General features: G+C 39.7%; 17 protein-coding genes, 1 non-coding gene and 1 gene segment (V, D, J or C); 8 read left to right on the top strand and 11 right to left on the bottom strand.

Annotated features, from left to right (window-relative positions):
* Positions 1–7,729: 7,729 nt before the first annotated feature.
* On the top strand, positions 7,730–10,248 carry LOC113151759 (transcriptional repressor scratch 1-like). The gene is made up of 2 exons (XM_026344680.1): positions 7,730–7,886; positions 9,449–10,248. Exons 1-2 carry the CDS (start codon positions 7,730–7,732, stop codon positions 10,246–10,248), a joined length of 957 nt encoding a protein of 318 aa, XP_026200465.1.
* An 18,191-nt stretch (positions 10,249–28,439) lies between these two features.
* On the top strand, positions 28,440–31,077 carry LOC113151766 (transcription factor 15-like). The gene is made up of 2 exons (XM_026344689.1): positions 28,440–29,069; positions 29,907–31,077. Exons 1-2 carry the CDS (start codon positions 28,584–28,586, stop codon positions 29,970–29,972), a joined length of 552 nt encoding a protein of 183 aa, XP_026200474.1. The 5' UTR covers positions 28,440–28,583; the 3' UTR covers positions 29,973–31,077.
* A 10,014-nt stretch (positions 31,078–41,091) lies between these two features.
* On the top strand, positions 41,092–52,416 carry csnk2a4 (casein kinase 2, alpha 4 polypeptide). The gene is made up of 13 exons (XM_026344677.2): positions 41,092–41,223; positions 42,959–43,267; positions 43,368–43,479; positions 43,577–43,678; positions 46,792–46,842; positions 47,112–47,171; positions 47,647–47,730; positions 47,862–47,972; positions 49,524–49,625; positions 49,792–49,892; positions 50,134–50,282; positions 50,377–50,466; positions 50,984–52,416. The coding sequence occupies exons 2-13, from the start codon at positions 43,167–43,169 to the stop codon at positions 51,100–51,102; spliced, it is 1,182 nt and encodes a 393-aa protein (XP_026200462.1). The 5' UTR covers positions 41,092–41,223; positions 42,959–43,166; the 3' UTR covers positions 51,103–52,416.
* Positions 46,895–47,031, top strand: LOC113151796. The gene has a single exon (XR_003297815.1). It is a non-coding gene; the product is annotated as a small nucleolar RNA SNORA57 (small nucleolar RNA).
* A 1,329-nt stretch (positions 52,417–53,745) lies between the features above and the next one.
* LOC113151762 (gastrula zinc finger protein XlCGF48.2-like) lies at positions 53,746–57,700 on the bottom strand. The gene is made up of 2 exons (XM_026344684.1): positions 57,376–57,700; positions 53,746–56,432 (listed from the first exon to the last, which is right to left on the bottom strand). The coding sequence occupies exons 1-2, from the start codon at positions 57,545–57,547 to the stop codon at positions 55,783–55,785; spliced, it is 822 nt and encodes a 273-aa protein (XP_026200469.1). The 5' UTR covers positions 57,548–57,700; the 3' UTR covers positions 53,746–55,782.
* A 715-nt stretch (positions 57,701–58,415) lies between these two features.
* slc2a10 (solute carrier family 2 member 10) lies at positions 58,416–63,874 on the bottom strand. The gene is made up of 6 exons (XM_026344671.1): positions 63,650–63,874; positions 62,186–62,257; positions 60,034–61,302; positions 59,720–59,842; positions 59,161–59,308; positions 58,416–59,031 (listed from the first exon to the last, which is right to left on the bottom strand). The coding sequence occupies exons 2-6, from the start codon at positions 62,187–62,189 to the stop codon at positions 58,935–58,937; spliced, it is 1,641 nt and encodes a 546-aa protein (XP_026200456.1). The 5' UTR covers positions 62,190–62,257; positions 63,650–63,874; the 3' UTR covers positions 58,416–58,934.
* A 2,392-nt stretch (positions 63,875–66,266) lies between these two features.
* On the top strand, positions 66,267–69,963 carry tp53rk (TP53 regulating kinase). Its single transcript, XM_026344687.2, has 2 exons — positions 66,267–66,720; positions 69,022–69,963. Exons 1-2 carry the CDS (start codon positions 66,516–66,518, stop codon positions 69,507–69,509), a joined length of 693 nt encoding a protein of 230 aa, XP_026200472.1. The 5' UTR covers positions 66,267–66,515; the 3' UTR covers positions 69,510–69,963.
* Positions 69,964–71,618: 1,655 nt separating this feature from the next.
* Positions 71,619–75,956, top strand: LOC113151763 (natural cytotoxicity triggering receptor 3 ligand 1-like). The gene is made up of 4 exons (XM_026344686.1): positions 71,619–71,960; positions 73,085–73,417; positions 73,536–73,641; positions 75,875–75,956. Exons 1-4 carry the CDS (start codon positions 71,666–71,668, stop codon positions 75,882–75,884), a joined length of 744 nt encoding a protein of 247 aa, XP_026200471.1. The 5' UTR covers positions 71,619–71,665; the 3' UTR covers positions 75,885–75,956.
* Positions 75,942–78,385, top strand: LOC113151779. The segment is given in 4 exon segments: positions 75,942–75,961; positions 76,050–76,210; positions 77,132–77,449; positions 77,811–78,385. Coding segments are annotated over 4 exon segments (849 nt in total).
* An 803-nt stretch (positions 78,386–79,188) lies between these two features.
* On the bottom strand, positions 79,189–98,847 carry si:ch73-267c23.10 (serine incorporator 3). Its single transcript, XM_026344672.1, has 10 exons — positions 98,713–98,847; positions 95,892–96,053; positions 94,306–94,499; positions 92,992–93,071; positions 92,751–92,888; positions 92,303–92,472; positions 82,516–82,606; positions 82,151–82,352; positions 81,627–81,854; positions 79,189–80,367 (listed from the first exon to the last, which is right to left on the bottom strand). Exons 1-10 carry the CDS (start codon positions 98,749–98,751, stop codon positions 80,232–80,234), a joined length of 1,440 nt encoding a protein of 479 aa, XP_026200457.1. The 5' UTR covers positions 98,752–98,847; the 3' UTR covers positions 79,189–80,231.
* A 13,556-nt stretch (positions 98,848–112,403) lies between these two features.
* Positions 112,404–115,534, top strand: LOC113151761 (fibronectin type III domain-containing protein 11). Of its 3 annotated transcripts, none has more exons than XM_026344683.1 (3): positions 112,404–112,487; positions 113,752–113,897; positions 114,688–115,534. In XM_026344683.1, exons 2-3 carry the CDS (start codon positions 113,757–113,759, stop codon positions 115,447–115,449), a joined length of 903 nt encoding a protein of 300 aa, XP_026200468.1. In that variant the 5' UTR covers positions 112,404–112,487; positions 113,752–113,756; the 3' UTR covers positions 115,450–115,534. The 3 variants fall into 3 exon arrangements, with proteins under 3 accessions (XP_026200468.1, XP_026200466.1, XP_026200467.1); XM_026344681.1 differs by having other exon boundaries at positions 112,469–112,487; positions 113,720–113,897; XM_026344682.1 differs by lacking the exon at positions 112,404–112,487 and adding an exon at positions 112,678–112,767.
* A 4,202-nt stretch (positions 115,535–119,736) lies between these two features.
* LOC113151758 (P2Y purinoceptor 1-like) lies at positions 119,737–122,162 on the bottom strand. Its single transcript, XM_026344679.1, has one exon. It carries the CDS (start codon positions 122,022–122,024, stop codon positions 120,999–121,001), a length of 1,026 nt encoding a protein of 341 aa, XP_026200464.1. The 5' UTR covers positions 122,025–122,162; the 3' UTR covers positions 119,737–120,998.
* Positions 122,163–123,926: 1,764 nt separating this feature from the next.
* LOC113151757 (WNT1-inducible-signaling pathway protein 2-like) lies at positions 123,927–128,184 on the bottom strand. Its single transcript, XM_026344678.1, has 5 exons — positions 128,097–128,184; positions 126,409–126,625; positions 125,484–125,732; positions 124,881–125,110; positions 123,927–124,326 (listed from the first exon to the last, which is right to left on the bottom strand). The coding sequence occupies exons 1-5, from the start codon at positions 128,151–128,153 to the stop codon at positions 124,039–124,041; spliced, it is 1,041 nt and encodes a 346-aa protein (XP_026200463.1). The 5' UTR covers positions 128,154–128,184; the 3' UTR covers positions 123,927–124,038.
* Positions 128,185–131,225: 3,041 nt separating this feature from the next.
* On the bottom strand, positions 131,226–144,769 carry stk35l (serine/threonine kinase 35, like). Its single transcript, XM_026344675.1, has 3 exons — positions 144,113–144,769; positions 142,427–143,167; positions 131,226–134,508 (listed from the first exon to the last, which is right to left on the bottom strand). Exons 1-2 carry the CDS (start codon positions 144,603–144,605, stop codon positions 142,449–142,451), a joined length of 1,212 nt encoding a protein of 403 aa, XP_026200460.1. The 5' UTR covers positions 144,606–144,769; the 3' UTR covers positions 131,226–134,508; positions 142,427–142,448.
* Positions 144,770–148,499: 3,730 nt separating this feature from the next.
* Positions 148,500–168,826, bottom strand: LOC113151749 (helicase with zinc finger domain 2). The gene is made up of 20 exons (XM_026344669.2): positions 168,625–168,826; positions 166,240–167,845; positions 165,822–166,005; positions 165,228–165,335; positions 163,403–163,917; positions 162,662–163,300; positions 161,661–162,459; positions 161,490–161,565; positions 157,914–161,322; positions 157,704–157,789; positions 157,390–157,515; positions 157,156–157,311; positions 156,897–157,041; positions 156,682–156,813; positions 155,980–156,172; positions 152,645–152,791; positions 150,183–150,392; positions 149,920–150,076; positions 149,326–149,493; positions 148,500–149,227 (listed from the first exon to the last, which is right to left on the bottom strand). The coding sequence occupies exons 2-20, from the start codon at positions 167,589–167,591 to the stop codon at positions 149,115–149,117; spliced, it is 8,715 nt and encodes a 2,904-aa protein (XP_026200454.1). The 5' UTR covers positions 167,592–167,845; positions 168,625–168,826; the 3' UTR covers positions 148,500–149,114.
* Positions 168,827–170,135: 1,309 nt separating this feature from the next.
* Positions 170,136–182,607, bottom strand: stmn3 (stathmin-like 3). Its single transcript, XM_026344690.1, has 5 exons — positions 182,487–182,607; positions 173,686–173,781; positions 173,403–173,581; positions 172,040–172,231; positions 170,136–170,694 (listed from the first exon to the last, which is right to left on the bottom strand). The coding sequence occupies exons 1-5, from the start codon at positions 182,503–182,505 to the stop codon at positions 170,635–170,637; spliced, it is 546 nt and encodes a 181-aa protein (XP_026200475.1). The 5' UTR covers positions 182,506–182,607; the 3' UTR covers positions 170,136–170,634.
* Positions 182,608–188,391: 5,784 nt separating this feature from the next.
* Positions 188,392–192,953, bottom strand: arfrp1 (ADP-ribosylation factor related protein 1). Its single transcript, XM_026344688.1, has 7 exons — positions 192,635–192,953; positions 192,325–192,412; positions 191,830–191,912; positions 191,016–191,097; positions 190,732–190,802; positions 190,060–190,160; positions 188,392–189,358 (listed from the first exon to the last, which is right to left on the bottom strand). Exons 1-7 carry the CDS (start codon positions 192,725–192,727, stop codon positions 189,271–189,273), a joined length of 606 nt encoding a protein of 201 aa, XP_026200473.1. The 5' UTR covers positions 192,728–192,953; the 3' UTR covers positions 188,392–189,270.
* A 7,279-nt stretch (positions 192,954–200,232) lies between these two features.
* On the bottom strand, positions 200,233–203,702 carry LOC113151753 (acidic mammalian chitinase-like). The gene is made up of 11 exons (XM_026344674.1): positions 203,678–203,702; positions 203,544–203,570; positions 203,262–203,466; positions 202,970–203,026; positions 202,444–202,609; positions 202,237–202,361; positions 202,021–202,144; positions 201,751–201,933; positions 201,076–201,192; positions 200,850–200,982; positions 200,233–200,480 (listed from the first exon to the last, which is right to left on the bottom strand). The coding sequence occupies exons 1-11, from the start codon at positions 203,700–203,702 to the stop codon at positions 200,233–200,235; spliced, it is 1,410 nt and encodes a 469-aa protein (XP_026200459.1).
* A 4,545-nt stretch (positions 203,703–208,247) lies between these two features.
* Positions 208,248–212,677, bottom strand: LOC113151755 (acidic mammalian chitinase-like). Its single transcript, XM_026344676.1, has 12 exons — positions 212,653–212,677; positions 212,512–212,538; positions 211,852–212,056; positions 211,692–211,748; positions 210,729–210,894; positions 210,513–210,637; positions 210,284–210,407; positions 209,138–209,320; positions 208,929–209,045; positions 208,698–208,830; positions 208,522–208,570; positions 208,248–208,443 (listed from the first exon to the last, which is right to left on the bottom strand). The coding sequence occupies exons 1-12, from the start codon at positions 212,675–212,677 to the stop codon at positions 208,248–208,250; spliced, it is 1,407 nt and encodes a 468-aa protein (XP_026200461.1).
* Between the last annotated feature and the right edge of the window lie 3,915 nt (positions 212,678–216,592).

Raw genomic sequence — 216,592 nt, forward strand, 5'->3', positions numbered from 1 at the left:
ATTTCTGTCCTAGTGTGACTCAGCCTCTCTCAGCGCGACTGGTTGTACTGTGACGGAATGCACCCCCACCCCCTTTAATCCAAACCATTAAAGCTCTACACCCACCCCCTTCCTCACACATCCACAGGCAGCATGAAACCCCAGCAGATGGCCAGGAGACAAAGGGTGTGTGAGGGTGACAGACCCCCACCACTTCCAACAACCCTACACTGTTCCTAGAGAACCCCCCACGTCCAGTATGAAGCTGGCAGTCTGTTGCTGTCGTGTTACATCTAAACCTTCTTCCTCAACCCTCCTCAACATCTAAACGCGTGCAGACTTTGGTGCCACGTGCCTCTCAATTAAGATCAAGTGTCAGAGCAGTTACTTCATCCCTTGTTCATGCAGATGTGGCGATTTAGCTTCAATTCTTTGCTCCTTGCAAGACGAGCTCCATAATGAGGAGACATTAGTGTAAATGATTCCTGGTGTCCTTTATCAGGCGAAAGCGCCCATCTGGGGCCCTACGGCAGGTAATTCTCCTTTTGACAGCGCAATTGAACCGGCCCACGCTGAAGGGCTATTTGGCGAAGAGCCATTTAACGTAAGTGCTCTCAAGGCCGGCAAATGACACTTGTAGAGACAATGTCACCCCCCTACTCACACCATTAGTTGATTGTGTATTGAGCAGAAATGCAGGAGGAGTGAGGGCCCCAGGTCTGAAATATGCACTGTAGAGGTCTCTGTCAATACCAGGTGCCAAGGACATGAGGACAGTGTGAGGTGATAAACTAGTTTTCATTAACATGTGCTGCATGATCCTTTTTTTTACAGGATGCAGAACCTACAATTTCTACAGTAATCTCAACATGCTACAACAGTGTCCTTGTACAGACTAAGCTCCTGTAAATGGGCACAGGATAAAAGAAACATATCAAAATATGGAGGTGTATTAATGTATACTTTACTTTATTGAGCCCCAATATTGTTTCAGTTTGGTAGTTGTTTGGGTTTTTAAAATTGTTTCTGAGATTTCTGAGCTGTGAGAGAGGAATCATGGAAATAGACCCACTTGATGATGTGTTGCTTGCAGGCCTGTACTCTCTCCTCATCGCTCTGCCACCAGCCGTAGCTACAGGCACACCCTGCCTCTGTAAGTGACACCTGAGGAGCCATCACCACAGCTTCAATTTATGCCTGTGAAAGCACTTCATTACCTCTTAACGATTTATATGTTATCTGTTACACTGAACAATGTTATTGGTGGCTTGGAAAGTAGTAGGCATGAAGCAGCTGGACCTGAACCTGATATTATCTGGAGCTTGGGAAGTATAACTACAGTTCTAGCATTGCTGCTGCTGATGCACTGATCCGTCTGTCAGTCTCAAGCTCCATTCTTCCCCACTTCTGAACAAAACCCCAAGATACTTACACCCTTCCACTTAAAGCAGGATCTCTCCTTCAGCCTGAAGAGGGCAAGACACCTTTTTTCAGTCAAGAACCATGTTCTTGCACTTGGAGATGCTGATTCTCATCCCAACCTCTTAGCACTCGTCTGGAAACTGCCCCAGTACAGGCTGAGAAGTTTGGCTTGATGAAACCAACAGGACAGCATCATCTGCAAAAAGTAGAGATGAAATCCTGTGGTCCTCAAACTAGACTCCCGCCTGGCTGCACCTAGTAATTCTGTCCTTGAAAATAATGAATAGAACAAATCTAACATGCATTGTGAACAGGTCTGACTTAGTGCTGTGACTTAGTGCTGTGCACAAATGAGATAAAGATGAAGATGATGTGTGTACCCTCTTGACTATGACCCTTACTAGCTTTCGTCACTACTGTTTCTATTCTAGTGAAGTGATTTGTGAACTAAGCAGCCGTTCAGAGTGGTCTCTCTCACTGATGAGAACTGCCACTGATTCAACATGCTGAAACATCTGAAAAGCACCAGATGAGGGTCTAACGAGTGCCAACGATGACAGAAACACCACAAACTTGGCAACACCGATGGGCAGACATTGACTGACATCTGCCTATCTGCTTGGTGTCTTGTGGCCCAAAAACACACTATGACACTGATCTATGGAGAGAAGAAGTAGTTTAACAATTGGAGAAATTTGTCTATTTAATGTCTTTGGTAGATTGAGATAAGAACATAAGTATTAATTTCCTGTAAATATTGAACTTGACTTGGTTAGCTTAGCTTAGCATAAAGAAAACTGGGGAAACAGCCAGGTAGAAACTCTCCAAATGTCAGTAGTGAACCCACACATTTGTGATTTCTCTTAATGTATGTATCAAACAAATGTAATAAAACATGTTGATTATTGAGGGCAGAGAAGCTGAAAGAGGCCTTATGACAAGTAGAAGTAGCACTAGAAAACAACCCATTTATACCAGCAGATGGCAGTAGTCTGTGTTTGTCATTAAAAACGTAGAAGAAGAGCTCAAACTGTAGGTACACCATGAACAAAGCCATACTTTGCAGCGTTTGCTTAATACTTTCACACCACTCTCACTCACCACAGTTTATAGCTACTTCTAATCCAGAATATGTCTGAAAAGAAGTTGTAATTGGCACTGCAGTCCTTCAGAGTGGTCCGCCACCAATTCAACATGTTAAATCAACTGAAAAGCCACTGGCAGGTCACTGACTAGTGCCAACGGTGCGAGACGTGACAAAAACTAGCCCAACAGTTGCTCACCGACAGCCTGACAATGACTGACAGCTGACTGTGCCTCATCTATTACTTTACTATTACTACTATTACTTTAAAAATCAGTTACTTATGTACTGACAGTTTGTTTTAATTCACCTGTTATTTTGCAGAGTAAACATACAGTATGTTTGTGTGTGTGTGTGTGTGTGTGTGTGTGTGTGTGTGTGTGTGTGTGTGTGTGTGTGTGTGTGTGTGTGTGTGTAGCAGGTTCATTTCAGTCTCTGTGTCCACCACATTTTCCCTGCAATACCCTGCTATTTCCATCTCGGATAACATCTGTAGCTCATGCCCGGCTGCTCCCCTGAGACTCTGACATCCACCAGAGGAGAGGCCAGTGACACATGTGATTGATGACCCCCACAATGGGAAGGAGAGAGATAGACAGATTCCTTTTATCAGGATTGAGGTTTGACTAGATTAAAATGCAGTTGTACAACGCCTCCTCCCCCTTTCTTTTGGCATCCCTGTTGTCCACCTCAGCATCCCCGCTCCAACTCCTGTCAGTCAAATCACCTGACGGATGTGAGTTCTTTCCGTATGTCCTCTGCTAACCTCTCGTTGCAACTTCCCTCTTGAAGTGACTGGGTGCGGCCGTGGGTGATTTTAAGCAGTTGCTTTCAAATGTTTTGTTTTTTGCCTGTGTACTAAAGTGCGCAAGAAAAATGTTAGTGGAGTGTTCCATCCACAATTTGCACACAAAATGGGGTGGGGGGGACATAAATCACAAGTCACTCTCCACAGCTCTCCAAAATAAAAGCTTGAAAAAACATGCGAAGTGAAGAGGGGAAATTCTCCTTATTCTCACTCACTAAGTGCTGATTAAAAGAGAAGAGACAATCACTCTCATTCACTGATGTGCAGCTGCCTCATTGTCAGGTGGCAGAGTGGGAGATTTCTGTGGAGGTGCTGAAAAGACGCCTCAGTGAAAAGGACCTGCATTTGTTTTTCAGATGGCTCTCTAATGACTGGATGTGATTAACACAAATTATCTCACTTATCACAGCTCCACAGGCTTACATAGACAGTCTCTGGGTGCTCTTTCTGCAGAGCTACTTAACATGCATATAATCAGACTCAGCAGTCAGCACCAAGAACCACAATGACCAGACTGTCTTCTAGCAGAAACAATCAGTTTCTGCCTGCCAGCTGGTTTTTGGGACTTTATATCAGATGTTATAAAATGTAGTGTGGATAAAGTGTGGACTCTGTGTCAAAAGCAGCTTTTTTCTTTTCCATGTCAGTTGAATATTTGTTTCATACGCGCCCTCTGTGATATTTTTCTTCATTACTCATTGGTGATGTCACTACTTGAGAGAGGTTTCTGTCCAGGCCTAGGGCTGAAACATACAGTGGCAAGAAAAAGTATGTAAACCTTGTGGAATTTCATGGTTTTCTGCATTCATTTGTCATATAACTTTATCTGATCTTATTCTTAGGCAAGGCTATAAACAAACATGATATGCCTAAAATAATAACACAAACAGTTCTGATGTCTTTAGTGAGAACAACCATAAAAACCTCAAAGTGCTAGTGGAAGTAAGAGCAAGAGCACAAACAGTCATCAATGAGGTAAAGAAACCTGGGAGACAGCTAAAAATATAAAGGTGTCATTGCACCTGGCTAACATTTGTGTGTGAGTCTACAGTAGATAAAACATTGAACAAGCAGGGTGTCAATGACAGGACACCACGAAGGAAGTTGCTGCTTACTAAAATGAACATTGCTGCATGCCTGAAGTTTGCCAAAGAACACATTGACACTGCATAGTGATGCTAGCAAAATGTTTTGTCGACTGATGAAACTAAGATGAAACTATTTGGAAAAAACACAGCACTACATCTGGTATAGAAAGGTCACTGCATATCATCATGAAAACATCATACCAGTCGTAAAGTATGGTGGAGGAAACATCATGATGTGGGCCTGCTTTGCTGCATCAGGGCCTGGACAGCTTGCAGTGATTGAGGGGAAGATGAATTCCCAAGTATATCAAAAATGTCTTCACTATAACGTAAGAATGTCTGTACGTCAGCTGAAACTCTGTAGAAGTTGGGTGATACTACAGGACAATGACCCAAAACACCAACAGAATGGCTTCAGAAAAACAAAATACACCTTTTGGAGTGGCCAAGTCAAAGAATATGACAGAGCTAAAGCAGTTCTGCAGAACGAATGGGCTGAAATTCCTCCTGAACAATGTGCAGGTCTGATCCACAGCTACAGGAAGTGCCTGGTTGAGGAAATTGCTGCCAAAGGGGGGTCAACCAGTTTTTAATTCCAAGGGTTTACAGAATTCTTTCACTAGCACTATGAGGATTTTATGGTTGTTCTCAATAAAGACATGAAAGATCTAATTTTTTTGTGTTGGTGGCTATACTTAAAAAATATGTTTTGCTGGAAATATTCTTCAAAACTCATTTTATTATAGGCAGGTACTTCTAAACATGTCTAAAGAAGGTGCATCTTCTAAGTACGTTCCCATAATGATTTCAGTTTATTTATTGTAATTAAATACCTGATACCTGAAGGGCTACAGCGTGTGGCTGTGAAACCCATTCTCATCCCAAAGTGTGAAATAATTACTCTTCCCTTTTGGTGTCTCAATACCAATACCATGTACCTCTTAGCATTGGTATTGAGATGTAATTATAAGATGCTCAGGGATATTGATTGTGAGACTTTGTGTGTTATAACAAGTCCGTTCCAGAAGGTACTTTTTTATTTTTATTTTTTAACTTACCTAGCTGACCTAGCTGTCTTTGTGCATAAAGTCAATCAAACTGGGATGTTTCCAGTCTGTAATGAGTGAGTTTGACGAGAGGTCTGACAGGCAGCTGCTGACTCCAAGTGGAAAGTGTAATTATGTGAGAATGTGTTGAGCAGACAGTAGAAGAGCACAGAGGAGCAGGGATTGAGAGGACTGGGAAAAGCCAAGTGGATTTTTTTCAAGTCTCATGCTAATGCAAGCATAAGTTACATATTGTGGCTTTATGATTTGATTATTTTGGAAGACTGACGCCTTCTTATTGTATGTTTAACTCAATAGTGACTACAACAGTGAGAAAACCCACAATATTTCCCTAACCCTAACTAAAGAGCTTTTGCTGCCTAGAACATTATTTTTAGAGACAGAGTTGGTAAAGTCTTTACTACTGAAGATCTTCTAAGGTCTGATCACAACACACATATCACATCTTTGGTTTCCTAGTTACTATAGCATTATACAGTACTCAAAAGTGGAACAATTCAGAAAGCATCAATATGGCCAAATATAGGTCCAACCAACATAAATGGTCAAACAGTCATGGAGATTTAAAATAAAACTGCACGTTATCCAGATTTACTTTCTTTCTGCATCACAGTTTACAGACTGACTTCAATTTGGCTCACATTTACAAAAAGGTTATTTATATTCCTAATTTTCCTGTGAATTTGATGTTTTTCCGTTTAGTTGTGCATCCCATGTTCTTGGCCCTTGTTGCGTTATAACAACTAAAACCACCTTACAAACCAAATCAGAATAAAATGTAGTTTTACTTTGAAACAATGCGGAACATTAACATTACATTTAGTGCGTACTTGTGTTAGACAAAAGCCAGGCAGATTTGTCTTCTGTAAGCATGTCACTGTATTTATACACCCCCTACTCTGTGAGATTATATATTTTTTCCATTCAGGTTCTACCTATGAGCGCCATCTGTGAGTGCTTTGTCTAGACTGTATGAAAGCTACTGCTGCTGACCAGAATCTGACCCCATGACACAACAGGCACTCAGAGGTCAGCCTGTCATAGCCAGTGGACAGGAAGTCACCGTGGGGGTTGTTTTTATCCCGATGAGGGTTATTTGGTTACATGGACGGCTGGACTCTTCAGAGACATGTATGTAAAACTACCATGCAGAAGATAGAAGTGAAAACTAGAAATAATATGAAACGTGTATGACTAGAGCATATATTTACATGTTAGGGTATCTATCATTAAAGAATAGGAATTCTGTAATACGAGTTTTTTAAACCCCAACAAACAATAAATATGATTAACTGTTGGGAGGTGAGGAGTTACTGGTACCAAAATAACTCCATCATGTTGTAGACAGTAAAGTCTAATTTTACCAGTAATGTTCTACGGTAACCCCTATGCTAATTGTTAATAATATTAGAAATATCTGTCATTTTAATGTAATGAATGCAGTAGCATATGACATAAATGCGTTAGATGTACATACAGTTTGAAAATCATTCTCATAGAATTAATTAGTTAGTCACTTTAACAATTTATTAATAAGTTGGGTATGTGAATAATTATAATGATGTATCAGAACTGGTGGTAGGGTTAGGAGGAATGCTGTGTGTGTTTGGGACAGCATAAATTGTGTTAGCTACTTCATTGAAAGACAATGGAGGACAACATGTTGTGTGTAGTGTCACCCACGTGCTTCTGCACCACTATTGTCTGATCCGTTTCACTGCGAGAGGGGAGATGGAGGGGTGAAAGCAGGAGGAGGATGATGTGGGGGAAGAGGTGGTTGACTGCTGAATGTGTGTGTGTGTGTCTGCGTGCGTGCGCGTAGAGAGAAGCACAGACGGCTCATGGTAATTTGATGTGTGTCCCGGGGGATGTTTGATGGATTAATGCTAAGCAGCTCCCTCTTCCAAAGCACCACCTGATCTCTGGGGCTCGTGTCCCACTTATAAAAGGCTGCAGTAGTGCTGAGCTCAGCTAGTCCAGCCATCTCTCCCTCTTTCTCTGTCTCTCTCTCTTTCTCTCTGTGCTGTCTCTCCCACATCACTTTCTTGTCTTTCATCCATCGTCTCTGTCCTCTTTCTGCTGCTTTCACTACGTTTTCTCCTTCCTTCTGGCTTTAAACTGTTCCCACGACTCATTTTTAAAGCTATTTCTTTTCAATGATCTGTTGATTGGCCTGTTCCAGAAGGCCGCCCCGGAGGCTTCTTGTCTTTTCGTTTTCATCCGTTCACATTTTTTCTATGAGGCTCTAGCATCTCGTTTTTCATCAGGGGGGAAAACAAAAATGCCACGTTCCTTTTTGGTGAAGCATCTGAAGGTTCACGATTTCTCGTCGTTCAGCCACTACCACCAACAGCAGCAGCACTGGGATGACTCCAGCACTGTGACAAATGCCATCACTGAGTCAGCCACCAAGTTGGCGGTGCGTTTGAGTGAAAACGGTAAGTTGACACCTCTTTGAGTTGCCTTTTCTACTTTGCTGTGTGTAGTTGTGCTGCGGGAGACACTGACGTCCATATCTTGTTGTTTCTTATAGAATAGATATATAATAATAGATAGAATAAAAAAATTAAAACAGCACATAGGGATTCACTCAATGGAGTGTATGTTGCTGTCTATCTTATTTTATGGCCTTTGGAAATTCCCCAACCCCCCCACAAACTGCACTTGCCCCCTTATCTGTACCTCTCAGGACTTTTGTTTTCAAACTCAGAGGATGCTAAATAGTATTTAGGTCATGCTGCCTCAATAAGCTTAATCCTCAAACCAGGTCACACAGCAGTGTTTGGCTTTAATGCCACTGTGTGCATGAATGATGACATATAAGTTGGCCTTAGGCACCAAATCTGATGCAAGCCTTTGTCAGATCGAACAAGGAAGAAGGAAAAAAACTCAGGAGAAAGCAGATAGCCACATGGGACTGTGTTGTCCTTAGATGGTGCAGTTGCCCTTGAGTCTTTCCTCTTATTATCTACCCTACCGCACACTCAACCCCTCGCCCATCTCTCCATCTGATACTGCAGCAACACAATCCATATGTGGAGCAGCAAGTGGTGATGGAACAGGGTTTTTAGAGGATGGGTATTGACTGGAAAACAGAAAGTGCTGCAGGTAATTCAATGAAGTGCAACATGAGTAGTACACAGACAGACAGTGAACATCTCATCCACGGAACTGAGCTACAGAGGCTGAATGCGAGACCAACCCTGCAGTACAAACTATATGCGGAGTGTGAGTCTAAGTGTGTGATTCTGTGTGTGTGTGTGTGTGTGTGTGTGTGTGTGTGTGTGTGTGTGTGTGTGTGTGTGTGTGTGTGTTTTGCTTTAAGAAACATCACATCACAGATCTTGTGTTTGTATTGAATAATTTGTCCCCCAGATTTAAGATGCCAGCTGTCTGCTTCCCTTTGTGTTCATGTGTGTGTGTGTGGGAGGGGGCAAGATCAGACATCCCTCACCAACACACACACACACACACCCCTCCACCCTCTTCCACCCTCCCTCTTTGCCAAATTGCAGCCACCCACCTGTCACTCAATCTCCCTATTACCATACTCATGAACACAGATGAATGATCTGATTAAAATGATTTCATGACCCCCCACCACACACACACACACACACACACACACACACACACACACACAGATTTCAATGCATCCTGCTGCCACTTTGAGGTGGGAACAGGTGGATCGAACCACTGCTCTGTGACTGTTCTTCTTTACATTCAGCCTTGGTAGTCTGTCAGTGTTATGATAGCACTTGTTAGAGCCAGTGGACGTATTGATTGAGGCAGAACTGTGTACCAAAGACTCATTAATATTTCATTGTCAAAGCTTGCAGAACCTGGCACTTAACAAACAGCTTCCTGTATAGATTTCATATTGATTAGGGCTGAGGTACGAGGGCGCTTTTCATCAGAGGTTATTTAAATCATGACTGTGATGATAAAGACTTGTTCCAGTTGTAAAAACATTTTTCATCTCTTTATTATTTTTTCCCAGGCTACATCCATGATTACATCATCCCCTCAGTATTGCAAAAGACAAAGGAGCCAGGTCATGAGCACACCAATGTCCTGTACTCCCCAGGTGGCAGCAGTGGCGAAGAGTTCTCCGACCATGATATTGAGCTTCCAGACAGCCCTGTGTCCAGCGCCACAGTCGAATCAGACAGCAGCGGCCCTGAGTTAGAGGCCTGTGCCATCAATGCCTTCATCATCTCAGACGGACGCTCCCACCAGAGACCCAAACAAAGATTCCCACGCTTGGGATGCAACCAATCAGACACCAGCAAGGACATTGGTTTAGCAGACCGCACCACCACCAAAGTTAAAACCAAAGGGCGCCACACGTGCTGTGAGTGCGGCAAGTCTTATGCTACGTCGTCCAATCTGAGCAGGCACAAGCAGACCCACCGCAGCCTCGACAGCCAACAGGCCAGGAAGTGTTCCACCTGCCACAAGGTGTACGTGTCTATGCCAGCACTAGCCATGCACATGATGACCCACGACCTGAAGCATGAGTGCGAGGTGTGCGGCAAGGCCTTCAGTCGGCCCTGGCTCCTGCAGGGCCACATGAGGTCCCACACCGGAGAGAAACCATTTGCCTGTGCTCACTGTGGCAAAGCCTTTGCTGACCGCTCCAACCTGCGTGCCCACATGCAGACACACTCAGCCTTCAAGCACTACTCCTGCAAACGCTGCAACAAAAGCTTCGCACTCAAGTCCTACCTGAATAAGCACTATGAGTCGGCCTGCTTTAAAGGACACCGAGCAGAAGACGACTGCAGCTCTGATGACTGACTCCAGATATTGTTTTTATGTCTATTTATAAACTTTTTAATCAGAATAAGAAAAGAAACAAACCTCTTACTTTTCTGGCTCGTCACACGCATGCATCATAATCCTGCTTTTTGTATAATAATAATAATAATAATAATAATGTCACTTTACATTATTCAGGAATGATGTGAAAAATTCATAAAAATCTCAGTGTTGATCACAAATATAAAATATTTTTTATTGTTTTTTTATAAGCTGAATAATTTACACGTCAATATTGCTTTATATGCCAACTAGCTCTTAATTTACCTCAAACAGTGCTTATTTCTTAAATTATGTATTTATTAATTTATTTAATTATTTATTTACTACTTTTGAAGATTGTTAATTTATCATTGGTTGATGATTTTTTGTTAATTTAACATGAAACCTTTTGAAGCCATGAACTTGGTTGGTTGGGAACAAAAACTAAAATCTATTCTGACACGCAATCTTTCTCTGTCAGATCAATTTGGTGATGACAATAAAAAATTATGGCAACTGTCCCTTTACTTGTGATCAAATATGTGCAAAGATGGCTCTACTATACTCTCTACTGTGCTTGTTGTTAAGTTAGATAAATGGAAGAGTTTTATGTACAGATAGGAATCTGAAGCGGCCTGGTGGTGTAGTGGTTAGTACTGTTGCCTCTCTGTGTGGCGTTTGCATGTTCCCTGTATTTGCATGGGCTCTCTCCAGGTACTCTAGCTTTGTCCCACTGTCCAAAGACATGCATGTTAGGTTATTTAGTGACCCTAAATTGTCCATAGGTGTGAATACGTATGTTTTGTCTGTCCCTGTATGTCAGTCCTGCAATAGACTGGTGACCTGTCTAGGGTGTAGTCTGCCTCTCACTCAATGACAGCTGGGATAGGCTCCAGTACTCTCGCGATCCTCAAGAGGACAAGCGGTTAGGAAAATGGATGCAATTGGCTGCCACTGTAAAAAGAAATAAAGCATAAAACTTTTATTATACCAAAAATAGGTATCCCACCTATTTTGCAGTCCCTAAGATTTAAATTGTGGCCTATATGTGGGGTCCTGACTCCCAGCATGAGGATCCCAGGGTTAGAACATCTTGGGTTCACTGTGGCTTCATAATGTGGGACACAGCATGTACAGAACATGTCATCTCCATTACTGCAGTGCTTTTCCTGACCAGCAGAGGGGACCTTCACATAAATTCACTGCACGGCCACCAGCTGTCCTCCAAAGTACTGGAATGGTGAGAACATACACTCATATCAAAGATTAATGTGTCAGTCTAAACATTCAGGAATGTCAAACCAGGCAGGGCATTCATAGGATTCCTTATGAACAGTTCCTGGCCCTTCACAGCACAACACTGCCGTATTACCACAGGAAGTACTCTGGGTCAGGTGTCATGAGAACTGTGCTGCTGGTCCAGACCAGACATGGCTGAACCCTGGGTGGCCCCCGGCCAATGACCCCTCATGGGAAATGGAAGTACATGTTTGTGTCTCAATAGACCACAGATTGGAGATGGCTAAAACAAAACAGCCCCATCATTCACTATTCAGCATAGTATCCATACATGTATCTGTTGAAACAAGATGGGCAGAAAGGTCAACTTTTGTACATAAAGTTGTTGTAGTTGTTGTAGTTGTGCTAAGTGTGCTTTATTATCAGGGATAATAGCGCATCAGGGAGCTGGTGGATTAGGGTGATCTGTTGAGTTATTTAACATCTTCCCACTCAGGAGTCACAGGTTTTGAAGTGGTGCCTATTTCGGTGTTACACAAAATTAAATAAAAAAATAAATAGGAAGTGCTGACAGAGTTTTACAGTTAGCAACAATATCTAGATCATACTACTTACTACCACTTACATTGTGAAAAAACAGTTATTTTTGAGTGAAGCTAATTTAAAATAATCAAATACAGTAGCAATAAATAAAACAATTACATCACTTGACCTGTGGGAGGCAGTAATGCAAGAGTTGTGCCTTATCTAGAGAACTAGAAGAGTTTTAAGAAAAAGCATGGTGGAGATGCCACCACTGGAAAATTGCTGCCCATTTAATAAATATTCATTTTATACAAACAATCAAGACATAAATGCAAAACTTAAAAACAAAACTAAAACATGAGTAAATAAATAAACCTACACCCCTACTGCCCATCACTTTTAACTAAAGTGAGGCGCTCGCAATGATGAACGGCCATTCCAACCTCTACCTGTGGGGGCGGTAATGTGCCAAATGGAGTGCAGTAAGCCGAAAAGTCAGAGGAAGAAGCAGAAGAAGAAACAGTGACAATTTAAATAAAAAGTGACATTGACAATTTAAATTAAAGTTTAAGTAGTTAATTAAACTGATGCATTTAGTAAACTTCAATGTTTAACTTACTCACTCACTTCACACTGTTTAACTTTAAATTTTAACTTCGGCTTCTCAGTTGCCAGAACCTTCGCGCTTCCTGCCACAAACACAGCACAAAAGCTAGCAGCTTGCTAGCCTGTGGAACAGGCGGGTGGAGGGAGGCCAGGAGGCGGGACCAGGTGCAGCAGACCAGGAGTGCCTCCGGCAGACGGCCAGGAGGCGGCAACCAGGACCGGAGAGACGACTAACCAGAAGGCACAGCCTTGGGCTGACGGCCGGGAGGCGCCAGACTGGAGGACAGGAGAGCCCCGGGCGGACGGCCGGGAGGCGCCAGGAGATCCGTAGACAGGAGGGCGTCGGGCGGACGTCCCGGAGGAGGCGCCAGGAGATCCGTAGACAGGAGGGCGTCGGGCGGACGTCCCGGAGGAGGCGCCAGGAGATCCGTAGACAGGAGGGCGTCGGGCGGACGTCCCGGAGGAGGCGCCAGGAGATCCGTAGACAGGAGGGCGTCGGGCGGACGTCCCGGAGGAGGCGCCAGGAGATCCGTAGACAGGAGGGCGTCGGGCGGACGTCCCGGAGGAGGCGCCAGGAGATCCGTAGACAGGAGAGCCTCGAGCGGACGGCTGCAGAGCAGATGCCTGGAGTGCTGGCTGAGGAGTGCCCGGCGGAAGCTCCGACCTCTGCGTCGACCCGCCCGGAGACAGTACTGAAGCTGTTGCGGAGGCTGAGGCTAGAATTGGAGCTGAAGCAGGAGCTGAGGCTGAGGCTGGAATTGGAGCTGAGGCTGAAGCAGGAGCTGAGGCTGAGGCTGGAATTGGAGCTGAAGCAGGAGCTGAGGCTGAGGCTGGAATTGGAGCTGAAGCAGGAGCTGAGGCTGAGGCTGAAGCAGGAGCTGAGGCTGAGGCTGAAGCAGGAGCTGAGGCTGAGGCTGAAGCAGGAGCTGAGGCTGAGGCTGAAGCAGGAGCTGAGGCTGAGGCTGAGGCAGGAGCTGAGGCAGCTGCGGTGACAGGAGCTGAGGCAGCTGCGGTGACAGGAGCTGAGGCAGCTGCGGTGACAGGAGCTGAGGCAGCTGCGGTGACAGGAGCTGAGGCAGCTGCGGCGACAGGAGCTGAGGCAGCTGCGGCGACAGGAGCTGAGGCAGCTGCGGCGACAGGAGCTGAGGCTGAGGCAGCTGCGGAGACTGGAGCTGAGGCTGAGGCAGCTGCGGAGACTGGAGCTGAGGCTGAGGCAGCTGCGGAGACTGGAGCTGAGGCTGAGGCAGCTGCGGAGACTGGAGCTGAGGCTGAGGCAGCTGCGGAGACGGGAACAGGAGCAGGAACCGGAGCTGTGGCGACTGGAACTGGAGCAGGAACCGGAGCTGTGGCGACTGGAGGGGAGACCGGAACAGGGGCCGAAGCTGTGGTGACTGGAGCGGAGACTGGAACAGGGGCCGAAGCTGTGGTGACTGGAGCGGAGACTGGAACAGGGGCCGAAGCTGTGGTGACTGGAGCGGAGACTGGAACAGGGGCCGAAGCTGTGGTGACTGGAGCGGAGACTGGAACAGGGGCCGAAGCTGTGGTGACTGGAGCGGAGACTGGAACAGGGGCCGAAGCTGTAGTGACTGGAGCGGAGACTGGAACAGGAGCCGAAGCTGTGGTGGTTGTGATGACTGGAGCGGCCTTGACTGACTGGAGCAGGAACAGGGGAGGATTCAGAGCTGGGGACCGGGGAAGCTCTGGGTCTCCGATGTGAGCGTTGGCGTTTAGCAGGACCGTTAGTCTCTGGAACGCCAAACCACAAGGCGGGTTCCCCAGTATGGAGACTGCTCGGTTTCACTAGAGACCCGGAAGTCCAGTTCTGGGGCTGACTGGGCTTTTAGCTGAGAAAAAATGTCTCGAGCCTCTTCTGGACTCAGGGCAACGGGTGTCACTGAAGACTGTGAGGTGTGAGTGGAGGATAACTGGCTGAGTAGGGAGGTCAGGACTGGGAGGTGGAGAAGCTAATGGGGTAGCAGGCTGGCTATCAGTGGTGGAGGCCAAGGAGTCTGGATCGGGCCTGTTGGGGTGGAGGGATGAAAGAACACGGGATTTCTGGGTCTTGAGGGTGGACAGGATAAGGTTCTTGAGGTGTCTGAATTCTGAGAAGTCCATGAGAAAGTCCTTTTCAGTGAGGTTTTTATGGCTACCTTGGTGATGGTTGTGACAAGCTCTGGACTTCCTGCCGAGTCCAGGCATTTAAACAGATAATCCGCTGCACCACGCAGGTCCAAGTACTCTGCCCGCAGCGTCTTGAAACAAAGCCCATAGTGCATGAAACAGGGATGGGGGGGGAGGTTTGGTCGGCCATTAAAGGGACCCTGAGGATCCATGGCTGCAGTATGGTCAGATCGTTCTGTCACGGTTAAGGAGCAGGACGAGGCAGGAATGAACTGAAACAGGATTTATTAGGTAATGCTACAAAAACCAGGGAAACTAAGGGGGGTGTCAACCGCCACTACAAAACAGGCGGGAAACACGAAGACAAAGTGACAACGTAAAACTACCAAAATGGCTGAAAACAAAGTAACAAATCAGGAATCAAAGTACAAAACAAAAACCACTGCTCAGAGGCAGGAAAACACTTACGGGAAAAAACAGGTAACAGGGTCCAAGAGTTCAGAGGGGAACAAAGTCCAGAGATTCCAGGAGGGAAGCAGACAGGGCTGAGGAGGATGAGCAGGAGCAGGCAGGAGCAGGCAGGGTTAAGCAGGCATGGGAGACACAGGCTGGAGACAGGTGGGGGAACGACGGCTAGGGACAGCTGGGAACAGGCTGGGACATGAAGGCGATCTCCTCAGAGTTTTGTAGGGAGAAGGGAACACAGGTGAGTCCAATGTTCAGCTGATTGCTGTGAGCAGAGGGAGAGAAGGGGCTGGTGGGCGGAGTCCAGAGGGAGAGTGAGGGAGGAAAACCAAGGCCGGTCGGGGCCAGGCTGATACCATGACAGAGAGAGAGAGAGAGAGAGAGAGAGAGAGAGAGATGGGACAGGTAAAAAAAGGACTGGCTGCAATTTGGTTGTAGAATTAGTATCTATTACTTAGCCAACCACTAAGTAAAGTTGGTTTGAATGTTGAATCCTCTGTTCCTGAACGTTACAGAAATGATTGCATGCATCATCATGGCAGAAAGAACTGTGTGCTGCTGCTCAGTAGTTTGTGACTATAGAGTTATTGGAGACAGATGGTAACAGGAAAGTGAGTACTAGACATTTATCACGTAGACACTGCTTTAAACGTATTATTGTTGGAGGGGGTGCTCTAATTTACATGAATATGTACTCAGAATTACTCAATGAAATCTGTCCTGTAAGTTCTACTTTGAGCTGCAGAAAATGTGTGCTGTCCAGCCTTGGACAGAGGACACTGAGGCTTTGGACAACAACAGGTGGCTACCACAAAAGGGTAAGCTAAGCCATTAAGTTTGCATAAAACCTAATCTTGTCCAGAACTAGTGTTTGTTCTGTCCAGGAGGTGAGGACCTTAGCTTTTCCTTCTAAAAAACCTTTACAAATTATATAATCAAGGCTATATTGCATACTTGTATATGAATTGCTCACTGTGTACTGCAGTGTGTTTTGCTATCCGCTTTTTTTAAGTAATACTCCATAGAGCCAGAAATGGTAAATTCAACTAAGCAGTAGATACAATGAAGACTGAAAGGGTGTCTGGGTTAAAAGTATGAGTGATATTTTTTATTTTACCTGCATGTCTTTAACAGTATAAACAAAACAGTCTGTTTGGATTTAGAGATTTCAGAAAACTGCGTGGCAGCGTGATTGTTTTTGTTTTTTCACTGCTTTGCTCTGTCGCAGGAGACAGAAATATAACAGATCTAGTATCTGTAGATGAAAAAGCCTGCAATGCTGAGCAGCAGGTGAAGAAAAAGTAACAGTGTTGAAGTTTAAGAGAAGAAATATAGGGGGATATGGGGGTGGTGCTCGAATGAGACAGAGAGCAAGAGAGCAGGAGACAGAGAGGGAAGAGCAGGCTTTTTATACACACACATATTAAGAAAAAAATAAAAATAAAGGCCTTCTAAGATTGCAAAATACACATAGCATAATTATAACACATAGCCTACATAGTTTAGTACTATAGAACATTTGTGTAAGAAAAGAACATGTTAATATATTAGAACATATGTATAGGAGAAGCATGTGTTAAAATATATGTCTATAGAACATGTTTGTAGATAAAACATGTTAAAGCACAAGAATACATGCTAATATAAGCATATTGAAGCAACTTAGAACATGTGATAAAAGAACTAGGATAAAAGAGCCTGGATTACCTCGAACATGAGGATAAGGTCACAGCGTTTGGTAGAGAAGCAACTTGAACAGCGGCATCAATGGGTGTGCAACTGAGGAAGAAGAAGAAGAGAAGAAAGAGAACGTAATGTGCCCCATTGTGGTGATGACAGAAAACCTACCAAGGAGTTTTATAGATATGGTTGGACTGGCCAACCGTATGCCAGACATGACTGAAGGGGCAAATAAATGAATTACAGCTTTAGAAGAAAGCACCAGTGGAATGTAACTAGTCCTGGGAGACATTAAAGCCTTACTGATGCATCTGGTGGGAAAACAAAAAACTAAAGAAAGACTTGGAGCAGAGAGCCTACAAGGGGCAGTGGACATTGATGCGATAAATAGCTTGCCCTTTGGAGGGTATCGAACAGCAACTCAGCTGCAACTAGGAGAACTGACAAAACAAAGAAGGGAGAAAGGGGAAAACTAAAATCCAAGCTGCAGTGGTACCAGCAGAGAAAATGCAACAGATCCCATCACCAGTAAACCCACATTTAGCTAGTGCAGGAGCAACAGTTCCAGTATCTGCATCTGGACTCAAGAACAGAACTAGCTCCCATTAAAAGCGAGTGGAGCATATTAACAAACAAAAAGACCTGTGCAGCAAGTGTCATGGACATATAACCATCCTAAAAATGGGCAATGGGGACCCGGAAGACACAGAATGGGAATCAGAAATGTCACTGATCGAACAAGATGTCCAAGGAATACATGCTGTGTTAGAAGGATCCGAGACTGCTGGAACACCATATGTTCATATGTTGGACATGTATAGCGCCGTATAGCGCTTTTCTACCTATCTGGTACTTAAAGCGCTTTTTTTTTTAGAAGAAGCTGAATACAATTTACAAGAATACTGGTTGAAACTACAACCCAGTTCCAGTTTGGAAAACAATTGGACAGAATGGAGTCCGTGGATCAAGGCACAAAAACAAAATATATATAATAAAACGTAAAACTTTTAAATAACAGACAATAGATGGTATGTGGCCCACAATACAAGGACTTCTAGAGGCAGGATTACTGGTAGAGACCACCAGTCCCTGCAACATTCCAATTTTCTAAATCAAAAAAGAAGAATTCAAAGGGCATGGTGATCACCATACTTAGCAACAACAGTAGATCACACACTAAATGATTGCATAATATCTACCAAACACAGCAATAGGAAAGCCTTCTCAACACCCGTTGCATACATCCCATCACCAGATGAGCCATTTAGACACTTAGTAATAGATTACATAGAAATGATCAGTCCAGTACAAAGAAAGAGATACATACTTACAGTAGTTGATAGATTTACAAGATGAATAGAGGCAGTGCCAGATAAAGCTCAGTAGTGAAGTTTCTGTGTAAAGAGGTATTCACTAGATTTGGGGTGTGCAATAATTTGTCCTCAGATAATGGGCAGGATTTTTCTAACAAAGTTATGACTGCTGTGACTAAAATGTTGAGGGTTAGACAAAGATTTGGCTCTGTATATCACCCCCAATCATAGGGCATGGTAGAAAGAGCTAATGGAACACCTAAAGAGGTCTTCTGCTTGAGCAGCTTGAAAGAGAACTGGCTTATTATGTGAAAACACTAACTTCCACACACAAGTCTATATTTCAACAGGACAAAGGAGCAACAGAGTAATGGACAGGTGGGATTGCTAAACATCTACAGTTGATACACCTGGGGATTGGGCGTACATAAAGGTGTTTAAATGAAAGTGGCAGGAGCCGATACGTAAGGGGCCTTTTAAGGCGGTATGCCTACTGCACTCAAAGTTAAAGGTAAGACAGTATGGTTTTATCCAAAACCATTGCTGTAGAGCACCAGAAACAAGAAATAGTTCCTCAAGGTCAACTTGGGGAAGACCAAGCTGCCCTGCAGGGAGAAACAGGATCTGAGTAAAAGGCAGGTCACCCTGCCCCAGGCATTAGGAAATCACAGCGAGTGGCAGCCAGAAGAGCAGAGAAACCATAAATCAGACAGTCCAGAAGGAATGTCAGATGACAAACAACAAGACCTGACAGAGACACGAGTGAAAGACAGTCAGAGGATCCAGAGGGGTCAAGGGGTCTCTAGAGGGCGACCGATGAAAGGATTAACAGAGATTATAATAAAAGCAACACCACTGATCATTTTCATTGTAGGGTGCATGTTTACAGCATCAGAAATCAACCCAGAACAGACTAGACTAAAAACATACAACAAACCCAAATTCAGGCTGAGCTAGAAGCCTATAGCTAGGCTGTGCTCTAGCTACAGGTGTAACAGTGGGATTAAGAAAAGAAATACCTCTAGGAGAAACACCACTGTTGGCCTAAATAAACACCAGAAACACCATTTCAGCCAGAACCACAAAGGATTATGCAGCATTTCATACCAATAACCAAAAGATGAAATAGAAAAAAAAATAGGACAAATTAAACTTGCCTAAGGGACCATTGTATTAATTTAGAATCAGACAGATTCGTAACCAAACAAATGGTCTGCACTTATATAGTGCTCATCTACCTAACTAGTACTTAAAGCACTTTACACTGCACCTCATTCACCCATTCACACACCAATGGTAGAGCTGCCATGTAGCTGATCTGACTCACCAGGGGCAACTCGGGGTTCAGCATCTTGCCCAAGGACACTTTGGCATGGTGACATGGCAGCTGAGAATTGAACCACTGATCCTATGCTTGGCAGACAACTGCTCTACCTATTGAGCCACAATAAGTAGCCACCCCTACGAGATATTATGGGAAAGGCCTTAGCAGGGAACTTGATGAACACAATGGGATGGGAGAATAACATGTTTGGAAATTGGATGAAATATTGTGCTAAACAAGTCACAAATCAAACCTGTGTGTTATGAGGTACAAAACATTTCCCAGATAAGGCCCTTGCCATTCTCTCCAGAGGGTTGTACCAGGAAGAAAACAAAAACAAAACAAAACAAAACAACAACAACAAAAAAAAAAAAACACACATAGTGATGGCAGCCCATGATGATATATAACCATTCCAATGTGTTTTACACTTTTTGGGATGTGGGGGGTACAAATTTGTAAATGAACACCAAAAAAGGTTGCCAAAATATTCAAACAGGAATAGAAAACCCAGGGAAAGCACCCCACCCAAATGTAATATAGAATGTAATAGTACGTCTGCCCCCGTACAAGTCAGAAGAGGTAATTATAGAACCAGATAGTCCTATCAGATGCTTCTAGGTTACAATGCTGCTCAAATAGGCTAGTTATATGTGCAACACCAAACAATATGCAAAGATCAAAAGATCAAATGCCAAGAAGTAGTAAGAACAGGGAGTGTCACGTTTGTAGAACAATAGTTTGAGACATACTTTCAGCTCAAAATTATGGTAATGGGTCATGACCACTTGCAGATGTATTTTGGTACTGTGGGGGAGAAGCCAAGGTTAGAGCCACACTGCAACCAGGAGGGGAAGGTATTTGCACCCCAGTAATGTTAAAAGGGGCATTGACTGTAATCAAAGAGCACTATTCAGGTGAGGGTGAGGATAGTGTAGACCAAGTGAGAGACTCATTATGAAATGTGACTCGACATAAAAGACATGCAAAACAATAAAAGGTACAACTTAGGACACTTTCTTAGATGACACTAAGGTTACCAAAGGGTGGAATCAAGAACCAAGTGGGATACCAAAAGAATTTAAAGCCATATCTGATTTGTGGGTGATTTCAGGACAAATAATAGGCACCATATCAGTTTTTGGGACAATAGCTAATACTCAGTATATAGCTAGAAATAGTAGATGGATAAATAACCTGTGGTACAACTGACAAAAGTGTTTTAATTATGCCATATTGTCAATGAATGGGACACACACCCTGTTGCATGCCACCTCTTGTGTGACCCTACAGAACAGATTTATTTTAGACACCATGATGGACCTCAGAGCATGAGAGTGTTTGACATCAAAAAGAAAGTCTGTCGCATGTTTATTCCCATGCACACTGAAGAAAAAGGTAGAGTCCTAGATTTGATGAGGGGTCTGAAAAATTCTGAATACATTGTTATTGTATAAAGAAATGCAGAAGATAGGGTCAACCACACTCTAAAAATAAAAACTTAATTATAGATATTAAAAGAAAAAGTAAAAAAATCCGACAAGAAAAAGTACAGCAGGGAACTTACACCACTTAAATAAATAAATAAATAAAAATAAATTCAAAAGTGGTATAATGATAAACCAATCACAAACAAGACTCAGAAACAAAGGTGACTCAGTAGAGCCATGAGGATACCCCTTAAAATCGCCACCTTATGAGATTAGAGTTAAAAAGTAGACATACTAACTAACCAAAGGGCTAACTCTAGACAGGGATCTTTTACAACTAGGATAGTGTATGAATATGACCTAATAGATGATAAATGCTGCATGTCATTGGAGAGGAGAGGAGGAGACAAAGTAGTTATTACAATAAAAGTAGGATAATAGTTTTAACAATTTTTAGCAAACTGAAGCAACTTGGACACCGATGGCCCACATGGGAGGATTCCCCAGGGAACCTGATCCAGGAACTGGAATGTCATCAGGCTCAACTATGTGGACAACTTGTTGGCCCATGGAGCAGTCAGCTTCAGTCTAGCGACATCTGGTGCCAGAGCAAGAGTACAACTTTCACCAACACACCTGCATGCAGAGTTATCAAGAACTTAAGCCAAACAGGTCAACCTCTAAAAACCCTAACCATCCAGTCCTTAGGGCACTATTTAAAGCTAGAACACCAGACTCAGATAACCACTTTGATCAGGAAAGAGAGGCAGACGACAATGTTCCTGTGTTCCTCTGTTGCTGATAGAGGTATCCCACAATGGCAAAAGAGATGGCATACAGTGAATGACCATGCAGAGGATGAAGTGGCAGGGGAACAATGGCAGGAATACTTGCAACATTGCAATGTGACTTTGTCTGAGCTACTGACCATGTCTAACAAGCAACGTTGGCTGCTATGAAAAGCCTATTGAAATGGACTAATTCGATGAAAAATGACAGAGCAGAGCATCATAAAGAAAACCGGAAATTAAAAGCTCAAGTTGAAACCTATCAGAAGCTGGGAGGTGTAAAGGGGTTGAACCTGAGATACCTCAATGAGTTAGCTTGAGACTAAAACCTAAATTGGGATTTATATGGAAGAAATTGGTACATTGATAAATTCAAGGGTAATTTCATAAAAGGTATTCATTTTAACTATTACTATGATGTTTTCTCTTGTAAATAAATCAATATAGGGTTTGATGGATTTTCTCGTCTTAAAAATTAGGTTCTCCCTTGAGCTAACAGATAGAGTACTTAGACGAGAGGTCTTACATGTTCTCCGGAACGTGAGGTTTGGCCTCTGCGCTGTATGGTCTGTGACTCTCCCAATATCTGAATATTAGTGACAACCTAGCAGTCACACTTGTTTTTCCTGAGATGGTGGGAGACTGTCAGAACATATATAAAGTTAGAGAAAATTACCCATGATGCATAACTATGTATGAAACTAATCTTATGTCTGATTCATATAGCTAAATTAGTATGACTAGTTTAAATGGTTAACATTATAGTACTATCTCATATCTAACCTAAGAGCACTGTTTGATGAAGAATAGAAACTGAGACATGTCCTTTAGATTGTAATATAATACTCAGCTTGCTAAATCAAGATACCTTACACCAAAAACAGCTTTAAGCAATATTTTTCTAGAATAGTAACTGTTATTGATTGTTAGTGATTGTAATGGGAAAGATAGCGCCTGGCATCTTGACCATTTGTTGTTAGTATGCCTGACTCTGGCATGGGGTGTTGTACATGCCCCGGGGGGGATTGTTGTAAACCTATTATTGTTGGAAGGTGTGCTCTAATTCACATGGATATGTACAGAAAATGTGTGCTGTGCAGGTGAAGAAGAGACTGGTGTGTGTCATCAGTAGAGAGAACAGGGGATTTCCCAGTCGATGTGTGTATCTGTCACTGCATGATATATAGTGTTGTTCTGAGAGTGTCCAACAGATGGCACTTATATGAATGTGGCCACAAATCGAAGAAAATCAAACTTAAAGGCGGCGAAATAATTGGGTACAGCTTCATGAAAGGGCCTGTAGGTGGCAGATAAGAGGGGCATTTTTTTGGACTTAGATGAAGGAATAACACCGCTTAACTCAAGTAGTGTATTTAAAGAGTGACCAAAGTCAATCATCCGGTTTATTTACCTTTTATTGTCAATAAACCTAAACCTCACTTTTGAACACACTTTGCTGCCTCCTGTTGAAATTTTGCAACATTTTTGACACTATTAAGAGAGAATTTGACTGAATTGGCCCAAGAAATAGACTGAAACTGTGCCACCTCAACACAAACCTGACTCTAAATGAAAATGAATGTTGTTTGGTGTCAACAGTTGAACACATTCTGTTGGCCTGAAGATGCCAGAGAAAAGAAATCTATTGATCTAACTTAAAAATCTAAAATTCATTGCTATTTAACACCATGTAATGAAAACCATCAGTAAATTAATGGATTGGTTGAATAAACAATTCATGAGTTCAGCTTGCATGCTGAGACTTGATTATTTTATTATTATAATATCTTTGTTGTTCTGTTTAGTTTTGTTCTCCATTGAAAATCGTAGGGTTTTGAACTGTAGGTCAAAGAAGACAAGCAATGGCCTCTGAAAGAATTATTCAGTACTATTGATATTCAGATCAATTAATAATGTGACAAAGTTTATGTTTAAAGAAACAGATCAATTGTACTCATTTAAAAGGTGTTTCTTACTTGACCTTACTTGACTTCGTGCCCTACACCCACACTGAGAGAAGGATATAGCAGCTATGCTGTACTGTACACGTGTGCAAACAAAAGGAGCAGCTCAGCACTGTGGAGTAACACAAAGGATGTAACTGCTGAGTCCAGAGCAGGCAGAATAACCTCAAAGCCAAAACGGATGAGTCTTTTTATAGCCATCTTTATCAGACCTCAAGTTGTGTTTGTTACATCATGTTAGACAAGGTTGTATGGCCAACTTGTAGATTTCTGTGGTGTGATAAACTCCACTGACCCGTGGAGGTCTTGCGTCAGTAGTCCCAGGTGACCCTGGAGGAAGCTCACAGACGTGAGCCAGAGCTCAGTTTGGTAGACATTAAAGGCTCCGGTGGGCTTCTCCAAAAGAATGATCGCGTGTGAGTTGACTCCCTGTGTCGTAGGGATTGACTTGATGTTCTACCCCTTTTGAGGGCTCTCTGGGATCCTGTGGAAGATGGTGACACACCCATTCATCAAAGCCAGGATCAAGAAAATACTGCTTCTTTTAAAGCAGCCTCAGTGTGTTCATTCATGCTCTGGCTTTACCTTCAACAGCTGAAAGTGTAACATAAAAAATGAATCTATTAGATTTTCACATGGGAGCTGGGACCAATGTTGGCTGATGATGTAATATCATATGAAAGGGAAACTTGGCTTCTTCAAATGAAGAATTTGTCATGTTGACTTTTATATTGTCTACAAAATAAGAGGTGAGACAAGTGACAGATGTGGCCATTTGTTGAACTTACTGACACACTGCCCCAGCTGTCTCGGTTGCTCAAACTGTCCGGAGCTGTGAAAGACGATCAGTGTGTTCAGGAGGGAAAAGAGAGGAAAAATGTGGAGGATGGTGGTGGGATGGGAAGAAGATGGGATGGGTCTTATCTTCAGGTCACAGTAAGGGTGAAATGAAAGATAATACTGTTGCTACTGTACTAAAGGCTTACTTAGCTCTGCTCTGTGTGAGAAGTGGACTATGCTAATGGTCTAATTTGTTTCCTTCATGTTGCTTGCCTGCGTTTGCAGTGATATCTCTCTTTTGTGCATCCCTTGATTTTGTATTAAATCTATTTGAACTCAGCCTCTTTTGTCCTGGTCTGAGTCCGTCATTTGAACAAACGCTTGACAGTTGGTAGTTTTATCAAATTTAGCTTCTATTTTACCTTAGAAATGTGTCTTATTTCAGTGAAAAAACAAATCACAGATCTTCATTATGAAGATGCACCTGGCTCTAGCTCCTTTGTGCTGTGCACCAGAGTCAGTACAAAGCCAACCGGTTAAAATGCTCTGAGTAAGTTACTCATTTAAGTAAGTTTAACAACAGAGAAATAGATAAATAACACACTTGGATGCTACATAAATAATACACCTTGTTGCTTGATAATGAGTAAATGAAACACATCAGCTATTTCACTGGTTCAGAACACTTCAGGGTTTTGCTGTGTTGTACAATATAAATGGGAACTGAACTCATTTTCCACTTATCCTATTAGAAATTTTAGGTTGACTAGAAATAAAATTTCATTGATATATTTTTATGAAATTAATTGAAATTCATTTGATTAAAAGAAAGTTAATTTGACCAAATTCTAGTAGGATGTTTTCCAGTGAAGAGGAAATGAGTGAAAAGACAAATGAAAAGAGATCAGCTATCACATTTCATGGACACAAGTTGATTTGATAAAGCTATACTGCTGTTCACCAATGAGTCACATCATACTAGAATGATTCACATCATTCACAGCTCATGAGAACTTTTCCACTTGCTCCCAGAGGACCTTGTGTTTGTCTTTAGTCAAAATAAAATATAAATCCAAATATATATAATAATATACATATAAAAGTCAATAAAAGACAGTTGGTTGTGATGGTGAAACAAAGTAGAAACGAAGATGAGGACTCCACAGTTACTGTCTGTGTGACAGGTGATATTAGTTAAGATTACAGCTGACTCTTAACACCATAACATGAGAAATGTAACTCCTGGAGCTTTTCCTGATAATATACAGTAATTATTCATACAGTAAACCAATGCTTAAACCATGTCTCACTCTGCCTCTCCTGCCACTTGTGTCAGTCCAATAAAATACACACAGACACAGTGCAGCTGTTTCTGATGAGTCAAGTTATTTGATCACAGTCTTTCCCAGCAGCTTCCCTCATAGGAGACCACATCAGTAAATCTGACCCCTCATATGGAAATTTGTCATTTAGATGTTTGCTAATTGCTACAAAACATAAAAAGGGTCCCAAGTCTCTCTACACCACACTGTTCTATTGGATTCACCATTCATGTCTAACACACACAAACGTACATACAACAAGAGGGAGAAAACCCCTCACGTGACCCACAATCACTAAAACTGTAAACACTGAGCTGTCTCAGCTGGGGAGGGAACTATTTCCAAATTATGTTTGTCTTCACTTGTAGTCTGACTAAGAACTGCAGCAAAACTACAAACATTAATAATGGTCCATATCATAAAGAAGACCAAACCATATGTGTTTTCTTTCATAATATTCATATTAATTATACTTGATAGGAATTACTGTCACTGATTCAGTGACATAGAAACCATATTTGATACTTTGTAAACAAATGACAACAAATCACCCCTTGATGGACGTGATCACCCACATAGAGTAATATCAATGTTTAGATTTTTTAAATGCTGTTTCCTTTGGAAGAGTAAGTTATTTTACTGGAAAGATTATTAAGATGGTCCACTCTGTTATTTGTTGTCAGCTATAGTCTATAATCTTGGCATCCACTTCAAATCTGTGTTGTCCAGCTTCATACCATAGTAAGAAGTTGTCATTGAGGACCATTTTCACATCTTCCCTGACACACATTCCACACACTTCATTAGTGCTTTAATCACCTCAACAGGCTTTTAATGGCATTCCTTCAAGATGATGCATGGGGCAGAGCGGTTGGGGGAAGTATTGACGCTTCTAAACTGTGAAGCTAGCATGGTGCTAGAGGAGAGAAAGTGCAGGGGGTCGTGTTGCTGCCTGGTAAAACACTATGGTGCCCTGCTAAGAGTGTAACCAGGTTCCATGCAGGTCACCGTTGTTGGTGCAGCTGAGCTGGGGGCCAGGGGGCGCTGGTGGCCCCCAGTTTGATGTGTCAGAGGGTTGTTTGTAAAAACAGGCCTTTGATGACACTCTCTCCCTTTTGCAGCAGTCTGTCCCCCCCTTCCTCCCTCCAACAGCCCCAGCCAATCTGGAAGCCATTTGCTTAGTTTCCACAGGGAAAGTTCAAGCTTGATCACCTCTAGCATCTGCTGAGTGTTTATTTACCCACAGCACTTAACCCATTAGACAAACTGAAACAGGGCAACTGTGGAGCCACTGATCACCACTGCAAGGGGTTCTGTCATTCTATGGGCTGGATATACACATTGCATACACATGCTAGCTGCACATCTTATTGTGGTGTTGATGTTTGTCACTTGTTCAACTGATAAAATGATATAAACAAAAATGACTGTGTTGTCATGCAAAGCCCCCTCTGTACTCTCCACAACATGAAGCTGTGTAATTGCTAATTGCCCTGGAAATTCCAAGCTGCTAATGAGGTGTCTGCAGGTACAAGACCACATGTGAGTGTGACATCTTGAGCTGTATGTTTTCAGAAACCTCAAAAAAAAAAAAAAAAAAAAAAAAGCATGGACATTTTGCAAACGGTTGGAAAACATTCTTCTACAGCGCAGACGCTTCATTTGGTGTTTTGGTGATGGTGGTGAAGAGGGAGAGCGATTTAACACATCACACTAGAGTCTCATAAAGCAGAGTACAGGCCAGAGCAGTGGGAGCGGGAGAGTGTGCAATCCTCTGTTACATTCCCATTACACACACTGTCATCCATTTAAAAGACGTAAACAAAACTTCAGTAGCATGCAAAGCTAGTTAGGCTAGTAATAGTTAGTTATTTCTACCAAAGAGGCAAAATGTTCCACCAGCCTTCTGAAGCTGCTTCGTGTGCAGCCAGATGAACAAAACACTTAATGGCTCTGAAGATGACAGACTCACAAAGCAACACACAACCCAGGATCCAACTCTCTGCAGAGTTTTAAGCTTAAGAAGCTTTAGAAACTGACTTCAGCATGACCGGAAATTACAGCCACTACATTTACCATCACATTAGGAAGGGTCGGGTTTCCCACTAATTAGCCACAACCTAGCAACCTTGATGGATAAACAAATGTAGAAACTGATTTTATAGATTGTCGACAGGTGACAACCCCCACCAGCACCACTGCACCACAGCTGTAGGACTTGAACAGCTGTTTTGCAGACGGCCCAGGTGAAGCTGACCATACTGCTGCTGAGATCTTTCAAGTTAAATACAACGATTTGTCTGAATTGTTAGAAGTGATTCTGGGTGGATTTGATATCTTGAACCCTACTGGGTGGAACAGGTCTCCATGCTATCAGTGCAAAGTGAATGTCATGTTCCTGAAGTGCCAGTTTTAGGAAACGCATCTGCCTCTGTCTGCTCTCCACTAATGGCTCAGTTCATGTCTTCTCACACCAAACTGATGTCTATTATCTGAACGACCAAAACATTTGGGAGGTGGGAGCTCCTACATGTGCTCCACCCCTCCCTTTACAGTTGCTGCTGAGGAGCTCCTGTAGCTGCTATAAGAGCCCTCCCTGTCCCAAATGATGACCATCACCCTGGCCCACCCTATGGGAAAGTGTCACAACAAGCTGTGGACTGCTGGATCCCTTTGAAGTGGCAGCGACTTTTACGCACAGCTCCTCTGCGCATGCAGCTGTTTTCGACTTGAACATAAGGGATTCGTCCTCCCCAGCGACACATTTGGCTTCTTATGATGGCTTATACTGTGCTGAGGCCGGTGTCAACTCATCCCTTCTCTTACCCCGCTGACCTGACCTTAATGTCGGACGACGAGGAGGGAAACCGCAGCGAGAGCGACGGCAGCACCGACCAGGGCTACGGCTGCTGCGGGACTCCTGGGGAGAGTTACCGGCGGGAGACCGGCGTCGTCGTCGTGCGGCAGCGGAACGCGGCGAACGCCAGGGAGAGACACCGGACACAGAATGTGAACACGGCCTTTACGGCGCTGAGGACACTTATCCCCACGGAACCAGTGGATAGAAAACTCTCCAAAATCGAGACGCTGCGCCTGGCGTCTAGTTATATCTCACACCTGGCCAACATGCTGGTCGTCGGGGACGGGAGGGAGGACGGCCAGCCGTGCCTGGGAGCTGTCTACAAAGAGGTGAAGTGCAGTGGAGAGGGGAAACAGCCCCGAACTATCTGCACCTTCTGTCTCAGTAACCAACGGAAAGGGGTAAAATATTATAATATATCTATATATATCTATATAATCCAAACTTCAATTTAAAAATGTCTTTTCATTTCAAAAGATGAACTTCAAATATAGATTATCAGACCATTTCTCAAACTACTACTGTCAGCTACTACTACTACTACTACTACTACTTACAGGAGTATGCCCAAATATTTCTGACAATATGAGCCTTGATGGATTACAGTGTGTTCCTTTAGGATCAGACAGAGGAGTGCACAAGTTCTAAACAGAGTCTGCATGGAGGATGAAGAGCAGGCCAGTGCATACACAAAGCTGTTTTTTCTCTGAATACCAAATAACTGATTGTTTACAAGTAGTGTGATTCTTCTTAACAGTGTGGCATCATACACACTTTTGATGTCAGCATCATTTTCAATATTTTACCTCATTTATGGATGACATCGAATATGTCTGTTCCAAAATAGTCTCCTTTAAATTCTGTAGTCATTTGTTTGAAATTTACATCTCTGCTCGAGTTGACATTTGCAACTGTTGATATTTAACTGGAATGTGTCTGGTCCCATTTAGATGGAGGTAATGTAACTGTGTGGGGCAGGATGAGCTGCATGCATCCCAGGAAAATGGACATAGTCCATTTGGCCTTCAAATCTCTGTTGGGATTTAGTAGTTTATTTATAGGTGTCACATTGTTCTGTCCTTTAAAGGAAAACAGGGTTTTATTCTACTCTGCTACTCTCTTATACTCATTACACTATTAATGTGCTCCTAGGAAACATCTGAACTTAGAACCTGTGTTTAGATCTAAGGACAGGGCAGTTCTGTGACTTGTCAGTAATTTCCCTTTTTTTTTCCAAGGTGAAGGACAGACGAGACTGTGTGAAGATGCACGGGAACAGTGCAAGACAAATAAGTCGACGATGAAGGCTATAAGGGATAAGAAGAACAAAAACACGTGTGTCACCAGCAGATGGAGAAACTTTTTCCTGTGTCCTAATTTTACCGAAGACTATGGTTAAGACAGTTAAAGTAAAGCTGCTATATGTTGGAGGATGTTCTTTTTGTTCTAATAACAAATCTGCCAAGCATGTTATGGAGGTGGGTAAAATGCAATGCTCTTTCAGGAGAATAATATTCTGTTATCAAACTTGCATCATTTGTCTTTACACCAGAAGTGAATAAGGTCACATGGCCTTTTCCATTTGTGTACTTAACTAATGATGTGCACAATAGTGTTGTTGTTTAAAATCATACAACACTATTGATATGTCGGTGAAGATTCTCAGTCGTCCAGGTGAAGTTACCTGGAAATTGAGTCATGGCAGCTGGACAAGAAGGAAGTCCAGTTGCCATGACTCTACTCAACCAAACACTATTGATAATACTAATTATCCATCGTGGATCATATATATCATATATAATCACATTAAGTGACAAGAAAAAGTAGGTGAATCTTTTCAGTTTCCTGTTTGTTGTGACCTGATCTTCATCAAAGTCACAAATATCAACAAACACTATTTTAAGCTAATAAAACTGTTGTTACCTGTAACAACGTTATTGAACACACCCAATAAACAGTCAGGGTGCTGGTGGAAAAAGTAATGAAACTCTAGGATTCTATTCTGATGACTGGAGTGAGGCCTAGACAAAACCTGGAGTCCATGAAACGAGAATAGAGGTGTGGTTTAGAGCTTGATTTATAGATCATTATAAGATAGATTGATAGATTTATTATTAATACCGGAAGGAAAATTCAGGATGATAATGAACTGACAACACATGATAATTACACAAATCAATGTTTTTAATTCACAGTGCATCCCTTTATTTCTGTATAACACAAACTCCCAGAAAAGCTAAGTTGGTTTTTCAAGATGAAAGTAGTCTGGGAAAAGTGTGGCTCACAAACAGACTTGCAAAGCAGAGCTGTTTCAGGAATAATATGTGAGAGGATGGACCACGCCATCCTTCAAGCTGTTGCTGTGCGATAATACGCAACTGGGCACTGTTTTGTTTGCTTTGTCATGAAATGTTGTAATCTACTTTCGAATTAAATTTATTTTTACATAGACTAGGTTCTCTTGTAATTAATCTACAGTGAAATGATAATGTGTGTTTGAAACGGTTTTTACATGGCCTGTTATCTATGGTTTGAGCCATTTTTATTAATATTGCACAGTTCCTCTGGCACAGCAATGAGGCAGGTCAACAGTCTGCAAAAAATATTGTTACATAATTGCACTAGTTTTTAAATGAACTCTGACAGATGGTTGCTTTGCTTGTGCAGCTTTTGGCATACAACATTTCAGCTTCCACAGCAATACACAGTGAACATGAATGTGCTTCAAGCATTTAAAAATATCAATCTTTTGTCCAAAACATGGACAAACAAAACTCCATTCATAAGAAAGCCCCTGCATTATCACATACCACAAATGTGTTTTTGCCATTTGTGCGAACTGACCCTTTAACACAGCATGTGTACTTTGCACATCCGCGAACCTGCCAAAAAAGTACCCTCCACATCAGATTTCTGTTTTTCTGGTCTCCTTGTTAAAGGTTAAAAAGCACATGTAGAGTTCAGTTAAATTTAGGACGACCAGGCGTAAAGAACAAACTGCTCCATTATTGGCATCTTCTGCCTGTAAGCGCTCAGAAGAGGAAACCTTTATGGGGAATTCCAAGGAAGGTTTATCTTCTCTGTCCGTGTAATGCCAAGGAATCTTGGGAGAGGAAGCAATCAATCTTTACCTCGGTGGGCTCTTTCTGAAATCATTGTATCCCAGCAGTGTCTGACCACAGAAAGCCCTGTCAGGGTGGTAGGTGCTCAGTGCCAGTTAGGAAAGCATGAATCAGAGGCAGGTCTGGGAAAAGGTAAAGGAAAAACAGGAAAGACAAACATTTGTGTTGCTGGATCTATTGTAGGGACTTATGATTACTCATGGGGAACATCAGGGAGTGTAGCACATTACTGGACTCAAGCCAACAAGATCAACCACCGAGAGGAAGGAGCAGAGTCTTAAGTTTGGTGTCAGAGCTGAAGGGCCAGTTCTTTAAAATGTAATTGTGTGTATAAATCTGTGCGTTGTCATGGTTGGAACACGCCTCATTTGCGATTTATGAGCCTGATTTTCATGAATGCAACTTGAGAAACTAGAGCAGCCAATTTTATGTTATGTGAATAATACACAATTCAAGGTTTTGTACATTAGGATCAGTGTCAAGGAAAAACAAAAATCTGAGGGCTGATCTTTGGCATGGCTCTGCTCTGGCAGTTCATTTCCATGTGGTGTTAATCAGTCACAGCTAATATCACCTAGCACCCTGTATCCAGACAAACGCAGCTGCTGCTGAATTAGTGTTATAGATCACACCAGGCGAGCAGCAGTGTGGGCTGTGTGAGAATCAGTAAGAAGAAGTGCAGATTTACAGTCACAGCCAATAAAAACTTGATCAGAAGGCTTAAGGAAGTGCTTCAAGAACAAATGACCTGACACTAAATTATCTAGCCAGAATCACATCATGTGATGAAAACAAAAACACATGACATGTTCGCTGTGGTAGATTCATTCATGAAGTTTGAAGGCTGTGTAAATTCTGATTTTCATAGAGACATAAATTAAAATGTAAAGCTAGTATGTTCCTATAAAGGCACTGGTAAAGGAATCACTTGACATTTTCAAAGGGAATACTGTGACTTAGCGTGTATTTTTTCTCTAAAGTAACTAAAGCCACCTACCAGCACTTCAAAAGCTGACTCGTGACAGAAGTGGCAGAAGTACCCAAACTCAAAAAAACAAACAAACAAACAAACAACAAAAAAAAAAACTACTTCTACCTAAAATAAAAACACTCCACTACAAGTACAACTTTTGAGTTATTCTTAGACAATTGAATGACTTGAAATGTACTTTAACTACAGAAGTACAGGTACTCAATTGATTTGACTATGCATCAGCCCAAGTTACTGTTAAAAAAGATTTTCAAACACTGTTGATGATGTGATCGAATTAACTTTATTAACCTTAATCTATAATATGTATAATACCAACATAATACAAAAAAGTCACACGGCAGCAGAGTCAGATCTAGTCCAGATGTGTTCCAATTGTGTCTCATAAATAACATTTCTGCAGAAATGTAACATGTTCATGTCATGTTCATGAGCTTAATTCATATACAGACTTGGGGAGAGAATAACTTCAAAAACCTAATTTCTGAGATTTACTATAAAAAATCATCAGCGTTCATTTCAGATCTGTGTCCCAAACTGACCCTTTAGCTACCGTAGTGCCAATAAAGTGGCATGTCAAAAGTCTGTATCTGCAACATAACTAAAATGGTTGTATAGTGCAGTAATTCTCTTTGAACTGTAATGGAGTAAGAGACAAAGTTGTACTTTGGTACAGTACAGTTTTGCCACCTGCAACCACTGACTAATAAAACCATACTGTATAACAATATATTTCAATTCTAACAGGTTGTAGATCTGCTGCTGCCAGCTGTAGCTGTATGAAATGATTCATGTTTCATCATCTCACATAATGCCCACAACAAATCTAATTATTACAAGACAATCTTTAATTTATGGCAAACAAGAATCCACATAACAGGTATACAGCAACTGGATCAGTGAGGATGTAGAAGGATGGAAGGTGGATCTAGTATTACTGAACCTGTAGCTGATGTCTTCATATATTGCTGTAGAAGCTGTGTTTTATTTCATTGAAGAGCATTGTGTGTGTGACATGTCTTGTTGCTGCAACACTTGATACCTCTGTATTCCTGTTGTAATAATTCCTTACAAAAGGTACTTTTGGGTAGGTTTTATAATTACTAAATAATGCAGTACAAATCACAGGTCACAACACAGCTGTGTCAAATTTGAATACTTTAGGTCACTTCTCAAGTGATGTTTGGTGGTACTCTGAAAGAAAGTTATTGCTCTTGCAAGTCCTCTGGGGCAGCGCAAATAACTGCATACTTGCATAAAGCATCCCAAGCCTGTCGTTTCTCTCCACCTGTCAGCACTAAAGCCTAATTAGAAGCTGCTGTGTGAGCTTATCCTTCAGATCAGAGGGTCCGGTGCAGCCCTGTTCAATGGCTCCCAGAGGCTCTCGCAGGCAGGAAGATGTCATAGAAGAACAGGAAGGAAAAGGCCTGAGTGCTGGACCCTGCCGGGGCCCTCCCTGAGGGACCCCGGCCCTGGGTTAGTGCCAGTTTTGACATCAATCGGGGGCCCAGATGGCCTAACACACTAAGCTAAGCTTATTTTAATTTCTGGGTGGGAAAGCATGGCTGAGCAAAACTCAGAATTGATCAGAACAATTTTACAATGAATTCTCCGAATGTGTTTGTTCCACAGGCTTAAATGTAGGAATGCAGCTTTTTTTATGTAATGTAGTGGTTTGAGATTAAAGCTGGATGGTGTGAACTTCTCTCTGTATGTAAGGAAACCTGTCAACGTCAACAACAGCCCTTCCTAATTTTCAGTCCCATCTGGTTAGCATTAGTGGAGAACATCATAATGCAAATAGGAAAGACTAAGACCGTGATACATGCCCTTATGGTGCTGCAGCTCAACTTTAGCAGATAAGACACCTTCTGCCCTTACTTCTGCCTCTTTTTCCAGCAGGATAGATAATCACTAAGGGACAACCAGAGTCACAGTCCTGCATAGGTAGCCTCTTATTCTTTTTGTTATTGCTGTTCTAGTGTCGTCCATTGATGGATGGAGTGGGAGAACACTCCACAGAGCAACCCAAATCCACTGCAGCAGTCAAACAAGCACTAACTGCTGTAAGGTGAGACGCTGTAGTGTGTCAGTGTGTCTCTGCATTGTGTGAAGTCATTTTCGCATATTGTACAGATTTTAGCCAGATAGCTCCCACATAGGTCAATCATGACTACAGGGAAGGATATCAGCTGTCTTACATGCACTTAAAGGTATCAACAACACCTGGTTAATTACCTAATTGATCTGGAATGAGGTGAATGCAGTGGACAGAAATGTTGGCTGTGAGTTCTAGTTTTCCTTCATGACTGAAGTCTAAAGATCCTATATTAAATGTAAACAGGTTGTGTCTACATGAACAACAGAATGCAATGGTTTGCAAATCTCATAAACTAATATTTTATTCACAAAGGAACATAGAAAACCAAACAAATCAAACTGAGTCTCGTAAACTGAGAAACTTGGAGCATTTTGAAATTGATGGCTGCAACGCATCTCAAGATAGCTGGGGCAGAGGCAACAAAAGTTCAGGTAAGTGGCAACTAATTAGGTTAATTGACAGGTCAGAGTATCTTACAAAGTCAGAATCCCTCTGAAGTAAAGATGGACAGGGGTCCACCAATCTGTGAAAAGCTGTCAAACTATTTTAGAATAATGATCCTTAATTTTAAATTGCAAATGCTTTAAATATATCATCATCTACAGTATATGACATCATCAAAAACAAAACAGGCATGACGCTATGATCTTCTATATCTTAGGAATGCTTCCAAAGACAGTTAAGTTAAAGTTCTATCATGTGAGAAGAGGAAGCCACATATGAACATGATCTAGAAAAGGAGAGCAACCTTCCACCTTGTTATCAGTTCAAAAGCCTGCATCTCTCATGGCATAAGGGGCATTAGTGCATATTGATTGAGCAGCTTGCACATCTGGAAAGTCACCATCAATCCTGAAAGTTAGATCCAGGTTTTAGGGCCACATACAGTATCCAGACAACACCTTTTTCAGGAAAGGCCACCCCTGTGACACTGGTCTAGCTCATCCACTGCTTAGGACAGTCTGAAAAATAATTAGCATTTTCAATTACTCAGTTGGGTGGAAACTCCCTTTATGTCTATCAGATATTGCATATCAGTCCAAAAGAGCAGATGAGTGTATATTTAGGCGTGTATTTTGTATGGGCAATAGTGTTGACATGCTCTGCACTCGGCAGACACAGACTATTGTCTCCCACCCAACATGCAGTGGAAGGAAGCGGCGTATTGACCTGAGACGTATGTACAGACCGCATCAGTCCACAGGGGCAGGGCTGTGATTGCTCCCTGCTTGATTCCTGCTCCTTTGACCTACTTCAGTATTGGAGGTGAAAGGTGACTAATCTGCGGCCTGATTTCTCCCCCTGTCAAAATAACACAACAATATGTCTGCTCAGAGTGCTCTGAAGGAGGAAAGAGGCAGACTTCCGCAGCTGCATAATTTCCATCACGGTTTAAAAGACATCATGTCGTCCTTATTCTTTCTTTGCATCACGAAAGAACAAAAAGAGATCTATTTTATGCTCCTATATTTTTAAACTATTATAAGCACTAGAGTTGATTCTCCAGACGAGCAAACACATCAGCTGCCTATCAATTATAGAATTAAAGTTCACTGTGCACTTCCCTTTAACCCTCAGGTTTGCTGCATTGTAATCACAAGTAGGCTGTGTCTGGCATAGGTTTTTATGTAATAACTGCTCCTTGATCTGGAAAAAAACTCGCACACAACATGAAACATTAAGCTGTGACACCTCTTCCCTAGGCTGTGGATCTGCATTGTCACTAGACAATAAACTAATGTCTTCTGCTTAGAGCCTCCTGTAACATTTTTCAGTTCAATTTAATTTTATTTGTCTAGTGCCAAATCATAACAGCAGTCATCTCAAGGCACTTTACAGTGTTAACTTTAAGATCTTACAAAATATAACTCTATACAGAATTATATAGATAACCCAACAACCCCACTTTAGCAAGACTAGGCAACAGTGGAGAGGAAAATGAAGAAACCTCCAGCAGAACCAGGCTAAGATTGGGCGGCCATCTGCCTCGACCGTTTGGGGTGAGTGGAAAGAGGTAAGATGGTGATGGACAAGACAAAGAATACACGCCTGAAAACTTTGAACCACTTTCAACACCCAGAGCAATTGTTGAGAGGATATCCTCAATCAAGGCCCAAAGAGCACAATGAATAGTCTTGCTGACAGAAAACAGCTGCCCCAACAACCTCTTCAACCTGACTACTGTGTGCTGGGGAAGAATGAGCATGCTGGCACAGATTCCAAGCACAACACCTACAGTGACATCTGAACTTTGTTTCTTGTTGGACAATGCCAACATGACTCTGCTACCACTTTAAACATCACTCATCTGATAATGGCTTAGTGGTTTGCAGGCAAACATGTGAGCCTATGGTGCAGGCTGTACGAGATTCATACACATGACTAGAATAAACTTCTAGGGTACACGCGTGCATTTACAGCCAGCACCACACCACCACTTTCATGTATGTATGCGGTTCATTTTTTATTTTCCATCGAGTGAAGTTGTTTGTGCTGGTGTGCTTTTTCTGCCTTTTCCTCTCTGCAACAGAGGAGAATGTGTGACCTTGCAAAGCCATTTCCCCCTTCGGATTTTTGTAGTTCTTTAAATCTGAACTGACAATTAAAAAAGCATGGACTGTAAAGCCTGCTGCCGGCTGCTAACTTAAGTCTTGTCTCTGATAACCCTGATCACCTCCTACAAATGATCCCTTTATGTTACAGTGTTATAAGTTTATTATAGTACAGTGTTATGAATAATTATACTGCACATTTACATTAGTCAGGAGCTGAGTTCCTTACAGATAAGCAGACACAAGTAGTGTGTGCATGAATTTAGAATGTTGGAGCACCCCCTTTTGGACACAGTAAGGATTTCCAGGTGTTACTTCCTCTGACTGATGCAAGCTTCCCTTTTGCCAATTACTGTCCCATCAAAGCGTATAATCTATTGTTCTTTTGTCTTTCCTTTTTCCACTCACCCCAGCCAGTCGAAGCAGATGGCTGCCCTCCCTGAGGTTCTGATGGAAATTTCATTTGTTAAAGGGAGTTTTTCCTCTTTACTGTTGGATAGTTAGTATTTAAGTAGGATTGTTGAGTTTTCTATATAATTCTTTATATAAATACACACACACACACACACACACACACACACACACACACAGAGTGGTGTGAAAAAGTGTTGTCCCCTTCCCGATTTCTTAGTTTTATTCATGTTTGTCACACTTTAATGTTTCAGATCACCAAACAAATTTAAATATTAGTCAAAGATAAGTAAACAACATGCAATTTTTAAATGAAGGTTTTTATTATTAAGGGAAAACAAACTACATGGCCCTGTATAAAAAAAGTGTTTGCCCCCTAAACCTAAAAACTGCTTAGGCCACCCTTAGCAGTAACTGCAATCAAGCATTTGCTGTAGTAATGCATCTGCTGCAGCATTGTGGAGGAATTTGGGTCCACTCATCTTTGCAGAATTGTTGTAATTCAGCCACATTGGCAGGTTTTTGAGCATGCACCGCCTTTTTAAGGTCATGCCACAGCATCTCAATAGGATTCATGTCAGAAATTTGACTAGGCCACTCTAAAGTCTTCATTTTGATTTTTTTCAGCCATTCATAGGTGGACTTTGTGTGTTTTGGATCATTGTCCTGCTGCAGAGCCTAAGTTCGCTTCAGCTTGAAGTCACAAACAGATGGCCGGACATTCTCCTTCAGAATTTTTTTGCTGGACGGCAGAATTCATAGTTCCATTTATCACAGAAAATCTTCCAGGTCCTAAAGCAGCAAAACAAACCCAGACCGTTTTGCTTACTGTTGGCATGATGTAATTTTTCTGAAATGCTGTGTTACTTTTATGCCAGACGTAATGGAACACACACCTTCCAAAAAGTTCAACTTTTGTCTCGTCAGTCCACAAAGTATTTTCCCAAAAGTCTTGGGGATCATCAAGATGTTTTCTGGCAAAACTGAGACGAGCCTTTATGTTCTTTTTGCTTAGCATTGGTTTTCATCTTGGAACTCTGCCGTGCAGACTATTTTTGCCCAGTTTTTTTCTTATGATGGAGTAATAAACACTGACCTTAAGTGAGGCAAGTGAGGCCTACAGTTCTTTGGATGTTGTTGTGGGGTCTTTTAAGACGTCTTGCATGAGTCGTCGCTGTGCTCTTGGGGTAATTTTGGTCGGTGGTCCAGCCACTCCTTCGGAAGGTTCTCCACTGTTCCATGTTTTTGCCATTTGTGGATAATGGCTCTCACTGTGGTTCGCTGGAGTACCAAAGCTTTAGAAATGGCTTTATAACCTTTTCTAGACTGATAGAGCTCAATTACTTTCTTTTTTGTTTGGCTCTGCATTTATGTGGCTCGCAACATGATGTCTAGCTTTTGAGGATCTTTTGGCCTACTTCACGTTGTCAGGCAGGTTCTATTTAAGAGATTTCTTGATTGCCAACAGGTGAGGCAGTAATCAGGCCTGAGTGTGGCTAGAGAAATTGAACTCAGGTGTAATAAACCACAGTTTTAACAGGGGGGGAAACACTTTTTCACACAGGGCAATGTAGTTTTGGATTTTGTTTTCCCTTAATAATAAAAACATTCATTTTAAAAACTGCATGTTGTGTTTACTTGTGTTATCTTTGACTAATATTTAAATTAGTTTGATGATCTGAAACATTAAAATGTGACAAATGTGCAAAAAACTAAGAATACAGGAAAGATTACTTTTTGACATCGCTGTATATTTTGTTTTCTTTGTTTCTGTAAAACCTTAAATGTTGTAGCTACATTGTAAAGTGCCTTTAGATAGCTTTTGTTGTAAATTGATACTATATAAATAAAATGAACTGAATTGACCCTGAATACAAATTTGGCAGCTATAGTTAAGGACATATAACAATAGTCTGCCAATCCTGGGATTGGTGGAACAATTCCCAGCTCCTCCTAAATGTTGAATTATTCTTGGGAAAGACACCGAACCCCATGTTGCCCCCATTGAGTCAGATCAGCCGCATGGCAGCTCTGCCATAGGTGTGTGTGTGTGGTTGTGTCTGTGAATGGGTAAATGAGAAGCAGCATAAAAGAGCTTTGAGTATCAATAAGATGGAAACGTGCTATGTAAGTGCACTCCAAATACCATCTCCCCTTACTGAATGAAATTTTAATAAAAGACACTGTGATAATACAGCATGCCAGACCATGTGTGACATGGTTCCTGTAGTAATAAAAACCTAAATTAGTGAAAAATATCAGGAAGTCTGGTTCAAGATGAGGTTGGGCTAACAACTGCGGGTGATGGTGTCAAGGGCAGCACATCATGTATGAAGGATATTTCTGTATTACTGAAACAGAAGGAAAACATTTGAAAGGAGTCAGACATAGTTTGTATTTTCAGAAGAAATTGCAGGTTTTCCTTTTGACCTCCTAACCCCTCCAGCACTAGCTTCAACATTCGGTAGTTGTTGCCACGTGGATTGTGACATACAGAGTGTATTCAATAAATATTGATGATGAACATAATAGGACATTACCATTTGCCTTGTGTGTTGGCTCCATAGTTAAGCAATCTGCATCTGAAATCAAACCGTGGTTAATAGGTTGAATCAGATCTCTGCACTGGCTTCCTGTAGCTGCCCACCTCTGGTTCAAAGCACTGACCCTAGCCTACAAGGTAGTCAACTCAACAGTACTCACTCCCAACTTTCAAAAACCTGCTGAAAACAGAACTCTTACAAACCTTTCTCTGCACTTAAATATTAATAATTTGGCATCTGCCAAATGACTAAATGTAAATGAAGCCAATAAATCACAACCATCTTGTTTCTGATGTCTGTTAGCACTTCTGCAGACAAATGATTTTATCTTTGAGCCTAAGAACATTTCATTTAAATAACAGTTTGCGGCCTTAAGACAATACAAATACAAATACAAATCTTCACAAAACAACCAAACATGAGGGTCAAATAATTCATATGATTGTGTGAAGCACTACTTAATATGTTCTTATACCTAAAATGTCAACTCACACCCAAGCAGTTTATATTTACTAGTTCCTATTTAGATATATACTTAACTACCAAATTCTAATTCTAACATTAATACAGCTGGAGCCAATAATAACAAACATAATAATAAGGGGTTTTTTCAATTCTTTTCCTCGAGACTTGAAGTGGTTTGTCCCTCTGCGGCTCCCGTTGCAGTCTTGGGTTGGAGGTGTTGGTGGTCAGCATGGGTCAGCCATATTGTCTCTGATACAGCAGAAATCACACACTGTCGGAGACGCACCACCGACGGAGGGAGGCGAGAATCATCGGCTTCACGAAACCCGGCTTACTGGGAAGCATTTCGGTCGTCGAATTGCTTCAGGGGGTACATATCCAATTCTATGTTTTTACTGTTGTTGACAATGTCAAGTCTCTTTCTCTGTAGAAACTAACGAGCGCAAACGTTAGCCAACTGTCCTACGGTTAGCAGGCTAGCAAGTTGGGCCGCCTGGAGCCGATAGGTTACCAACATCTTCTGGTTACAACTCAAGCCCCTCCAGTGTGGTTATCAGTGTTACCTCAATACCGTTAAGCAATAACTTAAGTGTCGAAAAATGTGGATGGTACAGTTTATGAGACAAACAAAATGGCAAGCGCCCTAACATTATAACGCTAGCTGCAGCTTCTGTTTTAATGTCGACGGAACGGTAACTTTATGGGTGTCGCATAATTTCCAGTTTACTCAACCATATATCATGCCGATAACTTTGAACTCTTTATATATGTTATATATTTGGGCCTTTTGATGCATGAGAATAGAGTTAATTTTTTTATTGAATGTAGTGCTGATTGATAGCTAAATGAATGCCGAATAGAGTAGATCAACCTACCGGTCGATCCGGAAGGTCTTCGTTCATGTTGTAGGACAGTAAATTGAAAGTATAACATTAAGTATTCAGATGTTAATGCCAAAGTACTGTTAGGAATAAAACTGGTCCTGGCGTTTCTCACTGGGAGGCGAGCTTTGGGGCCTGTGGCCATAGCAGGCGATATTCTCCCTCTTAGGCCACTGCGTCCTAAGTCGAAGGGTTTTTTTGCTAACGCAACTCAGTGCTGTAAAACGTTGTTAGCCAAATACTAATATGATTGTATGTTGTTTTTAATTCAGCGTGGGAAAGAAATACAATTTGTCTTTGTAAAGTTTTTCATTTAATCTATTTAATATCTATATGGTTTAAACAGAGTGGGCAAAAGACTTCTTTGGCCGGTGATTTCGTTAGACATGCGCCAGTGTGTCCTTTAACTACCTTTAACTAATGTTAGCCCCGTTAGGATTTAAGGTAACGTCGTGTCCCCCAAACGCTTGGTAAGCGGTTTCACGGAGATGGACAAACGGTACCAACTTCAGCTACCCTACAGTGGCCGGCCTTTACAAACACTGATGCTAGATGCATGTGTTCCTGAGTCGGTCCCTAACCCTAACCTTCACCCAGCCGGTGTCATCACGTTACGCACACAGGTCTAGAAATGTTCCTTATTCAAAAAGGAGCATCTGGCTAATGCAGTTGCTCCACAAGCCCTGTAACTTTTTTTTTGTTAGAATTGTATCTATTAGGTCCAGTATCATTTGAAAAGTCTAGAAGAGCCAAAGGGTTAGCTTCATTCACAAATCTGGGAAATAAACAACAATCAGCCAGCACCTGTGCTGGTGTGGCCCTAAAATGCTGAAGGCGTGTGGACCCACCTTATAATTTTCCATGCCTTGAATCTAGAAGCTTGACATTTTCAAGCATGAGTAGGCAAACATTAGTTGATGTGTTTGTCTACTTGCTGTAACCTGTATTTATAATCAGCAACAGACTATGCTGTGTAAGCCTTCCTGTATTGTTTTACATTCCCTTTATAAAACGGTCTTAAAACACAGTGGTAAAGAGTTTGGTAGCTTTTCATCAGCTAAGCTAGCTAGTGCGTCTGTGTTGACCATGTTAGTTAAACTAATGAAGGGATTTGTAGCCAGCTTCCATGTCATATTGCAGTAAATTGATGAATGTGCTTCAACAACGGATGCAGAAGTATAAATACAATTTTTCTAATTGATTATGTTTTCAATTTCCTTTCAGCTTTCCCACCGTCCCCCTGGTGGACGCTCCTATATCTTCTGCAACCCCCCCCCCCCCCAACCCCTTGTCCTTTTGAGATAAACCCCCTCATCCCCCTCCCCCCCCACCTCCCCTTCTCTTCCTTCCTCCCTCCCTCCCATCCTCCCTGCATTTCAACTGACCGCTGCTGCAGTAACATCTCCCCGCCATCTCTGCCAAGCTGTCGGACATGTCAGGACCCGTGCCGAGCCGGGCCCGAGTGTACACTGAGGTCAACACTCACCGGCCCAGGGACTACTGGGACTATGAGTCCCATGTGGTTGAATGGGGGTAAATGTTGATCCTGATACAGATCTTGCAAGCATACTGCTTGACAACTCAACAACATAGCTAATGTTTCATTTATCTTTATTTTTTGTCTCATCCACAGAAACCAGGATGACTTTCAGCTGGTGCGGAAACTAGGACGTGGCAAGTACAGTGAAGTGTTTGAGGCAATCAACATCACCAATAATGAGAAGGTGGTGGTGAAAATACTCAAGGTAAATATAAATAAGATAGAGGTCTAGTATAAGTCGGTGACCGATCAAACGATCAGCATCTAACTTATTCCCATCTGATGGTTCCTTTTCTCTTTAGCCAGTGAAGAAAAAGAAGATCAAGCGTGAGATTAAGATTTTAGAGAACCTCCGTGGAGGTCCTAACATCATCTCCCTCATTGATATTGTGAAAGACCCTGTGGTAAGTGTACTGATTGGTTAAACATTGAACACTCAGCAAAACACAACATAAACATATTTAAACTACTACACATTGTGTTTCCCAATGAAATTATTCAGATTTATCAAAACAAATGGTATATTGGGGTTCTGAAATATCATTGCTGTACCAATAGTGTGGTGAGCCCACTGCCTGTGCAAGTTTACTGATTTCACTTGGGCTGGGGAACTGTGTCTCTGTAAGTACTCAGCCAGCTATGGCTTAGATAGATAGCTAGATGTGTCTAAGCAGTTAGACAAACTTGTCTTCCTGCGTTGTGTTAGAGCCTTATCCCTAAAACTCCAGTTTACTTACACCTGTCTAAAGTTCCACTGTGTTTTGGGACTATAAGATTAGGTAAATTAGACTAAGGATGAATGAAGAAACAACAGCAGTGTTTGAAACGGTAGTTTCACATGTAAGGAATAAACATGTATTTTCTGTTTGGTAAATGGATTGGGGGGAAAGAGACAGAAAACACCTGTCTCAACATGAGAAGCAGCTTCTCACTTGCAGCCAGTTAAAATGTCAGACAGCAGCTATATAACTGTTGCAAGTTAAATTTTATTTTTGTGACTTGAATTAATGCAAGGCCAAGTGGAAACTTGCCGTTATTAGATTTGTGTGTTCTGTGGAAGCTGGTGGTGAAACAGACATGAACACACTGCTGGGTGTAACTCAAAAGACTGAGTATGAAGTAGGACAGCAGAGCAGCATTATGTGGCACTGCTGAACATTTGGGGTGAAAAATCCTGTCTAATAAATCTACCAGTTACAATAATTAGTATCTCCTAGTTGAACTTAGGTAATGTTCTTATACATTTTTTATATATTAGAAGATTAGCTTTTATTCTGGACCTTTAACACATAAAGCAAGTTGCTGGTAAATAATTGTGCAGATTGATGCACATTTACTCATTTAAAATTTGATTTGGTAGTGTCAGCCAGTATGTGGGTTGTTGACTGTCCATGTGCTGGCTTTGTCTCCCTGCTTACTCACATTTACAGGAAATTAATCAGACTTGATGGATCTTACCCACAGTGTGGCTTACTGGTTGGTTCATGTGGAATATATAAGTGCTAGAGCTGGATATGTAGTCAGGTTCATAATTTAAAATAAAGTATTTATTTTAGATAAAATTCAGATTAATTCAGGAGGATTCAGTTTGTTTCTTTACAGTCATTCATGCTGAGTTTCCTCTCCTGAGATGCTTTGCCAGGACTACGGCTGCCTTCAACAGTAAATGAAAAGCATGCTCTATTGGGTTGAGATCAAGTCACTGACTTGGTCTGTGAGGATTATCTTGTTTGTTTGCCTTGAGAAACCCTTGGATAGCTATTGCTGTATGATCTTGGGTCATTATGTGCAATAAGTAGTGACATCCTGTTTTGTAGCATTTGGCAGAATGTGAACAGAGTGTGTAGCCCTATACACTTCAGAATTAATCCTAAAAGTTTTACGAGTTCTCAGTTTTATCAGATGTTTTGTGTGTTGGGTTAGGAGCTGTTCGTTTACTTCTTCATACTTTTCTTTTCACATCATTCTGATAGGTTTATCTTGGTTTTATAAATCCAAATAAACTTATTCCAGAAGTGGAATAAGATGAGATAATCCGGCCTATCTGTTTTTCAGTGTTACCAATTTTTTGCTACTTACTGTGAAGTATGTGTATTTACTTTCACAAAGCTCGGAGAGGGCAATTTAGAGTCAAATGTCAACCTAACCTGCATGTCTTTTGACATATGAGAAATCTATAGCAGAAAAGCTGCATAGGCACAAGGACATGAACTCCACACATACCCCAGGAAAACAGTGTCTAGATTGGCACCAACTCTCTTCTTGTCCAGAACCAAGATCAACTAAAGCTTTGTTGTAAAAACAAAATGTATAATTTAGGGCTGGGCAATAATAAGATAAAGATATCTATCACAATTAATCAAAAATCACAAAGTTGACACTAATACTAGCTTTAAAACATGGTTGATATACACTGCCCATCCAAAAAAAAAACATCACACACTTATATATTGTTTGACCGTCATTATCTTTGATTATGGCATAAATTTACCGTTGCATTGTTTCGATAAACAATCCCATCCAGAGTTGCATCACGTGTGGAAAATTATGTCATGCTCTTTGACAGTTTATGCCTGATGAATCCTTATCCATTGTCATCTTGGAATATGCCCATGCCATCAGGGAGTAATAAATCCATTAATGGAATAACCTGTATATTCAGTTAGTCAGCTGACCTCATTCTTTGGGCACATAATGTTGCTGAACCTGGACCTGAACAAGTGCAGCAAGATCATAGCACTGTCCCCACAGGCTTGTACGGTAGGCACGAGACATGATGGGTGCATCACTTCACCTACCTCTCTTCTTACCCTGATCACTCTGGAACAGGGTAAATCTGGACTCATCAGACCACATGACCTTCTTCCACTGGACAGTTCTTAACCCAGTTTTAGTAGTTTCATCATCCTTAGATGTTTTCTTTGCTTGATCCTTCTGAAACAGATTAAAAGCTTTTTCATGACCGCAGGATGTGTCTTCAGACATAGTTGTTTTAGGTATTAGCTACTCATTGCATCAGTTAGAATTAAGTGACTTGCCAGCTGAAAAATAATCATCCATGCAGTAATTATCCAATGAGAGGCTCTTACCTAATTGCTTAGTTAAATCCAGGTGATGACTTATTTTTTGGACATGCAGTACAACAGAAAATGTTCTAGCTGTGTTTTGATATACAACATGAAACGTTAAAGAAAACTTGAGTGACATTGTTTCAGAAGGAGCTCACTCAGTGCTAGCGCCTAGTTTGTGCTGTTTGAAAACGGTCATCCAAAGCGACTTACAAGTGAATTACAAGGCAAAGGCAGGATATGCGTAAGGAGGTCTTTCCAAAGGACCCCTACGGAAGTTAGGCCACAGCTGGGATTTGAACCCTGGTCTCCAAAAATGTATTGCTTTGAGGAAACAATATTTACTACTAAACCACTTTGCCGTCTGCCGGTTCAGTCAAATAAATTTTAACTGTATGGTATATATTGACTAAGACTGCGCCATGTTCAATGTAACTTGTCTTTTTCAGTCCCGAACACCCGCTTTGGTCTTTGAACATGTCAACAACACCGACTTTAAGGTAGGAACTAAACGTACTCTTTATCCTATAAACCTGTTGTTGTATAAAGGAAACTCCTTTCTTGGCATACATGTTGTCTTCCTATACATATGTGTGTATGTGATGGAGGGAAATAAAAGTCCAGTGCTATGTCTTCGGTGCCAGAAAGTCAACCATTTTCTGATTCTATCCTCAAACACTGGCACAATCTTACCACTGAAAATTTATGAGATGTATGGCTTCTCATTGAGGGACCATAAAAATGCTAATGTCTTTGTTTTGGTTTAAAGCAACTGTACCAGACCCTGACAGATTACGACATCCGGTTCTACATGTATGAGATCCTCAAGGTGAGCTTTCTACTGTCCATGTGCCTCTGAGCTCATTATGTGTAATATCTAAACATCCTCAGCCTGGTAAAGCATTATGTCCCCAAACAGCCAAATAACTTAGCGTTGCGGAGTAGGAAATGACTCCTACGTGGCCAAGTATTCTCTGCTTGATGGCAGTTTGGTTCCACATTGTTGAGTAGGAGTAAGAACAATTTATCGACATTGTTAACTTTGGAGATCACAGCTGTCTGTTATCACAACACTGGCTGGACTGGATGTGAACTATGTAATTCCTTTAAAATATGTAAAAGTAGCTCTCTTTTTTTGTATCGGGTGTCTTGCCTGTCAACATACTTCACTTTGTAGTTGTGCCTTATTGACACTGAGTGTGTTGTCTAGCAAGCATCATCCAATAGTAACTGGTTAATGTTTTGCTGGGAGGAAAAAACATTTTGGCAAATAGAAAACAAGGTCATTTTGCTGTTTCGTGTAGGCCCTGGACTACTGCCACAGCATGGGAATCATGCATAGAGACGTGAAGCCACATAACGTGATGATTGATCATGAACACCGCAAGGTGAGTGATAAACATAGTCACTGTCTGTGCATCAAAACAAAATGTATCTTAATCACTTTTATTAATAGAATGTTTTGAGTTTTGCAGTTTTTTTTTAATACTATAAACTGTCTGACTGCTTTACTTTGTAGTTGCGCCTTATTGACTGGGGTCTAGCTGAGTTTTATCACCCAGGACAGGAGTACAACGTCAGAGTCGCCTCCCGCTACTTTAAAGGACCAGAGCTTCTTGTGGACTATCAGGTTAGAGTGTGGTTCTGGCTGCATTTTTCCATCATAATTAAACTCAAGCCCAACACTGTGTTGGCTAAACATGGCATAATAGTTCAAAAATATTTAGTGCTGTTAAGCCTGAAGTTTGACCTACCCAAACATGATCACTAAACTTCTGTCTCAACCCAGTGTGGACCTTAGGAACTGGTGGGTCCATTGGGCTCAGCATGCTAACCGGCTAATCCGACAACGGCATATCATATGAAAGCTGAGTGTTTTATATGTAAGGAGAATGATTTTAAAATCTATTCTGGATTTTTACAGGGAGCCAACGGAGAGAAGCTAATGTAGAGAAATATGATCTCTCTTGCCAATTCAAATCAATTCAAGCATTTTGGATTAACTGGAGGCTTTTAATAGTGAAATGTAATAGTCACTTCTATAAGTAAAAAATGCATAGACTAGTTTTTCAGCATCACTTTGAGACTAGATGCTCTAATTTAGCTAATTTTAGCAAATCAGGTGGAAGAAGGGGGTGCAAAATGGTCACTTTATAGTGGGTCTGGTTGGGCACATTTCCAGACTTGCCGCTTACAGTGACAGGCACATTTTTAGGTTAGGACCTGTCTTTTTTTAAAGCCCCAAATGTGGCATTATATTGGCTCTTTGAACCAGCCTGGTGCTGTTCCTTTTCCCCCAATGACATGTTCCTGTATGTATAATAAAATGTTGTGATCTATAGTTATAATTATAACAACCTTAAGCCTGTGGTATGTAGCCTTTTAGTAAAGAGAGATTGATCTCATCCAATATTGACATGTTGATGGTTTAGATGAATTACTGAAAATAATTCAGAATGATCTACGGGGAAGAAGCAGTTCAAGTAAAAGTGTGGTCTTACAAATGAATATAGAGCTGTTGTACATGTGAGTCTGTTCACTTCAGTTGCAGGGAGGATCTATCAATTTTCTCTCTAATAGTTATTTTATTTTTTAAAGAAATGCATTATGCCAACAATTTCTTTGATGTTCTTTAAAAGTTCTTACGTTTCTAAAATGGTAAAGCAACATTGAGCATACAGTGTGTAAAATGTACTGGGTCAATGTGATTTCAGTTAAAGTGTTAGTTTAACTGGCAGCTGGTTTAGAACCAGATTCAGGAAGTCATTTACCCTCACTGGTCTACTCCAATGATCACATGTAAGTGAAACTTACACTTTGTTAAAACCCTGTATTTGAAGTACAGTTGTGCCACTGTACAGTTCATGACTCGGCTTTCTGTACCGATTTTAGGTTTCATAATGAGGTTGTCAGTTATTTATAATGGTATGGCAGTTGTGATAAAACTGGCTGTTGGGGACCCACTGCATTAATGACTTGTGGCTATGTGATGCAGCTTGTGCTGCAATGGCAGGTTCAGACAAAGTCACATGCCTGTTCGATTGTGGGACGGGAACTGCATCCTTTATATATTTAGTCTTTATGTATTTAGGTTTTGTGTCTTGATTTGTGGATTTTATTTCCTTCTGTGCTTCTTTTAAAACATTGTGTGTGTGTGTGTGTGTGTCTCTCTCTCTCTAAGATGTATGATTACAGCCTGGATATGTGGAGCCTTGGCTGTATGCTGGCTAGCATGATCTTCAGGAAGGAGCCCTTCTTCCATGGTCATGACAACTATGACCAGGTAAAAGCAAAAAGGGGCATGGTGAGGGAGTGCGGGCCAGTATTTCTGGCCACAGATCATGCTAGAGTGGTTTTCTGGAACTCTGTCATTGTAGGTCTTTGTCTGAAGACTGTCAAACATCTCGTACACTGATGGTTTGTTGTTTTTCTTTTTTGTCCTGTTGTAGTTGGTGAGAATAGCCAAGGTCCTGGGAACTGAAGATCTCTATGACTACATTGACAAGTACAACATTGAGTTGGAACCACGCTTCAATGACATTCTGGGACGGTGAGAGAGTTACTGCAGTCACATCATGATTATGGTGTCATGGCTTTGCAGGCTGTTGTTCTGTTACTACTCTGAACACTTATGTTGGAGAAAAAGCACCATATACCATCAACAGTGTCCTAAGACGGGTCTAAATGATTTCTGGAGTTGATCTGTGCTCCATGTTCAGCTTCATGGATGTTATCATATGGCTGTCTGTAGAAAAGGCCAGAATTTAGTGTGTTTGTTTTATTGCCTACAGACATTCTCGTAAGCGGTGGGAGCGTTTTGTCCACAGTGAGAACCAGCACCTGGTGAGCCCTGAGGCTCTGGACTTCCTAGACAAGCTGCTGCGCTATGACCACCAGGTCCGGCTTACTGCTCGTGAGGCCATGGATCACCCTTACTTCTGTAAGCTCTTGTAAACAGCTAATGTATTTTGGTCAAAAGTATGATATGTAAGTAATGGCACCAAGTAATTATTTTTACATTTGCGATCCCACAGTTCCTATTGTGAAAGATCAGTCTCGTGTGGCCGGATCAGCCAACCTGCCCAGTGGGAACACAGCTGTTAGCACAGCCACCATGATCACTGGTGAGAGCACACACATGCACAATGAAGTCAATACACTCTCTCACTCACACACTGCATTGAAGTTACTTTCTCTACCAACTTGCTGAAATGTTTGATAATTTGATTTTAAAATTCACAATAAAATCCACAGATATAGTACCATCAGCTGAAGATGGTACTATAGTATTGGTACCATCTTCAGCTATGTGAAAGAAAACACAAACTTGTACAAGTGATCTGTGGAATAGAACAACAAATGTTAGCACTCTGTAGCGCTTAAATCAGTGAAATGTTTGTATTAGTAATGTTTTACCATGAAAGAGAGCCTTATATGGAGGCGAGACCTTTTTTAAACCATTGCTTTTGACTTAAATCTGCTACTGCACTCTGGGAAAAATTCAGAACTACCAAACGTAGGTCACATGTAATGTAATGTGACCTAGTTGTTCAGCTTATGTGCACGTGTTGTTGGTGTGCTGTGTGAGCCTTCACTTTGTTGAATTGCTTTTCTGATGTTCTTCTGGCTCTTACCCCTCAGGTATTTCTGCCTTACCAGCCTCCACTGCCCTGGGCCCTCTCACTGGCTCGCCGGTCCTGTCAGCTGCCACCAACGCCCTCAGCACCCCGGTGCCCACTGTTGCTGGTGCCCCGCAGTGACATCCCAAACACCCCACACACACTCCCCATTCCCCTCACATCCTCCCCCACCACCACCCAGCCCAGGGGTGGAAACCAAACAGGTGCCAGCCCTCACCACATCCAACCTAAGTCAGTGTTACTGCGCCTCACCATCCCCCTGGCTGGAGGATGCCGTCGTCTAAGAAAAAAGAAAAGGTTTTCCCTCTCCCTTTCCTCCTCGGATGAATGTGTTACATCTGAAAAGAATTGTCTGTGTAATTGAAATATACAGGTATTCCTTTCGTTTTCCCACAAGCTGTAGTGAGTACGAAGGGGTTTCTTTGGAAGTGACAAGTCTGAGAGTGTCATCTACAGCTGATTTGGGTTCTCCCCATGCTGTGTGTGTTTTAGTTTGGATAGTTAAGGCACTGGTCTGTAAGTACATCAACAGAAGGCAAAAGAAAGCTATTGGCCATCAGGACCAAAAAGGAGCTTATCCTGAATAGTTTACTACTACAGCATTGTCAAAAACCTGGGTGAGTACACTTACTTTGTCTCCCGGGACGAGTGTAAACACCTTCCAAATCCCAGGATTTCTGTGTTTGGTGCTGTTCTGTGCTCCAGATGCAAGTGAACACAATGGCACTTTTCTCTGCTCTGAGTAGTTTCGTCTTGCCTTTCTTACCAAACCAGACCACCTGTCTTCTTACGATAATGTGACTCCCCCACGTCATCTGCCTGTTTTGCATCATGACGCTGTGGACTGCTGGGTAAGGTTTCCTCACCGTTAAGCGGTTTGACTCTAGTGTTCCGATCTCAGAAGCCAGGTATGGTTTTTTTCAGGTTCTCAAAGGTATAGTTTCTCAAATGTGCTGCTTTCCAGTTCCTTGAATTACTTCAAGTGGCTGTTTCTTGAACTTCAAGACATAACCAAAGTTGACTCAGTCGGTTAGAGGAAGAGACTGACCAAAACCTAGTTTTGCTTAGAGGAGGTTACTCATGGAGATGCTGTGATGCAGGTTGGAGGACCCAGCATCTAGTGAATTAGACGAGAACACAATCCAGTAATCTAATGTGCAGGCGACTGAAGCACTGTTAGTGTTGGAGGGAAGTTGTGTTGTAGAAACATGGGGAAGCTTTGTGATGAGTAATCCAGTTTAATGGCTTTTACCAACATGTTAAGGGGAAATATTGAAGTTTAAATGTTGAATAGCACTTACAGAGTAGTGTACCTCCCCTGTGTTTTTAGTGCCTGAGTTGGAAGGTGTAGGTTTTAGACCCTGCTGTACAGAACTTTTTTTTTTTCTTCTTTTTTCTCTCATTTCAAAACCTTAAAATGCAATTAAAGCAGAACGTGTATACATCGCCCTGAGAGCAGAGCAGTTTGACATCCCTACATTACTGTATATATTTTTATGTCCTTATGTAGAAGACTAGTATTTGAAAATATTTGTGTAAATAAACACGTGTTTTATTTATCAAGTACATCTGACTGATTTATGGCTCATGTTTCATGTCTCTTACATATACACAAAATCCCTTTGCATGAAAGTTATCACATGCTGCACTATTATTGTTTATGGTAATAAAGTGATGTTCTGAGGCGATGTCTTCATAATGTACCTTCCTAAAGCGAAGGTGGGAGTTGTCTCAGGAGATTAGGAAAAAAAAAAAAAAGACAAACATGTTAAAGGTAAAGGCTGTAAGACCATCTCCCAGCAGTTTGATGTTCCTGTGACTACAGTTGCACATATTACTCAGTTTAAGGTCCCATGGTTCCTAAGAGGAAGATTGATGACAAATTGAAGACACAGAGAATACAAATGGTAACTAAAGAACCCAGAATAACTGATACATCACTACAATAACTGTCAAGGTACATACCATCAGTCACTGTTTAAGCCAAACACATATTGACAAAGCACAAAGGTTATGGGAGAATGTCCTTTGGAAAGATGAGACAAAACTGGAACTTTTTGGGAAGTCACATCAGCTCTATGTTCAGAGATGCAAAAATGAAGCATACAAAGAAAACAACACTCTGTTATGTTCAGGGGCTGCTTTGCTCCATCTAGCACAGGGTGTCTTAAATCTGTGCACGGTACAATGAAATCTCAAGACTTTTAAGTATTCTGGAGCAAAATGTGCTGCCCAGTGTGAGAAAACTTGGTCTTTGTCACAGGTCATAGTCCAACAGGATAATGACTGATAATGGCTGAGAACAAATCATTGGACTATTCTGAAGTGGCATCTACAAGTCCAGATCTAAATCACATTGAACATCTGTGGAAAGAGCTGAAACATGCAATCTGGAGAAGGTATCCTTCAAAACTGAGACAGCTGGATCAGTTTGCTCGTGAGAAGTGGACCAAAATACCTGACACCTTGACAGGTGCAGAAGTCTCACTGAGAATCACAGAAATCTCCTGCTTGAAGTGATTGGCTCAAAAGGTTGTGCAACAAAATATTAAGTTAAGGCTACCATCATTTTTGTACAGACCAGTTTATTAAGAGTTAGTTTTTTTTTATTATTCTGTTGAACCACAACTCAAAGGCTATGTCTGATTTTCATGAGTTAATTTTCAGTAGGTTTTTATTTATTATTACTTGTGAAGTTATTTCAGTGACCTTTGTGGGTTTTTCTTTCTTTAATGAAAAGGTACCAACAATTTTGTCCACGGCTCTGCTACAGAGTTTCAGTGTCTGGAACAACATGTAGCATCTAGAGTATTGTGAACAAATGTCTAACATTAGAGCTGCAGTCAAACTTTACAATTCCTCTCCCTACAGGTATTGTACCTACAGTACTACAAATCGAGTGTTAATATTGTAGTCAATCTGTTTTCCCAGCTATTGGATGTTCCTTATTACCATCCCATCTAAACTGCTGACCAGTCATTAAACACATAATAACCAGGGAGAAAAGAAGAAAGCTCCAGCATAGGATACATGTGTGAACTCTTACTTGTCTCACTTAATACACATTTAGGTGAATGGAACTGGCAACATCTAAAATGTTGCATATATTACTAAAGTCAAGTTTAGATGCCAAAAATCTTTAGGAATAGACATATTCACCTTCTCGTTATTTTATCTGTCTACACCAGGTGTTCAGGGAGTGTAGGTCACCCATATTTTTTCCGAGCCCAATACACAATCACCAAAGTGAAAGCATGAACATTGATCAGTTTTCCGGTTTGTGAATAATCATTTTTAATTATTTGCAAAATCTACATTAAAAAACTCTACATTTCCGGGACTGTACAATTGATGTTTGATCTGTTAGAACTGTGAGAAGCTCTGGGTGCATTTACATTCTGACACTGTCATTTGATTAACTGAAACTGTGCTGCTGCTACTTTAGTGATGCGTTTCATTTTCTCGCTGCACATACTTTGTATTAAATCAAAATCAAAAAGACCCTTTAATGTTAATCTGATGATGTATCTGTCTCAGGTCTACATAAGGATTCTGTTCACTTGCAAGTAAAAACTCATGATTTTATTATATGGGTCATCCCTAGTAACATCTCCAGATCGCTTTCAGTTTGCCACAACTCAGAAGTGATGGAGAGGTTAAAGTAAAAGCAGCACTATAAAGTGAAACATGTACATGTGTACAATGCATACATTGTAGCTTTAGTGTGTCTAAAGTCACCTGTAAGAATTCACAGACACACTGAGATAACTTCATAAGCCACAATCAAAATAGTATAAAATCTATTTGCCCCTTGCTGTGCGACTGACACACAGAACTGAAGAACCCTCACACATGCATCTGACCAACCTTTAATTTTGCACATTTGCATGTGAAACTATTGTGCAAAGAGGAAGCCATATGTGAATTCTGTGTCTCCCAACTTGCCTGGTCATTCACAGTGTAGGACCAGCAACATGTACTTATTGGGTATTAGGATTACATGCCTAAACTGATGCAAACGTATCTCTCTCTCTCTCTCTCTCACTCACTCACTCACTCACTAATTCCAATCATGGATCACTGTTGGACTTCAATCATGTTCTTCATCCATCTTAAGGACAGACCTCATCACATGTACTTTTGCAACTAAGAAATTTGTGGGTATTTGAGGAAGTCATCTTTTCACTTTGTCATTAGGGGTCATTGGGACAAAACAGTAATACGATCGATTTAAAATGAAATGTACAAATTGAAAGAAAGTGCAAGAGGACGTGAATATGTACATAGCCATTGCAACAACTGAGCTTCTGGTGGAGCCCCACGATCCCCTCACCTGCTAATTTTGAAATCATCCAGAACTGGGTTACTTAAACATGTTAATTACTTTTCTGTCTTATTTTGCTATTCTCAATAGCTAGTAAAGACAAATAATGGGAACAAAATTCACACAAAAACCATTTAAACCTACATCAGGCTCTGCTGATCCGATCAAAACTACTAAAAACATTCAGACAAAGCCGATTACTGATAGTTGTACATTTCTTATGCTTATTGCTGATGTGTCTTATGTACAGTTTCTGCACAAATCTAAAATGTTCAGGCCTTCAGTAAAAAGGTATTAGCATGTGTGTTTATTACATTACTGCTTTAATGTTTAAAGTCCACTAATATTGGAGCTGGATATTGTAACCACTTTACGGGCAGTCATTATATAGTGAGCTGCTCAGTAGGATATGAGCAGGAGGAAAACTGTTTAAAGTTTGTGTAGTGTTACTGCTGAGTGATCCTGGAGCTGCTTCACTAACTGTTACAGACACCCTCACAGGTTTCAATCTGTGATTTCTGGGTAAATTTTCTGCCACTAAATGCTTTCTCCGCTTTGTGGCACATCATGTGATGTTTAAGACGTGTGTGGTGGCTAAAACATTCACCACAATCAGAGCACCTGAAGGGTTTCTCTCCTGTGTGGTCTCTAGCATGTGATTTCCTCCTACTGTTCTGCTGCAGTGACGTGCAGTAAGGTTTCTTCTTCTTGTGACCTCTCTCATGTTTCGCTAGTTCTGATTTACTGCAGAAACACCTTTCACAAAATAAGCAGGTGAAAGGTTCACACATTTTCCCACCACTGAATCTACTGAAATCGTGTTTCTCTTTAAACTCTGGTTCTGATCCTCCATAGTCCTTTGCATCAGCGGCTGGGTTTTCTGGAGGGTCAGCATCTGTGTTCTCCTCAGATTGGCTCTGATGAAGCTGTGGAAGCTGAATCTTCTCTTCATCATCTTCACTCTTCACAGTGACAGAAATTAATGGGAACTCTGTGAGCATGTGGAGCTGCTCTCCATCCTGTTCCTCTTTAATGTGGGGGGGTTGTGGGAATTGCTGCTGCAGACTGGATTGAATCTCCTGATGCCCTGAAGGCATCCCTGCTCTGTCAGTCAGAGAGTGGACATCTGCAGAGAGCAATGAAGAACAAATAAGCAAGCATGAGTATCGATGCTAAAACCAGGCTGATTATTGTTTCAGGATGTTATCACGTTAGGCATGTCCAACCATTCATTTAGTATGTTTTATAAGCACATCTCTTGGTAGAGTTACCTATGTGCATTTATTTAAGCCTATACTCTCTTTTGAGGTAGTATATTTTTATCCTTTCTAATTTGATATTATATTATTATTAACCAGTTTTGCAATAAAATCACCAAGGGAACTTCTTGCATGTTAAAACCTTCTTGGCAATATGCATAATTCAGATTCAGACTCTAAATCACACCACGTCCTAAAATATAAACAGAGTAACAAGAGGATTATGAATATAATAATTCAGAATAATATTTCCTATGTGCAATATTTCTTGTTTTCTATTTTGGGAAACTGGAAATGGAAAAAAGTGAGGCACAGAATATCAGACACATACTGTAGGCAATATGTTATCATATGAATAATATGTTATCATTAAAATTAAAGAAATTTCATTTAATGTTACACATTTACATAAAATACACCCTGTACAGCAGGTTCTGTCAAAATTTATACCAAAATCATTTATATGTCTAAAAAACTGACCAATATGTTAAACTGAATGGTAATCACAAGAATATACATAATGAAATGATCAACTCACAGCAAAACTGCAAAAAAAGCATCAGCAGAAGTATCAGAGTGTGTTTTCTTTTCTTTTCTATATTGTCCCTATTTCTAGTAAATACAAGGAGCTCCCTGCTGTCTTTATATTCACATATTACTTGATTTATCTTCTTTGTTGTCCAATTGTAACGTGAATGTTTCAATAAAGTTCTGTTAAAAAGAAGCTAACTGTTAGCTAGTACTCAGACTCAGTATAAATAAGCAGCAACTATACAGTGATTAAAACTACAGCAGTAAAATGGAACCAACCTTCTCTTCGCAGCCTGATTTCAGGTAACAACATAATGTCCAGCACCTCACGATACCGGTCCAACTCCTGCTCATACTTAGTTACTGTTTTCTCGAAATACTCGAAGATCTCTTCGACAGCCGCTGCTAGCCGCTGCTCGATGAACTCTTTCAGACTATCAAGAGCGCTCATTTCTTCAGACAGCAGCGTCAAAGCAGAGTGCAGACAATAAATTATAGTCACCTCTCAGTCGGTCTGCAGAAATAGAAAAATGTCACCTAGATTTTGTGCCTTGCGCTGCAGCTTTAGCACCTTTCCCATCAACGGTGTCAGCAGTAACACTTCCGCCCGCTATTCTTCAAAATAAAAGCACACGACGGCCACAAACGTTAACCCTACTGTGCATCAGTTCATGTAGAGTAAGCACAAAAGATGTACGGTGCATGTCATCGCATCCCGTTTACCTGTGGTATCAAAAGAGTATGTTTTTTATTTCCTCCACAACTAAAGACAAACATGCAAACAAAATGAAATGAAAAAAAATGGTCCTACATGTATGTGTATTTCTGTATGTTGGTTCTTGTAAACTTGTTTATAATCCTAAACATGATAAGGTAGTGATGGATGTGTTGTGTTTTTGTACAGTGACAACTGTTCCTAAATTAACCCGAGAGCAGTGGTACAGTAAGTTATTGCTTGGCCTACTAGTCATATTATTACGGTACACCTCTCTGGGAGAGTCTCTCCACGTGCCTGTAATGATGCTCACTGAGCCGGTCATGATAGAAAAGTGAGGCACATCTACATGTTAAAAAGTTTGCTTTGTTGTAACCCACTTCATCTTATAAATAAAGAATTTGCCAGGAGTAATGCAAACATTTAAAATGAAGGAAGCATTTTGAATAACAAAAAAAAGGAAACAAATAATTTGTTAATTTTAAAAAGTGTAAAATTGTATAAATACATTTAATAATAAATATATAATAAGTATATTTATTTTATATTTGACATTATATAGAAAATATAATAAAGTTTTACAAATTCTTTCAGAGACCTCTTACACTGCTTGTGAGGTAATCAGTTTAATCATTTTAATGATGACACACAAAAAAGTAATTTATCTTAATTAAATATATAATTCCAATTGTCAAAATAAAGGAGAGTCAAAGGTGACAAAACAAGCTACTGAAAGTTCAATACAGTTTGAATCAGAAAAGACAGAGATTAATATGACAACAGAAAAGTCTTTAAGAAGCTGACGCCATCAGCTAAAGGTGTACTGATATCAGCTAATCACAGATGACATGAAACCATTGCTACTTTACATAATTAAAATGAAACAAACCAGCAAAGCAGTGCTGCAAAATAAAGGACATATTGGCCCAAAGTCAGAAAATAATCTATGTTTAAAAAAATCCAGTCAGGAGGTCAGTTTGATAGCAGCTATGATCAAAACACGTGTTACGCTAGGATACCATGCACAGTCAAATCAGGATGGATCACTTTGTTCTCTTTTAGAAATGTCTTCAGTTTGTGTAGTGTGCCAGAACACTCGGTGCTGCCTGTCAGTATGATAACATCACCCTGAGGTGCTAACATGACAGTGCACTCTCTGGTACTGTGGGGAAGTGTTTCTCAGGGTAAGGCAGCCACAGCAATTCTCGCTGTGGGAAATCCTGCAAAACAAGACCAAGGACAGGCATGCATCAGTGTCTCAGCAGGTCCCCACACACAGTTAGAGCAGACGAAAGCTTTCAGCAGTTTGACTTAAGAAATAATACATCAGCTCCATCAGACAAACTTACTGTGGGTCCCACTTGTTTAAACGGAGCTCTTTGTCTATCTCCTGCAGGCTCTTCCCTTTGGTCTCTGGTAGCACGAAGTAGAAGAAAATTCCAGCTACCACAGCAGTCATCCCGTACAAAACAAACACCCCTGACAGACCGATCACATCTGTGCAATAGAAACACATTTCTTTTTCAGCTGGCCATCAGATAAGAAGAATTTAGGCCTGTTTGTAGTTTTCACATCATTTGTAATTTATTTGTCATTGCATGTAAAAATGGTTATGGGAGGTTGAAGGTGAACTAAAATCTCCGCAGGGAGCTGTCCTCCAGCTGATTGTTGAGAATCACTGATCTGATACCAAATCTACACACTGTAATTACACACGGGCACTCAGAATGTGCAGAACTGCTGCACAACAAGAGTCAGGGCAGTGACAAGGTAAAAACTGAGTTTTACATGGGTCTGTACAAACTGTACTTGACTGACATATTTCTCACTCTCCTGAAGCTTAACCTTTTTTCACACCACACATTCTGACTTGTGACACTGTGTAATGTAGTACGTATTGAAACTCACCGATAACATTCAAGAAAGTGAATGTGACCAAGAGGTTGGCCGCCCAGTTGAAGCAGTTGGTGAATGCAAATGCTTGTCCTCTAACTGCTGCTGGAAATATCTCACTCAGGAGAAGCCAGGTCACTGGTTGAAGACAAAAGAAGAGCTTCAGAAAAAAAGTGAGGCTGAATAGCGGATAATGTTATTTTAAAAACAGCAAAGCTTTGTGCACTAGCAACTAAAATATATATTGAATGATGGTACAGGTGTATTAGAAAAGAAATGTTGCCTAAAAAACTGTTGAATTTATTTTAATTTTGAGTGCATGTACGAACTTGGTCCGAATCCAACAGAGTATGCACTGACAACCGCTGTCATACACAGGAAAATGATCCAGTTCGCAACTGTGCCATTGACTCTTGGAGAAGAATCTGTTTCCAGTGGATTTTGTTCAACTTGATCAAACTGTACATTCTCACTGTCTTTCTGAAAAAGTCTGTAGTGCTCTGTAGTGGTCATGTCAAAAAGTGACTGATTAGCAGCAGTTAAATGAGGCAGATCTGTTATGTTAACAATGAAGTCCTCAGAATTACAAGGCCTGTTCCTATTCATTGGCAAATGTCCACTGAGGGCTCCAATAGTAATGAGACTCACGGCCATAACAGAGCATCCACTGATAAGCAGAGGTCTCCTGCCCACCCTGTCTGAAAACACCATGGAGGTCAGAGTAGCAAACACTTTCACCATCCCCAAACCCACAGATGCAAGCACTGCTGAGGCATTGCTCTGAAACCCCACTGAGTGGAAGATGGTGGAGGCGTAGAAGAGAACGTTTGGTTGGCCTGTGAACTGCTGAAAGAGCACCAATCCAAGGCCAATGACAGTCCGAGTCCTCATGTTGTCTTTACGCTGGAACAGGTAAATGCTGTCATACTGAAACTTCTGGTTTTCTTTGCTGGAGCTGACTTTTGAGTCATCCGATTCTTGGGTTTCTATAGGGCTCACGAGGTCCCTCTGAGTCTGACAGCAATCACGGTTTAAAGATTCCTCAGTGCTGGATGGAAGAAACCAGATGGACACCAGCTGAAACAAAGCTGGTACCACAGCTAATCCAAACATCCACCTCCACCCTCTCCTGAAGTCAGACAGCATGTAGTTGATGGCATAAGCTGCCAGGATGCCCACAGTGATCCCAGCCTCATACAGTGTTACCAAGAAGCCCCTGTGATCAGGGGTAACCATCTCAGACACAAAGATGCAGCAGGACATGGAGGATATACACATAGCAAAGCCCACTGTGGTCCTGCCAACCACCAGTGCAGGGTAGGAGCTTATCAGCAGGACCAGGCTGCCGGTCAGCATCAGTACATTGCTGAGGAGAATAGACTTCCTGCGGCCATGGCGGTCGATCAAGCAGCCGCCTACAATGGAAGCCAGTAGAGCTCCGATTAACAAAGAGCTGACCAGAGCCTCCTGCTGGACACATGACAGCCTGAACTCTTCCTTCAGCTGCAGCAATGCACCTGAGATGATCCCCAGCTCATAGCCAAAGACCAGGCCACCCAGAGTGGACACCACACTGGCCAAATGGAGAACAGAGCACCCTGGGGAGTAAGAAAACATTCACTTGGTTTGTATTTTAACATAAGAAAACACTTTATACAAACAAAATAGTGTAACCTCCATAGTTCTATGGACACTCATACCAAAACACGTGGCAGTGCTCTGGAGCTGGTGAAATGTCCCCACTAATATTTTTATCAAACTACTCTTATTTGACCTCATTACTGTGTAGAGATTGATTCCATATCGTACTCTTGCTGTTTGGGGCATTTTAGTGATGATATTTGTTAATGATGCTTTGACCTAAATAAAAATATACATACTGAACTAAAAACAAGTTTTCAGTTTGTCATTAATGGCTATTTAGTGTCGATTGACAAGCAAAATAATTGCAGTTTTGCCCATTTAAAACACAATCTACAACATAAACAGAGCACAAAGTAAAGGGCTCTAGATACTTTTTAAAGTCACTGTACATAAACACCATCTGTGCAAATTACTGATCATGTCTGAGTTAGGTTGATGCACATTTGTCACTCCAAATCCTCTGACTGCAGCTGGTCACCACATGAACCTGTGAGGCTTTGATCTGTAACATCTATCACCAGAAATTAAAATGAGGCAGAATGAAACTTAAATGATCGCTTCAGAACATCAATTTACACTAACGTTCATGTGTGGATACAAAAAGATACTCTGCACGTACAGAACAATACAGACATGAAAGCTGACAGAGTTTTTAACTCTACTAATGCTGTTTCATAGGCTTCAGCACAAAGATCAGCTATCAGCATCTTCAGTATTGATGTACTCTGCACTGACTTCATGCATTTCATACACCTGTTGTGACCTGGCAGTATAAATAAAGACTGTTCACAGTAAAGGTCCTAAAAAAAGAAAAATATTCCTTTACAAACAACTTACCCATTGCTTATGTCAGCTCACGTGCACATTTCAGGCTGTGCAGCTCTGGATTTGTTTCTTAGACGACATCCTCTGTGAAACACAAGCAAAAAATCATCATCATAATGAAAATCATAATACAGAGAGCCTCCAGCTCCGGTGGTGCTCTCCTGGACACTCACAGTGTCCTGCTCATAGAAAAAGACAAGGGAGCCCACAAGAACCAGCCCCGTCACCATGACAACCCCATTGTTGATTGCCATGATTTCATTAGGGAGTCCACTTGAGATGTGCTCGACACAGTGCAGGGCTGTAGAGAAATGAGTTAGCTTCTATTTGAAATGAAATGAAATAGAGTGAAGCACCAATATGAGAATGATTTTCTTTGTAGGTTTCCCATTGTTAGTGATGAATCATTTACTGTGATTTGAACTGTGGCATTTTCTGTTTAGCTGTAATTTTGACAAGGTTTATGATGAATTAGGTGGACTATACTGTGTCAGAAAAGGGCAGAATATCTGACTGTTAAACATCCATAAATCAAGATGAATTTCTGAAATCTCTCAAGAACCTTTGATGGTTTCAGCTTGAATTCGTAACCTCTACAGGATCATACATACTTCTCTAAACTGTCATTTTCAACTTTGCCTCAAGTGGCATCAAAATGATGAACAGTGCTTTATGTGTGTTTAGTCTTTTCCAGTTAGGAAGAACAGACGCAGGTTTGAGTTTCACCAGACTAGAGCCAACATCTCCCAGCCAGTGTCATCAAAACCAGATTAGATTACTTGAACATATATCAATATATCATGCAAAGGCAAAAGGTACCAACCCAAGTGCCACAAATCAGAAAATGCAAACAAGAGCTTCACCGGTTCTATCATCAGGTCCGTTTTTAAAGGAAGCAACAGAGGACTTGTAATGTTAAAAACAGCCCCGAGGCTCCAACGTGTCAGGGTGTCACCTACTAAACCCACAGCACCATGACTGCTTTCCTGACCTGAATAAGGTTTGTTTAGCTATGAGGAAGTTTTTACCAAGTTCTGTGTATATATGCAAATTGTGCCACAGCTGTCATATGTGGACAATGAGCCCGGAGACAGTGTGATCATAGTATATTCATGAGAGCTCTTTATCTGCACATTCACTGCAACAGCTAGATGGAGAGAAGACGTGAAGCTTCTTCTCAACTGAAACGATAAAGTGACGTTAAACAGAAGTAGCGACACTTTCCATCTCACTACATGTCACCACAGAGCCTGGACCAAAGGAGGTCTTTACCTGATCCACAACAGCGATCAGGTCTCGGTCACTACCTGGATACACTCAGACACGAACCGTGTGCGGACAGGAACCGGAGCCTGAGCCTGAGCCGGATCCGGATCCGGAGCTGGAATAGACACAGACGGACGCAGCCGCAGGAGGAGTTCGCTCCATCACGGATCTTTAAAACACTGAACCACACTTCCAGAGAAAAGCACTCACCGTAAGCAGCAGAGGGGTCCTGGGAAGGTGCTCCGGGAAAAGCGCCAGCGAATCCAGGAAGTTGGAGCGACGTGGCAGCAGCGTCGAGTTCGCAAGAGAAGAAAGTTTCTCAGAGGTCGACAACAGCCCAACTTTGATGTGGAGTCCCAGAGAGGCTCAACACGCCGCCCACCGACAGAGGCGGATCCTTGGGGTGGCCTGCTGCCCGCCCGGGGCGCGCACTCATGGATGGGTGGCACATGTGAAAAAGGTTGGTACACTGAATATGGAACACAAGAAACTGTATATATATACATATATATATATATATATATATATATATATATATATATATATATATATATATATATATATATATATATATATATATATATATATATATGTATGTATGTATGTATGTATATATATATATATATGTATGTATGTATGTATGTATGTATGTATGTATGTATGTATGTAAATGTGTGTGTAAAATTCTTGTCCATGATCATAATCAGTTATATAAAGTGTAAATTGTAGGAATTGACAGATACCTGTATTTATGTGCTGTTAAACATGTAAATACTATGTTTTAAACTCAAATAGTCATAAAATAAACCTGGGGAAAGGTTGCAACTGCTACAAAATACTAACAATACTACATATCTAGATGGCTCAGCACCAGAGCAGAGTTTCTCTACTTTCTACTGATACCTCTAAGATCTTGGTATCTAAACATCTGAAAATTTTGATCTGCTTTTTTTAAACAATTCTCTATTGAAGTTTCTCAAGCAAAATATGTATTCAAACATATGAATGTACATTTCATACATCAGAATAAAATAGAATAGAATAGAATAGAATACCTTTTTATTGTCACTGTGCACATATACAATATACGTTATATATATGTACAATGAGATTAAAAGCATCTCACTGTTGGTGCAAGCATGCTTAAACATAACATAAATAACAATAATAACAATAACAGCAGGGGGATTTTTATTTTTATTTTTTTTAACATTCAGTAGTTAGGATGATTCAGTAGGTAGTCAGTGCATATGTGAATTTATGGCAGTGATGGCTTTTGGGAAAAAGCTGTTCTTGAGTCTCTTGAGGCTGGGAGCCAGGTTGTGCTTCCTGAGGACTCTCAGGAAGTGGAGTCTCTGCTGGGCCTTCATGATGACCGCTGTGATGTTCTCTGTCCATGAGATGTCATCAGAGATGAGGACCCTGAGAAACCGGAAGGTGTGGACCCTCTCCACGGTCTCACCACTAATATATAGAGGGGCTAGCTCGGTGCTGTGCCTCCTGAAGTCGACAATGATCTCTTTGGTTTTCTTGGTGTTCAGAGCTAGGTTATTCTCTGAGCACCAAGTTTCCAGCTTCAGGACCTCCTCTCTGTATGCTGCTTCATCTGTGATAATCATTTAGTGATAAATATCTGTATAGTCTGTATCTGCCTTTTTTTTTTTTTTTTTAGCAAAATGCTAAGTAGGACAATACTTTCATGATTTACACCATATTTAATCAAAAACAACAAGCAGAGACCCACAGTATAATGCAGGGATTTCCATATCTGTGGTTTAAATATACCATATACTTCTGCCATGTTTATCTATTGTTTCCACAAGTAATGTAAGACCAAAGACAATAAATCCCCAATCTCTATATCACTCGACAAAACAAAATGTTACATTGTGCCAAAGCTCAAAGCACACTTTAGGTTGCGCCAAACAGGATAAATATTTATTGAACACACTAAAACTAAATGTTTTTTGAGCATAAACGTGAATAAAAACACACAGGAATATTATCACAGAATAAATAAACTTCAACTTTATCAAACTTAAAATACTTTGCTCTCCATCAAAACATCTCATCAAAATTATACTAGTATAATAAACTAGTATAGCATACAACTATGAACATGCTGCAAAAATAAAAACAAAACAAAACAAAAAACAAAAAAAACTAAAAAAAACTAAATAAAAAAATAACAAATGAAAACATTCAGTTTTCTTTGCTCTTGTGACAATTTAAAAAAAATAAACTTATATTTGCTCTCTATAAAAATATCCCCTGTCAAAATCATACAAATTATTCAAAATATGAGCATGGTCCAAAAAACCCTGGAAATGTAAATAAAATTTGTGCTTTTCAATAAAACAATTTAAATAACAATTCAAAACATTCAGTTTTCTTTTTTATCAGAGCTTTTCCTGGCAACAAGTTGGTTTAGGTTTGGTGTAAAGATCTGTGTTGTGGAGATTATCCTCATGTTTTATAATAAATAATAATAATAATAGATCGATATAAAATTATCTCGAGGGCCGGATATAATTGTGTTTGACATCTATGCTGTAGGGTCATACTACTGCTTCTATTCTTAAAGCACTGTATACTGCCAACCGCATTTCATTATATAGCACCATGATTCAAACATATGTCAGGCATCATAAAAGACATCAGCATACCTGTTTATGAATCATTACTATCCAAGCAGATATTTTTAAAAGTTCCTTATACCAGCTGTAAACTGAGAAGATTAGTTTTAGTAACATATTGCTACTGGAATAAACTTAACTCAAAAAGACCTACCCGCCTCTGCACGCTCAGCAGCCTCACTCCCAACTTTCAAAACCTTGAACCTCATGAAGCGGAAACAGATCTCCCTAGAGCATTTTACTTTTAAGTTTCTCCTTGGCTTAGATATTTAGTTTGCCTTGTACATTGTAAGTCGCTTTGAAAAAAAAGCGTCTGCCAAATACTGACTGAACCTGAATGTGTGTGCTCGTGTTGGCCGCTAGGTGGCAGCATACAGGACGCTAACAGAGGAAGCAGACAGCAGAGGAAAGCGGAAGTAAACACGGCCCAGGAGAGCAGCATGGCGGTGCCAGAGTTCCTCAGTAAAGCAGAGTTACTAAAACAAGGAGCAGAAGCTCGAGTGTACCGAGCGCAGTTTCTAGGAAAACCGACGATAGTCAAAGAAAGGTTCCCGAAACGGTACAGACACCCGGTGCTGGACGAAAAACTGACCCACCGCAGGACGGTGCAGGAGGTCCGCTCCATACTGCGCTGCCGGAGAGCAGGTAAGGGTAGCGGCAGAGCTGCGGCGGTGTGAGCCAAGCACCCGGTGCAGGAGCGGAATGAGACCAGTGTGGGAAATACAATAGTAGCTACATCGACGAAGTAGCGACGTTAATTTAGTTCCTCAGCTGGTCTCAGACTGTCATGCTGCACCCCCTGTAGTCTGATTGATGTCTGCTGGTGTCATAGAAATATCTGACGCTGAAGGGAGGTGTGGTGATGCTTAAACATGTCTTTCTGTATTAAAATAACAATGCATTTATGGTTATAAAACCAAATACTGAAGTTTACAAAATGCATTTTTTACCACTTGCTTCACGTTTGGATCAGGTTTGATTTGTTTACTTCAGCGCAACTGATCCAACTAAATATATTTTTTAAATGAAAGAAAGGAAGAAACATCTATATGTTAAAATCAGTTAATAATTAAAATATAATGTCACAATAGTGAAAAATGCAGACCACAACTGGTCTCTTCAGATCACCTTTTATGTCATAATGGCTAATAATAACAGAATGAAACACTAGCTGCAGCTAGTGTGTATGTCAAATGTATTTTTTTTTTTAATAAATTAAAAAGTGAACACCACATAGTTGGTAGTCAATTTATAATATATATATACTGTATATATACTGTATATATAAATAATAATAATAACGCCAAATCACAACAGATGTAATCTCAAGGCACTTTACAGTGTTGACGGATTAAGACCTTACAAGATATTACTGTATACAGACTTATATAGAATACCTAACAGACCCACTTGAGGAACACTAGGCAACAGTGAAGAGGAAAAACTCTTTTAATTTACTTTAATGGAAAATAACCTCCAGCAGAACCAGGCTCAGGGTGGACGGCCATTCTAATTGACCGATTGGGGTGAGTGGAAAGAGGAGAGAGAAAAGAACAGCAGGCAACAATCAGGTTGGTAGTACCAGTAATTGCACTTTGGAATATACAGCCCCAAGGCCGAGGATACCTGAGGAAAAGTACGGAGAAGAGGAAACACAACTAGAGGAGAGAGAAGACACAAAGTTAGTGACATGCAGCTGTGACATTGGAACGGATAGAGGAGTGCATCAGTAGAGGTCCCCCAGTAGACTAATCTATAGCAGCATAACTAAATAAGTATAAGCTTTATAAAAAAGGAAAGTTTTAAGTCTAGTCTTAAATGTAGAGAGGGTGTCTGCCTCCAAAACCTGAACTGGGAGCTGGTTCCACAGGAGAGGGGCTTGGTAGCTAAAGGCTCTGCCTCCCATTCTACATTTGGAAACTCTAGGAGGTCTTTGAGATAAGATGGAGCCTGATTATTAAGTGCTTTATAAGTGAGGAGAAGAATTTTTAATTTAATTCTGGATTTTACAGGGAGCCAATGAAGAGAAGGTAAAGTAGGAGAAATATGATCCAATTCCAGTCAGAGCTCTGGCTGCAGCATTTTGAATTAATTTAAGACTTTTTAAGGAGTTATTGGGACATCAACTAGCTTGAACATCTGTGTGAATTGACATTTTGTCACTTTATTCTTCATTTGATTAAAGCTGTTCTAACCACTTGAATCACTGAAGAGAGATTTGGCCAACCCGGCAAGATGACTGGGTCATGACTGTTAATGACAAATCTTAAAATCTGAAAGCTATTTGTAATTAGTTTAAGTGCTCTGCAGTTGGCACTGGAAACCCATGGTAAACACAGGATAGATGTAATGAGATGTAATAAAAACGTGTGATTATTTACAGTATCACAATATATTACACTACTATTATAATAGTGAAACTGTATGACCAGATGTCAGTCAAAACACAGCCCTGTGTTATGTTATGCTATCTTTTTAAATCCTGTTGTGGCAACATTTTGGTAACAGCTATGAAAATAAAATGTAACTATGGTTAAAACCTTTCCAAATCAGATTACACTACACACTACAGTATACAAACCAATTCATCTTCACCTGAAAATGAGTCTGGTTATTGTTTTAGTACAATTTGAGTCTTGTATCTCATAAGGCCACTAGATGGTAGCGCACACTAATACTGCCTCATTGACATCTTGCCTGAAAAATGGTTCTAACATTTAAGTAAGAGTAAGTACAGGCAGTAAGTTAGTAAATGAGTCTGGTGATCTTCTTCTCCTCTATTCTATTCTAGAAATCCTGAGAAGATTTGTAATCACAAATAATTACAATATACAGAGTAGTCCAGTCCACAGGTTAATAAGATTAATCATTTACTTTTTAAAACTTTAGAGGCCAAAATCATAGCCTTATCAGCTGTTAAATCAGAACACCTTCTCTTCTCTGCAGGCATATCTGCCCCTGTCATCTACTTTGTGGACTACAACTCCCACTGTATTTTCTTGGAGGAAATCGTGGGCTCCTCTACTGTGCGTGACCACATTGCATCCACCCAGTGGTCCGAGTCCTGTAAGGAGCAGAAGCTAGAGCAACTGGCTGAGCACGTGGGCCAGATATTGGCCAAAATGCATGACGAGGATGTCATCCACGGAGACCTGACCACCTCCAACATGCTGCTGAGACGTGGCCCGAAGGATGTAGCGTCTGACATTGTCCTCATTGACTTTGGGTTGAGTTACATCTCTGCTCTGCCGGAGGACAAGGGGGTGGACTTGTACGTGTTGGAGAAGGCTTTCCTCAGTACCCACCCCAACACAGAGGAGCTGTTCGAGAAGCTGCTGAAGAGCTACGCAGCGTCGTCCAGGAAGTCGTCAGCAGTCATTAAAAAACTTGACGAGGTTCGGTTGAGAGGGAGGAAGAGGTCCATGGTGGGATGATGATCCCTGCTGTGCAGAGTGACAAGCCTCTATGAGAGCATCCTAGTGTGTAAAAACGAGGGTTGTGTGTGAAGTCATGACAAAATGAAATGATGTGTAATAAAATGAAGGTGTTTTCATCTTTTGTGGGTTGATCTAATAAAAACAATCAACACTGTAATGCAGTGTGTGTTAAACAAAATTGGACATACGAAGTGAGACTACTCCGTTATCACTAGCACACTCATCAGCTGCCTCGTGACCAGTTTGACTATCACATTAACCGACCACGTAATGTAAAATGTTGAAGTGACATATGACCGTTTTCTCAAACCATCAGACAATTTCAGCATCACCTACAGTACTTCAGACTAACCGGCGGTGAAACAAAGCTTATATGCAGCTTTCATGTCTTTTCTACTTCGTCAGCACTTTAGTTCCCTACACCTTGATGTAATTGCTTACTGGCATATGTTCCCTCACACTATATTAATGTGCTCTCACCTCAATGATGTCACTGCAAAGGTAAATTAAACTAACTACTACAGGAAGTTACTACTCCCAGTTTAGACATTTTGTACTTAAGTTTTCACTTGCCTTTGCACAAAATTAGTTTTTTTTCCAGACTCCAGAGTGGTATTTACACAACAAATCGGGGAAATTTGGAAAAAGAATAAACAGGAGTTAAACTTAAATCAAATAGTCATAGGAACAAGTGAGGTGTGGGAAGGTGACCATAGAATAGGCAGGGATGGTTACAACTGCAATAAATTTGTAGTGTGACAAAACACACTTTGATGTAGCTGGTTAGTCCATTTTGCTGAAATTTTATTTCTCTACGCGGCTGGACTCTGAGCACAGGGCCCGCAAGAGGATTTCACCATGATTAAGTCTGTTTCTGATTGTTTGGTCAGAGACATTCATACCATTGTCCTGCTGGAGGTCATTTTGTGGGACTCATCCTGTTCCTCCTGGAACAAAGTAGCAGATACCAGTCATGCTGATGATCTTCTACTCCTGGTCAAAACCTCTGCTCTCCTAGAATAACTGTGTGTCTCCTCGATTCTCATCCATGCATCAAACCTTCTGGCAATTACACGCATTGAAATAGTTACACTGACCTTAGCTAAATGCAGAACTAGTGAAAAAACTGTCATAAAACATGAGGAGGGAAGAAATGTTAGTGGCTTTTCACCTGTAAGAACTATTTTGGGGATCATCTCATTGTTACTCCTCTTGTTCACCTGTTGTTATTTTGATTAACACCAAAGCTGCTGAAACTGATTAACAACCCCCTCTGCTACTTAACTCACCAGATCAACATCCCACTAGTTTTACTTGATATTACTCACTAGTATAACTTGATCCTATACTGATTAAACGTGTTCCTTTCATTTTCTGAGCAGTGTATTTCTGCCAGTCCTGGGCTGATATTTCTCCACACTCCACCCCTCTTAAGAAATCTCTTATGGATTAATGAAAGCAAAAAAAGCAGTAGTGGCTTTCACACATGGACTTTTTCCTTTTTAGTTACATGTGACTCAGTGTATGTGAAGGGCTGTGATAGTGAGTCGGAGCTGTGGATTTCCATCTGTGGCTGTGGAACTAAACTGGCCCCAGAAAAATTAGTATGATGAATGAGCTTCACAGTGTCCACCAGTTGTAATTAATATAGACGATTCATGTTGGAGACACTGTTATCTGTCCTCTTATAGCTAATGTGTTTCTGCAGGCTGACATGCAATGAGGCTGCAGCCGCTGGTCAAAGTCCATAGGGAATTACAACAGCAACCAAACCTGATTAGGTGTCAGGTGGTTAACAGCCAGGTGAATGTTTGCTGGCCGCAGCCAAGCCCTACTCTACACAATCAGCACGTGTTCATCGGTGAAGGCAGTCTGAACTGTGTGCACACAATTGTGTGTCAAAGTTTGCTTTCAGAATCCGTTCACTGTGTGCTGACAACGTGACGTCTGAATCCCAATGGAGCGCTGACAGAAGATGATATCTATGCTAAAGATTATAGTTATTGTTTTGAACTGTAGAGGTAAGTGCAGCTAACTCAGCAAACTCTGTCTTTTAACGAATCATTGTCTTGTTTTATGCAAACTTTTCTTCTCTCTCATGCACTCCAGTTTCCTCAGCCGACACCACATGGGACCACAGTGTGTTAGTGGGCATGGACATGACTCTCAGGTGCCTGTTTGACAGTCAGTCCAAAGTGTTGGAGTGGAGTGCTCTTACTGTCGAGTGGAACGTGGTGGATAAACATGCAAAGAAGAGCATTGTTTACACTTTTGAGGATGGAAAAGCTCACAAAAACAAAGACAGCTTAGTGGTGGATGAACTGGGGTTGCTTCAAAGCAATGCATCTCTGCAGCTACGTAATGTGACTTTGGCAGATGAAGGGATGTACACCTGTAGGATCATCACGCCTGTGGTTTACACAGAGACTACTTCAGTGGAAGTGCTGGGTATTCCTCTTTTTGTTTCTACTTGAGTCTGATCATAGCTCCTCTGAGAGCTCCTTTTGGTGAGGCATTGCTCACTAGACATATCCTTCTTGGGTGGAGCAAACTTAAAATATTTTAGTTCCAGATATGTGAATACCTGACTCCAATTAGCTTTTAGGGACGTCATCATTCCAGAGGGTTCACATACTTTTTCTTGACACTGTACATTTAATTACTAAATATGTGGTGGTTACAAACGTTTAATTTTATTTGTTTAGCACTAAATCACAACAGATACCATATCAAGGCACTGTACAGTGGTTTAACACCTTACAAAATATAAGTGTACACAGGATTATATAGAAACCTAACAACCCCACTTAAGCGAGGATTACGCAATAGTGTAGACCAAGAGGATGAAGCACAACAAGGGGAGAGAAAAACACAAAGTTAATGACATGCAATGGCAGCATTTGAAAGAAGAGAGCAGAGAGGAGAGGAGCTCAGTTTATCAGTAGAGGTCCCCCAGCAGACTAACCTTTAGCAGCAGAACTAAGAGCTGGTTCAGAGTCACCTGATCCATCTCTAACTATAAGCTTTATAAAAAAGGAAAGTTTTAAGTCTAGTCTTAAATGTAGAGAGGGTGTCTGCCTCCAAAACCTGAACTGGGAGCTGGTTCCACAGGAGAAGAGCTTGATAGCTAAAGGCTCTGCCTCCCATTCTACATTTAGAAGTAAACCTGCAGTCTGAGAACAGAGGGTTCTGCTGGGAAAATATGGAACTACATAACTACATAATTTATAGTTATTATAATTATCCAGAGACAAAAAAAAAAAACAGAATCAGAAGTCCAAGGAACTGTGGATGCAGTTGGGGGTGCAGGATCTGCTCAAGTGGCATGGCTAAGTGGCATTGTATCAGCTCTATGAAAACTGCCATGATCAAAACTTCTAAACTTCTAAATGTTTATATTTGTAGACACAAACCAATCATTGATGTCACCACAGGTCTTTTGACATTGACATCTGATGGCATGATTGATCAACCTGTGGTCAGGACAGCAACAAGCAGCACAGCAGCAGTTTTTAAACTGTGTCATGTACTGTAACACCCAGAAAGACTCTGTGTTTGTCCTGTTCCTCCAGCTCAGCCTTTGGTGTCACTCCCAGAAAAGGCAACAGTGACAGAAGGGGAAGAGAGGACCCTGCAGTGTGACATCACAGGCTTCTACCCAGAGAAACTGGCTGTGACGTGGCTCATCCAAAATGGTTCTAACATGGTCCTTGCAGGTGTAAGTCGATTCTCCCGCGTCTGCACTGAAATGGCCGTCCACAATCACAATGGCACCTTCTCCACCCGCAGTGGCATCACACTGCACTCTTCTGCAGTGAAAGATGGAAAGATTCAAATCATGTGCCAGGTGGAGCATCGGAGCTACAAGCAGCCGTACAACAGATCTGTTACACTGACTGTTCAGGGTGGGATTTCACTTTTTCTTATTTTCCAACCTCTGAATTCAAATCAGTGTCCATACAATTCCTATATTTACTCTATACTGTTTGTTATATAGCTCTTACAAATTCCTTTTACCTACAGCTCCATCACAGTTCCTGTACAGCGCTGTCACACTGGTGGCTGTTACCAGCACCGTCAGTTTGCTGACGGTGACCTCTGTTATTGGAAGTGCTCTGCTCCTCTACAGGTATTTCTGCAAAGGTACATTCCAAAATGTACGTTTTTGTATTTGGAGAGTTTCAATAAAAAAAATCTGTCATTTGTTTAAGGGGGTTAGTAAACAACAAAGAAATTGTTTGGTTCTCATTTGTGAAGCACTTTCTGAGCATTTTAACCAAAAATAGTTTGGTTCGAAACCACTGTATGAAAGACATACAAATAGGAACTGTAACAACACCGGCGGCATTGGTGGGAGCATACTAAACTTGTGAAATCCAAAGACATAATGGAGCCCTCTCCAGTCTAGAAGTTGTCAGTAATGTTCCTAAAAGCTTTTTGCCAGCTGCCAATAAACTACAAGGGAAGACAAAGCATGATAGAGAAGAAGTGTGCTGCTTTGTCATCTGAAGTAACTAGATGTTTAGTTTCAATAAGGACATATGCTGAATTTCAGAAGAGGCATAAAGACCCCTCAGTACAATTATAACACGCGAACTGCCCCTTGGTTCCACAGTCAGTCAGTCATGTGTTAGTTTGCTTTAGGGTGCTTGGTTCTGTGGTATCTGGGTGGAACTAGTTAAAGGGCAAGGACTGAACTGGTTGAAAAGCCTTATGAGATTGTGAAGCTACAGTGAAGCTGCACTTGTCTTCGATAGGTTATGTGTTAAGTGAAAAAATGAACAGTGTGATATGACACCTACCTGTACACTGATCAGCCACAAAATAATAACCGTGATTGACTTTGAACACGGCTGCTGCATATGGATCAGAGCGCCCACGCTGACCCCTGTCTGCCAAAGCAACCACAAGGTTCTTTCAGTGTTGTGGTTTAGTTTACTCTTGTCTTTATTGAGAACAACCATAAAAACTTCATAGTGCTAGTGGAAAATTTGCGTAAACACTTAATAATGACCTCCAAAGGTTCGATTGGAGTCAGGAATTAGCATACCTGGAAGAAAATGATTTTGAGGGTGCGGACTGGAACTGACTGACAAAAAACATTCAAACTTTTTGAGTTTGCTCTGCACAAGAAGAATACCTTCAGAGTCTTCAGAGTATGTCTAATCAAGAATTGTTAATTTAAATAAAGCTGGAAAGGGTTACAAAGTGATGTCAAAGACTTTAGAAATTCCCCAGTCTACAGTTAGGCAAATAATCTACAAATGGAGACACTTTGAGACTGTGGATACTCTACCAAGAAGTGGGTGGCCACAGTAGATAAAACATTGAACAAGCAGGGGGTCTACAGCAGGACACCACGAAGGGAGCTGCTACTAAAATGAACATTACTGCATGCCTGAAGCTTGAAGAGCCTATTGACACTCCACAGCAGTATTGGCAAAATGTTTTGTGGACTGTTGAATATGTTTGTACTGTTTGGTCAACTAGTAATTAATTGCAAAGGTTCACATAGTTTTTCCACTAGCACTATATTTTATGGTTGTTCTCAATAAATATTTAAATATCAGAATGTTTTTATGTTTTTATTTAGGCACATTATATTTGTTAATACTCTTGACTTGGATGAAGATCAGAACACATTTTTGTGTCACATTAATGCAGAACATTCCAAAGGGTTCACATACTTTTTCTTTCCCCTGTAGTAATCGTAGCTGTGCGTGACGGTAGATGTATTTTAGGAGGAGTGTGATGTATATTTACATGTAGCCACGTCTCCTACAGTCTCTTCCCTGATCACCTTGGTGATGTTGCAAAGATGAACACTGTAATGGAAAAATTTGATACTAAAAGTTGACTCTGGTGAGAGCTGAGACAAAACCACAATGTCAGATTTGTTTTCTGTACTTTATTTCCTTGCAAAGAAAGGCCAACAGTCAGAGTGGTCTGCAAAGTGAAGCACAAGATAGCGAGTGTGTAACAAACATTTATTATACTCCTGCATACGTGGGAGGTTGTGACCCTGAAAGAGAACAGGAACAAAGAGGACTGTCTGGGAACAATGAGATATGGCTATAGAGAGACTGCATTCTTTGACATGGCAGTAGAGTAATGTTAGCTCTATGTTGTTACATGTTTTAAAGGATTAAATGGGTCCAGCAGTTGAGTAACTGGCATCATTAGTGGAATAGTCAGAAAGTGACTCCAAAAAGTGTTTGAAAACTCACAGTTAGGTGGTTCTGATGTGTCTCACATACCTACAGTGTCCCTGATACATTTCCAACTGGGCAACCTTGTTGACCCACCTTCTCTCTCATTACTTTGCTGTGAAACTATCACTTACCTCCCATTTCCTTCCACAGCGCCACCTAGTGTTTCCCAAATCAGCCAAACCAGCATCATTTTCGCTGAGGTGCCAACTGACCTCAAATGTACCATCCAAGGAGCCCGCGAGCGAGAGATCACAGTTAAATGGTTTAAACTAACGAGCAGTGCAGAGTTCGCTGCACAGTCAGAATCAGTTTCTCTCTTGGTCAGTGAGGATCTGAGCGAAGAGGCGTCTCTCCAGTCAGATGGGAAACACCACACATCTGTCCTGACTGTGTGTCTGACTGTGACTGAAGACCTGGCTAAATACCAGTGTGTGGTGATATGCAGAGGTCAGAGCATCAGCAGAGAGACCACGGTCAGGGTGAAAGGTGAGAAACAGTAACATATTGTGTTCATGTCACGTTTGGTGAACATCTCGACCAGAATCAGTTGACTAACTTCATTAGTAACCCCCGGCTTTAAGCCATTTACGTTTTTATACAAAGTCAAACTAAACCCGACAGGCTGAATTCAAATACAACCTTAATTGGATACAGCAGACAAATCAAGTAAGTAGTCTTCAATCAAACTTAGCAGATTTCTTTTCCCTTCACATTTCTGTTGGAGCCATTTTGAACCAAATTCAGTACAAAGACAACATCACCAAGCCAGTTCCAGTGCTGGTTCAGAACCAGTGCTAAAATTCACATTTTAAAAGCCAGAAAGCTGGACCAGAAAAACTGGTTCAAAAGTGGCACCAAGTCTTTGCTGGTTTAGAACCAAGAATTATCGTGACCACCAACTACAATGTTGTGGTAAAGCTAAAAATCTGGGTTACATTCATTAGATTAGAAACATAATGTAGTTGATGCTAATAAGCTAGTTTTGTACTAAAAATAGAAAGTTTTCAACATCAGTCAATATTTTAGATTCTTGAACATTGGAAGAATTAAGAAGCTGGTTGTCAAGTTGTGACAATTGAAAGAAAATATTAATCTTAGGATGAACCTAGATATTTATGTGGCATTCATGAAAATATTTAAGTTGATTCTACAAAATTCCTGTGGAAGTATACAGTTTAGAAAACACTGCTACTTTTTTAATAATAAAAAAAAAACGTTTCCTGTTGTAGAAAATTCATAAAACTGTTGACTGATATTAAAAGAGTTTTAAATAGGTTGAAGGAGTACTCAAGAAACAACTCAGTAAGACCAATTACTTGAAGTTGAAGATATTTGGAGTCTTATGCAAGACAATTGTAGTGGAGTGAAAAGTATGATATCTCCGCCCTCTCCTCTCACCACCATCAGTGGAGCCGTCTTTCCTCCAGATCTCCAGCATCCCTCAGATCCCCAAGGTGGAGAGGTTGTTGGTTCTCTGCTGTCGTGTGGAAAACTTCTATCCCCAAAACATCTACCTGGAGTGGTCCAGGAATGATGGGGAGCAGGTCCACACTGTCACACACTTTGGACCATTCTCTGGCCCAAACCACCTCTACAGTGTGTGGAGTAAGATCCAGCTGGTCATGGCCAGAGAGGACGAGAAGGCCGTCTACACCTGCCGCATTTATCACTCCAGCTTTCCTGATCTAGGCTACAAAGACGTCCTGTACCACATCAACACTCAAGGTAGTAACACCAAAGTTATCAGAGACAACACACATTAATTAACATCAATTTGATGTCAGTGTTTCAACTGTTTAATTTTCATCTGCAGTAGCAGCGCAGGTAAAAGTTAAACAAGAGAAACACAAAGCAGGCAAAATAAGTGCTTGTAGGAAATCATAAGTCTGCTACAAGGCATGCATCCACACACACACAAAGAGAACACTTTTATTCTGCGTGTGCACATGCTCCTAAAAGAATAGATGATTTGTTGGTTGTGAGCTTTTGTACAAACAACTACAAATCTCAGAATGTATTCCTGTGGGAATGTTGTATTTAGTAACAGGTATCAGCACGTGCACTGATCCCATGTCTGTTGAAACAGGAACTCCTCCTAATGTCATGTTCATCGATTGGGAACCACTGAGGGTGAATGAAGAGTGTACACTGCACCTGTGCATCAAAGACTTCTGTCCTGAGGACGTGTCAGTGACTTGGACTAAAGATGGAGAAATTGTTCATGCCGGTGTCTTCAACACTCCCCCCAGCCTGAACATCAATGGCCTCTATTCCATGTTCAGTTTTCTCAAATTCACTCCCAACACAGATGACCAGGGCTCCAAGTTCAGGTGCAGAGTGGTTCACAGTGCTCAGAAGGAGCCTGAGGAGCGATCCTTCACACTACCACACCTCCACCTAACAAATGGTGATGGGAACCATCATCCTCAAACATAAATGCATAAATCCCACTCTCCGATATAACCCATGAGTGTGCTAGTGGCACGATCTTCATGTTATATAGTAACAATAGTTATGACGTCTAATAGCCTCTCACTGTTCTGCTTCCCAAGACGCGCTACAGAACCTCAGGTGTGACAGCTAATAGGAAGAAAGATGCGAGCTCTGTCACTTTTGTTAGTGGATGCATATAATACATGAATAAATCACTTCACAAATTCACTGCACATATAGTTTGAAAATAGAATTTTGTCGGTCACATTGAGAACTTGTTAAGAGAAAACTGTGAAACAGCTAATCATATTGTCACACTCTACACTCATGCTATCTTGGCTGAACACTCCTGACAGAACTCCTTTCATTTGGAATAAACTGACACATTAGATATAGTTTATACATATATAGTAATACTTTTTTTTTTTAAGCACAAGTAACTATAGTATTTTGCCTGACCTTACAGTGCAGTTGTGTTGCATTTTTAGCTGACTTACAGTTTCCTTTTCTTGAAAATGAAGTAAATAAATAAATAAAACATTATCAGGTGCAAGTACTTTTCCACTTCACATCTGTTGGCTTCACAGAAACACAGATCACCAGCGGTGGAATGTGTTTTACCCTAGTACAGAATAAGTACTGTACTTTATGTGTTTTATTTTATAAAGTGCTGCGTTACAATTTCATTCAATGTTTATTCCATAGCAGCTGAGAAAAAAAACGTCACTATTAACACAATGTACAATGTCAATCTGAACCTAGAGAGTTTTCCTTTTAGAGAAGAATAAAAACCGATTTGAAGACTGGAACATCAAGCTTTAGTTTCAAGGCAACTTGCTTTTAGGAAAAAATTAGATATAATAATTTTTATGCATGCATTAATTAAATCATGACAAAACATAACTATAAACCTTCCTGTACTCGTTTGCTGTGTAACACACATACAAAAGCATCAAAACCAAATATAATTTCTTAATTTTCAGAACAGACAATGACAATGATGATTTTTGTGATTGAAAAGTTGCGTTCAGTTTATTGTTCCTTTCATCTGTATCACGTGATAACGATTGATTTTAATTCCCAACCGTGATTACTTGACTGTTTCACTCTTGAAACACAGTATTATGGTAAATATAATGGACAAACACATTTATTTGTTTTTGTAAAAAGCACATATACAGTAAACTAACTATAAATCAATCTGAACAGTGAAAGACAAACTGCTGCAGCATTCATCCCCTCCTGCAACTTACAGTCGGTCACTTTGGCCGTGATCAGTGGTGGTGTTTCATATAAATCCTGTTTGTTTAACCAATAACTAACCATTAAATTAAGACTAACAAGAAACAATTCCCTATTTATAGGTAATCATCAAATCTATTCCACATAGGCGTCATTCATACATGTACATTGATGCACAGAATAAAAAAATAAAACATATTGATCCATAAATATTTGGCAGGAACTTAAAAGTTGACTTTGAGTCATATTTTAAAAAACATGTCAGCAGGTTTACTACACTGATCTACTTAATACTAATCTGATATTAATATTTCACTATATATACATATACATACAAATATCACAAACAGTAAGGCATTGGAAGAGCTTGCAGCAGACTATATCATCTCATTACTGCATGCAGTTCACAAACCAAACCTCGATGCTATAATTAGGATGGTTGTAAGGCTGAGAATATGCATTGAAAAAAAATTAAGACAGTATTTGAATGAATCTGAAAAGGACTTGTTGAGTTACAGCAGAAATGAACAAATAAAAAACTTAGTGCTTTTCTTCATGGCGTGTTAAGTGCTTCAATACAAAGTATTTGATTGTTGTAGATGTCTAATTAATGAGTAGCTGCTACTAACTTGTATAAAATCACAGTAGATACCCAAAGCAGCTCGTATGGCCCCTCTGGACCAGACCCAATGCTTCCACATAAAAATAATTCCACATAATAAGTGACAAGTATCAAATGTTACTATGTTTGATATTATCATGCAGACAATATAATGGGAACTTATGTTAAAAAGAGGAAAAGGTTTGTATTGGATAAAGTGGTAAAGTCTGATCAGCTGAAGTCTCGGTTGGTGAAGATCATGGGGGCCACCAGGGTCCAGATGTACAGGGCCAAACACACCCAGCTGGAGGAGATCTTCACCCACACCGCTGGCCACTTGCTGGTTATGGTGTAGTCTGTATCAGGGCTGCCAGGAAACACAACAGAAGATCTTTTTAATCATCATCATTTATCTTGTCATGAGTAAAGGTGAAAAAACATCTGTAATGTACAACAAAGTACGGTGGCACAAAATGTGATGAGCCTTATACAGAGCTATAGCTTTGGAACCAGGTTATTTACTATGAATCTTTACCTGGCCATTCCTTTTTACTTCAGCCTTGTTAAGAGAGTAAGTAGTCCACTAAGAAAGAATGTATTTTAAACACTATTGAAAAGTCTAGACCAGATTTGTTTAACAAACTTTCAAAGTTGGAAATTATGATTAAGACATTCATAATTAAGACATTTATACTCCAGAACAAAATTATACAGTGCTTGAGTAAATTTAAGTGCAAAAATAAAAGAACATATGAGTCACTGCAAATTGTGACAAATGTCTAAAACAGACAATTTAAAATAACTTTTAACTTGCAACTGGGTGAAAACATTTTTACATTTTCTCTTAGCTTTCATCCAACAGCGAAGAATCTGTTGGGTAGAATCTTTGATGACTTAAGTTCCTCTTTAGATTTCTCAAACATTTCTGGGTAATTATGCTTATCTGATTCAGATTCAATGTTTCTAATAGAAGAGGAGGGACACAAACTAGGGCTAGTGCACCCTGTTTTTTAATTCACACTGGGCACGTCTGAGACAAAGACAAAATAAAAATAAATAAAATAAATGTCATACATGATTTGCAAACGACCTGTAAACAGTAGATCCCTATGCAGTAAGTTACATTACCTAATCCAGATGGGCTTCTTCCTGTGTTCTTGTTGGACTAGCAGGGATAATGATTGTACATAGTTTACATTTACATTTAGTCATTTGGCAAATGGTTTTATCCAAAGCGACTTACAAGTAAGATACAAGGAAAATAAAATATTTAAGGCAAGGAGAAAAGTAAAGTGCCATAGGAACAAATATTTCAGTTTCACACTGTTCAAGTGCAAGATTTTTTTTAAAGATTTTTAAGATTTAAATGCAGAGAAAGTTGCATAAGAGCTCTGTTTTAAGCAGACTTTTAAATAGTAGGGGTGAGGCTGAGTAGTCAGTCCCCACGTCCTGCTGCCACAAATACTCACTACTAAATGTAGGTTATTCTACTGTTGAAACGAGTCTACAACAAATGCACCTTATCCCCCTCCAGTTTAAATAAGGTTGTGTCTGTGTGTCACATGCAAGGCAGGGAGGATAAAGATGGAAATGTAGGTTGTGTGCTCAGAGGGTAGGTATAGTCACCTGTACCAGTTGGTGAGGGTCATCATGATGTAGAGTGAGGCCAGAAAGAACATGCAGTGGAAACAGGAGTAGCTATAATGTACCATGTCCCGCTCGTTGTCCATCACTCGCCTGGGTCCCGTCAACTCCTCTGATAGGTCGGGGCTGCTACTGCCCTCTTCCATGATGACCTTGTCGTTGGAGGCCATGGTCAGCTTGCTTACCTGGCTGGTGCTGGATGAACGAATACTGTGGGCACAATAGGGAGAAATAAAGAACATTACAGTGTTTTTACAATGGCCCTAAAGCTCAATCCATGACAATTTACAGTATAAAAAAAACATACACTTTTCAACTGGGTAGCAACTGAATCTGCTGTAGAACAGATCATGGACATTAAGGTGAGACTGATTTCCATGCCAAGTCTGCCCACAGTAAAATGACAACATATTTCAGGTGTATATTTCTAAACCTTATGTAGAGACGTCTCAAAAAGTACTGACCACAGGGTTGTTTCATATGTTACCCAGGGACAATAATCCTACCTTGAGTAGAGGATACACAGGACAAATATGACAAGCCCTACAATGCTCTGGGCATCCCACCACTCCAGGTACGGGGATGTGAGGACAGGTTCACCTGTGCCTAGTATCTCCACAGCTGTTTGGTTCTCCATCTCCAGAGGAACATATGTAGGGGCGGTGATCTGCTGGAAGATACTCAGCAAGCTGGGATTACATTCTTTGTCTAAGTGGAGAAAACAAAAATCACAAACAAACAAACAAGCAAACAAACAAACAACCAAAAACCCAAAACAGTTATTTGCTGTTTATTAGACACTGTTTTTTTGTGTTATCATTATAATAATATAAATATAGAAATGTTATAAGCAACCTGCAAACAGTCTTACCAGGCTCATTTGTCATGGCAGACCAGGTCAAAAACATGGTGTACAGAGTGATGATGGAGGACTGGAGAAGACCTGAACGTGGCTGAGAGTTCTAGGGACACACAGATAAAATAAGTTTTTAAATGTTCTCAAAAGGAAGTATTGAAATATTTTGGAAGTAAACTGCAATCACTCATAAAGACCACGAGATAATGCTGAAAACCTTGATAAGGTTTATTCCTTAATTTTTGGAAACAATTAAGTTGAGTAAATCCACTAAAATGTCAAACAAACAAATGGCTTGTGATAACAAATGTGTTCATATACACTGCTCAAAAAATTAAAGTAACACTTTGAAAACACATCAAAGATATTTATACTGATTTTCAATTCAATTCAATTTGGTTTTATTTGTATAGAGCCAATTCACAACAGAAGTTATCTCAAGGCACTTTACAGTGTAAGGTTTAAGACCTTACAGAGTATAATTATACAAAAATTATATAGAAAACCCAACAATCCCATTTGAGCAAGCTTTAGGCAATAGTGGAGAGGTAAAACTCACTTTAGAGCAGGGGTCACTAACAGGCGGACTGCGGCCCGGATCTGGACCCAGAAGGTGTCCCATACGGACCCGGAGCTACAGACCAAACCAAACATTTTGATTCCAAATCTAGCGGGAAACCTTAAACTTAACCGATGCAGCTATTGCTATCTTTACGGTAGTTATTTAGTTGACGGGAGAACACATTGGCCAATTGAATGCGAGTTAAGCCATCCCACGTGGGTTCACTTAGCCAGTCGATTCTGTGGATCACAGGCGGTAAATTTAGAGACTCAACAGTAGATAAGAGAAAGTTCGAGGTTGGAAAGGAATTAATAAAGAAGGATGGTGATAACAGAGAGACAGAGAGGAGAGAGAGACAGATGACAGAGAGGAGAAAGTGACGGTGAGACTGAAATAGGAAGAGAAAAGTGGACAGTGAAAATAGAGTTTTTAATCCAGAATGAACAGACTCCTTTCTGTTCATATTACCTACTGGGAGCACTAAACCAGTGTCTGATATGTTCAGAAGCTGTGGCTCTTATTAAAAGTACCAATGTCAAACAGCATTATGAGACAAAACACAAAGGTTTTGAACACATATACCCACTAAAATCTGAAGTGCGATCACAGAAAGTTGCTAGTCTCAGAGCCCAGTATAACCAGTCCACCAGGATCTGGAGCCACATGCTCAATTTGATGTTACATAAAAATACATTTGTCAAAAGGTTTTTGAATTGTACTGAATTAATTTGATTTGACAGTCTTTATTATATTGTATATATATATATATATATAAATAATTGTACTGATTACATGCAATGGTCAGTGGAAGACCATTGGGTTGAAAATATATCCCAGTAAATAGTTAGACATTATAATCTTCTGGACCTTTGCTTCCGACACCAGGGTAAACTGTTCAGCTCAGTGATCCCACGATGGTGGAATGAGCTGCCAAACTCTGCACGCTCAGCCACCTCACTTGCAATCTTTAAAAAACTGCTGAAAACAGAACTCTTCTGCATCTTCCTTTGCACTTAAAAACAAAACAAAACAAAACTTTTCTACTCTTTTGTTCTCACATCTCTTGAAACAGAAACACTTTTTTGATACCACTTTGCTTTGATGTTGTTTCTCCTTGACTTAGATTTTGTTTGCTTGCCTTGTTCCTCACTTGTAAGTCGCTTTGGATAAAAGCGTCTGCTAAATGACTAAATGTAAGTGTAAATTCTGGATTTTACAGGGAGTCAATGGAGAGAAGCTAACGTAGGAGAAATATGATCTCTCTTGCTAATTCCAGTCAGAACTCTGGCTGCAGCATTTTGGATTAACTGGAGGCTCTTTAATGAGTTATTGGGAGATCCTATTAATAAGGAATTACAATAGTCCAGTCTGGAAGTAACAAATGCATGGACTAGTTTTTCAGCATCACTTTGGCACAGGATGCTCCTAATTTTACAAATATTCCTCAGGTTGAAAAAGGCAGTTCTAGAGATTTCTTTTATGATTTCTTACAGTATTACTTGAGGCCAATACTAAGTCATCAAGGGTGAGAATGTGATTAGACATAGTGTCTCTAAGATTTTTAGGCCAAAACAAAATAACTTCTGTCTTGTCTGGATTTAGGAGAAGGAAATTGGAGGACATCCAGGTCTTTATGTCTTTTAAACATGCTTGAAGTTTGACTAATTGATTATTTTCTTCTGATTTCATAGATAAGTATAGCTGGGTATCATCTGCATAACAATGGAAATTTATAGAGTGTTTCCTAATAATATTGCCTAAGGGGGACATATATAAAGTGAAAAGAATCGGTCCAAGCACAGATCCCTCTGGAAATCTGTAGCTACCTTTGCTGTGTATGGAAGACTCATCATTAACATGTACACACTGAAATCTATCTGATAGATTAGATTTAAACCACTCTAGTGATGTTCCTTTGATTCCAATGACATGTTCCAGTCTGTGTAATAAAATGTTGTGATCTATAGTGTTGAATGCAGCACTAAGATCTAACAAGACGAGAATAGAGAGTAGTCCAGTCTGATGCTAATAGAAGATCATTAGTGACCTTTACCAGTGCTGTTTCTGTACTATGATGTACTCTAACTTCTGACTGGAAATCTTCATACATGTTACTGCTGCGCAGGTGGTGATATAATTGCTTGGAAACTACCTTTTCAGGGTATATGGACTGGGTGATGTGTTAGGATGCCATATCGCTTAATGTAAATTAAAATGATCAACCTACAGAGGACTGAATTCAAAGTCACTCTGAAAATCAAAGTGGAAAAATAATTCAGCAGGTTAGTCTATTTTACTAAAATTTAATTCCAGCAACTCAAAATGGTACTCAGTACTTTGTCAAGCATGCATACAGTGGGTACGGAAAGTATTCAGACCCCCTTAAAATTTTCACTCTGTTATATTTCAGCCATTTGCTAAAATAAAAAAAGTTCATTTATTTCCTCATTAATGTACACACAGTACCCCGTATTGACAGAACAACACAGAATGTTTGAAACTTTTGCAGATTTATTAAAAAAGAAAAACTGAAATAGCACATGGTCTTAAGTATTCAGACCTTTTTGCTCAGTATTTAGTAGAAGCACCCTTTTGATCTAAAACAGTCTTTTTGGGAAAGATGCAACAAGTTTTTCACACCTGGATTTGGGGATCCTCTGCCATTCCTCCTTGCAGATCCTCTCCAGTTCTGTCAGGTTGGATGGTAAACACTGATGGACAGCCATTTTCAGGTCTCTCCAGAGATGCTCAATTGGGTTTAAGTCAGGGCTCTGGCTGGGCCATTCAAGAACAATCACGGAGTTTTTGTGAAGCCACTCCTTTGTTATTTTAGCTGTGTGCTTAGGGTCATTGTCTTGTTGGAAGGTGAACCTTCAGCCCAGTCTGAGGTCCTGAGCATCTCTGGAGCTCAGCCACAGTGATCTTTGGGTTCTTCTTTACCTCTCTCACCAAGGCTCTTTTCCCCCCGATAGCTCAGTTTGGCCAGACGGCCAGCTCTAGGAAGGGTTCTGGTCGTCCCAAACGTCTTCCATTTAAGGATTATGGAGGCTACTGTGCTCTTAGGAACCTTAAGTGCAGCAGAACTTTTTTTGTAACCTTGCCCAGATCTGTGCCTTGCCACAATGCAGTCTCTAAGCTCTTCAGGCAGTTCCTTTGACCTCATGATTCTAATCAAACACAGCTGGACTCAAATGAAGGTTAGAACCATCTCGAGGATGATCAGAAGAAATAAACAGCACCTGAGTTAAATATATGAGTGTTACTGTTACAGTTCCTCCCTCTGCCCCTGTCTGCAGCTTTGGTTTTGTTTTGTTCTGGTCTCACCCTCCTGTCTCACACCATATATGGACTTCCTCTTCCCCCCACTCTCCAGTCTGGACTAATTATTGACTCATTTCACCTGTGCATCCCTTTGTTTTAAAAGCACCCCTCAGTTCTCTGCTCATTGCTGGTTTGTCACCCTGATTTCATTCATGCTCCACAATTCTGGTCAGTTTGTTCGTTCGTTTGTCCATCAGGAACCTCTGTTTTGTTTGTTAGTTTGAATTGTTTGGCCTGCCTTTTGCAGTGTATTTTTTGTTGTTACTTTGTCCTGTTAGTTTTGGTACGTTTGTTTCCGTCTATCCTGCCTCCTGCAGTGATTTTGGTTTGTTACTTTGTCCTTCTGCTTTGTCTGTTAGTTTGGTCCACATTAGTGTGTAGTTTCAGTTGTTACTTTGTACGTTGGGTTATGGTTTTGTTTGTATGTTGTTACAGCGTTTTTGGGTCTCTTTAATTTGATACTTTGTTGGTTTGTGTAGTTTCCTGTGTCCCCTGCCCTTTTTGTTAATAAATATATCTTTTTTGTTCTTACTCGTTCGTCCCGTCAGTCAGTTCGTAACAGAACAAACCAGCCACTATTGCAACCATGGAACCACCACGTTCCACCACTGGTTGCTTCTCCCTTCCGTCTTGCCCCAGTTTTGTGCGCTATGGGGGCCTGGCGGATATTCTGGAGGAGGAGTATTTGGACCTGTATTGCAGTGCAGAGCATGTGGTCGGTTGGCTACACTCGGGTGTGGACCCCGAGTGTTTCGAGGCGCTGTACAGGGCAGCAATCGGAACCTTTGTGAAGAAGGGATACATGATGACGTATCCAGAGTTCCAGTGTCTTAAAGACACTGTGATGTCTGCTCTGAATTCCTTCAAGCAGGGGTTTCGTTTGACTGCCCTGCCTAGCCAGCACTGTTTGCTCTCCTCCTCCTCCAGTACTCCCCGGTCCCCAGCGCTTGTTTGTCCGGCAGCTAATGCTGCTTTTGTTAGTTCTGCAGCCGAAGCTGCTTTTGTTGGTTCTGCAGCCGAAGCTGCTTTTGTTGGTTCTGCAGCCGAAGCTGCTTTTGTTAGTCCCGCAGCTACTGCTTTTGTTAGTCCCGCAGCCCCTGCTGCTTTTGTTAGTCCCGCAGCCCCTGCTGCTTTTGTTAGTCCCGCAGCCCCTGCTGCTTTTGTTAGTCCCGCAGCCCCTGCTGCTTTTGTTAGTCCCGCAGCCCATGCTGCTTTAGTTGGTTCTGCAGCTACTGCTGCTCTTGTTGGTCCCGCAGCCCCCGATGCTGCTTTAGTTGATTCTGCAGCTACTGCTGCTCTTGTTAGTCCCGCAGCTCCCGCTGCTCTTGTTAGTCCAGCAGCCGATGCCGCTTTTGTTAGTCCAGCAGCCGATGCCGCTTTTGTTAGTCCAGCAGCCGATGCCGCTTTGGTTAGTCCAGCAGCCGATGCCGCTTTGGTTAGTCCAGCAGCCGATGCCGCTTTGGTTAGTCCAGCAGCCGATGCCGCTTTGGTTAGTCCAGCAGCCGATGCCGCTTTTGTTAGTCCAGCAGCCGATGCCGCTTTTGTTGGTCCTGCAGCCCAGGCTGCTTTGGTCTCGGCTCCTGTTCCTGTCACGGATCCGGCTCCTGTTCCTGTCACGGATCCGGCTCCTGTTCCTGTCACGGATCCGGCTCCTGTTCCTGTCACGGATCCGGCTCCTGTTCCTGTCACGGATCCGGCTCCTGTTGCTGTCACGGATCCGGCTCCTGTTCCTGTCACGGATCCGGCTCCTGTTCCTGTCACGGATCCGGTTCCTGTTCCTGTCACGGATCCGGCTCCTGTTCCTGTCACGGATCCGGCTCCTGTTCCTGTCACGGATCCGGCTCCTGTTCCTGTCACGGATCTGGCTCCTGTTCCTGTCACGGATCTGGCTTCTGTTCCTGGTCCTTCAGCTGTCGCCGCAGTTGCAGCCACCTTGATTGCTGCAGTCACTGCTGCTCTGGTGTCAGCTGCTGCTCCGGTCCCTGCAGCCGCCAGGTTCCCAGGCGGGTCGACGCAGAGGTCGCCGTCGCCGCCGTCTCTTCAGTCTTCAGACGGGTCGACGCAGAGGCCGTCGCCGCCGTCTCTTAACTTTGAACTTTGTTTGTCACCCCAGGAGATGTGGTGGGATGACAATGAGGACACCACCACCCTGCTCCTGTCTCCTTGGGGGGCCCCTGAGAACTGTGCTCCTGTCCTGGCCCCTCAGCTCCAGCTGGCTCAAAGTTCGTCGCCGCCGGGCAGTCCGCCCGGGGCTCCCCAGCCTTGTTCGTCGCCGCCGGGCAGTCCACCCGGGAGTCCTCAGCCGTCTTGCTGTTCCCCGGCTCACTGCTCGCCATCCGGCAGTCCGCCTAGGGGTCTCCTGCCTCGTGGGTCGTGTGCTGGCCCCCGGCCTGGGGGTCCTCGGCCTGCTTTCCGGCTGGCTTTCCGGTCCCCGGTTCTCCAGCCGGCTCAAGGGTCTTCTGGTTCGTCGCCTCCCGGCCGTCCGCCCGAGGCTCTGTCTTCTGGTTCGTCGCCTCCCGGCCGTCCGCCCGAGGCTCTGTCTTCTGGTTCGTCGCCTCCCGGCCGTCCGCCCGAGGCTCTGTCTTCTGGTTCGTCGCCTCCCGGCCGTCCGCCCGAGGCTCTGTCTTCTGGTTCGTCGCCTCCCGGCCGTCCGCCCGAGGCTCTGTCTTCTGGTTCGTCGCCTCCCGGCCGTCCGCCCGAGGCTCTGTCTTCTGGTTCGTCGCCTCTCCAGTCCTGTTCGCCGCCTCCTGGCCGTCCGCCGGAGGCACTCCTGGTCCGTCTGCCGCCTCCTGGCCGTCCGCCGGAGGCACTCCTGGTCCGTCTGCCGCCTCCTGGCCGTCCGCCGGAGGCACTACTGGTCCGTTTGCCGCCTCCTGGCCGTCCGCCGGAGGCACTCCTGGTCTGCAGCGCCCGGTCCCTCCACCGGGCCTCCCTCCGCCCGCCCGGTCTGGTGTTTCGGGCCCTCCTCCGGGCCTCCCTCCCCCCGCCCGTCCTGGTTTGCTTGGGGCCGTCTGGGATCCGCCCCTTGCCGGGGGGGTTCTGTTACAGTTCCTCCCTCTGCCCCTGTCTGCAGCTTTGGTTTTGTTTTGTTCTGGTCTCACCCTCCTGTCTCACACCATATATGGACTTCCTCTTCCCCCCACTCTCCAGTCTGGACTAATTATTGACTCATTTCACCTGTGCATCCCTTTGTTTTAAAAGCACCCCTCAGTTCTCTGCTCATTGCTGGTTTGTCACCCTGATTTCATTCATGCTCCACAATTCTGGTCAGTTTGTTCGTTCGTTTGTCCATCAGGAACCTCTGTTTTGTTTGTTAGTTTGAATTGTTTGGCCTGCCTTTTGCAGTGTATTTTTTGTTGTTACTTTGTCCTGTTAGTTTTGGTACGTTTGTTTCCGTCTATCCTGCCTCCTGCAGTGATTTTGGTTTGTTACTTTGTCCTTCTGCTTTGTCTGTTAGTTTGGTCCACATTAGTGTGTAGTTTCAGTTGTTACTTTGTATGTTGGGTTATGGTTTTGTTTGTATGTTGTTACAGCGTTTTTGGGTCTCTTTAATTTGATACTTTGTTGGTTTGTGTAGTTTCCTGTGTCCCCTGCCCTTTTTGTTAATAAATATATCTTTTTTGTTCTTACTCGTTCGTCCCGTCAGTCAGTTCGTAACAGTTACAGCAAAGGGTCTGAATACTTATGACCATTACTATTTCAGTTTTTCTTTTTTAATAAATCTGCAAACATTAAAAAAATTCTGTGTTTTTCTGTCAATATGGGGTACTGTGTGTACATTAATGAGGAAAAAAATGAACTTTTTTCATTTTAGCAAATGGCTGCAATATAACAAAGAGTGAAAAATTTTAGGGGGTCTGAATACTTTCCGTACCCACTGTATATACACGTGGGGGCCATACAATGTCGGCGCACGCTCCTAATGAGATGACAGATGATGCCCAAGGGTATCTCCTCCCAGATCTGGTCCAAGGCATCACTGAGACACTGGACAGTCTGAGGTGCAACCTGGCAGCACTGGATGGACTGACACTTAATGTCGCAGAGGTGTTCTATTGGATTTAGGTCAGGCGAGCGTAGCGGGCAGTCAATTATATCAATTCCATCATCCTCCAGGAACTGCCACCATACTCTCACCACATGAGGCCTGGCTTTGTCTTCACCAGGAACAACCCAAGACCCAATGCATTAGCGTAGGGTCTGACAGGGGTTCCAAAGATTTAAACCATGATACCTAATAGCAGTCAGGGTGTTGTTGTCTAGCCTGTAAAGGTCTGGTAAAGGTCCAGTGATACGGCTTCTCAGACCATCACTGACCCACCACAAAACCAGTCATCCTAAACAATGTAACAGGCAGCATAACGTTATTCACAGCTTCTCCAGACCTCTCATGTCTGCCACGTGTTCAGGGTGAACCTACATCTTGTTCCTCCTTGCACAAAGGAGCAGATACCGGTCCTCTTGATGGGCTAAGGACCTTGTACGACCCTGTCCAGCTCTCCTACAGTAAAAGCCTGTCTCCTGGAATCTTCTCTGTGCTCTTATCTTGAGATTGTACTGGGAGACACAGCAAACCAACCCTAGCCAAATGCAAAACTGAAAAAACTGTCAGAAAAGATAAGGAGAGAAAATTTGGCCTCCACCTGTAAAACCATTTCTGTTTTGGGGATCGTCTCATTATTCTTTCTTTTTTTCTTTCTTTCTCTAGTTCACCTGTTGTCAATTTCATTAACACCAAAGCAGCTGAAACTGATTACCAACCCCCTTTGCTACTTAACTGACCAGATCAATTCCCATTCCTTTAACTCTTTGGAGCAGTGTATATCAACAAAATGAGTTTGGTGAAATTCAGGAATTTATATGCAAGAAGACGTGTAGAAGTGTAAGTTATTAACAGTATATATTTCATCCTAGTCATCATCCTCCTACTTTGTAAAAGTTTATGCTTATCCAGCAACTCAAGCCAGGATAATCTGGGATGTCAATGATTTCATTAGGTAAAAAGAGCCACTGTCTTGCTGCATAAACCACTTTCTGTTAAATTTCAGTTCAGATGTATACCTTAACATTTTCCAGTAGAATTGACTTGAATTGAATTGACTCAGAATTCACAACTCCACCAATGCTGGCAACCTGTCCTGGTCCAGAGGCAGCAAAGCAGGCTCATGGTACTGCTACCACAATGATTCACAGAAGGGATAAGGTTGTTGTAATAGAATTGGGTAAAAGTACAACTTTTCCCCTACTCTGTTATGATCTCCCTCTCTGTCTGTAATTAGAAGTCAGCTTGGCTGATTAATTAATTCTTGCCTAGTGTCTGTCTAGCATACCTTTGATTTGCAGTTTTGGAGATACCCCTGTATTGCCAAACTCAAGAGATGGGCTGCAATGTTCTTCACTATTTTTGCTGTTCAGTGTTCTCTTAATGGGCTCATGAATATGATGTTAAGTACAAACTGCAAATCAGGCCTTTAGTTTCATAGAGGTTAGCCTGGGGTTCCTTGCAAACTCCCAGACTATTACATGAACCCTGTTCTTGAAATCATTGCTGTCCACCCCTGCAGAGGGTAAGAATGGTGTTAAATGTTCTCAATTTGTACTGATTATTTGTAAGGCATCAACAGCTCTTCTTTTAAGGTCCTCAGAAATGTCCATTGTTTGAGCCATTGATCAATTTGATCAATGAATATTTTTCTGTTGTACTTAATTAGATTAGTTTTAAGGACAAGGCATGAAAATATGATCACGTTTCAGGACACATTTATGTAGAAATTATAAAGGGTTAAAAAAAAAACGTTTGAGCATTACTGTCTATTCTACAAATGTATATTCTTTACAATACTGTGTCCATTCCCGTAGCTCAAAAAAATCCTTTTGCATCGTCACATTAAAGGAATGCTTATGCCTTACTGAATGTACCTGTACTTTGGGCAGCACAGAGACAACAGAGGCCACGATGCAGAACAACATGTTGAAGCTGATGAAGAACTTGTTGATGAAGCATCCGTCAGGCTTGGTGTAGAAGATGAAGAAAAGCACAACAGCAGTAAATGACAGGATGTAGTTAAGGATCGTCACCCCCAGCAAAGCTATAAACAGAAGGCAGTAACGTTAACTATCTGACACAGAAATGCTCTAAAAGATTAAAAAATATGTACTGTAAAGAAGAAACATATAGAATCTTTAGGTGTCAACCTCTTATTCACATTTTTCACTTATATCAGATGTCAGCTGTTTGTCTTAATGCGTTGTGCATTATGGTACAGCTGGGGATCTGTACCAGCAACTTGTTCAAAAACATGAGCAATTTAAAGTGTGAACATAACATAACTCAGCAGCTTACTGAGCTCCAGCTTGAGACACTGACCTGCATACCAGCCCCTGGAGTTGCCATTCTCCATCTTGTCCACCCATGACTCGTTCCAGGTGTGGGCAAAGTCCACTAGCAGCACAAGCTGTATCAGAATGAAAATGAAAGCTCCACCGGAGCCCACCACAAACCATGCTGTAACAACACACGCACACAGATCAGTCTATCATATTTTATCAAAATATATATTGGATTACATTATTGGAGATACCAAAACTTATAGATACAAAGTTCTTACAGTAAGTAAAGAGTCCATCTGGAATGTAAAAGGAAGCAACTGTAATTGCCACCAAAGCTGCAAACTTAAAGAACCAAAATCTGAAAATATAAAGAGCAAGAAAAACAAAACAAAACAAATAAACAACAAATCTGTTTCAATCAGGCAATACAATTTTTTTACCTTGTAAAAGATGTATAAAATTAAACAATGGCCATAGTATTTCTTCTTTTCTTGCTGTAGTTTTCCTTTGCTGACCCTTTCTGTATATGTTGCTCAATTCACCAGAGGTTCATTTATTTTAAAGTCATTCCAAGTTGTTGTATTGTCTGTGCCCTTTGTGCAATATCTGTGATTATTTCTACTCATTTTATCATATGCAAAATGGGTTTTCTCTTGTAGAAAAGCAAGCCAACAAATGGAGATATATATATATATATATATATATATATATATATATATATATTTTAATCAACTGCTTTTATTACATGTACAGTAGCACATTAAATGTAATAATGTACAAATGCAAACCTTCTGTTCTCTGCATGCTATCCACTCTGTGCGAAGAAGCTGGGCTCCACCCATAACTGCATTTTGTGATCCACCGATCTCACTCACTGCTCTTTTCAAGTAATAATAAAATGCATCCAAGTGACTCCCTTGCTTTGTGCACCCAAATAATTTTGCACATTAATATACAGTAATCACATGTATGCATAGGGCGCACTAAGTATAGTGTGCAGATGTGTCTGCAGACACTTTTATTAAGCGTCCGGCATGCGTGTAGACATCAGACAATGATTGCCCCACATTTTTCCCCAAAATACAGCTCAGAGCAGTATTATATTATATATATATATCTCGTGTTTAAAATTGTTTGTTTTTTTTCAGTTCAGGTTTTGTCATTGATGATCAGAGCAAGTGGGAAACTTCAGGTAATTAGTATGTTCTAAGCTAACAAGTCAACTCTTAGTTGGAACATTTTTTTTAACATCATAAATTTGAGAGATGACTGTGGGACAAAAAGGCTGAACCTGCAATAAAGAACATCAGGCCATCAAATGTGCAGGACAAAGGCCGTCTCCTGAACAACATGTTGTAAAACTGAACACCTCTCACCTACTGTTAGGGTGCAATGAGACAGAGATGGAGAGTACACAGAAGGCCAAAGTTCTTTTTGTTTCCTTAAGGAGTAATTGTGTGAGCTGAGGACAGATACAACCCATACCCTGTATGTCTCTGTAAGTTCCACATTAACAAAGTTTTCAAATGTGTTCATTTACATGAAAGTAAAATGAAATGATTGTATGTTGCTGGTGTTGCTGCAGTCCTTACCCATTGTGCACAGCCGCACGGGGGTCTCTGCTGTTCTTGATATTGATCATAAGAATGGAAAATCCCAGGAACCACATACTCATGCCAAAGCAGACACGGTAAACTGCCTTGTAGCCCACAAACATGTCACATTTGGCATCAGCCTGTAGACCGGGGATAGAAGAGCCTGCCCCATCTTCACAGAAGCCTGGGATCTACAGGATATTACAGGGATGCACATTTATTGTTAAAAAGCATCTATAAACAAGAAATAAGGACATGATGCTGAGCGTAGGTGGGTATGACAATTCCTGAAAAACATTCCAATAAATCTTTAACTAGTCTAATCTGTATTGTTCACTTTAAAGTGAGTGCATTACTTTTTTTTTATAAAATGTGATCTGATCTTCATATAAGTCAAGAGCATTAATAAATTTAATGTGCCTAAAGAAATATGATCTTTCATGACCAACCATAAAATCCTCAAAGTGCTAGTGGAAAAAGTACCAAAGTGGAATTAATTACTGTTTAATCCCCCAATGTTAATCTTTTAGACACTATATATTTGTTAATAATTTTGACTTATCAGATCTGACGAAACTGAAAACTATAAAACTCCCAAACTTCCCACTGAGGTCTGATATGCATTCACACTGTTCCTTTACTTTTAATGAACAGTGCATTTACTCGTTCAGATTTAACAGCTGATGTTCATTTATTAAAATGATCTATCGGTGTGAAGGTTTAAACATATAGTGCAACTTGTAAGTTTGTAAACCCCTTCTAAAGAAATATGAGCTAAAACATGATCAGAGATCTCCTGATACTAGATTAAGGGAACTCTGCAACTTTGCCATGCACACCATTGTTGTCCAATGTTTGATGTCATCTACTGCAAGTAAGACTTCTAGTTTCCTAGACATTACTCTGGGGTTCTTCCTGGGGTTCCTGGACTACTCCTAGTTTTCATACCTCACTCTCATTGTCATCTTTGTTGTCAACCACTTCTGGGGAGGGCAACAGTGTTGTTGAATGTTCTTCATTTGTACACAATCTGCCTGACAGTCGACTGGTAAAGTCCAAACTTTTTATAATTATTATTAGAAACTATGCTTGTAAGGTTTTCAGAAATCTCCTTTGTTCAAATCATGACACACTTCAACAACCCTGTGTTGTCGAGATCAAGCTTTGATGGTGACAACCAGTCTCTACATGGCTGCAAATATTTAGGACTTTTTCCACAATAACTAAATGAATTAATGAAATTCTTTGTCTTATTACTTTATCTAGTTTTAAGACTTGTAAAAAATCACATTTATTCAGAAATAAAAAAACAGTATTTCAGTACAAAAATGCCAAAGATCCAGTTGTTTGAAATCATTTAGAATCAGTTTTGCTGACATAGTAAATGTCTTGTGTCATGTGAATTTCTTTTTAAGATATTATGATAAGAAATGTTTATATTGTATGTCATGTATCTCATGTTGGCTGGAAAAGTGAGAACAGGAAACTACTTTAATATGTGTGTAATTGCTCATACAAAGTCTTTCATTGCACATAGGATTGCCCATTCTGTGTTTGTTACTGTGAGTAGAAAACATGCATACCCTTTTGAGCTGCTCATCCACACCCGGCGATAGCATGATGCAAGCGACGATGGTCCACAGCAGTAAGATGAAGGCGTAGATGATCCTGGTCACAGTGGAATTCCTGCTGTTTGGACAACAGCTGCACATCAGACATGTTGCACCGCTGCACAGGCACGGCACCTAAAGAGAAAAAAAAACACATTTCATCTAAAGGGAAAAGACATGTAAGGGGTACTGTATAAAACAACAACATCATATACTTTGGCACCAGATCTCAAATTAGCTGTGTCATTAGGTTGTGTCCTTTATTTGCTTTATAATAAACCAGTGTTATCAGCCAGTGATGAGCAGCGAGTGATATCTGAGCATTAAAGACCTTTTCATTCACACAAGGCTGGTGCTGGCTTTTCTCTCTGACTTTTCTCTATGGGAGAAAAGACATTATTAAGTCAACATCTGAATGTCATGTGCAAAGGCAAATGACAACCACTGACTTTGGTCTGAGTCAGCTGTTGGGAGAGGCTGAAATTAAAGCTATGTATTGCTCCCAATAAAAGTACAAAATCCCTAAAATGAACCCCATCTCGCATTAAAAATCTTCAATCTAGAGTCTGGTGCAGGATCTGAGAAATACGATAAATATAGATACAGTCAGTTTTTAATATGTAGGGGCATTTGGACAGCTTTATTGCCTGATTATACATTACAGTGGACATAATGTTATGCCTTATTAAAAGCTGTGTGAAATTAATACAGCATAAACTATTTTTAGGTGTTTTAAACCACTCCCCACAGTACTGGCAGAGGTTTTAGAAGCTTAAAAGAGTCACAGCAGGCTTGTCGGTAATATGCTAAGGTACCATGGCAATGCACCACAAAACTATCTTTATAGTCAACCACATGCATTTACAGGGAACCAGTAAGAATGGGGGGGGGAGTTTCTAGTGAGCACACACAAAACACCACCCCTCATCAGTTTATTCAAAAATTAAGAGAGCTTAATGAGATGATGACGATGATGAATTAAATCAGACAGAAGGCAACGCATTTATTGGGGACTATTTTCACAGAAACTTAATTTATATAGAACCATATTATAACAACACGGTCGTTGTAAGTACTTTACATAAGACTTACAGTAACTAGGCATTAATACAAGACACAGCTGCTTGCACCAGAAGATATCTGAAACTATAGTGACATAAACATAAACTGACACTGCTGACTGTGATTTTGGAACAGATCCCTAAACTACAGACAAATCTGAATTGTAAAACTAAAGGTACAGTGTAAATCTGAGGGTATGACCCTTTAGTAAAAAGTACATTCACTTTCATTCCAACTAAAAACAGCCACAGGTTATTGACCTACTTCGGCAGCTTGTGTGCTCATTTACAATTAGGCACTATCTACTGTCCTGTGCTTTAGTGTGTGTGTCTCTCTCTCACTTGCACAACTGAGTGGAGTCAAGAGATAAGGAGGCCCAGAAGATTGTCAACAAGTTAATTCCACTGCCAGTCAGACAAGGTCAGCTTAGTACAACAAGAGACTAGCGAGTGGTAATGTGTGCCACATAAGAGCACACCACCATATTTAGTCTGAGCCACAATAAACCCAGGAAATGGGCTTAATAGGACAGAGTTGTCTTCATTTAATTGGTCCATTGCAGTAGCTTTGACAGTCCTTTACTTAGGATAACAGACCGAGGGAAAAAAAAAAAAAAAACGTCAATTATTATGTGTTCAATGACAATTCTCAAATTATCTTGAACTTTTATTGATCAATTAAAATTCAAAATATTTGGTTTTGCTCACAGGTTTTGAAAGGTGAGAATTTGTTTATTTTCCATTTCAAAATTACCTTAAATTCAATATGTCTTATCTCTATTCTATTATTGGATAATTTGGGGTGCATTTTTAATACTGTGTATGAAAAGTCTTTAGGGAACAACAGAAAAAATAACTGAGCATAATATTCCTGTTCAACACCTTAAGTCCAACACCCTTTATCCTTTTACGAGATGTTCTAAGCATTTATTTCAAATGGATCCTCACCCTTCTCAGTTACCCACTCCTCTGTTCCTGTTTTAGATAACAAAAACACATGCTGTTATAATGAATGTTATTTCTGAATGTGGACCCGTGCACCAAGCAGATTTAATCCAGTTAATCAGGTGTAAGCAGATGACTAAGTGTTACCGTGATTAACCCTTTGTTTGGATTGTGCTGTGGGATTCAGGTTTTGTTGACTGTCCCTGCAGATTTGACATGTTTACCATGTGGCAGGTGAGCTGCAGCCAGGTAACACCGAGTCCTGATAGTCACAAAGTTTGTCTTTAGGGAACTAGAAAAGCAGGAATAATGTACCTGTAGAGATATGACAAGTCAATTAAACTGTAGATTTGAGTCTATACCCTTAGGCATCTGCAATAAAAAAGCATTAGGAAGCATTAGAAAAAGTAACCTGCAGTTACCGATACATAATTTTAAACAGCTGCCGAAGTAACCACTATTAGTTAGTACGAGTTAAAACGTTATTTTCTACATCTATCCAAAAGCGTTAACATGGAAAAGCTCGATTAAAGCACCAGCTGTTCGTTGTTCTTGCTGACTGAATGACAAGACAAGAGAACGATTCTTTAACGGGAATTGAATCGTACCAAACGCTTCGTGAAGACTGTGCTCTGTCAATGAGGAGACGAGTAGGAATTAAAATAGCAGATATTTGAGTGGAGTTTGGCGCAACGGGACTGGGCTGTAACGTTACTATCTGTTGCTCACTGCTCTTCGTGACATAAAAATGAAAAACTGAGTTTCGACTCACAAATAGTAAAACTTACCCAGCTTCCGAGGGAAAATGCCCCCAGAGCAGCTCCCATGGCTGTCCCGTCTCAGTCCAGAGAGGACGCTCTGTAAATCGTGCTCCTCTGTCCTGTGTCTCCTCTGTCCTGTGTCTCCTGTGTCCTGTGTCTCCTGTGTCCTGTGTCTCCTGTGTCCTGTGTCTCCTGTGTCCTGTGTCTCCTCTGTCCTGTGTCTCCTGTGTCCTGTGTCTCCTCTGTCCTGTGTCTCCTGTGTCCTGTGTCTCCTGTGTCCTGTGTCTCCTGTGTCCTGTGTCTCCTGTGTCCTGTGTCTCCTGTGTCCTGTGTCTCCTGTGTCCTGTGTCTCCTCTGTCCTGTGTCTCCTGTGTCCTGTGTCTCCTCTGTCCTGTGTCTCCTCTGTCCTGTGTCTCCTGTGTCCTGTGTCTCCTGTGTCCTGTGTCTCCTCTGTCCTGTGTCTCCTGTGTCCTGTGTCTCCTGTGTCCTGTGTCTCCTGTGTCCTGTGTCTCCTGTGTCCTGTGTCTCCTGTGTCCTGTGTCTCCTGTGTCCCTCCAGGTTGGACTTCAGACACAGACCTGGTTAAAACAGTGTTTGACACTGTGCTGCAGCTGCACAGGGCGGAACAGAGAGTTACCACAGAACTGGAGCTCTAATGTGACAACTAGCTGAAGCCGCAGTGGTACTAGATGTGTTAGTGCCGCCTGTGGCAGGTAGATAGAACAAGATAGATATAATTAATATAGATATAACAAGATAGATATAACAATATAGATATAACAAGGTAGATATAATAATATAGATATAACAAGATAGATATAACAAGATAGATATAATAATATAGATATAACAAGATAGATATAACAAGATAGATATAATAATATAGATATAACAAGGTAGATATAACAAGATAGATAGAACAAGTTAGATATAATAATATAGATATAACAAGGTAGATATAATAATATAGATATAACAAGACAGAAATAACAATATAGATATAACAAGATAGATATAACAAGGTAGATATAACAAGATAGATATAATAATATAGATATAACAAGACAGATATAATAATATAGATATAACAAGACAGAAATAACAATATAGATATAACAAGATAGATATAACAAGATAGATATAATAATATAGATATAACAAGACAGATATAACAAGACAGATATAATAATATAGATATAACAAGATAGATATAACAAGGTAGATATAATAATATAGATAGAACAAGGTAGATATAACAAGATAGATAGAACAAGATAGATATAATAATATAGATATAACAAGGTAGATATAATAATATAGATATAACAAGACAGAAATAACAATATAGATATAACAAGATAGATATAACAAGATAGATATAATAATATAGATATAACAAGACAGATATAACAAGACAGATATAATAATATAGATATAACAAGATAGATATAACAAGGTAGATATAATAATATAGATATAACAAGACAGAAATAACAATATAGATATAACAAGATAGATATAACAAGATAGATATAATAATATAGATATAACAAGACAGATATAACAAGACAGATATAATAATATAGATATAACAAGTTAGATATAATAATATAGATATAACAAGGTAGATATAACAAGGTAGATATAATAATATAGATATAACAAGACAGATATAACAAGATAGATATAACAAGTTAGATATAATAATACAGATATAACAAGGTAGATATAATAATATAGATATAACAAGACAGAAATAACAAGATAGATAGAACAAGATAGATATAACAAGACAGATATAACAATATAGATATAACAATATAGATATAACAAGATAGATATAACAAGGTAGATATAACAAGATAGATATAACAAGATAGATATAATAATATAGTTATAACAAGACAGATATAACAAGATAGATATAACAAGTTAGATATAATAATACAGATATAACAAGGTAGATATAATAATATAGATATAACAAGACAGAAATAACAAGATAGATAGAACAAGATAGATATAACAAGACAGATATAACAATATAGATATAACAATATAGATATAACAAGATAGATATAACAATATAGATATAACAATATAGATATAACAAGATAGATATAACAAGATAGATATAACAAGATAGATATAACAAGGTAGATATAATAATATAGATATAACAAGACAGAAATAACAAGATAGATATAATAATATAGATATAACAAGACAGATATAACAATATAGATATAACAATATAGATATAACAAGATAGATATAACAAGGTAGATATAACAAGATAGATATAACAAGGTAGATATAATAATATAGATATAACAAGGTAGATATAACAAGATGGATATAACAATATAGATATAATAATATAGATATAACAAGGTAGATATAACAAGATAGATATAACAAGATAGATATAATAATATAGATATAACAAGTTAGATATAATAATATAGATATAACAAGGTAGATATAATAATATAGATATAACAAGATAGATATAATAATATAGATATAACAAGGTAGATATAATAATATAGATATAACAAGATAGATATAATAATATAGATATAACAAGATAGATATAATAATATAGATATAACAAGATAGATATAATAATATAGATATAACAAGATAGATATAATAATATAGATATAAAGATAGATATAATAATAGAGATATAACAAGACAGATATAATAATATAGATATAACAAGACAGATATAATAATATAGATATAACAAGGTAGATATAACAAGATAGATATAACAAGATAGATATAATAATATAGATATAACAAGACAGATATAACAAGATAGATATAACAAGATAGATATAACAAGGTAGATATAACAAGACAGATATAACAAGACAGATATAACAAGATAGATATAACAAGATAGATATAACAATATAGATATAACAAGATAGATATAACAATATAGATATAACAAGATAGATATAACAAGACAGATATAATAATATAGATATAACAAGATAGATATAACAAGATAGATATAACAAGATAGATATAACAATATAGATATAACAAGATAGATATAACAAGATAGATATAACAAGATAGATATAACAAGATAGATATAACAAGATAGATATAATAATATAGATATAACAAGATAGATATAACAAGATAGATATAACAAGATAGATATAACAAGATAGATATAACAAGATAGATATAATAATATAGATATAACAAGGTAGATATAATAATATAGATATAACAAGATAGATATAACAAGATAGATATAACAAGGTAGATATAACAATATAGATATAACAAGATAGATATAACAAGATAGATATAACAATATAGATATAACAAGATAGATATAATAATAAAGTATAACAAGGTAGATATAATAATATAGATATAACAAGACAGAAATAACAAGATAGATATAATAATATAGATATAACAAGACAGATATAACAATATAGATATAACAATATAGATATAACAAGATAGATATAACAAGATAGATATAACAAGATAGATATAACAATATAGATATAACAAGATAGATATAACAATATAGATATAACAAGATAGATATAACAAGATAGATATAACAATATAGATATAACAAGATAGATATAACAATATAGATATAACAAGATAGATATAACAATATAGATATAACAAGGTAGATATAACAAGATAGATATAACAATATAGATATAACAAGGTAGATATAACAATATAGATATAACAAGGTAGATATAACAAGATAGATATAATAATATAGATATAACAAGGTAGATATAATAATATAGATATAACAAGGTAGATATAATAATATAGATATAACAAGATAGATATAATAATATAGATATAACAAGGTAGATATAATAATATAGATATAACAAGGTAGATATAATAATATCGATATAACAAGATAGATATAACAAGATAGATATAACAAGATAGATATAACAAGATAGATATAACAAGATAGATATAACAATATAGATATAACAAGATAGATATAACAAGATAGATATAACAAGATAGATATAACAATATAGATATAACAAGACAGATATAACAAGATAGATATAACAAGATAGATATAACAAGATAGATATAACAAGATAGATATAACAAGATAGATATAACAATATAGATATAAAAAGGTAGATATAATAATATAGATATAACAATATAGATATAACAAGATAGATATAACAAGATAGATATAACAATATAGATATAACAAGATAGATATAACAATATAGATATAACAAGATAGATATAATAATAAAGTATAACAAGGTAGATATAATAATATAGATATAACAAGATAGATATAACAAGATAGATATAACAAGATAGATATAACAAGACAGATATAACAATATAGATATAACAAGATAGATATAACAAGATAGATATAACAAGATAGATATAACAAGATAGATATAACAAGATAGATATAACAAGATAGATATAACAAGATAGATATAACAAGATAGATATAACAATATAGATATAACAAGATAGATATAACAATATAGATATAACAAGATAGATATAACAATATAGATATAACAAGATAGATATAACAAGATAGATATAACAATATAGATATAACAAGGTAGATATAACAAGATAAATATAACAAGATAGATATAACAATATAGATATAACAAGATAGATATAACAAGATAGATATAACAAGATAGATATAACAAGATAGATATAACAAGATAGATATAATAATATAGATATAACAAGGTAGATATAACAAGATAGATATAACAATATAGATATAACAAGGTAGATATAACAAGATAGATATAACAACATAGATATAACAATATAGATATAACAAGATAGATATAACAATATAGATATAACAAGATAGATATAACAAGATAGATATAACAAGATAGATATAACAAGATAGATATAACAAGATAGATATAACAAGATAGATATAACAATATAGATATAACAAGATAGATATAACAAGATAGATATAACAATATAGATATAACAAGATAGATATAACAAGATAGATATAGATATATAAGTCCATCACCAGCTCCTTTGTTTTATTGATGTTGAGTTGCAGATGGTTGAGTCCACACCAGTCAACAAAACTGTGCACCACTCCACAATACTTTGTGACATCTCCACCCTTAATACATCCTACAACTGCAGAGTCATCAGAGAACTTCTGAAGATGACAGGACTCTGAGTTGTACCTGAAGTCTGAGGTGTACAGGGTGAAGAGGAATGGAGACAGAACTGTCCCCTGTGGAGCACCTGTGCTACAGACCACAGTGTCAGACACACAGTTCTGCAGGCGGACGTACTGTGGCCGGTTGGTGAGGTAGTCCATGATCCAGGAAATCATGGGAGTGTTGACCTGCATGTTTTTTAATTTCTCTCCTAGCAGTGCAGGCCGGATGGTGTTGAATGCACTGGAGAAATCAAAAAACATGATCCTCACTAAGCCCCCAGGCTTGTCCCGGTGAGTGTAGGTGCGATGGAGCAGATGTATGATTTCATCATCAACTCCAAGTTGAGGTTGATAGGCAAACTGGAGGGGATCAAGTGAGGGTTTGACCAGATGTCGGAGGGACTCCAGGATTAGCCTCTCAAAAGCCTTCATAATATGTGAGGTCAGAGGCACTGGTCTGAAGTCATTGAGGACTCTGGGACGTGGCGTCTTATTCACTGGAACCAGGCACGACTTTTTCCACCCAAGAGAAACTCTCTCCAGTTGCAGGCTGAGGTTGAAGATGTGTTGGAGAACAACACATAGCTGAGGAGCACAGGCTTTCAGCACCCTTGGGCTGACTCCATCAGGACCCGCTGCTTTTGTGGGGTGAAGCCTGTGCAGCTCTCTTCTCACCTGCTCAGCTGAGATTGTGGTGGTGGCTGAGTCGTGTGGGGGAGGGACTGAGGAGCAGTTGGTGAACTGAAGTGGGCTCTGTGGATCAGCCTGGAATCGACTGAAGAAATTATTCAATTTGTTGGCTCGGTCCACAGTCCCCACATTCTCCTGGCTACTGGACTTGTAGCCAGTGATGGACCTCATGCCCCTCCAAACCTCCCTGGTGTTGTTCTGTTGAAGGCTATATTCTAGTTTTCTCCTGTACATCTCCTTCCCTTCCCTGTTCTTGATAGAAAGCAGTCTCTGGACCCTCCTTGCTGCCTCCCTGTCTCCTGATCTGAATGCCTTCTTTTTGTCATTCAGGATGGCTTTGATGTCCTGAGTGATCCAGGGCTTATTGTTTAGGAAGCAGCAAATGGTTTTTGTGAGTACCTGGGTGTCCACACAGTCAACTTTTGTCTCTTTAGATGCAGAAGAAGCTTTCGACAGGGTTAACTGGAAATTTCTATTAGCCACACTACACAAATTTGGATTTGAAAAGGGATGGGTTGTCAACTCTCCTGCTCACTTTTTGCAATCTTCATTGAACCATTAGCTGCAGCAATTATACAGAACGAATTCAATTCAATTCAATTCAATTCAATTCAATTTTATTTGTATAGTGCCAATTCACAACAGAAGTTATCTCAAGGCACTTTACACTGTAAGGTTTTGTAAGGACTAGTCTCCACTCCTCCGACTAGTCTCCACTCCTCCGACTAGTCTCCACTCCTCCGACTAGTCTCCACTCCTCCAACTCACAAAGCTGGCAACAACCTGGACCTTGTTCTGATCCGACATTGCACTATGGATGACATCTCTGTCACTCCTCTGCATTTGTCAGATCACTTCTTCATTCAGCTCACAGTCTTCATCTCTAGACCATCTCATTCTTCCACTGCATTGCAAACATTCCGCCGCAACCTCAGATCTCTCAACCCGGAGCAGTTTTCTTACACCGTCAAAGTTAAACAGCTGTTCCTTTGACAAGGTTCCATCTAGCTGCAAAACATCAACATCTGATGCCTCCATGATTTTCTTGTGTTTCAAATACATGGGCCAGACGTTCCACCTTATTCACCTACGACACCGACGCAGCCATGGACAGGCTCTTTCGTTCTGCCTGGATAGTGTGTGCCCAACATCTACTAGACCTGCTCGTCCTTCAGCTTCCAACTCGTTGCTCACTGACCAGATCCGTGAACAGCGAAACGGTGCTCAGGAGTGCTGAGAGGAAGTGGCGCAAATCCAAGTCTCAACCTGCTCTAACTGAGTATCAGGATTTGCTTCAATCTTTCTCTTACAGTGTCACCAGGGCGAAGACTGAATACTACCAGGACAAGCTCAGCAACACCACAGACACCAGAAAGCTGTTCTCAACTTTCAAGTCTCTACTCTATCCACCCCCACCTCCACCACCCACATGTCTCACAGCTGACGACTTTGCCTCCTTTTTTACCAACAAGGTGGCAGCCATCAGCTCCCGGTTCACTCCTCCTGACAATGACATTCTGCTTACTAAACCTGACGATGCATCTCACTTCACTTTTTCAACACTGTCAGAGGACAATGTATCCACTCTCCTCCTCTCAAATCGCCCGACCACCTGCTCTCTGGATCCGATCCCCTCTACTCTTCTTCAAGCTATCGCACCAACAATAATACCAGCCATTACACAGATCATCAACACCTCTTTTGAAACAGGCACCTTTCCCACCTCATTCAAGCAGGCCCAGATTACTCCACTGTTGAAGAAGCCTTCTCTGGATCCCTCCCTTGTGGAGAACTACAGACCGGTCTCTCTTCTTTCATTCGTGGCCAAGACTCTGGAACGTGCAGCCTTCAATCAACTCTCTGACTTTCTTTCCCGGAACAACCTCCTTGATGTCAATCAGTCTGGCTTCAAGAGTGGTCACTCTACAGAAACGGCACTTCTGACTGTTGTGGAATCCCGTTGGGTGGCAAAAGCTGCAGGTAACTCTTCTGTACTTATTCTATTAGATCCATCTGCAGCCTTTGACACTGTGAACCATCAGATTCTCATGACTGCACTCTCAGACCTGGGCATCTCTGGATCAGCTCTAGCCTGGCTTCAGTCATACTTGTCCGAACGAACCTTTAAGGTATCCTGGCAGGGGCGTGTCTCTGACTCTCATAACCTCTCCACCGGTGTACCGCAGGGCTCAGTCCTTGGTCCTCTTCTTTTTTCAATTTATGCTTCTTCTCTAGGCTCTATCATCCATTCTCATGGCTTTTCTTATCACTGCTATGCAGATGACACACAGCTCTTCCTGTCTTTTCCGCCAGATGACTCAACTGTCTCATGTCGCATCTCTGCCTGTCTCTCTGACATCTCTGCCTGGATGAGAAAAAGACACCTTCAACTCAACATACCCGAAACTGAACTTCTAGTCTTCCCTGCCAGACCTTCAACTCAACACAACATCAGCATTAACATTGGATCTGCGGTGATTGTCTCTACTAAGTCAGCCAGAAACCTTGGGGTCATCATTGATGACCAGCTGACCTTCACAGAACACATTGCCACAGTCTCTAGGTCATGTAGATATGCCCTCCACAATATCAGAAAGATCAGACCCTATCTGACGGAGTACACAACCCAACTCATTGTACAGGCGTTGATCTTATCTCGCCTGGATTACTGCAATGCACTACTGATGGGTTTACCGGCATCCACGACCAAACCCCTCCAGATGATCCAAAATGCGGCAGCATGCCTCATTTTTAATCAACCAAAAAAGGTCTCATGTCACACCAATCTTAGGGGTGGCTGTGGCTCAATAGGTAGAGCAGTTGACTGCCAATCGCAGGATTGGTGGTTTGATTCCCGGCTGCCATGTCACATGCCAAAGTGTCCTTGGGCAAGATACTGAACCCCGGTGAGTCAGGTCAGCTGCATAGCAGCTCTGCCATTGGTGTGTGAATGTGCTTGTGTGTGTGAATGGGTTCGCTTTGAGTAGAAAAGCGCTATATAAGTGCAGACCATTTACCATTTATCTTTGCACTGGCTTCCTGTGGCTGCAAGGATCAAGTTCAAAGTTCTGTCTCTTGCCTACAGAGTGTTCAACTCCACAGCTCCATCTTATCTCAATTCAATCATTCAGGTCTACATCCCCTTCCGTCCACTGTGCTCAACCAGGGAACGTCGTCTGGTGGTACCAGCACCACACAGTCAACACCAAGGAAAACTGTTCAGCTCAGTGATCCCACGATGGTGGAATGAGCTGCCTATCTCTGCACACTCAGCCACCTTACTAGCAATCTTTAAAAAACTGCTGAAAACAGAACTCTTCCGCATCTTCCTTTGCACTGTTGTTTTTTCTTGACTTAGATTTTGTTTGCTTGCCTTGTTCCTCACTTGTAAGTCGCTTTGGATAAAAGCGTCTGCTAAATGACTAAATGTAAATGTAAGGTTTAAGACCTTACAGAGTGTAATTATTTAAAAAATGATATAGAAAATCCAACAATCCCATTTGAGCAAGCCCTGGGCAACAGTGGACAAGAAACACTCCCTTTAGAGGAAGAAACCTCCAGCAGAAACCTGGCCATCTACCCCGACCTGTTGGGGTGAGTGGAGTGTGGTCTTACAAATGAATCTAGAGCTGTTGTACATATGAGACCATCCATGCCATATGCAGGAAGGATCTGAACTTTTTTTTTCTAGTTATGATTTTATTTGGAAAAAAATTAATAAAATCATTGCTGCTAAGAGTTAAAGGGATACTAGGCTTGACAGAGTTATGCCTCTTTATCAGTCTGGCTACAGTGCTGAAAAGAAACCGGGGGTTGTTCTTATTTGCCTCTATTAATGTGGAGTAATATGTGGTTCTAGCTTTACAGAGGGCTTTTTTATATATTATTAAACATATCTTCCAGGCTAGGCAATATTCATCTATTTATCAGCTTGCGTGATGTCTGCTTTAAGCTAGCTTCCTTTGATTCACTAGCTTCTTTTTCAGAGGAGCAACAGTATCAAGTGTTATTCAGAGAGAGGCTGCAGTATTATCAAAAAGATAGTCTACTTCTACTTCTACTACTTCTACTACTAGTCTGGTGGGGTAAGGTTAGAATGACTGCCCTCTTCTGTGTTGGTACATGGCTCTGAAATAAAAGATGAAATCCGTTTCTTAAATTTGTCAACAGCATTGTCAGATAAACATCTGTAGTGAGTCTTATTATTAGGTGAAGTAAAGTTTGGTACTGAAAAAAAAAATGGTTGAGAGTTTGGGGGAAAAACTATGAAATGAAATGAAATTTCAACACTGTTAGTCAAAACAAAATCAAGAGTGTGATTAAAACAGTGAGTGGGTTTATTTACATTTTGGGTAAAACCAATGGAGTCTAATAGTGAATTAAATGCAGTGTTGAGTCAGTTATCATCAACATCTACATGGAAGTTAAAGTCACCCACTATAACGACTTTATCTGCCCTATGAACTAAATCAGATAGAAAGTCTGAGAATTCAGTGAAAAAGTCAGAGTAAGGGACAGGAGGACGGTACACAATAACAAACAGGACTGGTTTTGGATTTTTCAAGTTAGGATCAGAGAGGCTACGAGTGAGGCTCTCAAATGAATTAAAACTATGTTTAGGTCTGGAGTTGATTAATAAGCTTAAGTGGAAGATTGCTGCTACTCCTCCACCCCGACCTGTGCTTCTAGGAACATGATAATTAACATTACTTGGGGGGGTCGACTCATTCAGAGAGACATATTCATCCTGCTACAGCCAGGTTTCAGTAAGACAAAATAAGTCTATTTGATGGTCACTAACAGGGATTTAGACGAGCGAGATCTGATATTTAACAGTCCAGATTTGATTGTTTTCATTTTATTTTGTTCTGTGAGAGGAGTCACCTTCATTTTCATTAGGTTTTATGAATCACTCCTCTTCTGTTGGTTTTTGATATAAATAATTTATGTAGTCGGGGAGCAGACACTGTGTCTGAGAGAGGTGTGTCGCTGCGTCCTGGGCTCCACTCTAGGTTGTCTACTAAACTCTACCATATTTCTGGATAGTAGAGATGCACCATCTAAGGTGGGATGGACGATGTCTCTGCTAATCAGCTCAGGTTTTCCAATTGTCTATGTAGCCCACATTGTTTGCAGGACAGCCAGCGGCAACAACAACAACAAGTAACAAAAACACTGGAGACAAAGAGGAGGAAGCACAACTACAGGAGAGAGAAAAGACAAAGTTAAGGACATGCAATGTTAGGATTTCAATGGACATACGAAAGGATAGTAGGGGATGGTGTGATGCTTTTTTCTTTGACAGAGCAAAGTAGCAAACACAGTTACATTTACTGTAATGTTATCGTTTATATTAATGATTGAACACAGGACCTGAGCTGCAGTCTGATCTGAATGAAAAAGTATGTTAAGCAAAAATAACTACAAATTTTCTGACTGGTTAGAATGATATGCCTTGCTCAAAAACAATTAGAAGCAAATATCTCTACTGGAAGTCACTACTGTCAAGCTGTTCTGCGAGTATGACTTCGCAGGCGGCATCAAGAACACCTTTTTACACTGGAGCATATCTCTGCTAAAAAAATATTTGTAAAAAGGTCCTTACTTTAGCTTTAGAAAAATCAAGTTGAGGTTACATTAGATCTACCTACTACCTACCTAGTATCTAAAGAAACTTAAAGTTGGTCTGGTGCAATTTCCTTCCTTATATAACGTTTCACTTTCAAAAGGTACTGACATTCTGTCTAATGCTTGGTTCTAGGAAACATACTAAATACTTGGATATTTTTATAAAGCCTGAAATACACCATGTCAGGCACATCAGAGCAACCAATATTTGTACTGCAAAGGGAAAGACTTTGGAGGGGTTAGCTACATGCTGAATACTCCCCAGTCTTCATTTGTGAATGTTAAACTATGTAGAAGTATTAGTCTGGTACCTGTAGCAATGCTCCTTTATGTCAAACTAAGGTGAGTTCACAGGTCTATCTGGGAGTGTTCTATGATTGCGCTGTTTTTAGCATTAAGGGCAGAGTTGGAATGTGGATTGAATATAATATATAGTTTGGGGCTTAATTAGGACATTGGTTACCAAATGACACTGTCTCTGAAGAGATGTGTTTACCCTTAGACTGCAAGGCTCAACAATCATGGCCATGTCCCCCCTCACATCTGAACCTTTGTATAGCCCCTGAGGGCAAATATTGAACAATAATGACCTGCAGTGTCAAAGCAGGTAAAAGTCACATCTCCAGGCCTCATTCATGTGACTGGAATTGAATTCATATCTCCTGTTCTGGATTTAATCTTTACAGCTTTTCGCTAAATTTTAATCATGAGCAAAGACATCACAACACAGTGGGTAGATAAAGTGAAAGCAGACAAGTCACTAGGTGGAGACAAATAACCATCAGTGTTTCTGTCAATGTGGGCAAACATTTCACAGCATTTTAAAAAACATACCAATTTTTATTTAATATCAAAGTGTCAGGATGTGCATATGCTAGATAAACTAGATTGGTTTTATTTTTGTGTAATTGAGAGAATCCGCAAAAACTCATAGTAAGTAAAAGATTGTTGTGTTTTCCTAGATAATTTATAGTTGTATTGTTATATTCTGTAAGATCTTACATCAAACCTTACATCATAAAATGCCTTAAGATGATTTGTCTGTTCTATGTAAATAAACTGAGCTGAGTTGATCTTAGATTGAACTGAGAATTGTGCCAGATGCCCAAATTCAGTCAGTGATGATGAATAACAAACAAATAGAGGCCACAGGTGGATGAAGAGTAATAGGCTCATACAACCCATCAACAGTCACATATATTACCACTAAAATATGACTACAGAGCAGCTGTGGCCAAAGAGCTGTGCCAGTAGGGAATTAAACTAACTTTGTTCTACACCAGCTGTACAGACTGCTGCTGGCCAGTTTTATTCTTTTATCACTCAACTTGAAGTTAAAGTGTAAAGAAAACACTCATTTGTTAATTCCTGTAAATGAGTAACCTGTGTGATCTATTTTCCTTCTGTGCTAATGTGACAATTTGAACTGCATAACTAAAATAAACAAAATGTTTCACAATATCAATTATTACAAATTCTTCAGAATTGTAAAGTATGTTGCCAAATTTAAAAGCAAAGCAGAGTGACTAGAGGAGCCCTCCCAGATAAATCACTCAGGTAACTATGAGCGCATCACTTGAAAAGTGAAAAAAATCTAAACAGTTTCTAGAGGTGAGTCAACATCCACAGCTTAACCTCACACCACAAGTCACATACACTGTAGCTTACAGTTTCAAGGCCTACAACCGCTATGACTTCATGTAAACACCCTGACCTCGTTTAAAACCTACAAGCCAATGCTCCGCTGAAATGGCCTCAGGTCATTTGCAGAACTCTAATCTGATGCTGGCTGATAGGCCTGTAATTTCCTGCATGAGAGGCATCTGTTATAGAATTTCATTAACTAATGTGTTCTGGTGCTTGTTTTGTTAATATGAAATGAGATATCAAGCCAAGATTAGTTACTGTCGTGATTTTTGTCAGAACTCACCTTTTGGCTTCTCTCATTTCCTATGTATGACATTTAAAATACCAACTCATGCAGACATAATCAAAACAAAACGATCCCAACATTTATTAAAGATAACTCCTGTATATATTTTGCTATGCGTCATCAAATATCACCCTGACTGTAATTATGAAGTTGTGCTAACTCATAATGCTACTATGAGTTTTCATAGTTGACTTCTCTTAAATGGACATGCATTTCATGTTTCCATAGCAACTGAGGTGCACATTACTAAAGTCTTCAAGGGTGCAGTGTGGGCTGCTAAGTTAGTAAGTCATAGATGAACAGCAGGAGCAGCCTGAACTCTAAAACACTGTAAGTTGAAGGAGGATTTACAGTAGTTTGTACTTTTTACCATAATAGTGACGCAGATTGAAGGTGGTGCTGCACTGCTACACATTTGTAAGCATGGATTAGTGGTTAACTATCTATAAAACAGAGAGAACCTCAAGGTGGTGCATGATGCTGTGGTCATTCTGTAACCATCACAAATCAAAACAAAAGGAATACATTTAACCATAAACAAGTTGCCATAAAACTAGCTAGCTAAAGAACAAGTAACCTAGTTATGTTTAAGTAAAACATGGACAAATAGGTAAGGTTAATTATTGTTGTATAAATGAAATACTAAGTAACCAGCTGCAGTTTGTTAATTTAATTATGCTAACAATAGGTGTTGAGAAGCTAGTTATCTGAAATGTTATCAGGCTAACCATCAGTACTTTACTGTAGGTCAGACTTTACTAGTGTAGATAGTGTAGATAGCCAGTCCAATAATTGTTCCTATACCTGCAACAGATATGTATGTATTATTATAGACTTAGTGTGCATTGCTTTTTAAAATTATATTGATAGTATTACACTGTTTTTGGTTAACATAATATTTTTTTCACAACAAAACAGTTGAATCAGTAGGGAAAAGCTAATTCTTAGAAGCTGGAACTGCTATGATTGTTTATTTTGACTTTCATAAAATAGGTTAACTTAGTAGTATTATTATTAATTTACATGGATGTTTTTGAGCAGGAGGCAACAAAAATAATGAGTTAAAATAACTTTATGAAAATAATTTGAAAATAACTTAATGTCACTAATTACCAAGTAAAGTTGGTTCAACTGAAGTTTTCAAGAGGTCAAGAGTGATCATGATGGAGGAACTAGGGTAATTAAGCTAATCTAACTTTAAAGGACAGCAATGTACTTTAAAACAACTAAACAAACAAACCTTAATTTATTCAAGTAGAGCAAATGATTTTTTTTCAAGTGAGGGATAATGGGTACTTAGGGTTAATGAAATATTTTAGAACTCTTAACTTTGATGATTTTAATACCAGTCTTGTTAGTGACTGTAGAGTAATTTTCACAAACTAGCTAGCTTATGTGTACTAGTTGAGATATGTTGACTGTAGATACTGCAAAACCAATAAAGTTGTTAAAAATATGGACTAAAAATATGGATATTCGTCTTAATTAGTCTTACTAGTGACTATGGCAAAAATCATATGCATTACACATAAGCCAGTTATTTGCGCTCCTTGTTTCTGCAGCATACTTATTGAGGTATGAATGCATGTTACAGTTACAATGGATGAAGTCAAGCTGACCTGTACGAACTCAGATGAACGTGAAGCCCAGGAGATCAAGAATCATGGAGACACCCTCCCAGACCTCTACAACCAAGTTCTACAAGCGCTCTCCTCTAGCCTTAGTGACAACTCCATCGTGGTGAGTGTATCAATGCTATCATAAAACCATTGCAAAGTAGTTTATATTTCTGTAGGCGTCATTTTACAACTCTTGACGTTATAGATGCAGTGCTAGTTATCATTGTCAGTTTAGGTGCTGATTATTTTCACTTTTTATTGAACTTTTTTCTGTCTAGAACAACAAACCAAAAACTGTGGCTAGACATATAGCGATATGACAGTAGACAGGATGTGCTTATAAAATACGTGTAACATTTTACATTTACTTTTAGTAATTTGGTTGACACTTTTATCCTAAGCAACTTACAAGTGAGGTACAAAGTACAAGGTACTGATTCCTACTGATATTAAAATGGTACAGTAGAAGAAAACAAGAGTCTGGGAAACAAGGCCCTAACTGGCCATATTATAAGCAAGGAGAACTAAAGTATGAATACATAGAGATAAAAAAATAAAGGTATGCATTATTTATGGTGTGCTATTACAGTTGCTTAACAGAGGGTAGAGTGTCTTTATGATGACATGCAGGCTCATGTTTGGTTTCACCAGGCCATAGAACCCTTTTCAAGTTGACTTTAGGGTCTTCAGAGTTTCTGATCTACCTTTTTTTAAAATAATTACTTATGGATCTCTGTTAATTCTTTTTTTTACCAATGTAAAAAAACAAAACAAACTGACAATGATCAATGTTCTTAAAATGTACAATTGGGAAAATATTACCATTAGTATAATTTGTGTTGCTTACGTAAGGTGCTATGAGGGGGCTTGACAACTGTTGATTCACAAATTTATGCAATATTTTTTTCAAGATGATGCAGGAAGAGTTGCAGCTTATGCAGAGGAGTACATACTACTTGGAAATCCAGCGTGATGATTTGCTACCAGCTTCAGACCAGCACGTCTTACGTTTGTCAGACAGCACAGTGTGGTCTCTCATTGACCAGCAGAGGCTGCAGCATGCCATGAATCTGGCTAAAACCCAAGTGAGGCTTATCCTCACTGTTCTGGGACTGATTTACAAAGAGATAACCAGGGGCTGTCAAGAGCTGGAGGCCTTCATCATTAATTACAACCGGGGACTGGTGGACTGCAACACAGTAGCTTCCGTGCAGCAGAAGCTCCACCAAACCCACAACTACTTGAATAACTTTAACACAAGAATGACTTGCAACCTTGGTCCACTGGAACTACCGAACCAGCTCATTCCTAACACAGGCCATTTTCCCATACCACAGCTTAGAGTATCACTGGCCATCAAGATGCCTGTGGTATTTGACAGGTTTGAATCATGCGCAGGTTCCAATTCTGTGTATCTGAGTTGGGATGTTGCAGGTAAGCAGTCTAAGGAGCCAAATGAACAGTTTGAGATCCAAGTCAGGAACCTTCATCCAACCACCGATGACCAAGACCAGTTTTCTAAAGCCACATGCCAGTCATACAACATACAGATCAGCAACCTGATCTCTGACAGGTACTATCAGTTCTCTGTCCAAAGAGTAGATACTGTTAACTTGGTCTATAGATTGTGGACTGACACTATCATCTTGAAGACCTTAAATTTTTCCAAGTAAATTACCCTTTATGAACACAAACAGAGAACAGAATTTACAGCGTGCGTATTTTTACAGAGAAATCTGGCAGGAACTGAAAAACTGTTGCATAATAAAAATGTATTTATTTAAATGTAAAATGACATGACTTTTGTTGAACAATGGAAAATAAAAGCACGTCACACATGTTATGTGGACTATAAGGAAAACATGAAAAAAAAAAAAACTACTTTTTTAGCAGTAACTGAAATTCACTGGATGCTGGGAAAGGAAGCTAAGTTACAACTGAACTTTTTCCTATTGAACTACCACAAATTTAATCATATCTGAGAACTGGGAACTGTCTAATTTATTATACGTAATATGTCAATATGAGGAATCCTATAATCTAATGTAATCTGCCATCTGCTGCCAAAATTAAACATGACCAGTGAGTGAAGTGAGTAAAGTCATCTTACACATCAAGTATAGGCTTGAACATTTGTAAATTGTTCAACATCAGCCAGTTCCTTTTGTGTCCCACGTCTTCCTTAGATTCCATAATGAATTACTACGCACTGCTCTTGATGTGATCTTTGTTTGTAGTCCATGCCTGAGAAGCGCAACAGTGTTGTTGAATGTTCTCATTTGTACACGGTCTGCCTGAGTGTCGTGTTGGAGTCCAAATTCTTTAGAAACTTTATTGCTTTTTGAGCCTGCAGAGCATCAACAGCTCTTCTACTTACTGTAGGTCTTCAGAAATCTCCAAACTATAACACACTTCTACAAAGCTGTTAAAGACTGATCCCATTCAAGGATTCATCATAAGATAAGATTTAATCATAATTATATAGAGTAAATTCTAAAAGCATCACAAACTTTCAAGCTTCACTGACTATTTTCCAGTTACTGATAAGTTCATTAGTGATCTTTCCTGATATAATATCTTAATATCCATTTTTCCATAAGCTCCAAGTTGTATCTTTTGCCTTAATTTTTACCCAGTGCAGCACATTAGCCATTAGCTCCTAAATGAAGTCCCTGAAAGGAAAAGGTGGTATAATAATAATAATAATAATAATAATAATAATAATAATAATAATAATAATAATAATAATAATAATAATAATAATAATAATAATAATATTAAATACCTAGCTGATTTGCATTAATTGCTAGTGACTGTGCAGGTTTTTTTCCCTTAAGAGATCACATCATGCCACTACTGCACTTTAGTATATGACCTTGTACGTGAATACATCACAATTTCTCTAAGTGAAATACAGCTAGCATATAGAACTATTGTTGATAAAATTAAAGGTTTATTAGACAGTCATCAGCACGGTCGTTTCTGTAGTCTTTTCTAACATGGAACTGCATCATTGCTGGTCACTCACAGTAAGGGAAACCCCACACCTACTGTCACCTACTATCAAAGCTACTAAATCAGTCAGTGGCAGTGATGATTCACTTGTCGGTATGGATGAATGTACTTCACACCCCCACACTTATTCTTTGATCTGTTGGGCTGATATATACATATGACACACCTAATACCACTAGATGTAATTTTTTAAATATTATACTTTGTTACATTAATTTTGTACTGTATTAAATTACAATATCGAATTTTAGTTGGTAAACAACAAAGCTTAGCAATAACAGCTAACTGTAACCAAACACCTGATCTATAGTGGGGCAGACAGTGTGGTTAGCCTGCTGCTCCTCTCTATTTTTATCTGCTCTGTGCTTTAATATAGACCAACTGATGATGGCTTTCTATTTGTTTTGTTAGACCATTAAACAGGGATAAATAAGGGATTGGATCTTAGCTTATAGGTGGTTCATGTTATTTGGGTAACTTGTTAAAGTGTGCGAGTCCCTTTCCACTCAAAATAGTTTTGCTTTTCATTTTGCAGATGTTTAAACTTCACAGTGCTGTGATGTATGTGATGAGTTGTTTTCACATTTGTCTGCTGAAAATCCAGAGGTCTCAGTTCTCATGCCAAATCAGTGGCCAGCTTTTCAGTAAAGCACTGTCAGAGACATCTTGTGTCCAGCAGTTTTGACTTTTAAATGATAAGATGAGATAAGATGCTGCAAAGTGAGTTGTCTGTTGCTCCTACATTGAACACTATTTATTTAGAAATTCTAGATTAAAATGAATGATGATAATAAAGACTCTCAGGTTAATTACAACCTCTACATGTTGCTGCTTTTAGTGTTGTATTGTCTCTGTCTATACTGCCCAAAACTTTCAGCTGACGTCTTGATAACCTGACCCACCAGCCCCCTCCCTGGCCACCCAATGTCATATTTTATAGATTCACAACTGCTTTATGAAAGAGAGTGTTATATAACTTACCTGTAAGTCCAAAAGCTTGTGTGACTGGTTACAGGTTATTGGTGTACAAACTGAAAATAGGAATGACAATTTATAGTTTAATTAATCAGAAAATGCTAACTTTACATTTAAAAGAATCAGTTGTGTGCATTTAGTTAGAAGAGAGTGTCAGTGTTTTGTTTGTTTTTTGTTTTTTTTTGCTATTGTAATAATGCCAGATGCAACGAGGCAAAAGTAAGTCACTAAAGAAAGTAACTAAAGCTGTAGTGGAGTAATAACATTAACACATCTTTCTGAAATGTAGTGAAGTATAAAATATGAAGTAGCATCATAGGAAAGTACTCAGCTAAAGTAAAAGTACCTCGAAGTACTAAGTAAACGAAACGAACTAAAATATAATACTTGTAGGGAGGGATCAAGATGGGGGTAAGGAGGGCCACTAACCCAGCCCTAACGGAAATTGTAAGTCAAAATGACGCAAAAGCAAAAAGAATTATTGACTACATTTGTTTCAGAAGACAGTAACATGGAGTTATGACAAATAATATGCAACCTCAACTGGATGTACCTGATTAATTACATTTTAAAAAATTAAGTCATTCATCGCCCTGCTAAAACATCATGCCACTCAATAGAAATTTGTCCCTGAGCACTTAAGTGAATTTACTTACTTACATTACACAGCTGCAAAAGTCAGCAACAGAAAGGTGCAGCAGTATGTGCTGGATGAGGTTAAAAGTGTGATACCTCTGATTGTCAGACCTCTGGCTGTGTAGCTGCTCCAGGCGTTGCCTTTAAATGCATATGCACATTCATCAAGCGTCTTTGTGTTTTCCTTACCAGACTGTGTTTACATGATCAGAGAATGAGTAGGAGGGAAAATATCCAAGATGTTAATATTTATCTGAAGAGACACACACATAGATACCACAAAAGCACAGAGGACACTCTCTCTACTGTCAGGCCTTTTGGCTTCGACACTGTTGAGCAAGTTTGGAATGTTCAGTGTTATAACAGTTCATGTTAATGTATGACACAATGTGTAACCACAGAAAAGTGATTTTGCAACTATAAAGGAAGAAAGACGCTCCACATAGCTAAGATTTTGCCTAAGTTCCTGTATTTTTGACAAATAGTAATCATAATTACGTCACGCCTTGTAGTTTGGTATTGTTTACACAATAGTTTCCTGGCATTGTGCATATGTGAGCACAATCTAGAAGAATCAAAAAGAGGTTCATGAATCATTAGATTTTTGGCTTCCGTCCAACCACTTTATGCTTTTGTATACATGTCAATGTTGTAGAGAAATGTTGGGTAGAGAAAGTATATACTCATTGTATTATAAGTTCCTGTTTATAGCACAATTCCGGTCAGATTTCTGAGCAAGATTTGAGCCAGAGCCACGGTCATTATTCCTAACAAGCCTATTAATTCTCATGCTGCCTGCTAGGGCAGGCCAGGTCATGGATCTAATAAGTCATTTAGTCAAATCCAGCACCACTTCATTGGGTTTGATTTCCTGCCTTATTGTGTTGTTTCATTAGAAGTACAGGAGTACAGGATGCTTTGCTTTGTTAGTGCTGCACTTCCAATTAATTCCAATCAACAGATTACATCTTTTTTTTTTTTTCACAGTATGTGGAAACAAACGTCAGATATGAATCATAATTTTCACTCACAGTGGCTGTCGAAACAGCAGTTCAACAGTGTTGCTGAGCTGCACTTAAGTAAGACAGGAGGTACGACTACTCAGCTGAGCCTGTTTCCTGACACTGGATAAAGAAATTGCAAAATGTATTCACATTTTTAGAAATTACTATAATACAGTCAGCCATGGGCAGTGTTGTATTGTTGAATGAAGCAGGTACGGTAAGGTAAAATCCTTACCTGCTCCTACTCATTCTTAAGTAATGGGAGACAATAAGCCAGTAACAAGTGAGGATTTCAGAGGAAAGGTGAATCAAACTCAGACAGATGGATTATTTATTGTTGCTGTTTTGGTTGCATAAAACTGTGCAAAACTTATATATTTTTCATACTGTATATATATAATATATCAAAATTACTTTATAGATTCTGTAGAGTGTCTGTGTTCACAACATCTCCCCAACTTCACTTTAGTTTTTTATTTGTTGCTGAACTCAATCACATACAGTATATTACTGACACATTGTTACTGGAACATTGCAGACAAACATAGGATTGCTCATGAAGGCAGGCACAGATAGGAGATGCAGCTTCCCTCAGTATTTTGTGAAAATAGCACAGACCAGACAAATACCTTTGGAATGACACCATTCAAATTTCCGACCTACAAACCTGCATCTGTATCTTCAGTCAGCATGTAACTGTGCTGTAAAAAACACGAATCACATTTTGAAAGCAAAATACAGAACAGTTGTAGATGACCGATGTAATCTTAAGTAACATTTATTATCTAATTTGTCATAGGATATCCTGGATGCTGGGTTAGCTTTTTACTATCATACACACTCACTCTGTTTCAGACCACAGGGGAAAGCCCTGAAGTTGTTCCCTACAATATGAAAAGCTCAGCTGGTTTCACAGACAGATTGACTGATAGACAGGAAACAAAACATGTAAAATAACGAGTAACAATGGTCTGATAGTGTGTCACTTTATAGCTTTCTTTATGATTCCTTCAATACTTTGAACTGTACTGTAATTTCAATAAAAGTATACGCTGACACACTCTTGTTACCAGTCTCTCCAAATACACTTGCAGCATAAACACTAAGACAATTAGGTGTTTTGATTCAAAACCCTTTAGGGTTTGAATCTTGGTCAGATTGTCTACGGAAGACACACACCATTACGAAGCACACTGAACACTTCACATGTGCAAAGTTCATATAGTTCAATCATAAACAACCAAAGTGTGAACTCGTCATTTCCTGCACAGTTCAGTAGAAAAGGGCTTTCACAGGTCACCAGCTCTGAAGCACACAGGTGAAAAACGTGAGCAGGACCCTGGTACAACACTGAGTACATATACATGTATGATAAATAAGTGATACACACATATATAATGCAGTAAATCATTGTGATAGATGATCAGTAGATACTTTGGCTTCTCTCTCCGACTCTGACTCATGACACAGCTTGATAACAGCTTCATATCTTTCCAGCCATTAGTCATTACTAAACTTCAGTGGCTCTTCTGGTGGTGCTCGATACGCACCGACTGTGTCTCGGTTCAACTGATCCCTCATCACGTCTCCGTTCAGCGGCCCGGGCTGCCATGAGTGTCTGACGACGAGTCCGGTCCCTCTTCTATGGGTTTTCGGTAAATCACGGCGCCTTTCAGATTGACCAAAGACAGCTGGGCCCTCTTACTGAAGTTATGCAGCTTCATGAGGAAATCGTCATTTCCAACTATATAAATGAGCGGGTTTATGGCGCTGTTGAGACACGCCAGACATCTGCCGACCTGATGCAAAATGTAGACGTTACGGAAACTGTTGTAGCAGATCCCGTCTAGTTTCAGAATCCTGGTCCTCAGGTTGACGTTTCGGAACACGTGGTAGGGGATGAAACAGACGGAGAACAGGATGACCAGGATCACCACCAGCTTCAGGCACCGCTGCTTCAGCAGCGCGTTCACGTTGGCTTTTATGGCAAGAACCACCACGATGTGTCCATAACAGACCAGGATGATAATGAGCGGTAAGACGAAGCCCGTGACGGCCCAGCTGATGCTGTAAGGCAGGTAGCTTCTGATCAGATCGTTGGAGGTGGTGTCGAAACACGAGTTGGGAGAATTCGCGTCATTCTTGTCAAAAAACATATCAGGCAGAATCTGAACGATGACCAGAAGCCAGACGAGAGCGCTTATGGTCAGAGAGTGTCGGCTGGTGATTTTTCCCATCACTCTCATGGGGTGCACGATGCCCAGGTACCTGTAGACGCTGATGCAGGTGAGGAAACCGATGCTGCCGTAGAGGTTGAGGTTGAAGCAGAACCGGGTCACTTTGCAGAAAACCTGGCCGAACGTCCACTGGCTGTTCCGCGCGTAATAGTGCACGAGAAAGGGCAGGGTGAACAGGTACAGCAGGTCCGCCACCCCGAGGTTCAGCATAAAGATGTTGATGTTTCCGATGTTATTCCAGCTGTGGCACACGCTTCGCAGCCCCCAGATGTTGGACAGAGTCCCGACAACGAACACGGTGATGAACACAGGCGGCAGAAAGCTGTGCGTAAAGTTCAGGTTGACGTTCTCACAGGCAACCTGGCTCAGATTTCCAGACATGTCTGAGGTTCTCACCGGGTTAAACGCCTGTGGCAGAAGTCAAAGCTCAAACATCATCTAGCAGCGGCTTGTGAATGTGAAACCAAACCAAGAGCCACCGCCCCTTCCCAGCTGCAACACAGAGAGAAATGCAGACATCCTGTGACACACACACTACACAGATGAAGATCCATCACAGACTTTACAGAGAGTAAATCACAGGAGGTGTTCCTGTGAAGTCAGTTACATCGTTTTAACCCGCAGGCGCAGCTGGAACCGCTGTGCAACTAACAACAGCAGCAACAACAACAACAACAACAATAATAATAATAATAGGTTAACAAGTATAATCATAGTCAAAGATACAGCCAAATTTGGCTTGGATGTATTATTCATGTGTCTAAATAATAAAATGCCTTCCCTGGAATTAGGTGCCACACGTTGAAAACACACGCCCTCTTGTCAAACACTGATTATGTAATTATGTAACAACAAGATGAATTGTGTACTCATGTTTATTCAGAGGCCTGTCTACTGGGAGACCGTCCCATATGTGAAAATCAACAATTTCACTTTTCCTCATCATTGTATTAAACCTGTTTATGAATTAAAACATTTCTGTTGTTACTGACTGAAGTTTGTATTTAAATCATATCAGGCATTCAAACATCTGTCAGCAACTACATACCCAGATTTAACGCTTTAAAGCTTAGTATGTCAAAGGAGAGTTTCATCCTTGGACTGGGGGCTTTGCTTGAATGCTGTTGAACCATCCGTACATTAGTAATGGGGCACAGCAGTGGCGAATATAGCAAACTTTTCATGGGGTGGCATAAGGATTTGGCAGGGTGTCCTGAGAGGGGGTGGAGGGGTTGGTTAGTGAATGACTCCATGTGACTAAATGCAGCTGACTATATTTTCCAGTTAAACAAATAAAAATAAAAAATAACCGTGTTGATCCAACCTAGGTGAACAGCCTCTTTTTGAAAGGAGACCTGGTCAAGATGGCAGCTTAAAGTTTCACACAGTACAATCCAACATAAAACACACACACACACATAATGTACACACTAAAAGCAGCCAACATTGAGTAAAATGTGAAACTATGTTACACAAGCTTTTACCATTTGGTGGGTCCATCCCTGGAGCACAGTAGTGAGGCTGCAGTTTCACCTACCCAACCTTATTTAACTTTTTCTAACACAGGCATTACTTTTTGCAACTTTCGTAAATACATTTCAAATATATTTACATGCTTCTTAATAGAAAATCAAAATTTTATACTTACTTTAATGCACAAGAGCCACTTATATCAATTGTAGAATACATTTAAAGTTTTATCAAATTAATGGATAGTGGGTTTCACTGTAACTCCTGCAAAAATATAAGAAAACTGGAACGAAAAAGGGAGGACATCTGGAAATGAGCTGTTTGAAGGTAACGCAGTGTTAGCAGTTATAGCAGGCATTTCTGAGAAACGTTCATTCTGAAGTCACTCAAATGCCCAAGGCATACCGTACTGCATGTTCCAGCAGAGACATTACAAACAATATTCCAACTGTTATGCAAGATCCAACATGATAAAATGTGAAATGGGTTCTTGACATGCTGTTGTTAATTTCTATACTCTGTTACTAAACAGTATTGTTGAAGAGGGCTCACAAACAAATGTGACGACAACCTGAAGCATGCACAGGAAGTCACCTGCGCCTGTGTTTAGTGGCACAGGAATACACAGGATTCAAATCACAACATGTAAAGTTGTAGGAAGATGAAGCACTATGGATACAAATTACTGCATAAACCTTTTATTATGCAGCTTATACTTTGAAATGTCAGTGCGCATCTGGTTACACATTCTCCGATCACACAGATGTAGCTGTATGTCAAGTTTCACATCCTCATTACAGAATTCCCATCATTTTGAAACACTTGCTCAACTTTCCGGACCAACACATTATTATATGTGCACATTTGATAATTTTGATTCTCATGCAGACAGGGCCAGCCTGCCCCCCTTGTAGCCTTATACACCTCAGAGCCAGATCAGGGCACTCCGGCCAGCTGTGGCCTGAGACTGGCGACAGTTGGAGGTGCTGCAGGAGCAGGACTCAATCATCATCACCTGCTGCTGGGTGAGCCTGCCTTGGGTGCAGCGGAAAATCATCGGCACAGTCCTGGTGTGAGAGGGACTGCAGCACCGTCCCTGTGCACAGGTCAAGCCACAGAACCTGGGCCGGTAGGCTCTGGTGCTCCAGCAGCCCTGGTGTTCAAGCTGAATGGAGACAGGTGAACTGTAGCTGCTCTCACAAACGTCCAGCCTCTGAAATACAGAGAAACAGGTAGAATTAAAGGAATTATGCATTAACTCTTGTTGTCTGTTAAGTGTGATCCCTTCCCCATCACTAACCCAGAGGTGAGGAGAGTCCTTTAAAGATCTTATGCAGATAAATAATAATCCATTATGCTAACACCACTGCATGTCCTGAACAGAAGCACTCATTTGAAATCTGGTTCAATTCAGTTTCATGTCTGTTAATGTTGATAATCCATTAGTGTTTTCCACCACAGAGCACTAATTATGTAAAGGAAATCCAAGTACCTGGTACCAAAGGCAAGTTGAGTTGAGGTGGTACAAACCTGTGAAACATCTGTAGATGTTAGATGCTGATTTCATAATAACCTCATCAGTTCTGTATTGTAATCATTGCTCCTATCAGTGTGACTTATTGGTTTCACACAAGACGTTTTCTGCCTATTTCCTTTGCAATGTCTTTATTTCCACTGTGTTTGTGTTCATAAAGGACCATTTCAAGATAAATCTATGTGAAAGGTATCCATACTGCTGAGAGAAATTTTACTCTGAACTGCACTGACCAGCTGCAGCCTTCTGAGACCTGGCAGCGTTTGGCACGGCCTGACCTGGCACAGTCTGGTCTCAGTCTGCAGGCGACAAGCCCAGTTCTTGTTGGTGGTGCGGGTGGAGACACCTGGGCCACAGCTGCGGGTACAGGGGCTCCAGTCTGAGGTCCATATGATACAGTTGAAGATGGGGCCAAACGACGGGCCAGACAGCCCACCTCTGTAGTCCTGACATTCGTGCTCTGCTGGAAATAAAGAACATAAAGAAAGAGAGGAAAATATTTTCTGTGTGCATGTAGCTGAAGGTTGTTGGAAGTGGAAGCGGACAGACAATCCAGCACATATGCAGTGTGAAATGTTAACTCCTGCTTGGGTGAGGTCAGTTTGCTAAGAATAGTCGTCACAGATGTTCCTCACAGAACTCTGGTCTAAAATCTGTTTAATTAATAACAATCCCAAAGAAACTCGAACTATTCTGGTGGTTTACTGAGGCTCCATGTATCCTAACACCAGCTGACCTGAATCTGGCTGCAGGAAATCATGACAATCACTGAAAATCATCTAAATACTTCTTCTAACCATCTTCATTTTGTCCTTTCAGGTTATCATCCTCATTACCTCCTGATGGATTTGAAGAAACACTGTTGTCCAGGCCCTCACACACCCACTCTTTACAGCACTTTCCTGGTAGTCGTACCAGCTGAGGGTTGGGGCACTTATCAGTGGGCCTCTGCAGGTCATCAGTGCACAGAGATACACAGGTCACCCCTCCTCCAAGGCAGTGGCACAGTTGAGCACAGGAAGGCTGAAACACCTGTCCCTCCGTCAGCCTCCTGCCATTTATCTCACAGCCCAGCTCGTTCTGACCTAATAAAGGGAGATGTTATATGAGTGAAAGTGAATGGCTCACTACATCACTGCTGGGGCAAGTACAGGGTGTGATGTGAAATATGCAGACCTGACTAATGATAACAAGAAGACTATCACATATTTTTAGCTGGAAGTTGAATCAAGCAGCTTCTTCAGACTAAAGAAGCTACTTGAATGAGTAGTGAAACATTTTAAGAAGGAAGTCCAGTTGCCATGACGTAACTTCCAGATAACTTCACCTGAACAACTGAGAATCTTCACCGACACACATTCTTAGGAATGTGGAATCATCTGCAGCAGCAGTTGCTCCCAAATACTGTTTACTGCTAATTATCCACAGTTTATGCAAGGGACTACCATGCGGACACTTTGGGCAAATTTGTTCTGATTTGGCACAAATGACGGGGTGTCAAAACAAAATATACCTTCAGTGTGTGAAAGTGTTGTATGACAGCAGTTGTGAAAGGTAGTTAGAGATTTATGTTTCAGAAACATGAACCCTAGACTCTGTCACTTAAATGTAATACTTATGATAGACCAGGGCTAGGAACCGGTGCTATAGGAGCAAGTGGAATAACAGTTGCAGCAACTAATGATAGTATTAAAAGCAGCACTGCAGGCATGTGCGGCTCTAACCCAACACTGTTTCAGTTTGAGTGTTTCCTGTTCGCACCAACACACTGTCCAGGGCCTCCAGGAAAGCTGGCGCTGTAGTCACACTGCAGGCCTCTGTGCCTGTCACAGGGCAGCCGCTCGGTGCAGGCCTCGCCCTCCTGCCTGGCGCATAGCTGGCAGCACCCACAGCCATCTAACATTAGAGGAACTCCGACAGGGCAGTGCGGCAAGGTAGGCGGGCACTGACATGGCTCAATGCACAGGTAGCTCCACACCTACAGTGAGAAAATAACAAAATAACAGCTGCTGTTTTCACTGTTATTCAGTGACTGTCTCCTCTGGTTACCTCACACATCACTGTCAAAGCCAGCATATGGGAGAACTGTGTGTGGGATTTGGTTGAACAGACATTTTAAATGAAAGTTACTGCGCAGGTCAAACAAAGTCAGACTATTATTATTTTTTCTATGTTCAAGTCACATTTCAATGAACATACAGTTCAGCTACTAGAGATGTTTTTGTGCATTTGTTTTTCACCTTGCTCAAACACACAGGAATAAGTCCGGGTCTATGTAAACCACAAATACCACATGTTACCACATGCTGCCATCACCTAGATGTGAGTATAACTGCACATTTTCCGATTTACATCTGTGTGCATCTGTTGACTTTCTGCTGCAGGACTGTGAGTCATCTTCATTCCCATTCCAGTTCAACACCCAGGCTTATACAAAAAGAGCTTCAACAACCACACATACGACATCACCACATTGAAGGCAACAGTGTGGCTTTCACTTCCAGTGATAATGGAGTTGTTCCCTTTGTAACTTCAGTGCTGCCTCCTACTCCTAGGTGATTCTAGTTCATTAGTATGTGTCAGAGCTACACTCCACAATGTTGGGGCAGCACCATGCAAAGAGCGTGTAAAATCCCTGTGGAACTTTGGGCTGATGATATCATCATACTGACATATCCAAATGCAGATTTCTAGTAAGTCAAATTTCCCCTGATGAACCAGTTCAGTGTTCTGATAGCCATCACCATCATCTAATTAGATTATAGAGGATGAATTTCTCTTCCCCTAACAACTAGCTACAGCTGCCAAATCAGCCTTTACCTATCATCCATGCCAAAAAAAATGTGTTGTTTGTATTAGGAGTTAACTGCTTTCACATTTTCACTGTTACTCAGTACTGTAGCCTGCAGCAAGATTAATTTCTTTTAAAATGTCCACTGTTTTCCTTTGTTCTTTGTTCTTGTTCTCTTCCACTTCACCTACATTTAATTATCAGTGTAAGTATCAGTACCTGATTCATCAGTACCTGAATTACACAGCACAACTGTACTTCTCTGACTGTAAGTCTTGTTCTGTCCAAAAAAAGTCTGTCATTCTGCTTTTTCCACAGTGTGTCTCATGACTCAATTACACGTCTCCCAGCAAACCTCACATGATGGTTCCCAGATCTGCACACTCCCAAAATATCTTCTATGTCTAGCATAGTTTTTTTTTAACTAGTTGTATGAATAGTTTCTTCGCCCTCATTCACACACAAAAATAATTCACAAAGCCTGAACCTCAGCTGGAAAAATCCGGAGTGTGTGTCCTTCAGACTGATTTTTACCAGTGTTCATTGTGAAGGTCAACATGTTGATCCAAAAAGACATGCGACCCCATGAGTCCTGTCCTTATGTTGCATAATACACAGAATGATATAAAATATAATGAAACAAGCCATCAACTCCTACCTGAGTGATGATGCACAACAGCAAAGACCAAACCAGCAGGCCGTCTCTTCTGTCCATCCTCTGTCGTCGGTGCTCCTTCTTCTTTGTCTCCTCTGCTGAAGATGCATTTATTAAAGCCGTCTACCTCCATTCACTAATGTAGTCCAGGTTCTGAGGTCATTGGTGGCGGACTGCAAAGTAAATAGTTACATTAGCTGAACCAAAACTCCCAGGTCTATCTCTACATTCCTGCAGCGAACCTTTTCCACTGCCACAGCTGAAGGCCAACATGTGTTGGTGCTGGCTGATGTAAAAGATTTCATCAGCCAGCACCAACACATTGTCTCCTTCAGTCAATATTGGCCACAAAGAGACACAAAATGCCCACAGACAGATGAAAAACCAGATGATAGATGAACAAAGTCAGTCTGGGGATTTTACAGTCTAAAGGTGCGGGGGGGCTTTTATCTGCCTGCGCTCAGAGACCCTTTTTCTTAAATCGGCCTTACTAATTTGGTTTAAAAGATCACTACTTTACTGACTCTTAAGGTTACATGATGCAGTACCTGCTTACTGGTTCTGTCACATTCATGGATGTGGTAAATGTAGAAGGTTTACCCGGAGGAGCAAACTCACATTTGGCCACATTTCTGAACTGTAATAACTGTCCCAACCTAAACTAGAGAACCTGATACTGACGCAATGTAAAACATTGTTTATAGGACACAGTAAATGCTGAAATAAAGTGTTCTCACAGAGATAAGCCACTTCTCCTGTCAACACAGAAAATGAAATGGGAACCCACATCAGTGATGACATCACTCTAGTTCTTTTCTGACTGGTCAAACTGACAGTGTTACAACACGACCCAGTCTCCCTTAACTTACACAGTTAGATCTTAGTTTGTGGGTATTCTGAGAGTAGCATAAATGTAAGTTTGGATAAAAGTGTCTGCCAAATGAATACATGAATTTGGGACTGTAAAATAGTAAGTAAGTAATTTTGTAACGTATTACTTCTAATGAACAGTTACTATGATAATATATTACTTATTAACAGTTTAAAAAAATGTTAATCCATGTCAACTTAATAATATCATAATATTCAGTATTGATATGGTGTTGTTTTCAGAAGTGAAACAGAAAATACTGTCTGCTAATAATCCCAGAATACAATGTTCACAATTAGACATGTAGAAAGGATCACCAGTGACTACTGAGCTCAACCTTCTGCTGCTCCCAAGTGGCTAAAATATATAAATGCTGCTTTAAAGGTATTTAACAGCTCAGAACAGAGCTGAGTCATAATGTCACATCACAAACCCAATATCCCAGAGTGAAGATCTACATGAAGAGGGAAGTGATCTGCTTTTAACTCTACATGTGTATAAACTGTAAGACATTGTTATACAGCCAGCAGGACATAAAATAGTTACAGCCTACATCAATAATATGCTGCATTATAACAAAATATGACATATTATTATTTTAGTAACTCTAATATGTTCTTGTTCAGAATAGAGGTGTTGTAGTGCAGATGTTGCACCACCTGGTGGCAGTGATGATCATGTCTTGGCCTTTTCTTCTCTGCACTGTCACTCTTACAGTAAAATGACCTTCCCAGGTGTTTTGCTGTTGCCCTAAAGGAAATAAACGATCCCTATTAATATTGGCACATAACTTTGGGTTGTCAACAAGGAAGTTCTGCTACATTTAAATGTCAAACTTGAGTAAGAGGAAGTCCATCCCTGTCTCTTACAGGAGTCAGGTTGTCGGCAGACGGCTGGATGAACCTCTGCTCTGTGTTCTGTGTTTTCGCTTTCTGTCAGATACACAAAATGGAGATCAGACATTAAATCTTCAAGCTGTTACACTTCCATGAAGTTTATATTTATTATATGTAGATTAGTTTACAGGCTACAATGGGTCAGACCCTGTCTACAAGGTTAGAAGATGCAGGCTCAGTATTCTTAGTAAGTTATGGCTCCGTGTGGCACAGATGTAAAGAGCCCCAACACGCTAATAAAGACGAGCAGAGTGACCGAGCAAGAGAAGGAACAAGCTTAAATACTGTAGTCTGGCTTTTATTTGCCGGCGTATTAGCACAATTTGCTGTTTTGCTGTAGCTGCTTGAGTTAGTGAAGTTTTAGTTTTTGATCATAAAGGCAAGTGAACCCACGTCAACAGAGGTTTAGCTGCTAACCAAACATTGTAAGGTTGGGAAAGTTCGCCTACTTCACTTCCAACACACAACGCACCAGTTTTTCTGGCATTCGTTGTGTATTGTGTAGCTTGACACAAAAGTTTCACTTTACCCTAAGTTAATCCAGGTTTTGTAAGGTTTTTTAACTTGGCTAGTTGTTGTTGCATTTCTCAGAATTAGTGCCCAGGGTCAAATTATGAGAGGCAGTGAAAGAACAAATGGCACTCAGCAGCTGTAGGGGAGCCAAACAGCAAAAAGACATCTCGCATATTCAGGTTTAATGACAAAGGGATCATGCTTTTGCAAACTGACTGCCTCAAAGTGTTTGACTTGTCACATTCCAACTGTGCACCTTTTCAGGACGAAGGAAGTGTGAGGATGGTGAGAAACAAACGCGCTATTGTTGGTGGTTAATTAGACAGATCACAGCATGTCAGCCCCAGAACATGTCCAGCATAAAACAGAGCACCGTCAGAGCAGAGAACATAAAGCAGGAGTGACTGCAGATATTGATCCATAAGGGTCTCAGTGCTTCATCAGGTGTATCTGATTATAGACATTTTAAGTCTGTAAATGCAATCTGCATTATTTTGGTGGCACATTCCGCCAGTCCATACAGTAAAAAAGACAGATGTCCGTTTCTTATTTTTGGTGCATTTTGTGGCTCCTTGAAGTGACACAGAATTCAGACGTCAGTGATCATATAAAATTGTGTCTGACAAGAAGACAACTCTGTGATTTACATTTTACACGGGACAAAGCCTCAAGACATCTAACACATGTTAGAGCATGTGTGAGAATCTGATGAGGACCAAATTGTGATGCCTAGTAGACTGGAAAAAACAGACAGTGGAGTGTTCCTGATGTGCAGGTGTCAGGGCCTACCAGAAGTGCTGGTTATGATCAACAGGTACCCCAATATAAAGGAAGTCACACACGTTACAGGCATTTCCAACCTTTATTGAAACAGAGCTATGATATGTACAAAGTCAGCAATAAAAAACATGTTTTTATTCAAGCAAATGATTTTAGTTAACAAAGCTGGGGAACTCTGTGGAAATAAAGGATCAAGTACAGTTCCTGTCACAATGAGAAGCAGAGGACAAACAAATCTATCCAGAGAGGCAGAGTTGCATAGAACAGTGTATAAGTATGTGAAACAAGTGACCTATTAGTCATTAGAGTTTAGTCAAACGTGTTCCTGCACCAACACACTGAAGGAAAAGCATCAAGAAACAGCTACATGTACATGGAGGTTATGTTCAGTACCTGTACATTAAAGTTAAATTAAAGCAATTCCTTAGAAACCTTTCCTCCTAGAAGAACAAAAACAAAACAAACAAACAACAAAACAAAGACTGCTAGCTCTCCATTTGCTCATGTCCAGTTCAAAGTTTAGCACAATCAAGTTCATACATTAGTGAAACAAAGGTGAGAAACTGAGGTATATTTTTCAAACGCACAAGTACAAAAATGAATGGTACGTGATGGCCTGTGTGGAGCTAAGGTGTGTAAACATCAGTAGAAACCTATTTGTCACAATGCATCAGTAAAACAGAAAGAACCAGTCACAGCAACTGACAGAAGTCAGTTGCCATTACAAAGCTCTATGATGCATTTACAATCCCATACTTTTTGAACACATTATGTAAAAGGAAAACTGCACACACCCAACAAATACTATTGAGACGTAAAAAAAACAAAACAAAAAAACTACAGCTTTGAAATCTGCAGATTTTGTCTCTAACTCAGGAACGTGTTTGTCGGAACACTGAAATGACGGCTCAGTGGAGGAAAAGGTCAAATGTGCAGAAACATGAGGTAGTACAATAAAAAGACATTTCAGGGTCCCACTTTAGTTAAACACATTATGGACACAAAATCTTTCATTCAGATCCGATTTCACTGGCGAGTTACAGTATTTGCCTGAAGTACAAACATCCCAAAATGGTTTGAAAGTTTGGATTTTACACATTCCACTTTTGATCACAGGAACAATGCCATTCCACAGAGGCCTGTATCCAATTGTAAAAGGCGGTTTCACAGATTTTGGCTTGGTTACTGTAGTTCTACTGTTAGGAGAACATTTATATAGTTTTAGACCTACCTCTGCCTTCTCTATAATAAAATATCTCCCTACCTAGATTAAAATAAGACTCCAAATGATCTGGATCATCTGGAGGAGGCTTTGATTAGGACTGATTGCTCCTCCTACAGAGGCTGTAGTCTTGGTCAACCTGCTCCTCCAGATGATGAACAGAAAAAACATTTACATGCACTTCCCAAACTAGAACCACAGGAAACAAGATATAAATTGGTCAACTTGCCCTTTGAGAACGATTACTTCAACATAGAACAGTTTAGAAACTATAATGCACTATAAATATTCTGAAATTCATGTGCACCTTTACTCCTTTAACACAAATGGCACCTCTTCAAATATCTTCAGGTTTGTTTCAAACATGATTCGACTCAGCAAATAAATTCTTGAAACAAATGATAAAATGGCTCATGTCTTATTCCAAATTCATGTGACAACTTTAGAAAAACATATTTTGGGGGGCAGGTTACAACCTTAGATCATAACAATACTTTAAATACAATAAAAGATCAAGGCTTTATGATGTAAATAATGTAATTGGAGCCATGTCGGAGAAATGTATAGCAGCTAATCTTGAACCAAATTTTACCATAACAACAATTACCTTTCCATAACAATTTCAAGGCACCACGGGCACAAAGAATTCCAGTGAAAATTAAAGGTGCAAAATGACCATTAAGTCTTATTTACACAACAGATACCAAACAATCTCTTCATGATTTCTAGTTCAAGGCAAAAAAGTGAGCTGAAACAAAAGCTCTCTGTTTTCTGTTTTCTTTCAACACATTTTAGCTTCGCATTACCAACAGAGATGTTTTCACATTTGCTTCAGAATGTCGAAACTGTTTATGACCAAAATAAGCTGAAATGTGGCCCGGCCTTTTGTTTACATTCTACCAACAGAAAATTACATCCAACAGGTTTGTGTGGACCTCTTACAATACCCTGCATCTTCTTCGAGACCTGGTCTGCTCGCATATGTCAGCACTAAGAGCAGGGGACTGTATACAGCACAGGTGTGTTAATGCTGAAAAGTACCAGAACTAAATAAGTTTGATGTGGCTATGTGGAGATGAAGGATGGTGCTGTGTGGTCACTTGTAATGGATGTGGACTGAGGGTGACTTTATCCTGGTAGACTGTGCAGGAGAGCAGCGCTGCCTGCAGGCTGGACTCACAAACACAATACAACAGTAAAATTAGGAAAACAAAACTATTAATATTGAATTCTCCAGTGGTTGCTTTGAAGTTTTAACATGACTACCTTTAAAAGCTCTGCGTGCAATAGGACATTGCCAACAATGATGTTTCTCAATGAGCAGAACTTTATGACAAAATGTAGTTTACAGGATTTATGCATAAAGTATTTTATTCACTGGATCTATATAATTTGTGCAAAATTGATTATGTTACAACATACATAGGTATTAATATGGAAAGATAAAATGGCATATCAACCACTTCTGACATCCATCCATGGTGCCTGTGTAGCATACCTCCATGTAGATCAGCTGAAATCTGGAGATATTTAACCCCAATAACAGAAAAAATGGCAGTGACACCAACATCACTAACTGTCATTTCATAAAGCCGTTAAATCTCAGTGGGGCAGCATGTGGCACGCTGATGTTTACAGGAGCACTGTTGTAATGACAGGAAAACAACAGGAAGTAGCACCAAGACTGGTACTGTCAGCACAGTAAGACGTCAGACCAGACTCTCATGTTTTAAACAAAACAGAAGAAACCGCATCGAATAAAGCGACAGGGTTCCTTCATCTGAGTTTACAGTGTTTGTGTTAAATATTATCAAAGTGCCAGACACATGGAAACAAAGACTAGTAAATGAACTAGCCTTTAGCACAGTGCCACTATCTCATGATTCCAGAGGGGAAACTTTCCAGATCTTTTTTCTTTGAAGGAGGTGTCGCTACATCAGTTGACTCAAGCACCCCACTAAGAAGAATGGGTAAGGTTCTTGCCTTGCTCACTGAAAAGAAAACAAAAATGCCTTTTTAGCATCTCAAGGACAGGAGTGAGGCGTTCCTTTGCTTCTCCTTTATTATCTTCACAGTTTTCAGATTCACATGGGCTGACCCCTCAGTGTAGCAGCTCCAGGTAGCAATATCTGTCTGTAGAGACACAGAATAAAAAAAATCATTAGAATGGAATAGACAGCAATAGTTGGCACAGAACAAATGGATGGGACATGGTTGTTTTAAGTCGAGATGAAACTCATTTTTTATCAGTCATACTGTTTATCTTGAGGTGAGCTACAGTGAGGACGCAACCTGCCCTGCACAAGGTCAATAGATGACAATCTGCCTGCTGCTGATAGAGCTGCAAGCAAGTTTCTCAGAGTTTCATCAAACTCTAGTGTCAAACAGAGGAGACTGTGCAACACTGGTAACCTTACCACCCATCTAACTGGTAACAAGTGGGAAGAAAGAGAAGGTCAAGTCAGTAAAAAGAAAACATTTAAAACAAGTTAAATATTAAGAAGTGGTAATGTGACTCTACAATTCCTAAAAGGTCAATATGTTTAGGTGTTATATGCATGACCTAATTTAAGTCACTGTTGTTTACATCATATGAATCAAGCTGTTGCAGGACATTATGATGCTTATAGGGGAACAGCACAGTGTAATCATTATTAATGTAATCTGTTAAGATTCTTAATTAGATCATTTAAAGACACTGTTGATTAAATTGAAGTTGATAAGCTAGTGAGTTGTATCTAATATTGCAATATAAATTGTTTAGGGTGGAGTAACTACGCGAGGAGGCATTTCAGGTAAATTTAAACAATAAAAGTCTAAGTCCATAATTAAGTCAAGTATAAGAACAATCCTTTGCAAATAACGATGAAGCAGCAGCAGAGTTAGCAGAAACTTTGAAAATTCTACAGGAAATCAAATATGAGAAACAAGAGCCGTAACCGGCCCGCCAAGGGGTTCAGTCTGGCCCGCGGGATAAATCTGAAAGTGAAAAAAAGGCAATGAGACATGAAGTAGGATTTCTGAAAAATAAACTATTCCTAAATTGTTCGCTAGGGGCGCTAGGGTGGTTTAGAAGAAGAAAAAGACGAAACAATTCTGAGATAGACACAGCTAATGTTCAGTGATTACTACCATACATCTACTTACTACATCTCGCCCGTACTATAGTATTGTTCTTAAAATTTATCAGAGTGAGAGTTGTGTATTTTAGTTGATCTTTGTTAAGATAATTAGTTGCAGAGTGAGCGCTCCTTCGACTCTCTGTTCAATAGTACAGCTTTGACGTATTTTCTCCGTCGGTACATTAAGCTAGTTTAGTTTCCACAATATAACGAACTGGTTCATGTATATGCTGAGTGTGATTTATACGTTTGTGCCTTGGAAAGCATTTGTCTTTGTAAGTATTAACATGTTTATTGTCATTAGAAGTATGTTAGTTGTTACCTGTTACATGTGATAAATTACGTGTTATTGTAATTAGCTTCCTTCAAGTCAAGCTAGCGTGTGCGAGTGTAACATACCAATGTGTAACGATGTGTATTATTGTTAATTTAGTTTCTTTCCGTTTCTTTCAGTTACTAAAGAAAAGAATACATAAAATGTAGTTGAGATCAATGTACTCCTCAGTTCACAACTCCAGTAAAGACCAGAAACAGCTCCATTGATTCATTCAATTCTCTGGCTGCTGGTCTATTCCCATGTTCTACTGCAGGGGTGTCAAACTCAATTGCACAGGGGGCCAAAATCCAAAACACACTTTAGGTCGCGGGCCGAACAGGATAAACATTTATTGAACACACTAAAACTTTTAAAACTTTACTTTTTTTAACATAAACCTTAAATAACTTATAATATTTTGCTCTCTATAAAAATATATCCTGTCTAAATTATACAAGTTAGAAATAAAGTAAACATTAAAAGAACAAACATTCAAATTTCTTTAATCTTATGTCATTTTATATAAAAAATAAACTTACATTTTAAATATCCCAAAAGATTTTGCTCTCCATAAAAATATATCCTGTCAAAATTATACAAATTCAAAATGTGAACATGCTGCATAACAAAACCTGGGAATATAAATAAAATTTGTGCTTTTCAGCAATAACAAATCAAATCATTCAGTTGTCTTTGCTCTTATGTCATTTTATCAGAGCTGCATCTTTTTTTGTCAACAGGTTTGTTTATATTTGTTGTGAGGTTCTGTGTTGTGGAGATTCTCAGGATGGACTGCAGGTTCTCACCAGTGAGACGACTCCTGTGTGCTGTTTTGTTAGTCTTCATCACTGAGAAGAGCTTCTCACTAAGATTTGTGCTACCAAACATAAACAAGGTTCGAGCCACATGAGGACAGAGCTGGAGCATTTCTGCGGGAATGGAGTGAATAAACTGTGCGGGTCCTGCAGTGTCCTACTTTACCTTCAGTCATTACACTGCAGCTCAATCAGCTCCATCTGAATCTGCACAGGTGAAGTTTCCACATTGACGGTAAATGGGTTGCGAAGCAACTCCAAATTATTGTCTTGTTCGTCAAAGTCGCCAAAGCGCCGTGAGAACTCAGTTTATATCAGCAAAGTGTGTATTTCTGAACACCGCTGTAATGATATGGTTCAACATTACTTGGCATCGTGAGGACTAGCTTCATAATAACTTGCAGCATCATAAACTAAACTTGATTAACGCGGAATGTGTTCGGCAAGGCAGCTGAAGCGCTGCATTATGGGATCTGTAGTTTATTGTGTTGCCAGCGCTTCATATCGCCGGGCCATTAATAACAATAATATAGAAATGATCTCGCGGGCCGGATGTGGCCCGCGGGCCGTGAGTTTGACACATATGTTCTACTGCCTGACTGACTCAATATTGATCCATATATATAAGCCGCACTGTCGGCTTTTGAGAAAGTTGAAGGCTTTTAGGTCGCCTTATAGTGCGGAAAATACGGTATGTATTTTTTTTTGTGTGTTTCATGTATAAATCTTATATTTACAGGCCAGGTGATTACTTTCTATCTTATACATTTATGGTTTTAATAATTTAAAATGGCCACCACTTAAGTTTGTAAGATGTGGGGGGGTCAATTTAAGTTTTGAGAATTATTACACATGTAGAGTAAAAATTAGGGTTAGGGTTAGGGTTAGGGCTTCAATTTAATGTTGAAGTGCAATAGGCTACCATATTTTTCAAATCTAAATACCTGTGACTTTTGTGTTTTGTGCCTTTTGTACAATCACTGTGATCAGTTGTAATGCACACATGTAAATGATAAACTGAAGAAAACCGCATGTTTTTCTTGGGAAATGTGACTTTCTTCATAACGTGTTTTGTAATAGGATTGTTTATTAAATAAAAAAAAATATCCTAATGTAATTGTACTTCTTTCCACTAAAACAAAGGGGAAAACATTAATTTATTGTTATTTATAGCTATGATGACCTTTACCTCGATTTTAATGGTCCGGCCCACTTGGCATCAAATTATACTGTGTGCCACATACAGTATAATTTGATGTCAAGTGGGCTCATTTTAGCCTGAACTAAAATAAGTTTGACACCCCTGATTTAGAGACTGTTAAGATAATGAGTGCAGCAAAGGCACGACTACAAGTTTATGAAAATGACATTTCATTTTTCTCAAATCTGTGTTAACATTCATAGTGAAATCATCTCCCTACTGTCACGCAAACGTACAGTAGTCCACAACACTTCAACTTCTTCCTGTATTTACCTTTTCTGTTCCCGTGGCAGACACATCAGACCAATAAGCAGAGAGGACGTTCTTGCATAGTTTGAAGTGAAGTGTTTTGGTTCACTTGGATTTTTCTGTGAGTGAAACGAAACCGAACCAAGGAGAAACTGCTCCAAGTTTACAAACTCATCAACTGATTCGGACCAAAGCAAACAAATTAAGGTGGGAATTATTTAGGACATCATCCTAAATAACCCTCTAAGCATGCTTACACCTCTGTGATCCGGTGTGCATGTTGATATCCTCACTGTGTCGTTAGTAAACTCTTAGTGGTGCTGAGACACGAGCAGCAGAAACTGGTTCTCAATGACACGTGAACACAGACGGCCTCCACCCTCCTTCTAGCACAAGCATCTGGCATTAAACAAGCAATCTCATATCACCATGTTGAGCTTTGGGGAAAGATCTGTGGACATTTTTACACATCTTATTATTCTGTTTATTTACAAACAAATCCACCCTGGCTGTTCTTTCAGGCTCAAACAGTGTCTGTTTTTAGATCTGTGTTTGCTAGCACGACATCTGTCAGTAGCCCTGGAGGACTGGAGTTTTCCTTGAGGAGACAACAAAGCCCCGTGGAGAATTTTGCAGCCAGCTGCTTTACACAACCTGAAAAACATGTGGCACAAAGACAGCTAAAAGGAAACACGTTGCTAACATTCTATTAGGCTGATAAGCCTTTAAACACAGAGATGTGCTGAGTCAGTGCAGCAATGCCAGGCTGCTGCAGCAAATTGCCACAGAGCCTTTTACAGCAGCGCCCACTGCAAAGCTGCTGCAAGCACGCATACAAATACTATGTGAAGTCTGAGTCACAGGCTTGCAGTCAATCATACACAAGGTACTGCTGACTCCAGGTCCAAAAACACTTACAAACAGTACCCCTGACATTAACCCAGCCCTATTTCTCTGTCTGCATGTTGGACATTAAACCACCATGTAAACGATTATCATGAAAACGAGGAGCTGGAGCCTCCGCTGAGCCCTGCAGCACAAACAGTCCTTTGTTAAATGCAACCTGCTGCACCATGTGAGAGGACTGGGGTGTTTTGACATGTGCAGCTGGCTGGTCTGCCTGTCACAGACACACAGTTTGTGGCCAGCTATGCTGTCATAGGTTTTCCCACATGTACTGTTACATAAGTAATGTTGTCTCTGCAGCCTGCAGAGACAACATGTCTAAATGGCTGGCCCTGACTTGCCACTTTCATGTAAGCAAGCACTTTGTTTCTGATACTTAGCATGTAATAAGCCCTGAACTAATGACACAATATTAGTCTAAACCCAGTATGACCACACTTACTTGTATAATACTTGAATATTATATATCAATCAATACCCACTCTGATCTAATACTTGTGACACAGTGCAATAACAGACACACCTTAATTAAGGTCTTGGTTCAAAAATGTTAAAAGGAACAGTCCAGGATTTTTGAAGCTGGTCTTACAAATTTCACTAGAATGCAATTAAACTGCAAGTAATCAGGGCTGTGATGCACAGCCCTCATTTCATGCAAAGATCTGTTGGGGCTCATATTCAACTCCAACAGTCCCGTGTGTGTGTGTGTGTGTGTGTGTGTGTGTGTGTGTGTGTGTGTGTGTGTGTGTGTGTTAGAGGTGTTTAGGGACTGTACAGAGTACAGCTCACCTGTGGATTGGAACAGTTCAGAACCCAGTATGTAATTACTTTAGGTCTGAATGACTTTTTAAAATTTTTTTTTTTTTTATTGTTGCACACCTGCTTGTAATGTGAGGGTCATTTCATACTACACATGTATTCATGAAAGTAAATTCTGTCACCACCAAATCCCAGTCCAGTTAAGGGTTGGACAGACTACGCACTGAAGGTACATAATGTTTAAATAAAAACTCCAACGCTGCTTGTCTACTATGAACTCTCTTCGATTTCTTTACAATGTTTACAATACGGGTTACGTCCTGACTTTTTGGTTTGACCTCATGTAGACAAAAAAAAAAAACAAAAACTGATGAAATCCATAGAATACTGAAGGAAAACAAGCTGTCAGACAAACTTCTCACGTCAGCCAAACCAAATAGCCAACAGTGATGTTTTAGACTTTACTCTTTGCAATGTAAAATGAGCAAGAAAAGCTAAAAGATTCAGTTAAGAAACGCTGCTGTAAATGCTGTTTTGAATGAGTGGCATCAGTAAGGTCTGCAGCTATAACAAAATCTCGATACCTGCACATTTAAACTTATTCAGGTAAGCAACACAAAAGACTAATATGGAGTTCAGTGGAGAATGTGCAGGGAGCTGAGTGGGAGATGAAAGAAAGGATAAATGGGTAGGTCGGTGGTGGCTCAGCAGACTGGCAGAAAGCAGAGTCAGAAGGGGAAGATCAGCTGGGATGTCTGCAGCTCCCACCCCCCACCCTGCTCTCATCATATACAACTCCTCACCACCCCCCTTGTCACATGACGTAAGAACAAAGACAAAAAGGTGCGATACAATGTCTTTCTCATTCAAAAGAAAGTGACTGTGGAATTCTAGTAGCTCATTCAAGGCACAAACATGCAAACCATCATACTAATCATGTACAAATCAGGAGGAGCCAGCTCATGCTCACTGAGTCTCAGTGTACACTGATGGATCTGTGGCCCTGGAGCAAGAGGGTGGTTGGAGCTTTGGTTGCATAAGAGGTGTCCTGGTTAGCTTCAACACAACACAACACACACGGATTTATCCAGGCAAGATGACAGACAGCATATAAACTCACTGCAGTTACCAAATGTGCCATGGGCAAAACATTAACAGTGACCCCACCCACACATTCATCCCAGCAAATTTCATGGAACTAGAACATGTCGCAACAGCTCACAGTGCAAATGTCACTCACTGCAAGGGACTCAACAGCTATGAGAGGACAGGACAGGACAGACATGAGATTCTCATTCAGTCATCACAGTACTTACAGTAACAAGCAATTTTAAAATCCAACCTGAACACAAGCGATATGAAATATATACAGACAATTCTACTAAAGACATCTCATTCTTGAATATGGCTTCCTTCTTGATGTCAAAACATCATAAGAAGGTCATCTGATCATCATTGCCTTATTGTTTACACAAAAATGGTATAAAGGTAATGAAGGAAATCTGCATGTCAAGGTGGAAGTGAGTTTCTGTATAGGTACTAATAGGTATTCCTGTCATGGCATCTACTTTTGTTGGACAATATTGGGCCCCAAAATAACAACAAACGACAATAGCATTGATATTTAGAGACCAATTTATGCCAATAAAGAGGGAGCTTGCAAAACACAACTGACCTACATCCTATAGGGACCTTTGTCTGAACACCTCCACCCCACATGCTGAAATACTGCCTTACACTAAACCTTCTCTTGCTTTTTTTACATCCATATTGTAGTCTGCACACAAGGTCTTGCTGTTTATGTGCTTAAACACAATGTTAGGAGAAGGGATTCGAAACTAAGAGAAAAATAAGTTTTTCCAAATTTCATAGTGGCCCCAGTGGACATGAAAGTCATACAACCGTTAACACAAACATATGTGAATGTCTCTGAAGTTAACTCATTTGTTCAGGTGCAGAAAGACGTGCAGAAGTGCAATTCTACCTTAAGCTTTACCACTTTGGTCCCTAGACTTTCAACACAGCATAAATGTCTGTAGGGCTGCAAAATTTGTAAATTAATCTCATTATTCTTGTGATGGCTTTTATAACGGCCAAAGGCTGTGGCTTTAATAAATATGTACGTGTATTAATTGCATGAGGTCAGTGGCTAAAAGTTGTCAGTGAATGTTTTCTCTTAACTTTCTGTCTCTTAAATTCTTTATTTTCGGAAATTTCTGAAAGCAGAAGCATTGATGTGACAGCAGCTTACAATTAACAGTACCCTAAGTAATCATGCAAGCACACTGCATCAGACCAGCGATCAGCCTAAGTCAAGGGGATTACAGTAGGCTGGATAATGTGTGCCAACCCACTCAGCCTAACCCCAGACAAATTACTAGCCTGGAAAGTTTAACCACAGCTAGGCTGTCACTGGACATAGAATACTTTCACACCTACAGGCTTTATTTCATTTGAATCAAACTCAAGATATCCATAAAGAGGTGGTCTCGCTCTGTTTTCTGAATCTAGTGAACATTGGTGTGTAACAGCACCTTTAGGGGCATGGTTGGTAATATTTCATGTGGTGATTATAACAAAGTTACTAAGTTCTCATCGGTGGAAATGAATCACAATCCAGTGAGTAAATCATTTGGGGCAAAAAAAGTCAAGAGATGATTACATAAAGATAAAGATTGAATACCTGTAAACAATCACGCAGAATATCACGCAGCACACATAACCTGGTCCATTCTGGTCTGCAGCTCAAAAGCATCAGGTCGGTCCTGAGGGTTGACAGCAAGCATGTCCCGAAGCAGCTTCCTCACCCCGTCAGACATGCACGACCTGCGTTTCTGTGGGATGTTCAGTACCATCTTTGGATTCTCTAGCAGCGCCTCACCTACCGGCACAATGTCCGATCCTTGTCTAACATATGTTCCCAGCAGTTCCCGCTTAGACTCTGCATCAATGAAAGTAATTCTCTCCAACATGGCCCATATGATGATACCTAGGGCAAATATATCCGCCTTGGCTGTGTAGTGGCCCTCCCACACTTCGGGAGCCATATAGAAGTCTGAGCCACACGCTGATGACAACCAAAATTTGTTGACATTAACGTTTTTGTTCTGGTCGTCGCCTTCTTTGCTCTCGCCAGTATTACTTAAACCAGCACAGACTTTACTCAAGCCAAAGTCGGCCACTTTGAGGACCGGCGTCCCTGACTTCTCTGAAATGAGAATGTTGTCAGGTTTGAGATCTCTGTGGACAATGTTATTTTCATGCAGGAAAGCGACAGCGCTGGTCAGCTGGAGCATAAAGCTGTTGTTGGTTCGAGGGTCAGGCCGTCGAGACAGGATGAACTGGTTGAGGTCACCACCTTCGCAGAACTCCATGACAAACCAGAGATAGCAAGGCTCCTCTGGAGAACTGAGCACTCTCTCACCTGCAACAGACACATCAGTCATTTACACAGAGATGTAATACTACACAATTCTCCAAGTAGTTACATGTGAAACCCAGTGAATATTCACTCTAACTACCTGACCGACAAGTGGCAAGAAATCATTTGTAATTTGAGGTGACAAAACAACTGTACTTTACAGTATTGCAACAAGGTAATTACAGAACACTAAACCAGCACAACACACAATGACAGATTATACAAAACGTTGCAGAGGTCCTGGATTTGGCTGAGCTGCAGACACTGAGAGGAATGTTGAAAATACCTCTGTGAATGCAGCCAACACAGCAGACTCCATTTTAGTGAGTGAGCCTCCAGAGCTCCTTCACAAAATATGCCCATCCCCCCCAGTGAGTCCGTGTCATGGCGACAACAACAATTCTACTTTAAAGGAAATTACAAAGACAGAGCTAGCCCAACTAAACCAAACCTTAAACACGTACAATGATCTTCTGGGCCGCTAACACCTGGCTACATGTTATAACAACAAATGCCACAACAAACCAAAAGCAAACCCCCCCTTCTCTTGGTTTAACGTTAGCTAAATTCAATGACCAACTAATGCGATAAAAGTTAGCCAACTGGTAAAAACCAAACCCTTAGCTGATAGGACCCAATGAATAAATAAATAAATAAAAGAACCTAGCATTACCACACAGAAAAAATCAAAGTCTAAATCGTGGGACTGCCTCCTTCCTCCTCCAGGAAGTGAGAACTACATTACTAAAGTTTGCAATTTAATCTTTCACTGTTTTGTTTTGGATGCACATCGAACACTGTTAATGGACCAAACCATTTTCTGAAGCATAAAATGTTGCTTTTTAATTCGGCATTAACCCCCCCAAAAACAAAACAGTAATTATTTCACTTTGCGTGACTCAGCTCAAACAGATAACGTTGGATAGCTAGTTAATGTCAGGCACTCGCCTTTTAGTGAAGTTTCCACAAGTCGCAGGTACTGTTTGGACCGTTTGTTCCCATGACTCATTTTCTGGGCCATCCCGTTCCTCTGCAGCACACATTCCTCCAGGTGAACAACGTTTTGATGCCGTTTCTCCAGACTTGCCAGCGCCCAGAACTCCTGCAGGGCGAGCTCCACGTTTTCCGGAGCGTCGCAGCGCAGTTTCTTTACGGCAACTTTTGCGCCGGACCTTCGGGCCACCGCTTCGTACACCACACCGTATGTACCTCTTCCTACCTCCCGCAGCAAACTGTAGCGGGGCGCCATGACCCTCCGCTCCAGGTTGTCCTGCTTGAAGAGGCCGCTGTCCTCCTCCATGTCATGGTCTTCTTCCGTGTTCCCCACGCTCAGACAGCGCAGCACACTGGACTCCTCAGCTCGTGCTCCGGGTTGTTGTCTGCAGCAGGCTCGCGCGCTCCTCGTGCGCCTCCGCCAGTTGTCACCACCAACCGTGTTCATGTGGAGTCTGTTACGATTCAAGTGTTAAATAGAAACATGTCCTCATGTTGTCCTCATGTTGTCCTCATGTTGTCCTCAGCGGCGGCCCCCATGTGATTCTCCGCTCCCATTTATTTGAATGAAAACAAGAATGAAACTTTGATCAGCGTGGGTTTAAGAGGGGAGGAGGGTAACGGAGGAAAAGATCGGTAAAGATCGCCATAATACGTAAGATTGTTTCCGGCTAAGCCCTTCAAAGTAAAACCGACGATGCGTTCCTTGCTAACATTAGCCTAAATCTATATTGTTTTATAATTCCGTACATGGGATCTATTTTAAAGAAGCTCTTTATTGTCCATAATGTGTTGTAGCATGCTGCCAGCAGTATATAAAATTATAATAAATATTATAAATAAAAAAGGTTATTGTAAAATACCAAAACATATTTTATTTGAAGCATACAATATCATATATCCTTCTAAGAATACTTGTGAAGTCATTCATTTTATATAACATATAAAATGTATATATGTGTTTGAATATAACACTACTTGCATACTCATTGTGTGTGGGAGACAGAGAAGTGGGCCACTGATTGTAGGGTTGGTAGAATGTAGGCTCCTCCTGTCATGTGTTGCAGTGTCCTGTGGTTCAGGCCAGCTGCATGGCATGACTGTGACTTTATGCTGGTACAGTGGGCCCTGTGTCCCCCCTGATGTAATACTAGATGTTCAGTACATCCTAATTCCTTTCAAATGTAGTGGTGTGTGTATTTTCTAAATAGTTCAATATAGTTTAATCAGTCCACAAAACATTTAGCAATACTGCTGTGGAGTGTCAATGTGCTCTTTGGCAAACTTCAGGCGTGCAGCAATGTTCTTTTTAGTAAGCAGTAGCTTTCTTCGAAGTATCCAGCCATAGACACCCTGCTAGTTCAGTGTTTTACCCACTTCTTTTGTAGAGTAGCCACAGTTGCAAAGTGTCTCCATTTGTAATTGTTTTCCTAACTGTAGACTGGTGAAGTTCTAAAGTCTTTGACATCACTTTATAACCCTTTTCAGCTTTTTGTGAATCAACAGTTCTTGATTGTTGATGCTCTGAAAGCTACCTTGGCGAGGCATGGCTCACATGAACGTATTCTTCTTGTGTGAAAAGTTAGAGTAGTTTTTGTCAGTTGAAGTAGTTCTAGTCCACACCTCCAAACAAAATGTTTTAACTTATGCTAAAACACATCCGCTTCACATACCTACTGTGAGTACAATTCGTTTTTTCTTAATAAAAACTGAAAGATTAGATTTTTTTTGTAATACTACTTTAGGCACATTGTATTTGTTCATACTCGACTTAGATGAAGATCAGAACACATTTTATGACAAATTAATACAGAAAACCATGAAGTTCCAAAGGATTAACAAACTTTTTCTTGCCACTGTATACCCATGTTCTAAACACAAACTAAACAGAAAAGGGAGAATACACTCAGTAAAAATAAGGCCAATTCCTTTATTTTTGCTGTAGAGTGAAAACATTTGGGTTATGAGACAAGAGATCAACATTTCAGATTTTATTTCTAGGTGTTTATTTATAGATCCGATAAACAACTGAGAAGATAGCACTTTCTGCTTAAACCCACCCGTTTTGTCATGTAAGGAAAAAGTATTGGAAAATGTAAACTTAATATAGATTCAAGTGAATAAAATGTAATTTTTAGTTGCAAATCCTTTGCTTGCAATCAACTGCATCAAGCCTGTGACTCAGTGACAACACCAGATTTTTTCATTCTTCTTTTGTAATACTTTTCCTAGCATTAGTGTCTCTTTCAGTTGTTGTTTGTTTTGTGTTACTCCATTTCAGTCTCCTCTTTAGCAGTTCAAATACATGCTCTTCAGGGTGTAAGTCTGGAGACTAACTTGGTCAGTCTAACACGTTCCACATTTGGCAGTTTGGTTGTATCTTTCTTTAAATTGGCAAACATTTCCAATAGTTCGGTGAAGATTCTCAATCTTCTAGGTGAAGATATCTGGAAGTTGACTCATGGCAACTGGACTTCCTTCTTGTTAGGTGAAAATGTTTCGCTACTCATCTAATTAGCCTCTTTTGTCTGACTGAAGAAACTAAAAAAAAAAAAAATACTATACAGCAACGTAGCTTGAATGTTAAATGTCCTCTATCATGGAAAGCATATGGTGTCACTCACAAATAAATCTGTATTTCTCTATTGACGAACATTGGTTCCATTATACAAATACTATACAGGTCCATTTACATTTAACATTTATGACTTCATCTGTGTGCTCTGTCCCTGGTGAGACAATGTCTCGGGCGTAACGTAAAGTATCTAGCTTTTGGTTTCTTGCACAGCTGCAATAATAATGCATGCTCTTCTGAAGAAAGATGAAGAGAAAAGATGTGAGTATGGGGTGCAGTATCTTCTGGGTTTTTTTCTAGGTACTCCGGCTTCTTCCCACTGTCCAAAGATTAGGTTAAACATAGGTTAATTGCTGACTCTAAATTGTCCATAGGTGTAAATGTGCGAATGTCTATCTGTCTCTATGTCAGCCCTGTGACAGATTGGTGACTTGTCCAGGGTTTACCCTGCCTCTCACCCAGCGACAGCTGGGATAGGCTCCAGCACTCCTGCTTAAGAGGACAAGCGGTTAGTATATTGGATGCATGGAGGGGAGAGTAGAGGGAGGTGGTAGATGGGACGTCCCTAATGCCTCCCATTGAAGTGTGGTGTGTATCCTGAGTATACATAAGAGATCATGTCGATAAAAAAATATATTTCACCTTCCTTAAAAAGATTTGTTTAATGTAAGGTTTATTTATGTAGCACCTTTCAGGCACATATGCAACTCATACTGTTTTACAATAGCATTGCAACATATTATCTTACATATTATTGTCGTCTATGACCACAATGGCAGACATTTCTGTCTTCAAGAAGGCAGCCTTGACATCTTGTGCCACACAATTTCCACTCTAATTAGTGACTCTAACAACAAAGACTTGACTGTGTACCTTCATTTAAAGGACAAAGGACACTCATTTGAAGACATTGGTGTATACATTTTGCACAGAGAAGACAAGTGTTTGAGAGAGGCGTGGGGGAAGCTTTGCATGTGCAAATAAACCCCCCCTCACTCAACAGAGGTGGAGGCCTTAGACATAACCTGTCTTCAATTTATCATGCATCCCCAGGAAAATCAAGCCCAGTTCACACATCCACCAGGTTGACCACGCCTAACAACCCACTTAAGGAGATTAGAGGGGTTGGCAGAGGTGTGACTATTACATCTACTCATACTATTAATTAATTAACCTAATAAGCCTCAGGCCAGGGGTGGAGTGAAACCAAAGCATAAAATGGAGCATAAATCTGCTATCTTCAGACTGAAGAAGCTACTTGGATGAGTAATGAAACAATTCGACTAAACAAGAAGGAAGTCCAGTTGCAAAGAATAATTTTCCAGATAACTTTACCTGGATGACTGTGAATCTTCACAGACATAAACTCACACAGATGATGGGGTGGGACAACCATTCAGATGTAACCTTAATAACAGTCAAAGTGTAAATGCTTAACAACCCCATAGGTGCCACGTTCCTCTTTGTACTCCTTGCCAGAACTACATCATCTCTACAGAGAACAGTGCTCTGTATTATATCTTATAATTCAGTGTAGGGTTGTGAACCCATACAGGGCAAGCTTATATCCAGACAGCTCACCAGAGATACAATAACCTATAAAAAATAAATTATAGTGTACCGCTATTACTGCAACTAAAATGGCATTGATGTCTGTTAGCTGTTAGGAACAAGTGTTTACCTGAGAACAATAAAGCAACTGGCTTTAATACCACATTTGCCAAAAATCTTAATTTAAGGACCAAGACAAAATTACAATAAAATGAATTTAATAATAATTTAATTTTAATGTTTGTTTTCTACATTTATACTCATGTTTACCAAAAATCACTTAAAGTTGAAAATCTTAAAAATGTAAATTTGATACAATACAAAAAGTGTTCCCCAGTTAAAGCTACAACAACATTAAAATGTATTACAAGATATCAAAAACATATTATGAAAGGTCAAAATATCAATATCAATAATCAGTCAAGAGAAAATGCTGTACTGGAGTTAATGTCATACACACTGATAATTCTCTACTTTTTCTCTTAACCCTTCAGTGAGTTAATACAAACAAAAGCCTACAAAGTATATATCTTAAATACACAATTTTAAATGGTAATAATAATATTAATAAAAAATAATAATGAAAATCCATCCATAATAAAAAAACTTTGCTATTTGCTATTTACTGTAAAAATGGTTGTACTGTAAATATGTATTGTAAAATTTGTAATTCGGAGCATATCAAAAAAAGCAAAACAACAGTAAAATCTGCTATAAAATACACAAAAAAGTGGTTGAATTCATATAAATTACAGGAAGTCATGCTGTTGTGTCTGTGTAGTGGCTCCGATTGGAGAAATCAGGTGTACAACAAAGCTACGCTAAGGTCAGCTATGTGGCACAAACCACTGAAATCATGTTTGCTTCTGTCACTGCATTTTGTTGCTTGTAGTAGTTCAGGAGCTTTCTCCATGATGGACTGCGACTGAGCAACTCTTGGTCTCCTTTAGGAGAGGAGAAACATTTGAGTTATGTATTTTAGCTACAAACATTAGGACCCTTACCTTAAGTTGAACAACAAAGATGAGTTTTGGTATCTCACCAATGATGCACAGTCCCTCCTTGGCCCTGGTGATGCCCACATTTATCTGGTTTGGATCACCTACAAAGCCCACATGTTTGGACAACCACCCCTTGTCTGGGTCACTCTCAATCTCTTCCTTTGGCAGAGAGCACACTGTAGATATGATGACGTAACGCCATTCGCTTCCTAGAAGATACAAATGCTGTATGTCACATGTTGAGACATCAATTTTACACCCACGAAACCCAATGTACTGCCTCAGTATCATCTGAGATGCACATTCAGAAAAAATTGTCCATGTGAAGTGATCAATTACACAAGTTACTTAAATATCTCCTGTTTGTACGACTCACACAATTACATTTCAAAGTGAAAAATAATTTTTAATTTCAGTACATTAATTTGTATTTACCATTTTATAGATTATGAATATACTTTCACAATGTGACATGTGGCCATTAAACACAATGTTGCCAGACAGAAAGTACAGTAGCTAGACCCACCTCCTTTCAGAACAATTAGAATATGTAGTTTTACTTGTTACGTTTCTGCTGCAGTGTGGCTACTTTAATTTCAGCAAAAGATTTGAGTAGCAGAGAGATGCACTGTTACCTTGACTTTTAGTGATTGTGGTAACAGTGATTTCATCCATTTTCTTCATCTTCAGCTCGTCTTTGATTTCTGACACTTGGGCATTGTAAGGTGACAGAATCACAATACTGTCCTGTTGTACTTTGGCAGTCTTCACAAGCTTTTCAGCAATGTCAATCTGCAAAAGGACCAAACCCAAATGAAAAAATTGAAAGCAAACGTGAATAATGTCACAGAATACAAATTAATGACTAAAAGAACTTCAAGGGTGTGCAATATATTACCACTTTATCTCTCTCTTCATGGTTTGCTTTAGAATTCTCACTGCCCTTGGCTGTGCTGACGACCAGCCTGACGGTCTTTCCTTTGATATCCCCAAAGACGACTGGCATTATCTTTTTTCCAACACGCAGGAGGCTGCTCGGCTGCTCCACCCCAGTCTTCAGCCTACCCTCATAATATTCAATGGATGGGAACTCGCATATGTCCTTATGCTATGACATCAGCCATAGATGTGGATAAAAATGAATACATGAAAAGACTTGGTAGTACAGTTTTGCTAGAATACCTGCTTTCGCAAAAAATAATACAGAAATAACATAACATTAAGCCTGAAAGTATCTGGAGAGTTTTTATGACTTTGCGATCCACCACAATGGATTTGACTATTTTAATAGGTCTTACAAAAATATACAGTGCCTATAAAAAGTAGTACCGCCTTGGATGTTTTATTCTTTTATTTACATTATAAATCAATCATGGTCAATAAACTATAAACTATAAACTACAGGTCAGGAGAAGATTTGTTTTCCAGCAAGACAATGACCCAAAACATACAATGAAAGCTACACAAAAATAGTTTAGTGACAACAAGTTCAATGTTCTGGACCGGTCAAGTCAAAGCCCAGGCCACAATCTGATAGAGAAATTGGTGGAAATATGGTGGTCGGGATAAAATTCCAATGTCCAGATGTGGAAGCTTAACTGAGACCTATCCACACAGACCCATACTGTGATTCCAGCCAAAGGTGCATATACTCAATACTGACCTGAAGGGGGTGAATATTAATGCAAACACTGATTTCACCTTATGTATTTTTATTTAATTGACATTACTTTGTAGAAACCTGTTTTCACTTTGACATTAATGAGGTATTTTTCTCTCAAAGTCTCCAACATTTATTGACCATGATTGATTTATAATGTCAATAAAAGGATAAAACATCCAAGGGGGTGAATAACTTATATTGCCACTGTAGCATTTACCATTTAGTAATTACAGCCATGACTCTATTTTCCCAATTTTAATTTTATTTTAAATTAATTTATCCTTTTTCTCTGTTCACTCAGTCTGGTACTTTCCATTCCATTTTCTAGCTGCTGACTTGTACATATAGATTAATTTTGTCATAGATGATCTCTTATTTTTTTAAACAGATTTTTATCCACTGTAATCACATTTCATTACTCTATGTAATGTAATCAATTACAATAAAAATCACATAACCATAACTGTGTTTCTTCTGATTAACCTTACTGTAACATGTCTTAAACAACATTTCCTAATCAGCTTTCTATCTATCCTCCATCTCCGCCTACTGCTTGTTTCATGGTGCTGATCTTGATCTTCTCCTTTTTCTTCCTCCTTTGATGGTGATGGCTCATGTACCTTCTTTCATAGTGTTCTTCTTTTATCTATAGATGCTTTGCCACATTCAGTTGCTGCTTGTTTGTGGGGCTTTCCGACTTCAGTTTTGTCTATAGTTAACTGAAAAGTTGCTCTGTTGGGTTGAGATCAGATGATTGACTAGGCCTTAAGGACGGGGAAGAATATAACATTTTTTGCTTTCAAAAAGTGTGATTTGCTTTCACAGTATGTTTAGGGTCATTAGCCATCTGAACTGGGAAGTGGTATCCTATCAGTATTGTAGCATTTGGCTGAATGTATGCAGAGAGTATTGCCATATGCACTTTATCTTGCTACTTCTGTCAATAAACAGCAGTGACCTGGTTCCACTGGCCCATGTCATAACACTGCCACATGATGAGGTTGCTTTGGATCATGACCTGTTCCCTCCGTAGACAATACTTTTGTCTTCCCATCATTCTTGTACAATTTAATATTGGTTTGTGGTTTAAACAGTGGTTTGCACACTGTTGTAAACACACATGGATGTATTTACATCCATGAAAGTAACACCTACCTTTTCCAGAGTTATATTAACTGATATTGATGTTGTGAAGGGTTTTTTCTTCATCTCTGCAACTCTGCAATCATCATGTGGTCTTCCAGTCAATCCAATGTTACTAAGTTTACCAGCACTTTTATTCTTTTTGAAAATGTACCAAGCTGTTCATTTAGCAACACCTTTGCTATGTCTCTTATAGGTTAATCTTGTTTTGAGTAAGATCTCCTAGGACTTCATATTGGTAGCTCTAGTCAAACAGCTGCCAAATGCCAACTCAATATCTTATATGACTTCAGACATTTTCTCTGCTTCATTTGTGTTAAAGTAACAGGTAAATGGACTGCATTATTTTGTAAAACCTCTTAAAATAAAAGCTGAAAATCTACATCTCAATCACATCACATTTGTTTGATTTCATATTCATTGTAGTGGTAGATATAGGTAAAATCATAAAAACTCTACCATGATCCTGATATTGCTGGGCCTAACTCTAAACAAATGTTAAACACTGACCACTAGAAATGTACATCCAATTGGTGTATGTTTAGTTTTCTCACCATTCTGTATTGCGTGTCCAGCATCACTGATCTTTTTTCATGGATTGTAAAGTAGCGCTCAAACAGTGACTTGGCCATCCCCAGCCTCCTCACATGCTCATTCTTCACAATGGGACGTAACTGTTTGTGGTCGCCAATCAAAACAACCTGAAAGTGATATTGTAAAATATTACAATTAATATCTCTTATAATTAGAGTGACTAATCCCATCCCAACTAGACTCCTCAAGGATGTCTTACCTTTGATCAGCACGTCCATATTAGATCAGATCAATCTGTCTTTACAAATAGGCTACGTACCACAGGCTTTTAAGGTTTCTGTAGTCAAGCCCCTACGCAAAAAGCCTATCTGTGACTAGGGGGCAAGCGAATATAGCCCATTCCAATCGGCCTTTATCTCTAAAATCCTTAAAAAGATAGTTATAAGCATTACTACCACCTACGTAGCATAACTTGTATAAGATTTCCAGTCAGGATTTAGAGTACATCATAGTACGAAACAGCACTGTGAAAGGTCACTATGAAGTCTTCTATTGCACAACAATGGTCTACTCTCTATACTCGTCTTGTTAGATCTTAGTGCTGCATTCGACACTATAGATCACAACATTTTATTACACAGACTGGAACATGTCATTGGAATCAAAGGAACAGCACTAGAGTGGTTTAAATCGTATCTATCGGATAGATTTCAGTTTGTACACGTTAATGATGAGTCTTCCATGCACAGCAAAGTCAGCTATGGAGTTCCACAGGGATCTGTGCTTGGACCGATTCTTTTCACGTTATATATGTCCCCTTTAGGCAATATTATTAGGAAACACTCTATAAATTTCCATTGTTATGCAGATGATACCCAGCTATATTTATCTATGAAACCAGGAGAAACTAATCAATTAGTCAAACTTCAGGAATGCTTAAAAGACATAAAGGCCTGGATGACCTCCAATTTCCTTCTCCTAAATCCGGACAAGACAGAGGTTATACTGTTTGGGCCTAAAAATCTCAGAGACACTATGTCTAAACACATTCTCACCATTGATGACTTAGTTCTGGCCTCAAGTAATACTGTAAGAAACCTCGGAGTTATCTTTGATCAGGATATCTCCTTCACTTCATACATAAAAGAAATCTCTAGAACTGCCTTTTTTCACCTAAGAAACATTGCTAAAATTAGGAGCATCCTGTCCCAAAGTGATGCTGAAAAACTAGTCCATGCATTTGTTACTTCCAGGCTGGACTATTGTAATTCATTATTAATAGGATGTCCCAATAACTCATTAAAGAGCCTCCAGTTAATCCAAAATGCTGCAGCCAGAGTTCTGACTGGAATTAGCAAGAGAGATCATATTTCTCCAACGTTAGCTTCTCTCCATTGGCTCCCTGTTAAATCCAGAATTGAATTTAAAATTCTTCTCCTAACTTATAAATCCCTTAATAATCAGGCTCCATCTTATCTTAAAGACCTCATAGTTCCTTATCTTCCAAGCAGAACTCTCCGTTCTCAGACTGCAGGTTTACTTGTGGTTCCTAGAGTTTCCAAATGTAGAATGGGAGGCAGAGCCTTTAGCTACCAAGCCCCTCTCCTGTGGAACCAGCTCCCAGTTCAGGTTCGGGAGGCAGACACCGTCTCTACATTTAAGACTAGACTTAAAACTTTCCTTTTTTATAAAGCTTATAGTTAGAGATGGATCAGGTGACTCTGAACCATCTCTTAGTTATGCTGATATAGGTTATTCTGCTGGGGGACCTCTACTGATAAACTGAGCTCCTCTCCTCTCTCCTTTCTCCTGTATCAATGCAAATGCCACCATTGCATGTCATTAACTTTGTGTCTTCTCTCTCTTTTAGTTGTGTTTCCTCCTCTCTGTCTCCCTCTCTCTGTACTTTTCTGCAGGTATCCTCGGCCTGGAGCTGTACATCTCCAGAATCCAGTTCATCTGCCCAATGTTCTTGATGCTTGTTGTTGTCTTTATTGCCTGCTGTTCTTTTCTCTCTTCTCTTTACACTCACCCCAACCGGTCGAGGCAGATGGCCGCCCACTATGAGCCTGGTTCTGCTGGAGGTTTCTTCCTCTAAAGGGAGTTTTTCCTCTCCACTGTTGCCTAAAGCTTGCTCAAATGGGATTGTTGGGTTTTCTCTATACTTTTTTGTATAAATATTTTCTGTAAGGTCTTAAACCTTACACTGTAAAGTGCCTTGAGATAACTTCTGTTGTAAATTGGCGCTATACAAATAAAATTGAATTGAATTGAATTGAATTGAACTAACACCATTTGGTAATTACTATGAAATTCAATTCTACAAACTCTAGGAATTTAAAGACAGCAATGAAAAAATATAGCTGTTTAGCTGACATCCAGCACTTCGAGAACAGCTGTGTCCAAAAATGAAAAGCTTGAATCTGCAGGGGGCATGCAAATGCTCAAAAATCTTTGTTTGATCTAATTAAACTTTTCCTTGTGTGAGTTTTTATCTATTTTATAAACTAACTCATATTATATTATATTTTTCTCCACCAACTGCACCTTATTCTATTCTATTCTATTTTATTCTATTTTTATAAGAATTACTTTATTTTGTATTGTATACTTGTACATACTTAGATTTAGACTTATAGTACCACCACTCCTAGGCTGCAACAATTTCGTTGTATTCTGTACAGTGACAATGAAGGCTTCTGATTCTGATTCTGAAAAAAACTTAGACAAAGCTACCTAATACTCCCTGTTGTCCTGTTCTTGCTAATAGGTTCTCAATGACTAGGCTGTCACTTTCACCCACTGCACTGCACAACATACTCTTCTGTGTCACTATAAATAATCCTACATGAATCATCATCAGATCTGGAGAAGCATGTGATACGGCTGTAGACATGGTCCACACAGATCTGAAACTTTCATGTACTGAACAGCAGGCATGTAATACCCTCTTCTTGTGTTTCTGAAAGGTGTCATCTGGTTGATATCAACCTCATGCTGCTTTTGTACCCTTGTTATCTTTTGCTCCTCATTGGTACATGTGTGAGTCTTCGAATGAGGAATCTCAGATAAATCTCAAAGAATATTTTCTTTTTTCAGTTGCATGGGATTGTCTATTATGAGATCCTTGGCATGATCCCAGTTTTTATTATTAATCGTTTTAATAATGTCTTTCCATATTTTTAGAGACTACAGTTTGGAATGCAAATGCTAAAAAACTCAATGTTTTGGTTATGTTATACAGATTTTCTTATATAGTGGAGAATATTGTTGGGGCTATTAGAGGCCAAATTAGGAGATCTTATTGTGGAGAAGGTGGGACAGTAATGTTTGTGTCATTACGTGAAAAGCACACCTTTTCTGGCTTGTTGCAGACCAAAGGAATCAGGGCCTGGGGTTCAGTGGCCATCGCACATTCATCAATGAGGATCTGCCGTGCACTAACTGTCATAGTCAAACTCGGGGTGGAAGACTGTGTGCACGTGCACAGTATGATGTCATGCCGTTCAAGCTCGTACTTCCGAGCTTTTCCAAGAAGGCTTTTGTATCTAGGAGGAAAAAAAAAATTTGTTGTTAATGACAGTCAAATTTGAACTACTGCATTAAGATGACTTTCTACTGTTTTTCTTTTAAATTTTATATGAAATTTGACATGCATTTGTTATGCAAACCAACATGAAAAAATGCTTACAAATGACAACAAATTGCACATTTCACACTTGTATTTTATCTAGCATTGCAAAAATATCTTAAGTGTTTCCAAGTTTTGGTTTCACCAGTGAGAAAGAAGGGATAGGTTAGACACTACTTGTGCACACACTGTAACTAGCTCTTCCTGAACATCCTATCATAACCTCATTTCTTTCTCTTTCAATGGAAACAATGACCAAATGAACAAAGAAAACTCATATACTGGAAATCTTGTCTGCAAAACTGCAAAAAGTACAATTATGGAGCTATAGTGACTCTTCCATTTGTCCATAACTTCACATCCTCTATGAACATTTCCTGGCATTTTCATTCATTTGTAAAAATAGTGAAGTCCCTCTGAACTTACTGTTCCTCCTCTTGAGAAGTCAGCTCTTCTCCTTTGTTCTCATGTGCAAGCTTAATGCGTTGGTCAAAATCTCTTATTTCCCTTGAATAAGGATTTTTGTCCATTCTCATGCGATGGTGCAAAGTAATACTCCTAAAACCATGTAAAAAATGCCAGTGTTCATAAATAATAAAAAATAAGAACTATTTGTCATCAAATACTTATTACTACTGTACTTGAGTTCTGGTTTGGAACGATCTGGAAGACGTGTCCTCCGGGAAAATGGAAGGGTACAGCCTGGAAAAGGGTAATCAAGCATCTCCACTTGTTGGCTGTAGACTCTCAGGGGATTTAGCATGTCCTCAAACCTCAACAGGTACTCTGTGTGATAAAAGTAAAAAAAAACAAAAAAAAAACACAACACATAGCATAAAATGAGTTATAGTAACAAAAAGAAATGCATATAAAGTTCAGTAGAGACATAAAGTAACTTGCCTGCAACAACATCAACAGATTTGTTGGATGGACCGCAGTAAAGAATAACTTGTTTCTTGTTCTCATCATTTGGGTCATCAAACTTCCTTTGGTTCTTTGAGTTGAGTTCAAGGAAGCAGTACACTATGTACACACCAACTACTGTCTTCCCAGTTCCTAGGAAATGGATGAGATAATGGTCTAAGCCTGTGCAGAAAATATGAAGCATCAGGGTCTACAAGATCTTTCTCTTACCAGGTGGTCCCTGAATAAGTGTGAAGGCATTATTTAGAGCTTTAGCCACAGCAAGATGCTGACTCTGGTTGAGGTCTGGCAGTATATTTGGTAGCTGTTTTCTTATGATGTTTGGCCTTGCTTTTACTGCAAAGAGAAAATGTAAGTCATTATTATTCTCACAAGCAAAGGAAAAACAATTTAATTAAATTTTAAGACAAAATAAACAGTAATGTAGAATGCATGTTTTGTGTTTCAATTTTAAATCTGAATGTCATTAACCTGTGATCAAAATATTCTGTACCTTTCAGTTTACTGTTGACTATTGGACCTACCCTCTTTTGGAATTCGTTTTCCAAGTGCTATAGCCTTGACAAGATCACATGCAGATGTAATTCTGACCACAGCATTTTCTTTCCGGCTGAATTAGATAGAAAATGTTAGTTATGTCAGTCAACTTTACTTTCAATGTAATTTCAAGAAAATGTGACATGAAAAGTATCTATAAGCAGCATAGGATCAAACTGAAACACATTTGAACTTACATGTCAGGCAGAAGCTTTGGGATTATTTCAACAGTGAAACGGGTGTTTTTCTGAAAAACACACTCAGGTATGTTCTTCATCGGCAGATGATTGATACAGAATTCCACTTTACTGTTTTGAGAGTTTTTCTCTTTTATCACACTCCGTGTGATACCATGAGCTACCCATGTGAACTCTCTTGGGTCCACCAGTGCAGAATGTTCCAGAGTTGAAGCCAACTTTAGACCTCTTTTTCGGATGCACAGTAGACATTTTGAAAAGTTACTTTCCATGGCCCATTCTTTAATCCATGCCTGAGGTAAGACAAAGCTTCCTGATACTCTGTCTTCCTGTTCTTGAATGAAGTTTACCATTAGGTTCTCAATGACTATGCTATCGCTTTCACCCACTGCACTAGCAGCAGATTCCATCTCGCACAATGGTTTCCAGATCCGGACATACTCTTCTGTGTCACTATAAAAAATCCTTGATGGATCATCTGCAGATCTGGAGAAGCATGTGATAGGGCTGTGGACATGGTCCACACAGATCTCAAACTTTGTTGTAATGTGCACTAACTGAACAGCCGGCATGTAATACCCTCTTTTTATCTCTGATGTCATTTGTATCTGAAGGGTATCACCTGGTTGCAGTCGGAGGTTTATATCAACCTCATGCTCCTTTTGTACCTTTGTTATCTTTTGCTCCTCATTGGTACATGTGTGAGTCTTGAAATGAGGAATCTCAGATGAATCCGGAAGAATATTTTGTTTCTCCAGTTGCATGGGATTAGAGTCCATTATGAGAGCCTTTGCATGATCCCAGTTTTCTTTATGAACTGCTGTAATTATGTCTTTCCATATTTTTAGTGGAAGCTCAACACAGGGACCACAGTCTGGCAGCATCTTCAAGTCTTTGTGAATTTGCATGGTGTCAGCTGAGTAGACCCACCTTTTCCATCGAAGAATAATGCAGTGATTTGTTTCATCATTATATGGTTGGTCATCTAACTGTAGATCTTTGTACATAATTGATAAACTCTCTGCAAATATGTTTTTGTTAAAAGGAAACGACACTGTAAAACTCTCTGTGTCTGGATCTGCACTAACTACAAAGGCTAGCTTTGAAACACTTTGTTTTTCCATGCTCACTGCATAAGACAACTGCTCAGCCTTTTGTTCATACTCCTTGGCATCCTTGAGGTTGTTCTCAAAAACATTGCACAAAGTTGTAATCTCTGTCTGATTGTACTGGACGTGCCTGTTACATATGACAGAGTGCAGAAGTCTCTGCAAGATGAGGTCCATGTAGCGCCGTATTGGTGAGGTTGCTTGTGTGTAAGACTTGACATTCAGAGAATAATGCCCTACCTTTGCTTTGGGGGAGGAATTTGAACAAATAACGTAAGCTTTACTACAGCACCTTCTGAACTGATCGATGACTGGCTGGAGCAGAGGGTGGATGTCGTCTGCAGCGACCAGGTCCACCACTGCATCTTTATCATTTTTTTTAGTAGCAGACTGGATATCATCCCACACTTTTGTGAGTATTCGGAAGTTTCCACAGTTTTGAACTTGTTCATCAAGGTCAACTTTGCACTGCACATGAAAAGACAGTGGAGAAAATTCTTTCCATTTTTCCTTGAATACTTCTACCTTTTCAGGATCTGGTTTGTCCTGACAGCGTAGGGGTGTGCAGTTCCAAGTTTTTTCTGAATCAATCAAAGTCTCCGATGCAAGATGGTTGAATAACACGCTCAGCTCTTCAATCATTAGATGGGCTTTTCGCTTTCCAGGCAGTCTGTCAGCATCAGTTTGAGAATAAGCCCAATCTACAAGTCTAATCTTCCTTTGCGTTTTTGCAAAACAATAAACCACTGCGACACAGTCTTCTATGGTCTTAAATTGAGGTCTGTTTCCATATCTTTCACATATCATGTCCTCTGCCTCTTCATATGACAGTTGCTTGTTAGATCTGATCAGTGAAAGCTGGAATGTAGGCTTTTCAGTGATCTTATGTGTTTGCTTGTCTACTTTGAACTTTAATGAAATCACCCTGCGATCTTGTCCTTCCAGAAGACTAAAGCACCCAGTGCTCAAGTCTTTATGGAACATATGACGAGGGTTTTCCCTACTGCAGTAAAATGTAGCCCCTTGTTGTTTTGCTTGTTCATCTAATTTAACTCCTGGACTCACAAAGCTGGCCACATCTGCAATATGGACTCCCAGTTCATATTGGTTTCCAGTTTCACTGACACTGATGGCATCATCCAAATCCTTTGCTCCTACTGGATCAACCGTGAAAGTGATTACCTTACGCATGTCTTGTCTGTGTTTCCCATCTTCATCTACCACTGAGAAACCCACATCTGGAATACATGTATTGGGTGCAACTTTAAATTCTTCATTTAAGATCCTCAGACCATCATTCAATGATGTTCCGACTGGGATAATATCTATGACCTTCCCCAATGGAAGAAAACAGTCTTTTCTCCATCCAATCACTTGCACCTTAAATACATAGTTCTGTCTGAGCTTTTCATCAAGACGTTCATATGCTGCGATTGTCCAGACTCCATAACTTTGCTCCCATATTGGAAGGAAGTTACGTTTTTTCTTGCTGATCAGTATGCGTATCTTGGGCGCTGTTTTTGTAATAGGTGTCACTGTTCGTTTCACGAAGGTGTCCTCTGTATGTTGTGGTTTGCTGTGATCCTCATCCTCAAGCAGGCAAGCAAGTACACGGGCAGATTCAGCTTTCTTGGTGATGCTGACTACCTTTGCTTTTTGCAGGACCACTTCGTCTCCAGTGAAGGCTTGACCCAGGTTTCTCTGTCCATTAATGCCTATGCGTATGGTTGGGTTATTAAATGGTATGACATAACCCCTGTTATATGACTCCCTGAACAACTTTCCTTGATTGTACATCTCTGGTTCTTTTTTACATAACTCTGCAAGCTCTGGGTCAACTTCAGTGATACCATTTGTAGGTCTTGGCTCATGGTGATCGAAGTCTTCAAATTCCAAACTGTCTCCATGAAAACTATGTTCTGTTTTTAGCTGTTCATACTCATCTTTCAACTCTTGAAGAATTGCATCTCTGAGCGTGCTTCTCTCATCCACATGTTCAGACATTTGAAACCTTGCAGTTTCCATAACATCTTTTTCAAAGAAATCTTTGGTGAAATGTTTGGGAGCTACACTGTTGTTGCTGATGCAGTGGTTTATGTAGCTCTTCCAGATTCCTGAGCACTTTCCAAAGCAACTTAGAGCAGCAGCATCTCCAACTACAACCACCTGAGATTGAGCTCTGGTCATTGCAGTGTTTAAGACGCGGGCATCATTGAACAGCTCCAGGCCAGACCGGTGAGATGTTTTCAGGCTGTCACGTGTTTGTACAGTTGTTATTATGACTGCTCTGAACTGTTTTCCTGTTGATAAATGAGGACAACCTTTATTATGTAAAATGACAATAATATTTAGCTATAATAAATGTATGTAATTGTAATGTAATGTTAGCTAAGTGTGTAGCTTGCCATTTTTATATTTAAAATAACGGGATGTTTATGCAAGTGTTCTAAAAGTGACATTCATTTACCTTGCACATTTGCAAGACTCTCAACATGGACTTTGCCCAGGCCTGTTCCTGAAAGCGCACTCCTAATTATCCAAATCTATGAACCATGAAAAAAGTTTCAGTTTATTCAAAAAATATAATTATGTATTAAGAAATCTTTGCTGCGTGGTTGATGTAATTAGTTTTCCTTACCTGAGATCCCTCTGATAAGACACAGATGGAGCTTTGGTCCTTGTGCCCCCAGCTTGATGGCCAGAGATTGATAATTTCTTTTACTGCCTTAGTTACTTCGTCAGCCTCTTGTTTGTTATACCACGACATAGACAGAAAGTCCAAGACACACTCTCCTCTAACATGATGAAACCTAAGGGCATGATCATTTGCTGGAGCTGCAATATTTCCACTTGCTTTGATAACATCATTCTTACCGACGTAGAAATAGGTGGACACAAACTCCACGATTTCTTTGGTTGAACGATAGTTTTCACTGAAAATGATTCTACTGTTCTGGGCAGCATAACACTTTTGTTCTTGATAGTAGTGGAAAAGGCGATTAAGGAGTGTGTGATTTGAACGATGGTGATCATCTACTGAGAAAAGCTTTGGCCCCATTTGCATGTGATCTCCAGCTAAAACAACTCTGGTATTTGGCCCAGCAAGACCAAGGGCAATCAAGGCTTCACATTCTAGCATCTGAGAGGCTTCATCAATTAGAATGTGGGTGAAGTATCCCTCTGGGAGCTGCAGGTCATGAAAATATCTAGCCATTGTTGTTGTAGTTATAACTATTTTGTGGCCGTCTAGAGTGGCTTTTGTAGGTAATAGAAAATGTTTTCTATCTTCTGAAAGCAAGCAATACTTCAACGTAATCTGATCTGTGGCCAACAAAGCAGTCCCATGTTTGTTTGCTTTTATGCGAATTGGCATAATTTCATTGTTTTGTTTGTCGATGAATGGGTGGAAATGATCTCTGACATACAGATCCGCAGAACTGAAAGAAAACAAAAATAACAAGGACATATTTACATATTGGTGTGGTTGTACTTGGTGTACTTTTAAATAACAGTGCAGCATATAGCTAAGAGCTTAGTCCATCCTAAGCATTGGAAAACGGAGTTTATGTCTATATTAATCTTTAAAAACATCAGTTTCTCAAAGTTTCCGTATGTATGTATATATGTTGTATTTATTACCTGTTGGTGTGGGTGCAAATAAGCACTTTGTTGTCAGGCTGCTTTGAAAGTTCTCTGGCTGCTGTAGCAAGAGTGAATGTTTTCCCAGTTCCAAACGGTCCATAAATGAGGAGTGGTGCCACAAAATTTTTTATGGAGGAAGTCCCTGTGATAAAGTCAATTGCTGACTGCTGCTTTGCATTCAGGTTCTTATACTGGATGTTACTCACAGGAACTCCACAGTTTTTAAGATCTGGCAGCAATCTCTTTGTATCAGGAAGCAGGTCTACAGCCTTGTGCATGGTGCAGAAGTTGTGGCGGTTCTGCTGGAACTGGACCTCCATTTGATATGACTGATTGTTTTTCAGTGCAAGATCAGAGCAACATTGTTTGGATAGTTGCAAATACATTTTGTTATCACTTGTTTTGTCTTGAAGGATGGTGGCTTCATAGACTTTAGAGCTTTGACCACTTGCAGATAAAGGAGCTATCAGACCAGACTGGATGCTTCGTTTTAGTACCAGTCCTTCAGGGGTGTCTGGTGTGAGATTACAAGGTATTGAGACAGAGCAGAATAGTTCTCCACGAGGAGCCTTCATCATGCCAAACTGTATGCTATTCAGTGTATCCAGTGTTTTGATTTTTCCACAAACATTTAGTCTAAAGTCAAAAAGAGTAAAAAAAAAGCTTAGGCTTGCCTTTGCAAAAGTATGCATATTCCAAAGATCAGAAAACAAAAATGATACAGGTAAGCATATTTACCTTGAAATAACCAGGTCCTCAGCACGCTCCTCATTGTACAGGAAGTGGTGCATTCTGTCTTTGTAGTTTTCAGAATTTAGTGGTGTTTGACTGTTGTGGGAGGTTTTATATAAAAAGCTTATCTGTGGAGGCTTGTACTCCCTTAACAGCTCTTCTTGTTGTTCTGTCCTGTACGTACATGGTATGATAACCCTGTTCCCTCGATGCCAACGCTCAGCACTGTGAGAGGTGGCTGCGTAGCTCACAGTTGGTTGTTCAATGTCATCCATTGCAAGCTGGCCTACCCTTACCCTTAGTTTTCTTAAGAGCACTGGTCTCATGTCAAAATCTAGCACTAACCACTGTTCATACAGGCCTGGGTTGATGGGTGTAAAAGACACAGTGATGTCATAGGTTACGTCATCCCTTTGAAGGTTTTCCCCTGAAGAGTAGATGCAAGGTTCTGAAGTGCTATCATCAAGGGTGAATGAAGCTCCTGGTTCTTGCTTTAGCAGCGCCACATGCATAAGCCGCATCTGTACATAACACACCATAATGAAAAGCTAACATTATGGGAAATGAATTAAAACTTGAAGATGATGGTGTGTCAACACTACACTGACATTTATAGGGGTATGATATCATTATATAATAGGAGATATGATAGTAGTAGTTAGGCTCACAATGCTGCGAACAATGCTTTTTGTTATTGGGCTTAAATCCAGCCAAACCAAGTGTTTTCTCATTCTACCTGTTACCTAGCTGACATCTGCTGCATGTTGTGCATGTATTATTTGTTTTGCCTTCCATCCTTTCTCAGGTCATTTGGAACATATGTCCTCTGGCTGTCTCCCACACTGTCCCAGGCCTCTAAACCTGCTTATGGACTACTGTACTATAGAAACCTTTTTTTTTTTTTTTTTTACAGAAAATCAGCTCTTTCTAAGTGTTTGCATTGAAACCAATTTTGTGCTGTCTGCCTGCCTTCAAACAGTCCACATACATGTGAACATGCACATGTTTAACCCATGCAAACTACAATACATGACGGCAATCTTTGGCAGAAAGGGAAAATAAAAGTACTCTGTTATTTGTTGTACAGTCCCCTCCTAAGGTATTGGAACACGAAGGCCAATTAGTGTTTAGTGTTAGTGCTGTATACTGAAGACTTTGCTTAGGACACCAGCAGCTTCATTATTTATCAAGACGTGCAACTTTCACATGGGCTATGCCCATGTCTATAATGTAATTAATAGATATATGAGTAAAAATAATCTGATACAAAAGATGCCATGTTCTATATAGTTTGATGATGGCAACCAAATTATGAAATATGTATGGAACTATGTAATAAACAAAATGTGCTAAACAACCCACAATATATTTTTTGAACTTCTTCAAATTGTTGGAAAACAACTTAACGGAACACCAAGCCTGTGCAATGCTGACATGAAAGAAAAGGTTTACTTTGAAGAAATGAAAATGTGAAACATATTTTGGGTTATTTAATAATTTTTTTGTTAATTACATAATTCTATATTTTTTCTGACATAACTCAAGTGTCTTTAGTATTAATGTTCAAGATAACACAATGTTGAAAATAGTCAAAATAAAGAAACACCACTGAAAGAGAAGGTGCTGTCTTCATTACACACACAAACAACTAAGGCAAGTAGCGACAGCAACCAACTATTCTCTTGCCAGGCTGTACAGAAGCTTCTCCTATTTAAAGATAAATAAATGAGGCCCCAGGGTAATAAAACAAACACTTCAAATGACAGACCTCTGGCCAGTAAGTTATGCATCAACATCTCCATCTTATTCTAAAATAAAATAAAAATCTTACCTCTGTTTCAACATGGAAGTTCCATTTCAGTTTTGCATTGATCTGTTCACATTTCAGAGTTAAATCTTCATCACATGAGATGGTGACATCATCAACATGTTCAGATATCTGTTCAGCATTGGAGACAGTGAATTAAGATACTGTGATGTAGAATGGTGAATAAGCTAAGAATAAACTGATTCAATTACAAATATTTAAATATACAGGTGAACTCACAATCTGTCTTTCTTACAAATTAGAAGTGAATTATTTGTTATCTAGTTTTAATATGCCTGTACCTGAGAAAATGTAGCCCTAGAATCTAATTCTTTTTCTAAATGCAATAAAGTACTAACAAACAACAAAAACAACAAAACACTTTAGAGTGCTATTATCAAATTTCAAATTTGAAACGCAAATTAAATAATACCCAGAGGTTAGTGTCCCTGGTTAATATACTCATATTGTGCTCTTAGTGCGTATATTTGACTGCACCACAGTTTATTCTTTAAGGGAATTGTAATGTTTGCTGTGACCTGGAGAAAGGATTTGTATGAAATAATGGAGCTATTCACAGAATAAGAAACTGATAACACTAATGATTAGGTTACTCACAATGTGCACTTCATTACTACTCCTTTTGTATTCCTCCAGGAGCCTTTCATTGTAAGACATGAGACCCTGGGTTTCAATATTGTGTTTGATCTCCTGCTCTTCTGAAGCTTGCATCATCCAGTCCTGCAGTTCTTCCACAGAATGAGCTTTTGGGCAGTTGATGCCATACTCGCATGTTTGTGGTCTAGGGTGAAATGTCAATTTTATGTCAATCAAACTGATACTTTAGACTAGTAAAATAAAAAAGAAAAAGACATCAAATTTCATTCTCACAAGATTTACACTTTCTTTGGCCTATTTCTGGAGCTATTCTTGGAGATCTATAAAGTTAGCAAACAAAATCCTAACTTAATGCAGTTCAACATCTAATTTTCTCTCACCTCATCATAAAAGCATAAGGAAGCAGTGTTGTTTTTACCTCTCGCACAGCCAAAACTCAGCTCTGCGGTTGTGTGGAGGCTGTCGACCCCTCCACTTAGTGGTGGTGTCCTCAGACAGTAAGTGGGCATGCTCTAAAGAGGAGCAGTGCTTGTAGAAGCTCTCTGGTGAGGACAGGGCCAGGTAGCAAACTTTGCAGTACATGGTGACCTGCCTGTGCTCTGTGTGCCCCTGCTGACTCAGCTGAAGGAGATGAGGCCGGACGGAGAGACCGCTGTGCTCGGCTTTCCACACTGCCATCTCCACCTCACTCTGGGCGGACTGGCAGTGGCCTGGCCCATGCCAGCAGGGTTTCCCTTGCCTGACATGACTGCAGTACTTGAACTGACAGTTTTGTAAAAGAGGGCGTACCTGACTGTAGATGTGCTTTCTGCTATTCTCTGATAGGTAATGAACTAAGACTGGGTTCCAAGTGTGTGCTGCATCTGCTGAACAAGTGTCATTCCACTTTTTGGTTGTTAATTTTTGTGGGCGCTCATGAAAGCAGTCTTTACATAACTCGATGAATTCACCTGAAAACTGTTGGAGTATGTTTTCAGCTGCTCTTTCTGGTGTTAACACAAGAGCCTCAGACTGAGATACAAGTCTGATCAACTCATCTGTATCTATTTTACTGTCTCTAATATAGTTCCATACAGCAGCCTCCTCAATGCTTTTGGCGTAAGTGCACCCCTGCCCGTGCTTTGTACATCCAGAGCCCTCAACGAAGAAGTCACATACTTGGTAAAGGACATTTCGACCAAAGTTTCCAAAGCTGGGCCGCTCAGAAATTGGCCTCCATTCATCAGATACTTTGGCTTTGGCTAAAAGTAGATTTCCTCTGCACTTGTGACTAACGGACTGAACAGTGTATGTTATTTCCTTGTCCTTTGTGGAGCACAGATCACATACAGCCTTCAAATCTAGTGCTGCCAAGAGGCCATCTAAAGGTTTAGTATTGCTAGACTGATCAGGTCCTCTCTCAGACTGAGCTATAAGATTACAGAGAAACACGTGGTCTAATTTGTGATGCTTTACAAAGTTCCACACTGCAGCTTCCTCATCACTTCTGGCAAAGGTGCATCGGTTCTTGTGATATGTGCAACCAAAGTTCTCCACAAAGTGGTAACACACCATATAGTGACTTGGCTTTGGAAATGTAGGCCGCCTAGAAACAGGTCTCCATATACTGCCACCTTTGGCTCTGCATAGCAGGAGATTGTGGGCGCACACGTGTTGGACTGACCTTAATTTATAGGTAATTTCTTTCTCCTTGACAGAGCATTGGTTGCATGCAAGCTTGAGGTCATGTGTTGACATGAGTTGAGCAAGTCTGGACTCACTATCTGACATTGTGATATGTTCATAATGCTAAAGTCAGCAAATGAATGAAGAATGTGTAATAGTAGGCCCTGCAGAATGACTTCAGACCTTTAGCAGTTCAGCTGCTGTTTTCTGGCTGAAGTTGATCAATAGACACAACTTTAGTCACAGGTCTGATGAATTAAAGCACAGAGGAATGTCCAACAACATTAGGTTGAATTAACTTCTAATTATCTACGATAAAAACTGAATACAGAGAAAAGTCCAGTTGTGCTTAAATTGATCTGAAAAGGAAAAAAGGAGAGAAAATAGCACAATGAGAAAATGTGCTTAATATATCCAAATCAGAAAAACAATCACAATAGTTTTTAACAAGTATGTTTTGCATAATCTGTTTTATATGCATAATAGTTTGAGGAGTTTGATATTTCAGATGAGACTGTGTGTTAGTTTACAGATACTGGCACACAGTGCACACGTCTGTACACTCCAGATATTATGAAGGGTTCAACTTATCTCAGTACAGCCTGGACTGGCATTAGATCTCAGGGTGAAGATTAGTGTTAAATTAAATTATATTATATTAAATTCTAAATTAAATGATTCCCACTGCATGTTGTCATTCTAATGTAAAGTTGTTGCTATTGAACTATAGTCAAACATGGCAGCTGACTTGACTCCCCAAAATGAAAGTCCTGTTTGTTTTTTCTTTTTGAAGCCGATCAGCACCATGAGCAGCAGAGCCCGCATGAGACCTCCAGGAGGTGGCGCAGTTGCGCATTTTAAATGCAAAACCAGCTGCGACCGCAAAATGCATCTGTTTAGCGTCGCCTGATTAAACACAGTCAGGCGCCCGTGTTCAGTGGTTCAGTGTCATCCCGTTGATCTCAGCTAATATTGATTACTACTACTATTAAGCTACAAACAACAACTACTACCACTAACAACAACAACGGCAATAATAATGATAATAATAATAATAATAATAATTATAATAATAACAATGATAATAATAATAATGATGATAATAATAATAATAATAATAATAATAGTAGTTCATTACCGTCAGATGGGCTGCTCTCCATAAAGGCTGCATTAGGATAAACTGAAGTTGCTAATAACCAGTCGGATGTGATCGTGCAGGATCGTGCAGACTCTCTGTGAAGTTTCCGGGTGGAAAACACAACCTCACCCTGAACTGTCACCGCCTTTATGAGACCTGCTGTTTTTAAGTTTCGTTTCCCACATTTTGCGTCAGTATCCGATTAAAATGACAAGCATGCGCTGTTTATACCGCCCCCCCCCCCCCCCCCCACACACACACACACACACCTCACACACCTCACACACAAACACACATGCACTTATTAAAATAAATACAATCAGCTTCCTCATTTTAACAGCAGCTTCCTTGTGCACCGTCGTTTCTGAAGCATCCTCCATGAAAAGCTTCCGGGTTCCTCCAGTCACCGTTGATCTTTTACTGTCTCTGCTATGAACCTGTAAAAACCTGTGGCTCTAAATGTTGGCTTCTTCGTTCTGGTTGAAATGGCTGAATGTTACTCTGCAAACATCCTGTAACTGCACATAAACATCCTGAAGATGTTTCCTCACACTGAGTGGCAGATGGTCTACTTAAAAAGCAGGGTTGACAGGGGTCAAAGTAAACTGTCACCCTGCACATCTTCCACTGTCCTCTCTCTCATCAAGTGACATTTGTGCAAGAATAAAGTTCACACAGAAAGGCAACAGGGACGTTAGGTGCCATTAGGCTGTGTAATCAAGCCAATCAGTCGACACTTACCTGGTTATTAGAGTTTGATGGCAGACTGTGGACTCACAGGTGGTTTCACTTCAGGAAAAACGAAACCTCATCTGTCCGTTTTTCTCCTTCCTCCTTTAGTTTGACTGTTGACTAACTTCTTTTGATTTGTAAATATACACCCAGAGTATTTCAGAGTTCATTCCTACCAATCGATGCTTGTATGCACAGAGTGGGTTTTTCTTTAACCTTGCTTGAACCTAAACATGTTTCCTAAACCTGTGCTTTTGTTTAGATTTTAACAGTAGTTAGTTAGTAGTTAGTTAGTAGTTAGTTAGTAGTTTACTCTGTTTACTGTTAGCTGCCATTTTTTTCTTTTTGCATGTTTGTAGTTTTTGTACTACTATGTGTTTTTATTAAATTTTAGAACTCTCTGCTTTAATCTCAAACCCATAGAATTGTATTATTTTTATTAATTTATATTATTTTATTTAATTCAGTAATATGGTATTCTTGGATTGGACAAGCATGTGAATAATGCTAATACACAAGAGTGTTAGCTTTAACAAACTTTGACTATAATGACGAGTTTGTATAACAATATATATAAATAATTATCATTGTCTCTGGTGTTGTCCATCAGACTAAATGCTACTCCAAAAGCTTTACATCACAAACACACCATGTCCACTGTGAAGCATGGTGGTGGTAGCATCACACTCATCTTCACCACCGTGAAGGAAAACATGACACAGTCTTGTGGCTGGATTTGAAAAGGGCTATTTACACATAATGCTGATAGCAACCGTCACACTGAACACTGTACATTTCAGCAATATTGTTGAAAATTGTTGCTTTAGTCGGCCTACTTGATGCTGTTCCATGTCTGGACTGAAAGATCTTAAAAACAGAATCACAACTTTAGACCATGGGAGCTAGAGTAAAAAGAAACTGACGTGATCTAACATTTGATTGTTTTTCAGGTACACCTTGTCATTAAAACAGTTTTTTTGTATTTGGAGAGTATTTGTGCGAAGCAAACTATTATTCACATAGAAAAGACCAACATAGACCCTGTTTGGCTTTATTTCAGTTGTATTTGAGTCTTACCAGAAAATGAATCTGCACTTTCAAGTGTGTGTGGTTTACTAAAAAACAAAACAACAAGAGTAGTATTAATAGTGCTGAATAACTACTTGTTTAAGTCCTGAAGATGAACTGTAAGGTGATACGGGTGAACTGAACAATAGGAAAACTTCAACAGCCAGGATTTCAGGAGTACAATCCACTGCCAGTGCGTAGAGAACATGTTCAGCCTGACAGGTCCCCCTGCTCGCCCTTGTTCCTGCGTACCTCAGCGGCATGAACTTCCTGCAAAATAAAGCAATAAACATATCACATCCCAATAAAACAAAATGAAACTGAATGTCTAAAGCAATCAGATGAGGTGGGGATTCTGTAGAATATGAAACTTAAAGATTTTTCTGAAATGTTGTGTTTTAGGAGCTTTAATACTCGGTGCACTCGGTTTTTAGCAATGTCATTTGCTTCCATCTCAACATAAAATCTGATCCTGTCTGCATTCAGACATATATTTGTCCTGCTTTATGTTTCTGGATATCAGCTAGTCCTTATTTCTGTTGTGGTAGTCAAATTAGCAAGAGAACAGCCATCAAGAGCACATGCACCATAGACTTTATGCAAAATACATTATTATGGAAATGAAGCTACTTGCGTCCAAAGTCTAAGTTGTATTAACACTTCTCTTACAACAAAGACTTATGATAGCTGTGATTATTGAGAGGATTTATTTTGTTGGGTTTCAGCAAGTTCAGACACTGAGGGGTCTGAACACTGCAGACGTTTTTACACAGCAGAATGAGGTCAACAAAGTAAAGGCAAGTAAAGGTTTTTCCAAGCCTGTCTCCTCTTTTTATACATATGAACGGCTGTCACAATCATGTTTTTGCAGGTAATGCAAAATACCCAAAATACTTTTCCTGACCAAACCCAACCTCACACAGGATTCTGGACTCAAACTCAGGCCTGCTGTTGGTCAGTCTTTCACTTTCACCCCCATCCACACCAGTAATTTTTAGTAACTCACTTCCTGTTAATAAATGTAGAGTTTCATTTATTCACGAATACTTAGCATCACAGCATTACTATTATATGATTTTAGCAAAATCAGCCCTGACTGTTCACCACTTATCTGCTGTAGCACCTACAGATTTACCTATAAACGCAAAATGCTTTAATAGCAAAATCAGTTATTATTGATATTTTTTTTACTTGCCTGGACATGCTATATTTTCCCATGATTTGTTGTGCTCTCAGCTGTTTCACAGGACACATTCCCAGAGCAGAAAGCGCTGCACATTTTTTTATGGTTTTGTGTGATAATAACAACCTCCGTACACATATTTATTACTGCTTCAACTGACCAGCAGTGTGTGTATTATTAGATATATGCTGTTTGTTGAACATTGATAAAAGGGGGAGTGTTGTACTATTTTCATGGGTGTCACAGTCTTAACAGTATTTTTTACTTTTTTTTTAGCTGCAACAAAAGTGTTTTGAATTTGACCATTGAATGAAGTTTTTTGAAGTTTATGTTGGTTTGGGGTGAGTATGTGACTGAATAAAAATTAAGCTGTATTGATAAAATGTCATTAATATATCAAGAGGTCATCACTGGGGAATGGGGATTACTCGCCTTCTCTCGCAGTCGCTGTTTGAGGGCATTGAGATGAGCGTTCCGGTTCTCTTTGTTGACCTCCATCTTTTGGATGAGGTGCTCCTCTGTCTTCCTGCTGAAACTGTTGTTCTCTTCACACGCCTTGTGGAGAACCTCCTGCACACGCTCGCGCTTCTTAGCCAGCTGCTTCAACATGAAGGCCTCTTGGGACTACAGCAGGAGTTGAGGGCGATTTGGGGTGGGTCACATGTCAGGGAAAAAAAAGGGTGGAATAAATCTAAGAACAGAGATTATAGCAGTGGCACTTGTTGATGGATTCATGACAACTGAAAGTTTGGTAAGTAGAACCTAAAGAATAATTGGAATTTCCTGACAGCTTTAAATCAAAAGATTTACAGAACAGTGGCACAAAGTAACCACAACATCTGCTGGGGGTTGATTTTATGACATGTCCATTTCAAAAGTTACTTTATGGCTCATGCTGTTTTGAAATAAAAACCACATGCTGAAGTTTCAGCACACTCCCTCACATAATTTCCCAAATACTGTATTGTGTATTCTAATGAGTCTAATGAGTCACTTCATTACTCTTTGGATTAGAACAGCCAACAGGTTTGAGCTGTTGTGCTCCACCCTCTTCATTTTTCCTCAATCCTTCCTTGTTCTGCTCTTGTGATCTCAGGTCTACGAGCCCTTTACAGCAGAGAGGCTTCAGATCAGAGACTAATCTTGTGGTGAGCTTCAGAGTGTCTGAACCTCTATGTCACTGTATAATTGCCTGGCAACTACTGTAAGACTCAGCAAACCTGTTAACTTGCATTAATGTCTGCCAGAACTGCATTCAAATCAGGCTTCACCACATGTTCTTTGAACTTTACAACCTATTAACTATTTAATGTCTATTAGGATGCCTCCAATTTTGTCAATAATGTAACCTTACAGTTACAATGTCTCCAAAACATGTGAAGTAATTGGAGAACAAGTTGAGAAGTTTTGGTATGTAGAATGAAAATGTTTTGGCTGTGACAGATATTTCCAAGGCTACACTACTGCGTGTTAGGTTCTATAGGGTTACTGGACTGACTGTTAAAGTCAGACCAGCAAACCAACAGTTAGAGCTACAACTGACTCACATGAATAGTTCTCAAGTTGGCAGGTTAGTTAATCAGCCACAACATTAAAATCACCAGGTTGTTTTAATGCACTCTGACCAGTCTGTGGTGGCTTGGCTCCAGTCCCAGCAAGCTGTGGTGCACTGCGTGTTCTCTTGTTTGTGATCAACTGAACTGCCACATCTGGGACAATTTCTAAGCTTATAAAAGAAAAGTAATGAGACGTGGTAATAGTGAGACTATACTGTGGTAACACAGAATCTACTCACCTTCCTCCTCTCCTCAGCAGCCTCCAGCCTTTTTTGGAGCTCCTCCAGGGACGATTCCCTCTTAGGAGGGGAAGGTAATGACTGAGGCTGGACTCTGTCCCCAGACAGAGCAATATCCTTGAGGATGACTTCAAACGATTGTCCTGATGCTCGCTTGTTTAGGTTCTTCACCTTCAGGTCTGACAGACAGATTCAAAATAGTGTCTTTTTTTCTTTCTTCTAAATTTCACAAAGTGAAAGCAGCAAAAGTGCACCAGTCAGACAGACATATGTACACACTGACCTTCATACTGATAGAGGCTGCTGGAATGTGGCTGTGTGTAGAAGCAGGAGCAGAGCAGAGACAGCATAGACATCTCCTTGACCTTGTCTTTGTAGGCTGTTACAGAGAAAAAAAGATAAATGTCAAAATGTTCTATAACACTGAAAGCTAATAGAAATTGTTGAAACAGGTATTAAATACAACCAACAAATAAAGTTTCTTGTATATAGAAGGACCAAATGAGTTACGTTTACACACATTTTTATTATATCAAGGTCCTGGAGATATGATAATAGGAACTTCCTTTACTGACATGCAATCAGATCACATCAATCAGTTCTAGCATACAAAATTAGCAGACAAGTCAGATGAAAAAAAGTATACAACCAAAGAGGTGTTTAATTATCCAAGTCAATTCAATTCTGTATGAGGGCACATTGCAGTGCAATATTTGAATATTAAAAGTGTGTTTTTTCTGTTACACCTTCAAACCACTATGATACTCTTAACACTATGCTGTTCCTAAAGGCATGTGATGTTACTGGTTGGTCAACAAGGGGTTTTCAGATTGGTTCAGATGGGGCTATCTTTCCCTCATCATCTCATGCTCAATGAACAGACTGTAGCTCAAGCTTGTGATACATGATGAATCAGAATTTTATGTGTGAGCCATGTTTGGGCCTTACAGATGAGCTTCTTTTTTTTGCCCCCATCGACCTTTTATGCTAAACGAATCAAGTATAGGATAGCAGCTCTGCCATCGGTATGTGAGTGTGAGTGTGTGTGAATGGGTGAATGAGACACAGTGTAAACTGCTTTGAGCACCAGTTAGGTAGAAAAGAGCTATATATAAGTACAGACCATTTACATTATATAGAAAACAAAAACCCCACTTGAGCAACACTAGGTGACAGTGGAGAGGAAAAACTTTAACGGAAGAAACCTCCAGCAGAATCAGGCTCATACTGGGCAGCCATCTGCCTCGACTGGTTGTTTCTGTACACTATGCAAACTACTTGGTTATGACGTTCCATGTACACCCTGCCGCCTAGCATCTTCCACCTTGCTTTTTGCTAGATTGTCTCAGGGGCATCTGTGAACAGCCTGCGTAGGCCTCTATTGATCTTGTAATCTGAGCTTGTTCCTGTGCTGCCATGATTTGTGCCTCTGTGCTGTAATTCTGAACATATAGTCAGATAACACCTGCATAGTTCTATTATATAAACCAATTATACAATGAAGGAGAGACAGGGACAGCGAGAGAGAGCTTTATGATATTAAGAATTTGAAGAATGGATGAACTTCTCAATAAAATTGTGCTTTTGTCTTGTCAATTAAAGTTTGGTAAAATAATTGGAGATACATTCTTATAATTAGGTTTTTCAGTAGGCATTTGATATTTTTTTGTTGCTTTGTTGTGTTTGTTTTTTTGGACTGGATTACCAGGAAGCTATTTCAAAGTCCAGCTTTACTTATCTTTAGTAACCATTGTAAACAAACCCATTAGCGACTATACTCGAGGAACCTGGGATTTGGGAAAGATAGAAAGAAAGACAAATTTTAGCCTGCTCTATCATATGCAATAGAGTGGATGCACTTTGTGGAGGGAACAGTGATGTTAATCTCTGATTAGTTTTGTAAGGTTTTTATGATTTATTGTGCAGACAGTGTTTTTGAATTGAAGCATTCTGAATCCACAGATGAAATTTAATAGACCTGGAGATACATGTCCTTGAACTGACAGTTACAAAAAAATAAACTGCAATTTAGTGCAACCCAACCACCTCCCAGTAAGACATCCTAAATAATGAGGTTTCTTTTAGCATGACCTCAGGTGTTGTAGTGGAACCAGAGAGACTAGTTTGCCTTGTCAGCATGTCTTTTTTTACTTCAGTTTCCTTGTGTACTACACAACAGGGAAATCACATGTCACATGTCAATGTCAAAAATCAAGAGTACAAATAATATGATAGAAAAATACTCTGCCCTGACTGTTCCTGTAGAGAATGAGCCGATCACATTGTCACTTTTCTTTGCTGATTAATATTAATCAGCACTAATTGGCACAAAATTTAATCCAAAGAATTATGAGCTCTTGAGGATGAATCCCTCTCACTGTTGTGATGCTCTGACATATATTTTCACTATTGTATTTGTGTCAAACATCTTAATAGATTGAATGACATGTGTAACTTTTTGTGGTTAAAACCAAAAACCTTCAAATTAACATCATATACACTACATCAGACTACTTTGCTTCACTTCACACTCAAACTAGTTTCTTTTAATGCAAACATATTTACTGCCCTGCTAGCCTAATAATAAACACTACCCAGTAGATGCTTCACGTTTGCATGTCCATATTTAATTTTTTCAGCATGTAGCATTACCAGCAGTTGCATATCAGCCACAACATTAAATGCACCTGGTGGTTTTTAATGTTGTGATGGACTGTTCTGCAGCGAATCAGTCCCATGTGCAGCAAGCAGTCATTATGTGCATGGTGTGTTCTGACACCTGTTGATCATGACCAGCAGTAAATTCTTTCTTATGCAGAGCCCTGTGAGGACACCATCTTCACACCCTAACCCTAACCTGTTAGCATGGCTGTAGACTCATTTATAACATGGCCTCCCTCACACCTACTCTGTTTTTTTATGGTAAGTCATTTGGACTTCATCCTCCGCCACATGACTGGAGTATAATGTAATGATGTCACATGTCAAATTACTGGCCAGGTAAAGACTCTGAAGCTGCATTTTATAGATCAATGTACAATCAAGTAAGCAAGAAAAAAGACACCAAGAAGCAAGAAAGTCCTAAGACCTTCCAAATATCTTTATGTCACAACAGCTGCAAACAGTAATATGTGTTATCCACTGATAAAACTCTGCAGACCCCTCAGGTGCAGGAGGCCAGAGTTATGCTCGCAGAGCTGCTGCACCTATTTCTTTATGATCTTTATACCAGTCACATTTTCTCAATGTATGCAGTGGAATTACTCAAGTAGTCAAATAGAAAATTAAGTAGTCAAAATAAAAAACAAGTAATTTAACTGAAGGCTTTCTTTGCATGACTGAAACTACGGCACACCACAGTGCATTTCAGGAAAAGTCAGATTCTGAATTATTAACTACTAAGTATATCAGAATCGCTACCAGGGCCCAGAGACTGCTAGGACATTTGTGTGGCACTCACTGTGCGAAGTGTGTTTGTGTACAATAAATTAAACTAAACTTAAAGTGGTATATGACCTCACCAAACAGGCTAATTAAAACAATTATGTTTTGCATGTACTCATAGCTCATTTAATGCTCATATCCAAATGTTCTTTGCAATATGTTGCCAGATTTCACAGACTGACATGTCCCACAACACAAATCAATGTTGCATATGGACAGAGATAGAGGCCCTAGGTCAGTGTTTTGCCGTTAGTTTGTGGTTATTTTATCAAGTCAAATAATTTTATTCCAAAATCTGATTGATATATGTTACAGTGTGCTATGACTTATCTTATTATCTATTACCTTGAAGGATAAAATTTACGTAGCCTGAAGTGCCAGTTAAGACAACAATGTAAAACATTGCTTGTTGCATTTATCTGGCTCTTATTCCTGTCTGTTCTAGGGCCATAAATAAATCAATCTAATCATCATTTGACAGGATAAAAACATCTCCAGAGGTAGACTATGGTGACGGCATCACGTTCAACCTGTTTACTGCCAATAACCAAACAGCAAAAAACCTTTCAAGTCTGTGAAAATTCATCCAGGTCACGGTTACCCCAAAGCTGCTATTCAATGCCAACTAGACTACTTTTAGGTTTTTTAGATGTTTCACCTTCGATCCAGATCTCTTCATCAGTTGTGACTGGCTGGAAAAGCTGTCAGACCTCTTGAGGCCTTCTGGATGGAAGGTGAAACATCTTTAAGTCCAGTTGATACTGAACAACAATTTTGGGCCATCTTTGGAAAGATCTCTACAGTATATTATGGTAGTTACCAAGCATCTGATGTGTGTTCACGTTCACATCCCAAGAGAATGTCGACATGCAAGTTTCTAGGGTTAAATGTGACCTAAGAAACAAACAGCATGCTGACAGAATACAGTGCAACATTACAGCCCAAAATATAATATGAAATAATAAATTATTCTACAAAATTCTCAAATTCTGATTGGTGCACGTTAAAGTGTGGCATCATCATTTTCTAACTGAGCCCCACCCACCTGAAATATGTCAGAAGAGAAGTTCAGGTATTTAATTCATCTGTAATAAATCATCAGTAAACTTTGAAGCATGAGTTCAGATATTGATTTTCCACTGACTTTGTACAGATGTGTCTTTTTAACTTCACTATTTAACATCTTTAAGTGACTCTGTAATTAATTTGTCCTTTGCTCTACCACAGCTGCAAAACAAGACAGTCCCACAAGAAGCCCTCCTTCTGAAACAGTAGCTTGCATGTCTGTGTTTCAATAAGCCTGAAATGAAAACCAGTCATGGTCTCAGTGGGTGTTGCCCTGTACTTAAGAATAACACTGTGGGTTGGTATTACTCAATGACAAAGGTCAAACCCTGAATGTAGTGAAGAAGATTCCAGGGGTAGTCAAAAAAATAAAGAGACCCATTCTATATACTAGACCAGTGCTATTTAGCTAACCTATTCAAGTTATGTTGACATAAAATGTTGATGAACATTTCAATTTGTACAGAGATGAGTCTATATAGTCCATTATATCTAGTACATATATGTATCTATTCAGACTCCTGGTTTATTTGCTTCACATTGGACACACGCCCTCTGCTGTTCACAAAGGCAGCTGGCAGTTCATTTCCAGACAGTATGAAGTTGAACATATTGCGTGTGACAGCAGCACAGAAAGTATCCTTAGAACGCCTGGTTCTGACTGTTTCTCAGTTATGTAATCAAGTACTGGGTGATGAATAAGAGATGGGCTGACTAACTTAGATGGATGTTTTTCTACTGAGATATTCTTGAGTCTTCTAGTTGGATGACAAATTTAGAGAGACTTCTCTAAAGAGTTGCTGTGAAGGTTCTTCCTCCTAAAAACAGGATGTTAGTTTCATGTTCCAGGTCTTGAGGAAGAGTAAGATTTCTGCTGCCACCACAAGCTCATTTATAATTGAGATGCACTTTTACTGCCAATAAAAAGAAGATCAGCAAACAGAGGCAAAGCCTTAAACCGAGCAATAAGTCCTATACTATACATACTGTGAGTGTTATACACATGGGGCTCAGGTGGATATTATGTTTATTATTTAGCAATTTTGCATTGCATCTAATTGTTGTTGATGGTTGTTGCAAAGTTCATATTAAAACTGTTGCATCATTATTACATGGAAGAATATTCACCCAAATTATGGACATATCCTACAATGTATGTGTTCACACAAGTAATTATGTCAACTAGTCTAACAGGTGGAACAAAAACACAAAAAGCGTGTCAACCCTTTTATCAAGCACAAACTAACATACTGTACTGTATATTGTATTTCCCAAACTGTTATATACTGTATGACCCAGCATGTAAACCACATTGCTAGTTTCTTTTTCCTCTTTACATGATCATGTTTATTAAATAATTATAGTTCCTGGTCATTATTCAGATACGGGTTTACACATGGAACAGATGTCATAAAACTGTTTCACCAATGAAAATGTACAAAATGATAAACTAACTATAAGCATGGAAATAGTAAAAGGGACAGACAAACATTATCTCTCAACTCATGAGAAAATAAATGCTGATACAGAAGAACAGGAAAATTAGCTAATGTCCTTTACTTAATTATGCCAGTATAACAAAAAATCGCCATAGAAACTATGTCCTAGACGAAATGAAGTCCTCCAGAAGCTGATCACTCCCCTCTGAACAGAGCCATTAAGCAGTGATAGAACTTCATTACTTGAGGGGCCAGTAGAACTGCTGACCCTGAGTGACTAATTAAAAAAAAAACAATCATCAAACGCATTGTTACAGTGATTGGCCAAGGACATGCTGGAAAGCCGCCGGCATTCATTTGGTGCTGGTCAGAACCTGTATACATACGATCACGTTTCTACACGTGATTTAGAATTTTCTTGAACCTTTACAACAATGTCAGCAGTAGCAAGAAAAACAACAGAGGAGCCAAGGGAAAGAAGCTCAAGACACTTAGGGCAGAGGGCAAAAAGGCGACTTTAGAAACATGGTCTACACATTGTAGCTGTGTGGAGGCAGAAAAGACAGCTTTGTGACCGCTTTACTTATTTATTTTTTTTGATACATATGTTGAGGGAGCTGACTCATAGCACTGTAAAAGAGACACACAGACATGCTTATTTTTACAGTGCAAACTTAATGAATTAAAGAAAAACAGTACAACATTTTTTTAAATGTGTGCAGGGCACTCTGCACACTCTGCACACACTCTGACATTGTCACAAAGCAGCTTTACACAAGCAAAAAAACTATGGATGTTTACATGAACAGTGAATGTGTATGAATCATAATACACAGTTTACATGTCAGAATACCACAACTAATCTACCTGGGGGAATCAGGTTTCTCTAATCCCTTACCCCAAGTGAAGTAACCAGATTTCCTGTGCACATAACACTTATGAGATCAGCTTACTCGAGAAAACTGGCACGTATGTAAACTGGTTACATGAGTGTATATTAATGCACTGTATGTGAGAGGATGTAACTCTCCACACCAACAGTGGCAGTACTCTGTTTTTGTCATTTTATATAGGAAAGAGCAAGAATGAGGACTGCAAATAAAAAACAGAAAACAAAACAGTGTTTGTTAGCATTTTCATGCCACTCTCATTCTCCACTGACACCTTTACTTTCTTTATTTCAGATGATCATGTGGTTCCTTAGATGAATAGGTAAAAATTGTCTTCTGTGTCGGTTCTCTTAACACATCATTTGCTTGCTTTTGTCATTTGTTTTTTTGTTTGTTTTTTTACCTCAACTGATTGCTGAGCTGAACAGTCTTATAGTAGCCTCAACATGCTGAACAGACTGAAAAGTTGCCAACGTGGGCCCAACTAATACCAACATTGGGGCACACTGCAAAAACTAGAGCCAAACATCGTCTTGGTGTCCTAGCCCTTTAAGGGTATGTTCACATTTTTTCCTGTCATCTGAACACTGAAACAAGTTTTGCTTGTTGGAATCATTCAACTTCTGTTAATACCACAAATACCCCCAAAAGTTGCTTCTTATGTGGGTGATAGAGGCCAAAATGTACCCGAAATGTACTAAAATCTATCCATTGAACTTTGACAGATATATTTCAGGTCTGATTCAGCATCCAAAAAGCTTTGACTCAGCTTTGTCATTTGAAAAACAATGATTACCCATCTATTGACTCATCCCTTTCTAATGGGAAGTCTTCACACTCATCAGTGACAGTTCTAAATTAGGGCAATATAACCGTTAGCCAAGCACCACTGGCGATTTACCAGCATGGTCACTGCTGTTCACAGAGTCCTCAAAATAGCTGAGTTGTGCACCACGTGATTTTAATAAGTCTGCATTTAAATGTAATTCCAGACCAGGATAAATGTGTTCAATATTCAGGTTTTAATGAAAAAAATCTACCACAGAAAGACTTTAGAGACACTAAATTCCCAGTCAGAGCCCAGACCTCAACCTGACAGAGATGCTGTGTGCAATTCTAACCTGCAGCTACAGGAAGAGCTTACTTCAGGTTATTGCTGCCAAAGATGGTTCAACCAGTTATTAAAACACTGTTTCACTTACTGTTTCTAACATCACTCTGTATGTTTGATGGTGTTCAGTAAAGACTTTAAGATGTTAAAGATTATGACTGTTTGTGACTTATCAGCCTACAATAATGTTGATTTTAGAGAATGGCGAAGGTCAGATCACATTTCACGACCGATTTATGCAGAAATGTATGGGTTCTTTTGTGCATCATACATTAGATAAAGTAATGTAATGTGTGACATGTGTCATGTTTTCATTTGTGCATGGACAGAATGTGTAAACAGTTTGCATGGAATATAGCACCTGTCCTTATCTATCAAAAGTACAACTTACACATACAGTTAATTAGCACTAAGTGAGGAGACTGTAGGTGCTTGATGTTGTGACAGACAGAGGCATCACTCTGTATTTCAGTTGTACAGTTATTTCTTTAATGCTAAAATGGAGATTTTCAATATTCACACAGTAAAATTCCTAGAATCCCGTCAGAAAAATGTGGGTATTCTTACTGTTCTTATGTTTTTTCTGACACTTTAGACATTATAGATTTTAGATATAGGATTTGTTGGATTGACTAGCTTGTATTGCTTACAATATATTGTATTTAGTGCAGCTCTATGTGAGTGTGATGGTTGTTTTCAGTGGATGTCTTGTCATGGTTTTGTATTTATGTAATTTGTTCTCAGATTTTCTGCATAAAGAAATGGTTAACTGACCGTAAAGGCTTTTGACAGGTGTGCATCACAGTTTGCAGTGTAGAGGTTGCATAGCCGCAGGCTGGTCAGTGTCCATGCTGACCTTTGTCCTCCACAACATGAATACCTCTAGGTGGATGTTGTGACTGATTGGCGTATTTGGGATATATTTGTATATAAATGTGCACATTAGAGCTTTACCATGAAAAAATAAAAACTGTTGCCATGACAATTACACGTACAAACAAACCCCCTTCACCACCCTCAGCATTTTAGCATATTCTTTTTAAAATAAAATGCCCAACCCCCTTCCCTACCACACACACACACACACACACAATGTAAGCATAATAGCACGCCAGTGAAGAATGTGTTGTCTTACCTGATATTGTGCTGGTCATTGTTGCTGGCAGAGGAGGAGCAGAGAGCTGACAGTGCTGCTGGATGGTGGAGAGAAGAGAATGTGAAGGAGTCTGAGAGAGAGAGAGAGAGGCTGATGTAGATGGAGGAGGATGGGAGAGAGACAGAGAGAGAAAGAGAGAGAGGAGGGCGGGGCATGTGCCTGTGTCCTGAATGGTGCACTGCACAAGTCTGTGTGAACAATGGGAAGCCACTGGGAATTGATGAGTGAAATGAATATTTTGAATTATATATGACAAGCTGTTTATTACTGCTGGTTTGTGGAGGCACTGATAAACCACAAGTCAAACACAGTCACAGTAATTTAAAGCTGCACTAACTGACATGTCTTTATGAATTCCCCTCACCTCTACAGTGCTTTACTATCAGCAGTGCTTATTTTACTGCGAAAAAATGATCTAGAAGTTGCAGAGCTGAATGAGTCTCACTGCTGTTAGGTTTCTAACTTTATTCTGGGCTCTATTGAAATTGTTTTGGATGATTTAAGAAAATGCTTATATTTCATAGACCAGAAACTAATCTGATAATGTTTCTGTGTAGGACTGTCAGTTTTGGGATAGTTTTGTTTGTATGTGATTTTTTTTCTGCAGATGCTTACATTTTGAAACACCTCAACCAACACGGACAAAACCGAGTCAGTCCAACTACAACTGTTTTAGAGAGGTGCTGATTCATCTGCATGATTCTGGATACTGTACCGTTTTACCACTGCATGGTACTGGCTTGATTCGATTCGCCTTTTTTGGTTTTTCACTTGACAAAACTTGAGCATAGTACCTGATACGTCCTCTGATACGACCCTACAGAGCTTGAACAGACAGTCCAACTTCCCAGGATGGCACATTGCCAGAAGGTTTGTCGTGTCTCCCAGCACAGTCTCAAGAGCATGGAGAAGATTCAAGGAGACACACAGTTACTCTAGGAGAGCTGGACAGGGCCATAACAAATCATTAACCCATCAACAGAACCAGTATCTGCTCCTTTGTTCAAGAAGAAGCAGGATGAGCACTGCCAGAACCCTACAAATGACCTCCAGCAGGTTACTGCAGCAAATGTCTCTGACCAAACAATGAGAAACAGACTTCATGAGGTTGGCCTGAGGGCCCAGCATCTTCTAGTGGGCCCTGTGCTCACTGCACGGCACTGTTGGCATTTGAAATAGAACAACTGAGTTCTCAGCTCTGCCACTGGGCCCCTGTGCTTTTCACAGATGAGAGCAAGTTCACCCTGAAGCTGTGGAAAACATTATGCTGCCTTTTACATCATTCAAAATGACTAGTTTGGTGGTGGGTCAGTGATGGTCTGGGGGGGGATATTCATGGAAAGACATATAGACCTCTACAGGCTAGATAGTACCCTGAGAGCGATTAGATATCAGAAATCTTTGGATCCAATAACCCTACAATGGTGCAGTGGGTCTTGTGTTTCTCCTGGTGACAATAATGCCTGGTCTCAAGTGGCGGGAATATGCAGGGTATGAAGGAACTGGTATCACTTACTGACCCCTATGCTCGCCTGACCTAAATCACCTCTGGGACATTATGCTTTGGTCAATCCAACACTGTCGTGTTGCACCTCAGACAACATCCAGATCTGTGAGATACCCCAGGACACCTTTTGTCGTCTCATTAGGAGGATGCCCAGACGTTGTCTGGCATGCATATATGCACGTGAGGGAAATACAAAGTACTAAGGAACATTTTAAGTTGCTGAAATTATATTTTTGGAAAATAGACTAACCTGAGTGTCTTTGAATTCAGCCCTCTGTAGGTTGATCATATTTCGATCAAACAATGTGGCATCATTACCCAGTCCATATCAGTATAAACATCCAGTGTGATTTTTTCCCCCCTATTGAGATCTGATGTCTTTTCAAAGTGTACATTATTCACTATTCATTTTTCAGTCTTGGTCCATAGTAGGTATGTATGTCCTTTCCAGTGCTGTCCAAATCTTCTCTAGGGAGAAATATTATATATTACTTAGTTAAATGAAACCATCCTGGAATGCATGGTAAAGAAATAGAGTATAGTTCTGTACTGTAACTTTTGTCATTTGTTCCTACTGACAATATGAATCTTTCAGAACTGCTCACAAATATAAATTATGGTAATTATGGTAATCAAGATGTAAAATGAAATAAAAGAAAACCATTTTCAATGGCAGAATAATTAGTATTATTCTTAAGATACATTCAATCTTGTGAAATGATAGACGGTTTAGAGGAAGCAGGATGGAGCTGGGGAAGGAGAAATGTCTGAGAGACCTCACATAGTGACAGTATGTCCAGTGATGGGCTCAAGGTTCAAAGGTCATAAGGACCATGGCTTATGGGTGGGTTACTTCTTGTAAGCAAATCAATATTATAGATTTGTGATAGGAAAATGTCTGTAACAAACTTCTTAGGACCACCAGTGAGATTAATAAGGCAGTAGTTTATTTTCTCTTGTGCGAGAGAGCCTGGATTCCGCAGTATACAACTGACAGAAACATACTCAAAGAATCTAACACATGCAGTTCTTTTTATGGATTTCAGAGATGAGGCAGATGTTTTTTCTTTTTGTAACTAAAGACGTAACAAATGGTAGCAGTGACATTGCAGTTGGTTCTCGTCCATACATTAACACTCTATCTGACTCCCGGACATCTCACAAGGGCAAGTTTCACAAGAATCCCTTTATATATTAAGAATACACTTTATACAGCTTCATGAGACAAACAAATGTAAAACTCTTTTCTAACAATTTGAATGATGAAGGATGTTGTGTTAAACGTGCTTAGGGGGAAACATATTTTACTAGTGTTTATTAGTAGCAGGTATATCACTCCACAATATGAGTGGACACTTGACAGCACTCTGTAATAAGAATATAATACCATGTTCTCTGATCCAGCACCTGTCCTAGTTTTCCTCTCAATAAATTGCAGCCTTGCTGTTCCTTTGTTGTGATGAGCGACAATAATGTAGATTCATTGAATATCAAAATATATCACCAGGCATTGAATTGATTTAACACTCGGCTGTTAATAGGAATAGGACAGGTGCATGTGTAACAGAGACACATTATCATTTCAAATGGACCATTGATTCCTGCTCACTGGAATAATATTACAGAAAACCAAAGTTTTTCCATTATTACTGACTGTATATACACCTGTTTAGTGTTGTTAAACTGTGAATGACAGCATCCAAGTTAAAAACAAAACATTTTAGTGTATTAAGAGGTACTTCCACCATCTACAGCTCATTATTCAGGGCTCAGACTCAGAGGAAATATCAGGACATAAAGGCCACGTGTGTGAATTAACAGTTACTACTAACCATCATCATTAAGGCGTAACTCACACGCCCACAAACTCTGGTTACTCCTACCATGTGGTTGTTAACAACTCTCCATCTCTTCCTCACTCTGTCCCCTGCCCTTTCCCTTTTCATATTCATGCACTCCAGTCTCTCCTCCTTCCCCTACTCAGAATCTTGGTTGCTGTAATGCTGCTGAGGTAGGACCTGCAGCCCCGGCAGTAAACGTAGTTTGGCATTTTTGTGACATCTGCTTGTAGTTTTTGTTTTACTTTACCTCTTACAATAGTGTGAATTTGTATTGATATGTCCTTGACTGTTCTGCCTGCAGTCCTGGTCTGTCTCCTACTGCAAACGTGTGGCCGCATGATAAAGAGGAGAATAAACTGGAATTAAACAGCTATGACAAACGGAGGTCCAAATATTACACTTTTAAAAAAAGCAACGATCAGTATCCTCAGTTCCTAAGTGAATTCAAACTGTAATCAAAAGTAAAACTGATGTAACACAGTGGTAACCATGACTCTGGCCGAACTTTCAGTGTGTTAAGGGTGTCAAAACAAGTTGGTCAGTAAAAACACTGAAAATGATTTCTGTACAAAAGGTTCAAGTAAATTAACAAATCACAAGTTTATTTTTCGCTGCAATTTATAAAAAGTCACAACTCTTCCAGAAGTCGACCCAGGTAGACTTATTTTTTTTCCCGGTATCATTTTAGACAGATTTGTTCCTTAATCCAGGCAGTTACATGGTGATAAACAACAAAGTAAGTTTAAGACAGAAGAAGCTCAGATTCTATCCTGTGACTTTCCTTTTACTTAACATGCTGTAAAACAGAGCGGGGAACTGCTTCTGTGCAGTTACCGTGTGGTAAAGAACAGTAAAGATCTGCAGGTCATCCTGGCAACAAAAGCCATTTAGTCTGATTTATTTTTCAATGTTATGTTATGTTATATGCTACCATCAACACAATGGAAACAGTTTGTCCTGTGGAGACATACAGTATTGTTCAAAATAATAGCAGTACAATGTGACTAACAAGAATAATCCAGGTTTTTAGTATATTTTTTATTGCTACATGGCAAACAAGTTACCAGTAGGTGCAGTAGATTCTCAGAAAACAAACAAGACCCAGCATTCATGATATGCACGCTCTTAAGGCTGTGCAATTGGGCAATTAGTTGAAAGGGGTGTGTTCAAAAAAATACCAGTGTGGCATTCAATCAGTGAGGTCATCAATTTTGTGAAAAAAAAACAGGTGTGAATCAGGTGGCCCCTATTTAAGGATGAAGCCAGCACTTGTTGAACATGCATTTGAAAGCCTGGAAAATGGGTAGTTCAAGACACTGTTCACAAGAACAGCGTACTTTGATTAAAAAGTTGATTGGAGAGGGGAATACCTATAAAGAAGTGCAAAAAATTATAGGCTGTTCAGCTAAAATGATCTCCAATGACTTAAAATGGAGCGCCAAACCAGAGAGACGTGGAAGAAAACGGAAGACAACCATCAAAATGGATCGAAGAATAACCAGAATGGCAAAGGCTCAGCCAATGATCAGCTCCAGGATGATCAAAGACAGTCTGGAGTTACCTGTAAGTACTGTGACAGTTAGAAGACGTCTGTGTGAAGCTGATCTATTGTCAAGAATCCCCCGCAAAGTCCCTCTGTTAAAAAAAGGCATGTGCAGAAGAGGTTAGAACACATCAACTGGCCCAAAGAGAAATGGAGGAACATTTTATGGACTGATGAGGGGAAATCGTTCTTTTTGTGTCCAATGGCCACAGACAGTTTGTGAGACGACCCCCAAACTCTGAATTCAAGCCACAGTACACAGTGAAGACAGTGAAGCATGGTGGTGCAAGCATCATGACATGGGCATGTTTCTCCTACTATGGTGTTGGGCCTATTTATCGCATACCAGGGATCATGGATCAGTTTGCATATGTCAAAAAATGTTTTGATATTTTGAAGAGGACATGCACTTGAAGTGGTTGTTTCAACAAGACAAAGACCCCAAACACACTAGTAAACGAGCAAAGTCTTGGTTCCAAACTAACAAAATTAATGTTATGGAGTGGCCAGCCCAATCTCCAGACCTTAATCCAATTGAGAACTTGTGGGTTTTTGTTTTTGCTGTTTTTGAAGCAAAACCAAGAAATGTAAATTAATTGTGGAATGTTGAAAGGTGCCACAAGTTGGTCGACTCCATGTCACACAGATGTGAAGCAGTTATAAAAAACTGTGGTCATACAACTAAATATTAGTTTAGTGATTCACAGGATTGTTAAATCCAAGAAACAAAAGTGTTTGTACAAAATAGTTTTGAGTTTGTACAGTCAACGGAAGACACTGCTATTTTTTTGAACACACCCCTTTCAACTAATTGCCCAATTGCACAGCCTTAAGAGCTGCATATCATGAATGCTGGGTCTTGTTTTCTGAGAATCTACTGCACCTACTGGTAACTTGTTTGCCATGTAGCAATAAAAAATATACTAAAAACCTGGATTATTCTGGTTAGTCCTATTGTACTGCTATTATTTTGAACAATACTGTAGATACCAATTTCAAATTTCTCAATGTCATTTTAATACAATTCTTTACATCACTTGAGTTTAGTGAGATATGTTTTTGCTGTATTGGTGAACAGTAAAAATGAATATGACAGCTACACATTTCAAACTTTTGAAACTCTTTCATCTATCATCCATGTGCAGAGGATGTCACTTCATCCATCCCAGCTGTTCGTAAACAGTGATTAAGCAGAGGTCAGATTGATTTCTCTGTGTATTTGTATCAATCATCATCTACTGTAGCGTCTCTGCAAATTAACACATCAACATCTCTAAAGGTAATTAAAACAGTTCCCCAGTGCAGATTAACCGATTCTATGACTGTTTTTCAGCACTCAACTCACTCAAAAACACGTCTGTAAAAAGCCTTCAGCTGTTTGTGTTGCTGCACCAGTGACTGCATGAAGGCCAAAGAATTATTCTTTGCTTGGAGCAAGTATGGCAGAAACAATTCTATGCATAAGCTAAGAGAGCTGAGATTTAAATGTGACTTAAAATATGTGAACTAATTATTAATTGTATTTGATTTTATGAACAAACAGAACTAAGCTTTGTGTGCTTTGTATCAGACAATATGAGACACAGTGATGTTTCTGTGCTCGTGATATCAGTCAGTGAAGCTCCATGCAGACACGGTTGCAGCAACTGCAGACAGCACCAGAGACTGCTGCACAAGAAATCACAACTCTGCAGAATAAATATTTCCCCAAGGGGATCAATAAAGTATTCATAAAGTCATTTTTTGCTTGGGGATAAACAAAAAACACTGTTCTGCACTCCTGAAAGTCACATCAAACACACGGAGAGAGTTGGTCAGCTCCACTTGGAATGTCCTCAAGGAGAAACAAAATGAAGGAATGCTGGGGACTTCTTATGTGATGTCCTTCTGTCTGGGAGGCCTGTGAATGTTCCTGACCACACACTTTACCATCCACTCAATGCCTTCGTTCACCCCGTCCCTGCATGAGAACAATACAATGTATTTAGTGGGATTTAAATTTAAATTCTTCTCAACAGGTGCATTAAATGGGTCAAGATAGTAGAGCATTATTCACAGCAATGCCAGTTATCTTCCAGCATTGTGGTATGAGTAATACTACCAATATGTGTACAACTAGTGGTGGTTTACAGAAAGCCATGTCTCAGCCACTCATCATATTTTCACACATCCTTTTAAACATATCTCACTTACTACTCTCCATGTGGGAGACTAAGGTTTGAATCCCAGCTGTGGCCTACCTCCAGTAGGGGTCCTTAGGAAAGACCTCCTTGTGCTTAAGCTGCCTTTGCCTTGTAAGTCGCGTCTACTAAATGTATTGTAATACTACCATAGACGTTTTTACAGCAACCATAAACTAATACCTGTAATCAAATCTCTGTTTAGTTTCTAATTCAGAAACTGAAAATGTTTTACTTTTTAATTATTTGTAAATTGGCTTGTTTTTATTTACAAAACTTTTCGACAGTAATTGGGTGAAATATTGTATTAATAATCTGCAAATTGTTAGTTAATCATATTCAAATTTCAAACTTTAAATGGTGGAACAATTAGTATTATTAAAACATTTATTATGCAATCAGTGGGTGTAATTAGCTGACATTTGAGCGGCAATTGTTGTTGCACACACAGAGGGTATCTATTCCTACTGTACAATCTTACCCTGTCAGAGCAGTACAGGGCTGGACTAAACAGTCTCTCTTGCCGATCTTCGGGGCACAGTCACTGAAAGCTGTTTTAATGTCAGGCACCGTCAAACAGTCCTGAGAACAGAGGGGACACGGGACATGACTAAAACAGCTGTCAAAACCACAACAGCATTCTAGTCATCAAATAATGCTTACACAATATGTCAAATAGAGAGAACTAATCAGTCAAAAGACCAAACATTCGCTGGTTTTTCGACCTTCTAAATGACAGTATTTAATGCTTTTTTTTGTCTAATAAACTGGATATTTCAGTTTAGGGATACAGGTCAGAGGAAAAAATAAAGAATACAAGTAACACAACTTCCATTTGAAATATTGCTAAAAGATATTTTCCATTTTTTTTAGTACATGAAATCATTAATGAAGAAAGTTAATGACTAAACTAACAGATTGATCAATTTGTATCTGCAAAATATTTATGTAACTGAGGATGACTCAGTTCATTTCTACAATCTACAGAAGCAGCAAATTTACATAGCAGAGAAACTGAAACCAGAAAAAGTTCAGCATTTTCACTTGATATATGGCATATACATGTATACATACTGAAGGACGTCATACAGAACCATTAAGCTCATCTTCATTAACCTGAACATGGTTGCGAAAATGAAAGATTATAGAGTACCGGTACATCCTGCTTGTTGGCCAGCACAAGGAGCGGAACACCCTCTAAAGCCTCACTGCTGATCATTTTCTCTGGAGGAGATGAGAGTTTGACCATTCATTCAAGAAGCAGCAACAACTGACTGAAGTTTCTTTACTTGCATGTCTGATTTTTTTCTCAAAATATAAAACAAGACATTAAACAAAATCATTGTTATATTAGAAATAAGTAAAAAATAAATGACTCTGTTTGATTCAGAAACATAGGTACATACACCGAAGTAAAATAAAAAACATATTACTCACCAAAAGCCTCTTTTGATTCTGACAGGCGCTCTTCATCAGTTGAATCTATCACATAGATGACTCCATGGGACTCAGCATAGTACTGTTACAATTACAAACAGGATATCAGGGCAGGTAAAACTGCTTCAACAAAGTACCTTGATGAAATGTCATGGTGTGAATGCAGAAAAAAGAACCAGCAGAAAAAAGTTCAAGAATAAAGTGATAAAAAAAATGAAAAAGGAAAAGAATTCAATTCAATTTTATTTTTATAGCGCTTTTAACAATTGTCATTGTCGCAAAGCAGCTTTACACAACCAAAGAAACTATGGAAGTTTATATGAAAAAGTGAATGTGGCTATTATCAAACAATTATTCTGACATTAACGTCAAAGAAACATGCTAATCCTAATGATAATCCATACAGATAATCCATACATGCTCCAGTGACTACTTCTATCTGCAATAGACGAGACTGCAGTATCAATTTCCTCACATTTACATTTCAGTCACATGGCGGACAGCACAACTAATGAGTTACATAACACACACACCAGGAGTGTAACACATGGACCATATGAAGGTGAAAAGACCTGAGCCACAACAGTGAGACCACCGCAGGAGTTCCCATTCAGCAAAGGTGATACCCTCCTGATGGTGGTCTAAAAGAAGGAACAAACCCCCTTGTGGAGGGCTCTAAACTGACAGATGCTGTGAATGTTTGGTGCAAAACACCACAGAAACGTGTCTCTTGGCAAACATTTCTTTTCAATTATCCTTCAGCTGTGCTGGGGAGTTCCCCCCACAATATGGTTGGTGTTTCATTTGAACTCACTTTGTCCCACAGAGACTGGAGTTCCTCCTGACCTCCCAGATCCCAGAACATCAGACGAGCCTTGCCAACATCAATAGTGCCAACTGTGAAGGAATCAAATAACAATTTTAAACTATTTTGGTTCTCTTTTAAACTAAGAGAACCAACATCACACGTTCATAGGGCATAGGTGAAGTAGAATGGAAAAGAAAGAAAGAAAAAAAAACAGCTGGCCTGAATTTGCCTCTCAGAAAGCATCTACACAGTCATTTGAGTAATGATTAGTATTAGCCACTGAAAACAACTTCAAACAACAGTTTGATTGACTTTGGCTTTAAACAGTTATTGTCCACTCAGTTGAACTAAAGGGTGAAACGGAGCAGTGGAAGATATCACTCATTTAGAAGGTGCTCTACAAAAGTGATGGACCCAGATACATATCTGTCTGGACTAACAGGCTATCACATTACTCTTCATTACAAACACAAATTAACACCTGATGGAACATTGACTTACTGTTCAGACCGACTGTGGTTGTGATCTTTGATAAATTCATCCCCTTGTAGTTCTTGCTGAACTTAGTTTTGGTTTGTTCCAGAAAGGTCTGTACGAGAAAAGAGACAATGGCGACATTAATGAAACAGTCAAGCTGGTTATGTTAACACACTACAATATGTACTGAGAAGCACAGTCGTTTGACTGACCCCACTAAAGAAACAGCTCATACTACATACATAGCATCACACACCAAATAACACTGTAGTGTCACTGTAACGAGGTGTAACGACAATAAATGACGTTACTGTAACTTAATATCAAACGTTACCGTTTTCCCGGCGTTGTCCAGTCCCAGGATCAACACGCAGTATTCGTCTTTTTGAAACATGTACTTGTACAACCCTGATAATAACGTATACATGTTGAAAAAAAATTGTAAACAAAAGAGCTAGCTAGATAGCTACTACCACTATCTGTGGCTTGCTAACTTAATTAACCTACCTATGAAACCAAACACAGCGACACACACCACTGTGACTTCATTGCTTTAATTTAAACAAAGCTGGCTATAAATACGAGTAACTAAAAACAAATAATCCAGTAAATCAGTCGTCGTTCACTGCTAAACACAAGAGTGACGTACGTGGAATTAGACCCGGAAGTAAAACTGTTTTTTGTTCTTCTTTGTTGTACCCGCGAGTTGCAACCGGATCTCTACCGCCACCAACTGTTAAGTTATGGAACCTTTACAAAGCTAAATTAATTACGTGGCCTAACGATTCAAATATTTAATTAGGAATATCTCTCCAATATGTTTATGACACACCTTTAAGAACATACTGATATATGATGAGTAGCTCTCTTTTTAAATTTATATACAGTTTGGGGTCAAAGCTTTAAGTGCCCATATTGTGCAAAATTCACTTTTTGTTCATTTTTTTACACACATGAATTTCTGGTACATGTAGACACACACCAAGTATCTCATTTGTGCACTCCCATCTTTTTTCACATTTTCTAATTTTGTAGAAACCAGTCCGTGAATGGTTCGTTCAGATGTTGTCCTCAAAATGACACATTGTCAAGTCTCAGAGATCCAATCCTTGCTCATATTCGGTCCAAACACCATCCAGAACAGCGGAAAACTCCACTCCACCATTGTTTTTCCTGGCTGCAGCAGACTCACTCGGCATACATCAGCAGGAGAGCACAAAGCACAGACACTACTCACCTTTTGGATATATGGACAAACTCTCTGTCTCTTTTCTTTTCTACATCCTCTCAGGATCTGAACAAACTGTTGGTAGGTTTGAAGAACCCAACAGAGGTGGAAGCCTTAGACACAACCTGTCCTCTATTTATCATGCTGCCCTTTCATCTTTCTTGCTGTAGGGCAACAGTGATAACCACTACACCCTGTTCAGCAAAAAAAAAAAAAGTTTAGAAGGGCAAGCCTCATTAAAAAATGTTTTTTACCTTTGGCACTGCTGTTCTATGAGACTGGATCACACACACACACACACACACACACACACACACACACACACACACATAAAATGAAATATTGAATTGGATTTGTTTTCTAATAGCTACGCCTACTCCAGCAGGACCAAGGTCATCTGCTATTAGAAGGTCAGGCCATCTCCACAAAGGTTATCAACAACTCCAAGTCCCTGCTCAACACTAATGGCTATGTAAGCAATGTTTCTGCTATAGATTGGATTGTGGTGGGCTGTCCCTCCATCATGAACACCATGAAAATCAGATGTTTTAACACTTATCAAGTCCAAATGCCTAAACATACACAAACATTGGAGTGAGTTCCTTTTTAAAAACAAACTCATGTGGGCTCCTAATCACAGAAAGTTTTCACAGTGGAGCTGATAGGAATCTGTATCTTACTATTGTTATAGTCATCTCAGTGATTTAATGTCCTGTATCAAAAGCATGTGGATGTACTCGACTGGCTGCAGAGAGACTTAATTTTGTGTTACTGCTTGTTTGACTCTCAGCTTCACAGCCCCCTGAAAGCTCCTAGAAATCAATGGAAATTTATTTTACACTTTCAGTGGTCTGAAATGTGCAGTACTAAAACAGGAAATCACATCAAGTTTTATGTTACTAAAAAACTGTTTTCATTTTCTCTCATATTCCAGGCAGCAATTGGTGTCAAGTTCAGCCCAGTACTGAATGCTCAAACCAAACCCAACGGGACCCAAGGGTTTGGACAGACATTTAAACATTATGTATGGGTGTGGAAGACTGGTGTTTAACATTTTTCTTACCCAGGGCCAGTCATGAGGGACACATGAGAGCCACACTAGAAAAATACAGCAGAAACTCATTCTTTGCCACCACACTCTGGGGCTCGAGTCAGGTTCGGACAAACCCGATCCATACTGTAATGCAGCCTGAAATCATATCAGCGTGAAAATAAGACAGGGTAAACGTCTTGGAAATAGTTTGGGAACATTTGGTGTGAACTTTGATTTTGTCAAAATTTAAAGCCTAATTTAGCTGAATAACTGTTATGTTTTACCAAACTGGATGTCACAGAAATTAACTGCTCATATGGGCAAATGGTTTATATTTGCACATTGCAGGCAATATAGCATACACATAATAGAAGTAAGACTAAATAAGCCAATATGAAAAAAATGAAAAGAGTGTAAGCAGGAAACCTTAAAGGCAAACTAGAATTGAATAAATAGATTTTAGAGGCGATAAGCAGGCATAATATCTGTCATCAGTCTCACCTGGCACAGCAGAGCAAACACCTGCTTGACTAAAGGTAATGATCCCCATGATACGAAATACAGTGTAGATCAAAACTAGGAATTTTGGAATGGACACCATGATAGAGAACCCGCAGTGGATGATCAGACATTATGTATGTGTTGTGTATGATGCAAAATACTTCTACTTCCCATAATTAGACCATTTGCGTTAGCTGATAATTCTGAATTTACAGAGAAATAATAAAACAAATTAACAAATGATTCTTAAAGTTTAGAGTTTTTTTTGGCAATTTCTGAAGAGTTTATCTAAAAAATAAACAGACATTATATTTTCTTAACTAATTGAGAATAAATGCTCATCAGAGCTGCACTGTTGCCTGAGCCTCATGAGATGCAAAAACTTAACATTGTTCAACCAGCATTCTATTACAGTACAGTGTATTTACTTACTTACTTACTCTGTAGTAGGTCATAGTCTGTTACTATACTGCTCTCTCTGCAGCCAGTATTGGTTTCTGTCAGCAGATGGAAAAATTTCATAAGGAGATGCATGGTTCTCTTTTCTGACCAACAGCAAACAGCTCCGGTGTGGAGTTTCCATTAAGATGTGCACATCTGAAAATGTTGTTGTATGCTCTTGAGCTCAGTGGATAATTTGTTGAAATGTTTTCTCATTCCACTCACACTCAATTATCTCCCGGGCAAGGCTGAAGATAGCAAAGGCATCAGAGTGCACAAGAGTGGGCCAGAATCCAAGAATTTCTCCACACCAGTTCTATACCATGACCAGTTAGTAAAATAAGATGCAGTTCCAGGGGATGCTGGATCAAAAATTACTGAAATCTAATTTCATGTAGACCTATTCCTCTGGACAGACGTACAGTATGAAATTATGGATAAACTGTATATTGACTGATGAGTTATATAATGTTAGGGGTTGATGGTGTCAAGAGGACATGACTGCAATTCCAGAGTTTTGGGATTTACCAGAATTTCTTAAGTATAGGCTTTGACATTGAGTTTTAAATTTGAAAGTTTGGTTTTGATTTTTCTCCCCTCCTAGTGGAAAAACAGACCAGGAGGCCCTGCAAGATGACACTCCACCTCCACGGCTTTATCTCCATCTTCAATGATGACATCTTATTTGGTGGCACCATGCACCAAAATGGTGGCTGTTATCTCTTATTCAATTCAATTCAATTCAATTCAATTCAATTCAATTTTATTTGTATAGCGCCAATTTACAACAGAAGTTATCTCAAGGCACTTTACAGTGTAAGGTTTAAGATCTTACAGAAAATATTTATACAAAAAATTATAGAGAAAACCCAACAATCCCATTTGAGCAAGCTTTAGGCAACAGTGGAGAGGAAAAACTCCCTTTAGAGGAAGAAACCTCCAGCAGAACCAGGCTCATAGTGGGCGGCCATCTGCCTCGACCGGTTGGGGTGAGTGGAAAGAGAAGAGAGAAAAGAACAGCAGGCAATAAAGACAACAACAAGCATCAAGACACATTGGGGAGATGAACTGGATTCTGGAGATGTACAGCTCCAGGCCAAGGATACCTGCAGAAAAGTACAGAGAGAGGTAGACAGAGAGGAGGAAACACAACTAAAAGAGAGAGAAGACACAAAGTTAATGACATGCAATGGTGGCATTTGCATTGATACAGGAGAAAGGAGAGAGGAGAGGAGCTCAGTTTATCAGTAGAGGTCCCCCAGCAGATTAAGCTATATCAGCATAACTAAGAGATGGTTCAGAGTCACCTGATCCATCTCTAACTATAAGCTTTATAAAAAGGGAAAGTTTTAAGTCCAGTCTTAAATGTAGAGAGGGTGTCTGCCTCCCGAACCTGAACTGGGAGCTGGTTCCACAGGAGAGGGGCTTGGTAGCTAAAGGCTCTGCCTCCCATTCTACATTTGGAAACTCTAGGAACCACAAGTAAACCTGCAGTCTGAGAACGGAGAGTTCTGCTTGGAAGATATGGAACTATGAGGTCTTTAAGATAAGATGGAGCCTGATTATTAAGGGATTTATAAGTTAGGAGAAGAATTTTAAATTCAATTCTGGATTTAACAGGGAGCCAATGGAGAGAAGCTAACGTTGGAGAAATATGATCTCTCTTGCTAATTCCAGTCAGAACTCTGGCTGCAGCATTTTGGATTAACTGGAGGCTTTTTAATGAGTTATTGGGACATCCCATTAATAAGGAATTACAATAGTCCAGTCCGGAAGTAACAAATGCATGGACTAGTTTTTCAGCATCACTTTGGGACAGGATGCTCCTAATTTTAGCAATGTTTCTTAGGTGAAAAAAGGCAGTTCTAGAGATTTCTTTGATGTATGAAGTGAAGGAGATATCCTGATCAAAGATAACTCCGAGATTTCGTACAGTATTACTTGAGACCAGAACTAAGTCATCAATGGTGAGAATGTGTTTAGACATAGTGTCTCTGAGATTTTTAGGCCCAAACAGTATAACCTCTGTCTTGTCTGGATTTAGGAGAAGGAAATTGGAGGACATCCAGGTCTTTATGTCTTTTAAGCATTCCTGAAGTTTGACTAATTGATTAGTTTCTCCTGGTTTCATAGATAAATATAGCTGGGTATCATCTGCATAACAATGGAAATTTATAGAGTGTTTCCTAATAATATTGCCTAAAGGGGACATATATAAAGTGAAAAGAATCGGTCCAAGCTCAGATCCCTGTGGAACTCCATAGCTGACTTTGCTGTGCATGGAAGACTCATCATTAACGTGTACAAACTGAAATCTATCTGATAGATACGATTTAAACCACTCTAGTGCTGTTCCTTTGATTCCAATGACATGTTCCAGTCTGTGTAATAAAATGTTGTGATCTATAGTGTCGAATGCAGCACTAAGATCTAACAAGATGAGTATAGAGAGTAGACCATTGTCTGATGCTAATAGAAGATCATTAGCAACCTTTACCAGTGCTGTTTCTGTACTATGATGTACTCTAAATCCTGACTGGAAATCTTCATACAAGTTATTGCTACGCAGGTGGTCGTACAATTGCTTAGAAACTATCTTTTCAAGGATTTTAGAGATAAAGGGCAGATTGGATATTGGTCTATAATTCGCTAAGACCCCTGAGTCCAGAGTAGGCTTTTTGAGTAGGGGCTTGACTACAGCAACCTTAAAAGCCTGTGGTACGTAGCCTATTTGTAAAGACAGATTGATCTGATCTAATATGGACGTGGTAATCAAAGTTAAGACATCCTTGAGGAGTCTAGTCGGGATGGGATCTAAGAGACATGTTGATGGTTTAGAGGAATTAATTACTGAAATTAATTCAGAATGATCTACGGGGAGGAAACAGTCTAAGTACGCGCGTGGATCTAGAGTTGTTGTACAATCCATGCTATATGCAGGGAGGATCAGATCAATTTTTTCTCTAATAGTTATGATTTTATTTGTAAAGAAATTCATGAAGTGATTGCTGCTGAGAGTTGAAGGAAAACTAGGCTCAACAGAGCTATGACTCTTTGTCAGCCTGGCTACAGTGCTGAAAAGAAACCTAGGGTTGTTCTTATTTGCCTCTATTAATGAGGAGTAATATGAAGTTCTAGCTTTACGCAGGGCTTTTTTATATATTATTAAACTATCTTTCCAGGCTAGGCAATATTCATCTAAATTGGTGGAACGCCACCTCCTTTTGAACTTACATGATTTCTGCTTTAAGCTACGGATTTGTGAATTGTACCATGGAGTTAACTTCCTCTGACTCACTAGTTTCTTTTTCAGAGGAGCAACAGTATCAAGTATTGTTCCAAGTGAAGCACCAGTACTATTATTGTCACCTAAACAAAGCTGGACAACAGCTGTGCAAACAAACCACTTTGGGTGGGTTTGGGCAAAAACACATCTGGGTTAGTTTAGGAATGGAATACATAAAAAAGGAGTAATTGAAATTGTTGAATGTTTGCCTGTCTTATCATGCAGGTGGGGCTACAATAACAAGAGTATTTTTACCAGAACTGAACTTTAGTCTCCTGTGGGAAAGTCCCATGTTTTGTTGACAGCCTCAGCAACTGGACCTTTAGTGAACTTAACGCGTGATTTTAAATTCTAATATGAGTGAACATCTGATTGCAGCAAGTATGTATACTTATTATAAATGTTTATTAAATAAGAATGAATAATATTGACCAAACAATCAATAAACCAATATATGATCAGGTGTTTACTGGACTTTCATCCAGTATTTCTTCAAAACTGGACTGAACTTAAAGGATTTTTAATTAATTTGTCATTTCCTCCACACATTCTCTCACAAACATGTTGAAATATTATCACTATACTTTGCTTGGAATATTGACGTTAAAAAGAAACTTGATACAAATAGTATTATTTATTATGTCAAGTTCAACACTGCAAATGTTTTTCCTGTAAAGAAAACAAGTTAACAGAATTTATGTTGCATATGCGGTATTCTGACTCCTGTTGATAATGGGCTGCAATACATTTTTCCCATGTCATGGACACCATCATCAGCGGATATCCAGCCATTACAGGGTAACACAGACACATTTTTTCATATAATGAAAACTGTGATAATATGCCATTTGTATCTCCATGGCTTTATTTCAAGATTGCTCAAAGCTTTGACTGTTTTTATAGTGTATTTGTGAGAAATTCTGGTACAGGTTTTCTTGGTTAGGTGATACTGAACACTGCATTTGAGAAGCTTATTTTTCTTAGAGAGAGAGAAATATGTGTGTATCATATGTGTCTTGACAGTTGTCTTGACAAACAGTGTATTTTTATATCATAATGACTCTAAACATACTATTCAATGCTAATGCTAAAACATACCTCTATACCTTAGTACCTCTTGTATCACTCAATTTTAGTGGTAAGGAGTGTAGGTTTGTCAAAAAAAACTAGTAGATTCAATTTAAATAGTAGACTAAAATAATGAGGCAGCACTCAGCAATTTGTACCAAAGTCTTCAGTGTTTTTGCAAAATGTCAAATGTCAAATGTAAAGATTTTAATATTTCAAAAACAAAACAAAACAAAACAAAACAAAAAATTAATCTATACAGTGTAGAATAAGTGTAGACTCATTTGTGTAAATAATAGCTCAGGAGAACTTTTGCAGCCTGTTTAATCGCTGACTTTTGCACCAGTTGTTTTACATATAGCTTCCACTTGTGACTTAGGGCCAGACGCAGCACTTGCAACTTTCACTAAAGACAGATCCATTACCACAGGACAGCACATGTGTGATGCCTGCAGAGCAACTGTAAAATTTGGCTTTGTCGTCTGGATGGGGGTACAGGCCGTCGGGTTTGCCGTTGCAGAAGCCAGGTCCTGGAGCATGGGTGGTGGTAGTGGTTGTGGTGGTTGTGGATGTGGTGGTAGCACTGGGATCAGGAGTGGTGGTCGGGGGCAGTGGGGGCAGCTCTGAATAGGACATGAAGAAGAAATGTATGTTTCCAAATGGGTTTAAAGCAGTTGAAAAAGTCTGTAAATGTTTCTCTCTTAATTTAACAGGAAAGCACTGTATTCTATTACTTTTTCACTCCAGTCAGTCACTAAGAGAGTGGATTATTTTCAAGTCTTACTTTAGAAACCCCCTAAGACACCTGTATGAGTAAAATACAAGTTTAACCTTGATGTAAGGACTATGTCATGTTATATGACCATACTAGACTGATAATTTCCAAATTAATATCTTAAATATCTGATGTTCATACAAAACCTTCTCTAAATCATACCAGGATAAAAAAAAAAAGCTAGACAATTTTTAGGAGAAACCTTCTATAAACCTACCAATATTGAGAAGTTTGCGGAGATGAGACAGCAGAGGGTGTTTGTCCTGTCCGCAGAATTGCCCTGAAAAGTCATCCAAATCGAGGGCCCACACAAAGGCACCGCCGAACTTCTGCTCCTGGAGGTAGCTCACCTATTTGGGCAAGAATTAACAGAATTTGTTATTTATAATATGTAAAAAAAATAATATGTAAAAAAAAAAAAAAGTAAGTTATTTATTACTTACCTTGATCTCATAGCTCTCCCTTGTGTCGAAGCCCACCCACTCACTGTTTTTGGTGGCATATGGAACTTTCTGGTCATCAATCCACTGAATCTGGGTGTCCTTCACAAAGGTACAAATCTAGACAATAGACACCATGATTAGAATTTAAGCTATTAATCTCATCTTAATTGATATACATCTTCTTCTCTATTGTAAAGTTGATTTCAAATAAATAAAATTGACATTTTGGTCATCAATGTGCACTCTGAAATCTTTCTTTTACAAAGGTATTCAGACCCTTTGTTATGGCATTCCAAAGTGAGATTTCATATATAAGTCTATTTCTAAAGCTGTCAGTGCTCCCCAGAGACTTTAGGACTTTTCCTGAGTGACCCAACTAAGGTGCAGACTTTGACATCTGTGGAGAGACCTGAATATGCAGTACACAGATGCTTACCATCCATTTGGGGTCCATTTAATCAAGAGTTGGAATACTGATTGATTTTTAATGCATTTGCAAACATTTCTAAAATCATTATTATCATCATTATTTTTAGTAGAATGATGGACAATTTTTCCTGTTACAAATACATCTAAAGCATAGTTTTCAAAAGGGGAATACTTAATACTTAATACTGAACTGTATACTGTAAATCATACCATAACTGGTTACCTTCAGTCTTAGTTAAACAGTACCTCATAGTAGGACCAGAATCCAGCTTCACGTGTGTATGGACCAGCTGAGGCAGGGCCACTAACTGGTGCTCCAACGCCAGTATTTGATGATGTCAGACGGAAGGTACGACCATAAGCAGCAAAACCCATTCTCAGCTTCTCCAATGGAGTGCCATTGTCTCTCCAGTACTTCATGGCATAATCCTATAAACAGTGATGGAAGTGGTTAAATATAACTCTTTAAAAGGAACCCCTCAAGTTGATTCTTATCAGTTTCAAACATCTACTTACTGTGTTGAAGTAGATTAGGTCACCAGTATCATGAGAACCACGGAACAGAGGGCTGTTGTGTCCAGTAAACTGTTCCCAGGTTCCATGGAAGTCATAGGTCATCACATTGATGAAGTCCAGATACCTGGAGAGAAGGAGGAAAAAACAAAAACAATGCCATTAAACATCATTGCAAAACATTTCTTTTCCAAGATGTATTTCAGAAAAGACACTCACTTGGCAATCTCCGCTATCTCATATCCAGCATCGATGGTGCCCTTTCCAGCAGACACTGCTGCGGTCACCATGAGCTGAGGATTGCCAGAGGACTTGGCCTCAGCTGCGTAGGCATCAACAAGTTCCTACAAATACACAAACAAAGAGTAGGTCAAAAAGCATCTGACATCACAGTAGCTGTGACCTGCAAAAGGAATCTTTACCCACCTTGCAGAGCAGAGTGAACCTCTGTTTGTCCTCTGGGGGACTTCCACGAGCACCAGGGTACTCCCAGTCAAGATCCAGACCATCAAATCCATGAGTCCTCAGGAATTTGATAGAAGACTGGATGAATTTCTGACGGTTTTCAGGAGTGGATACCATGATGGAGAACCTGCACGGAACGTTAAGCTCTGTTATTATCTAGGTATAGTAATTTTAGGAAAGACTGGGTGGTTAAAGACTAACAGTGTTAAAACCATGCTTCATATAATGATTATTATTTAATTATTATTTATTATTTTAATAAATATCTTAAATATACTTGTTGAAACTTTCAAAGTTATTAATACATTTAATTTTATTATGAGACTGGATTAGATACCTAAATACAAAATACTACTAAATATCATTTTGCAGAAAATGATCATTGTCAGACCTTTCATCAATACACTCTCATTATGTTTCAGCAATGTAGCTAATAAGAATAGCATAACTTTGTATTTATAACCATTGTATTTAAAATGTTACTCACTGTGCTGAACCAAAATTCCATCCACCAACAGCCAGAAGAGTCTTTAAATGAGGATTCCTGCAAACAAGAGGGATGTTAGACCACCAGCAGACTTTGTACATGCTTGCAAAGATTTTGAGAACAGTCATTTAGGTTTAGGTAGGTAAAAGTAAAATTCATGTAAGAAATCATCTCTACATTTGAGTCAGTCAGTCTCCATTTAAGTGATAAATGGAGACCAGTGTTTGGTGAACTTCTGCTGCACAGGCTGACCTCTGTCCAGTACCAGCATATCTAAACTGTGGATACGTACTTGGTTTTCAGCGCATTGAAAGACTTGTAGAGGACATCATCATTCCACTCATAGGTAACCAGCTCATTGTTATGGTTGATGATCGAGAAGGCATAGATTAGGGTGGTGCAGAGGAAAGGGTCCACATCTTGTGGCATAAACTTGCCCTCGCCAGGTCTGTACTGGGACCAGTTGGTGAAGTAGCATTCCATGCGGCTGGCAGACCCTGTGTTGGAATAAAGGAACTTTAAAGAAGCACTGATTTCAATAATGAAAAATTTGAAAAGATCAAATGATACTTACCCAGCTGGGATATCACCAGACATAAGCCTAAAGAATATAAAAAGGCAAGAGTTAGAGAATTGGATACGCACATTCTAAAAAATAAATCACGCCAGTCTGTTAACAAAGAGTAACCTACAAAATGAAGATAATACCTGCTAGAATTGTGAGCCTGGTCATCTTAAAATCTTGAAATACAGCTTCACTGTATAAAACAAAAAAGGGAACCAGGGTCTGTAATTGAAGCAACAAGAAGGCTCCTATTCGCTAGATAATCACAACTGAAATGAATATTTCGAGGGGCTGTTTTCTCTTGTAAACTCACCTCGGAAGTGGATGAGAGACCAAACAGCAGCAGCAGAGTTTGACATTTTATACAGTCGGCTGTGCACACAGAAACAAGGAAGTATAGCAGCCTTTGATAAGTAGGGGCAATAAATGTGACGATTATTAAAACATGTTTGATAAGATCATGCAAAGTCTGAACCATATGTAGACAATAATTTACTCTGCATAGCACTCAGCATGAACCCAACATACAACTAGATGTGATTTAGGTCAGTGTGCATTTTGTTCATTATCACGTCATTAATCAGCCAAAATGACCTTTGACTGGGTAATACAGTGCTAATATTTTACTTAGTTCACACAAGCATGGTACTGTTGTTCTGATGACAATAAAAAATATTTTAAAATTATTATTTAATTATTTATTAAATATAAAAAAGACTCACAAATAATCTGTTTTTCTAAAGAATAACAAAAGCAAGAACATATGCAAGTGAAAATGAAACAAATATGTGTGAAACTGGGCATGTTGCTACTGTTTCAAAGGTGATTTTGGTTAACTGCCGTTATTGGATAGTCTACAGAGGAGACAGAGAGCAACAGAGATGCATTCAATGGTTAATAATAGATAGAGAACTAAAATTATGAAAAAAACTTGATTTCATTTAAAAAAAAAAAAAAAAAATCTTCTTGTAAAAAAAATCAATTATTTAAAATATATGTTACATGGAACTTTTTATGATTCTCGAAATAAATGTACAGTGTATTTAAAAGAAATCAACTTGCTCTTAAAGAAAGGTAACTAGAGATAAACTTGTAATAATAAAAGTAGATGAACATAAACAAAGAGGTACTATGTTAAGACACTTATGGGTTTTCATGTTCTAGTTCATATGTTAGATTATCAGCTACAGTTTGCTTTATCTCTCCCCTTTGTTGAGGATTAGCCATGACCGTTGGCCATCACAATGTTCTACAGCTGACTGCTTGTTTTTTATGCTCCACAATAATCAATAAACTTGACCATGAGATAAGTTTGAAAGTGGCTGGTGCATCCTGGCACAGACAAGGTCCAACACAGCCGCAAAAAAAAAGCTGGTCACAAATAAATGCCCAAGTTTTGGCTTTTATTCAATGCTATATACTGTACTTTACATTAAAGAGCATAAAAGTAGCCTCTTTTGTGTGAAGAAAAGTACTGAAATAGCATTATGCTGTGTCTCAAAATGAATGCTGTGTGACGTTTGCATGTATTGTTGTTGTTGTCTGTATCCTGCCTCTCGCCCAGTGACAGCTGGATTAGGCTCCTGCACCCCTGCCACCCTTAATAGGAGAAGTGGTTACAAAAATGAATGGATGGAGGTACCTATGATGCTTTTAAAGGCATATTTATTTCAGTCTTTTTTCCTCTTTGCCACAAAAACGTTTTTTATTTTGTTTTTTTTTTATGTTAGCTTGTGTTTGGAGATCTTAATAAGTGCAGTATGAGCTCTACAAAAAAGAAAATAAACCAGGAGGGGGCTGAATATTTTTTCAGAACATGTTGGCCCATTGCCCTATACTCTCACAACACTGGGTTCTGCAAGAAAGTGACAAAACAGGACCCTCCTACCTTTAAGTTTCCATCTGTTCATTCACTTTATCTACTGCTTCTGTCTGCTACTGATACTGAGAAACTGACACACCCATATAATTTGCCTTAATAGAAATAAAACAGGTCTACAGGCAGACATAAAAGAAATGTTGAAAAGGGCCGATATTGTACTCTGACACAAATGTGATATGTGTGTATGTATGTGTATAAATCATACATACATTTTACTTTGCCATAAGTTCTGGTTCTGCAGGTAGTGACCACAGACCAATTCTCAGTACCTATGCTTTCTGGCTGATGTTTTGGACACTTTTGAGTGCTAGTGGTGCTTTCACTCTAGTGGTAGCATGAGACAGAGTCTAAAACCCACACAAGTGGCTCAGGAAGTGTAGCTCATACAGGATGGCACATCAATGCGAGCTGTGGCAAGAAGGTTTGCTGTGTAGGTCAGCGTAGAGTCCAGAGCATGGAGGCGCTATCAGGAGACTGGCTAGTACATCAGGAGATGTGGAGGAGGCCGTAGGAGAGCAACAACCCAGCAGGACCGCTACCTCCGCCTTTGTGCAAGGAGGAACATGAGGAGCACTGCCAGAGCCCTGCAAAATGACCTTCAACAGGCCACAAATGTGCATGTGTCTACTCAAACGGTCAGAAACAGACTCCTTGAGGATGGTATGAGGGCCTGACGTCCACAGGTGGGGGTTTTGCTTACAGCCCAACACCGTGCAGGACGTTTGGCATTTGCCAGAGAACACCAAGATTGTCAAATTTGCCACTGGCGCCCTGTGCTCTTCACAGATGAAAGCAGGTATACACTGAGCACATGACAGACGTGACAGAGTCTGGAGACGCCATGGAGAACGTTCTGCTGCCTGCAACATCCACCAGCATGACCGGTTTGGCAGTGGGTCTGTAATGGTGTGGGGTGGCATTACTTTGGAGGGCTGCACAGCAGTTCCTGCAAGTCGAAGGCATTGATGCTATGGACTGGCCCGCCCGTTCCCCAAACCTGAAACCAATTGAGCACATCTGGGACATCATGTCTCGCTCTATCCACCAACACCACGTTGCACCACAGACTGTCCAGGAGTTGGCGGATGGTTTAGTCCAGGTCTGGGAGGAGATTCCTCAGGAGACCACCGCCACCTCATCAGGAGCATGCCCAGGCGTTGTAGGGAGGTCATACAGGCACGTGAAGGCTACACACTCTACTGAGCCTCATTCTGATTTGTTCTAAGGACATTACATCAAAGTTGGATTAGCCTGTGGTGTGTTTTTCTACTTCAATTTTGAGTGTGACTCCAAATCCAGACTTCCATGGGTTAATAAATTTTGTTCCACTGATAATTTTTATGTGATTTTGCTGTCTGCACATTCAACTATGAAAACAATAAAGTATTTAATAAGAATATTTCATTTAGTCAGATCTAGGTTGAGTTATTTTAGTGTTCCCTTTATTTTTTTGAGCAGTGTATATGAAATCTATATGAGAAATATTGATACCATTAAAGTTTTAAAAACTCTCTTGTGTAATAGATTTTTTTGAGTGTTTTATTCAACATATGATTAGTACTTAGTTGTTTTGTATGGTGAGATGCAAAACAACAGAACCTCAGAGACTGAAGTATCTATGTTTTAATAAGAACACTGCATTTGTCTTATGTTTTCAGCTTTTATTGAACATAAACAACATGACAATGGACCCTGTATTCATGTACCATGTGATGTTTTAGTGTTTCACTTCCTCAAGTCTATCCTTTGATATGACATTCACAAGCATGTGAGGGATGGATGGGACAGATCTGAGGTCACAGTGACCTTTGACCACCAAAATCTAACCAGTTCATATCTGACCCTGACTTTGAGTATTTGTGCAGAATTTGAAGAAACCCTCTCCGGCATTCCTATGATATTATGTTCACAAGAAAAAACTAAATTAAAGTCACAGTGACCTTGACCATTGACCTTAAATCATCTAAATCAATTTGAATCAGTTCATGAATGGATTAATATATATATATGTATAACTAACCTTTTATAGCTAACTACAATAATGTTTACTACACAACTATTTGGGGATTGAGGTGCGCTACAGCTCTGAGCATGTTATGGAAATCTGCAATATCCAAACATTATCAAATTGACTTTTGGCATTAATGCCAAAGTGTTGTACCTCAATTTAAATCTTGATGTCTTTTTAGCTGTTTCAGTCATTTCACAGTCATTTCACAGTAGAATGTACTGTACAACATAAATGTGGTGGAAGACTGTTTTATGGCCGTACACATAGCAGTGAGAGCAGCTTACCTGTTAGCTATTTACATATCTTTAAAGAAGATATTAAAATATAGGATATTTAAATAAAAAAGTATCCAGAAAGCACCTAATTATGTGTGCATGTTTAACCCTTTACCAATTATTCTGTTTCAGATATAAAAGTAAATTAGACATGCCTCAGATGATTTGCTTTAAAAACCATGACAGCATGGAAATACCTTTCATACTTTTTGAAATTATAACCAATTACACACAAAAATTCAGCAAAAGCATTGTTATGACTAAAGAATAATATGTAATTTATCTGTCACATAAACTGCCTATGGATGTTCTATGAATAGAATTCCCCATATACAAATGTAAAAATACGGTATAATTTAAGTTGTCAAAGCATATTTATTCAGATAGAACATACAGTTGTTTTTTCCAATTTTCACTTTCAGGAATGTAGAGGTTTTTTCTAAACATCAGTGTTATAGATTTTCATAGCTAAAAAAACAAAAATCAAAGCAGAGACCCTCAGCTTGTTTATTCAGTACTGAAAGGTCAGTCAGAGTCTTCCACACTTAGGGCCACACACAGCACTTACAGCTGTCGTTAAAGATTGTGCCAACTCCACACCTTCTCAGGTATGTTTTTCCACCTGTGCACTGGTAGAAGCTGGTCTTGTCACCTTGTTTGGCATATATGCCATCTGGCTTGTCTTTGCAGAAGTCACTTTCTGGCTTAGGGGTGGTCGGTGTGGTAGATGTAGCAGGGTTGGTGCTGGGTTTTTGGGTGGTTGTGGAAGATGGTGCAGCAGTGGTAACAACAGGTTTGGAAGTTGTAGTAGTGACGGATGCTGTGGTAGAAAAACCAGGTTTCTTGGTTGTGGTCGATGGAGGCAGCTCTGTGAGAGAAATAAAGGAAACATGCTAAAATGTCAGATATGGCTTGCATACAGAATACCACTCCAGTTCCCCAAAACCTGACCATGAACTTCTCTATGATAACTTTGTCTGTAAAACAAGACATACCAACATCAATGAGTTTGCGCAGATGCGACAACAGAGGATGGCTTCCTTGACCACAGAACTCTCCTTTAAAGTCATCCAGATCCAAGGCCCATATGAAAACTCCACCAAACTTCATGTCTTTCATGTACTGAACCTGTGGATTGAACAATAAAAGAGAACAGTTACTAGTAAGTAACAAGGAATTCATTCTATGACTTGAATTCAACCTTCAGTCTTCTGTTTTTTTTTAACCTTGATCTCATAGCTCTCCCTGGTGTCGAAGCCCACCCACTCATTGTTCTTGGTGGAATATGGAACTTTCTGGTCTTCAATCCACTGAACAGTAGTACCCTTCAGGAAGGTGCAGATCTAAAAGAACAAATAATTCACATGGTATTGTTACATGGTCCATTTTCTTGTAATTGTGTAAGTAGTGATATTTTATTTTGTTTGAACTTTACCTCATAGTAGGACCAAAATCCAGCTTCACGTGTGTATGGACCAGCAGAGGCAGGGCCACTAACAGGGGCTCCAATGCCAGTGTTTGATGATGTCAAACGGAAAGTACGACCATAAGTAGCCAAACCCATCCTTAGCTTCTCCACTGGGGTGCCGTTGTCTCTCCAGTACTTCATGGCAAAGTCCTAAAATTGGAATAAAGGCAGGATATAGACACAAGCAATAATGGATTAGACATTGGGAAAACCAGAAGTTAAAATAAAGAAAATGCTTCAAAAAGGTATGCATTTATCAGTGGTAACACTGCAAAGAACTAAAACCGAACACGGTTTTAGGACCATCAACCCAAGAAAATCCACTACATGTGCACACCTATGCCTTCAGTAACTGGTGTGGCCCCATTTTGCAGCAAAAACCTTCCTGTAGAATTTGAAGAATTTGCTTTTGCAACTTCAAATTCATAGTTCCCTCACTGATGGCAAGCCACCCTGGTCCAGAGGCAGTAAAGCAGGTCCAAGGTCTGCCCTCACCAAGTTTTACACTTGAATAAGGGTCTTATGCTGGAATACAAACCCAGACAAGTTGCTTTTACTTTGGTCTCATCCATCCACAGAATCTTCTTACAATGACATTCTGGTTTATCCACATCACCTTGAGCAAACAACAATAAGGACCAGCTGAGGTCTATGTACACTGTTTTTTTCAATGTTTTCCTGGTGATGGACTCATAAATATTGCTATCAGCCACTGTCAGAGTAGCCTTTGATTTCTTAGACATTACCCTAGGTTTCCTTGTTGCTTGATGCACTATTACAAGTCTTGCTCTTAGTGTGATCTTGTGTGATTAGGTGACCTCTCTTTTGACTAGTAGAATCCAGACTCTTTACTAATTCTTTAGCCCTTTCCACCCAAGTGAGCATCAACAGCTCTTCCTCTAAGATCTTATGAAATGCATCTTGTTTGAGCCATGACATCTCTGCAAAAAGTCCGTCTTTGTTACTGAAGACCCAGATTTCTCCTCTTTAATTAAGTCAGGGCCTCACAGACAAGTTACAAGTTACCCTTTCACATGTTCCTTCATCATTTGTGCTGTAATACTATAATTAAATAAAGATTAGGACTCTTCTCTCCTTTATGCACCCTCTTACAGTGTTGAAGTAGATGAGGTCACCATTGTCATGTGAACCACGGTACAGAGGGCTGTTGTGTCCAGTGACTCTTTCCCAAGCACCATGGAAGTCATAGGTCATCACGTTGATGAAATCTAGATACCTAAAAATGTAAGTGGAAAGTTGATTAAGACTACCTAACAAGCCATTCAATCATCAAACAACAAATGATTTAAAATATTGGTTTGCAGTTTTAAAAAAATATTACTTGGCAATCTCAGCAATCTCATATCCAGCATCAATTGTTCCCTTTCCAGCAGACACTGCAGCTGTCAGCATTAGCTGAGGCTTGCCGGTAGCCTTGCTCTCAGCTGCATAGGCTTCAGCAAGTTCCTGCAAATGAAGTTTGTTGTTAAGACACTTTCTGAAATATGTTTTTAATACAATATATACGGTTATTAAGGTTTATAAGTGCATGACCCACCTTGCAGAGCAGACTGAACCTCTTTTTGTCCTCTGGGGGACTTCCACGTGATCCAGGGTACTCCCAGTCGAGATCCAGACCATCGAATCCATGAGTCCTCAGGAATTTGATAGAAGACTGGATGAATGTCTGACGTTTGGCTGGAGTGGACACCATGATGGAGAATCTAGGGAAATTAGTATGTAATTTATTCAATAGAATGGATACATTTTTTAAATGCATCTGAGCTAACGGTCATGAAAACTGATTGCAAGAACTTACCAGTACAGCAATAGTCATGTCAATTATTAAACTTTGCAATTTTACTTAGGAATAAAACCATAACCAAACAAGCCCAAAGGTCATGGGGGCCCCTGGGCCAGAGCCTCTGTTTGCTGTTAGTGTTGATATTTCATATTTGAAAATGGCCAAAAACAGACATAGAATGCTAGCTGGGGTAGCTTTTACCTGTGCTCAGGGTCCAACTTTTTCCTAATCTGTCTATGAAAAAAAATGTTTACACTGAAAGTCTTGCAGCCCTCCCTTTAAATGTCAGCTTTTTATGTGAACAACATGAGAAAGTATCAAGGTTTTTTTAAGTGTAGTCAGTGTATGACAAAGAACAAACAATTCACTGAAATGAATTAATGTACGAAAACAAACCTTTTGTTAAAAAAGAAAAATTTGAGTTGAGAGCAGTTCAGTGGTGAGTATGACATGACCTTGTTGTTGTAAAGATGGAATTACAGCTGCAGAACCAACATTATACCATATTTACCACATGACCTGTTCCCCTCAGCGTTTTCTACTCAGCTCTATGTTGGGCCTATATAGACTTTTATTATGTATAGACTATTATTTGAGTAATAACTTTTCTATAAACATTCATGGTGTATCTTGTCATTATATCATCTTTATGTGATGCATTCTAAGCTTTCAAAGTAGCACTAATTGAATAAGCACTAGCAAACTAAAAATACTTACTGAGTTGAGCCAAAGTTCCATCCACCAACAGCCAGTAATGTCTTCAGGTTGGAGTTCCTTAAAAGAATAGATGTAGTTTGCATAATGCCGAATATTTAAATTAACAAAGGCTTGATTAATGTCTGTATTAATGTTTTTTTGTGGAAAGACAAATTCTTACTTGGTCTTCAGGCCATTAAAGGTCTTGTACAGGACCTCATCATTCCATTCATAGGTAACCAACTCATTTTGGTTGTTGATAATGGAAAAAGCATAAATCAAGTGGGTGCACAAGAAGGGATCCACATCTTGGGGCATGTATTTTCCAGTCCCAGGTCTGTACTGGGACCAGTTGGTGAAGTAACACACCATCTGGGAGGTTGTTGCTAGGGAGGAATGACATGAAATAGACGGCTGTCAGCAATGAACCCCACACACTATACTGTGTACTTCAAGGTCAGATTTGTAATTTTTGAAGTCTGACTTAAAACAATAGTCAAGTGCCCATAAGAGCAGTGAAATGTGTTTTATTTGATGTAATCATTCATCATTCAATCAATCGTTCTTATGTAAGTAACATGGACCAAACTCCACAGTCCTCCATCTGTGCAAAATGTTTATCTGAAGACAATATGACTTCAGCCTAAATAAGTCATTTTTAAGTAAGCAATCTTTTCACAGCATGTATGAAGAAGATAAATATTTAGGCCACTATTCAGACTTCATATGGGCACCCAATTCAAGGCAGACCCAAAAAAACTGAACACATTCTTCAAAGACATGTAGCTCTGCAAAGTGTAGTTTTTGATTGTGTCACCAACTTTACCGAAGTTGAACTTACCCAGCTGGCACATCAGCAGGCACAAACCTAGGGAGATAATTATTTACATTTAGAAATAAATAGAGTAATAATACATAATGATGCATATTGTCACAGAGCTATCATGATGAAATACAGCACTTGAGCCTGACAGGAGTTTACCTGCCAAAATAGTAAGCCTGGTCATCTTGAGGTTCTTTTTTTTCTAAGACACAAATTTGACAAAAAAGCACAAAGGTTTATTTGAGTTATTACAAATATTTTAATGTACAACACATTTTTTTGTCTTATTAAACTATTCAACAATGTCATTTTGGGACATTTACACTAGTTTGATATGGAATGTTAAATATCTTTATTATTCTGCAAACACTCACAGTCACAGTTTGTGGGTACATGCCAAATAATATAGGTTTTTACTTACATTTGTCTATTTCATTTCATTTCCTAGAAATACAATCAAAGAAAAGCAAGCAACACATTTAAGTGCTAAATCTTTGCAGTATCTAAATCCAAGCTTACCTTGGGATCACAGAAGAAGCCAATGCTTATGAGCTTCCCAGGTTCTTATATACATTATTCTATTGTGAAAGAGGGCATATTAGTCTTCCTATATCTTCATGATGGAAAATATAATGTAGGCAATATAGATAAGATAAGTAACATCAGACCTTAACTGACAGATGATGATAAGTTATAGTTTATGGTACAGTGCAACATACATACCAGGTTGTTTAGGTCATAACATGACTTTGTTCTGTTTATCATATGCAGAATCATAAGAGAGACAGGTTGGTACATGTTGTAAAATGAATATAGATATCACACATCCTGCCATTTTTTTTCTTACTCATTGTGCTGCCTGTATCTACAGCCACACAGTGGAAGGTTGCGTTTCATTATTATCATATTTTGTATATTTATTTGTAAACGTATCTAGGTTAGATAAAACAGACAATTTGGTTTAGAGTTAGAACTCTGGACATCTTTTATTTATTTTTATGCTAAAAGAAGTGCACAAAATTTGTAAACTATGTAGTACTGAACTGTGGAGTTAAACCACTTAACTGTCTTTTATCATTTTCATTGTTTCGACAGAAATTAAGTTTAGTGACTGAACTGTCATTACATTCAATTACAATTCCAGCTTTAGAAAGTCGCCTGTTATCTTAAGAAAATCTTTTGAAAACACCTATTTTTGGCTTTGGGACACAACCTCAAATTTATTTTCCAGGCTAATTAGGTGAATTACAAGAAACTCATAATACATAATTATTACTGCTTTATCAAGATTATAACACAGTTTTGTGTGTGCGAGAGAGAGAGATGTCTTCTTTGTCCTCTGAGTTACCTGATTGCATTCCCGTCTCCTGTTGTGGTTAACAAGGTGGCTAAGGCTGGAGTTTGGTTATATGCAAATGGCCAACTCCAGGACCAGACCAAGAGCTCTGACAGAATACAGGATAATTGTGTTTTAGAATTTTGTTATTTTATTTATTTTTTTAGATTAAATCTTATTTATGGTATTTTGTTCTCAACTATCATTAGTTAACTGTCAAAATTACTGGGTTGGATTTCTATTTATCAATTATTTAGTACTCTTTGTCTTTGCAACCTCCAATCTCAGAACAGACTAATCAGCCTGTCTGTATGCTCCCCTCTGTGTAATAAGGTGTAGTGAATAAGAAACTCAAGCTGTGTGAAGCACTGAATCAGTAGGAAGCAGTGATTGCAAGATGAAGCCTCAAAGCTTCACAGACAATAGTTTCACCAAAAGGTTTAAGTCATAAAGCCTCATTTAAGAGCTCATTTAAGACTACTGACATCCAGTAGACAAAATGAGTGTATAGCAAACAGATGCTGACATCCCACATTTTATGCTGCACAGCATTGGTATTATGCAGTGACGGTTTGAGCTTGTGTGGCGCCATGGTCTTAGTGTGACTGATTTTATTAATGCACAAAGTTAGCGGTGCACAACCCATCCACCTCCATCAGGCTTCTAGTTGGAAGGCCTGGCAGGCAGGCTCCTGACCACCTCACAAACTAGAATAAGGGCATCCACTCCAACAATGTTAATAACCACACAGTCACAGTGTTGTGTCAGCGTGTCAGCAACATGTTCAAGTCGCTCCTGCCTAAATGCACTACTGCTTTTATGGATGTGAAGCAGCTGGTATTGTTGCAGTAATAAAGTTTTATTTAGAAGTGCTTATGTTAAGTGACAGTGCAGGTGTAACAGATGAGTTGGTAATTACTTTTTTATTTATTACCTTTTATTTAGAAGGAATTGTTTTACAGTTTTACAGAATTCTGATGTTTTTTGTTAGTTTTTTTTTGAGAGGAACTCTCCTGGAAGACCCTTACAAGACAGACTGCTCCACATAAACACGCGTGGCACGGCCTCATTTGACACTGGTCGGAAATGCCTCTGTTCTTGACACAGGCCTCAAGCTTGGGTGTTACATAGCATCAAAAATACAGAGAAATAGCCTTAAAGACTTCTGTCACTGTTAAGCATTTGACATAGTCAAAAACAGCAACATTTGCTGGCAAAATCTTTGATATTGCATTTCAGTGGAGGCATCCAACCACGATAAGGTGATTGTAATTACATTTCTATTTCTGTACAAGACTTGACGCGGGATTGATTTCTTTCGTAGAAGTAATGCAAATAATCAAATTTCTCAAAATGTGAGCAATTACATTGTGGCAGTGTTTAATGGCACCCATTCTCCCAAACACATGAATTGAAAGAGAAATGTCTAAGCTTGTTCTCTTTAGGTTCCCAGTGTATAACAATCAACTGTACATACAATTGCTGAAGTGTAACATTTGGAGCTAACATCTAGATTACTTTATCTCTACTGTAGTCAAAAGCTAAAAGAGATAAGGAGCTTTAAGCAGTACTGTTATTAGTAAATATTACAACATGTCTGATAATATGTTGGAGCAAAAATAAATTATTAATCTTTTAAATGATAACACAATTATATAAGTCATAATTGCGTGTCTTGGATGTGACAGTGTGCAGTGTCTGTGCAGAGTGAGAACAATTTCATAATGAACAGCCACCAAAGTCCTTGAAGTCGGTTAGGTTTGAAGAGAGGATTAATCTTATCACTGCAGACATAGTTCCTGCACTATAAACAATTATCTAGCTACACCTGGTCGATGTACATGTTTTGCTTTTGATGTCTCAAAGTTAAAACTAGCATCTGTCTAAGCACTGCGTAACGTTTATGAGTGAGTGCCCTCATACAGTTAATTGGTTGAATAAACAGGAAATCTCTCAGCAGCGTAAGTAAATACCTTTAACGTTCTTATTCAGTATGTTTATGTAACCCAATACATGAAATAGTTGCTCGTCTCTGCTATTCCAGTGAGTAAATGGTCTGCACTTATATAGCGCTTTTCTACCTAACTGGTACTCAAAGCAATTTACACTGCATCTCATTCACCCATTCGCACACACACTCAAACCAATGGCTGACCTGACTCACCTGGGGCAACTTGGTGTTCGGTGTCTTGCCCAAGGACACTTTGGCATGTGACAGAAGGAGCGGGGAATCAAACCGCCAATCCTATGATTGGCAGACAACTGCAGACAACCTATTGAGCCACAGCCAACCCCAGGAGTAGTTATCTAATACTGAGAAAACAAGTGTGGAGAACTTTATCTACTGATTCCTTCCTTTTGCAGAGCTGCATGCTGCAGCCGTCTAAGTAGTGTTTCCCCTTCAGGTTTTCATTATCCACATGTCGCTGCAGGAAACTGAATCTGTGACCAGAATCGTTTATGATTATGTTGTACTTGTTTTGAATGTCCAAAGCTTTTTCCCACTATTTATCACTCACTATTTACTCAGGCAATCTTTTTGTAATAAAAATTTGTTTGATGATCTGAATTTAAGTGTGACAAAAAAAATGGGAGCAGATACATTTTCAAGGCACTGTAGATTGTCTTTTTGTTCTATGGACTGATGAGTTAGAGGTTTTGATTGGAAGGCAGGAATGTTGTTTGCCAAACTGAAAAACATGAATACTGCTCTCTACCAGAGAATCCTGAAGGAGAACATCAGGTCATCAGGTTGTAAGTTGA

The sequence above is a fragment of the Anabas testudineus genome, chromosome 5 (assembly GCF_900324465.2).
Source record: "Anabas testudineus chromosome 5, fAnaTes1.2, whole genome shotgun sequence".
NCBI lineage: Eukaryota > Metazoa > Chordata > Actinopteri > Anabantiformes > Anabantidae > Anabas > Anabas testudineus.

Excerpts from the sequence above, each read along its gene's own strand:
- LOC113151759 (XM_026344680.1), top strand. The coding sequence starts at position 7,730 with ATGCCACGTTCCTTTTTGGTGAAGCATCTGAAGGTTCACGATTTCTCG. Across the intron at positions 7,887-9,448 it reads GGTGCGTTTGAGTGAAAACG|GCTACATCCATGATTACATC; the intron begins GTAAGTTGACAC and ends ATTTTTTCCCAG.
- LOC113151766 (XM_026344689.1), top strand. The coding sequence starts at position 28,584 with ATGATGGCTTATACTGTGCTGAGGCCGGTGTCAACTCATCCCTTCTCT. Across the intron at positions 29,070-29,906 it reads TCAGTAACCAACGGAAAGGG|GTGAAGGACAGACGAGACTG; the intron begins GTAAAATATTAT and ends TTTTTTTCCAAG.
- csnk2a4 (XM_026344677.2), top strand. The coding sequence starts at position 43,167 with ATGTCAGGACCCGTGCCGAGCCGGGCCCGAGTGTACACTGAGGTCAAC. Across the intron at positions 47,973-49,523 it reads AGCTTCTTGTGGACTATCAG|ATGTATGATTACAGCCTGGA; the intron begins GTTAGAGTGTGG and ends TCTCTCTCTAAG. Across the intron at positions 49,893-50,133 it reads TTCAATGACATTCTGGGACG|ACATTCTCGTAAGCGGTGGG; the intron begins GTGAGAGAGTTA and ends TATTGCCTACAG.
- LOC113151762 (XM_026344684.1), bottom strand. The coding sequence starts at position 57,547 with ATGAGCGCTCTTGATAGTCTGAAAGAGTTCATCGAGCAGCGGCTAGCA. Across the intron at positions 56,433-57,375 it reads AATCAGGCTGCGAAGAGAAG|ATGTCCACTCTCTGACTGAC; the intron begins GTTGGTTCCATT and ends TGCTCTCTGCAG.
- slc2a10 (XM_026344671.1), bottom strand. Across the intron at positions 59,843-60,033 it reads CTCTGTTGGATTCGGACCAA|TGACCTGGCTTCTCCTGAGT; the intron begins GTTCGTACATGC and ends GTCTTCAACCAG. Across the intron at positions 59,032-59,160 it reads TTAAACAAGTGGGACCCACA|GATTTCCCACAGCGAGAATT; the intron begins GTAAGTTTGTCT and ends CTTGTTTTGCAG.
- tp53rk (XM_026344687.2), top strand. The coding sequence starts at position 66,516 with ATGGCGGTGCCAGAGTTCCTCAGTAAAGCAGAGTTACTAAAACAAGGA. Across the intron at positions 66,721-69,021 it reads ACTGCGCTGCCGGAGAGCAG|GCATATCTGCCCCTGTCATC; the intron begins GTAAGGGTAGCG and ends TCTTCTCTGCAG.
- LOC113151763 (XM_026344686.1), top strand. The coding sequence starts at position 71,666 with ATGGACATGACTCTCAGGTGCCTGTTTGACAGTCAGTCCAAAGTGTTG. Across the intron at positions 71,961-73,084 it reads TACTTCAGTGGAAGTGCTGG|CTCAGCCTTTGGTGTCACTC; the intron begins GTATTCCTCTTT and ends CTGTTCCTCCAG. Across the intron at positions 73,418-73,535 it reads TGTTACACTGACTGTTCAGG|CTCCATCACAGTTCCTGTAC; the intron begins GTGGGATTTCAC and ends TTTTACCTACAG.
- si:ch73-267c23.10 (XM_026344672.1), bottom strand. The coding sequence starts at position 98,751 with ATGGGAGCTGCTCTGGGGGCATTTTCCCTCGGAAGCTGG. Across the intron at positions 94,500-95,891 it reads TGGATGAGCAGCTCAAAAGG|ATCCCAGGCTTCTGTGAAGA; the intron begins GTATGCATGTTT and ends AATATCCTGTAG. Across the intron at positions 82,353-82,515 it reads TGCCATGACAAATGAGCCTG|ACAAAGAATGTAATCCCAGC; the intron begins GTAAGACTGTTT and ends TTCTCCACTTAG.
- LOC113151761 (XM_026344681.1), top strand. The coding sequence starts at position 113,739 with ATGCATGTTACAGTTACAATGGATGAAGTCAAGCTGACCTGTACGAAC. Across the intron at positions 113,898-114,687 it reads TTAGTGACAACTCCATCGTG|ATGATGCAGGAAGAGTTGCA; the intron begins GTGAGTGTATCA and ends ATTTTTTTCAAG.
- LOC113151758 (XM_026344679.1), bottom strand. The coding sequence starts at position 122,024 with ATGTCTGGAAATCTGAGCCAGGTTGCCTGTGAGAACGTCAACCTGAAC.
- LOC113151757 (XM_026344678.1), bottom strand. The coding sequence starts at position 128,153 with ATGGACAGAAGAGACGGCCTGCTGGTTTGGTCTTTGCTGTTGTGCATC. Across the intron at positions 126,626-128,096 it reads TGTTGTGCATCATCACTCAG|GTGTGGAGCTACCTGTGCAT; the intron begins GTAGGAGTTGAT and ends TTCTCACTGTAG. Across the intron at positions 124,327-124,880 it reads GTCTCAGAAGGCTGCAGCTG|AGGCTGGACGTTTGTGAGAG; the intron begins GTCAGTGCAGTT and ends TCTGTATTTCAG.
- stk35l (XM_026344675.1), bottom strand. The coding sequence starts at position 144,605 with ATGAACACGGTTGGTGGTGACAACTGGCGGAGGCGCACGAGGAGCGCG. Across the intron at positions 143,168-144,112 it reads TGTGGAAACTTCACTAAAAG|GTGAGAGAGTGCTCAGTTCT; the intron begins GCGAGTGCCTGA and ends TGTCTGTTGCAG.
- LOC113151749 (XM_026344669.2), bottom strand. The coding sequence starts at position 167,591 with ATGTCAGATAGTGAGTCCAGACTTGCTCAACTCATGTCAACACATGAC. Across the intron at positions 161,566-161,660 it reads TCTTATCAGAGGGATCTCAG|ATTTGGATAATTAGGAGTGC; the intron begins GTAAGGAAAACT and ends CATGGTTCATAG. Across the intron at positions 157,042-157,155 it reads ATCTGTTGATGTTGTTGCAG|AGTACCTGTTGAGGTTTGAG; the intron begins GCAAGTTACTTT and ends TTTATCACACAG.
- stmn3 (XM_026344690.1), bottom strand. Across the intron at positions 173,582-173,685 it reads CAGCCTCTATCAGTATGAAG|ACCTGAAGGTGAAGAACCTA; the intron begins GTCAGTGTGTAC and ends TCTGTCTGTCAG. Across the intron at positions 170,695-172,039 it reads AACAGCGACTGCGAGAGAAG|GAAGTTCATGCCGCTGAGGT; the intron begins GCGAGTAATCCC and ends TTTATTTTGCAG.
- arfrp1 (XM_026344688.1), bottom strand. The coding sequence starts at position 192,727 with ATGTATACGTTATTATCAGGGTTGTACAAGTACATGTTTCAAAAAGAC. Across the intron at positions 191,098-191,829 it reads TCCAGTCTCTGTGGGACAAA|TACTATGCTGAGTCCCATGG; the intron begins GTGAGTTCAAAT and ends TAATTGTAACAG. Across the intron at positions 190,161-190,731 it reads CCAACAAGCAGGATGTACCG|GACTGTTTGACGGTGCCTGA; the intron begins GTACTCTATAAT and ends CTCTGTTCTCAG.
- LOC113151753 (XM_026344674.1), bottom strand. The coding sequence starts at position 203,702 with ATGACCAGGCTCACAATTCTAGCAG. Across the intron at positions 202,362-202,443 it reads GGTTCACTCTGCTCTGCAAG|GAACTTGTTGATGCCTACGC; the intron begins GTGGGTAAAGAT and ends GTGTATTTGTAG. Across the intron at positions 201,934-202,020 it reads ACCTAATCTACTTCAACACA|GATTATGCCATGAAGTACTG; the intron begins GTAAGTAGATGT and ends CACTGTTTATAG.
- LOC113151755 (XM_026344676.1), bottom strand. The coding sequence starts at position 212,677 with ATGACCAGGCTTACTATTTTGGCAG. Across the intron at positions 210,638-210,728 it reads GGTTCAGTCTGCTCTGCAAG|GAACTTGCTGAAGCCTATGC; the intron begins GTGGGTCATGCA and ends CTTCATTTGCAG. Across the intron at positions 208,444-208,521 it reads CCTGGTTTTTCTACCACAGC|CAACCCTGCTACATCTACCA; the intron begins ATCCGTCACTAC and ends AAAACCCAGCAC.